The following is a 284,735-nucleotide window of genomic DNA, read 5'->3' as shown; positions in this document are numbered from 1 at the left end:
AATCCGACAAGAACATAGCTTTGACACACCCACCAACAGAGCAGCTTGTCTTTGGGTTTCGCTGAAGTAGTTCCACATACCTTGGGCTGTTTTCCTTCTTAGGACAACAGTTCCTAATGCTAATAGCTTCTTGCTAAAGTCTTGGAATCCCAATCTCACAGTGACAGCATAAGTCTAAAAGTTTAGGGGGGCTGGGGCACCTGGGTGGCTCAGTCGGTTAAGCATCAGCCTTCGGCCTGGGTCATGATCTCAGGGTCCTGGAATCGAGCCCGGCATCTGGCTCTCCATTCAGCAGGGAATCTGCTTCTCCCTCTGCCTCTGTGATTCCTCTCCCTCTGGGATTGCTTTCGCTGTCTCTAAAATAAATAAAATCCAAAAGGTTGGGGGCTTTAGTCTTGGGGGGGGGTCCACGTTTTTGGAGCTGATGAAACCCATAGCCTCTCTTCCTAGAACAAGATGTGCAAGCATACAAGTAAGGAGTGCCCACACGCACGCATCCACTCATACAGAATTTTGCACACTATCATGAAGCCTCCTAAAGCCCATCCATGGGTCATGGATTGGGAACCCAGCCCTGGATTACCTGGAACCTGATGTAAAAGCAATTCTGGTAACCCCTCAAGCTATGACTTTGTTCTAGCCAGGAAGGGGACCAAGCGTCCAGCAGCTCTTCCTGAAATGAGCCAAGAGCCTTGGAAAGACAACGGCCACCATATCGAGCCCCCGCAGCTGGCAGATACAGCTAGACATAATGAGAGAAAACTCCCGGAGCCCACTGTCACTCATGAACACACCAAATTTATGCGGACAGCTCAAGAGAGAGGACATAAAACAAAATGACCTTGAAAAACTCAAAATGCATCACCCCAAATAACAGTTTGTGCTGACAGCCGCTCCTAAGGCTGAGATCCCAGCGTGCCTTTCCCTCGCACACGGCGGGGCGCAGCTCCTGCTGCTTTTGCAGGCTTTGCTCATCGGCCTTGCCAACACTCTGTGAGGAAGGCAGGGCCAGCATGATGGCCATCTAGGATCAGGGACACTTGGGTGGCTTAGTCGGCGAAGCGTCTGCCTTCAGCTCAGGTCATGATCCTGGGGTCCTGGGATCAAGTCCCAGAGCCCCGCGTTGGGCTTCCTGCTCAGCAGGAAGTCTGCACTCTCCCACTCCCCCTGCTTGTGTTCCCTCTCTCGCTGTATTTCTCTCTGTCACATAAATAAATAAAATCTTTTTTTTTTTAATGGAAGGTTTGCAGAGCTGAAGTGGTATCTGAAAGGACAAGTCGGTTGCCGGCGGTAGAGCTAAAAGGAGAACTTGGGGGTCAGCCGATCCCCAAGTCCAACATTTATGGGAATCTGAGGGGGGCTTTGCACCATGATGGGGTAATCAACTAGCAAGAAGTGTAATCACCACAATCTGATTTGGTAACCAGATCCCTGAAGTTCTGTCTCCAGTGCTCCTGGCGGCCCAGTTGAGTCATGAAAGGAATTTGTTCTAAAGGCTCTTTTCTGGAACTGGGATTTAAACTTGGTCCTGTGCCTCCAAATATTTCCCTGTCTCTTCTCTCTTTCGAACGGGAGATACAGGGTGTTGGAGTAAGGGTGGCCGGAAGAAAGAGGAGAGAAAGGAAAAGAAGACAAACACAAACTGTAGAAGGGAGCCTCTTACTGATGCTGGTAAGAAAGTGATGGCATGGGGGCGCCCGTGTGGCTCAGTCAGTGAAGCATCTGCCTTTGGCTCAGGTCATGATCCTGGGGTCCTGGGATCGAGGCCCCCGTTGGGTTCCCTCCTTAGCAGGGAGTCGGCTTCTCCCTCTTCCCCTCCCTCTGCTCGTGCTCTCTCCCTCTCTCTCAAATAAACAAATAAAATCTTGAAAAGAAAAGAAAGAAAGAAAGAAAAAAAGAAAGAAAGAAATGGAATCTGTGAACAGAAGACGGAGTGGAGCAAGCACTGACAACAGCATGACTTGGTCCAGGTTTTATCAAGTGTTTAGCCACTACCTAATGTGAGTCACTCACTGTCTTTCCATCTTCCCTGCACCTGCCACCCATCCCTAAGTGACGACTGTGTATTTTGGGGTTTTTGTTATCGCTAAACCTCCCTCCTGGTACCAATTTCTTTATAGGCTAGGTTATCCTAGCAATCCCCAAAAATCTCACCGCCCAGTCCCCCAAATCTAGATCATTCTCTCCATGCAGTCTTTTTGTCTCGATGCCTAAGCAATTAGCACATTGTGCTTGCATCGTGCTTGCCGATGTCCTATTGGCCAAAACAAGTCACATGGCTAAACCCAAAGTCAATGCGGCTAAACATAACAGTCCCAAGGAGGGGACTACAGATCGATGTGGATAATGCAAGGTACGGTCCGCCAGGGGCCACATCTGTAATACTCCACCACGCACATGAGCAAAATCTCTTCCCACCCACAGAATGCCTGAAAGGCCATCATTTATTTTCCTTTGAGGTCTTCGGCCTAAGTCTTGCCCTCCCTCGGCTTACTCTTTTTTAAAAACCAGGCATGATATTATTATATATCCTGTAATACAGCGATTTTATTTCTTGGTAATAGACAACCAGGAGAAACAAGAGCTTACGTTCAGCAATGGCCATGCACACCAAGGCACACAGTCATCTTCTTCGTAAGAGCCCCACACTGGAAACAGGCGAGATGCCCACCAGGAGAAGAAGAGACCACTGACCATGATGCGTTCATACAGAGAGCCGCTCTGGAGCTTTGGTGAAGGAGCAAAATGATGACTCTCCCCAGCTGCACGGACGGCTAGCAAACATCATTTGCAGTGATGAGTGAAAGGATGCTGGCCATGGCCTTGATCTTGATCCAGGTGATCATGGATCTCTACTTATGTAAAAAGTCAGTGACCTATACCCTTCAGATTGGTGGACTTTCCCGCGTGTGTGTCGAAATCTTCATAGTTTCCCCGGTACAATATTAGAAGTAAGAATGGGTTTCCCAGTGCGGCTGCTGGGGACGTGGCGGCAGGCACTGGAGGGGCCTGGTGAGGGGACGGGGCTGGGAACTCCATCTCTGAAGCCAGCAGGGAGGAGCACTTGCTGATCGCTGAGGGGGGTCCCGTGGGGGTCCTGGAAGGGTCCCGTGGGGCAGCGCCCGGTCGTGGTGGCAGTGGTGGTCTTGTGGGCTCCTCCATGGGGAGGGAGTGCTTTGGCAAGCCTTTGTTCCGGGAGCTGACCAAGGAAACGAGCTGGTAATGAACAGCAGAAATAACAATAATTAATAATGGGCAGAATAAAAATGGATTTTAAATCCTGCAGCTAATTTGCCAGGAGACTTATTTCTGCGGCTGGCAGCCGCTCTCCCGCGTTCCCCTCCTCAGGCAGCTAAGGAAACCAAGAAGTGGCAGGGCCCAGCGAGGCATCTAGCGGTGGTGAGGAGGGGGGGTGGGGGAGAAGGGTAGTGAGGTACAATAACCCAGGGAGTGGGAGTGGACACGGATTTGGTTACTGGGCTCAGTCAGAGCTCCTGCACCCCACCAGGAAGGGTAGGAGACCCCAAACTTCAAGGATGCCTCTCAGAGGCTGTGCAAACTCCACCGTCCCCAACAAGGCTGCCAAGCCCAGGGAGCCACCCCCAGGGTGGCCCCTTGAACCCTTAGACCCCTGTGCCCTTGGCACATATCCCCCCGCACCAATTCCGTCCCCTTCCCAGAAGCCCAGGTTGCGTGGGGGAGAGTACCAAAACCACACAATGGAAGGAAAAGCCTTGTCAGAGGAGGAAGATTCTAACTGGAGGCCTAAATGCTCCAGAAAGATGATCTTTCCGGTTCTGCTTGCACAGAAAACAACTAACAATAGGTTCCCCCTCTAAACCCTCACCTCCTTTTTCCTCCCCCACCTCCCCACCCTGTCCCAGGCAGGCCAACCTGTATAGCTTTTGTCGCTCCATTAAACAATGAGTGCTCAAAGATCCTTCGAGCTTCCTCCAGGAGTGGGGCAAAAGACAGCATGGGCCTCCTCCACTGGCTCTCAGTGCAAGATCTCTGGGGGGCGGGGATCAGGGCTTATATGTGAAGATCAAGTGTATTAAGACCTGCTCACAAAAAAATTTTTAAAATTTTAAAAATTAAAAATTTTTAAAAACCCGCTCACACCAATGCCTTTCAGTGACCTCGGACATGACCAGTGGGAATAACAACCCCTTTCCTATTAAACCCCTCCCTGTGCGCTCCAGTTCCCCTCCAGCTATCCTGGGCTTCTCAAGAGCCCCGGGCTTGCCAATACCGCCAACCCTCGCCAACCCTGTACCCTACTTTTTTCCTCGACGTACTCATCAGGTGTGCGGGCAAAGCCAAAACTTCCGGGTACGTCTCTGTCTTCCACCCTGAGTCTGTTGGAGGCACAAGGCCTTGACCCCGGGGCTGGTGAGCAAGCACTGGGGGAGCTCCTGAGTTCCCCCAACGCGACTTGAGTGGCTGCCTGCATCGACAAATGGGTTTCTCTACCTTTTCAACTTCCACAGTGGATTCTTCTTGCTAAAGGCTGAGTTGCAAGTTTTAGAAAATGAGGCCATTGTGGGGCTATTTCGGAGGCAACGAAAGGCTGCCGGTGCCTGCGCCAGCCCCGTCCACCTCCCACAAGGACTGGGCACCATTCTTTCCACTTTGGGGAAAATTCCATCTCCTATTTCAAAAACAGCTGAATCTGGCTTCATCTTCAGCCCAAGGATAGCCGTGGGGAGAGGCTGAGGGTTTCTTTCTAGAAGACAGTGCAGAACAAGCGACCAGAAGGCAGGTAAGGACGAAGAGGGCTCAGCAGCATCTTGGAGGGCATTCTGGCGAAGCCCCAGCTCTTAGGGAATCAGCTATGGGATGGAGGGGGGTAGGGGAGAGCTCCCGGGATGGCATCACAGCTGGGAGCACAGCCAGGCTCCAAGAGTGGGGGCCGGCACACCCCCCACCCCACCAGAATGGGGAGAGGAGAGCTGGGGGTCCTGCTAGTTTGGAGACCAGTTGTCTCAGCTTGCTGGGGCCGGCCGGAACAAAGAACCACACACCCAGGGGCTTGAACAACAAGAGCTTTATGGCCGCACACTTCTGGAGGTTGGAAGTCTCCAGGCTTGGCTTCTCCTGAGGCCTCGCCGTGTGGCTTGCAGCTGGCTGCCTACCCACGGTGGTCCCGCGTGGTCTTCCATCTGGGTGGGTCCGTGTCCTCGCCTCCCCTCCTAGAGGGACGCCCTTTGGCTTGGATAAGGACCCACTGTGTGACCTCATTTTAACTTCATTACCTATTTAAAGACCCTGCTTACAATCCAGTCACATTCTGAGGTCCTGGAGGTGTCGGGGCTTCAACATAGGAATTTGGGGGAAGACAAAACGCACCCACAGCCCCAGCACGGGGCCTCTCTTTCACCTCTGCAAAATCATGACCGGTTCAAATGCCAGGGAACGTAGTTCCCAGACTACGAGAAGGTGCCAGGCTGCGGACCATTTGTAAGAGGGTCCTTGTCAGCCCTTTCTTCCAGGCTCCTTCCAGGGCAAATTCTCCTCAGTTTCCCAGTCCTGCCTCTTCCAAGAAGCCCTTCCTGACGACTGAGCTCACATGACAACTTTCTATTGCTGAACTCTGCTGCACTATAGGAACAATTGCTGGGTCCAGCTATCTGTACCATGAGCATAAATCCGACTTCTGAGGTCTTTGAGGATAGGCAACACACACACACACACACACACACACACACACACACACACAGCCAGTATCCATTTCCTTCTTTTCCCAGCCATGTGACCATGTGACTTGGGGATTTGGGGTTGGGTGCCCCCCTCCCCCAGCTCCAGGTATCAGCCCGATTGGCTTAATCAGACAACACACCAGTGTTGTCAAAACAAACATCAGGACTTTTGCCGGGATGGCTGGGACAGTCTTTCTTCTGGGCTGGGTTTGGTGGGGGGAGAATGGAAGATTTAGAGTATAACACTTGCAACTAAGGCAGGGTGGGTGGACAGGGCACTGGAATTCCCAGAGATGGGGTGTGAGGGCAGGGAAAAACTGCTTCGTGCAGCCACTAAAGCCCATTCAGAGCAAATAACTGGTGCTGGTGTGATTTTTAGGTCCTAGATCAAGCTCTACCTGAAGTAGGTTCTCCCTGGACCATTCAGTAACATAAACCAACAGATTCCTCCTTTTGCTAACACCGATTTGGGTTGGTTTACAATGGAAAGATCACTAACTCATACAATTTCCTTGAGATCCTCCAAATAGCCTAGTCCCAGGAAAAAAGGACACTCAGTAAATACTACAGAAAGTCACAATCTGTGATAGCTTGCTTTGTAGATGAGGAAACTAGGACCAGGGGTAAAGGGACTTGCCAAGTCTCGTGGCCAATTAGTAGCAGAGCCTGGATGAAAGCCCAGGTCTGCTGTCTAGTGCCGTCCCCACTGCACCAGAAGGACCATTGTTCTTCCCTCCCTGCCCCCCAAACTTGTCCTTGGGGGAAGAGGGGGCAGCGAAAGCCAGTGAGAAGCCACAGAGCCCTCAGCCCCCTAAACAGGAAGACTCGGTTGCAAGCCAGGAGGCCAGAGGGGTGGTAAGGCAGGAAATCGAGCGGCTCTGTGTCAACCACAGGCACCAAGTTACTTGGGGATTGTGAGCAAGAAGCTAGTGCAGAGATGGGGAGCAACTGTCAACCCAGGCCGTAGGCATGTCATTGTCCCCGGGATCTCAGAGGGCCCTAGCACATGTTCCCAAGAGCCCTCTGCCCTCGGGAAGGCTGTCCCTAGGTTGAATGGGGGGCAGAAATGTGTAATCCATGGAACAGATGAGTCAGGTGTTGGTCATAGACGAACGCTGACGGCCACCTGCATAGCAGTCAGATGCCTCGCATTTTCCAGACCAGTTGGCATTTCAGTCCTCTACGCTACTGTCCCCAGAAGGGGCAAATGAACTTTAAGCTCCAGAAGTCATCGTGGGCCATCAAGTGACTTTGGGAACAGTTGCTGAATCAGTAATCCACTGCTGTGGAACAAATCACCCCGAAATGTAGTGGCTAAAAGCAATGGCATTTGAAGATTTGTTTTCCTGTGGTCCTTCGGGTTTGCCTGGGCTCAGCTCAGCGGTTCTTGTTCCTTTGTGCACTGTCGGACAGTCGCTGGGGCTGGAATCATCTGAAGGCTTCCTTACTTGCAGGTCTGGTGCCCGGGCTGGGAAGACTCTAGCATCTGAGGGGGATGGGGGTACGGAACACCGGGGATACCCCCCGAGTATCACTTTCCAATATAGCAGCTTCGGGGCAGCCAACCTTCTTCCACGGCAGCTCAAAGCTCCCAACACCTGTGGAGAGCAAGAGAGAGAGAAAGAACCAGACAGAAGCCATGTGGAACCGAGACTCAGAAGTCACAGTCACCTCTGCCTCATTCAATTCGCTGGAAGAGTCTGGCCCATGTTCAAGGAGAGGGGATTTGAGACTCCACCTGGTTGGAAGAGCCATCGAAGAATGTTCGAATGTGATTTTAAACCACCACAGCAGTCGTATTTGGCAGACCATCAAAGTCAAGGAGCCCAGATCTCCGACCCTGAGCAAGGCCAGAGCAGCCCAGGACCACCCAGATCTGGATTTTCTAAACATGAGAGAGAAATCGGATTCTATTATGGACATGCCGCTGTCATTCAGGGTTTTATCATTACCCTCAGCCCAACTTAATCCTAATTGACATGGAGACCTGGAACTGCCATGTCCTGTTCCTGGCACAGAGCAAGTTCTCAAACCAAGACTGGCTAAGTAAGAGTGACTGGGCTGAGCTGGGGACGGGTGGGGGGGGGAGGTAAGGGGGTGTGAGTTAGGGATAACTGGACTTCAGATCTTGAATGTTCTACTCCATTGTCCCATAAGTTCATGTATAGTGTGTTAGGCTGCATCCCAATGTTTATTTGTTAAAATGAGGAAACATGCAAAGGCAACAAGGAAATACCTCTCAGACGTGGTGAAGGTGCCCAGCGTGGCTCTAAGCCACATCCTGAAAAAGTCTTTTATCTTAGGATCCTTCTCTTTTCCTCTCCTCATCCTCCTTCACCCCCCTTACCACTTCTCTCTCCTTCCACAACCATCTAGCACATATTCTTAGCAACCCCTAAGGAAACCAGGAATTTTCTGATACCCTGGACAGAGTAAAGTGAAAATCAATCCATCCCTACTCCTTGACAGGCCTGGCAGATATGGCGCCTGTGGTCCATCCACCCTTCTTCCCCCTTCCCGCTTCAACCCCTGCTCCTGTCACCTCACCGCATTCTTGTTCCCTCCCTGACTTCGCATATGCTGTTCCTTCTGCAGGGATACCCATCTCCCCTTCCTGTTCTGGTCAACTCCTACTGGTCACTCACCACCCAATTCAGATGCCACTTCCTCTAGGAAATGCCCCGATCCAAGCCTATACAGCAAACCCAGTGGGGAAGGTGCCTTTCCCATGTGCTTCCGGAAACGCAAACCTGCCTGGGTTGAAACACTCATCGCACTGAACTAAAACAGTCTGCCTTGGTCTCTCCTGAGAGATGCAGAGTTGCAGGAATGGCATGCTATCAATCATTGCCAAACCACTGAGAGCAGGCCTTCCAGAACACCTGTGACAGTGGCTCCAATGGCTTAGTCCCCCCTGGATTACAGCAAAGACTAAACCAGAAGAGAGTGTCTCCTGTATTGCAATACCTGGGGTGAGTCTCCTCCTAGCATCTCTCGGATCAAGACAGGTGGGCAGTCCCTATATTGTGTTGTTCCTTGGGCTGGCTCCCTGGATTTTGTGTTTTTGACATATTTGACAAGGGCCTTTGCCACTCTTTCCCCGCACACTCTTGTTATGATAGACTATAGTTTTCAAATACAGTCACAGCAATATTAGCAGTCCCATAGGCTCTTCCAGAATCTTGCCACTCCCATCAAGAAGTGGTGTCTTTTTCCTCTGCCCTTGAACCTGGCTGGGTTAGTCACTGTTCTGACCAACAGAATATGGTGGAAGGGACGTGAGGCTCTCGCACGAGTTGTGTAGACGCTCTCTGCAAACTGCCGCAGCCACGGCTGGAAGTGGGGACGGGGGCGGGGGGGTGAGGGGGTGCCACACAGGTGACGGAGCCAGGACGCAAGAGGCAGCAAATTTTCCAGTGAGTTCTTTGACTCATCTGTCTCTGTCTCCTCGCATGCACAACAGAGATCATAATGGGCAGTCGTGAGGGATTCATGCAATAACACAAGCAAAGCTCAGGCCACGTTAGAAGTGCGCAGCGAATGCTGGTCTACTAGGAGTGAAAACCTTGCCAAAGTCCCAAGGAGATGCTCATGGATCTAGAGAGCCATGATGTCCAAATGCAAGTACCAGGTGCTGGAAGAACAGCACGGCGTTCTGGAATTCTGAAAACTTGGCTTTTTTAGATGTCTGCGACTTGCAACGTTGATTCTGTGTCACCAAGATGTAGAATGGAGAAGAATGAGGGTCGTTTTCCTGCCACGTGGAAAGGGAATAAAGGTTCCCCCAGTTTGAGAGGTTGACTGACCAGGAGAAAGGTATTCATGCCAACTGAAACCCCTGTTCAGGCCAGAGGCTCTTATGGTACAAGGAAGGCAGAGGCACAAAACTGTAGAGAGGTTTACAGGATGGAGAAGAGGGGGCCCAGGGGGCCTTGCTCTGTAGCAGGGGACATTGGCATGCCCTAGAAGGACACCTGCATTTAGCATGGAGCTGCAGAAGTAAAGTGGGCGTGGTTAAGTAAGGGGCCTTGGCCGCAGTCCCAAGAGCAACCGAGATCCTGCACAACCCAGCACAACGGAGAGAGCGGCCAGGAGCACCCAAGCCTCCATGACATCCAGAAGCACTGACAGAAGAGCCCTACCAGGGGCATGCACAGCCTCCAGGACCAAGGTCATGGCCATCTGGAACATCGGGATTAATGTTCTAGCCCAGAAGCGACAAGCACAATTCATCCAAGGCCAGCAAGCCCCGTGGGTGGGGCCAGGACACAGGGCAAGATGCAGAACCGTGTCCCTTGCTCACTGCCACAACAGCATAGGGCTCCGTCTTGCCCACCTCTGCAACCCAGGGCCTCAGCTCACACCGGGGCAGAAGGGGGTAGAGAAAATTCTGGAGAGATGGTATCGGCTTCCAAGTGACCATGATTTCAGCATGCAGTGACTGTTACCTTGACATGGCAAGTTCAAGTTGTCTACCATCAGCACAAACAGGGGCTCCAGAGCCCAGTTAAGACTCCAGTCCGGGAGAAATAAAGAAAAGCTACATCTTAGCACACCTGAGTGTCAGGAGTTTAGGACTTCAAGCTGCTTCGCAAGACTTTACTCCAGCCTTGGGAATAACAAGAGGGCGCAAAGCCGGAGAACAGCGTACACATAAATGCTCCCACTAACAAGCTAGACGTTCTCACCAGGGTCCGTGTCCCCACGGGAGGCAGCAGCCAAAGAGGAGGGGCTGGATGTCAGGAGGGTGTCCAAAAGAAGACAAGACGTGTGAGTCTCCTTTTTGGATCCTGCTGCCTCTCGCAGCAACTCTTAATTACCAGCAATCAGCTCTTAATTACCTACAACAAGAGAGACGAGGGAAAACACAGATAAATGAAATCCATAGATAATCCCCAAACCCCAATTTGGTCGATAACATCATCCAGCTTCCCCAAGTACCTCTTGCCAGGACTCCTGACCATCCGTGTTGCTGAATACAAAGATTCCCGATTCCCAGTCTTTTCATTGTCTCTGCCCTTGCCACCCCCGTTGACGCAGGCGGAGACACCAGTGGGCCCCAAATAATGCCCAATGGGATACTCTTTTCTCATCCCTGGGAGATGGCTGCCAGGCTCTAAACCTCCTGGCACTGGACCATTCACTATTTGTCCAACAAACAGGAGCATTGGCTGCTAATTCAAGCCACCCTGGAGGACGGAAAGAGAGGACAAGAGTTTCCAAGGGTGAAGGCCCACAGGACCACCATGTGTCTGCAAATCCAAGGGCCTCTCTGTCCACACCTGAGGCAGGATGGACACCCAGCATGGGGAACTTCTAGAAGGAAGACAGTTTAGATCCTGCAGAGCCAGCAGAAATGGAGGAAAAATGAAGCATTAACGCGGGTGGCGGTGGGCTGGAGGGGGGTTCCCCGGCTTCCTGACTTTTTCACAATCAAGGATTCTCTTTTGTTTCTTAAGATTTCTTTATTTATTTGAGAGAGAGAGAGAGAGCACACACAAGCAGGAGGGGCAGAGGGAGAAAGAATTCCAAGCAGATTCCGCATTGAGCATGGAGCCCAACATAGGGTTCAATCCCACAACCCTGAGATCATGACCTGAGCCAAAACTAAGAGTCGGGTGCCTAATCGACTGAGCCACCCAGGTGCCCCCACAATCAAGGATTCTTAAGTGTTCTTTCATCTTGAATAGGTAGGTAGGACGTACACCTCAGGTCCTAGGCCTGGGCAGTAGAGCCTGGGAAAGCTGCCTGTTCTGCTACAAAAGAATGTCTTGCAGTCATTGTTTTGGGGAAACCATCCAATTGTGACCCAGGGGCCCAAAAATGTTGCCCAGTATTCATTAAAAAAGAAAAAGGGTAGAGCACGGGGAGACGCAGAGAATTAACAACCATCCCCTCTCCTCTCCTGTCTCTCTCCCTGCTCCCCAAGGTCAAGGCAGCTGTACTTTGTGGGGGTGGGGGGCGGTCCTTTCTAGTCCTGAGGAGTGGTGAAAGTTGAACCCAAACCTGAACATGGCTCTCTCCTTTCTGACTTGTCTTTTTTCCTCCAGTCCAGTTAGCACGGTGGACAAGCCAATCCTCATTCCCGCAGGCCTCGTTAATGAACCTGCAGTAGCAATGTGCCTTGTTATTGCTGGAAACCTGGAAGCAGCACGCTCCCCACCAACATATGGATACCACACATAAAGGTCCCTCTCCCCTCCCCTCTCCCTCCCCTCTCCCCTCTCCCTCCCCTCTCCCCTCTCCCTCCCCTCTCCGCCTCTCCCAGGGCTGTCTGCACTGCTAGTGCCTGCAGTGATGCCCAGCCCGGATGTCCTGCTGGGTGGACTGTCCAGAACTCACCACGTCCCCCTCCATCTCCCGCCCAGCCAGGCTTTCTTCACAGCCTACTCACCCCCCAAGGGGATGGCACACGGAGTCCCAGGGTGGAGGCTGCTAAGGATGAAATGTTAGCACCCACCTGGCCCACACACCTGTTCCCATGCCTGCAATTGGTGCCTCAAAGGGGGACCACCAGGGGTGGGGTGTAGTTTGAAGAAGACATTAAGGAACCTGAGAGTTGTTCAGGTCACCGTGTGGGGGGCGGGGGGCTGCCTTGGCCTCAGCCCCCACCCCCACCTCTGCCCTGACCAGTGTTGGCCCCTTGGGCACTGTCATTGAACACTAATGTGACCAACACTAACTCAATTCCGTCACAGGGAGACAGGAATGATCTTTCTCGGGTCCTCTGCTTCTGCTGCGTCTGTCTGCTCTGATGGGGACGGTTGGTTCTGCCTCATGAGGTCAGATTTTCAGGCTTTTGGACCTTTTCTTACTCGCTTGATGACAACTTGAGTAAGGGAGAGGCCAGGAGAGCGAGTTGGAGGAAAACATGGGCTCCAGTACAAAGCAGTTTCCTACAGTCTGGAGGCAACACGTTTCCAGGGATGTCCTGACGCATCTCTCCTGCCACCTGGTCACCTAGCATGCCCGAAGGCCACAGAGCCCATCAGGGAGTGATGCCCGTGGCCCTCCTGGTCCAGCTGATGGGAAAAATCAAATGATGCAGGGAAGTTTTTAGAAGGGAAAAGAAGAAAGAGAGCAAGAAAGACAGCGTTCGATTTCACCCCGCTGTGGCGGCTGACATCACTGTCTGCCAAGCAGAAATTGCCTGCCTTTCTCCAAGCCAGCATTCTGGAGCTGTTTTCTGATTATTTCAATCAGCCTAATAACGTGTATGTTTGAGACAGCTGCCTTGGCGGTGTGGAGCCTTTGGGCTTTCTGCTGGCCCCTGCAGAAACATAACTGGTGCTCCCCAAAGTTCACACGTACCAGGGAAAAGGGGTTTGCATGGATTTCCCGACCCCAAAATATAACCACCCCAGAATCTGGTTCTATGTCCAGCTGTAATTTCAGAGCGACGGGTTAGAGCAGAGGCACCACAGCTGGGTCTAGCTAGGGCACCAGGATCCACGGCCAGGGTCCTTGTTGACAATAGCAACTGGCTTTCCTGGGTTCTGGTCATTCCTGTCGGTGGTCCACAGGCCTCAGGAACCCCACGGGGGTGAGCCAGGTATGGGGCATCCCCTCGCAGCTTGTTCCTTCCTGCCAGGCCCATGCAGAGGGGTTGATCGTGAGGCCGTGAACGTCTGCAAGAACAGAGAGGGGACAGAGTTCGTTCAACACTATCCATCGTGTGCAACGGAACCCAGGGAAATGGGCACAATTCACTGGGCCATGTTTAACTCAAGGCAGGTCTAGAGGTATCCGAGGTTACAATAAAGCTCCTATCGGGCTAGGAAAAACATTCCAAATGGCATCGGAGAAAGTTAACCAATGTATTGTATAGAACTATATTTATTAGAATAATAACTCTCAAATACTGAGCGCCTGCTAGGACCGGGAGCCCTGCCAGGTGCTTTTGCATACATTACCTCGGCTAATCCTCACAACAAGTAATGCACACATTACAATCACCAGTTTCATTTCAGAGAACTGGAAAACCCTTCGGTGAGTTGAATTTTTTTCTGCAAATTGCAAAAGCTCCGCTTTCTGGGCATGTGTGTTTCTAAAACACATCTCACATGGATGAGATGGAAGGCTGCCTTCTGGCTGCAGGTGCACGTGAGCTGGGGCAAAGAGCTGTCCCCCAGGACACTGTCTTTTTTTCAGTTTTTTTGTTTTTGTTTTTTGTTTTTTGTTTGTTTTTTGTTTTTTGTTTTGTTTTGGTTTGGGTTTTTTTTTTTTTTTTTTTTTTTTTGGCTATTCTGTCCCCAGTTGAAAGTTTCTTCCTAACACGAATGCACACACACACAAGTTGGTTCCTCTCTTTCTTCTTGGTTGCAAAATATTATCAACAGCCACACTGTACTGAGTATTTCCTAGTGCCCATCATCCTGCAGGTTTTCAGAAAAATGGGGAGGAGGTTGTCGGGGAGCCTGCAGAAGCTGATGTCCACTGCCCACCGCAGGGGGCAGAATGGCAATCAAGCAAGGCATTCATTGAACATCTCTGCGCCAGACTCCATAGAACTCACAAAACCTACCACCCCAGCAGGCAACAGTGTGTGCACCTCGCTGAGCAGAACAGAGCCTTTTTTTCTTTGCCAGGGAACGGGCAGAGGGAGACAGAATTCCCAGCAGATTCCTCCGCACTGCACATGGAGCCTGATGCGGGGGCAAGATCCCACGAGCCAAGCTGAAACCAAGAGTGAAGTACCTAAGGGACTGCTCCACCCAGGGGCCCCAGAGCAGAGCTTTTCTAGGCAAAGTCACTAAAAGAGAAGGTTTATAGACCTAGAAGACTTATCAGTTCCCCTAACCGATACCCAGAAGTGTCTTATCTCCCTCACTGTCGATATCTTATGTGGCCCAAACTTACTTCGATGATGCAGTCATCACTCAAAACCCAAGAAATTCCATTTTTAAAACCACTGCCAGAGGTAATTGACAGACCCCTGAAGAACTCCGTTTCGTTGCCTTAAACTTAGTCTCACGTTTGCCCCTCCCTTAAAGTATTAGTCCCAGAAGACAGGCAATGTGTCTGGGAGTTGATCCCAGGAAATGCAGTGGAGAGAGTGGAGAAATTGAGAGAAGAGGGGAAGGCAGGGAGCGGGGGTTGCTGTTCCTGGATGGCTCAGTTTTTCAAGTGTCCGACTCTCAGTTTCAGCTCAGGTCGTGATCTCAGGGTCAAGCCTCACATCAGGCTCCACGCTCAGCACAGAGTCTGTTTGTCCCTCCTCCCTCTTGCCCTCCCCTGCTCACACTCTAAATAAATAAATGAGAACTTAAAAGAAGAGGAAGAGGGAAAGATGAAAAGAATGCATTAACAATTAATTAATTAATTAATCCACTGCGGGCAACTGACCCATTGGGGACCCTCCCAGTGACTGCGCAGAATGTGTCTCCAAATTGCCCCACCGAGTCGCAACGAAACAGAGACATGGATCCACTGCCTCCCCTGCCTAGGAGGGTGTTCATTCCCCAGCACTTGTACTGTTGTTATTCCACCTGCAAGCCACATGGAAGGGCCTCCATCCCTTCCAAGGCCGACAGCCCCTTCTGGCAGAGACATGCAGGAAGCCATCTGCAGGTACAAGAACTGTCAGCAGGGGCCTCTGGGGTGGGCACCTGCCACGGATCGGAATGACTTTTGAACTGTCAGTAAGAGATCCAATCCACTCTCAGAAGGTAAAGATGGCTATCAGCAGAGATCTTTAGGGCAGTAATAATAAAGACAAAAGTTTACTCAGTGCCCATCGCGTGCCAGCTGCTGTTCTAAGCACTTTCCATGCACCGACCCTTGTCTTTCTCACACATCTGTATAAAATAGGCACCATTATTATCTTGCTTGACGGATAAGGAAATGGACTGCCATAAACTTCAAGGCAATCCCACAGACATCTTGGAGCAGTGAGCCCATCATCGGAATAAACAGGTGATAGTCCGAAGGAGATAAGGTACATTAATATATATATGTATAAATAGATATATATACAAATGCATTTGGGTGTGTGCGTTCACAGCAAAAATAGTCTCATCATGTCTACATGAATCGGTGCATATCCAGCTGAATTTTGACACCCCACCCCTTCCAAAGGCCCTAGGATTTTAGAAGCAGAAGCATGTACCGGAAATACAGAGGAAGGCTTTTCAGGAAAGATTGACCCAGAGCTGCAGTTAAAAGGTGAGAGGGCAGCACGAGTTAAGTCCTAGGACAGGATGGAGTAGGGCACGGAGGGGCCAGTTTATCTGGCATGTCAGTTACGATGTCCATAGTACTGTTTCCCCAAGTATTTCCACCTCTCTGTTATCCTGACCTGTAGAGGACTTACATCGTCTTGCCCTCATTTGAAGTTCGTTATGTGTGGCTATTTGACTTGATTTCACCAACGAGACATTAGCAGAAGTTACTTACGTCCCTTCTAAGTGGTGGTGATCACAGAGCACACATTAAGATGGACCCTGCATTCCCTTGGGTATCAGAATCCCTGTGATAAGAAGAGCCCATCTCCCTGCCGACCTACAGAAAACATGTAGTGTGACCCAGAAACAAACCTGTGCCATTGTATTGTGCATCACTGAGACTTTAGAACTATTACTAGAACATACCCAGCCTCTCCTGATCAGCATGCTAGGTTATGTTGCCATAACAAACAACCTTCAGATCTCAGGGGCTCAACAAATAAATTTCACATCCTTGCAAGTTTCACTACAAGGCAATGGATGGAGGAGGAAATGTGATCCACTCCATAGAGTCACTCAGGGACTCAGGCTGATGGAAGCTCCACCGTCTGGATGGAACGTTGTCGTTGCTTATGGAGCGAGGATGGAGAGAAGCCAGCAGGTCCTACCTGGCCTTCCTGTTGCCTCAATGTGAAAGTATCACACACCACTCCCATATATATTTTACTCACCAGTGCTGCTGGCCAGATCTGCCTAAGTGCAAAGAGACTGGGAAGTGTGATCAACCTGCCCACCCCCCACCCAGGAAGAAGAAAAGAATTGGCCATTGACAAACACTAATAATATCCTCCACACCTGGCTCCAGAATACTGACAAGCAGTAGGCAGCTGGAGGTATGGGGGGGTGCACAGGTGAGAAAGGCTTTGAGGAGCCAGAACATGACCATGAATTATCAGGGAGCCAGTGTAAGCATATGAGCACAGCAAGATGTGAAGAAGGTTGACTTAAGTATCATTAGACCAGTGGTCTAATGCCAGACATGGGTATGCCTATATTCAATGAGGTGTACTGGGAGATTGTTGCATTAATTGAGGCTTGTGGTGGTAAGGGTTTGGCACCCGCTGTTGTCAGAGGAAGAGAGATGAGGAGCCAATCCTGTGATATCTTAAGGAAGAGGAAGTATAGTACATTGGGAGCCCGTGCTTTGATATCAGACAGACCAGGATTCAAATCCCACCTCTGACACCTACTAGCTTTTTGAACTTGGGCAAAATGCATAACTTCTTAGAGCCTCAGTGTTCTTATCTACAAAATGGGCTTTATAACATCGCTTACTTTATATAGCTATTGTAAAGAGTGGAAGACTAATGATTACGTTTGTAGTTGACATGGGTGGAAGGTAGTAGTGCTGGTGAACCATAGAGAGACTGAGATGAGAACTTTGGGGAATAAAATATCTAGAATTAGGGGGCAAGAGACAGAAAAGTCTCCCACCATGTATATGGTAGAAGTCATACTCAGAAGACAGAAAATGAACTAGGAAATACAGGATCCTAGAAACCAAAGGGAAAAAGAGTTTCAATAAGAAGCCTTAAGCTCAAAGAGGACACAGGAGATATGAACAGCCATTAGATTTCTACAAGAATAAAATAACTATGACCTGGTCATAGGAGGAACAGTTAGTGGCAAGTGATTAAGAGGGACAAGGCATCTGAGAGGTGGGGCCCAGCAAGTGTAGACCTTCATAAACAGTTTGGCCACAGAAGGGCTCCTGGCTGGCTGTCAGTAGAACATGTGACACTTAATCTCAGGGTCATGAGTTTGAGCCGCACAGTGGGCACAGAGTTTACTTTAAAAAAAAAAAAAAAAAAGAGAGAGAAAAAGAATTTGGCCAGGGAAAGAAGGAAGGAAGAAAAAAGGACCTGTATGGGTCAGAAATGTTTTTGGCTGCAAGTAACAAGATTTTTTTTTTAATCGAAGATGTGAGAAGAAGAAGTCCATAGAGAGAAAGAGAGGAGAAACATTTGTAAAACTGCTTTGCATTCAAGAGTTGAAAGGATTAGCCATAGAAAGGGCCAAAACACTCAGTAGCTAAAATTAAAAATAAGTCTCTATTTAATTTAGGTTCCTTTCTTTTCTTAACAGATCTTTACAGCGTGTTTTTGTTGAAGCACCCCAATATTTGGATGAGGTTGAGCCATTTTTCACAGAGTCTGTACAAGCTAACCCCAATATCTCCTGTCTCCTGGCCACCTGGAAGAAAGACTCCATTTCTCAGTGAAATGGTCATGTGACTAAGTTCTGGCCAGTGGGACATAAATGGAAGCGTGACATGTCAGCTTCCAGGAATTTTCCTTAAAAGATAGCTGGTCTGTGCCTTTTCATTCCTTTCTCTTTAGTCACTTCCTCTATCCTATCCTTAAACATGGGCATCACGCCTGCCATCTTGGACCATGGGGCTAAAGACCTCTTTCTTCAAAGGGCAAAGCACAGAGCTTGAAGGATCCCAGGTCCCCAAGGATTTCATGGAACACAGCAATCATTCCAGCTCTGGACTAAGGCTAAAGCACCTCTTCCCAGATGCAATCCCCGGAGAGGAGATGACTGGCCTGGATACCTCCTAGGGCATGCTCTGAGATCTATGTTGAGAGACCAGCCTTCTCTCGGTGGGTAGAGGTCTCACAGAGGGCCACCCCCAGTCCTCCGAGGCACCACGTTATAGAAGGGGGAACAGGAGGTCCACACGGCCCTCCGTCTCATCCTCAGGCTGTAGAAACCTTAGAAGGAAGGTGCCCGAGCAGCCCTTCCAAGCAGCTTGTGAGACACTTGGCCTCTGTACTGGCTGGCTGGCAGGAAGACAGATTCTGATCTCAGTTGTGCATCGCTAACAAGTGGTGACTTCACACTGGCGCGGCGAGCTGATTTGAGTGCTTTCAAGGACAAAAGGTGTCCTACTATCTAGAGGTGAAGATCAGAACCAAGTAGTACCACCTCACCATTTCTAGAGGTGAAGGAAAATCTTTTAGAGGCTGATTCCATCCCTGCTCTGAACTGAAGGTCTCTCCTCAGCCACACCAGCCTTGAACACCCTACAAGCTTATACATCATTTCCCCTCATGATTCACCCAGCCCATCACACCTCCTGCCTGCTTCTGTGGTCATCTTTTGGGGAGGTGTCCCATATCCCCCAGGCTCCCCCATGACCCCGTGATGAACCCCAGAAGAGGGGGAACCCTGACTTACTCACCTTTTTGTAAGCTCATGACATAGTTCCATGCCCAGCATACAGCGCATGCTCAAAAAAGGTTTCTGACGAATCGTGACTGCATGTAATTTGGGGATCTTGGCTCGCAGATGAGAGGAAGGCAGGCCAAAGAAATCGTGTGTGCCAATCCCCCTAATGCCAGGCAGCCTTAAAAAAAAAAAAAAAAAACCTCCTCTAGTCCATTTCAGAGACCCAGCTCTTGTCGTCCCCCAAAGTTTCAGAGATTTCCGCCCCACTCTCCTTAGTAAAAAGCAGTGATATTGATTTTTCAGTGACTAGCCTAAATTTCTCCTGTCGCACTTCAGAAGCACTCCATCTGCTCTTACCGTCAGTGTGACGGCCCAGCTGCTCACTGCCACCTACAACCCAGGCCGTCCTTCAGCTGAAACGCAAGGCTACGACAGCTGTAGCGCATGTTAAAATATTGACACGCTTCTGTACCGTAGAGTAAATAGCCACTGCTCCATGCCCTACCACATGTCCCCGCCTGCCACCCTGGTACTCCCAGAGCACTCCCAGGGAGCCTCCAGAAGCCTGGATCTCAGAGACAGCTCTGAATGATGGGTCATGAAACCCCCACCCTTCTCTTCCCTGAGCTGCAGAACAGTGACGCCAGCAGCCTATCCCTCCCCTTGGACTTCGATGCGAGTCCAGCAGCAGTGGCCCTTAGCAGGTATGTAGGTCCTGTGCCCACCACAGCTTGGGGATGTGTGCTATGCACTGTCCACAATGAGAGGAGAGGTGAAGTCACTCACCGGGGACGGCTGGGGACCAGATGCCCAGAGAGGGAACATGAGACCAAAGCCTGGTGTGTGCAGCCACCAAAAGCCAGGATGGGGCTGGACAGGCTTCAGCTGGAGCCAGACCTCAGCAGGATGCCCAGGAGAGACCAGGTCCCAAGCTAAGTGTGAGGCTGAGGCCAGCCAGGCAAGGGGCAGGTTTGTCTAGGCCACTGGCTCCCTCTCCCAAGCCTGGAAATGCCCAAGAAATGAGAGGGCAACAAAAAGCCATGAGAAACCCCAGAGGAAACCGAAGGCACCCTCGAATTGTCTTTCAGGATGGTGGGGGGCCAGAAGCAGAAATGAAAGAAAAAGGAAGAGAGAAGCTTTCCAAATGTAGCTCTTGCACCCCCCCATCTGCCCCCAGGCCCTGAGGTTATCATGTCTTGGCCCACCAATGCTGAAATCAGAGGCACTAGCCTGCGTTCCTGGGGTGTGGGGTACAGTCGGGCAACCAGACCATGAAGCAGACATCGGAACCAGCTGCAGCAGGAGCAGAAGGTACGAGCGCTCAGACTAAGCACGAGGAATATGCTGAAGTAGAGAATGAACGACGGGAGTGACCTTGAACCAGAGCACAGGATCATAGAATCAAATACCAAGTAGAAATTCAAGGGGGGGGGGAGGGAGAGGAGAAAGAAGGAGCCCACTGGTTGACATAAATGTTAGGACACAGGCAGAATTACAGATGCAATGGATGTGCCTGTTCCAATGCCAGCCCTGGGCTCCCCGTGTGGTTCCAAGCCCTTTATCATGTTTGCGCGTCATGGGGTCCCGTGCCTGGGGGACTGTCCTCAGGCTGCCAGGCTCAACTTTGCCCGTGCACACAGTTAAAAGTGCCTGGCAATTTGAATTGAGTCCTTAACCCACAATTGGAGCTCTGGGGAGGTAATAAATATTGTGGCCCCCCTGTCCCAGACAAGGGTCAACTTAGAGAGGTGACCTGCCCTGTCTCCCAGAAGCCCCTGCAGGATCAAGCTCAAATACCCTCCTTGGGACTTGGTGTGGTAACACATCCTGGCTCGGGCCCCCCCCTCCCCATCCCAGTTCCCCACACTCCTGTTTGGTTTCCCTGATAGCAGGTCCTAACAAATCACTTTCAAATACATCCCGGACCCAGGGTCTTGCTGGGGGGTATCCAACCTAAGACCCAGGGCAACCCTTCACAGTGAACGACTCCGCCATCTCTCCCACTGCCCAAGCGGGAAACTTTAGAAGCCACCTAGACCTGGACCCCATTCTCTCTCTCACGCCCACATCCAATCCACCAAATTCCCTTCTCTCTAGCCCCTCATATCTCTAGAATCTTCTCTCTCACAGGCATGTCCTGCATGGACTGCTGAAACAGCTCCTCCCAAGGCTCATCCTTTCCTCTCTTGGCCCTTCCAATCCTTTTAATCCTTTCTCTAGGAAAGCCTGAGGGTCCCACTCCAGTGGGCAGGGGGGACCCTCCCTGCTGCCTTAGGCTGAAATCTAGTCTTACCCTTGCTCCTGCCTGACCACCCCGCCCCCACCCCGCACCCTTCCAGAGCTGAACACCCTACCGAGTAGAGACAGTGAGACCCTTCTCCAGAATCTTTGGACCTGGAATAGAGAAATGTGAGTGAATCTCTGACCAGGTGGCCAAAGCTGTGATATATAGTGTCCCAAAGTATCAAGCATTATATTCTATGTCGCCCGAAGAAGCTAGTCTGCGTGAAAGAGGAGAACGCTACTAACGAGGAGAAAGGAGATGGAGAGAAGAGGTTCCCAAGTTCCTAGTGTCCAGAACCCAGACACATCACTGCCTTGAGTTCTAGGAGACATCCATTTCTGCATATATAATGGCAAAACGTTCATTCCATTTTCCTTGAAGCTAGCTGGAATTGGGTTTTGTCCCTTGCACAAAAGACACTTACTTAACTATTAAGCGAACACCAGAGCTTACTGTAGGCACCTGTTTGGTTGGTCCCACTCAGGTCGACGAGCTCCTGCTCCTATCTTCTCTCCCACGGAATCAGGGCATCGGGCGCGGTGCCTGGCACCTGGAGGTGCTCTGCGTGTGTGGGGACAGTGGTGGCGGTGCTGGCGCAAGGGGCCGCACAGGCGCAGACCGGTCATTTCCTCTCTCCAGGGGCTGCCCAATCACATAGCTTTTCATCATTTCTTGAGCCCTACAGGCAGGCAGAAGGGGATGATGGGGCGCGGGCACTGTAACTCAGCCCAGGCTGGTGCTTTAGGAGTCCAAAGGGGGCACCTGACAGCTTGAGCAACATTCCTTGGCAGTTTTGGTGCAGGGACAGGTTGAGATGTACCCAGGCTGCGGTCTGGCTGACCCTCACCAGAGGCTCAGGAGTCGGTCTGCTGCTCATTTCCAGAGCCTGACCATAAGGACACACCACAAGGGAAATACGGGACTGCGTGGCTCTGGGCGCTTACGGAGAAAAGGAGCTCCTAGTCCTGCTGACTGACATTTGAAGAGCCACGGAATACATCTCCACTCAAATCAACCCACCAACATGTCTGGAAAAACGCACACGGCGTCTCTTAGAAATGTCAGCTCCTGGTCATAAGCAAGGGTGGGGAATGTCGCTCCTCGGGGACAGCACCGCCCAGGAGTAGAAACACCAACCTTCCGACTGCAGGTGTTTCCCAAAAGGGATCCGCAAAGGGCAAAGCAGGTTAGCTGCCAAGGTCTAATTTAGATCCCACAAAGCCTTCTGTCTCGACTTCTAGAGGCCAAGCAGACCTGTGACTTTTTCTTTCTTTGTCTATTTTCCTCTCATTTTTTTTATATTACTATTACACATGGACGGATATTTTATATTAATTTTTTAAATCTATATTATCATGTCAGCATGAGACTTATTTTTTATTTATACAGCGCAACATCTCCCCCCTCCCGCCCCTGCCCCCACTCCCCTGTCTACCTAGCACTCCCCCACCCCCACACTATTCATTTCTTGTTTCTCTTTCAGGAGTTAATGTATGCAAATACAAGCCAATACAAATACATACATTCTTATTTCTCTCCCCTTTTTACAGAAACGCCCGAGCCACGCTGTCCTGCACCTGGCTCTTCTCCCTTAATCTACCTTCAGGATTTTTTCCAGCCTACACAGGGGGATTCTTCCTCCTTTGTTCAGCTGCAGATTTCTCCAGCACGTGGATGCCATAGTTTATTTAGCCGGGCCCCTACTGATGGCTGTTTTGGTCGTCTCTAGCACAAGCGTTGCTGCAGCAAGCAACCAGGCACAAATGTCATCGCACACGCGTGGAAGACTGATTGCATTGGTAGCGCTAGCGCCAAGCCTTTACCTCTTCTCATATCCCTGCCCTTCGACCCTTGACTTTGCTGCTTCTCTCGCTCAAGAGGCAAAATGCGCTTCCTTGGTCCTTAAATCTGAACTTCACCACCTAACTTGCTTAGGAGACTTGATGCAAACAGAAACTTTAAAAATGCGCTCGAGATTTCCACTTCCCCTTTTGTTTCTCCGCAGTTGTCATGAAACATGCCCGAGTCAGCCTGAGCACGAGCTCGGGCTAATCCGCTGCGGGATGGCAGCCTGCACAGAGCAGGGTCAAGGGGCCCAGCCGACATTGTCATGAACAAGCCAGCCCCCGGCCAGCTCTCCAGCTGACCACAGATACTTGAGTGAACGAAGTAGTGAGAAATAACAATAAGCTGTGGTTAAAAAAAAAAAAAAGCTGTGGTTTTAAGGCCCAAAATTTGAGATAGTTTGTTATGCAGTGCTAGCTAGCTGATACAATTCTGCTGCATAAATGTTGGACTAACTTACCCTCCCACAAGCAATGTAGGAGAACACATGTTTGTACATAACTTTGCCACCAGAGTATGTTATCACTTTTTTGGATTTTTATCCATCCACTAGGTGAAAAAGAATATCTCAGTGTAGTTTTCTTTGTGTTCTATTACGAGTGACAGTGAGCCACACGTCATATGTTTAAAAGCCACTTGTACCTCCTTTTCAGTAACCCCTGAGTTGATATCTTATGCATGTACTTCCTATTGGACCACTGATATTTTTCTGATTGACTTCTAGGAAATTTTTATACATTGGTGAGATTAACTTTCTACCTGTGATCACCCTTCCTTGAAACCACATACTCCAGATGAGAGGCCTAACAACAGGGAAAGGAGGGAAACACAGCTAGCAGATCCTGAGAAGACAATTTTCCCTCAAACAATCAGCAGCTATGTCATGAGAACTTTCTTGGTTCAGGGCTCTGGGTTAAGCATCCCATCATATTCAGAAAAGAAAGATGACACTGTATTCAAGGAATGTTCTGGAAATGACTATGGTTAAATCCCCACATTTTTCTACCCATTGTCTCTGCCTAAAGGGTGGATTAGAGACCAGATATATTCCTCATGGTCACTGCTGATTGGACAAGGCATTCTGCCTGATCTAGGGTTGACCCAGGTCATAACACGGACTGAATCGGTTAGGTTCTCTTTTGAGACCTTGAACTTGGAGACATAAAATCGGTCAGAGAATGGAGGATCCTGGAGCTGTCAGACCACTTTGCAGAGCTGGTGCTGCCATTTTGGGCCACCACATGGAACCATGTATAATCAGACAAATCAACCAAGGAAGAACCAGGGTACAGAGACAGAACAGGCAGAGACCGACAGGAAGGAGCAGCCATGGACCCCATCTGAGGGAGAGACAAACCACAGCCCCGTTTCCAGAGCTCCACTCCAGTCCCCGCGGCCCCCAGCGGTTTTTCCAGACTTGGGTTCTGTAGGAGACCTTTGTATCCTGTTACTAAACCTCCTGTTTCCTGGAACGAAGTTAAGCAGTGTTTTTATTTTTGGTATTACAAGTGTCCTAAGACAAGGAACTTTCCCATCAGCTGAAAAAAAAGAAGAAAGCAGTTTCATCTCACGTGGCGTATTTCTGCTTTCAAGCGTTTTCGTGATGACCGACGCTTCTCATTTTGTAGCTAGAGAAAGTCGAACTGGACAACCCGGGGGCTTGACCAATTCACCCTGATCACGAAGGACAGAGGCCAGCCATGAGCAAGAGGCATCAACTTCCAAATGGGCTCCCCCGTGCCATCCCTGCCATCGGGCTGTAGCATTCTGTAAACACATGCTCAGCCATGGGGTTAGGGCTCTAAGTGCAGCATAGTTCCTGGGAGAGGGTGATCCAAACAGGCTAGCATAGCCAGGGATTCTTGACAGGCCCCAAACGACCTCTTCGGCTCCCTCCCCACTCCCCCTGCCCAATATTTGGGGATACTTCCCACAGTCACCCATGCTTACTTATGTATCTCGGTGCCCTTCCTGGGAGGAGAGAGGGCTCACTAAAGGCAAATCAGAGGAGTACTGGTTCCCTAAAGACATATGCTTGGCCTGCAGGACTTCTCACCTGGCCCCTGGAGTTCAGGGCACCTCTGCAAGGACACATGTGGCCACGCTTTGCATGCAGGAACCCTCTACCCACCTACCTGTCATCTCTGACAATAGTTTACATTAGCAGTGGGGAAAGTGGGACCCTGAGCCATGCGGCAGACCACTGCCCTCTCCCATCTGTACCTTCTTTTTCCCAGGGATCAGCAGAGGGGCCCAGAGTTCTGAAAAAGTTTCCTTCCCACATAGGACCCTGACATTGGGGTGGGAGGTTGACTAGGCTGGGGGGTTGGGTAGAGGCCACAGGGAGTCTGGAAAACAGCCTGCTGCAAGTAGGATTCCCCACCCCCACCCCACCCTACCTTCAAGAACTTGCAGATCTCCCCTGTGGGGACAAATGGGCACTCTGAAAGGAATCCACTGTGTCCCTCTGCTCACAGCCGCATAGAGGAAAAGAACGAGCTCGCCTAATCTCTCCTAAGCGCCCACCATGCACGAGTCACCCCACAGGCGCGGGCACCAGTTCTAGAGGCTTCTGGGTGCATTCTCCAAGGGAGGGAGGGGACAGGGCTGGGGCCCAGGGGAGAGGGAGCAGGAAATTACCCTCCAGCCAAGTAGGACGGAAATTCAATTTCTTCCCCTCCCCCCTTCTTCTGCCTCCTGCACCGCCCCTCCCAGAGGGCTCACTTGTTCTCCCTCTCCAATTACAGTTTTAAACATTTAGGGTGTTGCTGTTTTAGTTTTAAAATTTGTTAGGCTCAATTTATGCCACTTAGTAAAACCTCTTTTCCAAATGAAGCCAAATTAGAACTAAAACACTGCGAGCAATAAAATGTGGGCATTTCATTTGGGTTGGGTTGGCTTTTTGGATCCTTCATGGAAATGGAGCCAGGAGGAGGACGCTGGAGCCTGGGTCAGGCCCTGGTGAGGGGAGTGAGTCCCTTGGGTCCCCACAGGGGTGTGCAGCTGGCTCAGCCATGCCTGCCCCCTCGCCCCCAAGTTTGCCAAAGAAGGTTCTCCCGCAGCTGGGGAAGGGCGAGCCTCAAAATGGGTGGCTCTCTCCCTTGGCAATGCCCTCCCCTCCCCGACTCCTGGGGGGGTGGAGTGGGGGTGAGGAGGAGCCACTTCCTGCTCGACCACACCCTGGCAGGCCCTGCGCCAGCCAGCTCCAGCGACCCGCTGCCACCACGCTGTGTGCAGTAAATGGATGGCGAATTGAGCTGAAATGGCTAGAACCAAGAGCACAGTCTGGAAACACCGCCTCCCACCCCTGGGGCCATGCTATGCCTGAAAACACACCCCTAATTTCAATGACCATCCCATGGGGGGGGGCGGTTGGTGAAAAGAGAAGTTGGAGGAGGAGAAGGAGGAGATCCTGAGCTACTAATTAGGCATCTGGTATTAGGGGAGGTGGCTGCCAAGCGGGTCAGAGAAGTTCCTGGCTCATGAGCCAAGGATCTGAGCTGCAAGCTGGGCCTCCCTGGGGCCCTTGGGAGGTAACATCCGGGGGTTCCCAGGCTGGGCCCCTTTATGCCAGCAGGAGAAGGCAGCAAATACCATGGGGACTGAGAGCCCGAGAGGGGACACTAAGGCAGGAACGATGGCCACAATGATGAGACAGTGACTAAGAGCCTGCGTGTGGCCTGCCAAGCAATTTGGCTTGTCCCCACGCCAACAATAAAGGCCCGGTGGCTGGCAGGAGATGAGGTTTTTGCGAGCAGAGGGACACCTTCCGAATGACCCTGGCAGAGAGCCACCATCATCAGGAATGAGCTCGGGAGGAGAGCAGGCCTGAGGGGGCACAGGAGTCCTTTCCAGGAACAGGGGCTGGAGTTGGGATTGGGGGTGTCTGGGGAAGGAGGGCAGAGGGCCCCATGAAATGCAGTAGAATAAAATTCACACTGAGTGGAGGGGGTGGGTCGCCCCCAGTAAAGAAGTCTATTACATTTGGGATAATCTCTCCACACAAGTGGAAATAAGTACAATCAGTGGAGGAAACTTCTGGAACACTTTAGAGGAAACTGGACAAAACCCCCGGAGACGATAATAAAATAGCATCTGGAGTCCTGCCGGTCCCTGGGATGGAATCCATGACCCGAAGGTATGGGTTACCCTCTGGGGCAGGGACAGTTCCTTGGAAACGCTCTGAGATGGAGTTTAGGGGCAGAATGTTTGGGAGAGATCTATCCCTCAGGGGAAGGAGGGGAAAGCAGGACCCGGCAGAGCAGAGCGGCAGAGCAGGGAGGCTAGTTGAAATGCAGGCCTGGCAGGGTTTCAACTAACCTGTCAGACAGAGCTCTGGAGGGGGATGGGGGGGTGGGGGGATGGGAGGTGGGGGGGGGTGGGAGGTGGGGGGGGTACCCAGCACAGGGTACTGCCAGGAGCCAAAGTAGCCAGGCCTTTATAAGGACCAGTCCCCAAAAGATATGGGCTGCCCAGGAAAGCATGGTGGTTTTGATCAGCTCACTTCTCCCAGGCCTGTGGATGAGAATTCTGGACCTATTCATTCACCATGATCTCTTGCTACGTTCCAGCCCTGCCTCCTGGTACCCCGCACCCCAGGGCTGGCCCACCGCAGAGAGACCCTAAGGCCAAGGCTTACTTGTGGACTTGAGCATGGGTTCTCCAGGGCGGGTTCTTTTAGACTCTGCTGTGCCACCCACTGGGGCACGGGGCAGCCCAGGACAAGCCTCAGATTAAGTCAACCTCAGTTACAGAGGACAAAACCAATCAGGCCCGCAAGACTTCCACGGCTTGGCCCATCAGCTCTGTCCCCTTCCTTCTCCTGCTCTCCAGTAACCGGTTGTCACTCCCACTTCGCCTCCCAAGAATCCGGAGCCCCAGCTTCATGTTTGAGCCTTGTTACTGGAGCGACTTACACATTCTCCAGATACCTGCCGCCTTCCTGACCGGTCTAGTCTGTTCCAAAGCACCATTTCTCTCTCTGGATGATCCAGAAGAGGAACAGAAGAGATCTGGGGACACATTGGGATAGTGTTAACCCTTCTGGGCAAACTCCAGCCCCGATTTCCCTTCCTGATCTCTGTCCTCACCTCCCTGTTTCGAAGGTCTGGGGCCTGGCCAGGGTGACACAAATGATGGCAGAGGAGGACAGCTGGGGGTGGACGAGAGAAGCCAGGGGGTTGGGCTTGGTTGGAGGTCCCCAGCGTCCTCCTGCCTATAACTTAGGTCAGCAAGAAGAAGGGGGCTGGAACCCTGGAGGAGGCCTTCTACAGACCCTCTTAACCCCCATTACATTCATTCCCTAATATACTTTTCACCTTCAGCAAATAGTGCAAATTTGAATTTTTACTCACTGATCAAATATTTACCCTGTGAGCTGCCAGTGTGCTAAGCTTGACTTCTACAATTCTCCACAATTTTTTTAAATTCTCCACGTTTGTATTAGATGAATTAGCATTTTATGGCTGGGCTACTGGTTTAGGACTCAAAGGTGAGAGTAGGAAGACCAGAGGCAGCATCCCAAAAGATTCTCCACAAAGAATGGGTTCAGCTCTGTCTGTGTGTTTGTGTAAATGACAGATCTCCCAAACAACTCATCCGATAGTTTAAAAAAAAAAAAAAAAAACCTCGTTTTGGAAGATACATTACTTCTCAAGTAATTACTTGATACTAATTACTTCTCAAGAACAACTTTCTGTACTTTTCCTCTGTATGACATACATCTTCCAAATCTGTTACATGGGAAGGGTAGATTCAAGGTTCATCTCTTTTGTTTGTTTTTAATTTCCTTTTTATTTTTTTAAAGTAATCTCAACATCCAACGTGGGGCTCGAACTCATGACCCTGAGATCAAGAGTCACAGGCTCCACCCACTAAGGCAGCCAGGCGCTCCTCATTTCATTGTTCATTTATCATACAAACTTGGGCAGATGGGGTCACCCCTCCAAGCCTTAGCTTCCTTATCAACATAATGGGTACAATAACACCACCCCCAATGGAAGGTTTTTGCAGAAGTCAAAGAAATGTCAGAGGTGACCACACTATAAAACACAAATGGGGAGCTGTGTGAGAGCAGAAACTGACTCTGTTGTCAAGTGTGACCCCCAAATCCTATGATACGCTGCCTGTCAAGAATCGGGGTCTAAAAAAAAAAAGGATTGGGGTCTACGTCCCTTCCTGTTGAATCCGAGTGGGCTTATGACTGCTTTGATTGATCACAAGTGACACTGTGTGACCATCAAGCCTGGGTCAAAAAAAGCCATGTACCTCCCACCTGGCTATCTCGAGACACTCATCACAGCAGAAGCCAGTCACCACATAGGAAGTCCAATCACCTGAGACCGTTCTGCTGGGGGTTCCATGCAGAAGCTCTGGGCCACAGCTCATGCCCTCCAAGGCGCCCAGCACTTGAGAGAAGCATCTACACCCAGCCCACCCATCACTGGATGCCATGAGGAATAAAAGAATCGCCCAGCTGAGCCCAGCCTAAATTCTGAGCCACAGATCTGCGAACATAATGAAATGGTTTGTCTTTTACGACACTAAGTTTGGGATCCTGTATTACCCAGCAGTAGTAACTGGAACAAAAAACAGCATTTATTAAGTTCTCCCAAGAACCCCCATCTTCCCCATCTCTTCTTTTGTTTCCTTATCCCCATTTGACTTAAAGAGACAAGGGAGGTGGGACCCACCTTTGTGGGTATGGAACAATGAAAGACTCGAACCCAGAATCCTCCCACAGGATTGAGCTGCCAGGACCTCAAAGGGAAAGGCTGTCCTCCTGTGTTCTGACCTCACGTAAAAGAATTACTAGAAAACTCCAAATTACCAAACAATAAAGTAAATGGGAGTCTCAGAAAACCCCAAAGAGCCCATCATCTGCACTTAATTTTTTTTCTTGATTTGGGAATGCTGGGGGTTTTGTCCTTCCCACTTGAAGTGTGGGCTTCTCCTACCATCCAAAAAAAAGCTAGCAAGAGGAAGGGGGAGGCAGAGGAGGAGGTGGGGGAAGGAGAAGAAAAACAGGCTGGCCTTCCCAGAACCTACACTGCCTTGAAGGAGCTTGGTGTGGCCCAGAAGGGCGTGATAAGCGAGCCGGCAGTGGCCTGCCAGGGAATCTTAAAAATATCCGGCTTCAGAGGATCCGGAAAGTGAGCAACCCGCACCTGGAAAACAGGTTGCTGGCTACGCAGAGGCTTCCAAGTCTGGATCCCGTTTACACTTGCCGAAGCGCAGGCTTCTAATTCCAGCCGCTCATGAAAAGGCACGTAGGTCCTCCGTGACGTCAAATGGCTCTTTCAACTGAGCATAATTTCTTTCAATGATGGGCTTGGAGGGGTTTCAGCGACGGTGGGGTTTTTTTTTTTTTTTTTTATATAATGAATCATAAACATGCAGATCAGATTTAGTGTTATGACTGCGGTGCGCGGAGCGTCACTGTTAATTCTTGCTAAGCGCTGACAGCAGGATCAACCCCCAAACAGCACAGGCAAATACACCACCCCAGCCCCGGGGGCTTAGAGAGTGCATAATTACAGACGACGCACGGTAGTCATTATCATCACCGGAACATTTCAGCCCAGGCACAGCACCCCCACCCCCGATTTAGAGCTCCCCCCCCACCCCGTGCGCCTGCCAGCTTGGGTTCCAGCAGGGGGGGCCTCACTCCCCCATCGCCAGACCAGAGCACGGTAGAGGTCTCCCAAAGCTGGGCCGGGGCTGCCAGAGCCCCGGGTACCCACTCCCGTAGCCCTGCAGGCTTGCTGTCCGTGGCAGTGGAAGCTTGCTTGGGCAGTTCTGCTCAGTCTGAGCTGGGAGGGAAGGGGTGCAGCGCTGTGCAGAATGCATGCCAGATTCTGCTAAATGCCGAACAGCTGAACAAGTCCCCAGGGCTGAGGAAAGAGCGTTCTCCTTCCCTGCGAGCCACTCACTCGCTCCGTGTCGCTCATCAAAGGCTGGGGGGGGGGGGGTGGTGGGCAGGCGGTCGGGGTGGCTGGAAGTCCAGAGCGCTCGGCTGGGGTGCCCTGTCGCTGTGCATGCCCCGGGATGGCCCAGGGCGGGCAGCGGGAGTCACCAGCGCTTGGCTGTTTTCACAGCCCCTCAGTAAGGGCATGATTTTCTTCTCCATCTTTCCTCCAAAAGGTTTAAAGGGAAAACCCAACTCCTGGGGTCTGCCGAACTCTGCCAGGCTCTCCCTGCAGGTTCTATGCCAACCTGCCCATATTTTGTGAACCTCACCCCCACGCAAGCAAGCGACGGAGTTGGAGCTAAGGAGGAGAAGAGACAGCCCGCCTCAAGACCCGGAGGACGGGAAGGTGGATTTAGATCTTTCCGTGGGCTGTTTTCTAGTACAGAAATGCCAGGAATCGCCTGTTGTTACCCACCGTTCCAGCGCCTTCTCTGTGCCCTCCGCCCACTTGGTAGATATGGAAACTGAGACCCTGGCCATTCGCTCAAAGGCACACAGCTCAAGAGCCTCCAGGAGGGAATGGAGTCCTGTTCTTTCCAACGCTGAATCCGGACCCTTTAGATCGGTGGTCCTTACTGTGGGCTGCTCCCCCAGAATCCCCGGAGAGCTTCCAGAAACCCTCATGCCCATGCCACACTCTGGCCCAGACGAGTCTGAATTTCTGGGGCTGAGATGGAGGCCTCAGTACTCTTTAAAGCCCCCAGGGTGATTCCAATGTGTGGTCCGTGGGGGTTGAGAGCCAAGGCTTTGGGCCGTTACAGTAACATTTCTTTCTCTCACTTCCCTTCCTTCCAACCAATACACATGGAGTGCCCATGAAATGCAGGGCAGAGCACTAAATGTTCAATAAATGAGCTTCCTTCCCTCTAAAGCAGTGGTTCTCAAGTGTGTGTGTGCATGTGTGTCCTACAGATAATCACCCAGAGAAGAAAGATGCCTAGCAATGAAACCTAACCAAGCCCCAAGCCTAACCAAGCCCCAAGCCTAACCAAGGAGGGAACTCTTGGGCTAGTCCCGCCACACCCATGGAGCCCTGTTGTGGGCTCTGCCAGCCCAAGGGTCCCCTTTCCCTTTGTCAGGAACAGAGAGAGTGGGAGCACTCTGCTTCCTATTGTTCAATCCTCCCTCCCGGAAGCCAGGCAACAGGGCTACAAATCAATTGTTTTCAAATGAAAGGATGCTCTGATGGGCATGCTTCCTGCATTTTGCATTCAAAGGAATGCCAAGCTTCCTATGGCAAGTGAGATACACTGAAATTTCTCGGGGAAGCCAACAGAAATTTTTCTTTCTCTTTTTTTGTCTTTTAAAAAGACTTACCTTTAACATGTAGGGAAAACACGAACCCCACCCTCGATGAGCGATGAGCGGGGAAGGGAAGAATGGGTTGTTTTAAAGACAGGAACGTGAGGCTAAGCTCACCCCCTGGAAACTCGAAGATTTAAAAGCAAATGCGCACCTGTTTTTAAGTAAACCATGTCTAAACTGCATTACACATTTCCCTGTCTCCTTTGTGGGCACTGACACAGTTGAAGTTGTCTTGGTGGCCCACTCACTCAGGACACGGACAACTGTGTCATGCTGAAAGACAAGGCAGCGTTCTGTGCCAATGTGCCCCTTCCCTAGGTGGCCTTACCCTGCTGTCCCCCTGGAGCTCTTGTTTCTGGTTTGTTCCTGTCTCCTCTTTTGCTCAGATGTGGACAGTAACCCCTCCCCGCTGCTTGCCATGGCCCAGAGGGGTCTCAGTGTCCCCACAGAAACACTGCTCTTCCCTCCAGCTCGCTCCTTCTCCTCTTGTATTTCTGACCCCGATGAAGTGCCCCTGTGCCCACCCAGCCATGGAAGTCGAAACAAACACAAAAACAAAAGCAGGTGTTGGAAGGCATTCCTGAGTTTTCCAGTTTGTTAAAATAGTTTATGAAATAAGAGTAAACAGGCTCCCGTGGAAAAGGATTCTCATTCTTCCCCGGTGCACCATCAGTGGACTTTCGAGCAGGGAATTTCTCACATATTTTGAGTCTTGGAGATTGTTCCAGACACTTGACGTTGCTAAGCCAAGAAACTTCCGATAAGCAAGGTGTCGCCGTTTCTAGTTTTTGTTTGTTTGTTTGTTTGTTTGTTTCTTCTTGGGCAAAGCATCGATTTTGTATCATTCCAGAAACGGGCTATGGTTCAGAGGCTTGATGGGAGCCCTTGACTTCTCTCCTCTTCTCCATTCCCCTATCACACAACCCCCAAAAGGCCAAAATTCCAAGTGGGAAAGGGCAGCTGCTGGGCCAGGAGTGATGTGAAATGAGGAGCAGGCCTCCTCTTGTCCCCTTCTCCTTTTCTTTTCCTTCCCTCTCTCTCTCTCACTCTCTAAATCACATAAATAAACCTTTAAAGAAAAAAAAAAAAAAAAGACAGGGGTAGTGCTGCCCTGAAATAAGAGATTGGCCTCGCAAATAAGGCTTGGTACAGTTCCAGAGGGGAATGAAAGTCTCAGACACGGGGCGGAGGGGGGCACCCTGCAGACCACATGTATGGACTGACTCAGAAATAGAATCTGGTCCATGTACCTGGAGCAGACCAGGGACAGCCAAACCCAACTCAGAAAAATCAATGCGTAAGTCAGATGCCAACGCAGCCATTGGCAAAGGGGGTATGACTTTCCCCAGGGGCAGGAAAGCCCATGTTCACCTCTGAACGATCCTCTTTGAGGTTCCTGGGAATTCGAGTGAGGTTGCTGTTGGTGTATCGTGGAAAGGAGAACCAGAGATCATGGTCAGTATCTCCGCCTGGGCAGCAACGGAGAATTCCCACTGACAATCGTGTTAGACCTCTGGACCCGATGCTAACCACTCCCTGCCTTTAACATAATCTATGAGACTAGTCACAGTATGACAGCTAGGCAAGACCTTCCCTTGAGTCCCGAAGACAATAGCCGGACGTCATGGGGAGAAGAGGAGGCGGGTTGTCCCAGCTGTCTCTGGGGCCCTCTCCTCAGTGAGTATGAAGGGAAGGGGCTTGGGACAATGAGGAGGGGGACCCCAGCCTGCAAACGGGGGTTCTCATTTGCCCAAGCTTCGTGGTTCTGCAATTCTGCCCCCAAAGCTCCTACAAACTGACTCCAAGTGCCGCTTGTAAATGAGTCCCTCCGGCCTTCCCCAGCAGCTTCCGGGAGCCCGGTGGCTCATTGTCAGGTTGATTTGAGATTCTGGATTCTTGAAGCAAGCCTGGAAGGAGATGGGAGCAGAGATGGCGCAGTGTTCTCCACAGGACATGGGCCCCTGCTTCCCCAGAGCGCAGGCTCTGCCACCGCGGCTCACGGCTGTCCTGCCCCATCCCCAGCCGGGGGCGCCCTCCTTGACCTTGTGGGAGTCCCCCAGGGGCCCTCCCAGGCAGAAAGTCTCCCCAACAGCATCCTCACCAACCTCCAGGGCTGTTTTGCCTAGCTGTCTCTTTGGCTAATGTAGAAGCTTTGGAATGAGACAGGGAGAGAAAGGCATGAGCGGTGGGGGTGGGGACCTTTCTCAGAGCTTATTAAAAAATCTTTTGTGTGCCACAGAATGAGTCCAGTCTTGTCGGCCCTGCTCCCCCCAGCGCTTAACTTTTTCAGGCCTGATGAGCACAAACGCTTCAGTTAGTCCGTGAAACCAAAGACCCTCCTTGGCCTTCCACTGTGTCTGCCTTTCCTTTATGCGGCCATCATAATTAGGCAGTGGCCTGACTCCGTGGCCCGAGGTGCCTGCTCCGGCTCTCCACAGCCCTGTCGTGTCTCAGGGGACCCACACGCCGTGCCAGCCTGGAAGGACAGTCTGGAAGGAAAGCCCGTTGTCAAACAAATCATCCTTCTGGGAGCACAAAGCCGCGGGGACCCTGGGGGTGCTGCTGACACTCGGGCCAGCGGCATTAGAGAGTGGCTTTCCTGTGCGGCGCTGAAGCCCCAAGTTCGGAGACAGAAAGCTGGCGGGCAGCCAGCGGCGGCGGGCACCTTATCTAAATAAAGGGAGAGGACGCGCAGCGCAATGTTATCACGAGCGCACAACAGGCTCGGCCATGGGAAGGGCTGCGTGGGTGGTTCCGGGTGGCGATTGCGAGGTTGTTGGGTTGTCGTTGTTGTTGTTGTTTCCCCCCCTTCGGTAGCTGCTGGTTTTGTTTTTCATCTATTCAGTTTTGTAGTATCCAAAGCCGGGAGCTTGGCACAGCCTGGAGGCAATACCCAGCCGGCCCTTGGCACAGCACGCAGCCCCCGTCCACTCCTACCACCCCGCGCCGAAACGCCCGGCTGGTCTTGGAGGGCCGGCCCCAGGGGGGTTATTTGCCCTGCCTGTCTGGCCTCCTCCCATCCCTCCTGTGCATGTCCCCAATGCTCCCCTTCGCCATGTCCAGGTGCTTCGACTTCCCTCCCACCTTTAAAATGCCCCCCCCCCTCCACCGCCAGATTCAGGGCAGGGAGGAGCTGGAGATTGCATGTTTCCAGGATCCTGCAGCCGGGAAATGTCCTTTTCCTTCCCCGTTCAGCTTTTGACCCGAAGGAAGAGGAAGACTTCTCCATTGTGAGCATTGCTTTTTCACTGGAAGCCGTGGTTTCTAAAAGCAGCCTCACCGGGCGCACCGGATCGACTGTATACAACCCCCACCCCACGGCCCTGGCCGCAGGGCTCAGGCACACACAACTCAGGGGACACAGCTGGCCCAGGTCAGCGGGTGGAGGCCACTGACTGGGCCACTGCCGCAGGCCCATCCGTGTCCCAGAACCCTGCTCGTGTTCTGGAACCGGGCCTTTCATTCTCTCTTAATCCTTTAGGCAAACACTGTGTGTCTGCGTGTATATACGTGTGTGTGCTTGTGTGTGTGCGTCTCTTTGAAATCATCCAAAAAATAAAAAAATAAAATAAAAAGGGCTTTCATGGTTGGAGCCTGACCCAGTGCAACGCCGAATACATTATTGCTTTCAGAGCGTGGATAGCAGATCTACACGTGAAACACAGATCAAACACGGCCCACAGAAACAATGGGAGGAAGCATAACCAGAGTGAATTGATTCCTTGATCCTGCTGTACCAAAAAATTAAAGAGGAGCACTCCTGGGGTTTTTAACCCAGATACGACTTCAGCCACAAGCCGTCTTTCCCCTGTTCTGGGATCTCTCGTGCTGGCTCTTTTTCTGGGTCTGAAACAGGGAACAGAGCAGGCAGTGTTGAGTTCTGTGGGCCCAGCTGGCTTAAAAAAAAAATTTAAATAGCTCCATCCCTTCGCCCCTCAGCACACGCACAGGTCTGCGTGTACACGCACACGGGTTCATTTTCTCGCTTCCCCAGAACTCAATAAGAAACAGGACAGACTCTGCCATTCCCCCAACAGGACAAGAGAAGGAGAAGGCAGAAGAGGCCCTGACAGGCATCAGGAAAAATTCTTAAAGCAAAAAAAGGGGCGCCTGGGTGGTTCAGTCGTTAAGCGTCTGCCTTTGGCTCAGGTCATGATCGCAGGGTCCTGGGATCAAGCCCCACATCGGGCTCCTTGCTCAGCAGGAAGCCTGCTTCTCCCTCTCCCGCTCCTCCTGCTTGTGTTCCCTCTCTCGCTATCACTCTATCTGTCCAATAAATAAATAAAATCTTAAAAAAGAAAGAAAGAAAGAAAGAAAAAGGTCCTAATCCCTAGCCTGGGGCCCATCTTGTCTCTCCATGCCCAAGAGAGGACATGGCCCCTTGGCTCTCAAAGATCTTTTAAATACGTAGGTGGTCTTGCTCCAGTCGGCTAGTTTTCATGTCGGCACTGACCCTGGGCTGACCCCAGCCCCGAAGATCCGGATTGCCCTGCCTGACGGCTAAGGACTGCCCACACCAGCCTTCTGACGACGGAACACCAAGGCCACCCTGTCAGGCTGGTCAGATGCAGCCAGCATCCTCCCCCCTTCTGCTCTAATCCTGAGGCTGTCCTTTATTTAGACGCCGTAGTCCAGCCTACTCTCCAAGTCCCAGATCCACTGGCTGGAGACAAGCCGGGGATGGCCACAGGCCAGCTCCAGATGGCTCCCCTGAAGAGGCCTCAGGAGGACAGCCCCAGCTCGGGCGGCTTGTAGCTGAGATGGAGCAGAGATCGCGGGCTTGAGTCTCCACGGCCTGAGTTCAAATTCTGGCTCTCTCACTGGCTGTGACCTTGGGCTGCCATGTGACTTCCCTGATCCCAGTCTACACATCAGTCAGATGAAAGAGGAGAAGGCCCTGTGAGGGCAAAGCAGAGGGAGATTTGAAGCTGCTGTCCTTCAAGTTTGGAACAATGTGGCCTCAAGCCAAGGAAGACTGGTCCGGCCACCGCAAGCTGGAAGAGGCCAGGAACCGATTCTCCCCTCAATTCTCCAGAGGGAACGTGAACCCTGCTGACACAGCCCATTTGGCCTGCTAAGACCAGACCAGCATGCTTCCGGCTTCCAGAATGGCAAGAGAACAAGCGTCTGTTGTTCCAAGTCATGGAGTCTGTGATCATTTGTTACAGCAGCAGAACTAGTCTACTACGGGCTTTACCTAGGGCCCTCCAGAGGCTTCTGAGAAGTTGTCTTCCCTGGACAGGCCCTCACAACCAGCTTGTACAATGTGGGGAGACAAATGCTATCCCTGTTACCAACGAGGAATTGGAAGGTCCCAGAAACTCAAGGTCCGAGGTTGTCTGGTGGCAGAGCTGAGACTAGAACCCAGGTCCTCCAGCGTCCAGCGCTGCTCCCTCTCCACCAGCCATCAGGCCCTGTGCCCACCCTCTCTCCTCTGACCAATTCTGAGCAGGTAGAAAGAAGGACTCAGTCCCCAGCCAGAGCTGGGCAAGTCCCTGAGGGCTGGAGGCCAGGAGGACCACTCTCCCACCCCCATCCTGGCCCTGGCGTTCTTGCCTCTGGGTGAAAGGTGAGGAGGAGGCCAGAGGAGAGGGAATCCGGGGATGAGAATTCTCCCTCAGGGACTCACCTGGGAGCCCTGTCAAGTCTCCCTGGGCCTCAGATTCCCCTGCGGTGACAGGGAGACGCTAAGGAGGCCGTCCCCCTCCTCCAGGAGCTGTATGAGTTCAGAATGCACACCTGTCCAGAAATGCAGAGAGGTAGTTACCGGGCCCCATGCTCCCTCTTGGGGCTCCTCAAGAAGCTTGCCGGGGGCACGGCACATGGAGCCAGCCCGGGAGGCCCTGCTCTGTCCATTACCCGTGTGGGCCGGGGCCGTGACTCCTGGCTCTGCCCGGAGAGCCTGGGACAGCCAGAGACCCCGGGACCTTGAGGCTTGGGATATGCTAGCTAGCACGAGCTGTGCTGCTCTCCAGAGAGCCCTCACTCTCACTCGCTCGCTCTCTCCTTCTCTCTCCCCGTCTCCCCCTACTTTGCTCTTTCCCACCCTCTTCCGCCTATCCTCCCTCTGTCCTCGCCCTACTCTCTCTCTGGCTCATTCATCTTGCTCCTCTTTTTCTTTCTAGATCTCACTTTCTGACTCTCTTGCACTCTCTGCCGCAACTGACACTGGGAGCTCCCTTTCCGGACAAGGCCAGGGCCAGACTCCCCCTGAATCCACATCCTTGCCTACCCCCTCCTCTGCTGCCCTGCTTCCTCACACCCTCACTGGTCTCTCCTGAGAGCACCCTCACCACTAATCACAGGCACGTGATTCCCCGTGCTTCTAGAGAATTCTTATTTAAGATACCAAGTTAGGTTCTAGGGAAGTGAAATCAACAAACACAGGGCCCCCTGCCCTCCAGGAGCTTCTGTCCTGGTAGGAGAAGCAGTGCCATGGAGAATCCAGAGCAATCCCCGTTGTTCTAGATGCCACAATGGAGGGCCACTCAGCCCATCACAGAGCACAACAAAGTGGGTGATCTGTTGAGTATGTGGGTTAATCAGGGAAGGCTTCACAGAGGAGGAGGTCCAGGTGAATGAGGATGCAGGGGAGAGAAGGGAGATGAAAAGGCAGCCAGAGGGAGAAGATAGGGCCACAGTTTGGCCCACCAGGGGGCTGGCAGCTGCTGCAGGTGGCTGGAACGTGAGGAGACAGGGGAGGTGCAGGTGTGCTGTGTGGCACAGTTTGAGGCTGGAGAAGTTGTAGGGCCTCGTCACAGCAAGCTTCTGGGAGCTCAGCTAAGGAGCTCAAACCTTGTCCCGAGGGCAGTATGGAGCCACTGACAATTTTAGAGAGATCCAGGTTTGGCTTTGAGAGCTTAACCTGGGCTGCAGAGGGCAAAGCGAGATTAGAGCAAGGAAGCTGGAGGCAGGGGTTTAGACAGCATGATCTCTCAGGTTCCTTTCAGTCTGGAAGTTCTGGAAGTCTCCAGGGAAGACAGGGAGAGCTGTGGGACATGGGGAGGAAAGTAGGGCAGGAGTTGGCCTGTCAGCAGGCCTTGACGGAACTGTCAGAAGAGCCAGCAAACAGTAAGCGCACAGGGCCTGTCTGTGTGCCGGGCTCGGCCACACCTTGCCAACCCCGAACCAGAGCCATTCCCACTTGGGCCCATCCCACTGCCAGGCCCTGAGATGCCTGGGGCTGGCACACAGGGCAGAGGACAAAGCAAGATAGCAAAGACAGCAGGGCAATGAGTGATTGGGGAGATGCCACTGAGGCCCTGGAAGAGAGCTAGGTGGGCACAGAACCCCTGTTGCTTAGGCTCTCCCCTACCCCGGCTCATGGCTCAGCCCAGCTTGCCTCTCTTGTCTCCGGCAGGAGGGGAGTACCCCGAGAGGCCCTGGCAGGGCTCAGACCACCCCTCAGAGAGAGGCCCAGTTTCTGCCAATCTGGGGAGGAGCAGAGCCCAAGAGCAGACAGCAAATGGCCAGTGGTGGGGAGGGGGCGCCGCCAAGGGATGCCGGCTCGTTACAATGCGGCACACTGCGGCCAGCCTCCGCCCGGTGCCCCGGCCGCTCTTGCCAAGAGCCATGTGCAGAGCTGCGGGGAACAGGGCAGGACAAGGAGCCCAGAACCAGGAGTCCCAGGAAGACAAGGAGACACTTGTCGGGCTTCTGGGAACCGGTGGAGGCCGCAGGGCCCGGGGCAGCCCCAGGCTGCCTGTAGCGGCGAGGCAGGGAACACTGGCTCTCAGGGACTGGCACTGTGCCCCCTCCCACCCCACCCACTGTCCTCTCTGCCTGACTCCTTCTTGCCTGGCTTTCTTCGACCCCGTGGCCGAAGGACCCAGCTTGATTCCCTTCTGTGTTGTTTTGCCCGCAGACTCCTCCCCAAGGTGGTGGCCTAGAGGGCGTGGGTCCCCACCTGCTCCTATAAGTGACTTGTGCCTGCCCCTCCAAGAGCTCCCAGTGTAAGGGGCAGACAAGACCAAGCCCAGCACGACCGCCCACAGTGCCATCAGCTGTGACAGATAAATGGCAGCCACACTCAGGCGCTCCGTAGAGGCTCCAGGAGGGTGACTGCAGCCGGCGCTCAGCACGCCCCAGGCACGCTCCTGCGGTAGCTTGTGCCCTCCCTGCCTCAGCTGCGGGGCAGGTGCCACTGCTCACTTCCATCCTACAGGTGAAGTAGCCGAGGCCCAGAGCCACTGAGCAACTTGCCCGAGGTCACACGGGTAAGAGTGGGATTTGTCCCTAGTTGCCTGGCCTCGGTGTCTGCCCTGGAACGCGAGGCCAGACGAAGGAAATAGGGCACCTCTCTGGTCTTGGCAGCAACATTGGTGCCGGGTGGAGTGCACGAAGCCTGGAGTCGGGTAGACCTGTGACACTCTAAGCGGTCTTGGGCTCCCTAAGCCAGTTTCCTCACCACTAAACTGGGGACAGAGCAGTGGGTCCCTTCCCAAGGAAAGTGAAGGAGCAGTTGGGTGTGGGGCCCTGAGAGCTGCAGGCACCAGCAGACCCCTGGATTTGCATGGACCTTTAAGGATCTCAAGGCCCTTTCATGTTAATTCATTCAACTTGACCTTGACTGACAGAAGCCAGGTGAGAGCTCTGGAGGCCTAGGCACCAGGAATGACTTATGCTCACCTCTGCCCGGGAGAACAGCCAGGTCCCCAGAGTGGTTCCCCCAAACCCAGCTCCCCTGGCTCTATCTTCCCCTCAGGGACTCCCAAGCCATTGCACAAAGGCAGGGATCATCCCCCTACGTGAGCGGGGGGCGGGGGGGCGGCCAGTATCGGCAGCCTCCAGCATTCAAGGACTAGGGGCCCCAAGTCAGCCGCCATCCAGATGACAGACCCAAATCTGAGACAGGCTGGTGGAGGAGGGGAAGGAGGCGCTCCCCCCCCCACCCACCCCCTCCCCACCAGGAGCTACAGAGCCTGCCTGGGCTGAGCTCCCCTCAGGAAAGCTGCCCTCAGGCCACCACCCCCTGCATGGGGATTTGCAGATGGCTCCCTGATGTGATCTAAGGCCCTCCCTGGCTGGCATCCACCAGCCTCAGATGCAATTAGGGGAAAATAATGCATAAACCAGAGCTGGAACCGGGACTGCAGGGGCTGGGTGCAAGCATGCCCTCCTGGGCTTCAGCCCTGGGCTGCCACCTTCCTTTGTGACCGGGGGACTATGACCTGACTGCTCAGTGACCTGGATCCTCTGTGATCTCACAGCTCTGTGACCTGGCGGCCCCGGGACCCGGTAGCACCGTGACCTTGCTCCTCTGTGATCTCGCAGCTCTGTGACCTGGCAGCCCTGTGACCTGATAGTGCCATGACCTTGCTCCTCTGTGATCTCAGCTCTATGACCTGGCAGCTCTGTGACCCAGCAGCTCTGTGACCTTGTTCCTCTGTGATCTCACAACTCTGTGACCTGGCAGCTCTGTGACCCAGCGGCTCTGTGACCTAGAGGTACCATGACCTTGCTCCTCTGTGATCTCGCAGCTCTGTGACCTGGAGGCACTCTGACCTTGAGTTGGCTCTTCCTTTGCCCAGCATGGTCTCCCCCACCACCATTTTGTTTGCTTGGAAATATCCGTTTCCATCCCCATCTCCGCCATGGCAGGTGCAACCTCCGCCTCACACACAAACACACACACGGACACACATGGGTTAAACTTTATCTTTCCTCCCTCACGACCAGGTGGTAACATGTGTACACCTTTGTTGAAAAGAGTACCACCCAGTGTTACATTTTTTCTCCCACCTGTCTTCTCTCCGTTACAGTTATCTATTGCTTCATAACAAATTACCCACAATGTAATGGTTTAAAACAGCAACATTTATTTTGCTCATCAATCCGTGATTTCAGCAGGTGTGGTGAAGACAGCTCATCTCTGCTCCGACCCACGGAAGGCTGGGGCAGCTGGAAGGCCCCTCTCGTGTCTGGGGGTTCACACTGGCCCTCACCTGGGGCTGGGGTCGTAACCCCTCCCTCTGGCTTCTACATGTGGCTAAGGAGGTCCTTCCCAGCACGGCAGCAGCTTCTGGGAGCAAGCACCCCAAGGTCGGGCTGGGGCCCTAGTGCATTTTATGGCTTCACCTCGAAGGCCACGCGGCATCACTTCTACCATAATCACAGGCCCTCCGATGCGCCAGAAGGGAACATTGACACTTCAGTAGAGAAGTTGTCAGTGGCGAACTGGGATACCCGCATGTCCCACAGCCTGTATGTCCTGTATGTCCACACAGCCGTCTTTGGAAAGTACGGTCTTCCACATTCTGCTGCTAGACTGTAGGATCCATGAGGACAGGCAGCATTGGGTCATGCAAAAAAAACAAAAATCAAAGGCTTACAGAGGAAGGAAAGGTGGGAGGGATGGAGGGAGGGAGGGATTTTATAACAAAAGTGGAGACTCTTTACAGCTGGAAGTTACTGGGGGAGTCACTAGTCTAAGCCGTCCATTTTACAGATAAGATAACTGAGGTTTAGAGGTGTACACACCTGCCCAAGTGCACAGAGCCAGTTCAGTAAGATCTGGTCTCTGAGTCCCTCTCCTCCCCAAGGTGGGCGGGGTTCCCCTAAGGCCTGAGGCCTCCCCCAACCCCCGACCCAGTGCCCTCATAGTACTGGGGGCACATCAGCCCCTCCTTGCACTCAGTCTCCCCAGACTCTGTTTCTCAGGCCTGGTCCTCACTATGTCTGTGCCGCAGTCCCTCCCTGCCTCCCCACATGTGGGCCAGGCTGGGGCCAGTGGCAGGGCCTGGAGCCGGAGCCTGCCTGGGTCTGGGCCTGTACTCAGCCTTCCCAGACCGCTCCGGAGTCAGCCCATCCTGAGCTGCGAGTGTCAGACTCCTCCCTCCACCCTCCTCCCAGCCCGCCCCAGACAGTCCGGGGTCAGGGAGAGAACCCTGGCTGGGGAGCCTGACTGGTGTCAGTCCAAACAGGCTCAGGTTGGTGTGACCCAGGAACCGAGGCCTCCTGGCCGACAAACAGGGTGGATTGAATGGAATCTCCAGCCCTGGAGGAATCCAGTGGCTCACTGGAGGTGTTCAAAAATAGCAGTTCCTCGGGGCGCCTGGGCGGCTCTGTCCGCTGAGCGTCTGACTCTTGGTTTCAGCTCAGGTCATGCTCTCAGGGTCGGGAATCAGACCGAGCACTGGGGGCTCTGTGCTTGGTGGGGAGTCTGCCTGAAGATTTTCTCTCTGTCTCTCCACCCCCCTCCGTCTGCCCACAAAGAAAGAAATAAATCTTAAAAAAAAAAAAAAAAAAAAAAAAGATAGCAATTCCTTTTCTCTGCCTTTCCCTGATCCTCTCTGGCCGCAGGCATGGCAGCTGCCCCCAGCCGGGGGCTTTCCTGGATTCCAGAACATGCGCCTTGGGAGGGAAGAGGATGTCTGTCCTCTCAGCCCTGGCCAGTCAGGGAAGGTGGCAGAACCCACCCTGCTCAGTCTATGGAGGGGACAATGAAGGCACTCGCCCCCCCACCCCAGTCAGGCAAGAACATCCCTCAGCATCACGGAATCCCCTTCCCACCTCAACAGTCACCAGACAGTCCACTATCTCTCGCGGCATAACTAATGACCCCAAAACTTAGTGACATAAAACAACCATTTTATCATCTCTCGTGATGTGGGGGGTGAGGAATGCAGGCAGGGCTCAGCTGGACAATTCTTCAGCAGGACCTGACCCTGACCAGGGTCACTTGGTGGCATTTGTATGGTGCCTTTGCTGTCTGGGCGATCCAAGATGGCCGCGTTCCTGTGCCTGGTGCCTTGACAGAGGACAGTGGGAGGCTGGCTCGGCGGGGCCGGCCCCCTGGCCATGGGACATCATGACCTCTCCACAGGGTCTCTCCAGCAGCGTGGTCCCACTCTGACACGGTGGCTCAGGGCCACAAGAGACCCAGGCTTCGTTGGCATCACTGCCATCCTTCGGAGCCATCCTTCCAGCCCAGACTCGGAAGGGGCGACAGACTCGGCCTCTCAGCAGGAAAAGGGTCAAAGCATTCAGGAGTCAAGTGACCTTCAGACCCAAGACCCAGGGCTCCTGGGTAGGTCTGTCTGCCCTCCAGGCAGCTCTGTGGGCAGGGTCAGTCCCATGACTCACACCAGACTGAACTGGTTAAGAGCTGAATTGTGTCCCCCACCCCCAAATTCATATGCTGAAATCCTAATGCACAGGACCTCAGAAGGTGACTGCCTTTGGAGACACAATCTTTAATGAGGTGATTAAGCTAAAATGGGCCCTTAGAGTGGGCTTAATCCAATCTGACCTTCGTCCTTCTTTTTTTATTTTTTAAGATTTTATTTATTTATTGGACAGAGAAAGACACAGCGAGAGAGGGAACACAAGCAGGGGCAGAGGGAGAGGGAGTAGCAGGCTCCCCACTGAGCCTGGAGCCGGAAGCAAGGCTCGAGCCAAGGCCCCCGGGATCATGACCTGAGCCGAAGGCAGACGCTTAACCAACTGAGCCACCCAGGTGCTCCTAACAGGTGTCCTTCTAAGAAGAGAAAACGTGGACACACAAAGAGACCCCAAGAGTGTGTGGACACCCAAACGGAAGACCACGCAGGGAGAGAGTGAGAGGGTGGCTATCTGCAAACCAAGGAGAGAGGTCTCAGGGGAAACCAGCCCCGATGACCCCTTGATCTTGGACTTCTAGCCTCCAGCACTGTTGGAAAATAAACGCCTGCTGTTTAAGCCCCTTGGGGGTGGCCTTCTGTTCCAGCCAGGATACAAACCCCCTCCAGGTCAGTAAGGACCGGCATGTGGCAGCCATCACTCCCCAGGGCATTTGGTGAAAAGTCTGTTACTCTGGGGCTTTGAGACGTTGACTGATGTGACGAAAGTTCACAGAATGGGTAGAGGAACCGAAAGTCCAGTGGGGATCCTACAAAGGTGATGCTTGGGAGCCCCGCCAGAAGCAGCCCAGGGGAGAGGCCGCCTAGAGCAGGCAGCCGGTCAGCGCCCACCCGGGCCCACTGTGCCCCCCATGCCAGGATCCAGTGAGGAACAATGGGCTTCGGCCGGGCCTCGGCCGAGCTCACGCTAGCCTGTCAGAGAGACCCTGAAAGGACAGATTAAGGGCAGGTCTGAGACTCGGCATTCAGTGTCCCTGCACAGGCAGGGGTGACCCATGTCTGTCACCAGGACCAGAGAGGGCTCCCCCATGGATCCCCTTCCTTCAGCCCCTCCCACGGCCCTCTCCACAGCTCTGTACCACAATTGGTCCCCTCTCCACGTGGACTGGTAATGTCCAGCCCCAAGGGAAGGCCTCCCAGGTGCAGTGTCCACAGAGACTTTGACTTCTAGGGAGCAGGAGGTGAGCACCTGGGTGGTGACGATCGCTACTGCTGTCATTTCCAGCAGGAGCACCTCCGTGAGGCAGCCATGCCCCAGGCCAACTTCCAGTCAGCTTGCCCCACTGGCCTCCTCTGGGGCTGGGTCCCTTGGTGAAGGTTCTCTGTACCCAGAGATACAAACAGGGCACCAAGAAGAAGGTCACAGCCTTGCTCGGAGTCCTGCCTCTCAGAGAGCAGGACTCCAGCCCCTGGGCCACCAACCTGGACCTTATGCTTCCACCAGAAGCGACCCACACACCCACCCAAGGTGGCCTGGCCTCCCAGGCTAGGGGAAGAGGGGCACTCGGATGGTGTCCCACAGAGCAATCTCTTCCAGTAGCTGGGGGGGATGGGGGATGGGGGGCACGGAGGAGGGAGTTGGGCAGGTGGACACCCCATGGAAGAAGAGGTTTTAGCTCCCCCTCTCCAAAAGTATGACTGGCCTATGGCGGGTAGAAGCCGAGGAAAGACAACCACGAGAGCTCACAGCAGAGACCCGTGGTTCCTAGCTCTGCCTGAGAGCTCAGCCCTTGGCTAAGGGCCTGGAGGGCCAGGTGCAATCCCCCCACCCCGCCCCTGCCCCCGCGCCCCCAGCAACTTCCACAAAACATGCCTTAATTTAACTTCATCGTATAAGGTCAAACTGAGGCTCGGAGAGGGGAGGCGATAGCTTTACAGTCACACAGCTGGTAAGAAACAGAGCCCAGGTTCAAAGCCAGGCCTATCTGATGCTGTTTCCGGGCCCTTAATTTCTGCCCGGGGCTTGGAGACCAGAGTAAGAAGGCCCAGGAGGTGTGTGTGCGTGTGCGTGTGCGTGTGCGTGTGCGTGTGCGTGTGTGTGTGTGTGAAAGAGAGAGAGAGAGAGAGTTTGGAGTCTTGGAAATAGATTTCAGCACAATACAAGGAACAAATGACACTTGCACTATTTTTAAAAATTCATCAGTACTTCCTGCGCTTAGGGAATTTCTCTCTGGCCCCGATCCACGGCCATGTTCGCAGGCTTCTCTCCTTTAGTCCCTCTTGTCCCCCTGCCCCTTTCCTCCCCCACTGGCAGACTGCCCCCTGGACGGTTTTTCCTGACTTTTTAGGCAGAGCAATTCTGTCCTCCCTCTGCCTCACCCACCCACGCCCAGACTGGGGAAATGCCCAAGAAGCCTCACCAAAGTGTTGCGTTGATTTTATGCTGGTCCGAGAGAATCCTCTGGCCTCTGCCCATCGCAAACCTCGGCTGCCTTCCTTACTCTCTGCAATTTGAAACCCTTCAGCTGGAGAAAGGCCAGCATCAGCTAGAGCAACGGTCTCACTTTCCATATGAGGAGACACCGAGGCCCAGATTGGCGACATGGTTTGCCTGATGCCAAGGAGGATATTTCTGGAAATTCGGGGCCAGAACCCAGGGACGGAGATGCTTAGGTGTTACCATCTAATTCTTAATATCCTATGGGTCGTATCTGCAGGATTGTTTTTGTTTGCTCCAGCGACAGGAAGCCTGTATTCATTACCTATTGCTTGGTAACAAATTGCTCCAAACGTAGAGGCTTAGAACAGCAGCCATTTATTATCTCACACGGCTTCTGGGGGTCAGGAATCCAGGAGCAGCCTGTCTGGGGGTTCTGCCTCAAGCTTCCATCAAGCTGGTGTCTGCAGCAGCCGTCTCTCAGGTCTTCTCTGGGATAGGACGATCCGCAGCCAAGCACACTCATGTGGCTGTTGGCAGAGGCCTCTGTTTCTTGCTACATGGGTCTCTTCATGGGGGTGTCAGAGCCAGTGACCCATGAGAGAGAGAGAGACAACCCAAGTCAGAAGCAGCAGTCTTTTTATAACCAAATCTCAGAAGGGACATGCCATCACTTCTGCCATATGCTATTGGTCATAGAAGCCAACCGAATTTAAAGAGTCGATCCCAAACCATAAGATACCTAGGAATAAACCTAACTAAAGAGATAAAGGATCTGTACTCTAAAAACTATAAAACACTTATGAAAGAAATTGAGGAAGACACTAAGAAATGGAAAAGCATTCCATGTTCATGGATTGGAAAAATGAATATTGTTAAAATGTCTATGCTACCTAGAGCATCTACACATTCAGTGTGATCCCTATCAGAATTTTTTCACAGAGCTGGAACAAATAACCCTAAAATTTGTATGGAACCAGGAAAGACCCTGAATAGCCAGAGAAATGTTGAAAAAGAAAACCAAAACTGGGGGCATCACAACGCCAGACTTCAAGCTCTATTACAAAGCTGTGATCATGAATACAGTATGGTACTGGCACAAAAACCGATGCATAGATCAGTGGAACAGAATAGAGAGCTCAGAAATGGACCCTCAACCCAAAGGTCAACTAATCTTCGACAAAGCAGAAAAGAATGTCCAATGGAAAAAAGACAGTCTCTTCAACAAATGGTGCCTGGAAAATTGGACAGCCACATGCAGAAGAATGAAACTGGACCATTTCCTTACACCACAAACCAAAATAAACTCAAAACGGGTGAAAGACCTCAATGTGAGAAAAGAATCTATCCAAATCCTTGAGGAGAACACAGGCAGCAACCTCTTCGACCTCAGCTGCAGCAACTTTTTTCAAGACACGTCTCCGAAGGCAAAGGAAACAAAAGTGAAAATGAACTGTTGGGACTTCATCAAGATAAAAAGTTTCTACACAGCAAAAACTAAAATGCAATCTATGGAATAGGAGAAGATATTTGCAAATAACATATCAGATAAAGCGCTAGTATCCAAGATCTATAAGGAACTTCTCAAACCCAATACCCAAAGACAAAGAATCCAGTCAAGAAATGGGCAGAGGACATGAACAGGCATTTCTGCAAAGAAGACATCCAGATGGCCAATAGAGGGGGTAGAGCTCAGGAGTAGAGCATTTGACTGCAGATGGCCAATAGACACAGGAAAAAAAATGCTCAACATCACTCAGTATCAGGGAAATACAGATCAAAACCACAGTGAGATACCACCTCACACCTGTGAGAATGGCTAAAATGAACAAGTCAGGAAACAACAGGTATTGGCGAGGATGCAGAGAAAGGGGAACCCTCCTACACTGTTGGTGGAAATGCAAGCTGGTGCAGTCACTCTGGAAAACAGCAGGGAGGTTCCTCAAGAAGTTGAAAATAGAGCTACCCTACGACCCAGCAATTGCACTACTGGGTATTTACCCCAAAGGTAAAATGTAGTGATCCAAAGGGCACCTGCACCCCAAAGTTTATAGCAGCAATGTCCACAATAGCCAAACTATGGAAAAAGCCCAGATGTCCACTGACCAATGAATGGATAAAGAAAGCATACACACACACACACACACACACACACACACACTAGAATTTTATTCAGCCATCAGAAAGGATAAAATCTTACCATTTACATCAATGTGGATGGAATTGGAGGGTATTATGCTGAGCAAAATAAGTCAATCAGAGGAAGACAATTATCATGTGGTTTTACTCATATGCGGAATATAAGAAACAGCACAGAGGATCATAGGGAAAGGGAAAGAAAACTGAATGGGAAGTCCTCAGAGAGGGAGAAAAACCATGAGAGACTCTTAACTCTAGGAAACAAACTGAGGGTTGCTGGAGGGGAGTGGGGGTAGGGGGGTGGGGTAACTGGATGATGGGCGTGAAGGAGAGCATGTGATGTGATGAGCGCTGGATGCAAATGACAAATTATTAAACACTACATCGGAAACATAACAATGTACTATATGTTGCCTAATTCAATTTAAATAAATAATTTAAGAGGGGGGAAAAAGGCCCCTTTCCCTTTAGGAACACCACCTGCTAGAACTTACAAATGTCTACTTACATTCTCTTGGCCAGCAATCAGTCACAGGTCACCTCTAGCTTGCAAAGGAGTCTGGAAAATGTAGTCCAATGCCAAACATGGTTTATGTGCCCAGAAAGAATTCAGGGGCTCCATCACTTGAAGAAAAATAAATAAATAAATAAATGTTGGAGGTCAGCTAGCAATCTTTGTCTTTGATAACCCAGTGAAGGCTATGAACCCTTTCACAGATAAAAAAGAAATCATGTACACCCAAAATTGTGCATACAACGTCAGAGGGCTTGCAGACGCCCGTGACATCAGTTCATGGACGTCGTGTGCAAAACCTCTGCAGCTCTGGCCAGGACCTCCCCCTATTCCCGTGTGTGAACAGTATCGACTCAGTCTTTTTGGTCAGGATCCCCTAAGAGGGCAAGGAACACCCCAAGACAGTTCCAACACATTTCCTCAAAGGTGTGTGAGCAGCCCTATCCTCACCAGCAGGTGTTCGAGCCTGGGGGGTGGGGTCGTCAGTGGGGGTGCTGTGCCAGCTTCTGGCAGAGTGCAGACCTCACTCTCCCTCAGTGCAAAACAAGTGTGATAGGAGGGGACGGAAACGGATTGGTGTCATGTATTACATCGAGAGACACCCTATTGGTGTTTACAGAGATCAGCAAATAGTGTTCGTTGGAATTCCGACTCGGCTTTTCTCTGTTGATATTTCAAATAACAATCACACAGGCATGGAGCCATTCTCAACATGGCTCGAATTAATCATTCTCTTCCTGGAACTGAAAAACGGTCCAAGGTTAAAACCACAATGCGAAAAGGCTTCACATCTGCTGGGATGGCTAAACTAAACACGATTGACAACACCAAGTGCTGGCGGGGCGAGAAGCAGCTAGAGCTGTCAGACACCGCAGACGGGTGTGTAAAATGGTCAGGCCGCTTTGGAAAGCAGTTTGGCAATTTCCTCTAAAATGGTGCACGCAGTTGCCGTAAGACCCAGCTTTCTCGCTCCTGAGCACCCAGGCGAGAGAGATGAGGGCATTGGTCCACAAAAAGACTTAAGTGTGAGGCTTCATAGTGACATCACTCATCACAGTGCAGACTGGAAACGACCCTAAAGTTCAACCAACAGGTTAGTCAATACACCAACTACGGTACATCTGTACAGAGGAAAGTACTCAGCCATCAAAAGGAGCAAAGTCTTGCTAAATACAACTTGGGTGATCTCAAATGCATTCTGCTCCCTGAAAAGAGCCAAGCGTGAAAACGGAGACACTGTATCATCCCGCTTCTGTGAAATTCAAGAACAAGCAAAATTAAACTATGGTAATGAAAGTCGGAAAAAGGAAGGAGAGGGAGAGACTGCGCTGGGGATGATGGAAATGAGCTATGTCTTGATAGGATCCGTTACGCCAGAGTAGACTTTTGCCAAAACTCCTCGAACCCTAGCACTGAAGGTGGATGCGTTTCCCTATATGTTAGTTACACCTGAACTTAAACAAGGGGAAAAAATGATGGGCTGAAACTGCAGGAGGTGGCACCCCACGGACCAAACTGTAGAAAGCTGCCTGCCCTCTGTGCAGCACCAGGCTCGGCGCTGGGTCAGCCGTGGCAGTGCACACTGGAAGCTATCGAGGTCCACCAGGGAAGACGGTTACACCCTGGCCCTCCCCGAGACAGCCCCAGCCTGTCCACACGTGAGTAGTAATGATAGTAACAGAGCAGCCTGAGATCCCACCTGTCCGACTTCTGCTGCCTGTGGTCCCTCTTCCCGGAGCAAGTGGCTCCCCAAAATGCTTGAGGGGCTCAAGCTGGGACCACTGCCTTAGTGTGTCCTTTTCATCCCCTTCAGCCTCAAAAAGACCACCAGCACGACCAGGATGGAGCCAGTGTGGACTCTGCCAATGTTAGCTCCCCGAGGACCTCCCTGTCAGCTGCCTCCTTACAGAGGAGGGAAACTAGACCTGAAGGGGCAGGGCCTTGCCAACCTGGTGTCCCAGGAGCCTCAGAATCCCTCTTGCCTGCCTGAAAGGCACCTATCTTACTCCAGGGGACTTACTACAAGGTTCTAAAATGCTGCATGAAAGGAACCTTTTCCCCAGACGTGAGTGACAAAATAACATTTGTGTGTCCGAGCCTTGGAACCTTCCCCTCCCTTTTCTTCCCTTTTTGTAGCTGTACCCGCTCCCTCCTACACACACGCAATCTAGAAGCCTCGCCCTGTTCCCTCTCCCTCTCTCTACGACTCTCTGGATTTAGTATGACCAATACCAGAGCAGCTGCTGTTCGTTGAGCGCCTACTGTGTTCAAGGCCCTGCATCTGTTAGCTAGAGCTTCTCCAAACAACAGAACAGAGTCTGGCTAACTTGGGCAAAAGGGAATCTACGGGGGATGCCTGGGTGTCTCAGTCAGTTAAGCATCTGCCTTTGGCTGAGGTCATGATCTCAGGGTCCTAGGATTGAGCCCCGCATAGAGGTCCCGGCTCAGCGGTGAGTCTGCTTCTCCCTCTGCCCTTCACCCCTGCTCGTACACTCTCGCGTGCTCTCTCTTTCTCTCTCTCAAATACATAAATAAAATCTTTTTTTAAAAAAAAAAGGAATTTACTGGAAGATGATCGGAAATTGGCATTATAGATTGGAAGTCTGGATAAGAACGTTTGGCACTGGCGGGGACCAAGGCAGACCCGGAGACAGACAACCTCTTTACCCTTCTACTCGAAGATTCAAACGGCAGCCAGGAGTATACAACGGCAGGGCCCTCCACACAATTGCCTGGCATCTTCTCACAAGGTTAAACCTACAACCGCCCTAGAATTCAGCCATTCCACTCTGAGGTATTTACCCAAGAGAAATAAGAGCGTATGTTCAGGGGAAAAAAAAAAAAAAAGTTGCACGAGAATGCTCGTAGACACGTTATTCGTAATAGCTCCAAATTGGGGTCGACTCCAATATCCATAACTGGTGAATGGATGAACGAGCTGTGGTGTAACTGGGTCACGGAATAGTACTCGCGATATAAGGGGATGTGCTCGTGGGGCTCCCAACAATGTGAATGAGTCTCGCAGATGTTATGCTGAGCAAAAGAAGCCAAACACAAGAGAACACATGCTGGATGATCCATTTATATCAAAACCAAGAAGAGACAAAAACGAACCCAGGGTGACAGAAATCAGAACGGGCGCTGCCTCCAGTGACCGACACGATTGCCTGGGAAGGGGACGGGGAACTTTGGAGGCTGGTCAAATGTTCTGTGTCTGGTGCTGGTAGTTCCACAGATGCATATATTCGCCCGAATGCATCACGGTGTACACCTCTTGTGCATTTCAATGCATGCAAATGAGGCTTTAATTAAAAAATTAAATTAAAAGGAAGCCCAAACAGGACTTGTGCCAGGAGCAGGAGATATGATAGTGAACAGGGCAGACAGAGTCCTGTCCAGAGGGAGCTTCTGTCTGGCCCCAGAGCTAATAAGTGACAGAGCTAGAGGCGACCTGACATCCTCCTGGCCCCCAAGTCACTAGCAGCCTTCCTTGGCGTTGCCTGGGACAGCACGCCCCAGAGCATGATGGGAGCTCCCAGGAGGTGGCGGGCGGCTGCCCCAGAGGCCAGAGGCTGCTCCCGCAAAGGGTGCCAGGCTGCCCAGTGCCCTCCAGCCCGCAGGCTCAGAGCCCATTCCTACCCCGCATGGGGTTACCAGGCCCCTCTCTCTGTCTCTCTCTCTCTCTTTCCTCTCCTCTCCTGAAGAATTCCTTCCCCCAGGACCTCTCTCTCTTTCCTCTCCTCTCCTGAAGAATTCCTTCCCCCAGACCTCCCCCAAATTGAAGGGAAACTTCAATTTTTTTTTGAAGATTTTATTTGTTTATTTGAGAAAGAAGGTGAGTGAGAGAGAGAGAGCACAAGAGCAGGGGCAGAGGGAGATGGAGCCGCAAACTCCCCTGCTGAGCAGAGAGCCCGATGCTGGGCTCAATCCCAGGACCTGGAGATCATGACCGGAGCCAAAGGCAGGCGCTTAACCAACTGAGCCACCCAGGCATCCCGGGAGAACTTCAATCTTTTATTTTTGACCGGAGGAAACATAAAACCCTCAGGACCAGAAACAAGAATGTCACTTGGAAAGTACCAGACCGTTAAAGGACTTTTCTCATCCATTCTGGCCAGTCAAGAGGTGGGCGGAGAAAGGTCTAAATCAGAGATGGGGAGAGCCAAGGACACTAGGAAGAATGGAAAGGACCAGGCATTGGCTCCAGGGGGTGCGGCCTGCCGGTCATTACCTGCCATCTCCTGGACTGAGATCCTCACAGTAGCACCTGGCAGTAGTCTCTGATTTAATGACCATTCAGGCTTTTGTCACTCTGGCTATTGAGCCTTGAGAGGCCGGAGTGGCCAGGATAGCCTGCCACAGTAGAAACGCTCACCCACATAAGCCCCAGCCCCCCAATCCTGGCTGGGTAGCAGCACACCAGGGAATGTTCTCAAGACCGCCACCGTAATTCCTTCCATCTTAGAGCAACTTACAGCTCATGTCACCCCACTAGCCCCACTTTACTTAGCTCGGCCTTGCTGTTCCCTATAAGACAGATGCAGAAAGCAACTCTGAGAGACTTTTTTCTTTTCTCTGACAGACAAAAACGAGAAAGACAGGGCAAGTACTAAGCTCTTGCAAGTCTCAGGTTTGAAACTCTTCTCTCCAACACTTGTTTGTAATGACGGCAACTTTCTCAGCCCCAAGAACCTTCTAGAATGCTGGGGGTGATGGAGGGCCTGACCGCAGTGGCAGGCGGCCTCTAAGATGGCCTCCAGTGATTCCCACCTCCTGGTACTCACACCCCGTTGTGGCTGGGCTGGTCTGAGGGACAGAAGTAAGAGGCTGTCACTTGGGAGATTAGGTTGCAAAAAGATGATGACTTCAGTCTCGGGCTCTCTCCAGCACACTCACTCTCTGTCCCTCAGGTCGCCAGCTGACATGTCATGAGGACACTCTGGCAGCCTCTAGAAGACCCACATGGGGAGGAACAAAGGCCTGACAGCAACCACATGAGTGAGCTTGGAAATGGACCTTCTGATGCGTCCTGTCAACGGCCACATGTCTGAGCTGTTTTGGGAAGTGGGTCCTCCAAGCCGGGTCAAGCCTGGAGCTCACTGCAGCCCCATGGCAAACCCTGAGCCCGAACCACCCCACTAAGCCACTCTGGTGTCCAGACCTGAAGAAACTGTGTCTTGTTTGTAAGCTGTTCAGTTGGGGGGTAATGAGTTTTTCAGCAACCGATAAAAAACTCAGCTCTAACGAAAAGCCTCATACTACGTGCTAATAACTAATTCTCCCTCTGCCCCAAGACTGATGGGGCCAGAGCACATGGCTCTGACTTCCCTGGCCTGCTAAACAAACACACACACACACACACACACACCCCTCCTTGGACACCTTTGCATTACTTGACTTGGTTTCCTTTTCCCGTTCTTCCCTCTTCCCTCTTCCCTGAAAAGCACATCAAAGCTGGTCCTCCATAGAGAACGTCTGAACTTGCAGGTGTGTCATCCCAGGGGTCTTAAGGTACCACACTCCATCCCCATTACCCTGGCTGCCTGTGCTCGGTCCCCGGAGCCTTTTGCGTGACTGCCTTTGTTTCCAGCACACCCTAAATTGCCACTGTGCCAAACGCTGAATGTGACCAGAAATGACACGGGATGAATAACGTGGCATATAATTATCACCACATTTCAGATGAGGGCAATATGCATTTTTCTCGGAGCCGAAGGGATGCAATTTTATTTTGTAACACAAAACGCTCCATTTGGCGGTCAGTTTTCAAGCAGCCCTTCATTCTGAAGCAATTTCACGTGAATAAAAGCATTTGTATTCATGCACTGCGTCAGGACCATTATCCCGGGCCCGACTGCCAGCGTAGACTTCTCCGCATGACTCCGGCTCTTTGCCGTGAACCAGCCCCGAACCTGAATAGGAGAAGGTGTCTAGGAAGATGTTTTTTACTTTTCCCAGGTCTCTAGATCTTTGTCTCCATCTCTGCCCAGGAGCAGAAAAGCCGCATTATTACAAACTGCTCTCAGACCCTTCCCCACCCCCACACCCCCGCAGAGACCAGGTCTGTAACAGCCAAAATAAGACCCTGGCAGCTTGAATGTGGCACTGACCTTCTGTTCCCCGGATAACGATGGCCTAAACCTCCCCCGCCTCCAAAAAAGCAGGTGTACTTTGTACTTAGTACTTTGTCTGCTGGGGCCGCCGTAACAATAGCCCAGAAGTGAGGGAACTTCCAGAATGGAGATTTATCTCTCGGTTGGTCACGGAGGCTGGAAGTTCAAGATCAAGGTGCCAGCAGGGTGGGATTCCTCTGAGGCTTCTCTCCTGAGCTTGCAGAACTCTTGCCTCCACTTCACAGGGTCCTTGAGAGAATGTGTAGAGCATCACAGAATTGTCCCACCAAAGCATGAGGGAGCCGGGCCACCTGAGGGACCCATGGATTCCCAATGGTGTCAGTTAGGAGTTCACTCCTGGAGGCGTTTCCTCCCAGGCATCCCCCCAGGCTGCTCACTCCCCCTCGAGTGCAGACTCCCCTCAGGGAGAGCCACCATACCCAGAGTGGTCTGCAGAGGAGATGGCAGAAATTCAGAACGGGAGGCCAGCCGGAAGAGAAGAGAGACCAACCACGAGATTTTATTCCCAGGTTTGAAGTGCTTGTCATCAAAAAGTCACAAGAATAAAATGACCCCAGCTCAGAACCGGACCTGTCTACTTTAAGCCCCTTGGGATACAGACAGGCAGCTGACGGGCCCAAAGTTGACCAACAAGAACAAAATGAGGAAGAGACCGTAATCCCCAGACTCCCCGGGCCGGCGCCACCCACCCCACACCAAGCCAACAGGCTGCTTCCTTGTGTTAATTTCTTGCACGCTAAGAGCACACCCAGAGCTAAGAGTCCCTTTGCTAGCTAATAAACTCTCAGCTCACTGGAAAATACAAATGCGCCACACAGGACATAGAGGAAAGGTCAGCGGTCATTCCCTTCCCGACTCAAACCGTTTCCGTGCAGCCAGCAGACTGGGAGGCATGCAGAGAAGCCAGCCTACCCTCCCATCACAGAAAACTGCACACAGAGTCATATCCAAGCCCCATCTGTGAGCAGCAGAGGCTTTGAGAGCTACAGGACCTTGCCCAAAGGCACCAGATTCTTCTAGGGCTCCGCAAAGGTCCCCCATCCTGCAGAGCAGCAGGCTTGCCCCAGGGAGTCTGCTCCATCAGTGACAGCAAAACCAGACACTTTTCTAGGTTTCCTAATTTATGTCACCCATTTACCCCTCATACAACAACTGGGCCAGGTCAGTATCGCTGGCTCCAGTTTATGGATGCACGAACTGAACACCCTGTCCCAGTGAACGTCATCCAAGACCATGCCTTCAGGTGAATTAAGCCCTTCACATTGAAACTGGAAGGCTCCCGTTGTGAGGCAAGTTTCTTCCTCTAAGGCAGCTGGCAAGAGTTGATGGGAAAGTGAGGCTCTCTCATTTCCATCTGTAAGGTGCACCCAGGGCTGCTGGCACCAGCAGTGAAGTTAAAACTCATGCATCTCTTGCTGGGGCCCAGGCAGTTTCTCAAATGCTCCAAGAGCAACAGCCCAGCAGGAAGTCATGCAGAACCGCTGCCCGTGACCAGCCACAGCAGAGCAAGCTGAAAGCCATGAATACTCACTTGCATCTCAAGAGAAGGAAAATGGTCGGTGATCACTGTACTGTCCACATCAGGAAAATCTAAAGTCAGCTGAGGAGGAAGAAGTTGAATTCCAGGACTGATGACCATGGAGTTTTTGGAGTCTCTACTCCCAGACCTAATGGTCACTCCATCTGTCCGTTCCTCCATTCTTCTTTCATCCAACAGATATTTGATCGGTGCCAACTTGGTGCCTGGCATAGCTCTAGGATACCAAACAAACTTTCTGCTCTCACAGAGGCTTACATTCCCATGGGGATGGATAGGCAATAATCAAGAAAGATGTGGGGTACCTGGGTGGCTCAGTTGATTAGGTGTCTGCCTTCAGCTCAGGTCATGATCTCGGGGTTCTGGGATCGAGCCCCATGTCGGGTTCCCTGCTCCATGGGAAGTCTGCCTCTCCCTCTCCTTCTGCTCCTTCCCTCTGCTCAGACTCGCTGGCTCTGTCTCGCTCTCTCTCTCAAATAAATAAATAAATAAAATCTTTAAAAAAAAAAAAAAGATGCATAATCCCTTAAGTGATAAGTGCTAGGGAGGAAGAAAAGCGGGGAGAGGGGTAGGGAGTGCTGGGGAGAGGAATTCAGTTCTCCAAAGGGCTGTGGGAGAAGTGTCACTGATCAGGAAATGGGAAGGAAAGGAGAGGACTCAGGGAGGAGCATTTGCAAGTGCAAAGGGCCTGGGGCCAGATGTTCCAGGGAGCGGGAGGGATAGCAAGGAGGTTGCTTAACAGGAGTGGAGTAAATGAGGGGGGATTGAGAGGTGATGAGGTCAGAGAGGTAACAGAGACCATTCTGTAGATGGTCACAGGCCATGGGGAGGTCTTGAGGCCCCCTGGAGCATAATGCAAAGCCACCAGAGGGTTCTGAGCAAGGATTGCCATGATCTGACTTCTGTTTAACAAGATGGCCTGGCTGTTGTGTGGAGAGAAGGATCAAGAGGCACCAAAAGGAGAAGCAGGGAGACCAGTGGGGTGGGGGTGCTGCCGTCATCCAGGTGAGGGAGATTAGAGGTTGTACGGGGAGGGGAGGACCCTGAGAGAGGCCCACTGTGGGCTGCACTGTAGCCGGTGACCGCAGGCTTTGAGAAAGTGGCAGTCTGAGACCTCTCGGCCTCACTCAAGGAGCCACGGGCCCCAGAAGTGGATGGACCTAAAAGTCTAGGAGACCGGGCCCGAAGGAAGAGACAGCAGGTCAGAGAACAGCCTCTGGGAGTTTCCTCCATCAGCACTTTGGGGTAACAAGGCAAACGGGACACCTCAGACCTAAGGGGCAGAGGGGTGAGGAATCCATCGGTGTGCACACAGCAGGGGGTGAGGGAAGAGGGGATGGGGTGGAGAGCTGGCAGGAAGGACCCCTTTCTGGTTTCATGACTTGTCAGCTTCGGGCAAGGCACGAGCTCTAGGACAGGCTGTTTGAGGCCGACCCAGGATGGTAATGGCCGGTTACATATGTCTCGATCGACTGGAAAGCAATAAAATGAATGAATTCCTGGCTTAACGATTTACAGACAGACTCGGAAGGCAACATCCAAGCTGCCTCCTGACAATAGAATAGGGGTGATCCAGAAGGGGCTGGAAAGAATTCTTCTAGAAAGAGGGAGAGCGAAGTCCTGTGGGCAGCACTCACAGAGCAGGCCTGGCGGACTGTAGCTTGGGGCCACTCGGAGCTGCGGATTTAGCCGTGCAGGCTGAGGACGGGGAGGCTTGAAGCTGGAGAGGTAGAGCCGAAGAGGGGCGATAACCCACCGAAAGGAACTTGGCCTCCGTCTCCAGGCACTGGAAATCGCACAAAGGGTTTTCAGGAGGGAATAACAGAGTCCAATGTGCATTTTAAAGAGATCATTCAGGCAGTTCTGCAGAGAACAGATTTGAAAAGCCTGGGCCAGGCAGCCCAGAAGCCTGCGGGAGGGGGTGGGATGGAGGTGGGTTCCTCTGACCCAATCAGGGGCTTCTCCCCGCCCCTCCCTGCGGAATCCAATGGGTCAGGAATCTCTCGCCTTCCCCACAGAGCCACTGTCAACCTGGGAGCCCGGGAGAGATATCATAAAAAGAGCTCTGGGGGGAGAAGGGGCGGGAACCTTCTGTGGGGTCGCCCTCATCCATCAGCCCTCCCAGCAGCTGCTGACAGCAGGCCCCTTGGGAACGCTAGTGACAAGGGGTCCCCAGGCTGAGCAGGAGGCTGAAAGGCGAGGCGGGAAGGTGCCCTGCTTCTCAAGTCGGCCTCTGGGCAGCACAGGAAACATTCATGGCTGTTGTGGGCAAGGGTGGTTAGTGAGCCGCTGGAGAGCACCCCCAGGAGAGAGCGCACCTTGATTCCGCAGACTCCTTGGTCTCCCGAGGGGGAGAAAGGGGGTCCAGAGCAGCCCCCAGGAAAGCACCCCCTCACCCCACTTAGCATCCCCCCCTGCGTGCTTTGAAGGTGGGTACTACATTCCCAAATCAACACATTCCCAAATTGCCTACTGGGTAAGAGAAGGCAAACCAGGTCATCAGAGGAGGACTAGCCACCCCAACTAAAGTCAATGCTGAGAATTTCCATCTAGACCCTGTCCCCCCCAACCACCCCCTCCTACCAGGCACACCCCCTCCTCAGGGCGCCGCCACCCCCCCCCCCCCCCGCCCCTCAGTCCTTTCTCACAATTACTCTTTGTTCCCCACCAGGATCCCTCATCCTGGTTTAGGGAGGGAAGGCTGTAGTGCTTGCCCGGTGTTAGCTCTGGTCTACACTGCAGGCTTGGGAGATTAAAGACCTTTCCCCAAATCCCCCAGCAAATCAGAGCAGTGCTAGGGTAGCCACGACTCCCAGGCAGGGAGCACAGAGCAAATCCCATCCGGGCACCAGGGAACCCTCTCTCAGGCCTCGAAAGGCCTCGGAAAGCCACGGGCCGGCCAGCCCGAGACTTCATTAAAACCGCTCGGTGGCCTGGGTTTGCTGCAAACCCATTAAACAGCCAACCTAATCCATTCATACATAAAAATAAGGGAAAGGGAAGGAGCGCAGTCCCACAGGATGTGTGTCTGGGAGAAACAGTTTCCATAAAAATCCCAAACAGAAACGAAGTTCACGGGGAGGTTTTGGCTGCAGTTGCTTTTTGGCTTCTGGAAATTCTAGCCAGGGAAAGATTCCCTTGGTGGCCCATTTGGAAGGGCTCTGACTCAGATTCGCAGAAACAACAGAGGGGAGAGGGGCTCCCTGTGTCTTTGCTGACCACCCTGCAGCTGAGGAATTGTTCTAGACACCTGGGGTACTTGTTCAAGGCGGCCAGCTGGGGTTCTGGTGGCAGTTCTGGGGGCTGGGTGAATGACGGTGCCACCACAGGTTTACCACGGACTGACCTCGGCCACCCCCAAGCCAGGCCACTGGGCTGAGTGTCCACAACAGCTGGGGCCGTGGAGACACTCCCAGAGCTTTGGAAAGAGGGAGGAAGACGGCAAGATTTAAATAACTCAGGCAGCAGAATCCCTGTTCCTTCCCATGGGAAACTAGCGCATAGGCCAAGAAACCCCACCAACAGGACCCCTCTCTAAGGGACTTCGCCAAGGCCAGCAGCCCTGCCATGTGTACGCGTGCACAAAGACACGTCGTCTTGCAGAGGAAGAGGTTAGGAGTCATCGGATTATTTTTTTTTTAATAAGCTGGTAAGCCACTATTTTTATTCTCTGTCATCTTTAAGAGAAAAAAAAAAAACCAGAAGAATGCAGCTAGTTTCTTAAATTAGAGATCTGTTGTGTAATTAGCCCATTTTATCTTCTGCGAGTTGTTGCTGTTTTCTCTCCGTGGTTTCCAGAAATGTCATTGGCTAGGCTTAAAAGTAGGGTTGTTTTTTTTTTTTTTTTTTTTTACTTCCAGAGAAAAATTCTATAAATATTTTCTCCCTTTTAGCATGTTTTAAATTTGAACGACATATTGTAAAGATAGCAAGAGTTAGGAAAGTCTCTCTTGGCCGCCAATGAAATGCAGTGGGAAAACTGATTAGAGAGGGAACTTCTGTCCACGGAGAACACCACCGGGCCACTACCCATCCCCCCACCAAGGGTTCAAGAGCCAGTGTACCCCAGCCATCTCTGCTCAGCTGGTACTCAGGCTTGAGAGCTGGAGAGAGGGGAGGGCCATTCCCAGGGTGAGCAGGCAGCCTCTACTGAGGCAAATGGTGTCACTTGTTGATGGTCACAATTCCACGCTTAGTGATTCATTTCTTTGGATATGATTTTTAGGCATGGATCTTCCATAGTTAGGTATGCGTAATGGTTTTTCATTTTAAACTGCACACCTTTTTATCCAGCAAAAGTATACAGGTATACCACATGTGAGTAAAAGCCTATGTAAAGGAATATTCATAGCCGGGTTACTTGGAGCCCTAAAGGACGAGAAACAACCTGAATGAATATCCATTAATAGGAGACTGGTTAAATAAAGCCTGCACAGCCTCATAATAGAATGTTATGCTGCCATTAAAAAGAAGGGCAATAGAGCTCTAGGTATTGCTGTAGAACATTCTGTGAGACGAGTGATAAGTGGAAAAACAGGATGTATAGAACTTTATCATATGTTTATAGTATCCCATCATTTGTCTTTTTTAAAAGGATATATATGGGGACGCCTGGGTGGCTCAGTTGGTTGGACGACTGCCTTCAGCTCAGGTCATGATCCCGGAGTCCTGGGATCGAGTCCCGCATCGGGCTCCCAGCTCCATGGGGAGTCTGCTTCTCCCTCTGACCTTCTCCTAGCTCACGCTCTCTCTCACTGTCTCTCTCTCAAATAAATAAATAAAATCTTTAAAAAATAAAAAATAAATAAAAGGATATATATGTATCCCCTTGTATTAGATGTTGGCAGTAGGGGTGGCCTTCAGAAGGGGAAGAGAGTTAGAGGCTGACTTACTTTTGTATATAAATATACATGATATAGATGTGTCCTATTGTGCTGCTGGCTTAAAGTGTGCTTTCCTTTGCGGTTTTTGCAAAGGCTACATTTATATACAATCACATACGCATATCCTCCTATACCCCTGGAAGTATCCAGAACTTGGGGTGAAGGCGGCACAGGGGAACATCTCTTGATTCCAAAGAACGACCTTGAAGTCATTTCACATTGTAAAGAGGCTAGTCTCCCAGGCTGGGGAGGGCGGGGGGCTGTGGTAGGGCTGGTTCCGATCCCAGGCAGGTACACCGTGGCCTCAGAAGGTGGGAGAATGCACTTCATGCCGCTCCGTGTGGCTTCGGTTCCACACAGGGAAGCATTCACAGGAGGTTATGCTCCCAAATGTCCCACGTGCCCCTACTCTGGGCCCACCATACCCTGTGCCTTCTGCCACTCCTAAATGCTGGTGACCGGCCTATTTGCCTGTCCCCACCACAGGAAAGAGTGCTTCTTGCAGCTGAGGACAAAATGCATTCCTCTCTGCGGCCCCAGGGCCTAGCACGGGGCCTGGCACCTTCAAGGTAGGTGTTAGAGCCAGTCAAGCCGGGGGCCCACCTATGGGACCTTGGGCAGGTGATTCAACCCCTCGGAAGCACTTTCCTCATCTGTGAAATAGGAAGGATGCTAACAGCTTCTTCGCAATGCCGTTGCGAAGTTAGATCACTGTGCCTGGAACCTGGCGGGGACGCACACTGATAACTTCTTACCAATTGAGACCCCTTCGGCTTCCTGAGAACACCAAGTACCCAAAGACTGAGGGCGGGTGTGCGAGGACAGGGTATGCTGGCCACCGAGGACAGAAGAGAAAACACACCAATGAATGAGAGCGGCTACGGCGCCGAGCACCTGCTGTGTGGCGGGCATGGTGTGCCATGCTCACATCGGAAGGACTCTGTTATTGGCCCTGGTTTACACACCAGGAAGCTAGGGATCGGGGAAGGAAAAGAACTCACTTGAATTGCCATCCCGGAGCCGGGATTTGAACCCATCTGATTCCCAGACGCATCACCTGTCTGCCTGCCTGTCGCACCCCAGAGCACCGGTCCACCAAACACCAGGGCCATCTTCAGGCCAAAACAATTTTCTGTTCTGGGCCCATGCGGTTGGCGGCGGCCAGACCCTGGGGAGCGCGCCTCCTCGGAGCCGTCACCTGGAAGGCCAGCAGCCTTTTTGGCATCTCCGCTCTCCCTCTCCCCCTTGGCTACTGGGAGGCTGCTGACCATTTAGAAATCACTGAGCTCTGATCGGAAATCAATGCTGGAGCATGAGGACTGTGGGGGGGGGGGCGGGGAGGAAGAGAATCCAGGCTGTGTTTCCTTTCTCCCTCTAGCCTGGCTTGAGAATATTCCAGAAGTCCTGGAAGAAAACTCCTAACTCCCCGAGGTTGGATGAACTAAACTGCCGGGTGTTTGGCAACTTGTCCTCAGCCAGGCCCTCCCAAAAAGGACCCATAGCCAGGCAACCCTCTGTCCCCCACTCCTGTATCACCTTGCCTCGGTTTCCCTTCATGTAGACTTGGGGTGCAGAGAGCAGCAGGATGAGGGGGAAGGAGATGCCCGGTCAGCATACACCCCTCCACACACACACACACACACGCACGCACGCACATGCACACACACGCGCGCGCTCACAGTGGACCTCGTTGGGCCCACAGGAATTTTCAGGTGCTCTATTGAGGGGCCCACGCAGCCAGGAGCCGGTGACCCAGCACCGGTCGGATACTCCTCCCCATGGGAGAAGGCTCAGGCTGCTAATATGACACCAGCAGAAGGAAAGTAAAGGGCATCAGAATTTTAGACAATATCTTGAATTGGGCTGGTTTTGTGCTTCCCTCAAACTCAAAATGTGCAGTTTCTGATACCTGAACTCCTACAGGAAAGAGAGATGTCTCTGCTCGGTGCCTGCCTTTGGAGGGAGAGATGGGACACACAGGAGTCAAGTGGTAGGGACAGGGGCGGGACAGCCATCCATAAGCAGAAGAACCATCTGCCTGTTCACTCAGCCCAACAAATGGCCAAACAAAGATGAGCTTCTGAGTGACCCCAACAGCTGAGAGCAGCCAAGGCCAAAGTCCATGGTGGGAAGACAAAACTCAGACACCCAGTAGCTTACAGGTCAACATTATGCTCTCTCTCTCTCTGTCTCTGCAGTCAGCAAGAGCACTGGAAGCCAACAAGCCAGATGGAGCCAGTCTGGAAGTCAAACTTACAGAAAGAAAAACTCAGTCCTCAAGGTACACATGCAGAGTGCTTAACAGCAAAAGATCCAGAGGCCATAGTGGACCCCTGACTTCACAGATTTTAGAAGCACTCTGCTGTTGGACAGTTGTCTAGGTTCATTCTGGAGGGCTTTTCCGGGCCTGGTTGTCCTGTCCTACATGGGGTACCATTGGGCCTGCCCCTCAGCAAACTCAACCCTTAAGCACTGAAGTATGCTAGGGTTCCTTGGTTCCGAAGATAGATCTGAACCCCAGCTCTTCCACCTACTAGCTGCGGTCTTTTGGTAAGTTATTCAAGCTCTCCGAGCATGCCTTTCCTCTTCTGGAAAATGAAGCTAATAACTATACCGACATCAACGTGGCATCATGAAGTTTAAAGAGCATTAAGAAAATATTCAGAATTTAGCCCAGTGCCTGGCACAGACTAGGCCCTCAAGAAACAGTACCTCCAGCACCCCAGAATCCTAGCCAGGGATAGCTCGGGGGCCTGCTTGCTAAAGCTCAAAGCAGGGACACAGCTGCCAAGGTGAATGTTACTCACCGGCTGATTTTTCCAGAAGGCTCTCTGAATCTATGCATCCTACACTCTGTCCTGAAGAGGAAACCAGACCCCCCACCCTCCCCGATCAGCACTTCATCACCCTGCACCTTCCTCAATATCAGAGCACATTTTAGGTCTTGCTGACACATCTGCCCAGTGCCTTTCAGTTTGGGGAGGGAGGGCTCTCCCTGGGCCTCCAGCAGAGGGGGCACCCATCAGCAGGTCTCAGAGGAGCTGGGCTTCTGTGCCCAGAAGAACTGTGGCCGCGGCCACAACCCACACAGGTGATGTTCCAAAGGGGCTGCATTCCGACATATCCGGAGGGAAAACTGCGAGACAAGCGTTGCGCTTATTGGTGCCATAAATCACCAGCCATTCAAGTTCCGCTGCACCTCCGTGCCCCCGCTCCCTTCCAGCCAAACCGTCCCCAGGGCCCCCCTGCCACCACCCGCCCTACGTGACTTCCCGCACAGGGGCCAGAGCCAACTGCTCACTTGCAAGCAAGATGAGTTCGGCTAAGTTTATTTTTTCTCCTTCTTTTTCACAGATCTCAACAGCCCTTCTTCCTGGACGATGAGCAGCGTGCAGCTGTAGAAGGGGGAAGGGACCAAGGGTGGGGGGGACGCAGAGGGAGGGTAGGGGGGAGCGGTAGGGGAGGGCAAGGGTGTGTGCTAAGGACCAGCGCTCAGCTGAAGGCTGACTCCCAACCAGACGCCCTCAAAGCTGCTTTCCTTAGCAAGTACATTGTCTCCTACACTGTCCACCGCCCTTTTAAAAAACTGGTTACGGAGTTCGACTCCTAACCTGATACAGGCTCCATTCCTTCCTTTGGGAAGCCAGGGTGGGGTCTTTGGCCGCATCACCCTCTGAATCCCAAAGCCTGCCGACCTGCCTGCTGGCCATGTGCAGAGCAAGTGACACCTCTGAGGGTCCCTTCCTTCCAAGGGCACTGCCACCAGGTGGTCTTCCCGATTTCCTCTGCTTCCGCAGGAAAGACCAGGCACCAAGAGACCTCTTTTGCTCAAGAGTCTTTTTGTGACCTGGGCAGCGGAGACTGGTTGTGTCCTGGAAGGAAACCCTCCAAAAGCAGAGAAAAAGCCCCAAATCAGAGCCAAAGCAAGGAAGAGGGAAAGGATGAATGAGGAGATTGTCAGGGCACAAGGTTCATCACAGACCTGCCGTCGAAGGCCATCCAGCGTGATGCGTGCGCACACGTTACTCAGTTAAGGAGTTCTCCAAAACCTCAACAGTGGTCATCTCCAGGTGGAAGAAGGCTCTGGGTGACTTTGGTTTGCCTCTATATCTCAGCTCCCCGTGGCTAGCTCTTTATGATTTAGGGGAAGTTATCTATTCTCTCCATGTTTGGTTGCCTCGTCTGTAAAATGCGGGCATAACAATACGTGTCACAGCATGTTGCAAAGACTCAATGAGTTTATATATATCAACATCTTGGAGAGGTGTCAGGCATATGTGGTCACAGAATCAATAAATACAACAATCATAGGGGCGCCCAGGTAGCGCAGTCAGTGAAGCATTCGACTCTTGATTTCAGTTCAGGTCATGACCTCAGGGTTGTGGGTTTGAGTCTCAAGTCAGGCTCTGTGCTCGGTGGGGAGTCTGCTGGAGATTCTCTCTCTATCTGCCCCTCTGCCCATTCTCTCTCTAAAATAAATAAATCTTCAAAATATATATATAACCATTGTAATTTTTTTCTCGATTTCCTTAGCCTTTTACAAAGTATATGCATTGCTTTTGAGATTTGAAAAAAAAAAAAAGTTTTATTCCAATCCATGAAAGTAATACGCAATTTTTAAAACTTCATACAATTCCCGGGGAAAAGGTGAAACTCTCCTCTTAGCATCCTTCGTGACATGGCCCAGCTCTGTAGGACCCTTCCACAAAGGTCAGCCCGGCCATACAGCTCTAAGCTGTTCTCTCTGCATTTATACAGAAACACACAGATTGTTGGATATAAGGGAACTTGGGCTAGGCGCACGGATTTGCGGTTTCCTTTACTTGCTTCATGTTTCTTGAAGAACATTCCATGTTGGGACTTGTTACTCTTTCAAACTGATGTGTAGTATTTGCTGGCACCGATGCTCCTCATTTACTTACCCGTCCCCTTCTGCTGGGCATTTAGCTTGTTCTCTAGTTTGTGCCCCAAAACAATGATGCCGTGAACATCCCTGGATATGTGTCCTACCGCTGGGGTAGGCTTGAATGAATGCGCATAGATAAAAGCCAAACTGTTCTCCAAAAAAGGCTATCCCGGTTTAAACCCCACCAACAGCATAGGACAGCTCCTGTTCCTTTCCACCTTCTCTACTTTCCTTCTCCATCAGACCGCATGTAAGTGTCTTCGCCTATGTTGTGGGTCATTTGTGCAGTGAACCCTCCCTACCCCGCAATCATTAAGTAGCCCACCGTGAGATTTCATCCCGAGTTTTGATGCTTTTGGGAATGTTGGGATTTTTAATCTCCCTGGTATTTATCTTTGTGGAAGGGTCCTACCTTTAGGCTAGAGTTGCTTACAAATACTTTTTTAAAGAAGGAGCCATTTGAGAAGAAACGCTCTGGGGCACCTGAGTGGCTGTCGCTTGAATGCCCGACTCTTGATTTTGGCTCAGGTTGTGATCTCAGGGTCATGAGATCGAGCCCCCAGTTGGGGATTCTGCTCTCAGCAGGGAGCCTGCTGAAGATTCTCTCTTCCTCTGCCTCTGCCCCTCTGCCTGCTGGGGCTTTCTCTTTCATTCTAAATAAACAAATAAATAAATAAATCTTTAAAAAGAAAAAAGGAGGAAGAAGAGGAAAGTCCCTGCGCACGGACACCCACGCACGCACACACACACCTGCTACTATGCGAGAAGGAGAAACCCACAAGACCCCCTGAAGCCCCGGCAATCAGGCATCAGCTAGAAAAGAGGGCTCTGACCATCCTTCCAGCCTAGACTCCCTCCTGCTGCCCTGCTGGGCCAGCCCCGTTTTCTGACCTGCAGGATTTGGGAAATCGAGGACACGGTTCTGACTCTTCGCCCTGCCCCCAGCACACTGACCGCGGACCCCACAACTAGACCCAGGCTTGGCAGGAGGACCTGTCCACAGAGCAGCATTCCAGAGCACAGACTGAGAAGGAAGGTAAACCCAGACACCAGGAATGCAGTCGGCCCCTGCAAAATAACACTGCTGGCCGCCCAGATCCCCATCATAAAAGTTTAATGTAATTACGCAGGAATGAGGAACTTCCGGTCAGAGGCAGGCTGAAGAAGGCGTTCTGAGAAGGCTGGGCCCACGGAGGCAGGGGAGGCAGCGTTTTTGTGGAGGAACAACTTGCCTTCCGTCCCCACCAAGCCCACCCAGAGCCTGGCTCGGGGCCAATTTCCAAAACAAAGGTCCCGCCCAGCCCAAAGAGAAAGGCTTGGGACAGCCTAAATGCCAGCAAGCAGTGTGGCCCCCACAGGCCCAGAAGCCCTCAGGCTCCCTGGGGCAGAGGGGGAGGAGAGGGGTGTTGTGACTAGGACTCCGATGGTAAGAGGGGCGTATGCTCTGTGATAAGGGTGTGCAGGAAGGGTTAGGGAAGGAAGGAGCAGGGCAGCCTCACGCAGCCTCAGAGGTCAAGGAAAGTTCTGGAGGAGGTAGTGTGGAGTTTGCTATTCGGGGGAGTGAGGAGGGTGTGCCTAGCAGGAGATCTGATAAATGCCAAGTCTGAGTCTGAGAGAGGGTACAGTGAGGCTGGGATGAGGAGTGGGGGGCAAGGCAGGCAACTGGTGTTGGCATGCCCACCCCTAAGAGAGGGGCCAGAAGCAGCACAGAAACTGCCTCTTTCATAGCCATCCCCTTCTCGGTCCACCTTGCCCACCAATGCCTCTCAAAAACCCTCCCCCACCACTGAGATAGACCACTATTGACCCATCCTCATAGCCGTTGCTAGCCTGGAGACAGCTCTTCTCTGAAACTGGCATGAGAAGTCTAAAACTCCTTGGTGGGCCTCATCCCAGATCCTCTCTGGAGAGACAACCACAAGCCAAGTGGTCTCCTTGGTGCCCCCCCCCACCCTCCGTGGAGCTTCGCTTCCAGTGGCAGAGACACAAACTAAACATCTCGACAAACCGAAGTGCCTATAATTAAAAGCTGCAGGAAGGATGATGCAGGCCCAGCAGCGGAAACCAGGAAAAAATATAATAGGGACCTGTTTCAAATTGGGGGCGGCAGTGACACATAAGTAAGCCTCGAGCTGGAGTGAGCCAGAGGAAGCAAAGAGAGAGCAGCGTGTGCAAGGGAGCTGAGGAGGGAAAGAGTTTGGAGCTTTTAAGGAACTTAAAAAAACAAAAAAAAAAAACAAAAAAACCCCACACACACACACACAGCGTGCCAGAGGCCCAGGGAACGAAGGGAGGGCCACGCAGCAGAGAGCATTTTCCGAAGCATGGAGAGATGGGGGTCTATGTCCCTTTGCCTTGGATCTGGATGGACTTCTGTCGGGTCCGCAACCAAGGGAATATGGCAGAAGTGACAGCACGTGACTTTGGAGGCTGGGTCAGAGAAGGGGAATCAGCTAGCACCTTGGGGACTGGACCAGTGGATCCCTGGGCGGCCATGTGGGAGATGGGACCACCCTGAAGTCGCCATGCTGTGACAAAGCCTGAGCCACAGGGAGGGGCCGGGGCAGGTGCCCCATCAGCCATCACATCCCGCCACGGGGTAGGATGACGACAGGTGCGAGCATGAACCTGCAGCCAGTCCCACCCGGCAGCCCTTCAGGCCTCCTGCTGAGTCCCCAGACACCGTGGAGCAGCGGTAAAACCTCCCTACTGTGTCTTCTTCAAATTCCTAACCCGTAGACTCTGTGAGCATAATAAATGGTGGTTGTTTCATGCCTCTGAGTGTGGGATGGTTGGCTATGCAGTGATAGTAAGTGCAACAAGGCTGGAGAGGAGGTTGAAGAGGCAGAAAGAACCAGAGCGGCTGGGTTATGGGCCAGATCAAGGCTTGGGAGCTGTGCACATGCACTCGGGAGCCATTAAAGCGCCATGGGCAGGAGAATGGATGATCAAGTTTCTCGGTTTGCGGTGTAGAGAAGGGTCTGGAAGGACGGATGTGGCAGAGCAGGTAGAAGGCGTCTCAGTGGTCCAGGAGAGGAGGGGGGGCTAGATGAAGGGGCCGTGGCCATGGGTACAAATGGATGGACTCGGGGCTCATGTTGGAGGAAGATGGTCAGGGCCAGGAGCCAAGTTGGAGTCGAGGCATGAAGTACCAAGGATGGCTCCCGGGTTTCTGGAAGGAGCCCCTGGAGGGCTGGAGGGGCCGTTGACTAAGGTGGGAAATCCTGAAGGAGCAGCGGGTTTGAGCCGGGGCTGGTGGGGAAAGGAATCAGGTGTTCTGCTTTGGACACATTAGGTTCAAGATACCAGTGACCCTGACAAAAGGGATGCCAGTGGGCAGGGGGGCTGTGGACATCTGGACCTCTGAGAAGAGATCTTGTCTCAAGTGACCAGCACACGATGGCATTTACAAAGCCATGGGAGAAAACGAGATCTTCCAGGGAGAGAGGCCAAGGGAAAAGCAGAGGGCCAGAGACAGCCAGCACTTAGAGGGCAGGCCGAGGAGGAGGCCCCAGAAAAGAGACTGAGAGGGAGACCTGGAAATTCCAGACGCTGTGATGTCCTGGAAGCCAAACCAAAGCACAATTTCAAAATGGTGAGGATGGTCAACTAGGCCACGCGCATCTTCCTGACATCTGTACCCAGGACCTTTCCCTCCAAATGCACAGTATGAGTTGACTTATTAGGGACTACTCTTTGCAAAGGGCTCTTCTGGGTCCTAAATGGAGCTGCTCTAGATTTAAAGTCAACAGCAACACAAAGAATGCCGTTTTATATCAGGGTCCCAGCGGCAAGAGCCTTTCTTGGAAACCGAATGCCCACCTTCTAGAAGCTTGTGGGGTACATGAAAGAACAAGTCACATAATAGAGCCATACAGTTAAAATGGCAATTACCACCTCGAGCAGGGACTTCTTGCCACCCTCCTAGATCTGTCTTCCCCTCTTCCCCAGCAATCAAACTCAGATTTTTCCTACACACGACCACCTAGAACAAAGACTACATTTTCTAGCCTCCCTTGCAGGTAGGTATGGCCATGTGCCTAAGTTCTGGCCAATGGGTTGTAAGAGCAGGGAGGGCCTACAAGGACCTGGGAAAGGAAAGCACAAAAACAGAGGGCTTATGAGCCCAGATTCTGAAATGAGACTGAGTTCAAATTTTGATTCAGTCACTTCTTAGCTGTGTGACCTTGTGCAAGTTACTTAACCTCTCTGTGTCTCCATGTCCTTATTTGTAAAATGAGGCAAATAACAACACTTACTTCATAGGGTGATATGGTACCTGGAACAGGGGTTACCACATGGAAAATGATGTGTAAGTGTCCACTATGATTATTATTGTTACAAACCTTAAAAGAAGATGGCATGCCCTTTTCCTTGCCTTTCCTCCTTCTTACTGGCTGGAATGCAGTCATGATGGCTGGAGCTGAAGCAGGGATTGTGGTCCATGAAGTGACCTGGGAACCAAGGCCCTCCCTCGTGGACTGGGCTAGCTGGAAACCTCCTTGGGGAGACGGAAGAGAAAAGAGTGTCTCCTAAGATCCATAGGCCAGGAGGAACAGAGAAGTAGGCCACATCAGCTAGCAGGACCCCAGCTGCTCAAAAAAGGAGGCAGTGTCTGCCTAAGAAGAATACTGACTTCAGCAGGCAGTGGGGAGCCACGGAAGGCTTGGTGAACAGAGGAGCAGCAAGATAAGCACAGGCCCTGGGAGCCTGGCCACGTTCAGCGAGCTGGTGAATCAGAGGAGGGAAGACCATGCACGGGGCTGCTGATCAGGGCCACCAAAGGAATCCAGAAAGGAGAGGGGAGGGCTGTGCTGGACTGAAAGTCACCAGATCTAAGTGACGCTGCTGTCTGCATGTGTGCAAATCACAACTTACTATTTCTCTTCTTTTCTTTTCTTTTTTTCTTTTTTTTTTTTTTTTGCAACTTAGTATTTCTGAGCCCCACCCCATACCTAGGACTGCTCCAGTTTCCTCCAGTATCCCAAAGAGCCAGTGAGGTTTCCATTCTGAGGTTACTGGCCCAGGGGCCTGAAATCACCAGGGAACCTGATGCCCGAGGCTGCTTTGGCCTCTCAAGCAGAGTTCTGGCAGAATCCACACATTAGCCTCCCACAGTTGGGAGAGAAGATGTACCCCCAGAAATGCCACCACCGGGACTGTGGACAGGGCCGAAACTATCTGGAGCTCCTGGCTTTACAAACCGCCACCCCCCCAGCCCCCCGCCCTGGGCCTGAACGTTCAGTACGCTCCATGGTGAGGAATCGAATAAAACAAACCAACAACAAAAAGAGGAGGGGACCATTCCCACGCCAGCTCACAGACATAATGTGGGTCAAAAGAAGCCAGACACAGAAGGGGGCACAATGCTTGCGTGTGACCGGCTCTGTCGGTGGAGCGTGCGACTGTTGATCTTGGGGTTGCAAGTTCAAGTAAAATAAAATCCTTTAAAATTAAAAAAAAGAAGAAGAAGAAGAAAAAGGGGACAACGCTGGATGATTCCATCTTGCGGTTAAAAAGCAGGCAATCCATCTCCGGTGAGAGAGGTCAGGCTAGTGGTCGTCTCTGGAGGAGCTGGGGGGTGGGGATGGGGAGGTTCTAACTGGGAGGGGCATTACAGGACCTTCTGGAGCGATGGGGAAGTTCTGTATCTTGACCTGGAATGATAGAGGCATGTGGATATAACGTAAAACTCCATCAAGGTGCCGGCTTATCTGGTTGGATGCTCTTCCTTCTATCCATCGCATACTTCAAGGAAAAAGACAAAATACGAAAAGGCAAGGGACACCCCTGCGGGGAAGGGCCAGTCGGTAGCCCAAGTGATCCAAGCCCCATGCAGAAGCTGCAGCCACCCAGCCGAGCTCTGCCAGGCCCCTCCGTCTATTAGCGTGGCTCTCCTCGGCTGCAATGTAATTAGGGGAAAACAATGTCTGCGGCCCAGATGCCACTGCGGAAGTGACCAGGAGGAAGAGCGGGGGAGGGGGCCGGCCCGCGGGAGCAGCAACAGCAGACGCCAGGCAGAGCCCGAGGAGCCTCGCCAGCCAAACCTCCCCAGGCCAGGCCAGCAGCTCAGGGAAACTCTGTCCCCGAAAGCAGAGGAGCCCCAGCCTTGCAGGGGAGGGCGAGCTGGGAACCCTGCTGTCGTCCGCTCTCCTGCCACTCCGCTGAGGCAGCGACACAGGACAAGACGTGTTTAAACATAAATAAACGGGAGCAGCAAAAGGAAAGAGAGAGAACAAAGGCGAGGGAGGTGGGGGAGGAAGGCAAACAAGACCAACGGCTGGAAAGCAAGCCAGTCTCTCGCTGTCATCTGGAGGGCTCCAGGACTGTCTGTCCAGACACACCTCCAGGCTGTGGATGCAGGGGAGAAGGCGGGCACCCCACAAAGTGCCAGACTGAGGCAACCCCCAGTTGCCCAAATGCTCCAACCCCCATCTGTCCCCTCAACTGTTATTTCAAGACGGCTCCTGCCAGTCACAGGGGTCCCGGACGCCAGCCATTTCCGCCCTGCTGTCCTGCCCCCCCCACCCCCCCCCCCCCCCCGTGGAGCCTTGGGGCAGTCCTCACGTGTCCGATATAGGGACTATTTCACCCACAAAACTGCTAAGCCTGGGAACTTTGTGGTTTTGGGCTTGCCAATGATGAGAAGTATCTCCAGATCTGGCAGCTCCAGAAAAAATCAAAATTTCATATATCGATGGGCTAGTTTTAGATTTTCCCCCCAGAGCAGACCCAGAGACAGGGGTTTGGGTCACAGGTAGTTTATCTGGGGGGTGATCCCAGGAATCACCTGGGAGGGGAGGAGCCGGTGAATTGTGCTTTGTTTTATTGAGTGGGTTCCCGATGCAGGCTACTGGGGAGTGATCCTGCTGGGGACCCTCTCAGGGAGACTGTATAGAAGGAGCCTCCAGATTTTCTTCTCAAGGGGCAAGGGAGCCAGGAATATATACCCATCCACCTCCATCCCTCATTGGAAGAGGGTCACCCCTGAGTTATTAATTCCCACCCTTTTAGAACAACCTCCCCTCCCTCCCACCACCCACTCATGCACACGTGTGCACACACAAGCACACACACACACATGCACACACACAGTCCATGCATGGCCCTAAAGCCAGAGAAGACCTCAAGCAGAAAGATACAGGAAGCCACTGGCCTGTAAGGAAACAGTCTGTCATGACCTCCAGCATGGGCCAGCAGGTCATCATCAGCACCTGCTACATTTGGTCACCATATAGAGGAGCTATGCTCTCCCGCTCTGAGATGCCAAAAGCAACCCCCAAGTCTGCCCACTGCACTGCAAACAACACAAACCCACGTCAAAGTAGATGAAACAAACAAACAATTGGGAATTTACTGACATAACGGGTGAGTCCAGAGAGAGGGGTGGCTTCAGGCATAGCTGGATCCAGGGGATCAAGGGACTCCACAGCTCTGCCTCCCTTCATGGTTTGCCTTGACCTGACTCCGCAGACAGGCAGGCCCACTAATCCCATAGAACGAGATCCACGGCCTCCTGGCTTAACAAGCCTGACAGAAAGAAAGAGTGGCCCTCCCCAGTGGCTCTGGCAGAGATGCCCTGGGGGAGATTTTGATTGGCCTGGCTCGAATCACATGCACATTTCTTACCAAATCACCACAGTCAGGGGAATAAGCCGTTCTGATAGGCCAGGCCAGGGACCCATGTTCCATGCCTACCGCCACAAGAGAGTGGGCCACTATGATTGACAGCCCCTTGTGCTACAAGGAATGGGACATGGGCCATTTCACAAGAAAAAAGGCCCCCACAGAAGAGTGACTTGCCAAAGGCTATGCAATTCATCAGATGCAAGGCCAGGACCTTGACCTAGTTGCTTTCTTCCCAAGCAAAGGCAGCCTGTTATCAATGAAGGGACATGGAGTGAATGTCCCAACAAACAAGCTTCTTGTGTCATCTTGACCAAAGGTCTTAGCCTCTCTGAGCCTCGGTGTTCTCACCTATAAGATGGGACAAATAATCCTTGCCCGCAGGATGGTCAAGATGACCTGACGGCATCTGGAAAATACTCAGCATGGATGCCCGCTGTATTACTTGTCCTATTCCAAAGCCACATGTCTTTGTTTTCCAGCTTCTGACATTCTTAAAAGCCAGGAGGAAAAAAGAAAGGCACCAATGAAGTCTTGGCAGCTTTCAAAAGACATTCTGAAGGACAAGGAGTGGTGTCTGTACTTACTGCTACGTAAAAAACGACCTCGAAACGCAGTGGCTGAAAACCACACACATCTATTATCTCAGAGTTTCTGTGCACAGGAGGCTTCGGTCCTCACCACGTGGCAGCTGGCCTCCCCCTCGAGGGGAAGGGTGTCAAAGAACGTGTGGACTTCGCTTTCAAAGCACCACAGCGTCCAATCCAGGGTGGAGTTTCCACCAGCTGTTTCCTCTCCTTCCCTAAGGCCTGTCCGGCTGGGATCCTGACCCCACCCCCCAACCCCCGCATGGGTCCCGTTCTCCATGAAAGCAAGTTGCAGAAGCAGACGTGGCTTGTTTCAGAAATGACCACATAGGTCATGCAAAAGAATAAAGAGACAGGCGCTGCATAGTGTTTGCACTGCTGCCCTTGGGTGTCTAATGAGCGAGGGCCTGTTGGGACTGCATTTTGCACCAAAAGTCAGGAGTTCCTCTCAGCTTTCAGTGCCCACTGTTGTGCTCTCACAGGACAAAGGCCACTGCACTGCCTGGTGGCTACAGTGGCCCCTGCCAGCGGCTGGGCTCAGAGGGAGAAGCAGACTCTCCGCTGAGCAGGGAGCCTGACACGGAGCTTGGGACTCGATCTCAGGACCCTGAGATCATGACGTGAGCAGAAAAGGCAGGTGCTTCACCCACTGAGCCACCATGCGCTTGTTTTCATATAAATGCAACATTAACTGCGACTTCAAATCAAATACAATTGATCCTCCAGGAAGCCGGGCCACCCTGACCCCTCTTGTCCCAAGTGTCCTGTCCCCCCTGCAGAGATGGCAGCATGCACGGACCCCCAAATGAAATCACAGATGAAAGCCCCCAACCAGTAGCTGCTCCCCCTGCTCCCACGACCTGAGCCCCACCCAATCCCTGGGGGGGAGGTACCCCCCCAACTCTGCTCTACACTGAGGCAGGAAGAGGTAGAAAAGGGTGCGGATGGGGACTTCTCCCACCTACTGCGGCACTCACATTCCCCTCCCTCTGCTCCCTCCCCGCCACCCCTGCCCCACATCAGCCCAGAACAGAACTCTGTACATTCTGGAAACGATCGCAGCCAGCTGCCACCGACGCCTGAGAGGAAGGGGTTAAAAACATCTTTCATCTCTCAGCAGCGCCTTTATATAGCCTACGTGTGACTCTGAATGGTTATGGCTTTATATAGAGCGCGCTCTGTGCGGAGGGAGAAACCGCCATAGTTAAGGGAACAAAGGCGGTTCTAGTCTAACGACCTGCTTTTATTTGTAGGGACCGCATCTCCAAGGGCGGCCTTCAGGTGACATCTGCCACAACGAGTGGGCGGCTGGAGAATTACACCAATAAACACCGGAGATGCAAATGTAAGAGGGATAAGAACGGACGCAAATAAACCCAAGCCACTCCTGTTTATTGTTTCTGGGAGGAAAAAAAAAGAGAGAGAGAGAAGAAATCACACGTTTCCTTTTGGATGTTTTCACACATAGCCGAACCTTCAAATGTCAACTTTTGCAGAGTGTTTGACCTAAAAATAGTATAATTTCTGTGTCATTTGAAAAGCTGTTTAAAATGACAGACTTGAGCCTGATTTTTCAAACATACGTCTTGGAGGAGAAACTGAAGTTGCATGATTTAGGGCACCATCTCTGTGAGAAGCCGCTAGGCCTTCATTTTGCTAAAATGTACCTGTTCCTGTGGTTTCTCATTGGTAAAATTCTGCTTGGGGGTGAGTGGCACAGGGTTTCCTCTTTGTGCCTTGGTGATTAAGAGAAAGGTGGGGTGGGGGAGGCATGGCAGCTTAGGAGAGGCAGAGGGAGTAGCAGTCATGTCCTGGAGGGTTCCCCACACTTTCGCCTGGTAGATTAGCGCCAGCGCCAGCTTCCTCCACTCGCTCTGGGGAATGGAAGGCCACAGACCTGCCTTTATACTGGCGAGTTCTCCAAATGAGCAAAGCCAGGAGTTCCAACCCAACCCACCTTGCCGGGCCAGAGGATGTCACAAGCACCCTGGCAGGCAGGCTGCCAGAAGCTCGTGGTTTGTTTAGACAGCGCAGGTCATTCCTGTCCACACCCCAAGCTGACGCAGCTTTATAAACACAGAGCACAGAATGCAGTCTGTAAAGTAACCCGGGTCAGAGATACACACTGCCGATGGGGCAGGGCACAGCGCCGTGGACAGGTTCTGGAGTGAGGGGTCCAACCGGTTCTGCTCAGAGATAGGCACACTTCGCCACCGCTGGAAGGACCCCCAGCTTGACGCAAAATATGCCAAGCACCGGTGTCCCTCCCCAGGACCGCGGTAAGCCAGGAGAGACAGTCACCGTACTTGAAAACCACTCCAAATGTGATCCTTAATCCCAATGTATCAAGGCAGGGGCAGGCTGGACTCCTGTTGGCAGCCCCACAATCCTTGGGATCCCCAAACAGGGAGGCAGGAGCCCCAGGTTAAAACCTTACACTGCTGGTAACTGGCTGTGTGACTTCGAGCAAGTCACTTAACCTTTCTGGACCTCCAACATCTCAATACGAGAATTAGGCTGGCTTCCAAAAGTCTGATCGTTCTGCTGGCTCCTCGATTCACATTCATGAAATGTATGAATGAACAACAGAATTCGTGTATAACTGGCCCACAACGGGGACCCCAAACCTGAGCCACCTCTGCCCTGGGTTCAGCCTCACATCCGCATCCCTTCCCACCGTCTACAACTTCCTGAGAGCCTCTCATTGTGGAAAAGGTAAGCACTTGAAAAAAAACGCTTCCTACGAATGTGAATTCACAGACACATTTTCAACGCAACAGCGCCCAAGCCTCCCCCCTCCCCCCACAATCCCTCCCCACCCCCCCAACCTGGAGCATTTACCCAAGGCCATGCTCTCTGGGGCTTCTCCAGCCCACTTGGGCAATCCAGCCTCTGCTTCCCGCGCTAGAGCCCCAGGGAGCCGCAGGGAGCCCCAGGGAGCCCCAGCCCACGAGCTGCTCCACCAACCACGCTAGAGAAACAAACCTGCCGCCCTCTCCTTGCGCTTCACCAGTGGGTTCGTTTCAAAGCCTGTGGGTGGATTTCAATGAGAACAACATGAAAACATGGGCGGATTCTTTTCTCTCTAAAAGAAAAAACCTGGAACAATAAGCTGAAGTAATAACAAGGCAGAATGTGGACATCTGCTCCCCGCCCTGCACAACTCCCCAGCTCACTCCTCCCCAGCCTTGTCACCCCACCCCCCCACCAGGCACAGATTGCCAAAAAGTCCAAATTAATTCACCTGTGTTGACTAGGCATCACTACCTGCTGATGTGTGGCTTGCTACTTGTTCATTTATTAAACTAGAATGTGGTACGCCCTCCCTAGGTGCAAGGTGCTGCATGTTGGGGGGCTGTGTGAGGCTTCATTTTGAACATGGCTTTAAGGAAGACTGCAGTCTAATGGAGGCGCTTAGACAAGGCCATTAATAACTATGATACAGGGAGAAACGAGGCAAGGCATAAGTGTTTGAAGTGCTGGAGAAGCAAAAAAGAACATTGGTTTGTGGGGGGAGGCTGGAAGTGATGGGCAGGAAGGCTCCATGGAGGAGGTGGCACCTCACCTGGGCATTAAAGTCTGGGTGAGATTGCACAAGCATGGCTGGAAGGGCAAGTCTCTGGACAGAGTGAGGAAGGGGACAGAGGTGGCAGATGCTAGTGACAGGGGTCCCCTTATCATACACATTCAGTATGAGCCTGTGGGGGCCACAGCAGAAAAGGCCAGAAAAGTGGACAGCAGAGGACCCAAAGCATGTAGAAAGACTCTGGAGTTTGGAGTCTATTTAGTAGGGAGAGGGAACTACAGAAGGCTTCTTTGCCAGGGAGTGTAGATAGTCACTTGTCTCTCTTCCTCTCAGATCCATTCCCTGCCCTTCTCCTGTTCTGCTTGGCATGGCAGGGAACTACATTTCCCGGGCTGCCTTGCACCTGTCCTCTAGCTCCTTTCAGCCAATGAGAGAGATCGGGGGGGGGCAGGAAGAGGGAGAAGCCAGGGTATTTCTCCCCACTCTATGCCAGCATCAGTTGCTTCTCCAGTATGTTCTCTGTGGTTCCAGCTCCTATTAGCTTCTAGGTTCCTGCCACACTCCCTCTCCTGTTGTCCCTCCAGCCCTGGGGAGGCCAGCAGCTACCTGATGTTACTAATCTCTGGGTTGCTAATCTCTGTGCTACCTCACTATACCCTGTTCAGCTTTCCAGCTCCTCCACTTGTCTGTGAAGCCAGTTACCTGGATTAAATTCCTATGTTTAAATACCTAGAGTGGATCTGTTTTATTGGTTAGACCCTCACTAATACTGGGTAATTGGAACTGATTTGGCTTCGGAAGACACGTTGGCTGCAGAGGACCCCATTCAACAGGTTTTCCGATCATCTCCCAGGAGAAGGATGAGGAAGGCCTGAAGAAGAGTGGTGGTAGGAGAACAGACAAGGGAAAAGATGTTCAGAGAACCCCAGAAGAGGTGCCACAGCTGGACCTCCCAGAGGAATGTGGTGGGGGGGGTCCGAAGATGACGCTGATTCTCTGCTTGGGCACCCGGGGAAATGGCCAGGGGACCCACAGAGATGGGAGGGTCGGGGGAGAAGCTGATCTAGAGAGGAGCTGATGAGCTGGACTTTCCTTTATTCTTTTTCTCCTTTTTTATTGCTTTTTTTCTTTAATCCATGCACTTGGCTGTTGGGCTTTTCCTCATTGATTTTGGATTGAGGAGATTGATGGAGTAGACCTCTAAGGGAGAGAGCCCCCGGAGACAGAAGCAGGAGGCAGAGCACACCTTGGGACCAGGAGAAGGGCTGAGCCTGAGTTGGGGGCACACAGGGAAGCAGGGAGGGGACACTCAGGAGCATGGAGAGGCCCACGGAAAGTGGAGGGCCTGAGTGCTGAGCAGGGGCCAGAGGGTTGGGGTGGGGAGAGCAGCAGGACGGGGCACACAGGCCAATGGGGCCTGCAGGAAGCAGGGTCAGAAGCACACTGTAGGTCACGACGTGGGGGCAGTGAGCACAGAAGGGTGGGTGACAGCAATCCAGCAGAGAGAGGAGAGGGAAGGCTGGGGAAGGCTTGCTGGTGGCTGAGGCACATTTGAGCCTGTGGGAAAGGACCCAAAGGGGCCAGAGTGAGAGCATCCATTCATTCCCTGAACAACTTTTGCCCACGTGGCTGACCATGCTGAGCACTGTGTTGAGCTCTGGGGACAGAGCAGTGAATGACAGCAGTGAAAAGTCCCAGCTGGCTCAGAGCTTCCATGTGAATGAGGGGAAATAGACAATACACAAAACACTTCAGATATGATGCCCTGCAGATGACGGTAGAAGCTACAGAGCAGGGCGGGAGTGGGGAGGTAAGTGCAGGAAACAGGACAGAAGGACAGGCTGTTGTCATTTCAACAGCATGTTAGGGAAGGGATCGCTGGGAAGGAGAAGAAAGGAGGTAAGGAAACAAGCCAGGAAGATAGCTGGAGGAAGAACATGCCAGGCAGGAGAAACAGTCAGTGCAAAGGTCCTGAGGTCAGAGTGTGCCTGGTGTGTTCCAGGAAGGATGAGGAGGCTAAGGTGGCTGCAGTAGGAGGAGGAGGGGCGGGGTGTGGTAACAGGATATGAGGTGAGGGAGGTAGGAAGAGGGGCCAACAAGGGAGACCTGGTCAATCAGAACAAGAACTGGAACTTTTATCTGAGCAAAATGGGGAGCCACAGAAGAGCGCTGAGCTGGAATGTGATGTGGTCAGGCTGAGAGTATAGACTGAGGAAGGGAGGTAAGCGATCTGAAGACTGGGAGACTATAGTGGCAAACTGCCTTCCTGTGGGAACCACCGCCCCTGAGGGCAAGCCAGGGCATGCGTCCTGGGAGACAGATGGCTTCCCTGGGGGCAGGTAGGAAGGGGCTGGAGCCCAGGAGTATCTTAAACCTTTGCCATGGTATGCCAGTGTGCTGGGATTTGACGGCACACAACAGGTGCTTCCCACCCCACAAACGGCCCTCAAGTGCCATGCTCACGGTTCCACAGTACAAAGTATTAACGAACCTCCTGGGACCTCTCCCTTTCCCAGAGGCCTTAAGCGGGGGTCTTTACTGTTCATCCTCAGTGTCCACTTGACAGGTTGGGAACCATGAGCATCCAGCCCTCCAGACCCTTCTGCTCCCAGAACTCCCTGCGCTGAGGTGACGCCTGCCTTCACACCCTCCCCTAGGTCTCCAGGCTCTTTACTGACCTGTCAGAGAGGCTACCCACAGACCAGGACATCCTGATGCACTACCCACAGGTTGGCCCAGCCCCAGGCACCATCCTCTTTCCCTGTATACCATCCACCAGTGCTTGTGGTGGGCCTCACTGGAAAAAGCTCTCACCCCCCACTCCTAACATGGCCTGCCTCTGGGAAGGCCCTGACTTCTACAAACCTCTGGCCAGCAATGGAACCCACAGAGCCAGGGATGTCAACCTTATGTCCTTGGCTGGCTGTGTTTCACTCTAGAGCTTCAGCCTAACCTCTTCTCCCAGTCTCTTTGGGCATCCACAAGAGTGTATATGTCTGTGTCCATGTACACAGACCTACTAGACACCTCCTTTAGTAGAGTGGCTCTTGGGGCACCTGGGTGGCTCGGTGGGTTGAAGCCTCTGCCTTTGGCTCAGGTCATGATCCCAGGGTCCTGGGATCGAGCCCTACATCGGGCTCTCTGCTCAGCAAGAAGCCTGCTTCCCCCTCTCTCTCTGCCTGCCTCTCTGTCTACTTGTGATCTCTCTCTCTGCCAAATAAATAAATAAAATCTTAAAAAAAAAAAAAAGAGGAAGAGTGGCTCTTCACAGCCTGGGACAGCAGTTTCCCCTCAAAATTCTGAGAAGAACAACAGTCCCTGGCAGGTACTCAACAGCACTAATCGGGGGCCATGTTGGAACAGGCAGCCATGTTGGAACTGGTGGCCCTATTGGAAAGGGTACGTCTGAAAACAGACACTGAGATCTCCACTGTGGACCCAAGGTCTTTGTAGAAATGGGGCTGCTGCTCTCCATCCTCACAACCCCAAACTCTCAGGCTTGGGGAGCCCAGATATATTTGGCTGGGTATGGAAGTCACCACTGTTGGCTTTAGAATCTGTTGCTAAATCCTCCAAAATAATAAAGTTTAGTCTCCCTGCTCGCCTTATGAAAGTTGACACTTTTTGTACTCTACGTAAAGTTGAGCATTAAAAATAATAGCTTTTGTGTTGGAGTACACACTTTCAGTATGCATTTTCCACGCTTCAGGATAAAATATATGACCATTAAGTCACTATAATAAGTTGAAAAACACAATTACTGCTTTCACATCCTGTGTGGGTTGCTAATCATCTTGCTATTATCCTGACATTATGGTCAAAAGCTATCGCTTTTAAAGTTATTGGGACAGAATGTGCCCAACATCATGGTTTTCTGAAAGGGGAGACTATGATTTTATTGGGGTGTCTTTTCAACCTTATTATGGAGAATTCCAGACATAGGCAAAAATCGAGAGAATCCAATAAGGAACTGTCGAGAAACAGCAGCAACCTCACCAGCCTGCAAACCCAGGCCCGTCCCATCCCACTCTCTGTTGTCTCAGGCCCCGGACACCACAGACTTCACCCGCCTGGTCCTGGGTTTTGTTAATAGCGTAGCTGCAGATTATTGTCAAGCGGTGAAACCTCTGTCCGTAGCCGTCCCTCTCTACTGCAGCGAAACCAAGAGATGAACTTCAGCCCATCCAATCCCCAGGAGGCTTCAGTTTCCAGACCCGGGCCACCTGGACCTTACAGCAGCCTGGACAGAAGGTGTGTCTGCGGCATAATGAGGGCCAGAGAGGGAAACAGGGATGGAGGGCTGCATGCAAGGCCTCGCTCAAGTGCCCGCCCAGATCCCGGCTGCCCGTGGGAAAAACACTCCATCTGTAAGACATGACCTTTGGAAAAGAGCTCATCTGATCCCATCATTTAATATCAGCTTAAAATTATTCATGGGGCTTTCTTCAGCCCTCAGGAGTGAGGCCAGACCGTCTTGCAAGCTCCAGCTCCGAGGGTCTACACCCCCCCCACGACACCCCCCCCAGCCCTCATCACACTCACGCGCTGAAGGGGAGAGGCCCCGGCTGGGGCCCGCACTCCAGGTCCCTAGTGATCTCTTGGTCTGGAATACACAAATCCCTTCCTACCAGCTATACAACCCCTGATCCGTGAAAAGTCAGCTTGTGGGGGCACCTGGGTGGCCCAGTCTTTAAGCGTCTGCCTTTGGCTTGGGTCATGATCCCAGGGTCCTAGGGCCCTGCTCTGTGGGAAGCCTGCTTCTTCCACTCCCCCTGCTTGTGTTCCCTCTCTCACTGTGTCTCTCTCTGTCAAATAAACAAAATCTTAAAAAAAAGTAAAGTCAGCTTTTGTCACCTCCTCCTGGCAGGCTTTAATGGAATCCCCAACAAAAGCCAGCCTCTGTGCTCCTAGAGCATGCTATCTTGCTTATCACGGAATCATTTCCTCTCAACAAATATGCACAGGTCTTCTACTGTGTTTTAGGTATGGTGCTAGCCACTAGTGATATGAAAGTGGAAGGAAAAAATATCAATAGGCACGTCCCCTCCCTGGCATCCAGGCAGGTTTGCAACTGCTTCAACCAATAAAATTCCAAAGTAGGCAAGAGAAGGCCACAGAGTTTCTGCTTGGTTCCCACAAATGCTCATGCTGGAGCCCTGAACAGCCATGTGAGGAGTCTAACTAGCCCGAGGCCACCATGCTGTGAGAAAGCCCAAACAGCGAGAGAAGCCCCATATATGTGCTCTGGCCAGCTGTCCCAGATGAACCAAGGCTTTGAGTCACCCCAGCACAGGTGCCAAAATCCTCCAGAAAAGTCCAGGGCCAAGTGGCCGGTCACCACCAGGCTTTATGTCTTCTCAGTGGAGACTGCAGTCACAGTGGAACAGAAGCAAGCTTTTTGTGCCCTGTACTCCTAACTTCTAGAGCCCGTGAGTGTAATAAAGTCCTCATTTCAGGCCCCTAACTTTTGCAGTGGTTCGTTATGCAGTAGGAGTAGCAGAAACACACTGAGTTGTGAACAATGAGAAATGACAGACAGGCAAAGAGCTGGGCGTGAAGAACCCAGCACATGCAAATGTCCTGAGGCGAGACCAGGCTTGGCCTCTTGAGAAATAAGAAGCCCCTTATCACAGGCTGTGTAGAAGAGTCAGCATTTTATTCTAAGTGTTACAGGAAGTCATTTGGGGGGTTTGAGCAGGTCAGAAACAAGCTGATGTATGCTTTAAAAAGATTCTGCAAACATGCCAAGTGTTGCTAACATATGGAGCAACTGGAACTCTCGTCCACTGCTGATGGGAGCCTACATCTTCTAAGAAAGAAATGCCATTTTGGGGGTCAGGCAAATGGTCCAGTGTTGCTTCTCTCACGTGGTCCCCAGAAGACCCTGGCTGTGAGGGACAGGCTACCATCCCTGGCTACTCCCTCAGCTCTGTCCCAGTGATCATGGTGCTTCTCCCACTTCCCTCAGAACCTCCAAACTCCCCCACCAGGCCATCAGTGGGGCCAAGTGGTCTGCCTTTCCCTCACCTTCCCGCCTTCCCCCAGACCTTCTCCCTCACCAGTAGCCCAGGTGAGTAGCTTCGACCTTCACCTCTCGGGCTTTGGTTGCTCACCTGGACTATGGCAATAGTCTCCTCCTGAGTCTGCCTGCTTCTACCCTTACCCATTCTCCTGGTCTCCGTACAGCAGCCTGGGGGAGTTCTGTAAATAACCTTGTATTTGAAGCAAAATGTTCACAAAGAACATTACCCATGTCATAAGAGTATGCCTTGGCAGCATCTCACAAAACGAACTTATACTCGTGTTGTCAGAGTCCCAATCAAGAAGCCAAGGAACATGACTGGCAGTCCAAAAGCCACCTGTGGCCTCTTCCAGTGACTACCCTGCATCCCCAAGGGTAACCATTGTCCTAGCTTCCAACAGCCTAAATTAGTTCAGCCTGTCAATTTATTGACCCATTCTACTGCTAATAGGCACTTGTGTAGTTTTTGAGTTATTTTGTTTATTTGTTTGTTTGTCTGTTTTATAGGTAGGGCTGTAATCATATATCGACCCTGAGGGAAACTTTCTTGAGGCATAAGGTGACACATGGCAGAAAAGAGCCAAGAGACTGGCAGATAAATGGAGTTGGAGCCCTGATCACATCACACCTGAAGCCCATCCTACTGTCACATTAGTCAGTTACTGAAATCATTATATCCCTTTAATGTTGAAGCCAGATTGAACTGGACTTTCCATCATGTGCAGTGGAAATCATTCTAACTGCTTCATTAGGCTAAGAAGGAAATGGCCTTGAGGAGGTGGAAGGAATGCCACAAAAGCATATATAGGATTGGAAGATGTGAGGAGCCGTCGATCAAGGCAAACAGGAAAAAGGGTATGTGGGTTCATTCTAAGACCAGAGCACCACTAGGAAGGGTGAAAATTTGAATTATAGTTTAGTAAATATTCATCCCCATCCCTCTCCCTCTGTGGTTTAGAGTATACTACTGCCTCTCCCCAGTTGATGGTGTGCTGGACCACGTGATTTTGTTTGGCCAATGAGATGTTGGCAAATTCTGTGAGAAAGGACTTAAAATGTGCTGGGGTGGCCAAGTTTGGCCTCTTACGCTTCTGCCGTCACCATGAGAAAAAGGTGCTCCAGGTAGCCCAACGATCCGACGAGGATACACACGGTGCAGATCTGAATCCAACCTGAATGCTGTAGATCTGGGGAGTGGTTTGTTACACAGCAGGATTACAATAGCTGACTGATACATAAGGCAAGAGGAAGGAACTAGAAGAACAGGAGAAATTCACCTAGGAGGGTAGATTTTGTTTGCTAGGGCTGCTGGAACAAAGTTACCACATGCTGTGTGGCTTAAATAACAGAAATGTATTATTTCACAGTTCTGGAAGCTAGAAGTTTGGTCACAGAGTCAGCAGGGTTGGTTCCTTCTGAGAGCTGTGAGGGAATGTGTTCCAGGCCTCTTGGCTTGTAGAGGCCATCTTCTCCCTATGTGTTCACATCCTCTTCACCCTGTGTGTGTCTGTCTCTACCCAAATTTCCTCTCTCTATGAGAACACCAGGCATATTGGATTGGGGACCCATCCTAATAACCTCACTTTAACCTGATGACCTATATAAAAACCCATTTCCAGGGGCGGTGGGGTGGCTTAGTTGTTAAGCGTCTGCCTTCGGCTCGGGTCATGATCCCATGGTCCTAGGATCAAGCCCTGCATTGGGCTCCCTGCTCAGCGGGAAGCCTGCTTCTCCCTCTCCTGCTTCCCCTGCTTGTGTTCCCTCTCTCACTGTCTCTCTCTCTGTCAAATAAATAAATAAAATCTTCAAAAAAAAAATAGAAAATATAAAAACAAATAAAGAAAATTAAATCAACCATATGTCCAGACATAAGCACTGGTAACAATTTTATGTCTTTTCTATCCACCTTTTATACCTTTTTTTTTTTTTTACTGAGATTCTATTGAATATACAGTACAAAGCATTATAGAACAATCAGTTCTCCAAAGACGTGATGTTACCATTCTATTTTGTTTCCCTCACTTTTTTTTTTCTAATTTAACAATACCATGTAACCTCTGTGGTAAATTTGGAAACTACCAGAAAAGCACAGAAAAAGAAATATAAATGACCTCTAATTGCAAGCCGAGGATTTGCCACGGGTAGCAAAGCCCCGTGTTCCTTTTCAGAATTGTTTTTCCGCACACATTGCGCAGCAATGGTTTCTGATAAGATCACCCCACCACATTCGCAGGTACTCTCTACCCAGAAGGGGGAAAGGTATTTCTGGTGGGACCTCTCCCCCCACCCCCTACCCTCTAAGCTGCTGAACGCAGGAAGGGCAGCCTCTGGGGTGGGAAGGCTCTGTAAGGGTCTGGCTAGAGGCGGTTGGCTGGCGGAGGGGGGGGTGGCATTGGGGGGGCCACCCCCACCCGCACCCCCACCTACCCCAGGCCCCAGGGCCTTTTGTGTGCCCCAGGCCTCCCGCGAAGCCGCAGAGGCCTGGTGTACTTTTGTAACCTGATCACCTTCATCCCTGCGTCCCTGCAGGTTTCCTTAACAAGGCCAAATTTATGTCTTCCAAAGGGAACCCAAGCTGTGGAGCTGTCCTCTTCCCCTGCCCGGAGCCCACCCACCACCGCCGCCGCCACCACCCGCCCCTTGCCAAAGCCACAGGGCATTCAGGGGGTCGGGTGGGCTTTGATAAAACTGATCAAAGATCAAACCGAAGCTGTCCCTGGTGTCTGGTCGGAAACTCCACCTCTCTGAGTTCTGGGGACACAAGACAGGGAATCATAAACAGGAAGCATTGCCACTGCGCCTAGTGGAAGGCAAGTGGGGCTGCTGGATGAATTCAAGTTTGCAAAATCCAGAGCCACTGGGTGAATATTTGGGGCCACCTTGGTGGGTGGGTCGTCGTGTTGTCAGGGGGTTTCCAGTTGTCATTTCTACCTGGATGGCGTGAGGTCAGGGTGAAGGCGGGGGGTTGTGATGCTCGGCTCTGCCCCCCAACCAGGGGAGGTAGATGGGCAGTGCCAACATCCAAACATGTCCGAAACGGGGGTAACCCCACCCCGAAAGCCCAGGATGAATCTTTGGTGGCAGGAAGCTGGCCCCCAGCCCAGAGCCACGGGAAGAGCTAGCTGAAGCCACCACAGCTGTGACGAGGAAGGCCGTCCCGAACTCAAGCCTCCAGGAAATGCCTTCCTGGAGTCGCAGAACACAGGAAAAATCAGTTTCCCGGCCTGCCATACGGTTCCTAGAACTCCGCCTCTCAGGAAGTGATACTTCCAGGAGCATTCCGCTCACTCCCCAACAGTGGGTGGGCAAAAAGTCTGGTGGTGACCGGAGGTGAAGAAGAGGGACATCATGGGAACAGCCCATGTTTCACGGGGAAACTTCCCGAAGGAGACATCTCTGATGGAGTGGGATGCGTTCAGACACCCACCTCCAGCCACGCCTCTAGCCAAATCCCGCCCGACCAGCATGATCCAGATTTGTCACCAGCTCCCTCCTGAAGCCACTCAGAGCATAGAATCCAGGTATCAGAACCGCGAAAGATTTCAAGCATTGCCAGTCAAGGGTTTCTCAAAGTGTATGTTGGGAGAGCCAGTCAGATGTACAGAGGAGTTCCTCGGTCAGGTGACTCTGGGAAACACAGTGCAGTAGGGTACCATGGTGATCCCATTTCTTTGGCCCTCCGGGAATCCATGCCCTTTGCCAAGAAGCTCTGAAGTGTCCTCCCACTGCAGGCGGGGACACCTGTCCAGCCCTGGGCCTGTTGGCCAGTATCATGCTAGCAGGCCTGAGGGAAGGAGGCTTACAGTGAGCTGCCATGTTGAGGCTAGTTCTCTTCAGCCATCACGAGAACGTGTTCAGGTAGCACGCGGGAGGAGGAGATACAGGCGGGACAGAGCAGACCGGCCGGGGCCATCCCACACAGGACCAGCTTAGGTGGCCCTCCAGCCAGCCACCCCCAGACACGGGAGCGTGCCCAGCCAATCCCCAGCTGATTCTAGACCCGTGAGCCATAAATATGGAATGTGGTAGGGCGTTGAGGTTTCGTAGTGTTGTCGAAGCAAAAGACAACTGATACAACATTGCATACTAGAACTCTCCAGAGACAAGTCACAAAGCACTTTAGTTACAGTAAAGGCCCTGGGATGTTCTATATAGTGGAGAAACCTGTTGAATTTTGCTGAATCCAACACTCCCAAACTCATTTGCTCATGGAACACTTTGTCCAAAGAAACACCTTAAGGAAGCAATGTTCTGAGAGATATACAGCAGGAAACACAAATGAAGGCATGCCCCTCATTTTATACATGAGAGAACCAGACCCAGAAAGGGGGCTGTCCTGGATTCTGGTCACAATTTCTTCTCTCGGGGAAGATGCCACTTGCTTTAGGCAACAGTGGCCTCTCCCTCTACTGAACTGAGGTCTGAACCACACATGTGAGTATTTGATGTATGTTGTTTTCTGATTCAATGAAGTTTTATTGAGGACCTACTATGTGCAAACAACATAGGACTGTGTTTTCTTGGTGAAAGCCAAGCCTAGCACCAGGATCACCAAGAAAAGACACAGTCCTTATCTTTAAGCAGTTCTTGGTCAAGTGGAGGTGGAAGGCTCAGAAAGAGATGCTGATGACCCGATGGGAGAAGAGCCATGAAGGGAAGTGTTGGGTGGTATTGGGTATGAGGGATAGGGAGGTGACATGCATATCAGGGAAATCTTCCTGGAGGAGGTGACATGTGAACAGAGTCTTGAGGAATGAGTAGGAGTTACCTACATAAGGAAGATGACCTCAAGGGGACAGGGTGGGATAAAGGCGTGGGCAAGAGCCTAGAGGCAGCAGGAGTGCAAGCGTGACTGAGCGGAGCTGTGCTGGTCAGGGGTCAGTGCCAAGACTAAAAGCCACTCCAGGTAGTTTAAACAGAAAGGGATTCCTGGGGTGCCTGGGTGGCTCAGTGGGTTAAAGCCTCTGCCTTCAGCTCGGGTCATGATCCCAGGGTCCTGGGATTGAGCCCTGCATTGGGCTCTCTGCTCAGCAGGGAGCCTGCTTCCTCCTCTCTCTGCCTGCCTGTCTACGTGTAATCTCTGTTTGTCAAATAAATAAATAAAATCTTTTAAAAAAATAAAATATATATATATATAAACAGAAAGGATTCCTCATAGGGTGTTAAGAGGCTTACAGGGTTATTTGGAGGCCTGAAGAGACCCACACAATGCCGAGCTTCCAGAAGAGTCCCAGAAAGCCACCAGGACCAGCTTGAGAACCATGTGGCCTCAGCCACAATCCACATAAGCAAAAGGCATGCTTCTCTCCCTCTTTAACTGAGATCCGAAGTCAAATTTTACACAAGAGCATCCAATCGGCTAACCCTCATCGCAAGGAAGTCTGCGCGATGTACCGTGTCGCTGTCTAACGCAGGGCGAAGTAGATGCCCAAAGTCAATCCAGCGTGTCTTTCCCAAAATGCACTTAAGGAAAACAAATTCAGCACATAGTTAGGACTGATATTCCCAGAAATATTCTTAGCTCTTATGGCTTCTTTTTTTCTGTCTCCCTCATGGCCCCTCGCCCCACTACAGAGCACGCCATAGGCGCTCATTAAAGACCTCCAAAAAGCCAGCCTCCTCACTGCTTGATCTCTGGGGAGGGCAGGTCTCAAGATGGATAAACGCAACCTTTTTTTTTTTTTTTTTTTAGTCTTGCCTGGAATAAATTGCTACTTTCTTGAACACACAGAAGGATGTATTATTATGAAGGTGTTCTGTATTATTACCAAGAACAATTATTCAGAAGCCAGAAGCCTAGAGCTGACGAGGTTATATTCTCTGAGGAGAAATTCCAGAAACCATTACTCATTAACTTTTTTGCCCGTGAAAATAACCTTTTCCTTTCCCTGCGTGGCTTTCTACCCAAGGAAGGACTCAGCCCTCCATGTTGGCACCACACTGGTGAGTCAATGACCGGGAAGGCGGTGGTCTCCACTCTGACGCCAAAGCCAGCAGGCGGTCACCGGATGGAGCCTCGCTGTGGTGCTCCACGGAGGAGAACTCACAAAATGGCACGTGGGCTTGGGAACACCTCGGCCGTGTGTTTCCAGCGAACTCCCACGATCACCCCTAGGAGTGAATCCCCCATCTGCCCAGGCTTTTCTGGCGGCCACGGGTCAGGTGGCATGGTGCTCTCCTCACTGTCCAACCAAACCCCTCGCGCTCTGCCCTGATACCGGGAAGACGGGGCCTCTGGAATCAGACATCTGTCCAAACCCCACAGGAAGCGCGGCGGGCCTAATTAATTAATGTCTGTGGAACACCTGTACAGCCTCAAATGAGAGGTGCGAGGCGACCACAAGCCCAATTAATTAGCACCATTGATGGAGGCTTCCGGCCCCCCTCCTCTTCCATTCCAGCCGCCTTGCCCTGTCTCAGGGCAAAGTCAGGCCGGTGGTGGTGACGGGGCCACTGAGAGGCCAGAAGAGGATCCCACACCACAGGGCCACCAGCCCTTGGCATTCCCTGGACATCTTATGGACACGACCTCTTTCCTCAGAGACAATGGCTGTCTTCCTCAGAGCCTCTGAGCTTCTTCCTCAGATTAAATTCCTTTTCCCTCAGACGGGAGTACGAGAGCCAAGCCAGGCCACTGACCTCAAACTCCCGCCCCTGCTCGAAGGGGCCTGGGTCTCCTGAAAACGTCCGCAGAGGCCGAGCCCTCCAAGATAAACGCCAAGTTCTGACACCTACTGAGTTCTCTGCTTCCGACCTTCTCTTTTTCTCCTCCACTCTCCACTGTCACGGCTCAAGGGGAGGGCAGGAAGGGAAAGGAGAAAATGGACATGGGGTTGGGGGAAGGAATGTTTTATTAAAGCAAAGCACGTATGCAATCATCCATCAATGGAGCGTGGGAAATCAAACGGGGGCCTATTTCACATCGGATTCCTTGTACCTTTTATTACGTAAAAGATCGCTGCGTGTCTAATTGTCCAGCACAGACTTCAGCCGGTCCAGCTCCCTGCGCGTAAGTTCAAGGCTGCCGTGATGTTCCTTGGCTCACGGGCCATCAGAGTTCAGCAGGCCTGACGGCTAGCACAGCTGGGACCTGGGGCATCAGGGAAGCTGGAGGGGGTCACGCAAGGCGAGAGCGGCAAGGTCAGGGTCTGTGCCGCCCGGGTGTGCATGGCACTGACGTCGCCACCCCTCCCCAAAACCAGTCTGAGGCCTCCTTGCCCGGAAGAGGGGGGTACCATTCAGCTCATAAGAAAGCTATAAGGCTCAGGGAGCGGGGGCCGAGCTGAGGAGGTGTTGGGCTGTACGTGAGCTCTCCTCAGGGCGACACATCCATGCACAGGGACCCCTAGTCCCCCTTCTCTTTTGGCCACAAGCCTCTCTCCTCCTCAGGTTCCCCACCCCCAGCCCCGCATCCACCTCCTGTTTTTCCCTCCGCCACCAGCTGTTTTCCTGTCACCGGGGAGGATGAGGACAAGCCTGGAGCCGCGCACAGTGGCCCAGGCAGGCACTCCTGCCCCTCTGGGTGACAAGAGGGTTGTTTTCCTTACCTCTCCTGACCTCAGAGAGCAGGGGCCTCCGGCCACATGGCTCGGGCAGGGCAAGGGCCTGGGCCTGCTGGCCTGGCAGGCTGGGGAGAGACACGCTCAGAAATACCGAGAAAGGAACTGTCAGCCTTCATTATTAATCCCCAGTGTTAATATTTAATGTCAGAAAACTGCAACTCCCTTCTCCGCACGGGTCAGGCCAGCCAGAACTCTTCCGTCTCCGTCCCTCACAGCCGCACGCCAAGACGAGCAGAGCAGTCCAGGTTGAGTTCAAACGCGAGGTGCGAAGTGAATTCTAAAAAAACAAAAGTAAAACGAAATAAGACTAAGAAACTATTTCACGGCTCTTGAAATCAACCTTGCTCTTTAAACGTCTCTAGAACTACGCGTTGGAGCGCCAGAAAGTTTCGAAACGGGGCCAAGCTTACGTGTAACCTTTAAGCTAGAGAAGGGTTTTGATCTGCGCAGGGTTTTCATGCTGTTGACGTCGCAGACGGATTTCTTAATGGACATCCCGAGATGAATTCAGGGATGGAGCGCTGGGCTGGCTCCGCTCAGCAGAACATGAGACTCTTGATCTCAGGGTCGTGAGTTCAAGCCCTACATTGAGCACAGAGTTTACTTTAAAAGAAACTACCCCCCCCTCCCAAAAAAATGATGAATTCAAGGAATTGAAAAAACAGGAATATCTGCCACCGAGGCAACCGATTAACTCTTACCAACCAAAACCAGCTTGTTTCTGGGGTGCCTGGCCGGCTCCATGGGTTAAGCGGCTGACTCTTCATCTCAGCTCAGGCTTCAGTCTCAGGGTTGTGAGTTCAAGCCCCACGTTGGGCTCCATGCTGGGCATGGTGCCTACTTTAAAAAAGAAAAAAAAAAAAGGTTGTTTCTCAACCCGGGGCACACTGTCGGTATCTGGGGAAGGACAGTCCTTTATTGCACAGGGCTGTCCCACACGATATCCCTGCCCATTCACCCCGTATGGGCCCCTGATGTCGTGATCCTCAAAAACACCATTTCCAAACCCCGCTAGGTGGTAGGCAGTGCAGCTCTGGGTTGGGAGCCCCTGATCCAGGTGCACGGGGCTATCAACGTGGAATTTTCAGTGGGCAATGAAGGCAACAGGGTCTGGGTCTTGCCTCTACAAGGTGAGCTGCAGGGTATCTTGCTCTGGTGCCCACCCCACTGAGACACCAAGCCCACCAGCCCGACCCCAGGGCAGTGGCCTCTGCCCTTCTTGGCCCAGAGTGGGCTGCCACTTCCATCAGCGGTTGGGGAGTGGCTGCGGATTGCAAAGCTTTCATCTCTAGAACTTCAAAGAACAGCCTCGGAAAAAAAAGCCCAGGGCACAATTTTCCAGGATCCAGGAAACCAGATGAGTCACCTGTACCTTCCTCAGCTGGAACCACATCTACCAGGCCCACACCTCACCTTGCCACCAACAACTAGCAGGCTTTCTTAAAGGTCCTATTACCAGAGCCAGGTTCCTGACTTGGTCAGGAAAGTCATTTTGAAGGATAGAAAGAGAAGATGAGGGGCGCCTGGATGGCTCAGTGGGTTAAGCCTCTGCCTACGGCCCAGGTCACAATCCCAGGGTCCTGGGATGGAGCCCCGCATTGGGCCTGCTTCCCCCCTCTCTCTCTGCCTGCCTCTCTGCCTACTTGTGATCTCTGTCTGTCAAATAAATAAATAAAATCTTTAAAAAAAAAAAGAAAGAAAGAGAAGATGACTGAATTTCAAAGGACTTTTCTCCCTACTTTGTTGTCTATAAGATTTTATAGAGAAATGATTTATATCCAGTAAAATGCAGACATCTCAAGTGTGCAGCTTGAGAAATTTTTGCAAATGTACACACTCAGGACACCTAGGTGGCTCAGTCGGTTAAGTGTCTGCCTTCAGCTGAGGTCATGATCCCAGAGTCCTGGGATGGAGCCCAGAGTTGCGCTCCCTGCTCAATGAGAAGTCTGCTTCTCCCTCTGCCTTTCCCCACTTATGCTCTCTTGCTCTCCCTCTCTCTCAAATAAATAAATAAAATATTTTTTAAAATGTACACAGCCACATTCCTTATGGAGTCTTAAGGTACATAAAAATGAAATTTTAAAAAAGATTTTATTTATTTATTTATCACAAGTAGGCAGAGAGGCAGGCAGGTGGGGGGGGAGCAGGCTCCCCCGTGAGCAGAGAGCCCAATACAGGGCTCGATCCCAGGACCCTGAGATCATGACCTGAGCAGAAAGCAGAGGCTTTAACCCACTGAGCCACTCAGGTGCCCCATAAAAATGAAATTTTAATTAGAACACACACACACACACACACACACATACAAGCTGGGATAGATGACACCAGATGTCGGCAAGGAGGTAGAGCTGTGTCTGATCGGAGTGGAAACTGGTACAACCACTTTGGAAAATGTTTTTTTAACAAAGTTGAACAGAAACCTACCAGATGACCTAAGCATTCCTCTCCCGGATGCCTCCCTGGGAAAGATGGAAATACAAGCACACAAACGTTCGTGGCAGATTCATCCGTAAGAACCAAAAACTGGAAACAACCCAAATATCCACAAATGGATGAGTGGTTAAACAAATTGTGGTATATCCGCACAGTGGGGTACAACTCATCAGTAAAGGGAACAAATACGCAAGACGAATAAATCTGAAAATAATCACGCCGAGTAAAAGAAGCCAGAGAGTGCATACTGCATGTTTCCATTTATATTAAATTCTAGAAAATGCAAGCTAGTCTACAGTGACAGGAAGCAGATCAGCTGTTGCCTGGGGATGGGGAACAGGGAGAGGCAGGCAGGAGGGATCACAGGGGGGCACGGGGCAGTGGATATATTCATGATCTTGATTACAGTGATGGTTTCATGGGTGGACGCATATGTCAAAACCGATCAGATTGTATCATTTAAACACATGCAATTTATCGGATGTCAATTAGACCTCAAAAAAGCTGTGTTTTTTTTAAATGTGTGTTTCACTGTACGAAAATTATACTTCCTTATTTTAACGCTGGAATCCTCTACCACTCTCCCCTCAGAACACAATCACATACAAGTAGAGGCCATGAGGTTCCACATATCCTCTCGTCTTTGGGATTGGGCAGGAGAAATCCTACTTCAGGCTCAAGGCTGTATGGCTTAAGCGTGGCTCTTCCTTGTACCTGGGGCTGAAGGGCACGTCATAACCACACGATCCTTCCTGGGGTTAGCCAAGTACAAGGCACGCGTTTCTACCTTTTCCTCTCTCTGATGCTTCTGGTCCTCCTCCTTCTCGGGTGACTATTCATGGCTGGGGCACGGCAGGAACTCTACACCAGCAACCAAAATACTACACCGTGACAACTTCATCTCTTAATTACAGTAAACATTTACATAATGCGCGGGCCCAGCCAGTGCAGAAAGATTCGTTAATGCAGAAACATGCCCTTTAACCATCCCGTTTTATTACACAAACCCCCCAGGGACCTGAGCAGCCCACGATTTGCAAAAGATGATGCAGAAATTGGCTGAGATATTAAGCCCCTTTCCAGGTGCAATTAAAAGTGAGACAGAGAACCGCCTGCTCGCCCAGATAGATATTTTCTTCCTTCTGAATTCACACTGTAAGGATTCCGGGGACCTAGCTGCTGTCGGAATGCTAGCATTTGCCGGAGCCGGGGCTTTGCTTTTATTCTCTTCTTCCCCTTCGCCATTTCTGAATTGACAACCCGGCAGGTGTTGCTGGGAGGTCTAATATTTCCGCAGCCAAGTCCAAGCACAGGGGTTTATTCCAACATTATGAACATTCTGCTTGCTTCGAGCCTTTGATTCTTTCAAACAGACCCTCTCTGGAGAGACCAACTTTAATCACATTTCCTAGAGCCAAACCCAGCTGGCCTGGGGAGGGACAGCCCAGGCCAGGCTGAGAGCCGGTGAGGATGCACGGGGTAGCAGGGCTGGCTCCCTGCTAGCAAGAGGATTTAGGCCAGTGCACAAGGAGGGGGGGCAGATTTGGGGAAAAGTCAAACTTGAGCTTCCTCCCAGCTCCCCCCACCTCCTCTCCATCCCCAGCCTCTTCCTGGTTGTGTGAACTTGGGAAAGTGACTCTGGCTCTCTCTGTAAAGCAAGGACAATGGTCCCTCCTTTGCCAGGATGTGGCAGGCTTCAGGGAGGGAACTCTGTACAGAGTCTCCAGCAAGGTCAGGGCCACACATGCCAGGCTTGGTGGCAGCTCAGAGGTCCCGTTATTATTTTCCTACCACCGGTAGTATGATCGCCACACTTCTCAAACTTTAGGCAGCCGGAGGGATCCCTCGTGCCCCGTCTAGCGATGAAATGATACTCGAGTGCTCTTAAGCCGTTTCTCCCTTAGTGACTGAAAAGAGGAGTTGTGCATCAAATCAATCCACTAAAGCCACCTCCAGGGTTCCCACCCAGACTGGCAAGAAAGCACCTGGGCTGAGGCTGAGATTGGAAAGGGCAGCTCTGAGCAGTGTGCCATCCAGGGATGTACACAGCTACTGGGCGTGAGAGCAGCCAGCTGGGAGAGCATGGGGTAGACAGGCTGAGAACCGGGCTAGCCAGGAACTTAGAAGGAAGTTCAGAGTCCAGAAGAGTGGGACCCAAGGTCATCAAATTCATGTTGAATTTATTCATTTAGTCATCATTACCACTCTACAAGACTAATAGTATAAGGATCCCCATTTCACAGATGACTCAGCCGAGGCTCAGATAGGCTCATTAACTCACCCAAGTTCACAACGTCAATAGCCAGCAGAATTGGAATTCAAATCCAGAGAGTGGGGCTGCATGGCCCGTACGTCCCCGAGCAGGTAATACCCGGGGTGGGGCATTGCAGGAGGCAGAGACTCGGTGGGGCTCGGGCCAGGACTTGAAGGATCAGATCAGACAGGGCAGGTAGGGAGAGAGGGGAGAGAGGCCAAAAGGCTTTGCAGGTGGAGGGCAAGAACTCGAACCAAGACTTAAGGCAGAAATGAAGGCCACATGGCTGGCTGGGAAGGATGGGAAGAAAAGAGTTCTTGTCATTCAGTGGGGGATGGAAAAATAGGGTGTCGGGGGATAATTCTGACTACAAATTATGGAAAACACCTCCACTCAACCTGGCTTTGGTCCTTGGCTTTAAAACTCTTTGACCACAGCCCACAGTGAGAAATACCCTTTCCATTCTGGCTCTGTGCACGCTCAGCCGTACCACCAGACAAAAGTTTCACAAAGCACTAGGGGTCGTGATGTGCCTTGATATCTTCGATTCTCCTCTTCCTTCATCTAACTCATTGTTTTGTTTTGTTTCTATTATTGGTCGTGACGCACCCAGTTGATTTCATGGCTCTCTGATCGGTTCAGATCTACAGCTGGGAAAATGCTGGCTTGAACACCAAGAGAACTGATGATACCACGTGAGGGACACTCATCACCTCAGCAACATCCACAAGGACCTGAGTGCTCCCATCTGCCCACTCAGCTGGCCTCATGTCAGCCTCACACTCAGGCCGGTTTCTCTGGAGGTCATAAGGTGCTTCTGGCCATCCTAGAAAATACATTGTGGCAGACACAAGTCCAGAGGCAAAAACAGGCAGGCAAGGGGCACGCGGGTGGCTTGTGGGTTAAGCAACTGACTCATGATTTCAGCTGGGGTCATGATCTCAGGGTCCTGGGATCGAGTTCCGAGTTAGACTCCACACTCAGCAGGGAGTCTGCTTGTCTCCCTCACCCTCTGCCCCTCCTAATGCTCTCTCGTGCTCTCTTTCTCTAAAATAAGTAAATAAATCTTTAAAAAGGAAAAAAAAAAACACACAGGCAAGACTCTGAGCATCTTCCTTAGGAATAAGTCAATATCAAGTCAGTATTTTTCAGAAGCCCCTAGGTCCCGCCCCCATCATGTCTCGTTGGTTAGGACCAAGCCACAGGTCCGTTCCTGACCCAATCCCTAGCCAGATAAATAGATGGGCCACCCAGCAGGGTGAAGGCATCAGAGAGTGAGCCACCATGCCTTCCACATGCCCACAAGAGCAGGCCGTCATTAATGGATGCCAGCCAAGAACCACCAAATGGATCTCATGGGGTTTGCAGCAGAGGTGACGGGGTTCCATGTGGCCAAAGGACTGGGACCCAGAATGGCCACCCAGTGAGAATGCTGGGCTGTGAGAGTGGGGCACATGCTGTGAAGGACTGCAAAGCAGGAGTTGGCAGTGACTCACTTCCCCCAGGGGCACTCCTACCAGTCCGAGGAGGCTGCCTGGAGGGCTAAGGACAGTACATGTGTTGAAGGGAGCACCGGGGCACCCATCCCAGCCCTGCCTCTGGGGAAGATGTGCGGGGGATACCTGCTTGAGTGTGGGTCTGGGGGCGTCTGAAGGGAGAAAGCCCCTGGGCCAGGCCTGGAAAAGGGGCGGCAAGAAGCAAATTGAGTGTGAAGTGCAGCCAATCGGCAAGAAGGAACGTGGAAGATGTAGGACTCTAAAAGGAGGATCCCAGGGCCAGAAGTTCATGTGTGTTTCAGTTGTCTATTGCCAAGCAACCAACCACCCCCACACTTGGCGGCTTAAAATAAATAACAATCACTTTACTTGCTCACAATTTTACAATTTGAGCATCAGCTGAGCTGGAAGGCCCATTTCCTAAAGAGCCAGCAAGTCGACGCAGGCTGCCGTCTGCCAGCTCGGAAATTCATTCTCCCAGGTCTGGAGGCCACGAGCCCCAAATCCAGGTGTTGGCAGGGTTGGTTCCTTCTGGAAGCCCCAGAGGGAGAGTCTGTTCCAGGCCTCTCTCCTGGCTTCTGGGGCTTCGTGTTCCCCATCTTCTACTCTGCCACCCTGATCTCTGCCTCTGCTGTGACAAGCCATAGCGGTGTGCCTGTCTCCGTGTTGTTCCTCCTTGAAAGGACACCTGCCATTGGATTGAAGAGCCACCGACTCCGGACCTCACCTTAACTTGATGACATTAGCCACCAGCCTGGCTCCAACAAGGTCCCGTCTGCCCGTTGGCAGTGGGGGCTGGTACTCCAATGTGTCTTTGTAGAGGTTGGGGGGTAGGGACGGCCCCGCCTCCCTGCCCCCCCCCCCCCCCCCCGCGAGGGGAATGACAAGGAAGCTGCAGCTATTTTGAACCCACCACGATCTGCAAGATGCTAACAGGAAGGGAAATGAGGGCAGAGGAGGGAAAGGCGGTTGTTCCTGCAGGCCACTGGGTGGGACAGAGTCCCCCAGGGGACCTCCAGCAGACAGTGTAGAACACGCCCCAGAACTTGCCCCCAGCCAGCAATAAGGCGGCTGTGCTATTTGTCCCCTGATTCCCTCCTTCCCTGCTTTGTCGTGCTCTACGCTGCCCCGGGCAACCCCCACCCGCCCCACCCCAACCCCCACCCCTGGCAGGCAGGAAGAGTGTGCTGCCAGAAAAATCTCGGGCAGAGAGTCATAGGTGTTTGCAGGGAGCAGCCTCCCAGAGCACGGACGCCGAGGCTACTGGCAGGTGGGTGGGACCGCGAAAGAGTCTGCTGCCAAGGGCAGGTCAAGGCAAGCCAGCAGAAGGAGCAGAGCCGCCCTGCCTGCGCAACCGCAACCTGATGGGTTAAGCCGCTGGGAAAAGGCCGAGGGGCACAGGGGTCGACATCCCTGAACCCCAGGGGCTGCTCCTGACGATTTGAATCAGACCAAGAGGAGCCAGTGAGGGAATATTATGGACTCCTCTTGGGTGAGCCGCTAGAGGCCAGGCTGAGGACAAATCTGCCACCAGGCCAAAGAGGGGCCTGGACTGTGTGGCCTCAACCAGATCAGGGGCAAGCTCCAGGATGAGCCATGGGGGAGCAGCTTATGGGCCCGGGACGCGGGAGGGTGGCGGGGGGGGCGACAAGTGGGGAGAGGACCCTACCATTGCCATGCTTCATTCGGCTTTTCCCAGCCGAAACAGCAGCTCTGCTGACCCAGGCCTGGCAGGGGAGGCACGGGGGCGCCCACTGGGAGGGTAGAGGGGATGGGAAAGCAGGCCGAGTGGTTTCCCTCTCTGCTTTTCACCTTCCCTACCAGGCGCTCGTGGCCTGCGAAGCCGCCTGCAGAAAGCACAGCTATGAGTTTCTCATGAATGATTTTAAATGATTCTTGTTCTGTCCGTGGGGGGAAATCACATATTGGAAATCCAGCAAAAGCGAAGCCAACTGAGGACTGCTCCGGAGGGCTGCTGAAGAGCAGACAGCGTGGCCACTGGCGATCAAACAGCAAGGGGTCCTGGGAGAGAAACAGGTTCCCAGGGCCAAGGCCTGCACGAGCCCGAGGCAGTACCCTGAGAAAATCAGGCCACTGTGTGCCCGCTCCGCCCATCGCTCGTTCGGTTTGTTCGTTATGCAACGAATAATCACTAAGCCCTTGCAATATGTCACTTGCTGTTCTAAGGCCCTGGAAAACTGTTGTGAACAAAACATATTTTTTTAAAAATCCCTGTAGCCATGGAGCTTACATTCTTGCAGGGGAGAAAGGTAGAAAACAAATAAATAAGAAAAATATGCAGTGTGTTTTATGGTAGGAAGTGGGAAGGAGAAAAACAGGAAGGAAAGGTAATAGAGAACATTGATATGGGGTCGGGGATGCTGGGGGCGGGGAGTTGACAATTCAGCAAAGGCCTCCAGGAGGTGTGAGAGCGAGGTGGATGATGGAGAAAGAGCAGGCCAGGGGACAGCCAGTGCAAAGGTCCTGAGGTGGAAGTGGTCCAGTGTATTCCAGGAACTGCAAAAAGGCTAGTGTGGTTGAAGTGGAGGAGAGCGGCGGGTAAGAGGCCATGAGCTCAGAGAAGTCAGGGCAGGGAAGGCACCAGATCAGACAGGGCCTTCCTGCCACCCTCAGCTTTCACTCAGGTGACATAGGAAGGCTCTGGAGGATTCTAAGCCAAAAGGGCCAGAAGCTGACTTGGTTTTTAGGGGACTCCTCTGGCTACTATTTTCAGAGCAAATGGTGGAGGGGTGAGGGTAGAAGGAGGGGTACACGGTGAAGACCAGTGGTCCTCCATATCCAGATACTGAGAACCACAAACGTACCAGTAAATATTTTAGTAGGAAGTATTTTCACCTTCAGCAGCAGCAGCATTTGGCAAAACCCCCCTTTTACGTTATAGCCACTTCAAAGATGAAGAAACAGAGAAGTTAAGTAACTTATTCAAATTGCCTAGGCAGTAAGCTCTTTGACCAGGAAAATTTCTGGCATAGGTTTCCCCATGAGCCCTAGCCATATTAAAACCAAATTTATTGGGATGCCTGAGTGGCTCAGTTGGTAAAACATCTGCCTTCGGCTCAGGTCATGATCCCGGGGTGCCGGGATTGAGCCCTGCATTGGGCTCCCTCCTCAGCAGGGAGTCTGCTTCTCCCTCTCCTTCTGCCTCTCCCCCTGCTTGTGCTCTTTCTCTCTTGCACAGCGCACACACGCTCTCTCTCAAATAAATAAAATCTCAAAAAAAATTATCTAACACTCTATCTCCTGCTCCCTCCTTCCTCCGAGTAAAACCAAAAAAGCAGACAAAAAGCCCTGTTGTGTCTGCTAGTGTTTGGTTGATGCTTGATTCCCTCTGGGACTTCTTATGCTTCTGGTCTTTTCCTTGGAAGGAAAAGTGGCCTGAGTCCGGACTTGAGGAGTCAGATGGCCTGGCTCAGCCAAATCCAGGGCTCTGACACCCAGCCATGGGCAGGGTGGTTTCCAGAAGCACAAATCTGGGTTTACCTCCTCCTGCCGTAAGTTCTTTTTCCCTCCATGACCCAGAGTGGCCAGACCTTGGCGTCTCCAGCCTTTGGGCTTTGGTGGGCAGGGTCACGGCTGAAGTTGCTGGGCACCCAGGAGCCAACCCCTCCCAGGCTTTTGTTTTCACCAGCAGCCAAAGCTGCAAAAGGATTATATGGGATCAGCCATTCCCAGAGCCTGTTTTGTATACCACTGGAGGTACACAGACCCGTATTTTTTAATAATTATGGTTATGTATTTTGATGTGCTGGGAAAAAAAGAAATGGCACAATCAACCCATGACTTCATGAATATTATTGCTCAGGAGGAGGCTAAAGTATTTTGGCTGGTTGTTGTTTTTTTTTTAAGATGATTTAAATTAAAAATGTGATGTTACTAATAAGAAGTACAGAATGCAGCCAACTTTTGTGGAAGGGCTACAGAATAAGGCTGCGGTAGGTTGTCTTGGGTGGGGGAGGAGAATAAAGGGACGGGCTTCCCCTCCCTGCTCCAGCAATCCAAAAGGGTTTTAAAAATATATATCCTTTTAATATAATGGAAGAACAGGCACACAGCAGAACGTTACAACATACAGACCATCAGAGAGGTTAAAATAAAAACCTCACACTCTCACCTCCCTGATATCACCGCCATTAACACCTAAGTGCACATCCGTCTTGGCTGCCTACAGCTGGGTAGCAAATGACCGAAACTTTGGCAGCTTAAAATCCCATCCATTTACTACCTGTCACCTCTGCAGGTCAGAAGTCCGGATGGACTTGGTTCTCTGCTCTGAGCCTCAAAAGACCAAAGTCAAGGTGTCAGCCAGGCTAGGTTTTTACTTGTAGGGTCTGGGGAAGAATCCACTCTCAAACCCGTCTGGGTTATTTCCAGAAGTCAGGTCCTTGTGGCTGCAGGACTGAGGTCTTCCCAAGTTCCTTTCCGGCTGTCCTCTGGTTCTTGCACGTCTTCAAGCCAGAAACAGCCCATCTAAACCCTTCTCCTGGGGCACCTGGGTTGCTCAGTGGATTAAGGCCTCTGCCTTCAGCTCAGGTCATGATTCCAGGGTCCTGGGATCGAGCCCCACATCGGGCTCTCTGCTCAGCAGAGAAGGGGAAACCTGCTCCCCCCCCCCTACTTGTGATCTCTCTCTGTCAAATAAATAAATTAAATTAAAAAAAAAATAAACCCTTCACCTGCTTCGGATCTCTCTGACTTCTCCTTCTGCCTGCCTCTTTTGCTACCAGGCAGAGAAAACGCTCCACTTTTAAAGGGCTCTTGTGATCAGGTGAGGGATAATTTCTCAACTTTAAGGCCAACAACTGTACCTTATCACAGGACATAATCACAGGAGTGAAATCTCCCTGGCACAGGAGCTGAGATCAGGGTGTGGATACCACTTACCACACTATCTTTCTACATTTCTCTCTGCACACATATATTTTTAAAGACATATTTGTAAGGCACCTGGGTGGCTCAGTGGGTTAAGCACTCAGCTCTTGATTTCGTTGGCTCAGGTCATGATCTCAAGGTCCTGGGATAGAGCCCCTCTTTGGGCTCCCCGCTCACTGGGAGTCTGCTGGAGGTTCTCTCCCTCTTGCTCTCTCTCACTCTCCCTCTGCCCCTTTCCCTGCTCTCTTGCTTTATTTCAAATAAATACATAAATCTTAAAAAATAAAAAGAGAAAAAAAAACAAGGCATACTTGTATTCTAGATACAATAAGCAACTGCTTTTTCCAGTCAAGGATCTCTACCTTTCCATTTCAGGAAAACTTCATCTCAACTAATACCCAGAACATACCTATAGCTCCTCAGCTCTGTGCATCAGTGTACCCACAAACGTTTTTGCAAACCAGTATCCAGTCGAGACCAGACTTCATCTGGTGATGTCACTTCAGTCTGCTTCTGTCTGGCCAGGTCCTTTTTTGAATGAACCTAACATATTGAAGGGCATAGGAGAGTCGTTCTGCATCATGTCCCACCTTCTAGAGCTATCCGGTGGCTTCCTTGTGACACCATTTAGCTCGTTTTCCTATCCCCTGTAACTGCTCTCAGTTGGAGGTCAGACACTGGTGTGGCGGCAAATGTTTAACACCTGGGGCGTTGGCCCATTTCCATGGTGTAAATGCTTCCCCCGTGGCTGCTTTCAAGCTACCAACGTGACACCCCAAATTTTGAGTTAGAAAGAGATGCATACCATCTGCCAGCTCAAACCAGTTCCGGCAGCCACTGCTTGAGGGATGGGCTAAGGTTTGGGGAGGGGAAGGGGGGCAGTGGAAGGCTGTCTAGAGAAAGACTCGAAGAGCTTTCCCACCCCTATCCCCCAAGACTGTGGAGGAGACAGGACGATGTGCTCCGGGGCCCCTCTTACCTCTAAGGGGAATGTCAGGGGTGGGGTGGGGGCGCCAGGAGAGGGTTTTGGTGAAGTGGATCTCGCAAGCTGTGGAGCGTGGCCAAGAAGCAAGCATGGCAGCTAACAGCCCCCCCCCATCACCCTGGCTCCTTGGGTGAGCTGCTCTCCCCGATGGCTGCAGACTCCCTGCAGGACTGAGCCCCAGCTGCCCACAGCGCTGAGTTCCCCGATAACCATGGCTTTATTGGTTTTCTTTCCTCCCCTTCCCGGGCTCATCTCTGCACCCCTCTCCTGGGACTTCCTGAGACCACCTCTTCCATAAAGGCCTGGCCCTCCAAGCCGCGTGTCGGGGGCCTGCTTCCCAGACCCGAGCCGAGACCAGAGGCGGCAGGGAAACGGAATTGGCAGAAGGCTATTTCGAGGCTTTACGTTTTTTACAAAGGCACGTACTCATTTATTATTAATGCAATTAAAAATCAATTTTAAATAATAAATTTTTAAGAGGAAAAACTATAGCTAGAAGCCACGGAAGATTCTCGGAGAGAGGCCACAGCCTCACTCCCTATCCGCTCGCCCTGACAGAGAACGCCACTGTCCCCCTGACCCTCATACCTCTCCCCACACACCCCAGGATATGACCACAGCAGGTGATCATTTTCAGAGGAGCTAACATTTGTCGAGCAGCTACTCTACAGAGCGCTTTGCCCAGATGATCTGTTTTACATACTAAGAGCACATGTATTTTTCTCCCCCCCCCCCGCAAACTCCCTTTACTATAATCATGAAGGAACAAAAAAGGTATAAACCCACAATAAGGAAGGGGGGCGGGCAGGGTGTCGCCAGATGAGGGATTTCAACACCCTTCTGGGAGACAGAGAGCAGAAGGAAGGGTGGTGACAGGTGACACAGAGCAGAAAGAACCGCGGCTGGAATCCTCCCAGGCGGAGAAGCACAAAGAAGAGTCTCCGGGCTGAGACTGCGCACCCCCTGCCCCCACCCAGGGCAGGAATGGGAACTGGGGCTGGAAACAAGATTGACTGAGGGTCTGCAAGCAGACCGGCTGCCCACCTCACCCCTCCCCCGCCCCGGCACCAACACCACCATCCCCACCTCGGGGAGTAAGAGAGCCGTGAGCCATGAGTATTGGTTTCTTCGAGTTGACACTGGAGTTCATGCCAAAGCGGGAGAGACCCTCTTCTGAAGAAATGGAACATGCTGTCTGAGGAGAACTGGAGTGGCTTGTGGGCACATAACTGGGCTTGGGAGAAAGCCCCCCACGACCCATCATCTGGGAGACCTCAGTGCCCCCACAGGCTCACCTAAATGGAGTCCACCAACCACCAATCCCCACCCATGCAAGGCAACGCTTCTGGTCCATGTTCTTCCTGCTGCCCAGGAAGAGACACCGTCCCCAGCTGTTCATCTAAAGAAAGCCTTAACATCGAAGAGAAAGAAAAGAACAACAGGAAGATTGATCCTGGTGGAAACCGATGATTTGGTAAACGGGAGAATTTACGGAAGGATGAGCAAGGCAGGGGAAGGCAGGGGGCGGGGAGGAGGAGGAAAAGGGAAATCTTTACACTCAGATGTTAGAAGCCATGGCATCCACAAAACAAGACAGAGCCACTAACCATGAGAGAAAATAAGGACCCGTAGAAATTTAAAATATGGGGACAGAGTGAAAAAAACCGATTGACAGCCTGAAAGAAAAAAAAAAAAATCAAGAAATTCTTCCAGATCCCAGAGCACAATGAAAGAGACAGAAACCGTGAAAGAGAAGATAAGAGACGTACAGAATCATCCGAGAGGTGCCACATGTCAGGTCTAGCAGGATCTTCAGAGAGAAAGACCAGCGAAGACGAAGGGAGAGAGCCTACGGACTATCCCAAGCAACCTTGTGGCTTAGGACAGTGCGGGAAGGGGCAGCCTCTGCGAGGATGGGTGTGACCGTGTACTTCTGCACTTAGTAAACTGGACTGTTTTTATGTTTCGTGTATTCTGTGTCAATGTCCCTTTGGATCCCCCCCTCCCTTAGTGCTTAGAGGTCTCAAGAGATGCCAAGCTTGGGACCCAAGGGGGAGCCCAAGATCAGAGCTGTTCACTCCTTATCCCGCTAAGAGACTGTCTTTCCAGAACTAGACCCTAGAAGCCCTCAGTTTTGTTTGGAAAAGGGGGGAGTTTTCCCTTACAGCTTCTCTTGGGGGGGGGTTCAGCTTGTCTGACATGTCTTATATATCCAGAGGCAGCAGTTATAAAAGACTTCCCAGCAGATGTTTCTAATACCAAATAGGCTGCCTGGCGAAGGAGTGAGCCCTCTGTCACTGGGGTATTCAAGCAGAATCCAGACAAACATCTGTTGGGAAAACTAGAAAAGCAATTGGAACCCTAGAACAGGTAAATTCATAGAGATATAAAGTAAAATAAAAGTTACGGCCAAGAGGTGCACCTAGGTGGCTCCGTTGGTTGAGCATCTGCCTTCAGCTCAGATTGTGATCTCAGGGTCCTAGGATTGAGCCCCACATCCCTCTCTCTCTCTCTGCCTGCCTCTCTGCCTACTTGTGATCACTGTCTCTCTGTCAAATAAATAAATAAAATCTTTTTTAAAAAATAGTTAAAATGGCACATGTTATGTTATATGTGCTTCACCACAATTTATAAAATTTTAAAAAGGGCATTGGAACCCACATACACTGCTGGTGGGGATATAGATGGTGCAACCACTGTGGAAAAGAGTCTAGCAGTTTCTCACTAAAGTTCAACATACAGTTACCATATGACCCAACAATCCTGCTCCTAGGTATACACCCAACAGAAATGAAAACACACGCTAGGTATATGCCCGAGAGAAATGAAAACTTACGTCCACAAATGTTCGGAGCAGCACTCTTCGCCACAGTCAAAAGGTGGAAACAACCCAAAGGTCCACCAAAAGTTGAGCGGAGAAACCAAACGTGGTGAATCCACAAAGTGGAGTGTTATGCGGACACAGGGATAGACCCTGGAAACATTGTGCTGAGTGAAGGGAGCCAGTCACAAAAGACATACGCTGCCGGCTTTCGTGTCTACGAAATCTCCAGAACAGGCAAACCTTTAGCAACAGAAAGTAGATGAGTGGTTACCTGGGACCGGAGAGTGGTTGGAGGGAGATGGGGAGCGACTGCTAATGGATATGAGGTTTCTTTCAGGCATGATAAAAAGTGATGATGGTCGCACTCCTGTGCGAATGTACTAAAAATCACTGAATTGTACAGTTTAAATGGGGGAATTGTATGGTATGTGAATTATATCTCAATAAAGCTGTTGTTTCGTTACTTTTTTTTTTTTCTTTTTTTGAAGAGGATTAGAGGCAGGGCGTCTGGGTGGCTCAGTGGGTTAAGCGCTCAACTCTTGGTTTCAGCTCAGATCATGATCTCAGTGTCACGGGATCGAGCCCTGTGTCGGGCTCCAGGCTCTATGTGAATCCTGCTTGAGAGTCTCTCCCTCTCCCTTTCCCTCGATCCCTCCTTTTCTCAAATAAATAAATAAATAAATCTTAAAAAAAAAAAAAAAAAAGAGGACTATAGGCTTCCCACCAAGATGGGAACTGGGGTTGGATGACCTCTTTCCGTCCCAAGGCTAGGTGATTTCTATTCCAAGGATGGATGCCCCTCAAGGTTCGGCCCCAGGAGAGCTTTCTCTCATCCCGGTGCCTGCTAGTGGCTGAGTCAGAAGCTTCGAGCAGCCCCGAGCTGGGACCCCCAGCATCACACTGTCATTCTGGCCCCCTGGGCTGGTTTGTTTTTCCAGGGCATAAACGTATTTTATGGAGAAATAAAATGCACAATAATAAAAAGGGGGAGGGGAGTGTTTCCACAGGCTCACATTTTATCCAAAGGGGCCGTGATTTGGCATCCTTGGCTCGAATATGAAATTATTACCCAGGAATTGACTCTCGGTGTCTCCGATGCTCCCTGGGATGATTGCTTCTATAACTTATGGAGACAGCTGAGCGTTTGTATTCAAGTGATCACATAAATTAATATCCATATGTGGAAATGCTGGGCTGGGAGCACACCCGGTTTAAGAATGCTTGCCTTGTAATGATCCTTGCACCTGAAGGAAAAGGCCCATCCCGGGCTCCCAGGGAAGGTCTGGTTCAGAAGGGTTTGACGTGAGAGACGGCATGCAAAATATTTCCCCTTCAAAGCGGTGCAGAACTGTGTGCTGTGTTCAGCCGTGATGTCATCCGAGGGAATGAAGGGAACAGCTTTTTTGGAAGAAAAAAAAAAGTAAAAATAAATAAATCCAAAAGCATGTGCCTTAAAATGTAATGTTTTGCTCTTCGGGGATAGGTTTAGCCCAAAGTTCTAATTATACGTGTGGCAGTAAAGGCCTCCCAGGCTTCGTGCTTGCCAAACGCTTTGATTTTGCTACGTGACAGGAGACAAAATTATTCCTTCCTCCGTAAGAGATTGCCAACATCATGCCAGTGGAGAGACGGGGGTGGCGGCGGCAGCTCCCGCTGGAATTAACGATGGGCTTCGCGAGGGCAGAGCAGGGGATCGGGGAGTTGAGGACCCAGACCCTGCCCTCGGACCATGGACCACGGACCACGTAGGTGAGGCCACAAGCCATAACCTGGGCAAGGCTGCCCCCGCGGGGGGACCTACAGAGTCATGGGGGCGCAGTCCGCCCGCACAGCTTGGGGGACCCAGAAAGCTTCGCTGAGTGAAAATACAGGAGAACAGAGGCATGCAAGACTATTTCCACCTCCAGCCCCTCACTCCTTCATTCAGTGAGTTCCTTGAGCTCTCGTCGTGTTGGCAAAGCCCCAAACCTGAGGTGAAGGGGGGTCAGCCCACAGAGCCCTCTCACGTGGTACACCTCTAATTCCATTTCATTCATTCTGGAGCTTTTCAACACTGTGTAGATTTATAACCTTTTCAGGAGGTGAATGACAATCGTGCACTCCATGGGAAAGGATAGATAGGGACAGCCCCCTGCAGATCCAGTCACTCCCGCCATCCCCAGCCTTCTACTTGTCCCTTGTCCAGGGAGCGGCCCCCAGCCTCACTCAGGGCATGCTGAATTTAAAAATGAAGTGTTTGAAGGCTTCTTTTCTGTATCAAGAGGTGGGGGCACCTGGGGGGCTCAGTTGGTTAAGCGTCTGATTTCTGCTTGGGTCATGGTTTCAGGGTCCTGGGATCGAGTCCCGATGCGGGCTCCCTGCTCTCTGTCTCTTTCTCAAATAAAGAAATACTTTAAAAAAAAAAAAAAAAAAAAAAGATCTGAACAGGGGCACCTGGGTGCGTCAGTGGTTAAGCATCTGCCTTGGGCTCAGATCATATTCCTGGGGTCCTGGGATCCAACTCTGCACTGGGCTCCCTGCTCCGCAAGGAACCTACTTCTCCCTCTCCTTCTGCCCCTCCCCCTGCTTGTGCTCTCTCTCATGCATGCTCTCTCTCTCTCTCACTCTCTCTCAAGTAAATAAAATATTTTTAAAAGGGGGGGGGCTGAACAAACATGGGATAGTATAACACCTTCATTCCTACACACATACACACACACACACACACACACACACACCTTGGTTCTCCCATATCCACCCCACTCTGCTCACAAAGTCTCATTCTGCCTTTACAAGCAGAACAGTAGACTTGCAAGAAACTCCAAGAAAGATGCTTCTAAGGACCTGACGGCACGCACGGACGCATCCCTCAGCAGCAGCAATGTTCTGATAAACATTTAACAATGGGCTCCGGGGGAGGTGAAAGCCTGTCGGTAGTGTTTGCCCATTTCTGTGGTGTAAATACTCCCACCGGGGCCCGATTTCAAGCTCTCGACTTGACATCGCCGACTGCAGAGTTGAGAGATGTGTATAATTGGTTCTCCTCCGCTGGTGAGTCCTGACTCCTTCATCGACCTTCGGGAGCAAGCCTGGAATGAGTTGACTGGGAAAGCAAAGGAGGGTGTGGGGGTGTCGTCATCAGCTGTTAGAGGGCCAAGTCTCTCCCTTGCACCGCACGGACTCTGAGATGCGGGAACACATTGGCTCCCCTCCAGACTCTGTTCCCAAGAGAAGCAGTAAGAAGAATCTAGAAACATTCCAGGAAAACCTCAGCCGTTCCCCCCCTCATGCCGAGAAGATCCCTGGCTTTTCTCTCTCTCTCTTCTGGCTTTTGAAGGACTCAAAACACCAGACACCTGCGAGAAAACTCTCCCCACTCCAGAAGCTTCACTGTCATTTCTTTCCAAAGGTTCTGACTTCCCCCAGTCTAGTATTTCATACTAAGGAAACGGCAATCAAGATTATTCCCCACTAAAATGAACAGCGGAATGACCGAGAAATCACGGAGTGGGGCAACTGACTGGCCATGTCTGCCACAGATTGCACGTCCTCACCTGGACCTGCCTGAGCCCCGCTTCCACCCGAGACTGGATTTACTTCAGAGCCATGTGCTGTGTTACTAGGAGCACAGCGCACACAAACCATGAATGAGGCATGGCGGGTTCTGATCCCAGCTCCCAGCTCCTCCCGACTAAGGGGCCCATGTGAGCTCTGACCGAGTTTGGCTTCCTCCCAGATCTGCTCGGACCGTCCCACACAGGCCAGTCCTGCCCCTCTGACTCCAGAGCCTTTGGAGCCAGACCCACCCCAGTCTCTGCATCTGTGCCGTGTCATTGCTCAGCAAATGCTCCCTCCTCCCTCCTCCACTCCAGCCCCCACCCCCCACTCCGGCCCCCACCCCCTCCGCTGGGGCAGAGTAGACTCCCCAGCCTTGCTAATGCTGGCTTTGGCCAAGCGACTCACTTCAGTCAATGGAATAGAAGTCAACAGGCTACAGAGAGAGGTCTTAAATGCGCTTCCTTGTTCTGGCCTGGACTCCCGACCCCCAGCCGCGGCCATGAGGACAAGCCTCCGGCTCGCAGTTGGTGCTTCAACAGGGGACTCTGGGATGAGAGATGGGGCGTTGGTGATGCAGCTGGGGGTGGCAACAGTTATTACGTCCGTTCCAGGCTATGTCTACATGTAGAGCCTCGATCAACTTGTAAATACAGAACACGTGGCTTTGCACCACCACGGTGGTGGAGACGTCCTTGCAAACCAGCTTGCAAGCACCAGCAGGTAAAGAGTTACGGAGGACACCTCTGTCCACCTATGATCACACACACACACACACACCTTCCTGAAGTAGCAGTGGCGTCTGGTTTGTTCTTTTGGTCTGGCGAGTCATTTGCTAAGCGCCTGCTGTATACCACATACTGGATGGCAGGTACCTGAAAGCCATCTTCGAAAAGGCAACAGAGACACTTGGGAAGGCAGGTACATAAAAGGCATAACATGCGAAAGTCTAAGTGAATGACGCAGAGCCAGAGGGCAGGGAAGTCAAGAGAGAAGACACCCTCACTTTTAAGATTCCAGGGAGAAGCAGTGGGAATGCGGGAAGGTCTCCCAGAAAAGGAAGAAACAGAGATTAATCTGAAAGGAAGACCTGGTCTCTGATGCCAGCTGCAGCCTGTCATTCCAGGCAGGCGACAATGAGTTCAAGTGTGCCCGTGGAGGGTGTGAGGGACACTGCACAGATCAGACCAGCCGGGGGTTGGGGTGGGGGCGGGGGTGTAAACTGAGTCAGCTCACGGTCAAAAAACTCAGTATTCTCACTCCATCTGATAAGAAAGATCACTCAGAGCTACAATAATCAAGACAGTGTCATACTGAAGGAGGGGCCGGAGGACGGATCCACAGGGGTGAATGCAGAACCCCTAAAATAAACCCACACTTTTACCGTGTGATACTCTTCCTTATTCTTTTTTTCTTAAAGATTTTATTTATTTATCTGAGAGAGAAAGCACGAGAGGGGAGAAGGTCAGAGGGAGAAGCAGACTCCCCATGGAGCTGGGAACCCGATGTGGGACTCGATCCTGGAACTCCAGGATCATGACCTGAGCTGAAGGTAGTTGCTTAACCAGCTGAGCCACCCAGGCTCCCACTCTTCCTTATTCTTATGTCAATGTCCTTGTCATTTCCTACAAAGTCCACTGGACCCTCTTATAGATATACAGGAGAAATATATACCTATTTTCTTCCAGTTCTGTGCTTGCTGTTGTTGATGTATTTCTGCTTTGGGTTTTTTTGTTTGTTTTTTGTTTGTTGTTGGTTGTTTGTTTTTTTTTAAGATTTTGCTTGTTTATTTATTTATGTAGAGAAAACATGAGTGTGAGCCTGAGACCATGAGTGTGAGTGGGGGGAGGGGCAGAGGGAGAGGGAAAGAGAACCTCAACCAGACTCCCCACAGAGCACAGAGTCGGATGCGGAGCTCAGTCTCATAAATCCAAGATCATGACCTTAGCTGAAATCAAGAGTCGGACCCTTAGCCGACTGAGACATCGAGGTGCCCCCTCTGCATGTTTGTATAGTTAAGTCTAACTCACCCAGAATTGGGGGGGCAGGGGAGGATAGGGTCTGAAATACAAATCCAAGTTAGTCCTCTATACCAATAAGTTGTACTCTCATGGCATTTGTTAAAGAATTAGACCTTTCTGTGCTACTTGGTGATTTGGGTTTGTCAGGGATTTGGTTATCACAGCATTTTATATCTCTTCTAGAATCATTCTTATTCAGTGGATCAGTGCTCTGTTTTAGGCCAATGACATCAGATCTTAGTTATCACAAAACATATCCACCCCTTGATATCTGTAGGGAATAAAGAAAAAGGGACACAGGGCTCTATTTTGTGGGTAAGAAGAACCATCAGCAATTTTCAAGCGTAACAAGGCAGACGTCCTAGATTTGAGGTTAATCAGAGGGTGGTGTGTGAAATGTAGAAGGAGAGGTCCTTTGGGAAGTCAGGAGACTGGGTGGCAAGTGTTGGATGATAAGGCCTCAACACAGGAAGAGACAAGGGGGAAAGACAAAATCTACTAAAGCATGCGTATTCACAAATATTCATGCTACACGTGAGGAAAGCAAGGCCCAGAGAGGTGAAGTCGTTCATGCAGGACCACACTGTGAGTCAGAGCAGAGCTGGAACAGAGCCCAGGCGTATCAAGTTAAGAATGCTACAAGCAACAGAAATCCTGGGGTGCCTGGATGACTCAGTCCCTACAGCGTGCAACTCTTGATCTCAGGGTTGTGAGTTCAAGTTCTACATTGGGTGTGGAGCCTACGTTAAAAAAAGAAAGAAAGAAAGAAAGAAAGAAAGAAAGAAAGAAAGAAATCCCACGAACAGTGGCTTAAGGGGTTGATTTTTCTCCTCTATGAGAAGTCCAGAGAAACACACAGACCAGGGCTAGGTCATCTACTTCAGTTAACACAGACCTCTATTTTCCTGCACTGCTGTCCACTGTTTGTGGGGTTCATCCTCATGATCCCAGGATGGCTGCTGCACCTCCAGGCACAGCCTCTGTATTCCAGCAGGGAAACAAACAAACAAACAAACAAAGACAAGGAATAAAGGTCTTCTCAGTTCCAGGTTTTACCTATTTGGGAAGAGTAACCCTTCCCAGAGACTGTTGCTTAACTCTCATTGGTCAGAACTGAATCACATGGCCACCAAGGGAGCCTAGCAATTTGAGAATTTCACTATCTAGCCTCCATGGTAGAGAATGAGAAAGCAGAAGGGAGTTGGAATGGGTGTGAGTGAGACTAGCTAGGGTATTTGCCTGATACCAAGTCTCTTATCTCCTGTTCCAGGCCTCTTGGTATTTTACACTGAAGACTAGGCTGGCCGTGCTGCGGGGGAGGGGGGGGTTAGGGATGGTGGGTAAGGGGGCTACAGTAGTTTATCTAGGCCAGAGCCAGGGAAGATGGCCACCCCTTTCTCAGATATTGATAAGGTTTCAAGAAAGACTTGAGGCCCTAGAAGCTGCTCAAAAGAAGGGAGACAAAGTATCGATGTCTGGTGGACAAGGCAAAGAAGGGATATAATTCACACAACAAACTAACAATTACCAGGCACTTACAACTATGTGCTAGGCACTGTCTCCAGACCCCCGCCTGGGAAGTGTCTTTAAAGCAGAATATAGAAGATCAGATTAAAGGAATGGATGGGAGTCAAGAAAATGTCCTTGGAATGAGGGCAAGAAAACAAAACAGAAAACCAAACGAAAGGAAGTTAATCTTGGGAGGACAGCTTAGGAGGGGTTTGAGAGTAAAGCATGAAATCCTAAACAGTCCCGGCCAGAAAGAAAAGCAAACATTCTCCCCCCACACCAACCATGATGAAGATGCCCCAGCATACTAAGTTTACTTCTGGATCGGTCCTTGGAAACATCTAGAGGCCAGAGAAAGAAAACTCAAATGATAACAAAGCTCATTGGGCCAAGCACGGTGGAAGGAGTGATCTGGGTTCCCATCCTGGCTCTCTACCACCTGGATTTAACTTCTGGGAACCTGTCTGGGGGTAGCGACCTCTAGGTTTCCCCCACGGTGGCAGGTAAATCAAGTGACAGAAAACCCAGGTCAAAGTGATCTCAGGAAAAAAAAAAAAAAAAAGGGAATTTATTGTCACGTAAAACTGAAATTTCCGAGGGCAGGGCCACTTCAGGTTCAGTGGGATCCAGGGGCTCAAACAATGCTGTGTCTGTCACCTGGCTCTTCTTTGCCTTGACTGGTTCCATTTTCAGGCAGCCAGCCAGCCCAGGCTTACAGCCTATCTTTTCAGTAACCCCAGTAGAAAGTGTGATTCTCTTTTCCACTAGAAACAGCAAGTTCTGAAACGGTCTCTCTGGGACACACTCAGGTCACCTACCAACCTCTGAACTGATCAGTGTGGCCAGAGTCGGGTGAGGGGACAGGTTCAAATGCCCCATTCATCCCACTTCTGCAGCCAGGAGAGGATGTCAGACCTGGAAGCTAAAATCAGAAAGGAATGGTTTCCCCAAACACAGTGTGGGTTCTGGATCTAGAAGGGGAACCAAATGTTGCACAGGCAAAGCTAAAACTGTCTACCACAGTGGTTCTGGGGAGCTGCCAAAGAACCCATAAACACCAAAACCTCCCAATCAACCAAAAACTGCCTTCTTATATCCAGTCTTGAGGGTTAGAATCCCAGTTCACTTTCAACCTTGTCAAACAAATTGTCAGAAAGTCTGAGCTGAAGAGGACCTTTGAAATCATCTCTCCCCACACCAGGGCACAGAGAGGGGAAAAGGCCTGCCTAAGCCTATAGGGCTAGATCAGCCCCAGAACAGACTAGAAAGACCTACAAAAATTCAGCCAAGCATTCTTTCACTTCCGCCCGCAGCTGCTCTGGGAACGGCGCATAAACGACTAAGCAAAAGCCTGGAGAATGTCACCAGAAATGGGAACAGGTCTGGCCAGCCTACTGTGATAGCTCAGTGAGGAATTTCTTTAGGAGAAAAACAAATCCTCTTAGGAGTGAAGGAGGCTAGGCTGCAGAAAGAGCCGGGATGTCTGAGGCCCTCAGGCCCAGATCACACGTGGAGGGTGTGGCCAAAGTGGGGGGAGGTGGTGGCGTGGCACTTTTCCAAGACAGGCTGATTGGAGCCGTGGAGGCCAGGTCCAGAGCCGAGGGACCCCTTTGGGACATCACATTACAGACTGCAATGGCAAAAAGTTGGCCGAAGGAACTACAAGAAAGCACACACCTTTCTTTTTGGTTTTAGGTAAGCTCTCGGCCCAAGATGGGGCTCAAACCCATGACCTTGAGATCGAGAGTCCCATGCTCTACCAGGCGCCCCAACACACCTTCTTTCTGATACCAACAGCCAGGTGTCTCAACAGCATTGCCTCCAAAGGCCTACCACTCTATCCGGTTCCCCACAATGTGATCCATTTCCCCCGGTTCCCCAAGAAGGTCAGGCATTCTCTTCACGTTTTCACCCAAAGGAAAAATCTGGGCCCCCAACCTGGCTTCCCTTTGATCTTTCCCTTCCCTGCCAATGTCCAGGCCTGGCAGTACCATTGTTCAGAAACTGGGGGACACACTTGGTAAGTTTACCCTGATAACACAGCCGTGTGAGGAAGGAAAGTTTTCCAAGGGATCTGTCTTAATGCCCTTTATCATGGGCTGCCTTTTTCTCTCCTTGTCTTTTCTTTTAGGGAGAAGGACTCAAGTGGGAACACCAAATGGCTTCAGACCCTAAGGACTCTGAAAGGATTATCATGATTACTTAAGCAAGGCTTTTCTGGAACTCCCAGCCAAGTAGGAGACAGAAGGCAACTTCTAAAGTTCTATACCCTTTCAGCCTTTGGTTAGATAAGTATGGGGCCTGAGCAAACAGACAAACTGTGAACATTTCTTCCATTAACTCTTTCAAGGTCAAGAAAACACACGCTGGAGGCCTTTCTATATCTCATGGGGCCCTGGTACTCCAGAATTTACCAAGACGAGCCTTCATTCCTTAAATAAAAGTTCATGAACCAACCCTTTTTCCACCTGCTTCGACTCCTCCCAGGTCCCCCCAAATAGTCAGGGATCTCTTATTTCCAGGTAAAAAGCACCCCAACTTCTTTGTGGGGTGAGGGATGATTTAGCAGGGAGTTCTGTGTTCGGTCACAGGAGCACCCCACTTCACCTTGCCCCCTTCTTGGCTGCTGCAGGGCTAGGCAGAGGCTAGCCGCCCCAGAGGCCTCACATGGGGTGCTGGGGAGAGACATCCCACCTGCTGGTCACCCTGGCAGGAGACCCGCATAGAAAGCTTGGCCTGGGGTGCGACTGTGCACAGTCTCCCACCACTCCTCACCTGAGTCTGAGGAACACTTGAGAGGTGGCTTCAAGCCACACAGCTCATCAGGAGCTTTTGCTAGAAAAAAAAGAAAAATGCGGGAGACAAACGTCCCAGTAAAGGTGGTGGCTGACCTTTGCCCAGGCAATGATGTCACAGAGCGAGGCGCCCCAATGTCAGAGCATAAAAGGAGGGATTCTCTGCTTTCAATTTCCCCTCGAATTTGCAGAAAAGAAAAAGAAAACCAGAAAATCAAGAGGGAGCCCTAGCTGTGTAAACCTGAGGGTTCAGAGTCCTGAGTCCAGGCCTGCCCGTGGCTGGGGGGAACCCTGGCTGCTTCGCGGGATGGAGTTTATGCAACGCATAGGAAGAGAAATTGATTTTAAAAAAATATATATATATATAGAGAGAGAGAGAGAGAGGTGTTTTTCAGTTCTGGTAACCCCCATGCTGCAGGAGTGCACCAGGACAGGAAGGAGCTGTAAGTGGCCCAGAAACTGGCAATCCCTGTGGGCTTGCCAGTTCCCCACCTGGGAAAGGGGGGGCCACAGAAGGGGGCAAGTGGGGGTCCCACGGGGTGTGGATAGAGTTTGATGAACCCCTGTTTAGGCTTCCTGGAAATGAGCCCATCCAAAGCCAGCCCAAGGCGGGGGCCTCCCCAGACCACGATGCACTGAGGCCTCCTTTCTCCCCTGCCAGAGCCACAAGGGGCCTTGAGTTCCACCGCCCAGGGAGGGGCCCCCAGAACCCTCCCCACCCCCGCGCCATCTCCAGGCCTGTGGGCGAGGGGGGGTCAATGTCGTTCAAGTAATTTCTCTGCGAACACAAGATGGCAGCCTTAAATAAATGCAACCCTGCGCAGCTTTTAATCTTACACATCATTAAATTCCTAATTTACACATTATGTTTTCGTGGGCCAACCCATAACTCATTAGTGTTGAACTCACGAGGTATAAAGACCAACGCACGACGGGCGCCGGGGCGCCGTCACCTGCCTGGGTTAACAGTTCCTGCCGCGGGGGCAGGGAGGAAGGCGCTAGAGGGCCGCCAGGGCGCCCACGGGGCCGAAGCTGGGGCGCGGGCGATCCCTGGGTGCCAGGCCCCGCGCTGCAGGCCGCCGAGGCGGCACCGGGGCCGGCTCCCTCCCTCCTCTCCTGAGTCTCTTGAGCGCGCGCGCGCGCACACACACACACACACACACGCTTACACTCGCACTCGCATACTCGCACACCCGGGTGGCCGCGCGGGTCTCCAAGCGGCGCAGGCCTCCTTGGCAGACATCTTCCTGTGGGAGGATTTCAAACGAGCCGTGAAAGCCAGAAACTACACGGGTTACAAACTCCGGAATCCCTGGCCGGCCCGGGCCCCCTTCCCACCTCCGACGCTGCCCCTCGCCTTGGCACGGGGCCAGGAAGCCGCCAAAGGGCAAAGCGCGCCCGCCGACGGCGCGGGGAGATCCGGGAGTGGGAGGGGTGCAGGGGGCTGCCCGATGTCCGATGTCCCTCCCGACCCGGGGACGGACGGCCCAGTGCCGCGCAGCCAGCTTGGCCTCGCCCCGCTGGGGTGGCCCAGGAGGACCCGAAGCCTGGGATGGGTGGAGGGCCGGCCGCCGCTCTCCAGGGAAAGACGTCACCGGGGCGCCGCTGACCGCCCCAGGCCCCGGCCCAGGCGCTCCACGAGGCGGAGGGAGGCTGGGGCCTGGAAGGGCCTGTGGGCCAAGGGAAGCGGCCTTCGCGCTCGGGCCAGGCCCCAGGCCGCAGTGCAGAAGCCGGCTGTTCCGGCGGCGAGGGCTGGGAGCCGCCTCGCCCCGCGCGGAGTCGGCCAGGCCCTCGAGGTGCTCCGCGCCCTCCCAGCCGAGAGCCAGCTCCGTGCGGTGGCGGAGTGGGAGGGAGGAGGCCGGGCGCGCGCCCCGCCCTCGCCGCCCGCGGTCACAGGGGCAATTACACTCCTCGCTGCAGACGGTTACCAGCTCGCCCGCGCATCTCTCTCCCCCGCTCCTCTCCCCTCTCCTCCCCTCCCCTTCTCCGCGGAACTGCTGGCTCCATCTTAGGCCGCGCGCCCGGGAAGCCCGGCCGTGGCCAGCTGCTTCTGGGGACCTCCCGAGGCTTCTCCCGCGCCACGCGCCCCCCCGGGGGGCCCGGGCAAGCCCTCCACACCCCGCAACGCGTCCCACGAGCGCCGCAGTCCCGGAAGCGGCTGTTGCGGTCCCGAAAGGGCGACAGGAGCCTTCTCCACGCGCTGCAAGACCCCCGCACTCCCGCTTTGCCCCGCAATTCTGCCCCGGGCCAGTGCAGCCACCCTAACGCCCCAAATCCCAAGCTCGCCTTCGTTTTCCAGGCCTCTCCCGGGTCCAGCCGGTCTTCTTTCCAACTGCCAAGTGGACGCCTAGACCACTTGCCTGAAACGTCCGAGGCCTTTGCGTTACCAGGCGTCCTCTGCTGCACGGAAACCGCGCCGCCCCCCGCCCCTTTCCCGCTGTGGTTTTATACCATTCCGGAAGGTGTCTTTGAGGCTGTGAATGAAAACTCAGGTTTGGGATTAAGGGCTTCATTTCCAAGCCACTGCGTGATTTGAGGCAAATTTCTTAACCTCAGTTTCCTTATCTGCAAAATGGGAGAAATGGTGCCCATATTAATGCGTGGCTCTGAGGTTTAAAGAAGCTAGACGTCTAGAGAAACTACCTGGCACAAAATCCTGGTGGTTAGCATTATTATTACCATCTGGCCACAAAGTGCGGCGGCACTGAAAGAGGGATGGCCTCCTTCCGACCAGGAGCTAACCCATACGGAGTCCAAGACCACAGCTCCCAAATCGGGCTGAGCGCAGGCCACCAGTTAGGCCTGAAGGCAGGACAGAAGAGATGAGGGGCAGCCGAGGAAGCGAATCACTCAGCCTTCCGCCTTTGCAAATGAATAGGGCTCTGTCTGCGGCTTCCGCCATTCCTGGGCCAGGTCTGCGACGCCTAAGGCTTCAACCTGGCACGGCGGTAAATTTCGCCTGAAGGCAGCGCCTCCTAAGGGGCGGGGACGTCTCCTCTGAGGAAAGAAAGCAAACTGGGTAAGAAAATGGAGTTGCCTCTAGGAAGAGGAATCGGGGAGAGAAAACATTCAGGCCTCTGGCAGTCCACTAGCAGAAAGAAATCGGACGCAAGGCGGGGGGGAAGGCTCCCCAGAAATTGGGCCACCGTGGGAGCCGCGAGACAGACTTCCCATCTGGGAAGGGCTGCCTACGGGTAATTGGGTTTGCTCGAGTTGCCTCTATAATTAATAAGTGATTTGACTTGGAGATTGGAAATAGTCGTTGAAAGGAAGCCGCGGGCGTAGGGGTGCGAGGCCCGCAAGCCTCCCTCCGAAATCCAATGACCGCGGAGGAGGACGGTTTAAGGAACACGAGGAATGTGATAATATTGGCATCTAACCTTCTAGTGTTTGAGTAATTCGTTGCTTAGCTACTTTGGATAGGCCATTATTTTGCAAACTGGAAACATTTGCAAGTGGTGATATTTTGCTCCTGCCTGACGCAGGGGCTGCAAACCTACCCCGGCTCTGCTGAACTCTTCGAAATATATATGCATAAATTGTTCCTAATGAGACCATCTGTTTTTTATGGCCCCTCTGGAAGCAGGAGGAACCCGAAGACTGCTCTGTCTTGCAGAAATCTGTGGCCAGGCAGGCCCGGCAAATAAATAGGGAAGATTAGAAGGGTATACATGATTTAACAATATGCAGAAAGGGGGTTCGGTGGTCGAAATGTATACTCGGGTTCCCAGGGGTGCGGAGCACATAGGGTGACTCCGAGCTGACTGGAGCCTGCGGCTTCCAGCCAGCAGATCTCCTAGAAGGCCCAGGAACTGTGCGGGTTTTCAGTGCACGCACGGACCTCGTTTGTGCCTGCTTGGAACGTCACCAGAGCCACCACGGGAAACCGCGAAACAGCGGCCCGCTCGCGGAGACCCAGGATACTTACCTGGAGGGAGGTAACCCTCCCCCCCCGGCCCCGCCCTGCGGGCGTCGCCCACTGGCCTGGGCCTTCCCCTCCTCCCCTGCGGAGGTGAAAGGAGCCGAGCCTGGGGCTCCCAACCGGAGAACGCGCCTCTCCACCCTACCCCGGGGCCAAGGCCAGGCGCTCACCCTCGGCCTATCCGAGAGGCTGAGCTTTCTGCCCGACGCGCGTCTGGCAGGCCCAGCGGCGCGACCGGAGCCTGCACCAAGGGTGGCAGGGCAAACACTTTTCACATTACCCGGTGGCTGTTAATTGGGCAGTGCAAAAGACGCCGAGCCTACCCCTTTGTGGCGGGGGGGAGGGGGGTCAAGAGTGGGCAGTGGGGGCTGCTTAATAATAGAGGGGCTGCCCTGGGGAGCCTCAGATATCGGTAACCCCCATGATTAATTCATAACTCTCCACTGCGCCTGGCACCGTCTCGGGTCTTTAATCGGTTCTGAATGTCAGCGAGGCTTCCCCGACAGGCTGAGCGCAGCCTTTTGAATGTGTTGAAAGTCGCTGCGCGCACACCAGGAGACAAAGTTGCCATCTGCTCCGGGGACCACGGCAACTGGGCGCTGGGAGGGGCCTTCCCGCGGCTCCGGCTGCCCGGGGCGGCCTCCTCCTCCCGGCTGGCCCCAATCCTGCCCCGGAGCCAACACTGGCTCCGCGCAACATGCCCCCGCCCCCCCCCGCCGCCTCCCAGGGCGCGCGTCCGGTGGAAACCCCGGCTTGCGGCGAAGTAGAGCGCAGGGCGGAGACGCGCTGGGAACCTCGCCATCACCCAGACCCAGGCCTATACTAATGAGATTATGAACCGGGGTTGTCTGTGTGCGCGGACCTGGTGGGGACGGGGGGTGCAGATAAAGTGTGGAGACAAGAATGAGTTAGGGGAGACGGGGAAGCCCTTGGAGAACAAAGCTCCGGACCGTCGGCCTCTAAAGAGTCGCCGAAGTGACCTGCACAGGCTCGTGCGCAGGCGGAAGTGGGGGGGGGCTCGGGGGTTCGGGAGAGAGGCTGGGCCTAAAGCGCCCTCGCGGGTTTGGAGAACGCGGAGAGAGCACGGGGGGGCAAGGGTGGGGGTCGGAACCCGCAGCTCAGTGTTTAGCCCTTGGGCTAGTTTTTAAGGAAATGGATCTCAGGAAGGGGAGGAGGCACACCGCGCCGCGGAGAGGTAGGCGGGAGAACCCCTGGCCCCCTCACCCCCCACCCCAATCCCCAGCCAGCAGAGGGTGTGCAGTGACCCACCTCCCCGATCGGGACCAGAAGTGGGGACGGTGCCGTCTGGCCGCCGAGGGCCTGTGGCCTGTGTTTCCGCACTCCCCAGCTCTGCGCGTCGCCTGTCCCCGAGCGCCTCACCTCCCAACTGTAATTCCACACTCCCGCGAGCGCTGGGGCTGCGGAATCGTTTGAGAGAGTTGGAACTGCTTCAGATGAGCACGCCGGGAGGTGAGACCGGGTAGGAAATAGTTGAAACTTTGAGTTGTGAGCCGTTGCCTCTAACCAGCCACTCAACACACACATAATTTCCCCCTCCCCCTTTCCAGCCTCCACCTCCCCCACCCTGTCGATTCTTCAAGGTTTGCAGCCCAGTCCTGTCATATGGTTTTGTTTCTGTGCTGCTGCTTTTTTTCAGACGCGAAAATTGGACACGTGGAGAATTAGCCCGGCTGGAGAAGCGCTGGGTGCAGACTCAAACAATGGTTTCCAGCAGCGAAGCTAAAGGCAGCACCTTCCCACTTCACCCCCAGTGGCAGCAGCCTCCGCGGGCGGTGGGAATACCCCATGATTGCCCACTCCTCCCTCAGAGCCTAAGAAAGGTCCAGCGTGGCTTGCCCCCTTCAGGAGACACACAACCCTAGGCGCCCTTTGGACCAGCATGCTGGCTCAGAGCATTGTCCTTAGGGTCTTTGGGGACTTGTAAATAGCCTATTTTCCCCTGGGAAGGTGTGGTAGGAAAGACGCCACCTCAAATATTCATGTGTAAGGACCCAACCAGGCTCCACGCTATGGTTTGGCAATTCTGCCCTTCCTAGGCTGCTTGGAGCACCACCCCCCACCTACCCCCACCACCACCACCCACCCCGGGCAAGCGCCATAGAATGAGCCAGTCTCCAGGTCGCTGGGCCTCAAGAGCAGCTTCCTTTGGCCATTGTCTTCTCCAGAGGCCCCATCCTCCACTGCATTCCCAACCTTGCCCCCACCTTCTGTGAGCCACCACCCTCCCTCCGCTCGACTGGCAGCAGCCACAGCTATGTATGCCCCTCGCCAGGGCACACACACCCTACACAGAAGCTCTCTGCCTCCCAGAGCTGGTTTCCTCTTACAGGCTCCTGTCAGAGTCGCTGGGGCTATGGCAAGCCTGCTGGTGGCTCCCCGTACAACCTGGGGTCTCCCCGCAGCCCAGGCGGCAAGCTGTGAATCTGCCTTCTCTTCCCTTCCTGCAAAGGTCAAGCCATCTCCTCTCACCTGGCCACACTTCCCTTATGGCCTGCCCAGCGGACACACTGAAACTTGGTTGTGGGGATGGGGTGGGTGCCGTGCATGGGAGAGGTCACCCCCCCCAAGCCAGAGGGCAGGGACCAGGGGATGTGAGATTTAGAAGGGGGAACACTGCAGCAACCCCCCAGGAAGCCTTATTCAGGAATTGCAGCAGGAGCCTGAAGAAAGGGAGAGAAACCCAGGCCCAGGCTGTTGGGCCTTGGCTCCTGAAGAGTAGGCCTTTCTCCCCCAGGGGCTGCCCTAGGGACCCCCGTGTGTGCACTGTGTCCTGTTCAGAGGGCCAGAGCACCTCCTTGGGTCAGGTTGCGTGCAGGAGTCCAAAGCTAACAAACACTATAGGACTTAAAATTCAGAGGCGGGCTGCGCCCCACATACAGAAGAGAGACCCCAGAGAGGCCTTTCCTCCAGGCCAGCTCCAGAGAGGCTCCTGAGTTCTGTAAGGAGCTCAAAGACTACATCTCGATATGGAGAAAAATGAGAGGAAACGCCATTAAATTTGCTTCATCCAAAAAGCACTACCCCCAGTTTTCTCTGAACTGTACCTAAGAAGTCAGGAGAGAGAACTCGTTAACTTTTGTTTGGTTTAACATTGCCAGCTTCAAGTCAACCGTGGGCCCCCCGAAGGTTTTGTAAAATATTTAATCTAGCTCAGACAATTTCCTGCAGTCCCTAACCGGACCACCCCATTTACTGAAAAGCTGCCAGAATGCAGGCTTGACTGCAGGCGGGCGACCACAGGCCTTTCAGCGGCCTGGCCCGCAGGGTACCCTGCCCTCAGGAGCCTGGACGAGGCCCGACCAGAATCCGGAGAGACCTGGATCCGGGTCATCCGGGAGGTCCAACGTGGTAAGGAAGCAGCCCAGGAAATGAAGTTAAAGACGCTTGCTTGCTGTGTGACCTGCGGGCCCCTTGCCCTCCCTGAAGTCTGTGCAATGGGTCTGCAGATGTCTCCCCTTTGCTGGGGTGCTGTGTATTTGGATGAGCAGCACTACAGGACGCGGGTGGGTGGCCCAAAGTATGCGCCCCAGCGCCCTCTACTCCCAGCCGTTCCCGTTTTCCTCCAAAGCATCTCACTAGGGAACCTAGCCAGCGGGAGAGGGATGCTTCGACTGCGCTGAGCCTCAGCCCCTTCCAAACGTGAGGCTCACGGGGAGAACTCCTGCTCTGCCCAGTTTCCATTCCCGCTTCCAGAATAACGAGCCGAAAACATGTGTACTGTAAATAAGCCTGTCTAAATAAAGCACTCGGGTAAAGGCTGCCGAGAAAACACTCGGCATCGCTCTGTGCTCAGAGCGTGAGTCAGCTTCCCAGCTCCCGGGGAACAATGGGGACCTTGCCAAGGGTCCCCTTCTGTCAATCCCCGAAGGCCCCCAGGCCCGTGTAGGTGGCAGAGACGCCGGCCCGTGGGGACCTGGGGCCTGGAGATTCGGGAGGGGGAAGGGGAGCTCCCGACGGCGCGAGGTTGGGGTCCAGCGTCAGCGCCGCCAGGAATCCGTCTACCCGCGGCTGCCGCGGAAGGGTCGAGAGTTAAGCAAACACGCGGCAGAAGAGCCAGTCTGGGGTGCAGTGGGGCTGCGGCCCTCGCGCAGCAGACATCAGGGAGAAGGCGACGCTGGGGGCGCTCGCTACGGAGTCTCCCGGAGGGAAGGCGCCCCCTCCTCGTTCCCGAGCCAGGCGTTCGCCCGCTTGGCTGGCCGCCTCTCTTCCTCCGCAGCCTCCCCAGCCTCGGCGGAAACGAACGCAGCCGCCGCCGGGGTCACCTCACTCCTTCTGCAGTCCCCATAGGCCCCTACGCGTACGCCAGCCGCCCCACACACGTGTGCTGGACACTGAAGGAGGCCCGGCTCGCGGTGCGCGCCAAGGCCGAGAGAAACGGCGTCCCTTTGAGGGAGGGCCGTGGTGGGACTCGTGGCGGCCTCCGCGCTCTGTCCTCTGTCCTCCGGGCTTCCGCACGGAGTTGCGCACTCCCCCCCACACCAGAAGGGTTCCGACTGGGGCGGTGGCCTCTGCTCCGGCGTGGGCCGGTGGTTTCCCCAGGCCCGGTGACCTTGAGGGTCAGCGATCCACCCCGCAGGCCCGCGGTTTCCGGAGTCGCGCGGCCAGCCCTTCCTCCCAGCCTCTCCGGCCAAGGCCGCTCAGCCTAGTCGCGCTCAGCCGGCCGGCTCCCGACCCGGGGCGGGGGCGCGGGGGTGAAAGCACTGAGGGCCTCACCCACGTCCTGCGGACACGCGCCCCGCGGGGGCCGCCGTGGGCGCTCCAGCAGTCTGAAATTGCCAAATCGTCCCTGGGCAATGTTGGAGGCGAGGCTTGGGAAGAGGGCGAAGAAAACAAGTGAAACGGGAGGGGCGGGGTGGGGTGACGGCTCATAAATCACCCAGCCCCACCCTCGGGCCTCACCGCAGAGGCGCCCCAGCCCCGCGGGAGATGGAGGGTCACTGGGCCACTCCTGGCGGACCTCTGAGCTCTCCCAGAGCCAGTGCCCCACCCTGAGCTCAGGCCGCGCTAGGACCAGCTCCCGGCTGGGATCGTAAACCATCCGCCCGATTCGGCGGGAAGCCGCCCTTGGACGCAGCGCGCATCCGCCCAAGGGGAAGTTTATTTATAGCTTGTAAACGTAAAGGAAACCAGACCGCGCTGGCTTGCCGCGCTCCGGCTCCTACGCTCCCCACCTGCCCACCAGGGAGGGCGCGGCGGGAGGCGGAGGGGGTGCCTCACATCTCTCCCAGCCTCCCAGCCCTGATCCGCTCCCGGGGGAGAACAGGGCAGGATCCTAAGAGGCTGGCAAGCCTTAAATTTCTCTCGGAGTGCCTATCAATGCCGTGAAAGCCAGAGAGGGAGGAGGAGAGGGTCCAGGCACCAGCGTGCTGAGGGTAGGGACGTCCGAGCTGTCCCAGTTGGCGAGCTCCAGCCGGCAGACCCGGCAGTGCGGCGCGGGATTCCGCAGCTCCCGCTCCGGGCCAGGGGAAGTCCTGGAGAGCCCGGGATGGGGGCCCTCCGGGAGCCTCTCCCAGGAAGGCGGGATGCATCCCCTGTTCCTCCCGAGCACATGTCCTCAGCAGAGAGGGCAAGCGCTGCGCGCCTGGGGCTTCGATCCGCGGGGGACAGCGGCTGAGAGCGCCCCTCCCCACTCCCACCGTCGCCGCTTCTTCTGGGGAGCTCGAGGCCCTGGGGTGCGCTCGGGGCAGGCCCGGGAAGACGGAGAAAAGGAAAAGTGCCGGGGAGAAGACTAGGGAGAGAAAACATTAAAAAGCCCAGCCCTAAATAGACGAGCAGCACCCCCCCGCCCTCGGCCGCAGCGGCCTCTCCCAGTCCCCGCGGAGCGCACCCACCCCCGGCCTCTGCCGGGGAGGCGGGGGTGGGTGGGGGGAAGAATTCGTGTGTCTGTGTGTGCGTGCGCGCGCGCGCGCGCGCCGGGCGGGCAGTTGCGAAACGGGCTCTTGGCTGCAGCGCGGCATAATGGAGGTGGCTGGAACAATGCGCGCTTTGTGCGCGCGGGGAGTTGTTTTCCACCCGCCTCGCCCCCCTCGCTCGGGCCGTATGGCACTTTAATCCCCGCCACGGCTCGGCACAAATGCACTTGTGTCCTGTGGGTCACCGGGGGCCGTGCGGCTGGAACCGACCCCCTCCATCCGCGGACCCCACCGCCGGCTGCCCCATCTCCCTTCCTGAGGAGGGAAGGGAGATGGGGCACCTCCACCTCCACAATTCCCGGCGTAGCCGGGTCAGCCGGCTTGGAAGCTTCCGGGCCCGCGGGCCACTTTTCTTTTCCGTGGAGACGGCGCGCTCCACCCCCACCCCCTTCCTTCGCGAGCTCACACAAACACACACTCGGGCCGACTGCAGGCCCCACACCCGCCGCCCTCCCTCTCCTCGCCTCCATCCCGCCCCCGCCCCGTGCTCCGGACTCCTGCGAACAATAGTAAATGTCAACAGATTCCGCGCGGCGAGTGTCTGACTCGGCCGAGATAAGGGTGCGCGGTTGGCCCCGCGCTCCGCGCCGCCGCGGGGGGAGCCCGCCCTGACCCCGGCAGGAAAAGAGCCGGCTGTGACGAAAGCCATGCCCGGGTTGGGGGCGGATAGGAGGGGAGGCCACCAGTCCCAGCCGGGTGGGGGAGTGTCGCCGGGAGACCAGGCCCTGCCCCGCCCCCACCCCGCTGAACCGGGTGCTAATCGGGGGTCGACGGGCACTGGGAAAGCGGCCGGGTGGACGAGGCACTCGGGCCTGCTTTCAGCTCACAATTCCAGAACCCCGCGGACGCCCGAAAAACGCCGATCCCGGTCCGGACACAGGCAGTTTTGGCCCTACTGGGAGCCCACACCCGAAAGACGCGAAAGATTCGACCGCCTGTCTCCGGAAACTAATTAAAATACATTTTTTAAGCGCGCACGCACTTTCGCAGGTCGTCCTCGGTCGTCCGCAGCCCACCACCCAACCGAGTTAAAATTCGCAAATTGATTCTCACGCGTTGGTATTAATGGGTTGTTCCTCTTAAATTGTTGCCAACTTTGTTAATGGATTATTATTTAAATGATTTCTTTTTTATAAAGTACGTGTTGTTTTATAGATGCGTATTTACTTAAAGAAATCAACTGCATCTATTAACATATTAAAGAGAGAATAAAGCATCGGGGCCGGTGTAATGTACTGTTCAGCCTTACTTTGGGTGCTCGCGAAGATAGGAAAATCTTATTTGTTTAATAATAAGTCACTCATGAATATGCAAATGACACCGGTGCAGTACCTCACTTCTGTCACTATTAATGAGTTGCAAATTAATGTGACAACAAAAGGAAAATCTATTTAGTGGAGGAACTCGGGTTCCTACCTGGGGAGATCACAAGCCGGCCTGGAACCTGGGTCTCCGGGAAAGACTGGAGGGGGCATGGACGCTTCCCCACCCAGTCTCTTCCTGGAGTCTCCACTATTGTCTGGTCTCAGGGACGTGCTTTGTCAGGAGCCCCTTAAAATTCCTGCCCCAGGCCCGAGGACGAAAGGCTGCTCCAGGGTAATTAAGGCCAAGTGTGATTAATGGAAATCAGCCCACAGTTTGAAGTAAACCAGTTGGTGGAGCAGATTTTGGAGGGGGAGCCCCCCCCACACTGCCACCCCTTACCCCCAGGCTTCAAGATTCCCCAAAGCCCTTTTGGCCTCTGTTGCTTTGGGCAGTTAGGACTGTAAGTACCGAATCAGGCGTCGCAGGCCTGACCACAGGTCTTAAGACAGCACCCCCTGTGCTTGCATTTTACGAGGTGACTCTGCTGATGGGGAGTTTAAGAGCAGATCAGCTCATTTTCCTGCCGACCTCCTTCCAAGAGGTTACAGACTGCAATCTGGTTGCGTTCCATTTGAGCTTCGGCTTCTTCCTGGCCCGCACATCAGAGCCTGTTTTTATTTCATCGACGGATGCTGGAGAGAATGCTTCTAATCCAGTTAAGTTTGGAAACGTCTCTGAGTGAAAATAAGCACGGAGCTGCCCAGAGCTGTAGGCGACTAGTTCAGGTGCCTGGGTAGTATTTCAAGAAGACTTTTGACTAAGGGAACCTTCTAGGGAGATGCAAATATCCTGTATCTCTCCTGATGGATGGCTACACGGTTATATACAAATGTAAAAATTCATCAGGCTGTACACTCGGGATTTGTGCCCTTTACTGTGTGGAAGTTATATCTTGTTTTGGTTATCTATTACCGTGTAAAGCCACCTCCAAGCTTAGTGGTGTAAACAATAATCATCATTTATTTTGCCCAAGAATCTGCGATCTGGGCAGGGCTCGGCAGAGACAGCTCACCTCCAAACCATGCTGTGTCAGCCCCGGCGGCTCGAATGGAACTCGAGGATCCATTTTCAAGATGGCTCACACACATACTTTTGGCAAGTCGGTGCTGGCTTTGCCTCTTCTCCAAGTGGGCCTCTCCAAAGATCACTTGGGCCTCCTCGCAGCATGGTGGCTGGTGGCCAAGAGCGAGCACCCAAGAGAGGGGGGATGTGGAAGTTGCCAGTTGCTTAAGACCGGAGCCTGGAAGCTAGTAGTGTTCATTCTGCCATATTCTATTGGTCCAGCAACCGCAGAGCCCAGATTCCCGGTGGGGGGTGAGGGTGAGGGGTAGGGGGTGGGCGGTGGGCCCTCCCTCCTAGCTTTCCATGGGGAGGTGAGTCAAAGAATCTTGGAGCTCTCTTTTAAAAGTGACAGAGGGGGCTCAGTGGGTTAAGCCTCTGCCTTCAGCTCAGGTCATGATCTCAGGGTCCTGGGATCGAGTCCCACATTGGGCTCTCTGCTCAGCGGGGAGCCTGATTCCCCTCTCTCTGCCTGTCTCTCTGCCTACTTGTGATCTCTCTCTCTCTCTGTCAAATAAATAAATAAAATATTTCTTTAAAAAAGATGACACAGACTCGTTTTAAATGAAAATGGAACATGTGCCTTCCTATCTGGCTTCGTGGCTCACTCCACCTGTCCCTTCTTCAGCCTCTCCTCCCACCTCCCACCCGTCAACAGGAATTCCTTGACATCCCAGTAAGCTTGTGTGCATGAGTACGGAAAAGACCACTTACACTGAGATTTTTAGTTGCTATTAATCCGTGAGCGTTCCAGACTTTAAAATCTAGACCGTCACAAGTCTCTAACTTCCACTTATTAACCTTGTTTTTATTTATTTATTTTTTTAAAAAGATTTTGTTTATTTGACAGAGATCACAAGTAGACAGAGAGGCAGGCAGAGAGAGAGAGAGAGAGAGAGAGAGAAGCAGGCTCCCTGCTGAGCAGAGAGCCTGATGCGGGACTCGATCCCAGGACCCTGAGATCACGACCCGAGCCGAAGGCAGCGGCTTAACCCACTGAGCCACCCAGGCGCCCCGTTTTTATTTTTTAAAAAATGAAAGCAATCATTTTCAGAGCGGTCTTGATCAGACATGTTGACTAAACCAGATGAAATAGTCTATTTTCAGACTACATGTTCTTAAACTGGTCCATTCATATAGCTTTAGCTGATTTTTCCTAATTATTTTATTTTATTTTATTTTATATTTTTAAAGTAATCTCTAGGGGCGCCTGGGTGGCTCAGTGGGTTAAGCCTCTGCCTTGGGCTCAGGTCGTGATCTCAGGGTCCTGGGATGGAGCCCCGCATCGGGCTTTCTGCTCAGCAGGGAGCCTGCTTCCCCCTCTCTCTCTGCCTGCCTCTCTGCCTCCTTGTGATCTCTGTCTGTCAAATAAATAAATAAAATCTTTTTAAAAAAATAAAAATTAAAAAAATAAAGTAATCTCTACACCCGACATGGGGTTCGAACTGACGACCATGAAATCAAGGGTCACACGTTCCACCGACTGAGCCGGCCAGGTGCCGCTGGTGAATATTTTAGATTGCAACATACATATATACACGTATATATATACATATGTTTATTTCGTTTTTTAATCTTCTTTTCAAGCATTCAAGGGAACGCTTGAATGGACAAACTTATGACCCTAATAAGCAAAACTTCCCCAAGGACTCAAACATTTGTAAATCAAATCAATTAAATTTGTAAATATAGTGAAGCTTCAGTTGTCTTAGACAATTGCCACTCTGCTTTCCAAGTCAAATCTTAATTCCTTTTACCGGAAACCTGCAAGCTTAAAGTCTGTTCTACAATTTCAAGTCGGAATCCTCAGGCTCGGCTGTGAGATTCTTTACTAACCCCTAAGTTTTCACAAACATTCCACATTAAATGGTATACGCAGATTGTTCTGGAACATACCAACCACCTATCACTGAAGTATGTTTGATTGATTTCATCTTCTCCCTTTTTGAGTCTAAACCTTCCGGAGATTAAGAGGACCCCCCCCCCCCCGCCTTGAGGAACGTGTTTGGCCATCTCCAGGGAGTTGAGGTTACTCGAAGTCAGGGACAAATTTAAGGGTTTGGAATAATCAGGAGATTACTGGCTATTCTTTGATTGGAATGTTGGAGACTGAGGGGGGTGAGTGGGGTTGTCCCAACCTACTGGGACGTGACCCTTTGTCTTTCACTCTGCTATTTTACAACTCTAGAAGTCACAGATACCTAATAGCTCTGTGAATACTTCTGGCCTACAAACTAGCAAATAAACTTTTATCTGGGAGAGGGACAACCCCCAACCCCAATCCCAAAAGGCAGTTTTGCATTCACTTGCAAATTTATTTCAATATTCCCTACTATAAGTGTTTCTATTCCTGGAATTCTCCTCTGAATGGGTTGGAGCAGCTCACCCATTCCTTCATTTAATTAATGGGTTAAATAAAATCTTTAATACATATTCATTTTACGTGTTATGAGAGTCGTGCTTCGGCCTTCTTTTGAGAATCTCCCTTTGACGTCAGTCAACAGTTCCTCACACTGTAAGGATGCTATTTGTTGCCAGCTAGAAACTGGAGGCCACAGGACACAGGATATGGGCCCTACAGATCTCCTGGGAGAATTTGCTTATACCCCAGACAGACCCCAACAGAGCCCTTTTTAATCCTGTTTATAGTTGCTATGACAACTGAAGCTCCAGGACCATACCCTTCAGGTGGAATTATTTTCTTAACCTCGGGTTCCAAGTTCAAGGCAAATGCCAGGCTGCTTCTTTTCTAACCGCCGAGCTCTCTGCACTCTGTCATCTGATTGGAGGAGAGGGAAATGTGTGGTCACCACGTTGCCTCACCACTTGATTGGATCCAATTAACTTACTTACCATCTGTGCTGGTTTTTTAAATATGTCCACAAATTCTTTGCTTCTCCTCCCTTCAAAAGGTGGAACCTGATTTTTCCCTTCCCGTAGTTGTAGGCGGTACTCAGTGACTCACTTCTAATGGATAGAATGTGACTGTAGGTGACATCCATGAGTAGAATGCACAAGGCGTTGTGTCTTCTTCCTTGCTCCCTGGGGGAAGCCAGCTGCCCTGTCCTGCACACATTCAAGCATCCCAGTGGGACGAGCCAAGGGACAATGAACTGAAACTCCTGCCAACAGCCTTGGGAATGAGCCATCTCAGAAGAAGGTCTCGGGCCCCAGCAGAGCGCTCAGACGAGGGCAGCCCCAACCAACATCTTTTTCTTTAAGATTTATTTATTTATTTATTTGAGAGAGGGAGGGATACAGAGAGTGCATGTGTGCACCCCCAAGCAGGGGGGAGGGACAGAAGCAGAGAGATGGAGAGAGAGATTCTCCAGTGGACTCCCCTGCTGAGCATGGGGCTCCATCCCAGAACCCTGAGGTCACTACCTGAGCCAAAATCAAGAGTCGGACATTTAACCAACTGAGCCACCCAGGCGTCCTCCCCACTCCCTCAACCAACATCTTGACCCCAACCTCATGAGAGTTCCTGTGCTATAACCATTCAGCTAAGTGGCTCCAGAATTCCTGACCCACGGAAACGCTGGGATAATAAATGTTTGTTATTTTAAGCCACCAAATTGCAGGGCGGCTTGTTAGGCAGCAGTAGATAACTAATACATGAGTCAGTCTTGCATTCCGATGTAGCTCTAAACCATTCTAATGACATGAAAGCATTTCTCTTTTGCCTAGATTGGGTGAATGTGCCTCTTATTAACCTCAGAGGAAAACACCCGCCCCTTGCTCTCAACCTTGAGAACCATTACCTAAATGTGGTGAGGAACGCAACTGCATCACATTGCGGGGGGTCAGAGCGAAGGGTAAACTAAATATATAACAAAATAATGTTTCCGGCAAGAATAGGGGATGATAAACTAGCAGAAGAAATAAAACAGTATTAAAGAGTTCTTTGATCGCTTTGCAGTTGAAAGTCAGATCTTTGTAAGAATTCATTACCATTTCGACTTACTGAGAGGAGCCGTGCTTGGAGACAGTCAGAATGAAACAAAACACACGTTCACAGCCTACTGGAAGCCACCAGAAGCGAGAAGAGCAAAACCTAAGTTCTAGAGGAGCGAATCTCCTGTAGGTATGCCCCAAAGTGGGACTTAAAGATTCAAGAACATTTCTACGTGCATGGTATTTTTCAACGACCAAAATGATAAAACATTTGAAGGGTGACCTAAATGACTCAGGTTGCTTCCTGTCACAGGGACAGGGACTTGGTAGTGTCACCAAGACTCTCCTTCTCAAAAAGAGTGGGTAAACCTTCACATATTCAAATTACTTTTTTTACATTTTTTTTTCCTAAAGACTTTATTTATTCATTTGAGAGAGTGAGCGAGGGAGTGAGAGAGCATGAGCAGGGGACAGGGGCAGAGGGAGAGAGAGAAACACACTCCCGGCAAGCAGGGGGCCCAAACCCGGGACTCCGGGACCATGACCTGAGCCAAAGGCAGACGCTTAACTGACCGAGCCCACCCAGGAGCCCGTCAGATTGCTTTGTTCCACTCCTTTCTGTGAGCTTACATGGGAAGAGGGATGCCGTGTGTGTGTGTGTGTGTGTGTGTGTGTGTGTGTGTATTTCATACTTCCACAAAGGATTTGAGTAAATTTGTAAAACAAAAACACAAACAAAAAACAAAAAAAGTAATACACCAATACAAAAGTATAAATAGTCAAGAACAGAATCTGGGAGAATCGAAGAATAGAAGGATGAGACAATATAATGACACAGAATGGGGCACCTGGGTGGCTCAGTGGGTTAAAGCCACTGCCTTCGGCTCAGGTCACGATCTCAGGGTCCTGGGATCGAGTCCTGCATTGGGCTCTCTGCTCAGTGGGGAGCCTGCTTCCCCCTCTCTCTGCCTCTCTGCCTACATGTGATCTCTGTCTGTCAAATACATAAATAAAATAAAATCTTAAAAAAAAAAAATAGACCACAGGAGGAGTAACTTCTTGTAGCAATTTATCAGCCTTCGGTATCCATTCATTTGAACAATATGTATCTCACAGCTACTATAAGCTAGACGGCAAGGACACAAAAAAAAATGTAAGACGGGGCCCATGGGTAGAGACACTCTCAATCTGGAAGAGGGAAGCAGAGACACAAAATATAGTGATGTGCAATAAAGATTTGCAGACATTGCAACAAGTCTGTAGGTTAACTCACAAGTTTGTAGGTCACGGGGTATAAACGCAACCGGAATTGTATACCCATGTTCATGAAAAGTTGGGGTTCTCTGCAGTGCTATTGGTAATGGCTTAAACTGGAAACAAACCAAATGCCCATCAACAGCAGAATAGAGAAAGAAACTGGTGTCTTCCCACCATGGAATACCATACAGCGGAGAAGATAAGCAATCCAAAATCACACAAAGCAGTAGGAAGGATATCATCACCATGACACTGAGTGGGAGAAGCCAGGCATGGAGAGGCACACACTGTAGGATTTGGCATGTGTGAAGTTTAAAACTCGCCTTGGCAGTTAGAGGTCAGGATAATAGTTACCCTCTGGGAGGAGGGCATAGTAACCAGGAGGAGACATAAGGGGCGCCTCTGAAAGATCAGGAAGGTTCTGTCCCTTGTCACCCGCACACCAGTGTGACAAGTCTTTTTGGCTTATGACAATCCGTTGAGTGATACACTTAGGGTACGTGCGCTTTTCTGTGTGTGGGCTATCTTTCAATAAAATGTGCAAGGAAAAAATCCACCCTTCCCTAGAGTGGGTGGGTGGATGAGGCAGAGAAGCAGTTCATTCATCTCAGGGTAGGGAGCTTAAGAAAAGCTTCCTGGAGGAGGTGATGCCAGCCTTGCTGGTCTTCACAAAGATGTCCGGGTTAGCCTTGGGGATGAATACGGGAAGGTGTTCCCAGAGGCTGGATGTGGAAAAGCAAACCCAGAGAGGCTGGAACCAGCCTGAGCACTGGGGAGCTATCGGGGAAGGGTTGCGAGAAGAGAGGACATGACCAAAAACTGGAAGAACCTTCTCTGTGGTCCAGGTCGGGGGAGGGGTGGCGACAGGGACCTGGCCCCCTGGGTTCTGGGCACGGAGAGGAGGAGAAAGCACTAAGGGAGAGCAAGAGCTGCCGTAGAAGAAAAATGAGAAAGAACATCAGAAAGTGAGAAGAATGAAAAACGGGTATTTTTAAAGCTTCCGGTAAAACACATTTAAAAATACAGTCTGTTCAGCTGTCTATAAAAGCAACTTCACTGAATTCTTAAGAAGGACAGAATCCGTCATCAAAGGGATGCCCCGATTTCGCTCTGAAATAGGGCTTCTTAACTTGGGATCTGCAGCTAGAATTCGGTGGACTTGTGAACTTGGATGGGAAATCTTTTTATTGTTCTTTTTATTCCTCTGTAAATGAAAGTTAGCACTTCCTTTGGCCGTGCCTGTGGGTAACGATTATAACTATATTAGTAGTATCTATGACTCGGTCACCAATCAAAATCAGAGACACTTTCATATCACATTATAGCTGACGCCAATATCTCAATATATTGATTACACTCATCGCTAATTTGAAATTATGGTATTTGTTAGGCCCGCTGCTAGATCTCGTTATTTAATTCCTAATTAAAGAGGCACATCAATTAGTGTTCTGGTTATCTTTGCTATGTAACAAATTGCCTCCAAATTTAGTGGCTGAAAACAGCAACAATCATTTCTTTTGCTCTTGAACCAGCCATGTGGGCAGGGCTCGGCGGACAGTCTTGTCTCTCCATTCCAGGCAATGTCAGGGGCCTCAGATGGAATGATCCAGATGACTGGGACTCCTTGGGCATTTGTCTGTGCCTCTAAGCAGTATCCCAGCATCTCCACGTGCTCTGTCCAAGTGAGCTCTCTCTCTATCACAGCAGCCTCTGGGACGGGGGCTTCATACATGGTGGCTCACAGCTCCAAAAAGAGTGCTCTAGGGGTGCCTGGGGGGCTCAGTGGGTTAAGTGTCTGACTTCAGCTCATGATCTCAGGGTCCTGGGATCAAGTCCCTTGTCAGCTCTCTGGGGGGAGTCTGCTTCTCCCTCTGCCCCCACCCCCCCAAAAAAAAAAAGTAAGGAAGAAGCTTCCAGGCTTTTTCTGACCCAACCCTAGAATTTCCAGAATGTTGAGTGAGCAAAATGGGCAAAAGGGGTCACAAGATACACACTTCCAGTTATAAAATAAGTAAGTCAGGAAGATATAATCTATAGCATGGCAATAGTAATTAATAATACCAATACAGTATTACGTATTTGGAAGTTACTAGGAAAGTAAATCTTAAAAGTTCTCATCACAAGAAAAAAAAATTTTTAAGAGATTTTATTTATTTATTTGACAGACAAAGACATAGTGAGAGAGGGAACACAAGCAGGGGGAGTGCGAGAGGGAGAAGCAGGCTTCCCGCTGAGCAAAGAAAGAGCCAGATGCAGGGCTCAAACCCAGGACACCAGGATCATGACCTGAGCTAAAGGCAGATGCTTAAAGACTGAGCCACCCAGGTGCCCCCAACAAAAAACAATTTTGTAACTATACAAAATGTCACAAGATGTTATGTAGACTTACAGCAGTTTCACAATACATACAAGTATGACAGCTTTGTGTTGTACATCTGAAATGAGTACAATGTTATTGTCAATTGCACTTCAATTAAAAAAATTTTTTTCCAAAAAGTCCCTTGTTCCATGTTCTAGTGCTCGGGCAAATCTCTTTCCGGTCAGCCCAGTTACAGGCTCTCAGTGAGGGACACATCAAAGACTCTGTACAGGGTTGCAATGACTCTATCACAGATTTGTGGGGTTTCGGTGTTCTTTGTTTTTTGTTTTTTTTAAGATTTATGTATTCATTTGGCAGAAAGATAATGCAAGTGGGGGAAGGGGCAGAGGGGGAGGATATCCAAGCAGACTTGTACAGAGCACAGAGCGTGACACGGGGCTCCATCTTACGAGCCATGAGATCAGGACTGGAGCCAAAACCAAGAACTGGATGCTTCACCAGCTGAGCCAGCCAGCGGCTCTATGTTCCCCTTTATTGTACTCACTAGAAGCCAGCTACCAAGTCTAGCCCACAGACAAGGAAAAAAGAATTTGGCTCTACTTCTTTTTTTTTTCTTTAAAGATTTTCTTTATCTGAAAGAGAGAGAATGAGTGAGAGAGAGAGCATGAGTATGGGGAGGGGGAGAAGCAGGCTCCCTACTGAGCCAGAAACCCAATGCGGGACTCGATCCCAGGACCCTGGGATCATGACCTGAGCCGAAGGCAGACACTTAACTGACTGAGCCACCCAGGCGCCCCTTGGCTCTACCTCTTGAAGGGGGAGATGTTAAAGAATAATTTGTAGACGTATTTTATAAGCCATCACAATTATCTACCTGGACAGAAAAGCCTGTAGTATTAATATAATGGATGAGTTGAGACCATTTTGCCTCTTCAACCATCACATCCCAAAGCTCTCTTATTCAAACTCCCCACAAATCTTTGACATTGGTGATTTCACCTGCGCTGTACTGCACCCAACCCCCAATGCAGCTTTCCTTACCCACTGAGTACTTGGAGACCCTACACCTTCTGTGTGGAAATTTTATCCAAAGTTACAAGTACTTATTGTCCAACCATTAGGCTCTTTTTTTCGATGTGCATTTGTGGTCCCTACAATTGACCCACGGACTGTTGCTTTTTTTTTTTTTTTTTTAAAGAGTATTTATTTATTTATTTATTTGACATAGAGATCACACGCAGACAGAGGCAGGCAGGGAGAGGGGGAAGCAGGCTCCCTGCTGAACAGAGGGCCCGATGCGGGACTTGATCCCAGGACCCTGAGATCATGACCTGAGCTGAAGGCAGAGACTTAACCCACTGAGCCACCCAGGCGCCCTGCCCCAACTGATGCTTTTGAAAGCAAGCTTTAGTGGCCTTATTCAGGGACACCTGGGTGGCTCAGTCTGTAGGGCATGCGACTCTTGATCTCAGGGTCATGAGTTCAAGTCCCATGTTGAGTGTAGAGCCTACTCAAAAAAAAAAAGTATAGAGACCACAGTTTGGACACTAGGATTTCTAAAGGGGCACAGAATGCCCAGAGTCAAGGCTGTGTAAGACTAAGTTCTCATCCATGGCACATAAATGGAGACGTTGGAGATGACTTCTGGGAGATAGATATCTTACAGGAGGCAGGTGTTACTCGTGTCTTTCTTTCCCCTGCTGTCTGGACTGTGAATATGATGATGATGGCCAGCACTCTGGCAGCTTCAAGGAACCATGAGGTAAAACCGATGTGTGGAGAGAGAGCCAAAAGTTGGTATGGCAATACAGCACTGCTTACCTCTATACGTCCTTGATGTTGAAAGAGATTTAAACTTCTATCTTGTTAAAAAAAAAAACAACAAAAAACAAAAAAACAAAAAACCTTCTATCTTATTTAAGCCACTCTTATTTTATTCACGTGTTGTTCACGCTTTTGGTTTGCGCCCTCAAACCCAAAGCTAGTCTTACTGTTAAAGCGTTGATTAAACACATCCTTGAACAATGAGATACCATGTCAACCATCAAAAATATTGAGAAAGAGGTATATTCATTCATCATTCATACTGGAATGTGTTTGCCACATATTGTTTTAAAAGCTGCTTATAAAGCACATTAAAAAAATTTAAAAAAAAAAAACAGATGCTCAGAAAAAGAAAGTTGAAAGCATGATCACGCAAACCTTGCCTTCCCCCCCTCTCATGGGCCTATAGTTCATCTGTATAATAAAAAATTTAAAATTTTTAAATTAAAAGAATTTTTTAAACTCCCGCTGTACACTGGATTCACTTATTTATTTATCAGGAAATTAACCAAGACCCCAGGCTCACGGGCCTCACTGCACTGTTTCTCTGGGGAACATTCGAGGCAGAGGCCCTTGAAGTGATCTCCTTGCCCCTACACAGAGGGCGAATCATCCAGACCCAGCACGAATCTGGAAATTTTTATGCCGTATTTTTGAGTGAGTGAAAAAAGCCTGCAGGCCATACCCCGGAGTTCGCAAACTGGGGAGCTCGGGGCCAAACCAGGATGTTTTTATTTGGGTTACACAGCGTTCTCGTCAATGTCATGAACGACTGTGAGAGCCCACACAAAAACCCGGATCACTGACTTCTCTTCTGAGAAGTCCGAAGACATAGCAACGGTCAGTGGCACCGGCTCCTTTCCTCGGGGTCCTGCTCAGCCCACGGGTCATCCAGGACAGGCCTGCACAAGCAACCGGGCCCTCGTGCAGGTTGCTTTGTGAGACATTACAGCCCTCCACAGGCATTTCCGTGAGGTTCCTTGCTTTCCATGCATTCAGGGATTTCCCACCTGCAAAGATTTGGCTTTAAAACATGCCTCCAAATTCTTTGACACTCTTCCCACAGAGGATGGACCCTAAGCCATCTCTTTCTTTCTTTTTTTTAAGATTTTATTTATTGGGGCGCCTGGGTGGCTCAGTGGGTTAAGCCTCTGCCTTCGGCTCAGGTCATGATCCCAGGGTCCTGGGATCAAGCCCCACGTCAGGCTCTCTGCTCAGCAGGGAGCCTGCTTCCTTCTCTCTCTCCACCTACCTCTCTGCCTACTTGTGATCTCACTCTCTGTGTCTAGTAAATAAATAAAATCTTAAAAAATATATATTTATTTATCTGTCAGAGGGAGAGCGCAAGCGAGTGGGAGCAGCAGGCAGAGGGACAAGCAGACTCCCTGCTGAGCAAGGAGCCCGATGTGGGACCCAATCCCAGGACCCTGTGATCACGACTTGAACAGAAGGCAGATGCTCAACCGACTGAGCCACCCAGACACCCCCTCTATTTCACATTTGGAAGCACTACCAAACTGTTTTCCGAAATGGCCACATCCTTTTATGTTCCCATCAGTGGCGCACAGGGTTCTAATTTCTCCATATCCTCATTAACACTTGTTACTTTTGATTACAGCCATACTAGTGGGGGCAAAGTGGTAGCTCACTGTGGTTTTGATTTGCATCTTCACGATGACTAATGAGGTTGAACATGTTTTCTTGTAGTTATTGGCCATTTACATATCTTCTTTGCAAAAATGTCTATTCAAATCCCTTGTTTTTTTTAAAAGGTTGGGTTTTTTAAAAAGAATTTATTTATTTATTTGACAGAGAGACACAGTAAGAGAGGGAACACAAACAGGGGGAGTGGGAGAGAGAGAAGCAGACTCCCCACTGAGCAGGGAGCCGGATACGGGGCTCAATCCCAGGACCCTGGGATTATGATCCGAGCCAAAGGCAGATGCTTAATGACTGAGCCACTCAGGTGCCCCAAAAGTTTTTATTTATTTAAGTAAGTTCTCTACCCAACATGAGACTTGAACTCACAACCCCAAGATCAAGAGTCACACACCCCTCCAACTGAGCAAGCCAGGTGCCCCACCTTTACCCATTTTTCAATTGGGTAATTTAATTTGTCTTTTTATTACTGAGTGGTAAGAGTTCTTTATATATTCTGGATAGAAGTCCCTTATCAGATGTATGATTTGTGAATATTTTCTTGCAGCATACGGATTGTCTTTTCACTTCTTGATGGTATCATTTGCAGCACCAAAGTTTTTCATTTTGAAAAAGCTCAATTTATTTTTTCATTGTTTGCTCATGCTTTTGATGTCACATCTGAAAAATCATTGCCTAACCAAGATTGGCTCCTGATTTTTTCTTGAAGTTTTAGAGTTTTGGTTCTCACATTAGGTCATTGCTCCATTTTGAGTTAATTTTGAGGTACGGTGTGAGGTAGGGGTCCAGCTTCATCCTTTGCACATTGATTCAGTTTTCCCAGCATCGTTTGTTAAAAAGAATATCCTCTCCCCCACTGAATATTCCCGGCACCCTTGCCAAAAGTCGGCTAACTATCTATGTGAGGGTTGATTTCTGGGGCTTTCTATTCTATACTATTTCATTGTTCCATGTGTTCTTATGCCAGTATAAGCCATAACATTTGGGGGTGACTGTCGTTTTATTCAACTAGTTCTTGATTAACAGTATGTGGGCTGCTTCCAATCTTTTGCATTTACAAAAACTGCTACAGGGGCACCAGGCATCCCAAAATCTTGAAAAAACAAAACAAAACAAAACAAAAAAAACTGCTTCAAAGTATAGCTTTCTGCATATATCTTCTCATATATTTTCCAGTAATATCTTTGGGATGAGTTCCTAGAAGTGTGATTGCCGGACCAAAGGGTAAAAGCATGTATAAATTCACTTGCTGTTGACAAATTTCCCCGTAAAATGGCTGGACCATTTTGTATTCCATCCATCTACGTACGAAAAGTCCTATTTCCACACCACCTCACCCACAAAGAGCACTGTCAAGCTTTTGGGCTCATGTCCATGTTGACAGGTAAGAAGGGGCAACGTAGTAATTCACATTCTTCTTATTATTAGCAAGACTGAACATCTTTTCGTATGTTTAAAGGCCATCTGCATTAATTTCTATGACCCTTCTGGTTACATCGTGTGCATTTTTCTATCACGCTGTTGACCTTTTTCTATACTACTTCCAAAAGAAGGAGCTACCGTGCTAAAGAAGGACAACAGGCACATCCACAGAGAATTACAATAAAATGTAATAAGATGGGGTGACTTTTATGCATCTGTCACAAGTGGAACAGGGGCCAGCAGGGAGGGAGAATGGGTAGAAGGAACAGAATGAGGGGCGCCTGGCTGGCCCAGTCAGTAGGGCATGAGACTTTTGAACTTGGGATCAGGAGTTTGAGCCCCATGTTGGGTGTGGAGCCCACTTATGAAAAAACTTTAAGGGGTGCCTGGGTGGCTCAGTGGGTTAAGTCTCTGCCTTCAGCTCAGGTCCTGATCTCAGTGTCCTGGGATCGAGCCCCGCATCAGGCTCTCTACTCAGCGGGGAGCCTACTTCCCTCTCTCTCTGCCTGCCTCTGTCTACTTGTGATCTCTGTCTCTGTCAAATAAATAAATAAAATCTTAAAAAAATACAATATTAGAAGAAATCAAGTGGAAGACGGGGAAAGAGAAAGGCAACGAAAGGAAGGAGTGACAGGAACCTTCCTTGCTTCTTTCATTGGAGAACTGAAATCCAGGGGTGTAATCCAGCCACCAGGCCAGCTTAGAAAGTTCTCATCCTTTTACCCTGAAGCCTTTGGGTGGGAGCATTAGTAGCACTTGGACAGACCTTGCAAATCCAGCGGAGTTGGGGGGTGGGCAGAGGCAGAGGCAAAAGTTAAGCTTTGGGACAATTCCCTAGCCTCACGGTTGCCTCCAAAATGTGTTCGGGTTGTGCTCCTGCCTGCCAGCAAGATTAATCTGCAGAGAAAAGCCATGCAGATAAGAGATCATGGCAAACTCTTAGGATTTTCCTTCTGGGACTGTAGACGAAGGATATGCCCAAAGACCAGAAACGGTTTACTTCTGTTATTTTAAGCACCACACAGGTTTTAGTCAAAAGAAACTTCTGCTTCCGAAGTTCATATCCTGACCATGCTTGCTTGCTAGCTTTCTCCTTTCCTTCCTTCCTTCCTTCCTTCCTTCCTTCCTTCCTCCTTCCTTTTTCTTTTGTTTTTCTTTTCTCTCCCTCCCTCCCCCTTTCCCTCTTTCTTTCCTTTATCTTTCTTTCCTTCCTTCCTTCCTTTCCTTTCCCTTTCTTCCTCCCTCTTTCTTTCGTTTCTCCCTCCCTTCTCCCTCCCTCTCTTTTTTTTTTCTTCTCCCTTTCCTTCCCCTCCTTACCCCTCCTCCCCCATCTGGTAACCAATTCCCTCCCTCTACTGCCCCCCTAGGTGACAACTATCCCGAATTAGGTATGTATCACTCCTCTTCTTGTTTTTATATCTTTACTAACTAGTCAGAAGCCCATTAAGACTATAACGGGATTGTGCCTGTCTGCAATGTTACATAAATGTGTCATGCCATGCGCATTCTTCTGTAAATTACCTTCTATTTTGATCAGTTACGTCTGTGACATGCATCTGTGTTGGTTGCCGTAGCCGGCGTCTACTATCTAGCTGGCTGACTGTAAGCCAATTTATTTATCCACTCGTCTGCTCAAACACCCCGTCCCCGGAGAGGCCTTCCCTGGCCTGCCCATGCATCTCGAGCCTGCCTTTTTATTCTTTTTCCTTTTCTTCCTCTAATATAAGCCTGCGGAGAAAAAACACCAGCCTCCGGAAGCAGATCTGGGCCCTGCTAACCCTGGCCCCAGTCCTTTCTCATAGCATGTGGGACAGAGGGAAAGTGTGTTCCTTTAGGTCAGCCAAGAAGCACATGCAAGGTGGAACAGGACAGGAAAGCGCGTCTTCGGGGATAAAGCAGGAAAATGTGAGGGGAGGACAGGTGGGACACTTGCAGAGGCGGGGGCGGGGGTGGGGGGTGACTATGGATGGGGTGCGGTTCCAGTTCAGCCAGAACTTGGGTCGTAAGAGCAGGTGCCCATTGGAGGGGCCCCACGTCTTGCCAGAATGAGTCTGCCACAGCACAGCTGCTGTGCTCAGTCCCTGGATGGGAAGAGCCCACAGGAAGTGTGGCCTTGGCCTGAACGTGGGGCGGGATCCGGGAGAGCGGGCAGCTTGGGGCAGTTGGGGACTGTGCCCCCAGAGGCAGGTGTGAGCAGAGCCGTTTCGTGGAGGGCCTGCAGCCCTGACCCGGGGATCGATTCTGGAGGCCTGGGTGGAGCCCTGGAAGCCCAATCTATCCTCAGAAATCTGTTTGTGCAAACCAGGGGGCCCTGGGCAGGAGGGCGTTAGGAACAGAATATGCATGTCCCCTGATCCCTGCCCAAATTCACCTGTTGAAACCCTACCCCTGATGTGAAGGTCCTAGGTGGTAGAACAGGTCCTAGGTGGAGGCCACAGGACTGGAGGACTACTTTTCCACCATGCGAGGACATGGTAGGAAAACAGCTATCGGGGGTGCCTGGGTGACTCAGTCAGTGAAGCCTCTGCCTTTGGCTCCAGTCATGACCCCCCAGGGTCCTGGGATGGAGTCCAATGTTGGAGGTGGCTCCCTGCTGAGGGGGGGGGTCCGCTTCTCCCTCTCCTTCTGCCCCTCCCCCTGCTCATGCTCACTCTCTCTCTCACTCAAAAAAATAAAATATTAAAAAAAAGAAATCTCCGTTGGTGAGGAGCTACCACTCTAGTGTCCTGTGTTATTACAGCAGCCTGAATGAATTAAGATGGGGGGGGGGTGACTTCACCATGAGAAGGAGAGACATCCCCCTCCGCCAAATCCAGACCCACATCCAACCCCCCAAACTCTGAACCTGGGCTTCAGGAGGGGCCTTGATGGAGAGGAGCATGAAACCTCTTGGGCCTTCTGGTTTTGGCAGTATCCTAATACCTTCTAGAAAAAAGAAGAAGAGTGACAAGGTAATAAATGTTTTAACCTGCCTTTCTCTCATCTTTCCCTCAGGAAGCCACTTTGAGAGGCGTTGAAAAAAGGCTGAGATGAAAATTACAATTTTTTTCCTTTTTTCCCTTCAACTTACTATTTTGAAAAATTTCAAATCCATAGAAAAGTTGAAAGAACAGCTTAATATACCCTTTACCTCGATTCTCAATTAGTAATATTTTGCCATGCTTTTGTTATCTGTGTGTGTGTGTACTCTTTGCTGAACCATTTGCAAGTAAATTCCGGATGTCATGAAAATTCACCTCTAAACACCCTAGCGTACGTCGCCCCAGAAGAACATTGTCTTACATAACCGCAATGCCGTCATCACTAAGAAAATTTATGTTTACTCAATAATACCCTCTAATTTATAGCCTTTCTTTCAATTTCCCATTTAACTCTATAGTGAGAAAAATCACATTGGGGGTTGCCTGGGGTGAGGGGATCATTGAAAGCAAAGGGGCACCAGGAAACTTTATGTAAATTATACCTCATTAAGATTGATTTTTTAAAATTTCTCCAGTAGTCCCCAAAGTGTTTTATTTATACTTTTTAAAGATTTTATTTATTTTTAGAAAGAGAGCAAGAGAGGGAGAGTGCAAGGGGCAGAGGGAGAGAGGATTCTAAGCAGACTCTGCCAAGTCTTCTCTCCCTGAACTCATGACCCCAAGGTCATGACCTGAGCTGAAACTAAGAGTAAGACTTTAACTGAATGAGCCACTCAAGTGCCCCCTCAAAGAATTTTATAGCGACTTTTTTCTCTGTCCTAGAATTCTAGCAAATTTCATGTGCTGCATTTGATTGCCTTGTCTCTTCATCTTCTCTAATCCAGAACATTCCCTTCTGCGTTTGTTTTGCATGACATGGATTAAAAAATAAAAATAAAGGAAGGCGGGCGCCTGGGTGGCTCAGTGGGTTAAAGCCTCTGCCTTCGGCTCAGGTCATGATCCCAGCGTCCTGGGATGGAGCCCCGCATCGGACTCTCTGCTCAGCAGGGAGCCTGCTTCCCCTTCTCTCTCTCTGCCTGCCTCTCTGCCTGCTTGTGATCTCTGTCCATCAAATAAATAAAATCTTTAAAAATAATTTAAAAAAATAAAGGAAGGCTAGGCTAGTTGTCTTGCAGAATGTCCCACATTCTGGATTTATCCGTCTCCTCATAATAGGATTCAGGTTACACGTTGTTGACAAGAACACTATGGAGATGATGCCATGTCTGGACTCAACACACATGTCAGTGTCCCCCTCCACAGGCAAGGCTCACTTTGTAAGCTCCTTGCTACAGGCTCGGGGGCAGCCATTTCTTCAAGCAGTTCCTGGTTCTTGATGGAGAATGGTATTTAGAAACCAAGAACTTGCTACTAGATGTGCTCATTGTTACTGGAGCGTCAATGTTTTTTCGGACTTTTTAGTAGACAGAACTTAAAAATCCACATCATATTTGTTTTATTTAAATCTTGAGTTGACAATTCAAATCCAACATCACAAGGTACTTTCTCTTTCCTCCATTCTATGTTCGTAATTCTCTTCTCACACAATGGTTTCCAACATCACCGATGTCTTTGCTTTGTCCTACAATGCACACAAAATACATTCAGAATGACAATACAAATATCACTACAGAAAACCTGCTAAGTAGAGTTCAAGGTAACTTTGCAGTAATTTTCTTTTAAAGATTTTATTTATTTGACAGAGATCACAAGTAGGCAGAGAGGCAGGCAGAGAGAGAGAGGGGTAAGCAGGCTCCCTGCTTAGCAGAGAGCCTGATTCAGGGCTCAATCCCAGGACCCTGAGACCATGACTTGAGCTGAAGGCAGAGGCTTAACCCACTGAGCCACTCAGATGCCCCAGTTTTAAGACTTCCTAAAAATTTATTTATTTATTTATTTGAGAGAGAGAGAGAAGACAACCTGAGCAGGCAGAGGCAAAGGGAGAAGCAGACTCCCTGCTGAGCAGGGAGCCCGAAGCAGGGCTCAATCCTGGGACTCCTGGGATCATGACCCTGAACCGAAAGCAAACGCTTAACCAACTGAGCTATCCAGGAGCCCCAAGATTTTTTTATTTTTAAGTAATCTCCACACCCAACGTGGGGCTCAAGTTTACAATCCCAAGTCACATGCTCCAGTGGCTGAGACAACCAGGCACCCCAAGTGTCCAGCTTTTTTAAAAGGAAGAAACTAAGGGCGTCTGGGTGGCTCAGTGGGTTAAGCCTCTGCCTTTGCCTCAGGTCATGATCTCAGGGTCCTGGGATTGAGCCCTGTGTCGGGCTCTCTGCTCAGCAGGGAGCCTGCCTACCCCCCTTCTCTCTGTCTGCCTCTCTGCGTACTTGTGATCTCTGTCTGTCAAATAAATAAAATCTTTTTTAAAAATTAAATAAAACAAAAGGAGGAACCTAAACATTTATCCAGTGCCTACTATCTATTGGGCATTGTGCTTGGTGCTCTACATATATTATCTCATTTAATCCTGACAACTCTGAAAGATAGGTACTGATATTCATTTAAAACATTTTTTTAGGGGCGCCTGGGTGGCTCAGTGGGTTAAGCCGCTGCCTTCGGCTCAGGTCATGATCTCAGGGTCCTGGGATCGAGTCCCGCATCGGGCTCTCTGCTCGGCAGGGAGCCTGCTTCCTCCTCTCTCTCTCTGCCTGCCTCTCTGCCTACTTGTGGTCTCTCTCTGTCAAATAAATAAATAAAATCTTTAAAAAAAAAACAACAACAACATTTTTTTAAACTTTTTTTTTAAAGGTTCCACGTCAAGAGTTGCATGCTCTACCAATGGAACCAGCGAGGTGCCCCATAAAAAAATTTTTTTATTGTAGAAAATTTCAAATATAACTAAAATGAGAAAAAGTATAATGGAAATAACCCCCCATGTACCCATCACCAGCTTCAACAATTACCAACTGATGATCAGGCTTGTTTCATCTATACCTCTTCCTTACCCCTCCTCCTGGATGATTTTGATGCAAATCCCAGATATCTTATTTCACTCATAAATATTTTAACATCTATTACTAAAAGATAAGGACTCCACCAAAAATGTTCAGTGTTTCTATTTCCCTGGTTTTCACAAATGTATCTTTTTAAAATTCTATTTAATTTTAACGATTTTATTTGAGAGAGAGGAGGAGAGCAAGAGAGAGAGCACAAGAGTTGGGTGAGGGACAGAGGGAGAAGCGGACTCCCTGCTAAGTAGCGGGCCTGATGTGGGGCTATGACCTGAGCCGAAGGCAGATGCTTCATCGATTGAGCCACCCAGGCACTCCAATTTATTTTTAAGCTAACTCAATGCCCATCGTGGGGCTTGAACTCAGGACCCCCTGAGATGAGAGTTGTGTGCTCTATCAACTGAGCCAATCATGTACCCCTGGTTTTCACAAATATTTTGTTTTTTAGTTTGTCTGTTCAAATAAGACTCTGAGATCCATATTCTACAACTCTTAGTGTTTCTCTTAAGTCTATTAGTCCGCAGGTTCCCCTCCATGTTTCCTCTTTACACTTTGAGGAAACAGAATCCTGAATCTTGTAGAGCCTCAGTCTGACTTGTGCTGTATTCATGCCCATAGCATCCTACCATGTTCTTCTGCCCCTGTATTTCCTGTAAATTGTGATTTGATCTAGAGTCGCATTGTCCAATATGGTAGCCACTAGCCAAATGGGCTATCGAACACTTGAAATGTGGCCAGTCGAAATTGGAAAGTGGTGTGTGTGTGTGCACAAAATATACGTTGAGGTTTTTTTTTAATGGTTTATTATTTTTAAAGATTTTATTTGAGAGAGAAAGAAAGCACAAGCTGGGGGAGCTGCAGGCAGAAGGAGAGGGAGAAGCAGGCTCCCCGCTGAGCAGAAAGCCCCCACATGGAGCTTGATCCCAGGACCCTGGGATCATGACCTGAGCCTAAGACAAACACACCCAACTGACTGAGCCACCCAGGCCCCCCTCACATTATATTTCTATTGGGGACCACTGCTCTAGAGCCTTGATCAGTCTTCAGGTTCAAATTTTTGGCAAGACAACTTCAGATGAGGTGAAATGTTTTCCCTTGGGGAGGCTCACAATGACTGGTTGTTCCTTTTTGTATTTTCCTTTCTTTTTGGTAATTTTGGCATTCATAAACAATCACTGCCGAGATCCACTGTTTCATGAAGGGTCATAAACTGGTAACGTTCTGTAATTTCTTCAGATCCTGGCTGGGACACTGTTATAGAACAAAATATTTCCTTTCGTTTAGGAAAGGCAGGGAAAATGCTCAGTTCTTTCCCTTTGTTTGCCAGTTTTCAACTGATGAGGTTTTCCCCAACAGGGTTTGCGGTGGGGTGTCAAGGAGTTTGGTTTTGCCTACCTTTATGAACTCAAAATGGAAACATATTCATGCTTATTTATATTCATTGCAGCTATCCCCACTGATGCTCAAAGCAGCCCATATTTATCCTATTGGGGGCTTCTCCAAGTTGGCTGCTGTCTTCCTGATAAAGCCCCACTAGCATATTGTGCACACCCATACTCCCCTCCAACTGTCTCCCTCCTCAAACTGCAGTCAACCATTGCTCGAAGGGAGCTCAATTCTTTGTAGTGGGATAAGGTATTTAGAAACCACAGTCTGGGACATAGTGGTGCCCATTTCTAAAAGTCATTGTTTCTGGGCCTTTTCAGTAGACAGAGCTACAATATATATTTTTGGTACGAAATGTATTTCTTAAAGATTTTATTTTTAAGTAACCCCCGCACCCAATGCGGGGCTCGAACTTGCGACCCTGAGATTGAGAGGCACATGCTCTGCCAACTAAGCCAGCTGGGTGCCCCAATATATATTTTTAAGATAAAATTCATCACGACTTCATAGTGATACTACTTCTAATTCAGCTTCAGGACTGTGTAATTTGTATTCAACCTCACCAATCGTACATTTGCATCTCCTTTCTCCCTTGCTGAAAATCTCAGCTCCCAACAACAACAGATACTTTTCCGCTTTATCTCACAACACAAACAGGACCAGCTCAGAATAACAATGCGGATGCCACCACCAAGGATAGGATTACTGAAAACAAATTTGAAATTTTTTTTTGCCCTTTTCTGTCCTCAAGGTAAATCCACAAAGGATTATATAATCAATTGATTGTGTTCTAACGTCACTTGAAATCATTCTTTCCCTGTGTGGTTGTGCTATCAACTGGGGTCCAAGTTAGGTTTGCTTCCTTTTGCTTTTTGATTTGCAGGCATTGCTTACAGTTGAAAACTACAGAAACTCTAAAGTCAATCTATACGATAAGGAAATTCAGAGATGCTTAGCTTCCATCCTCTTTCACTTGTGGCCAGCTCTATTTTCCCCAGACGTAAGCATTTCTTCAAAGGTGTTTCATTTTTAAAACAAAACAGATAGGTGTCTAGGGTTAACTCCCCATTCCCAACTTGAACAGCAGGAAACCACGCATACTTTTCTTCACCTTGTCTTTTCATTGAACAATCTCCCCAGAAAACCCCGCTGATGGAGACTTGGATGTCTTTGGTCCCCTACTATAACAACTATTAAGACAATTTGCCAACAGAGAACAAACTCAAAGTTCACACAGGTGGGAATTATATGAAGGTGAGGTTTGGGTGGAGTAGAAGAACAATTCAAAATTAACAGTGGCCTGGCTCGACATCACTTCCTTGTCTCCCACCTAAAAGCCAGGCAGGGGAGGGCAGGGCTGGGGTGGTGGCTCTGTCACTCTAGGGCCTTGGAGACCTGACACATGGACAATGACTCCCACATTTCTTGGTCGAGGGAGGCTGCTCAGGTAGCGGTCACAGCCAGTCTACCTGGGAGAGGGAGGACAGGACACCTTCAGAAGCAGAAGGAACCATACTGCTGCCCTCTGTCTGGGGTGAGCAGTGAATGACTCGCTCTCCCTGTGGTCTCACCGCAGCCACGGGGGTCTACATGTCTTACCCTGCATCTTCACTGTCTACACCGGTGTCCCCTCGATTCCCACAGGGGAGCTTCTAGACTATGCTATCTCCTCTGTACCCACGGTCAACACTTTGGCCCTCCTTCATCCATGTTTCCACACACGCTGGCGGTTCAATCCACGTTCTTTAGGCTAACGTTCCTCCAGCCACGGGAACCACCGCCTCCGCTGTTTCCTGAACCAAGTGCATTACTACCCCCCATCCATCCCTTAAACCTGGGGCTCCCACCTGTTTTCTTGGCCGATTACTAAAAATGCCCCTCATCTGGGATGGAACCTCAGCTGGCCTTGAGCCCTCCTTTGCCTCCAGCCCAAATATAAAACTACCTTTGTAGTTAGTTTAACCCAAACTATTATAGAGCTGAATGCCTTGGCGTTTTTCTTTCCTTTTGTTTGGGTTCACCGGTCCTCTTGTGCTTAAAATTATTTCCAAGGGCCTGGGTGACGGGTGTTGTTATTTGTTTTTACTTTTTTTTTTTTTTAAGATTTTATTTATTTATTTGACAGAGAGAAATCACAAGTAGACAGAGAGGCAGGCAGAGAGAGAGAGGGAAGCAGGCTCCCTGCTGAGCAGAGAGCCTGATGCGGGACTCGATCCCAGGACCCTGAGATCATGACCTGAGCCGAAGGCAGCAGCTTAACCCACTGAGCCACCCAGGCGCCCTTGTTTTTACCTTTTTGCCACTCTCACCTGCTGTTGGAAGTGACTTCCTAAAACACAGTAACTCGGCAAATGATTATCGGGTTGTTTGTGGTAACTGAGTGGGAGATGGGCAGAAAAGGTGGCAGGGAGGGAGGACAGGAGCCTGTATTTTTGAAATGTGTGGTTTCCTCCTTTCCTTCTTCCCTCCCTCTGTTTCTTTCTTTCTTTCTTTTTTTTTTAAAGATTTTATTTATTTATTTCAGAGATCACAAGTAGGCAGAGAGGCAGAGAGAGACGGAGAAGCAGGCTCCCCGCTGAGCAGAGAGCCCGATCCTGAGATCCTGGGATCCTGACCTGAGCCGAAGGCAGAGGCTTGAACCCACTGAGCCACCAAGGTGCCCCACCTCCCTCCGTTTTTTACTGCTCAAAGAACTTTATTTTGGTGGTGGTGGGGGGGTGGCGACTTTAAAAAAAAAATTCAGTTAGTCAAAGGCATGGATTGTTTTCTTAATAATGAAAGTGGATTTCTTTTTAAATGGAAGCGTTAATGATTTATTTTATTTATTTGAGAGAGAGAGAACGCGCACGCGCAAGAGCAGGAGGAGAGGCAGAGAAAGAAGCAAGCTCCCTGCTGAGCGGAGAACAGATCTCAGGACCCCAGGATCAGCGTAAGCTGAAGGCAGACGCTTAACGGACCAAACCATCCAGGTGCTCCTGGAAGCATTAATAGATCAAAACCACTTGTTGGCTGCCTTTTGTCTTCAAGACCCATCCCAAATGTTATAGGTACTCCAAGCCTTCCCCAACAAGAGGCTCTCTCACTCCATATGCCAGTCTATCCGACGGTGCTAGATGTCCCCCTTCCCAGCTCTGCCTCGCTGTTCCCGCCTGCTGAGGCCTGCTGACGCCACCCTTTGTGCGCTTCGAGACCCCACTCCACCACATCATCCCTGCGGCCTCCTCCCAGACCCCAGCACCCCTGTCCCGTCTGCTCTACTTTCGCGTTCTCAGCGTTCCAGGTAGGCCCAGAAAGCACTCAGGGCATTCTGAGCACCAGTGGATTTGATACAAGGAAGCACATGCTTATAAAATCTTTGGGAGGGACCCCTGGGTTCCACTACAATCCACCAGGGTTGTCATCCGGGCACTGGCAAGTGGCCACCACGACCCCAACTGCTTTTGAAGACTCGATGCTGGAAGGCTGGTCTAGTCACGCCAGCCAGCCAGTGTGTCTCGATGAGCTCTCCAGGCTTGTCGGCAGCTACTAGAGCATGAGGATGCCTCTCCTTCCCTCTGCCTTCCAAACCAAACGGACGCTGAGATCCTAGCTGCAAGGGAGCCTAGCAGCTCTCAGATTTCCAGCCTCTGCAATGAAGGAAGGATGTAAAAGGGCATGGGACAGAAACTGAGCGCCAACCGAGAGAACCCAGCACGGATACTGCTGGAAAAGGAAGGGCGGCTGAGTGTCAGGGTGGTCAAAACTCTAGGTCTGGACTGCAAAAGGTAACAAAAAGACATGAGGTCTAGAGGGAGAAGGGACGCAACCCCCCGTTTCTGGAAGGATCGCTCCTTAAAGACGAAGGGTTGGCCATGATGGAATTACTATAGTTCACCGTCACGGCCAAAGACAATGTAAGGGAGTACCGGGGCATCAAGAGGAAAAGTTGGGAAGAGAAGGATCCGAGAGACATCCAGATGTATTTAGAACAGGCCTCAAAACTTTGTTCTGAGTAAACTCCCCTGAAATCTTCCATCTGCTTTGGTTTCTAGGCACTACAGAGTCCTCTGAAGTTCACTGTGGGGCCCTGACCATCATTGTTGCTTAAAAAGCATCTGTGACAACAGTAATGTTGCAGGGAAACATGGGACACGAGGTGCTTCCGTTTTCTCCTTTCCTCAACAGGTTTATTGCCTTTTAAGAAAATTTTTGTAAAATATAAATACAAAGGCAGAGAATTTACTTACAAAGTTAAAACACAGATTTCAAACATAAACACACAATTCAGAAAATTTTAGTTTTATGTACATTTTCAAGCAACCTCAACATATTATGTTAGTTCTCAATATTTTACAGGGTACAGAAAAAAATAGCTCAAAGTCTTCTTTAAATAAGAGCATAAAATGTTTAAACATATAAACAATCCGGTTTGATGCGTGAAAACTAATTTCACAGCTTTTAAATTAGGATATAAAAGTTTCATACAATTAGTTGTTGTGTGTGGCTATGGTCTGAATTTATATTACACGCTACTGGATTACATCCAATAGCATTTCCCTGGCCTGAGCAGGTACTCTGTAAACATAACATAAAAGTTACAACAATTGCCAAGTGCCTTCACCCAATTCACGCCCCCAAACCAACCACGGGGTTGTGGCCACACGTGAAACCATGGTGGTCGCGGTCACGGGAGCTTTGTGGGACACTGAGTCCAAGTGTGCAGCTCCTTTTCCTCATATTTTTGATTTCCTTAAAAAAGAAATGAAAAGAAAACTAATGTTCCAAGTAGAAATGAACATATCCCAGAAGCAGGTGTGCATTTGAAAAGTAAAGAGACATTGTAACAACTTCATACAAACCGATGGAGAGGTTTAAAAAGGAGAAAAAAACAAACAAACAAGAAAACAAGAGAAAACCAAAACAGAGACAGAAACAGAACATGTTGCTAAGTCCTTCTGACTGTGGAGTCGTTTCTCTTATATAAAGAAGAGATATTTTCCTATGTAATAGTGTCCTTTCTTTACAGAAATAGTCGTATTATGACACATATGCACAGAGATTAACACTATGACACACTGTACACGGCGGGCCCAGGCAGCTCACCAGTACTCATCTGACGCCCCATCGCTCGGGTGCAGCCACTCCATGGACGAGCCCAGCAGAGTCTGCAGCTCGCTGGTGAACTCCACCAGGTCTAAGAGCTCCTTGCTCTCGGGGTTAAAGGCCTCCAGGTCTTTGGAGCAGGAGAACAGGAGACTGGCCGACACCTGCCGGTAAAATTCGGCCTCAGCGATGGTGACAACTTCCACGTTGGGGAAATTGCAGCGGAAGATGCGGGAGGACATTTTCAGCTTCTTGAGCACGTCCGAGAGCAGCAGCCAGTTTCGAGGCCTGCAGATGAGACAGGAGAGTGGCTCGAGCTTCTGGGCCAAGCTGAAGGTGCCTGGAGCTAGCAACCCCCACGCGAATGGGCTGGCCGCTCCTGTGGGGACCCTGCCGGTACCCCGTCCCAGGGTCTCATCATCCCAGAAAAGCTGGTGAGGAGGTGGGATGTGTCTGGATTGTGAAGCGACCATTGAAAGAGGACCGGCTGGACTTAGACAGCAGCAGGGACAGCACCTTGAAAGGAGCCTCATCTCGGGGAGTCTTGGGGCGGCCAGAGGCTGACAGGCAAACACACCTGCTCACGCCAACTCCAGTCACCGTGGGAAGAAGCCTTCTGTATCCCAGCCCAAACGCCGCCCACAGAGACCCCTCAGGTCTCTCCTGTCCTCTGCTCTGACCCTCCCGAGGGGAAGCATTATCAACACAACACAGAAGGCTGGCCGGCTGGCCTTCCCTTCCCTGCGCCTCCACCCCCACCCCTCGGGACTCCTGGGAGTGTCTCTTCTGAGAAGGAAGGTGTGACATTCCTCCCAGCTACCCTGCCAGGCTTTAGGACTTCTATCACGAGTAACATATCACTGTAGCAGCATGCGTGTTTACGACTTTGGAATCTGAGGAGGAGGTTACTCATTAAGCACCTGTGTCAACACGCAGCCAAAGAGTCAGTCCCCTGTCGCGTACACACCCCCAAGGGACTGGTCATCTGCGGCCCCAGGGCCCAACCATCAGGGCAAGGCTGGGTCTAACCATGTCCAAGGACACTCAAGATCCCAGGTACCACAGAACGTTCTTTTCGATCTCACATGAGAGGAGGGTATATCAGCAGAGGCCAAGAGACCACAAGTGTCTTAGAAGGTCACAACAGTGGCATGTTATGGGGGGGCTCATGAAGAGGACCCCTTTCCAAGTTTAGTGACTTAAGGATCCGAGTTGCCCCAACTCTTCCATGAAATTCCAATCACTGAATTCAATGTCCTTGGGGGGGAGGTCCCCTGATAAGGGCAGTTAGACCATGCTATACTTCCCCCCCCCCACCGACCTTTTCTAGAAAGATCTACTCATTATGTGGGGTTCACGGCATTCATTCACCCACCCACCCTCACCTGCTGAAAGGGGTTTCTAACCCCTGCCCCTCCCCCGAGCAGCCGAGTTAGTTCTCAAGCACGTGACAGACAGCCATGCTCACCCCTGAGCGACGGACACTTGGATGTTGTAACACGGTAAGAGGGGGCTTTCCGAAAACTCAAATTCAAACACATCGCTGTAGGCCTCATCATCATCATCCTGGTCCTCTGGTCCTGGGGGGTTCGCTAAAACATCATAGCCACTCTCATCATCTGGTTCTAAGGGAGGGCAGACGAGACAGAAAGAGGTCAGCAAGCAGCCGCGAGAGGTCAACTGTTGTCAAAAGAGGACTCTGAAAAACTTGCCCAACTCAGTCCTGCTTACAGCACCCGCTGCCCGCCAGCCCTCACCCACACCAGAAAGTTCTGTAACTCATTCACTTGCCACTGAACGGAAAAGGACAACTGCTCACCACACACAGAGCTGCCATAGAATTCCCAAGAGCCATTGGAGTCTTCGTCACTGCGACCCTGTAGGTCATTTAAATAATCTGGAAGGAGAAAAACAAGATAAAACCCGCTGTAGGGGAATGAAACGCTGGCCAAGGTAGGGGGCATTTCCCTGTGAGAGCTGGCACGGCGCTTCCTGTCTACCCCACAGTGCTCCCTCTTGGGCAACGCTTCCAAATCCCTGTTCTCAGCTACGTGTGCCCAGACCTACGTACCCGTCCACCTGCTTTCCAGACAGACGGACCACCCTCCCTGCCCCTGGCCCACCAAAAAGGCTAGATGGGTAAGTGAAGAATTTTCTCAGCCTTCGTAGGCAAAGACTGTACGTATCTGTCCTCTGAATTACGTATCCGTTCTCGGACAGACTAACTTTCCCCAGCAAGTGTCCCTTGAAGTGAAGGAGAGTGGGCCCAGTGAGGAAGGGGCAGTCCCCAGAGAAGTGTGTGAAGAAACTGTAGAAAACAGCTGGACTACTAAGACCACCTCCTGAACTTTGTCGTACCTGTTAAAAACTTTTCCATAAGTTCGCTGTGGGTCATTTTCATGATGGTTCTACCTGAGTACGTAGCCAAAGTGGGGTCAGCACCATAGGAGAGGAGCAAACGGACAATTTCCAAGTGATCGTTCTCAACGGCATCATGGAGTGGTCTAGGAGAGACGCATAGTAGGATTAAATCTGTGTTCGCCACGGGACATGTGTGCGTCAAGCCTCCCAGGCACCCTCTTCACCAAGGAGCTGTACCGCTGCCACTCAGGACAGGGAAATGGAGGCTCTGGGAGTGGCCCAAGGTCAAGCAAGGACTTACTCTGCTGTTTCTACACATAACCCTTTCCAGGCAGGTGAAAGGGCCAATTTCAAACCTAATTCCCAAATGCAAATCTATTTTAATCCAGGGCCCAAGGGGGAACTCAAGCTAAAATGAAACTATTTTCAATGAACTTGAAGTAGTGACACAGACTGGGAAAAAAGAATTTAGGGCGGGGGCGGGGTGGGGTGAGACCATCATGGAAGCCAAAAGCCAAGCAACTTTTCTACCATAATAGTAATAATAATAATAATAATAGAAGTAATAAAGGGTAAATCCTACTCCTTTTTAAAAAAACGAAAACTAGGTACAAAGTGGGGCCTCTCCAGAAAGCAGCGTGCCAGCAGCTCAGAGATGAATGAGCCCGCCTCTGGCCCAGAAGCAGAGTCCCATGCAGGGCAGGGGCAGTGAGATCTCAGAGTCTTCTGGCCCCTGTCCACTGGGGTCAGAACGCTGCCCGCAGTCCCATCTTGGGGGGAAATCCTGTTTGGAAACCACGAGATACCAAATACCTTGCAGTTTTGCTAATTTTACCCCTGTCAGGAAAGCCCTAGGCCCTGTCTCCCAGCTGCATCCCACATGCAACTGGGAAAGACGCTAGGGCTGACTTCAACCTGGGCCTCTGACCTGAGGTAAAGGACAGGGTAGGGGACAGGCATGGGGATGCCAGTGGACATAGCAGGTCCTACGGAGCCAGTGGCCGCTGGCCCTCCATCTGTATGTGTTCCTGAGACTACCTATTCACACGTATTTCATACACTGTGATTTCACAGATGCTGACAAAGGGGGCAGGGGTTAAAAAAGTGACACCCTCAGTTATCACAAAAGCTCTGACATCTTTAGGACTTTCAGTCCAGGGCAGCCCTTAGTAATTTTTAGAGTTCCATCTACGTTTGCCACAAAGGTCTGCTTGACTCCGTTCTGGAAGACTCCAACATTGATGTGCTTAGGTTATCGCTCTCCACCTTCCCTTCTGGAGTTTACCCCATGCCCCAAGAAGCAATGCCACTCACCTGGTTCCATCCTGGGCACTGCAGTTGACGTCCGCGCCGTATTCCAGAAGGTGTCGGACGATGTTGAGCCATCCCCGTGCACAAGCCTCGTGCAGGGCACAGTAGCCCGCGTTGTCTCGATGGTTCACATCACAGATCTTGTTCTCCAGGCAGTACAAGACCACCTCCTGTGGTGAGGGGGAGGGAGAGGAGGAGACGGGGACGCTATCAGACCTCTGTGCCTATAAGGGCGACCTCTCCAGAGCCTGGCAGTGCCCACTCTCAGAGATGCACGCGCGTGTCCCTGGGTCCCTGAGCCTAAGAGCAATTCGGGCCGGCGGGGGCCCTGCTGGTGAAGGTGGCAAGAACACATGTGACAGAGTCCGTGGGTACATTCAGTAGGTGGTAGTGGAGAGAAAAAGGTAAAAAATATGGATGACCGACGCACAGAGATTAAATTAGCCAGAGAGCATTCCTTCACACTGAGAAGGAGGGGTGGTGGGTTAGGTTAGCCAAGTCCTCCCGTGCTCCTGCTTGCGTGGTAAGCAGGGTCCAAGAGTGAGGCTCTCTCTGTACCGCCGCTGAACATCGAGAAAGGACAGGACACCACTTCAGATAACCCCAATCTCTCCTTCACCTTGCGCCGCCCCACTGGGAGCAGAATCGATATGGGATATTTGCATAGCTACTAAAGTTAATAAAGACAGCGATCCGAAAAGTCGCAGGATGCAACCTACTCGTCTTGAGAACTAAACAAAACAAGTCCACCCCTCCCCCCGCCGTCTCAGAAGGTATTCTGTGTCAACGGGTTGCGTTAGAATCACTGTTATTAATCTGACTTCTTTGGTGTGTTAAAATATTAATACGAACAGCTCCTGGTAAGCAGAGCAGTAATTTATTCCATGTTTTATTACCTTGATTAAGAAAGTTTTCAAACACACAGAACAGCGTCTGCCACCAGAAAACACACGGCCCTGCTCTCCTACAAGTCATGCCCAGCAGAGAGCTGTCAGGCTCCCAGAGCTGGGGCTGCGCGAGGCTGGCCTACACACAGTCTACTTGCCAAGGGGGAGCTGGATGGGGCCCGAGCAGGCCTCCCTGTGACAACTTTGAAGTAACTCCTCTGTTAAACCCCAAACAGGGGTCATTCCAGCCACCCGCAGATGTTAAGCTGGGATCTACAAACCTTTCGGGGTCTTTCCAGGCCCCATCCAAAGCGACCACTTACTTGGGAGCTAACTAGAATGTTCCACATGCTCACCCCGTGAACCTCATGTGGCATGCTGGCAGAGCTGGCCATCAGTGTCCTGTGGCTTCAGGTCACACCACAGCAGCTCCCCTCCGAAACAGGAGGCGGAAGAAAGAAGGCATGCCCACAGATGCGTTTCTCCGTTCGGGAGCCCAACCTGCCGGAAAGCCCACAATCCTCCGGGCTCCCAGGCCACCTGCCCCAAGCCCTCGTATCCAGGATACCGCATGAAGCTGCTGCTCTTTTACCAGGCCCTCACTAGCCAGACTCGAGTGGACGGCTGCAAGCTAATGAGTTGTGGTGCCCCAGCCAGGGAGAGGCCTCGTCACGTGGCTCCGGGATCAGGTCCGAGCGCCACTGACTGCTGTGCGCAGATCAATTTACCCGGGTCCCGGCAGCCTGCCGGGTGTCCTATCAACCGGGGTTTATTTGCTCTGACAATTATGGCCTTCACCTGGAAACCGCCCCCATCGCTACCAGGCTGATTTCGAGGGTACCTCGAAATCAAAGGATGGCCAACCTGATGGGTAGGTTAAGTTGACTCTCCTCTCCCGGAGGGCAGCAGGAGAGGCAGCAGGCACGGGACGGCCACAGGGCTTTGCCCTCACTGTGCCGTGCTATTTACAGCATTGTCAGTTTCCCCAAATGAGGATGTCACCTGTTACCCCACAGTAACCTCTGCAACAGCCGGAAGGGAAGGTGGCACTGTTCTCCTTCCACGCTTGGGGAAACTGAGGTCTGGAGAGATTAAGAGCCCCAAGTTCAATGAACATCACATGCTAGACTTACAGCTCAAGTCTTCTGGTACCTGGTCAGTGGGGAGATTCAGAAGGCCCAAGAGGGCCCCTTGAGAGAGGGACGCAATCCAGCTGCTATAAGCAGCCTGCAAGCCCCAGTCTAGTTAGGGGGTCAAGCGGCCTAAAGAACTAGGGCTTCCTCGCTGGGAGGGCAGCGGCCTATCGCCTGTCCACTGCTGTCATCCACAGAGAGGACAGGCAAGGCTGTCCACCCAACAGTTCCTGGCTTACGTTCTGTACTAGAAATGGGAGTGTTTGAAGGGCAGCCCACCCATTTCCAAACAAAATTAAACTGTTTTCGTTGGACAATTCTCTGTTAAGCGGCTATAAGCTGAATGCCATTAACCGCAAAATGTAACCATAAAGGCCATAAACCCGACATTGTTAATTAATTAAATGCCTCATTAACTTTTTTAAAAACATGATTTATTCAATTCATAGAAAATTTAACCATCACCACTAAACGCACAAGCATGTGGTTGCACACGGGCATTTTAGCCTAAGAAACAGAAGCCTTTCTATCGGGAGGGAAAAGCTTCCAGTGTCTCCAGCCATGCAAGTGCTCTTTTTAACGTAGAGGGTGTTTCTGAACCTCAAGGAGCAGAGAAGCCCAACACAAAGCTCAGACACCCTTTTCAGGACACGCAGCATCCCTAGCTAAGCAAAAACACATGGTGGTATAAACGAACTTCGGTAAGACTCTTCCAAGTCAGTGCTTTCATGACACATGCCTTTCCGGCGTTAAACAAACGGTCCTTCAACTTTCAAAGATTTAGACTGCCAAATCTAAATGGCCATCCCCACGCGTTTTAAATTCTCCCCAACGAAATCCCAGAAAGTTGGGAGTTAAAAGTCACTACATACATGCTCAACGTCAAAACTGGTAATCTATGCAACTTACATGCTGAACTTGAGGCATGAAGGGAACTCCCCACCCACAGCTGTCAGGACATAAACATTTCCAACGGTTCAGGTGCCATCAGAGGCCTAGTACGTAGCTTAAAAATGCATGGACTGAGTAAATGCTCCTTGGTCCAGGCCTCAGACCCACTGGTTCCACAAGAAAACCAAAACGGAAACTTCCTTAGAGAACCAACAAGGGTCTCCCCCTAGGTATCTGGGCCCAAATGAAGACTGCTGGAAATGCCAAGATCAGAAGTGAAGCAGGGAGCCTTACCCTCCTGCTCTCACTCCTCTCATCCAGTGTTTGCCGGGAACACAGACCCCTTTTCTCAACCACGACCAGTCATGACCCAATGAGCTAATAATGCCGAGCACACGGGGTCTAACTAGCTCAGCGTCGGGTAGAGTATCTTTCGGTCATCCTAGGTGCTGCAGCTCTCAGCTCACGGGAAGCCAACCAGCTGCCACAGGGACTTCACCACCCCTAAGTAAAAATCATTCCAGAAGAGTTCTCTCCAGGCAATCCAGAGATCTCCAGAAGAGGAATACCACCAGAAAAGGCATCAACAGGGGCGCCTGGGTGGCTCAGTGGGTTAAGCCGCTGCCTTCAACTCAGGTCATGATCCCAGGGTCCTGGGATCGAGTCCCGCATCGGGCTCTCTGCTCAGCAGGGAGCCTGCTTCCCTCTCTCTCTCTCTCTGCCTACCTCTCTACTTGTAATCTCTGTCTGTTAAATAAACAAATAAAATCTTAAAAAAAAAGAAAAGAAAAGGCATCAACAATAGCACCTTTAACGGTCCACCAAAACTACCCCTCAAGCTATGAAATCATGGGTGCTCTGGACTTCCTACCAAGTTGTGCCCTGGGAGGGAAATGGGGGTGTGTGTCTGGCTTGGGGGTCAAGGCGGTCACACCAGGAAGGGCTCCCCCACACAGCAGACGGAGCCACAGAGCTGGCCAAGGTATAGGGGCTGGGACTCCGGGCCCATCCCGAGCATCCTCATCTCGCGGGCCCTCATCGCAGCCCTGGGCCACACCTCCACACTCAGCCTGCTGAGCCCTCTTTTTTCCACCATTCAACTCCCAGAGGGCTGATGCCAGCATAAAAAATGCCTTTGCCCTGTGGGCTCTTACATCACAATTTCATCTGACAAGCGTGGTGGGGGAGCAGCGCGGGGCAGAGGGGGTAATATATCTCTCAGAGGGCAAGTCCAGCAGCGTGAGGCGGTCTGGGAGAGGAGCAGGCTGGGGGAGGGGGCAGTGAGTCTTAGGCATTGACCGAGTCCCCCCCCATCCTCCCCCGCATGCCCTCTTGGAAAAAAAAAAGACTTCAGGTTGTCCTCCAACCCCAAGCCCTACCCAGACATCTCCTGCCCCCTCCCGACAGGGGCATCGCTTTGCCCGGAACAGCACAGGCAACCCAAAATAGAGCTAATAACTTCTCTCCCCCTTGCTAATCAGAATCTAAAAAGGGCTCATTAAAATTCCCCCAGTCGCCAAGCCCTGGGTTATGTCAGATTTTGTATCAGAGATAAGTGAGCGAGACTAGAGGGTGCCGAAGCAGCCTACCTGCCTGAACACGACGTGAACATCAGAGAGGCCTTTCTCTTCACGTGGCGACTGAACAAGCCGGCAAAGCGGCAGGAGCCGGGAGCGCGAGCGGGGAGAACGCAAGCACCCCGCTGGAATACCGGCCCAGTCCCGGGTGAGGAGGGGGCTGTGTCCAGACCCCGCCACTGCCCGCCCCCGGCCCCAGCCTCGAGGAGCCATGGCCAGGGCTCCTGGGATCCAGGCAACCCCCAACAAGGCCCCTCACCTCGTAGCCGAGCCTGGCGGCCCGCTGCAAGAGAGTCTCGCCCGCGTTCTTATTGACGATGAGTCTCCGAGCTTCTGGAGGCATCGGGCGCGACTGGGTGGTCTCTGGAGGGGAGCTGGAGCGCGGCAGCTGCGTGGACTGGGAAGCTGGCAGTAACTGTTGCAAACGGTCGAAGGGCTTCTGGTCCTGCTTGGCTGGTGACAGATCGTAGTCGGAACTGGGCTCAGGCCGCTTCCGGAACCTCCGGACGGTCACCTGTCACAAAACCGGGTGTGCACACAGTTAAGCCAGGCTTCACTGACCCGCCTTCCCAAGAGACAGACCCCAACGAGGGAGGAACTTGCCCCCTTGCTTTTGTTTTGGGAAGAAAAGAGGGTTGCACAGAGGAGCCCTGGGGGGTGGGGTGTGATATTTGGGGGAATATGGGGAACGTGGGGAAAGAGAACCTCTGTCCCCAGAAGCAGAGAGGCGGCAAGCAGGTGGGGTGTGCTGTCCCGGGCCCAAAGGGGAGTGGGGGTAGGGGGTAGGCAAGAGGTACCTTGCCGTCCGTGTTCTCCACATAGTAGTCTCCCGCTAGGGATAAGCCCTGCCTGGGCTCCTGCGGGATCAGATGCTTGGTTTTGCACAGTCTCTTCCCGGATGGTTTCTCGCTGTTGTCGGTGAATTTCTGCAGCAGGGAGGCAGCCTGGCAATCCTCTTCTTCGTCTGTGCACAGCACATCTGTCTTCTGGCTTTCTTTAATTTTCTGCTGTTTGGCAGGCGGCCTCGAGGCTGGCGTGCAGCTTGGCTGAGTCTGCTTTTTGCCGCTCGCATTGGTGGATGAAAGGCTCTTCATGGGCGGAGAGCCGGAGAACACAGGCAAGCCTAAATCCGGAGGGGGTGGCGGCGGGAAGGAGGGAGGGGGAGAAGAAGCGGGCGTTACACAGTTGTAGCCGGTGCGGAAAGAAAAGCCCATTGTTAGCACTGATCACTGGAGCGGCTTCAGTTTTTAAAGATATACCAATTATGTTCCCAAAGCATTAATATTTTAATTATCCCACATTCAAACAGCAAGTAGGTTAACCCACAAAACGCCAAGTGGCCCCAAGTTTCCTCAAAGGACCTGGACAGGAGGAGGGCAGGAGCCAGCTCTTCCAGATCTCCCACCCCCCAACCCACGGGGCCGGGGTGGGGGTGCGGTGGGGGGAGCTGGGTGCCCAGGACCTAAATAAGCAGACAGAGGCTGAGGCTGGACCGAGGGCACCGGCCAGCCCCCTGGGGTTGCCCAGACGATGAGCTCCCTCCTGAGCTCCCCTCACTATACACTCCCTCCCCAGGGCAGGACGGGAGGTTGGAAGGATCTGAAAGGAAAGCACTCCCTGCCCGCCACGACCTGGTCTGTCCATTTCTCTGGCACTCGGCTCCTCCTGGGGCCCTTGCCCACGGGAAGGCCGGTGACCCACCCTGCAGGAACGGGGCGGCCTCTGCGTACCTTGTTCATTGTCACTGGATTTGAGGGACTCCTCCGACCAGCTTCTGTTGCCTTTGGCCTCAGCCCTTTTCCTGCCGGGTTTCTCTTCGGGGCTGTTATTGCCCTGGACGGTGACCTCAGGCTGAACCGCCTGGGTCACTTCCTTCCTGCCCTGGCGGCCAGGTTTGCTCTCTGCTGCCGACACCTGCTGCTCCCAGCGCTCTCTAAGGTGCAGCAAGTGGCGTTGCTTTTTAGGATGGAGCCCTGTTAATTCAATGCACACCTTCAGGTTGGTCAGCTCACTATAATGTGGGTCTTCTAAGTGGTTAGAGGAACTGTTTGTCATTTCCCTCTCAGGCCAGTCATCTAATGGAGAAATAACTACAAATTAATCAAAAAGCCCCCTGGGGGGGGGAACAAATTGTCTTACGCATCGCTAATAGGGGTGGGGGTGGGAAGGGGAGTGAGCCGTCCCTGCCTCTGCCGGAGCCGGTCACCAAGTCTCTCGGAAGGGGACTTATTCGGTATCTTTGGCCATCTTTGGGCTCAAGCTCCTGCATCTGGCTTTGGGCACAGGGGAGGCATGAGTGGCTTCCCCAGGGCTCCAGGGCGGGAATGGGGGACCGCCACTGCTCCGCACGAGGGACTCCCCCTGGGCGCCCCGTGGCGAGGGCAGGCAGCACAGTTTGGGTCTGGCCGCCCCCCCACCCCCCGCATGCGCAGGCAGCTGAAGCCAACTAAGCTCACCTTTGGAGACCCGTCTCCGCTTGGCTTTTAGCAGAGGGTCCTCGGGCACCTCTTCCACAGCCGTCTCGGTGAGGCTGCTATCACCTGATACTTTGCGCTTTCTGTCTAGCCGGAGGGTGGGGCTGTGTGGCATGTCCACAGCCGCCTGGTCAGTGGGGGACTCGCTCACAGGCTGCCTGTCCACGAAATATTTCTCCACAGGAAGATCTTTGTCCTCTGGAGCTTCAAAGGGATCATGTTTGTTGCCAGCACTGTATTCGCCTGGGGAGGGGGGACAACGGTAGGACAAGGAATGAAGGCCCAAAGGTCACCGTGAGAACACATGACCTCCGTGCCCATCCATGGTAATCTGCCACACACAGACCCTTCTTCAGAACACCGGGGCCCTCACACGTTGGAAGCACAAAGGCCACCAAAACAGAAGGTCCCAGGGCTAGGACAGCTAAGCAGAAAGCGACTACGACGCTCAACTTTCTCCTTGCACCTTTTTTAAACTGGGGCACGAGGAGAATCGGAAGATGAGGCATCACAACTTCATGACGCTTAGGTCCCTTCCGGGTCCCTTCCTGCAGGCAGGCAGGTGACCCTGCAGCAAGAGCCAACCAAGCCAGGGCTGACCAAAGAAATCTCTCGGGCAACATTTGCTGAGGGCATTATTTTGAAATAAAAGGAAGGCTGTGTAATAAAGAGAACAAATAGCTCCTACATGTCATCTGCAGAAGGGACCGCATCTGTGTCCCCTTGGGTCAACTGGGAGATAGTGAAGGAGGGGGGCTGGGGCAGGGAGTGTTGGCAGGCAGAGAAGCTGGGGGACCAAGGGAGATGGGAAGAGGAGCCTGGGGAAGCCAAAGGAGAGGCTTCTTGGTGTGCACACGAGGGTCAAGGGCAATTTCGAAGAACTCAACCTTATCGCTACTCGTTCCCCGTCTTTCTCACATGGGAGGAAGGGAAAAAGTGGAAAGAGTGTATATTAGCCCCCCCCACACACACACACCTCAGTGACACCATGCACACCCATGGGACGTCAGTTACCCCACCTGGCACTCCCTTCATGCCTTCCTTCACACGCAAGCACCTGAGGACATTCCAAACACCAGGCTCCGCCCCCTTGGCCGACAGGTGTGTCTCCTGGCATTGCTCCCTCCAGCGCTCCCTGAGCCACGCGGGTGGGCTCCTCACCTCGGGACCTTTCCTTAAATCACCTCAGCTCAACATCACGCGCTGCTGTTTCTCTAGCCTAAGAAATGGCTCACCAACGGTTTGGGTCACCTTTCTTCTAATACACACTTAATTCCCTAAGCATCGCTGGGATTTTTTTTTTTTTTTTAAAGATTTTATTTATTTATTTGACAGAGAGAGATCACAAGTAGGCAGAGAGGCAGGCAGAGAGAGAGGGAAGAGGAAGCAGGCTCCCTGCTGAGCAGAGAGCCTGATGCGGGGCTCGATCCCAGGACCCTGAGATCATGACCTGAGCCGAAGGCAGCGGCTTAACCCACTGAGCCACCCAGGCGCCCCGCATCGCTGGGATGTTAAGGAGCGGGAGCTCGGTATTCTGCTAACACTGAGCAGAACTGTGCGAGTCCATCTCTCGATGAAGTCAGAAACACACTCTTCATATGCCAACCCCATTCCTCTTCCATTCCCCACCCCCACCCCCGGGGGCCACTTCAAATATCCCTCCCTGCTCCTGACCAGCCCACGTGGTTCCCCAATCGGCTTTTTCCTGGGGACATCACCACCATTTAGTGGTGGTTAGTTGCGTGTGTGTGTTGGGGGGTGGGATCGATCCCTGGCCCCGGCTAGGCTGTGCTCTCAATGGTGGAAGGACCCAACATGTGGGTCTGCTGTCATGGCTGCGGGAGGACACAAGGCTCAGTGGCAGCCGGGACGCGCGGCGGCCCACGGTGGGCCCGGGGGAAGCAGAGGGGTGGGCTGTGAGTGTCACACGCCCGCTGCTCTGTGACCCTCCTAACTGCTCTAGCAGTAACAGCTCTACTCTACAACTCAGCCCCCTTCACTTGTAAAGTGCGACTATTACCGCCAGCTGCCTCCCGGACTGGGCTTCATAAACACAGGCCAAGACCAGTGGGGAGAGAGGCTGGGGAAATCAGTGGAACGAACGGACGGGACGCCAAGACTGTCAGACAAGCTTTTATGTTAGCCCCACTGCATAAAATCTGGAGCCGTGAGCCCTCCCAGTTGACACCATTTGGCGTCTCTGGTCAGCCTTCACAGAGAGCCCCGTGGGAAGCGCTGGGGATCAGTGCACCAATATAGGAACCAGCTTATGCCATTTTAAAGTTAATTCAGTGTACGCGTCGTCCCCCGCCCCGAGGTAGGAAGGATGGATCAAAGCAGGTGATCTGAAAGCAGGGGTGACTGGGAGGTGATGGGACACCTTCTAGGGTCACAGTCAGGCAGCAGCTTAGCTGGTGTGGGGCCCTGGCCACCTTGGCACCCACACCTGAGACGCGCCCTGATCCGTTTACGCCTCTCTCCCTCCCAAGATGCCACTTCTGGATTTTACACTCTAACTGCAGGTGTCATAATCACCTGTACCTGTAACAGCCCCAAGTCCCCTAATGAGGCGCGCCTTGCTCCGGGAGAAGGCTTTCCATGCATCTTCACCTCAGCTGCAAACTTGCAAACCGCGCAGTTCACGTCCGACCTAGCCTGCCCAGCCATTCGCCGTGGTCAGCAAGCAGCCACCGACTGGACACCTCCGCTCCCTGTTGCTCACTGCACCACAGTGTCCCCTACAAGCAGACAAGAGCCCTTCCCCAGGTCTCCTCCAGGCTTCCCACCGAGAAGCTGCCGCCTGAGGGCAGAGGGCACCCCGTTACCCATGAGGAGAGGGAACAAAGTCGCACCCGTGCCCCCCCAGGAACCTTCCTGCCGCTATAGTCACAGGTTGACGAAATCACCTATTCACACTACATCACTGAGCTGCTATCTCCCCTGTTCCGCTAGAGGCTCTTTCCCCAGACTAGGGTCCCCCATCTTTTCCACAGCTCCCGAGCCTCTCGGGCCAAGATCCTAATTGGACTGAGCCAAGACCTGCCTCAGTAAGAACTCTGAAGAGCAGCCACCATGAGTAACCAGGAGACACACCGCCACCAGCTAAGGTTGGGGAGGGGGGAGACTCCACATCACAAACCCGACCCAGAGCTCGGAGATGAACCGTTCTGGCCAGAGCTCATGGGGTTACCCTTGAGAGTGAAGGAGACAGAAAGCTGGATACAGGGGACCTAACCACTGGGTCGGCCACCACCACTACTCTAAGCCCTTCTACAGGCGGGACGGCACGCGCTCTTGGTCACCTGATCGACGCAGACGTGAATGTGGCTGTGTGGTTCGTGGCTTAACACCTGCTCCCTGTGGCGCCAGTCCCGTGACTCAAGGGCCTCCCACAGTTTGTCCTGATTGTGTCATAGTGCCACCTCACAGAAAGCTCGCCATGGCAACATTTATGCCTCACTGGGGGGCAGCAAAGCACCCACCCCCGCTGTCAGGGGCCAGTCCCCCACCCCCCTCCCAGTGAGCCCTCAACAAGGCAGGAGGGTTCCCCATGATGGGAACTCCCTCCTCTGCATGTGACTGTAGCACCCCCGGTAAAGGCTAACCTTGTGGGGACTCAAGGCCTCTACAAAAGGGATACAGGGGGAACCTCTGATCCCAAACCCAATGTAGTTCACCAACACGCGGGTGCAAGGCCTGAGAAAAGCTTCGTGAAGTCCTCTGACCGAGGCTTCCTCCAGGTACTGCCCAGGCACCCAGACAGGGCAGATCCCGGGTCTGCTCCAGCCAAGTGGCTGCCGAGGGAGACCATCGCTCCTGGTTCATGGCGGAAGGGACTGTCCCTGTCCCTCCCCACCTTCAGAATGCCACTGATGTTTCCTCTACTGATAAACTTCCAAAGCAGCAAAGCCTCCTAAAGGCATCAGCTGGACTTTTAAAATAAAAACTGGCTCTGACCACGAAAAAAAGACATGAAAATCCCGACCATGGGGTTTCTGACTACATTCGCTCCTATCAGGCCAGCCCCTCCCAGAAGCACCCACCATCTTACAATCAGAAGCTCCTGGGGTCTGCGGGAGGGAAGGGAAGCCTGGGGAGAAGGAAGTCATCTGGAAGGCATCCCGTAACTTCCTCAGAGCTCCTGCCCACCCCCACCCCCACCCCAGCTCCCACGTGCTCACAGCTTGGCTCTCAGCCACATGGACCCCTGTGAGGAGAGAACCAACGTGGGGCAGGGCCTGAGCCCACGTGGGCTCAAGACACGAGGGCCAAAAGGACAAGACAACCCGTTAACTTGAAGCCAAATGGATCCAGCACCTACCATTCCCTAGTTGAGGAGGTGACAGCAAGGACAACGGTTCCTCTAGGTCACTCCTCCACAAACTGCCAAGTCCCCAGAAGACTGGGGATGGTGACCTACCCCCTTCTTTGCCCCCATCCTTGAAAGTGAGCCCCCACTCCCGCCTTCCCCAATCCTTCTCCGGCCCCTGGTGATGACCCAAGCCTTGCTGCGTGTCCTGGGTGCTCCAGGAAAAGAACCCAACGGACTGAGCCTGCAGGGACTCCGGGGAGGGGAGGAGGGAGGCCTTTCTGAGTTATCTGGGCTCTCCTTCTCCACTGACCAGACCGAGTACTCGACTCTAGGATCAGCAGGAAAGATGTGGAGGACACAAACTTCCCTGGGAAGGCAGCCAGGGTGAGTGAGATGGGAAGAACGGCAGCCATCCCGGGTCTGGCCAAGTTACTCGAAACCCAGACAAAGGGCAAGAAGACTCAAGGCTGCCTAACTTCCTGCTCCCTTCCTCCAGCCTACCTCACCCACTCCCTCTCCCCTCAGAGAGGCACCTACCTGTTAACTCAGCTTTGCTCACGTCTATCAGGTCTCCCTGAGAGGCTTCCCCAAGAGCTGGCATTATGGGCAAATCAGAAACAAAGGCTGTTCTCGTTTCTGCTTTACTGAACAGCAGCTCAGACCCTCCAAGCCTCCCTATCAATCCCCCTGAGGTGGAAGAGTAAAGAAATCTTTACTCCAGGCACATCAGAGTCCCCGCCACTGACTAGCAACAAAAACTCCCTTCTTCTGTGACTGAAGGAGAACAAATGGTCCTGGCGTGGCCTACCCAGAAACCTGGCCACAGGCCTTTGTCTGACCCCAAGGCTGACTGTGGGGGGCGGGGGTGGTCTGTGCCCACAGCAGTAAGCAGCACCCTCTCCGGGGCCACAAAGTATCCAAACTCCATCCAGAACCACAAATTCTCCCCCAAACACCATCAGGCACCAATGAACGCCAAACCCACGACGCCCAACAGCACGGAACCTGCACAAATGCATCTCCCATCCCTGCCTGCCCCGTGTCAGGAGGATTCTGCACCCCCTGTCACCCTGACACTCAGACAGACGCCCAAATTTACCCTCACCAGTGAGGCTTCCAAGGTCTGGAGCGCCCTTTGGGCCCCCACGCATGCACATTTAAGAGAGACGGAGAAAGACCTTCTCCACTTGCCACCCACACACCGTGGTGGCCAGGGACATCTCGTGAGCAATTCCCACGGCCCCAGAACACAGCGGGGAAACCACTGCTGGGCCCGAAGAGCGATTTGAGAAAAGCCCTCGTTTCCTCTCCGTTTTGGCCAACCCACCAGAATACCACCTCTGTCTGGTGGGAAGACCCCCACTTTATATTGGTTTATTCCACACCCCTGGATCATGCTGCCAACATCTAACCGTGGCCAACAAACATGCCACCGAAAACAATGATCTCCTCTCTCTGGTGCCCTCAGTAGACCCCGTCCCATTTTAACAAAGCCTTGATCTCTGGAGGGAGAACCCTCCGTTCGTTCCCTGGGAGGCTGTCGCTGTGGTGGGTGGGGAGGCACCTTTGGCTGGAAGTATCAGCCCACTGGTACCAAAAAGAAGGGCAGGGCAGCTTATCTGCACCCACTACAAAACAGGACACAACACACATGGCCACGCTTATGTCTCCCGTGGTGATTCTCCTGCTGGTATCATATCAGAACGTCACTAACTACAGGACCGGTATTTCCCTAGAAAAGGAGAAGCGTCCCAGGAAGTCGTCTTCCACGGGTGCCTCCGTCCCTGGACGCCACCTCGTTCAAACAGACGATCGGTCCTTCCCTCCTGGGCTGGTGACAGCGGCCTAGTTCTCTGAGCAGCCCATCAGCCACAGGGCCGCAGCAATGAACCACTTCCCCATCGCCTCCCTGAGCTCTGGGAGCAGTGCCCCCCACCCCACGCACCACGGGTAAGCTGTTGGGGGTTTACTTACATCTCTCATTGTCATTCTGGTCGGCAATGGCCTCTTCCAGGGCGACCGACTTTGGCTTTTTGTCCTGATTTCCTTTCAACCTGTCCCAGTCGGCAGGGCTGAATTTGCACACCTCAGAGTCTTTGGCTGTCGGGTGGCCACCTTCTCTCTCTTTCATCTCCAGCTCTGAGAAGCGCATCATTGCACGCTAGAAAGAGAACGGAGACGGGGAAGAAAAAAAAAAAAACACGACACCTTACCATAAAAGCTATTTCATTTGCCTTACCTTAAAGGAAAGTAGTTTCAAAGAAAAGTTTGCCCAAAACCAACCACAATTTATGATACAACTGAGATATTTTAAAACGTAATAGATAAAAACGTAAGAGTAGCTATACGTAAGCAATCACACAGTCTGTACTCGTGAAGCCATATGTAGAGAGAGAGAGAAACGCGCTGTGTATGTGTAGCCACGCATACACCATAGCACAGAGACATTCTCGTTTGGAGGTAAATAAAAACAAAACAGAAACACAACGCAAAGGAAAACAAAACAAAAACAACAGAAAAGAAAACAAAATGCACAATGAATAAAAGACGACCATGGCCCACAAACTTCCCTTTGTATATTTGGAAATGAAATTTAACTCAAAAGGTTTATGTAAGATTCTAGTAATAAAAATTTGAAGAACTGACCTCACAGTAAGCAGCGGGTAGACATAAAATACTGTCCTCTTGTAATCCTTCCATCTATGTAATTAAAATGGGCACTCAATGGATCATTTAGATAACTTCATCCATTTTTATAAGCATAAACCAATTTTTTTCTTCACATTGCAACACAATTTGGCTTTATTTATCTTTTAATTAAAAGTAAAATATCTTAAGGAAATTCCTATACAACATCTATCATTCACTAGCAAGTTAAACACATAACTCTATCCATTTAAGCGAGGGTTTTTTTTTGGGGGGGGTGGGAAAAAAAAATTGCCCAAATCCCACAGACACGCGGCTGCCACACATCTCCACCAAGTATCACGTAAGACATTTCTAAGCAGTATTGCTAGGCATTATTCGTTAACATACAGTAATGGCAGAGAAGTCAAAGCAACTGATCGGGGACGTCATGCAGTCTTTAGCTAACCTTCGCAATCATTAATACTTCTGTTAGCAGCGTCTGCGTGGAGCTCTCTTAGCATCTACAGGATAACGGCAAGTGTCTGGACACGTGAACCTCGTTAAGTGCTACCACTCACGTCCCCTTACTGGACACGTGTCATACATATATTTACGTGACCATAAGCTTTCATTAACCAAAATCTGCCCGGCGCCCTGCCCTACCATACTCCCCCAATCCTCTTTCCACATTAACAAAAACAGAACTGACAACTGGTAAAGTCACTGAAATTTGGGGGTGGGGGGACGGCTCACCTGCAAGGCGCGCTGCTCCCGGCTGAGCTGGCTGGAATCTGCATACAGTTCGGTAGTGACACACTTGAATCGGTCACCCACGTAACCAGCGGAATTTGCGATCCTCTTTGCCAGCTTCGATGGCTTGGGTTTGAGAACTTTGCCATCGGTGGATTCGGCATCGTCGGCTCCGTCTTTGGTATAGGTAGGGGTGACGTCCACACTCGGGGGGGCGCTGCCCACGCAAAACGGTTTGGGATCCTCTGGGGTTTTCCCAAAAGTCACGGGTGGGCCATCGTTCGCCAGAGTCGGCTCCAGGAAGGGAGTGGAGACGGGCAGCCCCAGGTTCTCCTTGGTGGTTCCTGCTGGAATGCTCTCCTTGCTTAAGCTGAAGACTGACTGGCCAGGGGCCTGCTTGAAAGCGTAAGCTTCGTGAAAATCACTGATGCGCCCCAACTCCTCCCTCAGGGCGACGAAATCGCGGTGTGGCTGCAGGGCCGGCTCGGCCGGGGGCTTACTGGGCTCGGTGCTCTGGCCCACGCTCTCGGCTGCAAAGCCCGGCTTGGCCGTGTTCACCTCTGTTTTAGCGTCCGCCTCCTCCCGGAGGAGGTCTACATAGACAAGTTTGTCGCTCTTGACTACTGTTTTCCCTTGGTTCCAGCTGGGGCTGGGCTTCAGGTTCTTGTCGGAAGGGACTTCTGGCTGGAGCTTGGTGCTGCTCGCCTCCAGCATCTCAGAAAACCGGCTCCGGAGGGCTGGGTCCTCGTAGCGCCTCTCGTGGGAGCGGGACCTCCTCTCTGGTTTCTCCTCCTTAGTGATCTCGATGGGCGTGTGAGGTATCAACATGGGGTGCACCATGCCCAACCCCAGTGCGTCCTGGTAGGTCACAAACTCCGGTCGGCCTGTGGGCAGCCCATAGGGAAGTCCGGGCTTCGGGGCAAGGTGTCCAGGGAATAGACTGCCGTTGGGCAGCAAGACTGGGTGAGGGTAGACAGGTCCCTTGCCGTGTAAGGAGAGGGGGCTTATAGCGATGCCCTCCGGCGCCGGGTAAGGGAGGTAACTCCTGGGGTAGGGAATCGGTGGGGACCTAAACGCCTCGTTTGGCGACAGAAAGATCGAGCTTGGCGGGAGGCCATTCTCGTTTGCTTTGAAGCTCGGCTCCGGGTTGCTGGCTTTGGCGCCCTTGCTGCTGGTGCTGCTGCTGTGCTTGGCAGGTGTGGTCGGGGGCTGGCCCACGTGCTGAATGACGGACGGCGTGGTATCCACGGAGCTCCTGCTGGTCTTGCAGCCATCTGCATTGGCATTGGGGGCCGGCGACGCAGAGGCTGGGCGGCCGGCACTCGAGACCGAGCCCGAGACATTGGTGACCACAGCGTCCGTGCCGCCCATGCGGGGACACGATGAGCTCCGCTGCTGTGGGATCGCCCAGTCCAAAGCCTTGTTTTTCAGCGGCAGGCCTTTGCCGTTGTTCTCTTCATTAGGGCTCGGCCCGGGCACCACCCAGGACGAGGGAGCCGTGCTGATGATTTCAGATCTATAGATAGCACAGCCGTTTCCGGGAGGAGATAGGGTTTCTTTCGGAATCTCACTGCCGGACAGCACTAAGCCGCTTCCAGCTCGGCTGTGCACAAGGACCGTGGGGGCCATCTTCTTCATGTGGTCGGCTTTGGAAGCATCCACGTCCACCACCTTTGAGGACAAGTCCAGTGGCTTATCGGTGACATCTTTGGTAACTGTCTGCTTCTCCAACAGAGGAGGGGAGCCACCATCTTTTCTGTCCTGGCCCGCTGCTTTCCGGGTGTGCCCGGGAACCGACTGGGCCCCTTCGACCCCTTCTGGGCCCTTCGGATACTTGCCGTTGGAGAGCCTGGCCGAGGGGAACTCGCTGCTGACTGTCATGTATGGCTTCGACAGGGTGACAGACGGCGAGGTGGAGATCCTGGCGTAGTGCTTATGAAATTCAGAGTAGGTGTCTGCAGTGGGTTGGGAGGGAAGGTGGACCCGGGGCGAAGGTCGAGGCGAAGGGGGCAGCAGGAGCGCTGTGTCCCCGGGCAGACCGCTGGTGACCCCCTTGGTGGAGGGCACCCTCGGCTGCTTACTGTTCTGGATGTGGGGATAGGCATGGGACTCGACGGGGTTCCCAGGACTGACGCCCATCTTCCAGGGCAGGCTTTTGTCTGCGCAGTGGACCAAAGGTGGGATGGCCGGGGAGGCAGAAGGCGTCGAGAGCCTCATGGGCGAAGCCAGGGACGACGGGATGTGGGGACTGACGTAGTGAGGCGGCGGCAGGTAGAGAAAGCGCTCCCCGTTGGTGCAGACCGGCGAATACAGCGGCTGGGCCAAGCTGTAGGACTGCTGAGGTAGCAAGGCCTTGTACATGTTCAGGGAATACTTATTTGGCGAGTCGAGGAAAGGGTAGATGGCTGGCGTGGCCCCCTCCATGTAAGGGTTGACCCAGGGCAGCCGCAGGTAACTAGCACCATTGATGTTGAGAGGGCTCTGTTTGTCGCTGGCAGGCCTGTCCAAGCCCAGCGTTTCTGCTGTGGGCACAGCACTTTTTTGTATCCCAGGGGGTGTTTTGTAGATAGCACTGAAGCCATTGGGGGCCTTTCCGGAGACAGCGGAAGCCTCCACCGTCTCAGGGGTGTTCGGTTTGAACTGCATTTCCGGATTTCTCTCGGACGAGAACCCAAGACCACCCAGAGTGCTCGTGGCAGCCTCCCGACCTTTCTCTGAGCCCAGTCCGCACAAGCTAGAATAGACGATGTTGCCGGGGACACGCAGCCCTTCCCGGATCAGGCCGGTGCGGTCCATGCTGAGCGCGGCCAGGCCATCGATCCGATGGGCCGTAGTGGCCTCCACCTTAGTGGAAGAAGAACACAGGTGTTAACTCGTGACGCCCCCATCAAAGCTGCAGGGCCTGTCCCAAGGAGAAACCAACAGCTAGGCTCACAGGACATCAGCCTCCACATCTGAGCACAAAGGGTTAAAAAGAGAGGCTTCACGGGAGCCCACCATCCCTGGCCCACATATCCAAAAGCCTTTGATGCCTGCCTTCTCACCTTGGTTCAGCTAGTATCCTGAAAGCCTGTAAAAGGTTGATCCCTTTAGACTTGGGGTCTATACATTAAATTTAGTCATCTATTAACTCAGGAAAATTCACTTTCTCAGCAAAAATTCTCAGCTGCAACAGAGAGGACGCCAGCTCTGCTACTCTAGGCACCGCCCTCATAGGGTACGGACAGGGGGGTGGGTGGGTGGGGAGATGGGACCTGAACCTCCCAGGCCCTTATGCTGGGGGGCAGGGTGGTGCTCACTGGGGTCCCTCCCCACCCCCCCAGGTAGGGAAGCATGGTGATTATTTAACATAACATGCAAGAAACAATCTTTGGTGGGATGGCAGGGAAGGAGGACTTTAGCTGTCTCATTTCTAAATCAATAAAGAGGCCAGGGGTCAAACTGTGGTAGTGCCTTTTGACTTCCTCTCCTGCTGTCTGAAGACGGGTCTGTGTTTCGTATTTTACTGGAAAAGGAAACCCTAAGGGTCTACTTGGAGGCTGGAAATTTATCGAGCTTCAGAAAGCATAGAGGCAGCCCGTGGCTTAGCCAAGAAAAGGAGGCACATATGCCACCGGGTCACTATGGGACTGACTCGGACACTCCTGGGACAGGGCCAGCGTGTCACCGGGAATGCAAGAAGAGCTCCAGTGAGGGCCAGGTCCTGCAGAAGCAGCATTCTACTCAGACCCACCCGGCTCTGCCCCACCCCCAAAAGACCCCTTGGCAGCATGCAAATTAATGCACCAGGGATTACAGATCCATGGATATTCAGACTGAAGCCACGTCTCTTACCACGTTGTGGTTCAAGGGATTTTCTTCCCTCAGTTCCAGTCTGGCCTTTGAAGCGTCACCATCATTTACAGGAATTTTCCTACGTGAAAAGGACATACGAAACTTCATGAAAGCATTCCCCCACTTAATCCATCTTTCACAGATCGCCCCCGAACGGACCCGTTTCTAATAATTCCGTTCCTCAAACCGCCCTCACCGAACAATTCCTCCCCAGCGCCCCTATTGAAAGCTGGCCCCAAATGGTGCTTCAGCTGGGCGGGGAGAAAACAAAGGCAAGGCAGGGCACAACGGGGCCAGGGAATCCCAGACAGGGCCCCAGGCCGGCCGCCGAGGGAAACGAAGATTCTGTGCTGTTCTTTTCTCTAGAGAAGAGGCCACGGAGGCCAATACGTAGCTCCGCGGTCCTAGCAGGGACCTCTGAAGCTCTACCTGAGGTCAGACATCAGGGAGGACCAATGGCCAAAGGCCAAAGTGGAGACACAAGGCTGCAGTCACAGGACCTGCCACACCAGGCACTTCTGTGCTCCTCACCAGGGTGGGCTTTCTAAACTTTTCCCCAAAGCCAGGTACCGTGGTCTAAAAAACTGGCTTCCCTGGTGATAATGAAGCCGTATGTGACTGCCCGTCTCACAGCGACGGGGGATACACACGAAGAGCCTACAAATGTCATGTCAGCCGCTCCGGGCTCCGGAGCAAAGCCGCCCATCTGTGCCAGGCTGCCGCGGCCGTCCTGGGACTTGTTATCAGACAGCATCGATATAGCAAGCGTACGGTGCCAACTTCCAAATCCCCAGGATAAAATCGCTGACAGGCAGCAGCGGATACCCCAAGAGCAGCTTCAGGCCCCCGCTGCTTAGCTGCTGCTACCCCACACTCCAAAATCACTGATTAGGAAGCCCAGCGGAGCTGTCGGGTGACTGAAACCAGGAGCCGATGGCCTTGCCGAGGAGGCGGTAGAGGACACCGAGAAACCTGGGTCTTGAATGGAGTAAGGGGCGGCCATCTCCCCATTTATTACTGAGCAAACTATTTGTTTTAAAAGCACATCGAATGCCGATCCACCTGGGCCCACACTCCTGACATTTAGAGTTAAAGCAGCATATAGACTGGGATTAATTCTCCTTCATAAATATGAAATAATAAATTAAGGACGAAAGTGCACTGAAAGGCCGCTTTAGGGGCTAATCTTTTAAAGGGCGGCAATGCTTCGCTGAGCCGGGTTGCCTGTTAAAACTGTAAATCAAGGGCCGCCAGCTAGGCGGGAGATCGTTCTCCCCCACTCCTTTTGGGCCCACTCTGGCTCTGAGAAGGTAAGGGGGGCTTCAGCAGGGCTCTGGAGCACCGGGTGGGGGTGGGGCGGCACCCACCCTCTCTCCCCAGGCCTCATCCAGACAGGGAACATTCACCTGTCTTCGTTGATCCCACACATGCGGACCCTCTCGCTGTTCATCCAGCTGTGAACGTTCCCATACAGGGGGGTTGCTGAAAGCATGTCGTCTTCTTGGATGGCAGCTTTTCTTCAAGCGTCTAGTCTGTTTAAAAAAAAAAAAAAATCCCGGGAGGTTGAATAAAGAAGAGCTGAACAGGGAACCAGAGAGGCCCGCTTTCTAGGCAATTCATACAGAATGCAGAGTCGGGAAGGCAGGCTGCGCTCAATGTTCTACAGATGTCTGGGAGTCAGGGAACGCACCTGACCCAAAGGGTACAGGGGTAGCCCACGACTTTCCTGTGGGCGGGGAGGGGGTTAAAGGGCCACGCGCCACACCATCCGCGACAACTGCACACATCACCACCACCACCCCGGCCACTCCTGCCTTGTCCTTCCCTAGCCTTTGGGGAACACGCTTGGCAGCTTGCTGGGCAGCGATCTTGGGGGGCCACACGCTGAATCTTCCGCTGGGGTGCGGGGGGGAACGGACGTGGACTAAGAGGATCAGGGCTGGGGGAAGGCACAAGAGTTAGGTGTAGTAACCCAAACTACCCTGTGTCTCCGGGGCAGTGGTATGGACCGACTTAACAGATTGAGGGTTACACTGGGTCAGTGGGCCAGCGAAACACCCCACCCAGCCTTCGATCAGATGAAGCACCAACCCCGGGTGGTTTGGCCTGGGAGCTACAGAGGGAGGCGGCTGAGTAATTCCATGATGCCTGCTCGCTGGGGACAAGAAATCATCAGCGAGCGCAGAAGTCTTAGCAGCCCAGGCTGCTGGGCTGCGAGCCACTGGCAAGCTGGGAGCAGGCAAACGCCACCGATTTTCCACCTACAGGGAGGGGGAGGCGGCCCGGGCAGAGGAGGGGAGAGCACCTCTCCCCGCCCTTCCTTACCTTCTCTGCCCACCACCCCCACCCACATCACATTCTAGTTTGCTGCATGAGTGAAGGGTCAGGACAAGCTGCATTTTATTAACAGGATTATCACGGCGCGTGATTTATCCTCGTGCAGGATTTTAATTGCTCTTTGGAGGTTGAGCCGTTTCTTTTGACTGCGCTTCAGCCCATATCCTGCTGTTAAATGCTGGGTTAATAAGTAGGGAGCCTTTAATGCCTGGGACCGATGGCCCTGGGCAATTCCCCAGTGCACAAACACATCGTCATCTCCCTTGTCCAGGCCGGGCCCGCAGGCCAGGCCATCTTTCCCCGGGCCCCAAAGCAGACTCTGAAATCAGCGGTGTGTGCTGATCGTCGGGGGAACTTTTCTTTCTCCTCCCGCACACACCCACCCACACAGTTTCCGAAAGCCCAAATGTTCCCGAAGTCGACACATTTCCTTTGTTAGCAGGGAAAAATATGCAAATGCTTGCTTTTACACTTGAGCACAAGGAGCAGACTGCCAGGTCCGCCCGGTTGGAGGCTCCGGGGTCCGGGGACTCTTTCTGGGAGTAACTAAGGCTGGGAGTGGGGGAGCACCTGGGAGACCTGAATCCAAAAGCCAGGCTGGTCTGTCCTTCAGCAGTTCTTTGTCCTAACTAGGCCTTTTGTCCACCAGTATCCCCGTCGGCCCCTCTATACACAGAACACCGTCTGTTAATCAAGAGGCACACACACAGACACGCGGCACGGAGTTGGAGCCCAACAATGACGCGCTGGAAGAGGAGGAGGAGGAGGAGGAGGAAGAGGAGGAGGAGGAGGAGGAGGAGGAAGAGGAGGAGGAGGAAGAGGCCTAACTAGGCAGTTGCAGCAGGCCTGGTGGGATTCAGAGAAAGCGCCTTCTCCTTCCAAGGAGCTAGACACGGTACCCTGAAAAGACCAGTTGGGGTCCTGAAGAAGGTTCCATGGGGGCTCATGAGCTGCTCTTCCTTCTTCCAAACCTACAGATCAAGCGGGGGGGAGGGGGGCACCACTTAGTCCAGGGATGACCACAAGGCACATCCAAGGGAGACTGTCCCCTCCCTAACCCCTGCCGCCCCTTCTAACAAAAGGAGGACATTCTGGGTGGCCTGATTGGGAAGGTAGAGCAACATTCCTTGGTTCACAGGAGGCAGGAGGTAGGCATCCTGGTCACCAGCTGCAACAGGGGAACGGGAAGTGGGAAATGACCCCTCGGAACCAGCCTCTCCCGCCATGCGCCCGTAGGAAAAGCAGAAATTACACCAGGAGCAAAAAGCATCACTAGATCAAGTCCTTAAGAAAATGATGAGGAAAGGAAAAACCGGTGTGTGTGTGTGTGTGTGTGTGTGTACGTGCGCGCGCGCGCCTGCGAGAGAAAAAGAGAGAGAGAGAGAGAGCGCCCCCCTCCAAGACCTCAAACTTCTGCAGTCCCCAAAGTGGCCTCCCCTTAAACAAGCCATAACCTTCCCACCTCCTTTAGCCAACACCTTGTGACAAGGACCTCTGAGCACCTGAGTGAGGAAAACAGGAAGGGTGCTGCCTTCATGCCCCCACCTGGAAAAAAGGGGCTTTTCCTGAGAAGGGGCAGCCTGGACTTGACGGAAGGGTGAAGGTGATGTAGGGACACCTGGGAGCACTGGGTGCTTTCAAAGCCCTCCTGACCTCCACCCCCACCCCTCTGGGGCCCTTCCTGTGGACTTTTCCAACATTAACGCCACACCTTAGGTGACCTAATGAAGTGGCTTCAAGCGTGTGTGCACAGGGTCAGATGGAGTGGTGGGGAGGGGGCAGAGGGAGGAGGCTGAACATGAAGAAACAAGGGAGGGGGAGGTCCACTGCTGGATCCTGCTGACTACACACACACACACACACACACACACACACACACACACACAATCTTGAGCTGCCCCATGAACTTTTTGTGAACTGTTTAAAAGTGGAGGTCTGTTGAACAAACAGCGGCGCCACTGCCAGCCATAATTTCATTGCAACAAGCTAAAGACTTTTAACTCTTCAGGTTCCTGGCCAAAGATGGAGCCGAGCAAAAAGGGCCAGTGAGCCAGGGCCTGGGCTGGCCAGGAGGCCCTTCTCTGGGGTGAGAGCCTGCTCTGGGAGAGGGGAGCCCCGAGGATCCTGGCAGGAATCCCCAGCAGGAACATCCTGGGCAGGCGTCCTGCTGGGCGGCAGAGGCCACACAGAGTCCAACTCCGCCAGGGTCGGGTCGAGGCCCTAGGGACCTCCCCCTCCAACCTCTCTGGGATGTGGAGCTGAGGGGACGCCAGGGTGAGAAACAACAAAGAGACTGAGAGGCGGAGATACAGCGATGCTCATCCCACTCCACTTCTAGAAGGAGCTGTTGAAATAGTTGGGGTCTTTTTTTTTTTTTTTTTTTTTTAACTCTAAGAGAAAGTGCTTCAAAACTGACTTCACTGACCCTTGGGCCGCGGTGGAGAGGACAAATAATGTGATTTAGATGACAAACAGAGCAGACACTATGCCACTATGAGAGGCTTGTTTGCCCTTTTTTCTCTCCGAGTGCACCAACCCCCGCCCCCCACCGCCCCACTCGTCCACGTGCAGACTAGAAGTGCCAAGATGTGTGAAGTCACTCAAGAAAAGCACTTTACAAGCACCAACCTGTTTCCATGTTAGCTGCTAAAGCTACACCCTGGCTATGAGGTTTTAACCCTTTTTCCAGTAGTGGAGAGACGGGGGCCAAGGATGAGGGATAGGGATGGGGAAGGTGGCTGAGAGAGAAGAGGTCGGACAGGGAAACTGAGGGCGTCTGGTGGGTTCTGAAGAACAGTAGGAATTGTAGTGGTTGCCCACTGGAACACCCAGTTCCGGGGAGAGACCAGGCTTTGCAAAAGCCCCATTGCCCCTGAGCATGGACTCCAGCTCTCTGAATGGCAGTTAACTGAAAGCACCAGTAATGAAAGCAGGAGGGGCCTGGGTCTCCCGCAATAGACGTGGGCAGTCACCTGCTCTGGAAGCCAAGGGTTATGCTTCGAGTACTCGGCGTGGCGTGGACACCCGTGAAAGGACATGACTGGCAGAAAGAGGTCAGAGGGACCAAAATTAGGAGCTGTCATCCCTGAGAAGAGACACTGCCAAGCTTGTGACAGGAGAGGCCCACGGAGCAGGACCAGTCACCACCATCCCACCCATTCCGGCCATAAGGACACCATTATGCCCTGACAAGACAGAGAGAACTGTTTTTTTCTTTAAAGGCGATCTACCCAGATAGACAACAGCAGCAGGTTGAAAAGGGAAGCGGCAATGACCGTGCGTGGCTGGGATGCGCCAGGGGAGGGGGAGGCAGCATCAGACTAAGTTTGGCATCCTTCCTGTCTCTCCACTGGGCTCCTCCTGGCACCAGGCCACTTTTACTGCCTCCACCCTTGAGGCAGTGCTCAGTTCGAGTCTGCACATCACAGGTGTCAAGTCACCAACTCCTTCGCAAGCGGTAATGGTGCCCCTTCAAGGGTCTCTCTCACCTGGCACCCCTTGCACCCATCAGGTGGTTATCCAGTCAGGGGCCAAGAAGGCCTGGGCTGGTGGAGGGGGGTGGGGGGGGTTGCTCCTGGCTCAGAAGGTCTAGCTGACATCAGAGAGCCCAGACAGTTTGCGTGCAGGGTGTGCTGGGAAAGGGGACTCCCTCACGTTAGAGCTGGCTCTCTGTGGAGATCATGCAAGAACACGGTCATCACCACCAGTCTCCCAGCTCCCACCCTCATCCACAGTGTGTCCCTGGGCAGGTGGCCGAACCTCTTCAACCTTGGTCCCCTCATCTGTAAATATTTGGCACCGTGTTTTCCAGAGGTAAACCGCACTGGTGATGAGTTTCGCCTGGCAAGAGCTACTGCCCGCCACGTCGAACCCCCTCAAGTAGCATCTGAGTCCACCAGGCATGCTGTGTGCCATCCCCAGATCCCCGCACAGTTTTTGCGTGGGAAGGCTGAGGCAGGGACACAAAGGGGCCCAGGCCAGGGAGGGGTGACCTTCAGGAGACTTGTGTGGATTTCATCAAAGCCCAAAGCGAACCCTGCGGGAGCCCTTCCTGGGGCTGCTCCAAGAGCAGACTGAGTCACGCACAGCAGCACTTCTCTCCTGGTGTCAAGGAAGGGAGGGGTGAAGAAGTTCCTATTTTAGGATGGGGGGAGGGGGAGTGTGTGGGGGTAGATGATGAGAGGAAAACGCTCTCCCGGATGTGCACGGTTGGGGGCGGGTCCTCCTGGGCTGCTTTCCGCCCCCCTCCCAGACATGTAGCTGCCCGGTGAGGGGGACCCCAAGACTGCCCCCCCTTCTGGACAGGGCTACAGGCTTCCGGGGGGTGTGGCTGATGTTGGTGGCTGGCTTAGTCCACCAGCCCTCCAAGGGTGTCAGAGGGGGTGGGGGTTTGGGAGGAGACATCCAGCCGGCCGAGGCGCTGTCTCTTTGCACACTCCAAGCCAGGGCATTGCCTCTGGGGGCGTCCCCACCCACGCCCCAAGTTTTGCATTAGTAACAGACTGAGCTGAGGAGCAGGAGGGGAGAGGGAGCGAGGAGGATGAGAAACTCGCGCAGCCCTGACCTTTCGAGCAAACCAGAGCCTTCCCTGCCTCCTCCTAGGGCGCCTGGGTCGGAGGAGAGAGCCACTGGGGTCGGTCGGGGGGTGAACTTGGCCCTCGGCGGCGGCGGCGGCTGCCAGGGCGAGCGGGGGAAGGGCGCCCCCTCCCCCCCGCCTCAGCCCCGAGAGCGATCGGTCGGCAACAAAGGGATTTTCTCTCCCACCACACACACCCATGCTGCTCCGGGCTCGCCCGCCCCTCCTTACGGCTCCTCCGCCGAGGTCCCCTCGCGGGGGCCGCGCCACGGCAGACGCCCACACCCTCGCGACGCTCCCCGCCCCGCCTTCCAGGAACTCCGGCTCTCTCCGGGAGGCGGCCTGACCTCCGCAATCCCCAGTGTCCGCCCCCCCCCCCCAGTTAACCCCTGGGGCCCTGCGGCCGGCGCGCTCCTCTAGGCTTCCCCTTTCCCGAGCCCCCGCCGAGCCCCCGCCGCTGAATATCTGACAAAAAGGAACTTTGGGTGGGCACACGCAGACCCTGCTGGCCATGATCCTGGGATCCTTCTGAGCAGACCGGAGTGTTAGTCTCCGCAGACGTGCCCCGCCCCCCGCCCGCGCCTCGGGCTAACCAAGTGTAGCCAACTGTAAAGTGGGAAGGGGTTCCAGGAGGGGAGGCCCCTGCAAGGACCCACGGGAAGAATGGCTGCCAAACCGGTGGTGGGTTCCTGCCATGTACCACCCCCCCCACCCAGGGTGGGCTACTGGACCAACACGGGACACTTCCCCTTCTCCCCTGACACCGAAGCAAGCCACCGCCTTGGGTTTTTGTTCCTTTCACTTTCTTTCAGGGTTGTGCCCCACACCACCACGTGGGCAAGAGAGGGCCCATCTGGAAGCTGGTGTTCCTCAACAGGAGGCAGCCCAGAACAGGAAAACCTGGGCGGAATGCGATTAATCACTCTCACCCCCCCCCCAAAAAACCCACACACCTCCTCTGGGCTAATCCCACCAGAGGAGAGTCAGGTTGCCACTTGGGAGTGTGCACAACCTGGGGGAAATGCAGAATAAACCATCCATATTCCAACTCCAGAAGGGGTGTCCATGCACTGCCATCTCCACCAGGGTCTTGCAGGAATACAACATACTCCATGCCCCCCCTCCTCCACCAAAGGGACAAGCTATAGTGTGAAGATATTAACAACAGCTATCAGGAGTACCCAGGAGGCACAAAGAACTTTTTACGCTAAAAAGATGCCTCACACACGGCCCCGTGATCCGCACTCTGGGTTCCCTGGCTGACTGTGCGCTGCCTGTGAGTTCTGGGAGGGCTGGGGATGAGGGTTAGAGGACAAGAGGGGGCTCCCACTTTCTTGACAAGGAACAAAAGAAACCCCATGTCTGCTACTCAGTCTTGGGATTCGGAACACCCCCCCCCAAACAAAGCTGTGGAACCACGATGGCAGAGATGGGGGCCCGTGAATTTCTGTAGCTGTTCAGACCTTAATTACTCCTCCTTGATCCGTGGGACTAGACACGACACCGCCAAGGTTAAAATGCCCCGAACAGCGCCGAGCAGATGTGAGCGAGCTGGCAGACGCGCAAATGAGGCCTGCCTCGGAGCACGATAACAAGTGACTAATACATTGCATATCGTTGAAAGAAAATTATTTTTCTCTAATTTGCATTTGCTTGGGGAAAAAAAAAAAAAAGCCAACCAGAGTCCCTCTTCACAAGCACGAGTCTAATCCTGGAAATACAGCCCGGCTGCTTTAAGAGAGCTGGAAGGAGGGAAAGACTGCCAGTGTTTTGGCGTTACAGGCTTGTTTATCTTTCCGCCTTTCCTCCAAGGCGAAACTCGTTTTGCAAGCAACATTCCTACAGAAAATGGCACACGTCATAAAAAGAGACCAATTTATAGAACTGGCACCGAAGTTCATGTATCACTCCAGAAGCATCTCCCAGCTCCCCACTGGGGAACCCAACCGGATGCAGAAGTCCACGTTAGGATTCAGAGAGGGGAGACCTGGGGGGCTGGGGGCAACAAACTCCATTTGCAGCTGTCCTTGGAGGCTGTACACCCGGGGAACAGTCACAGAGAAAGGCCATGCTACAGAATTCGATCAGCTCTAAATGATCCTCCAAAGCCCGGGGGTGGGCAGGGCTGTGCGGTCTCCCACCTTGGGGGGGGGCAACTCTGACACCCCTTTGGCCCCAGGACTCCTCAGAGGCAGGCCCAACAGGGTCTCTGTCCATCCTGAACCCCCCTGCCTGGGCCAGCTCTGCATCTCCAGAACTGGCACAGACAAGGGGTGACTGCCACCACCAACTGCTCTCCCTCCCACCCTGGAGCCTCCTCCCAGCGCCTAGCGGGCCACCGGGAGCTCAGAGGAAGCCTGTGGCTGTGGGCATCTAAATGATCAAGTCAGAGTGGGAGGCGCCGTGGGCACACCTCAGGGCCACACCTTTGTGTCCTGAAGCCGAAGGCCAATGTGCTCTTGGAAGCGGGAGGGCTTGCGAGGGAAGGTTAAGGGGTGTGGGTAATCAGAAGCCAAAATGCACCCCTTTCTCCACCCCCACACCCCCAAAACACCCCCTTCTGGGTCCTGAACCTATGCACAGTGTTTCCAGCCCGGAGGAAAAGAGTGGTGAGTGCACAGAACGTGGCGCCCACCTGTCTCTCTAACTTGTCTCAGTTAGCAGGGCCATTTCCAAGGGGGAAAAGAGGGCCACCAAAGAGTCTCTGCAACTTCCAGAAAGCCTTCAGTTAATAACACATTGTTTCCAACAAACTTCCTTAGGGCTGCAAGTTATGCTCCCCAGTCTTAAAAATCGGGCCTCCGGGCACCTGAGGACCAAGGTCCAGCGATCCTGGCCACACCCCTCTGGAGGGACACTCGGGACCCTGTGGGCCCTCTCTCCCACCACCCCGCAGGTCAATCCCCCTAAAGCACGACACACCACACACCGACCTGAACCTCCACACTGATTCTGGGAGCCATCAAGGTGTGTGCTGGGGCGCATGGTGGTGGTGGGGGGAGTGTTGCGTGGGGCGGTGAGCCGCGTGGTTGACTTTTTCCCTCATCAGAGGATGAGGATACCGTGGCCAGAAAGCAGCGGCCACCTCTGCAGCCGTCCGCACGCTGCTCGCTGCTCGTGCACCAACAGCTGTCACATTATTTGCACTCGCTGTAAACAGCCTTCACATTCCCCCCTTACCGCATAGTTAAAGCCAGACTAACAATCCACAGTTCGAGATCAAACCAACAACAGCAGCATTGTGTCTGCCTCCACTGCCTTCGCACCAAGCCCAGCAGCTGGCAGGTTTCTCCGGAACAAGGGGACCCCCCCTCCCCCCCCTCCAGCTCCAGCCGAGGCTAGCCAAGGCAGCATGCAGTTTGTCGCCCCTGATTGTAAAAGCGAAAGAGCACAGCCATGTCGCCAGGATTTCGTTGTGGTTTATCAGCCCTCTCCCAGAGTTTGCCCCTCTTGGTGGCTGGGGGGGAAGCACCCCTCCCCCACACCCTCGGCTGGAAGGGAGGTGGTTCAGACTCCCAGGGTTGCTTTCTTGCTCAGAAAGCGTAGGTTGCCCCGGGAGGTGGGGAGGTGGGGGGGCGCGGCCGGGCTCTGGGTCGGGGCAGGGAGGCCAGGTGGCTCTGCGCTTTCTGTGGCCCGCAGCCCCAGGCCTTCGGACACCTCGAAAAAATGGTCCAACTCTGTGCGTACTTACTGGCCGCCCCACTGATCAAAATGTCTCCTTTATGATTTTTGGTTAAGTCGAACATTTCCATAATCGTCATTATTAGCGCAAATTACACGCCTAATCGGTCCTTAAATAGATTTTAATTAAATAATCATACAAGGCTCATTTTATGACTTAAGAAAGGCATTACTTTTCGTTATAAACTTTCCACCAGGATATAGACTCACGATAGCAGACAAACACTTACTCTTTGAAAATCTCCAGTAACTGATGGGCAGAGAGAATCCTGAAAAGATACTGTTTCACCTTCTGGAATCCCGGCAGAGACCAGACATAACCACATCTGTGCAACTTCCCTCTCGGGAAGGGATAGAGGATCTCTTCCTCCAAAGGCTCACTTGAGCTGTCCTCTCCTTCGGGCCAGCAGAAAGCCCCAAACGCTATACTTTTCCCTTACCCAAATGCAAACTCCTCCAGCTAGCTGGCTCCTTTAGGGACCACCCCTCCCCACCACCCTCCACCCAGCACCCCCCCCCAGTCTGCCGAGAGCGAGCTGGGGCGCAAAGCGGGCACGGCTGTGCTTGTTAACTGCTGTGTAAAATGCTGTTAATAAAATAATAAATACAAAGGACGGAGGCTGCTGGTTCCACGGCTGTTTTGACTGGAAATGCCTTGGCACTTGTCATGTGTTTATGGGAGGGCAGACAACTCCAAGATTTGCATAGTTTGGACATTTCTGTACTTCATTTATTCTGTCCTAAATGACGTAGGCCTAGAGCTATTTCAAGTTTGCATTTGTACAGAACTGTTGAGTGCCCAAGAGCTGCTCCAGTGAGACCAAGTTTTAAATCAGACCCAAGGCCGGACCCGTCCCTCCTCTGACCAGACCCCTCTCCACCCTCTGCCTCCGTTGGCCGAGAAAAACAAACAGACCCTCAATGATGACCCCAGGGGGTCCTGGCTCTCCCCACCTTCACCCCCTCTGGGGGCACCTAGGGTAAAGGTTAAGGTGTCTTCAGATTACAGGTAAGGCCTCCGGCTCTACGGTGTGGAAATCAGCACAGTTAGGCGCACCGTGGCCATACTCTTACCTCTAAAATAGTGAGCTAAGATGCGGGGGGGAAAAACTGCTGGCCTGGTAAAACCCACTGTTCACAAAACAATGTCAGCAAAGGCTGGAAGGCATTCTTTAGAGAGGGACCAGGGATTCGTGCCTACTGAAGCTCTTTCAGCACAAAGGCTTTTAGGGGAAGAAGGGAAAAAGAGGGAGGAGGGGGGGGGAGAGGAGAAGAGAGAGGGAGGGCTCCTGTTTCAGAGCAGGCATCCCCTGAGAGTCAAGAACCAAGTGTAGCTTCAATCAAACGCTGACTTCCCCTCTGGGAGTCAAGGAGGAAACCTGATCACAGTAGCTTACTACCGGCCTGGATCCATACAGGTCTGGTTTTCTTCTCATGCTGGTAATTTTTAAAAATACATATCGATATATATATATATATATATATATATATATATATGGCAGGAATCCCTGGCAGACTTTATTGAAAACCACACTGAGACCTCGTAACATCCGGGCTTAATCCCTATCAAACAAACCACAGCACCTCTGGCCTCCGCAGCAGGCCACCCCCCTCACCTCCTCCAACCATGTCTCTCCCCTCTGGCCACTGGCTCCCCTTTGCCCTGCAAGAAGAAAAGGGAGGCTGGCCAGAGAGCACCTAGATAGGTGCCCGGTTCTGGAACCAATTCCTAACCATATAATGACCCCACTTAGGGGAGGGGGGAAAAAAAAACTCCAAGCCCTTTCATATGGAACCCTTTAGAGCGCAGAACGCAAAGAACTACAAAACAAAGAGCAGCCCAAGAAGGCAGACCTGAGGAGAAGCCTCCCAGGCGAATTTAACCTGCGTCTTGCGTCCCCCCCCTCCCCCGCCTAGGCTGGTCTCAGGGGCTGTCCGAGGCAGCGGGGAATGCAGGCACATCCTCCAGGAACACCACCAGTCATTCAAAGCACTCCCTAAATCCTCAGGGCCTACTATGTGCCAAGTAGTCTTCTTTGATCCTAAAGGTGGATAATTATTCCCAGTCTTACAAATGAAGAAACTTACTGAGGCTCAGAGGCCATAAATAACTTGCCCCCAAGGTCACACAGCTAGTAAAAATGGGCCACGGTCAAACTCAGTCCTGGAGTTGCGGAGAGGAGCCAATTATGGGTCTAACTGTGCCATCTGAGATCCCCACGAATTTCGGAAAGCTTCCTGAGCCCTTGTATTCGAGGGCAGGGCAAGAGGGAAGTGCTGAACACCTATGTAACTTAGTCCACAAGGAGACCAGAATCCAGTTTCCCCTACAGCCAGTCAGCTCTTAGTCCCCTTGCAGTCTTTTCCCCATTTCCGACACTTCCTACCCATCTCCCTACCCAAAAATACCCTGGTGTGAGGTGAGGTCAGGGCTTCCAACAAAGCTCCACTTCCAGGACGCCAGGACAGGCAAGGGTAGGTGGGTGGCTCCTCTCAGGGTTCTGTAAAAAGTGCTGACTCCTGGTACTAGGGCTGGGCCTGCCACCCTAGTTTTGCCACATAAGGCAATAAATCAAATTATCTGGAGAGAGCAAAAGCCCTTTGGAAAGAGTGCCTACACCTACTTTCCCCAGGGTTTTAGGAAAAACCCCAGGGACCAAAGTGTGGTGGGAGGAGGAAATTAAGAGGGAAGTGGGTCCTAAGATACGAGGCCCTACTGGACCCCACGAAAGGCCAAGCCCTGAGCCAAGCGAGGAACTGGGGTTATCTTTCATTTCTCCAACTTATTGCAGAAGCGGGGGTCTGGGCCTAACGTCGCCACCCGGCCCCATCCCCAACTTCCAGATCTGCCCCAGGCTTTCAGATGCTCCGGGAACTCTCCACACCCGACGACCCAAGCTTCACAGGCCATCTCCCGCTCGGCTCGATGGCGACCGGGAAGGGCAGGGGCACCGGAGAGTTGGCTGCCCCTGCGGGCTTCCCGGGTTCGACCCCGTGGCTCCTCCAAGAGGCCAAGGCTCCGGATGTGCGAAATGGCTCCCAGAGCGACTAGGCGGACAAGGGCCTCGGTAGCTGGAGGGATCGAGGCGATGGCGGCGCCGGGTCCTCACCCCACTAGCCAGCCAAACACGCCCCCGACCGCCCGGCTGCCCCTGGCTCCCCGCCAGTGGCTCTGTCTCTCGCTCACTAGCTCGCTTTCTTAAACTTTCTGGCGTGGGCGATGGGGGCAGGGTTTCCAGCCTCCGCCCCCCTCCCCGCCCCCAGCTCGAAGCAGGCCCTTCCAAACCTCCAGGGAGGCGACCCCCGCCACGGCTCCGCGACACAGCGGCCCCGGAAGACCCCCGACACACACACCTTGAGCTACCTGGAGTCACCTGGAGCGGGCGGCTTCCCAAAACGATCGGCGTCCGGCCGAGCGTGGGGCTGCCGCGACCGGGGAGGAACTCCCGAAGCCGCCAACCGTCCCGGCCTGGCCGCGGCGCGCGTGCAGTGCGCCCCACACTCGCGCGCTCTCCTACAGAACTTACGCAGGGGGGAGGGGAGGGAGTGGGGCGGGAAGGGCCGTGGGCTGCTGCTGCTGCTTCTCTTAAAACAAAAAACAAAAAACAAAAAAAACCTCTTTAGTTGCAAGAGTTTCGGGTGTCCCTGGCACGATTGCGAGCGCTGGGACAGAACAATAGAAATAGGGGCTTGCCGGAAATGGTGCAGGAAGACCCCTATAACCCTATAAACCTCTCCTCCCCTCGCCAGTTACTATTAGCATTAAAAGACCCCAGTGCCTTCAATGCGACGGTGCCTGTTTATAACTTTTCCCTGCTGGGTCCCCCTACCCTAAACAAGTCCCCCTCCTCACATTATGAAATCACAAGGGCAAAGATCGCTCCCCAATCCGTGACCTCTGGAAGCTCTCTGGGACTTTCACCTGCTCTGCCCCTGGCACCCCGACCTGACTCACCCCCTCCCCCAGTAGTTTCTCTGGTTTGCACCTAGACAATAAATTTAGTTTAATTTAGCTTCCGGTCTTTAATTTTAGCAGGTCTCCTTTTTGCATGCAAATCAATATGGCAATTACCATCTAAAAGCTCGCCCAGCCCCGGGTCAATGTAAATTGATCATTGTCCGCCTTCCACAAAATAACACCGGGAGTCTGTGGTGCATAATGAGATTATACTGGAAACTGTCTTTTAGATCACAAATTATATTTTATGCTGTCAGGATCTTCCAGCGGACTTCCCCGCTAGTCTAATCAAGGGGAGCTGAGCCCGTGGGTGCTGGGGGTGGGACGGGGAGGGGATGGTTGGCTCTGGGAGACATGGCTCAAAAAAATAACAAAGTGAAGGACCCCCGTTTCGGAGACCTCCTCGACTGGGGACAGGCACAGATGAGCTTGGATGGGAAAGGGGGGGCCTTCTACAGAAATATCGCGGAAAAGCATCGCTCATTAATTCCCATCCAGCACAAAGTCAGATATTCCTTCTAGAGGAAACACATTGGGACAATCAGCAAAAAGCCGTCGGGCCGTGCCGGTGGCCGCGGTAAGTCTCCGGCCAAGTACTCGCGCCGAAGACGGCTGGGCTACCAGCGGGGGCAGCCTGAGAAGGCCGTCCACTCCTGCCCCAGCAGCTTCTCAACCCCGCCGCCGCCGCCACCTAGGCCCCAGCAGCACAGCCTGCTCTGTAAACAGACGGAATCCTGAGGGCCATACACACCCGCAAAGCAGCTGGGGCGGGCCTCGGCCTCCCCTACCCGAACCCCGTGAGCGGGCGGCCGAGGCCTTGGAGCAAGGATAAGGTCCTTTCTGGCCGAGAGCACCGCTCTCCCGCCCCTCCACCCCTCCCCGGCCCCCAGGGCACGGGTGTGACCCTGGGGCCTAACAAAGGGCCTTCTGAGCTCCTTTCGGCCTCGGGCTGGCGGGGGGGAGGGGTGGGGCCCACGGGAGGGAGGGGTGGGGCTCGGCGGCCGTAGTGGACCTTCGAGTTTCCCACCCCACTCCGCCCCCACCGCGCCTGGCTAGCTCGGCCCGGCCAGGCGCCCTCGAGGAAATCACCGAGGTGGCATTGTCAGGGCTGCCTCGCGCTCCTGAGGACGGTCCCGGAGTTGGGGCGGTACAGCGGCCTGCGAGCCTCCCGCCCAGCCCAGCCCTGCCCCGCCCGACCCGGCGCGGGCTCCACCCGAGTGCGGTCTTCCCAATAAAAGCTGGAATTCCCGGCTGGGCTCAGACAAAGAGGGACCGCGGCAAGTCGACGCCGCGGGCAAACCCAACCCTAGCATGGTTTACGTGAGCGTCTGGGGGTCACACAGGCGCCTGCTAATCCACCCTACCCCGCAAGGTCTCCTCCAGAAAAGGAAAAAAAAAAAAAATTAAAGCATACCAAAATGAAAGCATACCTCCTCTTTATTCCTCCCGGAGGCCGAACTTCGCACTTCTTTCGGTTCTATCTTTATCAATCCACCAGGCTGACAGCCACATTAGCAAACAGGACTTCAGAGCAGGGCCCCCATCTATCTATTCCTCCCGACCTACTCCTCTTTTTTCCTCCACCATCCATCCACTCAAGGTCAAGAACTCAAAATCTCTCAGAGATCCTCCTATCTGCTCCACACATGCCCTGTTCCCTACCCGGAAAGGGAAGAAACTATAACCAGAAGTCCTGTTAGTGAGCAAGGGCCATTCACCCTTAGCTAGGCCGCTTTGCCCTCAGTTTCCCTCCAGCCTACCACACAGTTTTTTCCCTGCGAGGGAGTGCACGAAGGTGGTTGGGCAGCCCACACTTCCTCACCCAGGCTGTTCTCCCCGGCCGGAAAGTCTTCCTCGGCCAAGGAGGAGTTTTTGTCATTCAGCCTGTGTATCTAAGCATGGATGTATGCATATGAATGCTTTTTGTGTTTCCAAGTGACCCTCTTCACACCTTTAAATGGGCTTTTGTCTCTGGAACGCACTTACAGAATTCTGCCCCAGTTTCTAGCTCAACAAAGTCTGGGATTTTCTCTTAGAATATCACTATAGATCCCCATATTTGCATACCCGTGTTTACATTCTTTTTGGCCAGTTCTTTATCTCTTCTGTATCTCTTGTTCCATGTGGGCATCGGAGCCCGAGTGTCTTGATTTGTCTCAGCACATGTCATCTGGGCCCACATCTTAATCTGAACATTCCTGTCTAGCGCCTACACCTCCCCACTACTTACATTCTTGCCTTGCCAGTACTGTGTGGCCCGTTCCCAGGCTAGACCAACATGGGTTTGCAGTTTAAATATAACTAGAGGATCCCCTGGACCACAAACCCTGAAAGAGGATGAGGAAGGAGGCAGAGGTGTGTTAACTATTTATTTATTTATTTATTTATTTATATATAGGGTAACCCCCACCAATTTCGACCTCTAGAAAGAACTAGATCACTGTCTGTAAAGTTGAGTTTAAATTTCTAGACCTGTCCAAGGCTGACTCCATGACTGTGCATACACATCCCAACCCAACTCCTGTTTAGAGGTCGTCTCCTTGCACATATCTGATTCGAACTCCCCACAAGTTCACGGTTAAAAGTGCATCTATTTATGCCGACAACTCAAGGACCTCTTGGCTGTCTCCAACGCACACCTGGACCCATTGGCCTGGCATTTCAGCCTCAACTCTTCCATTTGCAGCAGTCTTGGTCAGAAGCCCCACCCCACTACGGTTCTGAGCCGACCTTCCCATTACTAGATCATCTGCACTAATTCTCTCTGGGAGGTCTAGCTCTACATCTCCCAAACTCAGTTCCTTAAGTGAGGGGTGCCCATTCTGTGTGTTCACACCTCTCCCGTTGAGAAGTCCTGGGTCAAACTAGATCATCTAGCAGCTGCGTTTGGTTTGTCGAAGAATCGAGTCCAATGCACCAGGATGTGAGCGTGCAAGCACAGAAGAGAAAGGAAAACCCTAGGCCCAGACTACCGCCCCGCCCCCTGGGGGGGGGGTACTCTGCCTCCAGGAATTTCTACCACGAACTTTGCCCCCCCACCCCCCATCACACTCCCCCACTGCCTTTAAAGGGTTAAGAGAAATCCTCACAGCCTTCCCTCCACCCTGCTCGCTGGGCCCGCAGGCTTGCTCGCTCACTCGCTGCTCACGGGAGTCTGCCGCCGCCTCCGCGGCCCGCCCCCCCCTCCCGTCCTTCAGCCGGGAGGGAGCCTGCATGCCTGTCTAGACCGATCTATCACAGGCACACCAACAACACCCGCGAGAGCGCGGAGACCCTGCCCAGGTCCCCCTGCTCGCACGGTACCCGGCGGACAGAGACCGGGGAGCGTGACCGCGCCTGCGGGGTCGGGGGTGGGAGCCTCCGGGCCCGGGCCGCCCCGAGCGCACCGCGGGTTCCTGCCGGCCCTGGCCCCGGCCCCCGGCGCTCCCGCCAGCCCGGCTGCTGGGGCAGTCACAGCTCTGCGCGCTGGGCAGTCCTATTTTTATCTTGTCTAATCCCAAACTGGGCGGGGAGCACAGGCGTCGTGCTTAGAGAACAAGAGATAGGCGAGGGAGGCGGGGAGGAGCAGCCAGGCTGCGACGCGAGCAGGAGCGAGTTAAAGACACACTGGAGGCGACCAAGAGCAGGAAGAAAGAGCGGGCTGAGCGGGCTGAGCGGGCTGCGCGGGCCTCGCGGCGCCGCACGCAACGCGCAGCCGGGAGAAGTTACACTAGCCTCTCCGCCGCCCCTCGCTGCTGGTCCCTCCCCACTTCCCAGCCGCGCTCTCCGAAGCCCGGGCCGCGGGGCCCCGGCCTGTGTGGGAGGCAGAGGCCCGACCGGCCCTGCAAAGGGCTGGGGAGAATCGCTAATGAGCTGTGCGGCCCATTGATCCGGAGAACACTTCCTAATTAACTCTCAGTCACCTACTGGTGACAGCGCCTCAAAGGACAGCGCAGGGGCCGTGCGAGCCCCAGCCCCGACTTGCCTGCCGAGCGCCTGGCGCCCGAACCCCGCGCGCTCCCCTCACTACCCCAGGCAATCCCGGCGAGGGGCGGCGGATACCCGCACACTTAAGGCCAGCTTCACGTTAAAGCTGGACGGCACATTAATCACCGCCAATCTCCTCCACCGCCCCCCCCCAGCCCCCGGTCCCTCCACGCGGTGAAATCGTGCCCAAAATAAACACGAAAACCGACACTGCGAAGCCCAGACCAGATAACAGGTCGGGATAGGAGTGGGAAGGGTCGAGAAACAAACGTATTCTCCAAGTGCCCACGTACAGAAGTCTCCGAGGCCGACAATTAAAATGCCTTCCACACAAGCAATTCCGCTGGCAAAACCGAATCCAGCACCTCGTAAGGATTGATTTCGGCCCGCGGTGTCCGTTTCCAGTGCCACAGGAAGTGTCAGATGGCTAGAAATACCCAACTCTGTCTGCGTTCGCCACCCACTACCTTCTGGGGTGGGCCATTTCCTCCCTGTTTTCACTTCTAGGCCATTTTTCAGGATTTTTCGACAAGAGGCTACCCCTAGCACCGAATACCACTACCCCTCCTCTCGCCTTCTCTTAAAAAAAAATAAAAGAAAGAAAGAAAGAAAAAGAAAAAAGAAAGAAAAAGAAAAGAAAAGAAAAAAACAGCTAAAACCCTGAGCTGTCTGGTCTAAACACAGAGAGACTGTGAGAATACCTATTTGAAGCGCGCTGGTTTCTTTTTAAGGTTTGTTTTTAAATACACATAACCCTCCCCCTTCCTTCGCTCTTCAATTCCCCCAACCCCCACCCTTCAGACGCCGGCGGCGCGCGCCCTCGCGCACAGGCACTCACAGCCTCTAGCTGGAGATCGCGGACTTCTGGAAAAGATTCATTAACAGCAAATTAAGCCTCGCCCGGCCTCGGCCTACACGCGGCCAGACTGCGCCGTCTCGGGGACCCGGGGAAGTGCCCACTCGAAAGTGCGAACGGCGGGAAGCCCGCCGGGACCACGCGTGCCTCGAGCCGCCCTACTCCGCACACAGCGCCCCAGGGCTTGCTTGGTAAACAGCAGGCGTACGTCGCCGCCGCCCTGAGCCCCCGAGTTGGCGGAGGCTCTGCGGCGCGGCGGCCAGCCTGCTCCGAGCGCGGGCCCCGCGGCGCGGCGGCGCCTCGCCCTCCCCGCCTCGGCCGAGGATCGCGCCCGGGTGCGCAAGTTCCTCTTCGCCTTCAGCCTCTGCGCCGCACGCCCTCCGAGTGGGACCAACTTCCTCCGGCCGCAGACACGCACACGCCCAAACAGCTTCCCCACCAGACTCCCCGCTGCCCAGTGGAGGGCCCCGGTCTCTCGCGCCCCCCCAGCCGTCCGCGCCCTCCCTTCCCGCCGCCGCCCCCGCACATTCTATCCCCAACCTCTCCGGCCCCCCCGCCCCGGGCTCCCAACTTAAAACCTACCCGCAACGTCGGGGAGGGCGTGGGAGTGGGAGGGAGTCGCGGATTGTAATTTCACAAGAACATTTAAAAAACAAAGCGTCTGACCTGGCGGGCGGGCGGGACGAGTCGGAACCCCTCGCTCGGCTCGATTTCCTAGTAGTTTCTACCCCCCCTTTTTTTTAATCCACGTGATTCGAGCTTTGGGGCAAGCCAAGAAAAAACCTGGGACTCCCCTCCTGAGCTGCGCAGCGGCGGCGGCGGCAGCAGGTCGAGCTCGGCTCGGCCCGGGGCGCCCGCCACACACCCTCGCGCACGCACACGCCGTCGTTCCACTAGGAGGAACGACCGGCCCCTGGAGAGGCGAGACCAGGCGGCGGCGGCGGCTGGGGGTTTTTACAGTTCTTTCCCGAGTCGAAAAAGAAAGCAGACGGGAACCCGCCGCCCTCCCCTTCCTGCTCGCGAGCTAACGCCGAACCGAGCTTCCCAGCTTCCAACCCAGCACCCCCCCTCCCTGCGCCCGACTCGCGGCGCTCAGCGGCGACCGCGCTCCCGCGCACAGACACACACGGGCTGCAAACTTCCACTCCGCGAACTCCCTGCTCTCCTCCCGGCCCCCGGGGAGGCGGCAGGCCCCCTCGCCGCGCCCCTCCCTCCCTGGGGCCCACGCGGGGCCGCTTAGGGTGGCTGCATTTTTAATAACTTACATTTAGGAGATAAAACGAAAGCGAGCCAAGCAGCCGAAGGGAAGCGCGAAGCGAAAGCTTCGAGCTCCACGGGGTACGCGAGAGAATCGGAGGAGCGACCCGCTGCGGGCGGGGGCCCCAAGGGAGGGGACCGACTGCAGCTCGCGGCGCGCCCGCCCGCCACCCGCGCTGCCTGCCTCCCCGGGGAAAGGTGTTCCGAGCACTGACCTGAAATCCCCGGCCGGGGAGTAGGCAGGGAGCCTGCGATCTGGCGCTTTGAAGTTTTCCTCTCCCCCCCCCACCTCCTCCGCGAGCAGAGTCGAGGCGGCGAGGAGCGAGGGGCGGATGGCTGGGTGGGGAGAGGTGTGCGGGGCTGAAGGAAAGTGGGGTGGCGACGTTAGCTAGCGGAGAAGGAGCCGGGCCGGGGAAGCGCGGCGAGCAGCAAAGTTTGCCGTCCCCGGCTGCCCGCAGCCCGCTCGCGGCGCCGCGCTCGCTCGTCTCCTTCGCCGTCTGCTGCCAGCCGGCTGCCCTCGGGGTCGGCCCCGCCGAGGGGTGGGCTCTGGGCCGGGTGGGGGCGGGGCGGGGCGGGGCGGGCTCAAAGCCTCCGGGCAGGTGGCGACGGCCCCGCGCGATCCTCCGGGCTCCCGGGGCTGGGCCGGGCTCGGCCGGGCTCAGCAGCTCCCGCGCCGCCGCTGCTGCCGCCCGCGCTCGGGCAGGAGCCCCAGCGCCATGTTGACGGATCGCCGCGAGCGCCCGCTCGGGCTGGGTGTATGTGAGTGTGCGAGTGCGAGTGCGTGTGCGTGTGTGTGTGAGTGTGTTGGCCAAGTCGTCCCTGCGCGGCGACAGCGCGGCTTGGGCTCCCCGCCCGGCGGCTCGCGGGCTCCCCCTCCGCCGCCGCCGCCGCCCGCCTCGCTCCCGCTCTCGGTCGCGGTCTGGGCTCCGGCGCGTCTCCCCCGCAGCCGCCGAGCTCGGCCCGCGTTCAGCGAGGAGCGTAGCTCTACCTCACCTTGCCGCTGGGAGCCCGGGCTCCGTCTGCCGCCGCACGCCGCGATCCCAACGCGTCCCCCTCCTCCGTTCCCTCCTCTTCCTCCTCCCCCTCCCTCCGCCCGCCCTCCCTCCCTCCCTCCCTCCCAGCAGCCGCCTCCCCTCCCCCCGCAGGCGCTGCGCTCGGGCGACAGCCGCCCGCCCGCCGCCGCCGCCTCCAGCTCTCGCAAGTTTGAGCTCCCCCAGCCTCCGCTCACCCTCCGTTGCGGCGCCTCGGCGGTGGGGTTGCGGAGGGGTGATTCCCTAGGAAAGGTTTGCCCGAGTTTCCCCAGCCGTCATCGACTCCCGGCCGGGCGCGTTTCGCCTTTCTGGGTCCGGAGCCCGGACCACTTGGGTGGCTCCCCACCTCGCCCCTTGCCCTCCCCTCCCCCGCTCGGACCGAGTTGGCTGCGCACACCCGGCCCGGGCGCGCGTCCTGGGCGAGCCGGAGACCGGCTCGGGCGGCGGTGGCGAGGACGGCCCGCTGATCCGGAGCCGAGGGGATGGGGGGCGGCGGGGGCGGCTCTCCCCGCCGCGCGCCGAGACTCCCCTCGCTACCCAGAAGGCCAGTGGAGGACCGCAATTACCATAAAGCGCCTCGCACTCCGCGCAGCCAAAGCTGTCAAACCCCAGCGGCAGCCACCGCTGCCTCCTCTCGCCACCAGCACTGCGCTCTCCCGCTCGCGCGTCCCCTCCGAGACCCGGCAGAGCCCGGCGAGTGCGCGTCGGCGACCACCCTCGCCCTGGGTCGCCCCTTCCTGCGGGAGGAGCCCTGGCCCATTCTGGTGTCCAGAGCTACCTGGAAACACCGCGCCGGGCCCCGGTGGCCGTTTCGCCCGAACTCCGCACTCGAGTTCCCCGGACGTTTCAATTGTGTGGGAATTGTTTGGAGAGGCGGGGGTGGGGGCGTGAGGTGGGGAAGGCAGTCCGTGGGGCACAAGGAAGCGAGGGTGGGGGCGGCAGGGGAGCGGAGATCCGCCAGAATTTCTCCCCCGTTCACGGATATTTTCGTAGTCTGCACCTCTGATGGTTGGAGGCTCCGTCCCGGCCCCTCACCCCGGCCTCGGGAGATTATCTCCCGCGTTTTATTTTCCTTGGCAGGGAGCAACTTTTGGCTTACACCGTTCGCCCCATAAATTTCCACTCGGTAACGTCGTGCTGATCGGTGCTCGGCGGCGGCGTACAGCCTGCGCCCGCAGCAGTTCAATTCAATTGACACGTATTGAGCTTCTCCAGCGCACCCCGCGCGGCGCTGGCCGCGGGGGGAGGGCGGGGGCCGGCGGACGGGAGGGGGAGGCGGAGAGGCGAGGTTCCGGCCTCCCCGGAGCGCAGAGCCTCTAGCGCGAGCCGTGAAGCCCCAGTTCGTGAAGCTGGCGGGAAGGGGTGGGAGTGGGGGAGGGGTGTTCCGGCCTAGCCGCACCCAGACCGGGGGCCTGGACCTCACGGCAAAAGGTGATCCTACTGGGGCTCTTCGCTAGAGTCTTTTTATGCTGAGGGTGGGGGAAGTCTCTTTCTGCCTAAGGACAAGATGGTGCAGGCTCGATGAGAACATCAATCCGAAATGGAGGTAGCTTGTAAATCCACACGGAAAGTTTTAAAATATCCTGGAGTGTCTCCATGCCAAAAATAATCAAAAGCATCTCAAGTTGATTACGAAGTCAAGGTCAAGGCCAAAATCAGCTCTAGCTAGCAGAGCCCTTTCAAAAATTAGACTTAATACTGACTGCAGGACTGGTGTTAGGTGCGATGTTATTTATTCTGTTTTAGTTCTCAGTACATAGTTATAAAAAGAGCCCCTTTCAAAGCAGAAGTGAAACATCTCTACCGTTTGAAACCCGAAACTTCGGGCCGAATTAAATCTTCATGCTCCAGAGCGGCTTATAACAACTGATGTAAAAGACAGGCGGGCAAGTGCCCCCTGAGAACAGTGCCCAGCCCTGCTGGGCCGCCACCACTTCCAGGACCCGCGCCTGCATAATGGCATGCACGCCTTTTTCTTCCCGGTCTTTCTGGAGGTGGATGTCTCTGAAAGCTAACCCACACATTTTTTTAATCTCCGGTAACAAGCAGAAAGACACCTGGACTATTATGCTGTAAAGCTATTTTTTATAAAGACATTTTAGGGCCAGACATTAAAAGTTATTAGACTGAACGCATGCGAGTTACAGACACAGCTGGAGAAAAGGCCTCTGGTTGTGTGTTGTAGCAACATTTCTTTTTGAAGCGACTCCTTTTATTCAAAACAAGTCTAAAATAACTGGGAAGGCTGAAGTTGGGTATTTGTGGGGAAAGTCTCTGAACGTGGTTCCAGGCAAGGAGGCCGCCGTGCCACTGTGGGCCACGCAGGAGAGCAGAGCTGGCCTGGGTGAGTGTGGAACCGTGCCAGGCTCTTCCGGCTCGGTTAGGCCGCCGCAGAGACCCTGGCACCATGCCCGGCCACCTTCTCTCCCCTTCCCATGCCTCCCCAACTCTCCCCCCAGGCACAGGCTTTTCCCGGAGTTGCATGTAACCATCCAGAACTTTTGGAAAATCCAGGAACTAAGCGAGACGCGGAGCCTGCAGCCTCTCAGAACCCTGTGGCCTCCTGGGGCTGCTGACAAAGGGGCCTGTTTGTCTAACTTTAAAAGTCCTAGAGTTAAAATGAATTGGGGGGGGGGGTTGTGGTGCTGTAAATTCGAGGGGGCCGCGAGGAGGGCTGACTGTGGGAGAAATTTGATGCTGGAGACAAACAGGCCAGTAAATTCGCCTTTGACGTAATTTGCAGCGTTCACCACCCGCAACCCCCCTCCCCGACTTTTTTTAAGGAGCCGAGCCTCCCTGGTATCCCCGTGCGGGCTGGTGGGATTAAAGGGTTTTGCTTCCATCTCTGAGGGATACATTTTCCAACTCTGTGGGATTTTAAAAATATCTTATTAAGGGAGTCCTAAGAGGCACGAGTGTGTATGTGGGGAAGGTGGTTCGTGACTCACTGGGAATTAAAATGTGAGATTTTCCGGAGGTGCTCTAAGGCAGGGAAGGGTTGGGAGTTTACACCTATTGGCCTGGGTAGTTGGAATTGTTCCAGGGTGGAGGAGGAGAAAGCTCACACAGGGCAGTCCCATCCTGCGTCCCCCATTCAGGAAGGGACTCCAGGTGCTGGGGACACCTTGGAGCCAGCAGAGTGTAATGCAGCCGTGGCCTTCCAGGGCTCCCTCCTCCCCTGCCCTCCTACGAGTCCCCTGGGAGCTGACCTGGAGGTCAGGCCGCTATACCCAGCGCTCAGCAACGGGAGGATTTCAATGAAAGCAGAGGAGGAGGCGGAGAGAGGCCGTGAGTGATCGCAAGGGAGGGGAGGCAGCATGGGCAGTGAAGAAAGAAACGGGATCCGAAAGGAGAGGCGCGGGGCTAACCCTCTCCTACCTGCCTCTTAACCCCTTGGAAAGTCTGTCCTGGTTAGAACATATGGTTCGACCTCGGGCTCTCAGGCACTCTTCTGGTGCAGATTCTACCCCACCTCCGCAACTAGGCAAGCAGGTTGGTGCCTCAGGGAGCAGGCCTGGAGCCTGGCCAGACTTTTTGACCCAGGCTGATTGTGCAAGACCTGCCAGGACCCCTTCAACACCATCAACCACCGCCCAAGTCTGGGGGAAAAACCACACATCCCATGATGAGGTCCTTACCTGATATTTGGGGGACCCTGGGGTTCCAGCATTGTGGGCACAGTTCATTTGTAACCTATGCATAGGATCTAAAGCACAAGGCTCTGTAGGCCCCCGGTTATGCTCTTCAGAGACTGTTCTCACATTTATGCCGCTGATTATTGATAGGTGGGATCTGGGTGATCACAGATAATGTATTTTCACTTCATATGGTATGAGGCAGCCTCTTAACAGTAACTATTTTCAACAACACATACTAACAGTCTTCACTGATTCTTTGTGAAAGAACTCTGTGCTTACCTAGCAGCCCCGGAAGATTCACTAGCACACCCACTCCAAGCACAGGGCATCCTTGTTCCGGGGAGTTCAGTCATCTGGAAACATCTAAAGGTAGCTGCTTTCCGTGCAGAAGTCTCCTAGACTTAGGGGTCCCCAGGTTGAAGATGGCTGTTCTTTCTGCCTAGCCTTTGAGGGGTCATTGGGCATTTCAGGGAGGAGGGTCCAAGAGGTAGGCCCAGCATGATAGCACCAACTAAATGCCTCTTGCAATTTCTGGTCTGGGCTCTATTAGTGGCAGGCTCTGGGGTCCTCTAACCCAGGCACCCCTGAGTGAGCTGCCCTTTGGTTTACACTGAGGGGTTCGCTGAGTCGATAGGTGTCAGCCTAATGAGCATAAATACCGGGAGGCTTCAAGGAGACCTTGTCTTGAGCTCCACCTGGCCCTGGCTTAAGAGCCCTCAAAGCTGCGGCGCGGGGTGGATGCTCCCGCAGATAAACCCGGACGCCTAGACCCACCCAGCTGCTTACTTAGCAAGTGGGCCTCCCGCTCCTATTTGACCCGGCCGGGGTCAGTGGGGTTGGGGGCAGTGAGTGGGAACAGCGAGGTAAGGGGGCGGAGTACCGTCAACTCCTTGGTTGAGGACCCAGCAGGCTGGCTTTCCTCCCCTTCCATTTTGTATCCAGCTTCCCTCCTCTACTCCCAGGGGAGCCCTGCGGAAATGCATCCCCCAGAGCCCCAGCCCCTTCGCGGGCATCACCTGGGGAGTGGAGGTATCTGGAAGGCTCCACCAGCCTCTCCCTCAGGGCCGAAAGGGAATAGGGCCCCGCTTAGGGAAGTGCGGCGCTGATTTGTCTCTAGAAACCTGTAAGGCCCCCGCAAAGTCGGGTGCGGAGGTGAGTGGCCCCGGGTGGTGGCTTCGGGGAAGGTCAGGCGGAGCAAAGCTCAGGGCCAGCGCCAGGAGGGGATTCCACGCGGCCTGATCCACGGCACTTTTTACCTGCTCCCATTCCCCCTCCGCCCACTCTGCTCTGCCTTCGCCCCTAGGGGCCCCCTCCCCATCCCCTGAGCCCAGTGCGTTAGCAGCCGCGCAGCCCCTGGCCGTCAGTGCGGGGGAAGGGGGGCGCAGGGTGGTTTGTGTTGCGAGGCCTGACAGAACCTTCTGTGTGCGGCGGAGGGAGGAGGCTAATGCATAATGCACAGCGCCTGGAAGCCCGGCCATTAGCGGCCTGTCGGTGACACAGACAAACGACTGAGAGAGAGGGAGGGGATCCAGCTCGCTCTGGAGTTTAAATATACCAGCGTGGAGGGGAAACGCCATGATTTAAAAGTGTGTGTTTGCAGACACTCGCATATATTTTAATGATTTCCAGCAGGCCATGCGTCCCAGTCTTGCATCCCCCTCCCCAAAAGGGGGATGTGTATGGGGAGGAGGAATGAAGGCAGAGTGAGAGGCCTCAACCCGAGACCCACCGCCAGCTTTTGAGACAAGGGGAGGAAAGGCTGGTAAACGTAGCACCGAGAAAGCAGGGCCTAGGGAAAGCCACACCACCCAAGGCCATCCCCAGAATTTTTTTTTTTTTTTTTAATCTGGCTATCGAAGGCTTCCATTCTGGACTGGACCCTCTAGTTGTACTAGAAAGGCCTGGAAGAAAGAATAAAAATCCTGCCACCCTTGTTCTCCCCCATCCCCCGCCCCAGGCGCCCACAATTTGAATCTTGCTTTTCCACTGACAATCCGGAGACCTCCTTCCTCCCCATTTAACACACCAGTGTTTTTTAGCAATTAAGGCGAGAAGGGGGTGGGGATAAAGATAAGCCAATTTTTTTTCCGCCATGCAAGTGTGAAAGATAAGATAACGCTAAGCTGGGGCAAAGCGGCTGCTTACAACCTCCCCTCAGCGATTTTGATCGGTCACTTCTTATCTCGAAAAAATGCTTTCGAAAACTGCATCAAAAAAAAAAAGGAAAGAAAGAAAGAAAGAGGCCGAAGGAAATCATTTTCATTTGGAAGTGACATTTAAAACCCACCTCCTCTACACCAGCAAACCCTTCCCCGACCGCGGGGCTCCTCAGGAAAAGTCGCACCTCCACTGCAGGGTTTCAGGCTTTCTCGTGGAGGGGTAGGCAGGATTACTAGTGTAATTAGGCTGAATAAAACCAGGGATACGTGATGAGGGTTTATCCTGCGTCCGACCTCAAGCTCGCAGCCCGGCTTTTTGCTCTTAGTTACTGACCAGCGTTGTGTTTCTCCATCGCGCTCGCGTGTTGAAGCTAAACAGGTAGTTCGTATATTTGGGAGGCCCATAGACCTATGTCGACACGAAGTGGTTGTTAATGCGAAATGATAAGACACTCTGCTGGGTTTTGCAGTCCCCCATCAAGGAAGGAAAAGGTTATCATATCATGCACACCAGAACCCGAGAACTCTCAGACGAACCGGACTCTCGGGGAGTTTCGTAAAATCCTCCCCACCCCCCACCCCCGCACAAATATTTCACGAAGGGGTTTCCGGAAGACTTTGTATTTGTTTAGGGAGGTTTCGGTATTGAACTCCAGGCTCTCAGGGCAGCCTGTAAACTCCCCCCAGCCCAGGAGCAGGCTCCAGATCGCAAACATTAAGGCGGGCGCCCCCGGCCGAGTGGCTGAGCCACAGTGCTCATCTCGGGCTCAGAGCTCCTAGGCTCCCACCACCTCGCCCTCCATCCCGGGCTCGCACACCGAGTCTGCCCCCTCCGGGCCAGGCTGTGCGACCCACAGCCCGGGGCCAGCCGCGGCCGGATTGTCCCCCGGGGAGCCGAAACCGCCGAGTGGGGAAACCCCTCCTCTCGCCCTTCCCCGAAAATCCTGGCCGCGGCGTAGGCGCCGAGCGAGCGGGCATCCGCTGACAGCCGGGCCTCACGTAAGGCCTACACGCGTCCCATTAGTCAGCCTGAGTTCCCCTCGGGCGAGCCGTCTGGCGCGGCCCCAAGGCCGGGCGCGGGCGGGGAGGGGTGCGGGGCCGCAGCGAGCGGGGAGCGGGGCGGGGGCGCGGGCTCTGCGGGACCCGGCCGGGCTCGGTTCCGCGTTCCTGGGCCGGCGGGTAAGCTGAGCCGCCGGGGCAGGCCGCTCCCTGGCTGACGCCGAGGCGCCGAGCTGCGCTTCACGTGCCCGCCATATCAGCGGCCGCCGCGGCGGCGAGGAGAGGGGGCAGGGAGGCGCGCCGCAGCTCCCGCCGGGTCTCCGGCCCCCGCCTCCTCCTCCGCGCTGGGGGGCTGGGCCGGGACCACCCCGCAGCCCCCGTCCCCGCTCCAGCCGAGAGCGGCGCTGCCGGACGCCGAGAAGCTCCTAGGGCGCTGCTCCGAAAGCTGCGCGGAGGCAGCAGCCAGGGGAGGGTGCTCCTCGCGGCCGCCCCGGGAACTTCCCAGCCGCCCCGCCGCCGCCGCCGCCGCCGCCGCCGCAGTCACCGGGACCGGAAGCCCTCGCGCCGCCCGGAGCGGCCTCTGCTGGCCCCCAGGGTTGTTCCAGACGAGGGATGGCCGCGCGTCACCCTCCATCCCTCCTGCCCCGGGCGGCCGCTCTTGCCCCGGGGCGTCCCCAATTAAGCCCGGAGGACCCTTTTCGCGGTCCGGGGAGACCTCCTTCGGTGACCGCCATAAGACCCCCCCCACACCCCGCCCCCAATCCCAGCCCCGCAGCTGGGACGGGAGGGGCTCGGAGCCGCCACTCTGACCCGGCAGGAACACCTGCTCCCGGGGCCCTGCAGCTGGGCGCGTGGTGCCGAGAGAGGCTGCCTACTGTTGTGTGCAGAGATCGCGGAGGAGAGAGCACGGGGCTCCGAAGCTCTGGGCCAGGCGCAGCCGCGTCTCGGCCGCCCCCATCTCCCATCCCTTCTATGCGATCACGCTCGAAGCCTGGGGGTTCGGGTCTCCGGGGGATCGAAGGGCCACCACCCCTGGGATCCGACTTCTGTCCTTAAGAGGTCGTTCGCAAGGCAGATGGGGCAAAACCTGTTTTGGGAGCCTTCCCAGTGTCCGCCCCCGCTCTCCAAACCAGACACACTCATCTCCCCTCGGCCCCGACTCTAGCCTCCGGCGAGGGACGAGAGTAGGTCATGGCGGCACCCGCACCTCCTCCCCCTCCCCCGAAGGGGCTCGTATGGGGTTCGGACTTTGCCACTCAGCGTGGGGAGGGCGGATAGACCCTCTGCATCTTCTCCGTGCCCGGAGAAGATCGGGCAGCCGAGATGACCTGCGCTGCTTGCCCTGCCTCACCGCCCCCCCTCCCCCGTTCCGCCCTCCCTGGCGCTCCTGGCCCACGGCCCGGCCGGGGAAGGCGTTGTTTTGCCAGCGGGGGCCGAGCGAGTGCGCAGAGAAAAGCCTCCTTGCTCTAATGAGAGTGCACACAGCGCTGCAGCGAGGAGGATGATTACCCGGCGGGCGGGGGGGCGCAGGCCCGGGCCGCGGGCGGCGTGTGCGGCGGCCCCGCGGGCCCGGAGTCCCCGCCTGTCTGGCTGCTAATCGCACGCTTTCTGCTGTTACGGAGGCAGGCGGGAGCCGGCGGCCGAGTCCAGCGCCGGCGACTCGGCGGGTGACACGGAAACATGGCGCAGCGCCCCTCCCCCGCCCGCCCTCCCCGCGCTCCCGCCTCCCGCCTCGCACTTCCTCCCGCCCGCGCGGCTTTTGCAGTTCTAATGCTCTGCTGTCGGCCCGACACCATTACGCTAGCAGCCGCTTCTCGGCGGCCCCGCGCGTCTCTTTCCCCTTTGTTTTCCGGGTCTATAGAAAACGTTTGCTTTTGTCCCGAGCTCTCGTTAAACCAAACTTGTGGTGGCAACGGAAGGCGGTGCGGGCGGGGAGGGGCCCGGGGATTTTGGCAGAAGCCGACCAGAGCGTGGTGGAAACTTCTCTCGCTGGGTTCCCCGCCACCCCGCCTTTCCCTCCCTCCCCCCTCCCCTCACAGACACAGGCCAGCCGGTCTGCCGACGCTTCCCCCTTCTCCCCTGAGAGGCCTCAGCGCTCCAGGAAGGAGGTCTGGGCTAGAGGCACGGTGACCAGGGGTGAAGAGCCTAGGGTGCGTGTCTGCGAGCCCCGAGTTTTGGGGCACTCGGTAACCTCGATCCTTGCAGCCCTGATGGGCCTCTCCCTCCCTTTGGTCATTCGAGGCTTTGTATCAGTCGGCGGAGAGGAAGGGGAGGGAAGAGAAGAAAGTGGTTTGTGTGTGTGGCTTTTCTATTAAGGGTTTGTTGGAATCTCTCACTCCCAACCGTACAGCCTCCTTTATAGGATCTAGGGCGAGAAGGAGGGGGAACGGGGGCTCCACGGGGCAAAGGGTCAAAAACCTAGGCCTGGGAGCTGGAACGTACTCTACTGGCCAACTCAGCTACACAGCCCGCACGAAGGGTGGGACGACCCTGCAGAGTGGTGGACGGGAGGGCCAGATCCCTGGATCCAGGAAATGCCAGACCTCCCTCCCCTGGGCAGGAGAGCAGGTCCCGTCCCCGCCCCGTCCCACCCCTCCCCCCCGGCGCGCTCCCCAGCCCAGCGCGCACGCCTTGGCTCTCCGCACCGGATCTGCTCAGGCGGCAGTTTTTTAAGCCTGCAATTAAGCGAGGCGTCGCCGTGTCCTCTGCTAGTGTCGATCCTGTCAGTCGCACATGGCCTTGGTGCTCCGGTCCGAGGCCCCGCGATTAGTCACAGGCTCGCTTCGCTCCTTCCCTAATCCGCCTCTGCAGGCAGCCTGGGGACGCGGCCGACTTGGCGGCGCTGGCAGGGAGCCACCGCGCGGGGCGGGCCGCCTGGCCAGTACCAGCCCCCTGCGCCCGAGCCGGCGCGGGCCCCAGGGTGCGGGCTTGGGACTCCCTCCCCCTTCACAGTCCCCAGGCTGGGGCGGTGGCGCCCCTCCTCCTCTCGCCCCACTCCCGGGCCTGCGAGATCTATTTGTGTGGTGTCATTTGCATAAAAATAGGACAAGTGTTTCAGTGCGTTCGAACGCGGGAGGCGAAATCCTTATTGATGTGTCTGTGTGGAGCCCTCGGTTGTCGGAGCGGTTTGATTTAGGGTGTTTGTGTTGCTTTCTGCGAGAAATGAGAGGAAATCCTGCGCAACGCCTTCCGCGGCCGAGGACCCCCAGAGCATCATCTCCCCAATGCGCGGCCCAGAAAGGTCCACCGCCTGGACCCCAGCGCGCCGAGTCCACAGCGAGCAGGTTGAGGGCCAGGCGGGCGGCCCATTATGACTCATAAAACCGGGCGGCCTAATCACCAGCTGCCAACCCGTTTACGTGTGGCGCTTCCCAATGCTCCCTTCGCCTGGCCCGGGCCTCCAGCGGGCTCGCCCGGGACACGGGGAGAGCCGCTCAGTAGAGGCTAATCAAGTGGCCGCTCTTCCCGTCGGCAACGCGGCTTCCCATCCCCGGCGACCCCCGCTCTCCCGGCCTCTGCGCTGCTCGCCAGCAACTCCTCAGCTAGGACAAATAGCTGGGAGGGCGCCGGCCGCGCGGAGCCAGTAAATCAATCATTAACTCCCGGGCCAGGCCTGGCCAGCGGAGGGAGGGAGCAGCGGCCAGAGCCGAGGGCGCCGGGCGAGCGCAAGGTCCCCCGCCCCGGGTTGGGAGCCGTCCACGCGCCAGCGGCCAGGGTGCGTGGAGGCGGGTCCCCTCCCCCCCCCCCGGGGCGTCTTGATTCCCTCCAGAAGCCTCCGCCTGCCGGGACTCTCACGCCCGCACCTTGCCTCGCCGGGCAGGTCGGGTTACTGTGCGGCCCCGGGGCGGGCTTGAACATTAACGAGGCGCCCGGGGCCTCGCGGCCTGCTCTCCCCAGGAGAGCCTGCCCGCGCTTGGGCAAGCTCCTCAGCTTCTGTTGGGCTCCTCCATACTCGCGCTTGCCAAACCAAACTGATCGCCCCCGTGCCGACCAGCCTCCCCGCGGCGCCCTCCCCACGGAGCCCACCGTGGGGCGGCGCGCAGGGGGTTAAAAGCTCGGATTCGCCCTGGCTCCTCCGCGGCGCTGAGGAAACGCTGATCAAAGTGCTTACGGGGAAGGAAACACACGCACACTCGGGCTTGGGTCGAAAAAGGCCGACTGGAGAGACGGCTGGGAGCCGCCTGCCTCGACCCGCTTCCCACACTCTCGGGAACGCAGTGGCGGCGGCGGAGGCGGTGGCGGCGGCGGCGCTGGCCCGCGCGATCCTCCTGGAGGAGCTCGGCGCGGCGGGGCCGCGAGGACGGCGGCGGGGGGGGGGGGGTGGGGCGGGACGAGGGGGCGGGAGGCGAGCCCGGGCTGCGCGCCAAGAGGCCCGGAGCCGCAGATTAGTCACCGCTCGGCTAGGCACTCACGGGTGCGCCCGGGAACCGGGAGGGCAGGCGGCGGCCCCGCTCTGCCGGGCTCCCGGGGTCTCGGCGCCGCAGCGAAGGTGCCCCCGCCCCCACCCCCCGCGCGCGCTCGGCGCAGCTGGACGGGCTCGGGGGCCAACGCTGCCGAGATCCACTTGTCAGTTCAAGGGCAGGACTGAAACTCTGCAAGCGGAGTCTTGCGAACAGGAAATTTCTCATTGACAAGGTGCTGCCCCTCCCCCACGCCCGGCTTCAAAACAAAACAAAAACCCGGCGCGAGCGGTCGACTAGGCCTGCACCCCTTTGCCGCCTCGGCGACCCCCTCTTCTCGGCCCCGGCCGGGAAAGCGGAGAGCTCGCCGAGCCCCGGGCCGCGAGCACAGGCGGCGGCCAACGAACAGGCCCAGCGGGCGGCTTCGGCTCGGGCCCCGCCGAGGGCACCCAGCTGCCACTCTCCGGGGCCCGCGCAGGGTGGGGCGGGGGCGCTGAGCCCGGAAGGCTCCGCACCTTCTCAGGTTCTGAACCCAGCCGAGTGTTTCCGCGGGGCTGGAGACCGCGGGGGCAGCGGCTCCCCGAGGGCGTGGGGGGCGGGGAGGCGGCGCCGCCGACAGAGCGAATCCCGCGCGGCTGGGACCCGGGAGGGCCGCGAGCTCGGCCTGGCAAAGTTCCTGCTCAAACTCCATGTTTAGAAACTCCAGCGGCTTTGCGGGAGGAGGGGGAGAGCCAGAATGCTCGGAGCGTGCGGGGGCGGCCGGAACCCGCCTTTCACTCCCCCGGAGGTGGGGGGAAATCCGCGCTCCACCGCCTCCCACCCCCCGCCGGCCCAATGGGAAGTCTGCCTGGAGCGCGAGGACCGCCGGGTCCCCGGGCTCATTCTTTTGTGTATGCCCCTCTTCTTCCTACACACGCTAAAGGAAATTTCTAAACCTTTGTCATTTATTGAATTCAGCCAGGAGAGGAAGCCCTTTTTAGGGACCCTGATATTCAGGGTAATTTCGTATTTGACACATGTAAATACTTAGTACTCTCAGGTAAGGTCAAATTATTTATCATCTTAATTTATATTTCAATAGGCCTACAATTTGGAGGCGCGAAATGCCTCCTTATGAATCATTATGGTCTATTAGGGGAAGTAATGTATAAACAGCACTATTTGGGAGGGAATCACTTATGTTGACATTTAAATGGCTCTTCAATAGTTAAAAAAAAAGACATTTGAGTGCCTTTGATTAAATATACAATTTACAAGACCATCAGCAAAGCCATCAGGAATATAAATTCTTCTTGGGATTTTTATTTATTTATTTCTGAATTTTTTTTTTTTTAAGCCTTTCAGGGCACACATGTCATTTAATCCCTATGGGAAAATGTACAAATTTCAGGCAAAGTATCATTCTCCTCTCCCCAGCTAATGTTTTTTCGGGAACCCAGGGAACCATTGGAAATGTGAGAAAACTCCACCAGCAGGCACCCCAGTGGGAAGTTTGTAGATCTTTGTACCTCGGAAACAGAATCAACTGCTTTCTAGCAATATTGCAACTGATTTGTGAAACACAGTAGCTTTCCTGCTGGAGTGGAACCTTCCTTATGGCCTGTGTCCATCTATCCATCCACCCATCCTGGTGCTTCCACAGCACCCAGGACAGAGACTCATACCATTTTAAGTCATCCTTCTACACCTGCTAAAATATCACAGCAGAGCCTCTTCCTGGCCGCCCCCTCCCCCAACCCTATGCACTCTTTATTGAATTACTCTGTTGTATTTGTTTTCCCTTGAAGCATCTCCCATCTTCCAAATGCCCTTCCTGAACCCCACATCTCCTTCCCCAGCTCTGTTCCCATGTACAGCTGTACTTCTTTAAAGAGGTGTCTACAGAAATGTGGAATTTCTATTTACCTTACCTCGGGTGCACTCAAGATCTCCTAGTTTTGAAGACAGTCTATGATTTGGGGGAAATTGTAGCTTTGTTTGTAACAGCATTAGATTAGACACAACCTAAGTGTTCAGTGATGACACTGATGGTACCTGCATAGGACAAAATATTCTGTGGCTATTTTAAAAATTAAGCTCCCCTCCGAGGACTAATACAGAATGACCCAGAAGGACTATTGTTAAGAGGAAAACATAAGGTGCAGAAAGAAGCAATGTGCATAGTATGTTACCATGTGGGTATGTTACAGTTTGTATAGAAGCAAATTAGGGGGGAATATAGACACATATCTGTACCTGCAGGAAACATCTTCGAGCTGCTGGGAGCACTGCCCCACCACCCCTTTCTTTGTAATATGCTTGTCCTCCTCCGTTTTATTTTTAGAAATGGGTGTACATCGGCCAAACTATTTTGTATCTTACCTATGAGATTTATCACTACATCTTACAGATCATTTTCTACCAGCACAGGAAGATGGGTCTTGTCTGTGCCAAGGTTCATGGAGTTTCACTGCCTCTAGGTACATCATATAGCAAATTTGTCAACCTACACCTCAACCTACACCAGCCTTCCCGGCCATTCTGCAGACAGCACTCAAGATCACTGCTGCCAGTGATCACTTCCCTGTTGCCGGGAATGGGGGGGGGCATTTTCCCATTCCTTCCTTTGGCCTTAGAAGCACTAAGCACCCCTCACTACTCCCAGTCGAACTGCTCTTAGCTTCCCAGATGCCATACACACACGGTTGTCATCCTCCTTCAGTCTCTTTCTAGGTTCCTCTCTGCTTTACTAGTCACTTTGGGCCAGGAGCCTCCCACCTCTCCCTCCCCCAATCTCATCCAGGCCCCTGGCTTTAAACCTCACCTATTTGCTGGTAATTCTTACACCCCCCAACCCCCCACCCATTCCACACCGTCATATAGAGCTGCAGATCTGACTTCTCCACTTGGCAATCTCTGTCCAGTTTAAGAATGACAATAGCTAACATTTGCATAGTGCAGGCTCCTGTGAGCACTTTATGTAAATTGACTATTATTAATCCTTATCCACATTTTGCAGATGAGGAAACTGAGAGGGGCTATAGAACATTCCCAAGGTCACTCAGAAAATGTTGGAGATAGGATTCAGTTCTATCTCCAGAGCTCATGTTGGCAGCCATTCTGCGTCACTGACTCCTCGCATCCTAGAACTGAATTCTTAAAATCACGAATTAATCTACAAATATGGGGGGGGCAATTTACTAAATTCCAGGCCTTGGGACAGGTGCTGCGAAAGAGCAGTAAGCTGGACAAACTATCCCTTAAAGAGAATGTGCTCTTTGCTTGAAAACTGCCTTTTGTCCCAATCCCCCCCCCTGCCCCCCGCCAGTTGCAGAAAATGTTTCAGCCACCCAAGTACTTAAAGCAGAATCCTGGGGTGGGGGGGGCGGGGGTGGTCACTCTTGACCTATCTCCCACTTCACCTTCCAGTGGCAGAGCTCTTCCTACTTCCCGATGTCCTGTCCAGTAAGCCTGTTTCCCATTCTCCCACATCCACCTAAGGCCAGGCCACCATCTTCACTTGCCCGGATGATAACCAAGGATTAGGGGACACCTGGCTGGCTCAGTCAGTAGAGCTTGGACTCTTGATGTCAGGGTTGTGAGTTCAAGCCCCGCGTTGGGTATAGAGATGACTTACAAATAACATTTAAAAAAAAAAATAACCAAAGATTATTATTCCAGCCCATCTCTTTGCTGCCACTCTCAGCCCGGCTCTGACCCAGCAAGATAGTATTAAGTCAATATTCTGTATCACAAGAGAAGAAACCAAGTTTAAGAGAGCAAGACAACTGTGGGTGTGTGATAAAAGAAAAGGAGGGTGCCTGGGCTTGCAGGGAGGGGCTCTGTAGTTCTGGTGAGGATTGAGGCAGAATTTGAGAAAGGGCAGGATGAAGCCAGAGGAGCCATTAATGTCTGGGAAGGTCCAAGGGAGGCCCAAGGGAGCATGGGATGCAGGGATGCATGTACACAGGTCTTTGTCAGAGAAGCCAAGGTTCCTGGGTGTGCCCATTGGGGGGAAGGCCTTGGACATCCTTTTTCTTTTCTTTTCTTTTCTTTTGAAGATTTTATTTATTTATTTGACAGAGACAGCGAGAGAGGGAACACAAGCAGGGGGAACTGGAGAGGGAGAAGCAGGCTTCCCGCCGAGCAGGGAGCTTGATGCGGGGCTTGATCCCAGGACCCTGGGATAATGACCTAAGCCGAAGACAGATGAATGACAACTGAGCCACTCAGGCTCCCCAGTCTTGGACATCCTTTGTATCCTTGCTAAGTGCCACAGAATATCAACCTCAGGAGATAAATGAGGGGCAGCCAAAAGTAAGCCAGAAACCCAGAGTCAAAACCAGAATCTCTTTAGAGTACCTTGCCTATTGCCAGTCATTTGGTCCTTACTTGGTGGCAAAAGATGGAGACTGTCTTCCTATCTCGAAATCCTCAAAAACTTTAAGAGTGGGTTCTGGCCACCCTTGACCTTAGACAACTGGAATTCTCAATTCCATGCCATTTGACTTCTAACAGTAACTGCACCACGACAATGCATTTGGTAGCAAAGCAAGTCTTTTTTAACGATGAATTAATTCCTACGGGATAAAAATAGCTCCTGTTTACCGAGGGCCTCCGCTCCTTGCAGTTACTTTATTAAGTGCATTTCCAATATGTTTGTTTATGTTCCTCCCATGAGCCCCCAAAATAACCCAATGGGTAAGGTATTATGATTCCCATTTTATAGCTGGGGAAACAGAAGCTCTTACAATTGCCCTCTAAAAATACATAGCTAATCTAGCCAAGCTTGGCTACAGGGATTCTACCTGCCTCCAAATCTGGGCTCTTTCCAGCAAAGTATACTGCTCGCCTCCCCCACATAGGCACTATTCCCCCAAACCTTAAATTATTTCTGGGATCGGATCCTATATAGCTTCTCTAATGGTGTTCTTCTGGGGTCATCCTGGCAACTGGCCAACTGCAGTAACTATCACAAAAGGAGTTTGTTTCTTTCTGGGATCGGCAAGTCTCAGTTGATCTGTTGTGTTCACCATGGGAACCTAAAAGTTTATCATCTGAATGAAGAGTTGCCTTCTTCCCGGCTAAGCTTTGAAAAAAGTGTGGGACCAAGTTCAAGGGAAGGTCTTCCTCCCCAGAACAAGCAGATTCTCTAGCTCTGTTTGGAAATCTTCTGCACTCCATAATACTAAATAATGGTTTGTCAAGATCATTAACCAGCTGCCCTTTCATACTTCCAGGCAACATTTTTTGAGGGGGGGGGTGGTTATTTGTTTGTTTGTTTCTCTCCTGCTTGGAGCTTTGATAAACAATACTCTGCTCTTAGCATGGGGAGAACTAGAGCAGGGGAAAAGTTGATCCAGAAAGAACCCACCACACAGCCCTTCTGAAGCTGGACAGCTCTTAAGATTTGGGGAGAAGAAGGTCACTAGCTTTCTCCAGCTCCTAAAAAAACAATAGCTAGGACTTATTAAGAGCTTAGTGTCCGCCAGGCACACAGTTCTAAACATTTTATACGCATTAGTAATCTCATTTCATATTGAAAACCACCCTATAATAAAGGTGCTATTATTATCCCCATTTCACAGATGAAGAAACCGAGACTTGAGAGGATAATTAGCTAGCCTGCTTGCCTGGACACTCATCGCCTGATTCCTAGAGCCCAAACCTTTCCCCACGCAGTCTTTCAGACTTTCCAGGCCCCTGTGGTCAGCTTCGTTACTCTGCCAATCGCACAGGCCCGTCCTAATTGGGTGCTTTACGCAGATCTGCAAGGAAATGGCCTTCACTGCATCCTGGCATGCCAGCGATGTCCCCTGAGGACATGACGGCAGTGAATCTGTCCCGTAGGTCCCTCTGAGGTAGGTGCTTCTTCTCTTCCCTAGCTTTCCAAGACGAGGCCCCATTCTGGGTGAACGGAAGCTCTGGTAGGATCCCCACGACAGAGCGTGGTAATCCCCCACCTGCTCTTTGACAAAGCACGCTGGTCAGTCCGCGGGTGCCCTCTCCGCTTCAGTGCCAGTGGCTGCGCGGGGACCTTTCTGACCTGCTTGCTGGCACAGGGAGCGCAGAGAAGGGAAGATCAATCACCAAGATAATTTAGGTTCTGTCTTTGCTCGATCCAGCCTCTGTCCTCTGCTCTTGGGCTGACGACTATGATTAATGCGCCACCAAGTACTTCCTCTCTTCGGCTTCTTCCCTGCTTTGGGGTTTATTTTACAGCCGTTGCCAAAGTTTCTCCTCTGAAGAGAGTAAATACTCAGAGACTGGAGCACAGCCCTTGGTGTTACTCAGAGAGCGTCGCCGGAGGCAGGTGGCACAGGGCCATTTCTGGAGCAGGTGATGTTGTGTTTGGGGTTCAGTGCTCACCCACTACTTCCACTGACGTTAGCCTAATCTTTTAATTATTCTGAAAATACCAAGAATAAGGATTGCTGGGAAGGCAATTAATAGGATCACACAGCCTATGCCTCATTTGTAATTATATATTATTATTTTTCGCCCTACTTTGTTCCAATAATGATTTAAGGCTGCTTCCAAAGATACACAAAACCCAGCAAAGATAAATACAAGAAGTGGGACATGAATTATAATGTCACTCCTGCTCACAGCATCTTTGCCCCGGTCTGCAAAATAGAACCGAATTCATAACGCCTTTCAAAAATGAGGTAATTCAGCTCTTTTGGTGGCAACACAGGGCTCTTTGTAAAGGGAGGGGGGTGGTATGCAGGAGTAGAAAGAAGCATGGAAGGGACAAGAGATCTGGTTTCTAGAGCCAGTGCCCTCGGTGTTGTGACCTTGGTGGAGTCACTGGCCCTCTCTGGATTTTGGATTCCGGACTTCTCAAATGTTTCTGCCAATCTCAATCTCTGGGGCGCCTTCCTCCCTCTGTCTTACTTCTTACCCCTGCCATCATCATGCAGGAGGAAGCCAGCACTGCCCAGCTGGCAGGAGGCCCCCTAGGAATGAAGCATGCTTTCTCTCTCCCTCTCTCACACACACATACACAAAATGAAAAATGTTCGCAGACACTGCAGCAATGAAACTTCAATTGTCTCTTCCCTCAAGGCAAGGACCCCACCTCCTTCTAATCTTCAGCTGAAAGAGAGACTCCCAGGAGAGCCCCAGGAGCCTGGAGGACATCCTTTAGGGAGGCAGGAGTCACGCCCCTGGCCCAGACCTTCTGTCTCCCTCCTTCCTGGCAGGCGTGAGCTACTTTCTTTTCTCCTCTTGCCCTTGAAGACCCTCTTACATATATAACCTGGCCCAGCTCTCTGGATCCAGTCCCATCTTCCGTTCATTCCCTCCTGACCCTGTCTTCCCCTTGCAGCACCTAACCCAATGTTTAGCCTATCGTTTGGGCCAAACAGCCATGCAGTCCCCCCCCCCCCCCCCCCCCACCCCCACCCCCAGTCTCCGTGGGGCCTCTACTGCCTCTGCTAGGGATTCTCCAAGATTTCCTCAAAGGATTCCATAGGCCAGAGGAATCTCCGGAAGCTCAGCCTTCATTACCCATCTAAAGTGGGAGGCTGCTCGAGAAGATTCTTTTTACAAAGCAAGTGCAGGCAACGTCGAGGCACCCCGTGAAAGAACACGCATGGGAGGATTCCGTGATCATCAAATTTGCAAGTGGGCCAAGCCGATCGAACAGTGGAAGCCAGTCTAAGGTGTCAGAAGTCAGCGTAGGGGCTACTGGGGAGAGGACGAGCACAAGGCGGACTTTGGGGGAGGCCCCCCGACCCTGCAGGGAATATTCTGCATCTCGATCTGGAGACTGGCCACTTGGGTGTGTTGGGCTTGTAGAAATTCATCAAGCTGTACGCTTAGGAAGTATATACGCTTTTCTCTTGGTGCGCTGCCCTTCAATAAAATGTTCACAAAATTAAAAAAAAAATACAATAAAGCCAAACGTACAGAAACAAAGTGGGAAAGAGTAAGGCTCATCATCATATGAGAGCTCTGGGTGGGAAACCCTGTGGCAGGAGGGTGGGGGCAGCAGGGGCGCTCTGGCTTGTGGGGGGGGGGTGAACAGCGGAGTGGCTCCCAAGACAGCCCCGAGGCGTGGAGTGAAATCAAAATCACGTGACCAGAAGCCAACTTGCTGGCGTAAAGCAGGCGCAGCTGGCCGTGGGCCAGGCCTCCACCCTGGCTTTCCTCTTATCTTCCTCTCCTCTACAGGAACTTCCTTCCACTCCAGCCAAGTTGGACTTGTCACTCCCCACCCCCCATACAGGCACAGCCGCTCTCCACTGTTGCATACAGGCATCCTGCTCTGGGAGCCCTCTTTCTCCCACCCTCCCTCTCTCCCTGCTTCCTTTCGGCCTGGCCACTGACCACCTGCTCATAATATGTCCTTCAGGCATGAACTCCAGGCATCTGGGAGTCCCCTTTGCCCATGAAACATTTCTGGACCTGGGCCCAACCCCTGGCTTTGCAGACGCAGAGACAGACGCCGGTTAGGAGGAAGGCCCGTGTATCCTGGGCTCCCGGGAAGGCCACCAGCTGCCAGGCCACAGATCCACCCATCTGGTTGCAGGAAGCCAGGGTGGGCTCTCTCCTTTGCACTGGGAACCTCCTGTCCCCTCTGTATGGCTGTCCTTGCTTTTATCTGTAACCTCCAGTGGGTCCCTGTGGTAGGTCAGTGTCGTCCCTCCTCAGAGGATATATCCCTTGAAGGCAGGGTGGGCTTATTGGTGAGGGATTTTTTTGTGTGTGTTTTTCTTTTACTTTATTCTTTACTTCCATGCCTGCACACTCCCAGTTGAGGGCTTCCAGGGGTACCAGCCACCCCATAAGCTTCTACCCCCCATGGCTGGAGGGCCATGGAAGTCAGGGGACATTAACTGGCCTGTGGTCAGATCTGTGGCTGGATATTCTTAGCAGCCTTTGGCCGCTGATGGCAAAAATGTCAACCTCCCCGTCACCAGGGCATAGATCCCTCACCACCCGAGCAGAGATGTTTTCTAAGCAGGCAACTCTGAGCGCAGAGCGAAGCAGAGCGTGCTGTTTAAAAAGGCCCAGAGTCTGGGGCCAAGCCCAGCATCACACTTAGCCTGTTGCTACCCACGGCTGCCCCAAGGCTGACCGACCAGCCAGACGGTTTGGAAAACACATTCTGCCTTAGCAGAACTGCTCCACGGCGGGAGCTCTAGGCCACAGCATGGTAGTTTCCACGTCTGACCTCGTTCCCGGGCCCTGGGGCAACTCTGAGGCCTGGGAGTCTCAGACACTTGCTGACCTTCCTTTTAGAGGTTTCAAGACATCCACTGTGGGTCAAACAGCAACTTTTACAAAATGGGTCATGGGGACCAGAAATCCCCATTCTGTTCCTTTCCTGAAATCCCTGCAGGAATTCCTCTTCCGGATACACGTGCTTCTCCCATTCGGAAGGGGGTGTCACCGAGCTGTGTGCAGCACTGAGGTGGGGAAGAGGTTGCTAAAGGGTCTCAAGGACCCTCAACCAGAGCATGGTGGCCTGGGGAGGGCTGTGTAGGCTCAGTAGGGATGCTGTGGTCACTTCTGCATGTTTTATGGGGAAGCCTTCTGCAAATTCACCATCAGCTCATGACAGCGTTCACGGACAGAACTGAAATCCTCTGCCCTACTGAACTGCAGCTCTGGCAACCCAGGGGGGCTCTGTGGGCCTTCTCTTTTGGGTGCCCCCATCGCTGTGTCTCTGAGCTGCACTGGGCACCCATCAGGGATGCAAGTAATTTGGCATTTGACCTCCCCCAACTGCATGCCATTTCTCCTCGTCTTCTTCCCCGTGTTCTCATGTCTCTCGGCATGGCTGCACCTGCCGCTGTCTTACTTTCCTTCATTGATCTTGCTCTGGAAGTTCAGGGGCTCAGCCTGGGAGGAGATATTACCTGGGGCGCAGGATGGCTTCCCGGGATGTGTCTGTGTGTGTGCGTGTGTGTACATGCATGCATGTGTGTGTGAGGAGATTCAGGGGGAGCAGAAATGCTTCCTCTCTCCCAGCACCACTGTCCCATCAGGGTCCTGAGATCGAGCCCCACATCAGGCTCCCTGCTCCGTGGAGAGACTGCTCCCTCTGCTTCTGCCTGTCTCTCTGTCTACTTGTGCTCTCTATCTCTCTGTCAAATAAATAAAAATAAAAAAATAAACACCCCCTATGTGTAAGTCAGGCGTTATGGGAATGAGTCTCCATGTTTTCAAGAGCGAATGCCCTGGTAAAGACACTCCAGGAGCCCTGGGGGAGGCAACCAGTCAGGCATAGGGTGGAGGGGTATGCTGGGCAGGGGGGGGCAGGGGTTGATAAAGGCTGTTGGGGCCAATTTGGCTTGTCTGGTTCTGGGAGGCCGCCCACATAGTCCACTCAACGCCAGCTGAGCGAGTGGGAAGGTGGGTAGCCAAGACGGCTGAGGTCCCTACAGCCTGCTCTCAGCTGTTGGGGCAGCCACCCTGGGGAAGGCGCGTGATTGCAGGAGAGGGTGAGTCCGGGGGTTTAGGACCTCTGGTGGAAGTGTTTCCTCTAACCTCACAATGCGAAGGTAAATAAAATAGTAATATTAGCAGCTGGTGTGCGGGAACGTTTGCTATGGTTGGGTACTCCATAATCCTAGATTATTCTCTGGCGCTTCTTCCACCAAGGGGTTGCGTCATGGGCTGAGTTGTGTCCCCCAGAATCCACATGCCGAAGTCCTAACCCCTAGTACCTCAGAACATGAGTGTGTTTGGAGTTAGGGTCTTTAAAGAGAAAATAAAATTAAAATGTGGGCATGAGTGTGAGCCTGAATCCAGTCCGACTGGTGTCCTTATAAAAAGAAGAAATATGGACACAGACCCAGCCAGACGGAAGACCATGTGAGGATACAGTGAGAAGGTAGCCATCTACAAGGCCAGGAGAGAGGCCTCAGAAGCGAACGCTACCAATACCTCAATCTTGGACGTCTAGCTTCCAGAACCGAACCATGAGGCTGCACATTTCTGTCCTTTCAGCAACCCCCTCCCCTGGGTGTGTGTGGCACTTGGTTACAGCAGCCCAGGCAAACTAAGGCAGGGTGGAATCTAGAATCTACGTCCCCTCCCCTAGAATCTGGGCTGACCTGAAGACGTGCTCTGGCCAAACAGGACACAGCAGAAGGGATGCTGTCCGACTTCGGAAGCACAATCTTGAGAGACCCTTGTGGCCATCTGCTTCATTCTCTCAGGCAGTTCTGAACCACCACCACCACCACCACCCCCGGAAAGAAGGGAGTCTCAGGTACCAAAGGATGTTAGGTGACAGGGAGGAGAGCCACTTTTCACCCCAAGCAGGAGTCAGCCACAATCAGACTGGGCAGGGGGCCGCAGTGTGCCTCCCCATCAATGTCATCCGGCAGACTGGCGTCCCGCCCCCAACCCCTGCACCTGTTCCAACTAGCTATGAGCAGGAACCACCCACAAGTTAGAATACATTGTGGTTTTCAGCCACTCCCTAGCAGGCTCCTCTGTTACAAAGCAGCAACCCACTGATACATTGCATTGAAACAGTAGAAAGGTTTCAGTCCAAAAGTTTTGGAAGAAGGTATGTTTCCTGTATACTGTGCAAAGCCCTCAAGGAAATGAGAAAATCCTTTATCCAGAACTGTTTCTTCCCTCAGGGGTTCCCAGCTCCCTCTGGGTTGCCCCCCCACCACACACACACTGCATCTGTACCTGCTGTTCCCAATCCTGGGGCATAGCAAGGGGTACCCCACAAGCAGGTAAAGGGGTGCTCTCTCTGAGTCATCAAGGGAGGATGACCTCCGTTTCTGTAACCAGCCTCTAGCAGTAAGTGGCCCCCTATGCCAGTCAAATCCCTGAATGTGGATGAATCAGACACCTTCTGGATACACAGCCGTAGCACCATTATGAAAAGAGCCCCCATTTATTAAGCACCTACTAAGTACCGGCTGCATATTGACTGCACTCCCCTGTTTAAACCTCACGGGAGTACAGTCAAAACAAGTCGGTAGTCACAATTATTATCCTTCTTCGTAGATGAGGAAACTGACTCAAAGAGGTTAAGTAGTTCTCCTGAGGTCACAAAGCTGCTGGACCGGCACTCCCAAATGGATGGTCTTTCCTCTCCCCCAAGGTCTGAGGCTTAAGGAGAATGGGGATTTGGGCCCAGGGAGGAGAGCTAGGAGGAGCTGGGTGGCCACTGGGGTGAGGGAGCGGCAGGCCTCTGTGGGGGGGGCCCAGGCCAGGCCAGGTATGGCAGGAGACACACCAGGTCTCTGCTCAGTACTGAACCCACCCCAGGAGCTGACTACCCCTCCTGTGCCCTCTGGCCTCCTGGGAGCTTCTCCTTCTCAGTGACCACACCGTCCCTTGCTACCCCTCCCTTCCTCCCCAGCTCCTGAGGAGGCAAATCCCTACTTGAAGCCCCACCAGATTAAGGGCTCAGTGTGCCTAGCTTGTGCTTATCTGCACCCCCACATTTCATCCTCATGACTCCCATTTTACAGATGGGGAAGCTGAGGCACGAAGCCCCGAGCGGACGGCAAACCTGCAGTCTGGACTAGTGGTGACTGTGAGGGAGTCCTCTCCAGGCCGCCCCAGTCCTCCAAGCCCTTCTGCACTCACCATGGTTTCCTGAGGCACTTACGTGTGTGTATCACTCACTCGGCCAAGTGGTGTGTACTCATAGACCCGTGCTCCCCGGCCAGCATCATGGAGGCCTGGAGACCCTCTGTCACCCTCAGCTTGGTGTCCGTGTGTAGAAGGACCCCAGTAATGTGAGCTCTGGTGGTTAACCTGTTGGGTCCCTGTGTCGCTCTGCGCCTCTCACACCCCCTGCGCTGAACGACAGTTGACAGTTGGCCAACATGAGGCTAGTGGTGATGATGGGGGAGGGGAAGGAGCCCCAGAAAGAGAAGCAGGAGGACCAGACAGAGCAGCTTCCTCACACTGCCAAACACAGGCTCCATTGCCTTTTTCTAGAATAAGAGTGTGAGCCAGAGGGGCAAATGGGACCCTTCCTTAGCGAAGGCTCTCAACCACCCTGTTCCCAAATGACAGCAGATTGTAGCACACACATAATGCTCTCCATCCTCTGTCCTGTCTTCCCAATCTCCCCCTTTAAAAAAAAGAAAAAGATTTTATTTATTTATTTGACACAGAGAGAGAGAGATCACAAGGAGTCAGGGAAGCAGGCAGGGAGCGAGGGGGAAGCAGGCTCGCAGACAGCCTGCCACGGGGGGCTCAATCCCAGGACCCTGAGATCATGACCTGAGCTGAAGGCAGAGGCTTAACCCACTGAGTCACCCAGGCGCCCCTCCCAATCTCCCTTTTAACGCTGCCTCATCCAGAGTCCCCCTGGAAGGCAGCTCCGGAGGCAGTCCATCCCTCACTTCCCTCTGGGAGCCTGCGAGCTGGCCCAAATTGTTTCGCATTGACTTCCTCAGCCCCCTGGCTCTCTCCAGACCTGGGGTGAAGAAAGCAAAGCCAGAGAGGGACCTGTTCTTTAACATGAGGTATAGGAACTGTTCCCACAAAAGCTACTCTCCAGTTGCCACCCAGTTCACCATCCCAACACAGCTGGGTCTCCCGAGGGCCCCACGCCACTGTGTCTGTCCCAAAGACACGGTGTCCTCAGTCCAAGAAGCTTCCAGTTGAGATCAGGTACTTGCTCAGGGTTGATATGGGGTCACAGGGAACTGCGGGACACCTCGTGCGGCCAGTAACCCCCATCAGGGAATCCGAAGGCACTGATGCTTTGTACAAACTATCCAAAAGGACTGGAAATAACTAGAAATCAAGACTGTCCCTTCACCAGGTCCCGACAGCCTGGTAGATACAGATAATGGCAACTGTGAACACTGCCCCCGGGCACCGACACTGACCTGTGAGCTCTGGGCCTTAGACTAGAAGGGGAATCCACACTGGCCAGCACTTCCATGAGATCAGCTTATTCCATCTTGAAAACAATGCCATGAGATACACAGCTGCAAGTTACTGACACTCTTCCCACCGGGAGTCAATGTCCCCACTCCCAGAAATCTGTGTGGGCTCAATGACTGCTTTGAACACAACAGAAGCGATGCCATGAGAATTCCAAGGCTAGGTCAGAAAAAAAGCTATACAGCTTCCTCCTGGCTCTTTAGGGGTGCTCATTCCAGGAAAAGTCAGAAGGAAGTCAACCACCATCGACAGCCCCACTGAACTTCCAGAAAATGGGCCACATCAGCTAGTTGCCGTGTGAGTGGACAATCTTGCACGAGATACCCCAAGTGGGAGCCACCCCGGAGGAGCACTTCCTGGAATTCCTCTTGGCAAATTACCAACCAATCCCAGGTAACTTACTGCAGTGGAACAGCTAGCCCCATGGTGTTTGTTCCCACTGCCCAGAAGAGAAAACTGAGGCTTGGAGGGGTCGAGGAACTCGCCCATGGTCACACCCGTGGTAAGCGAAAGAGCTGAGACTCCCACACCGTCTCTCTGAGCCCAAAACCTTCCATCACCGTCCCTTCTCCCCACACCCTCTGACATTTCCTCATTTTCTAGAAGAGAACATCCTTTTCAGACTCAGTCAGTTTCCCAACCGGGCTGTGGTCAGCCACGGCGAGTGTTAAAAGGTAGAGAATGCCAGGGGCGCCTGGGTGGCTCAGTCGGTTAAGCATCTCACTCTTGGTTCTGGCTTAGGTCATGATCTCAGGGTCACGGAATAGAGTCCCATGTTGGGCTCCTTGCTCCGCAGGGAGTCTGCTTGGTATTCTTTTCCTTCCTCTCCCTCTGCCCCACCCCATTCTCTCTCTGGGTCTCAAATAAGAATAAATAAATATTTAAAAAAAAAAAAAGGCGCCTGGGTGGCTGAGTGGATTAAGCCTCTACCTTCACCTCAGCTCATGGTCTCAGAGTCCTGGGATTGAGAGGCCCGCATCAGGCTCTCTGCTCAGCGGGGAGCCTACTTCCTCCCACCTCCCCCGCCCCCCCCCCCCCGCCTGCCTCTCTGCCTACTTAGGATCTCTCTCTCTCTCTCTCTCTCTCTCTCTGTCAAATAAATAAATAAATTAAATCTTTAAAAAAAAAAAAAAGTGTAGAGAATGCTAGGCCCTACCCCAGGCCTACTCAGTCTAACTTTGCGGAAGCAGCCAGAGTGTGAACCAGCCCCATGAGCTCTGAGGCTCAGCCAGGCTGTCCTAGACAGAGGAGACCATAAGCTTTTCCGCAAAATACACCCAGTGTTCCGCAAATTTCATTCATGATATGTGCTCATCTGATTATATTCAGACCTTCTGGACCCTAGGGTCGCAGACAGCTCGTGTGTTTTGGCCCCTTCCTAGGCTCTGTGGTCCCTTACAAATGAATCAAGGAGCTAAAGATACTCCGGAGAGGCCAGAGGACACGTTTTGTGGCTGTGACCATGAGCACAAGGACATCCTGGATGATCAAACCTAAACCAGTAGGGGCTCTGCGGAGGAGATGTGGCTTGAGCCAGGCATCAGGGAGAGGGGGGGGATTGCTCCGGCCCCGGGCCCAGGGGCTGAGGCTCCCTTGAAGGGCAGAGCAGGTGGAAGGGCGTGGGTGGGCATCTGGAAGCCTCCGGCCGCCTGGTGAGTAGGCTCCTGGCTTGGGGCAACCAGTGCAGAGGGAGACCAGACTGGGGGAAGGGGAGCAGGAGCTTGAAATTTGATCCAGATTTTTTTTTAATTTTTTTTTTTAAGATTTTATTTATTTATCAGAGAGAGGGGGAGAGAGCGAGCACAGGCAGACAGAATGGCAGGCAGAGGCAGAGGGAGAAGCAGGCTCCCCGCTGAGCAAGGACCCCGATGTGGGACTCGACCCCAGGACGCTGGGATCATGACCCGAGCTGAAGGCAGCTGCTCAACCAACTGAGCCACCCAGGTGTCCCTGATCCAGATTTTTTATTTTCTGTTTCCAAAAGCTACCATCTTTTTAAAAGATGAAGGACCACATTGCAGATTTTCTGAGGACAGGAAAACCATAGATGTGCTTATGTCCCAGGGCGTCAGCTAATGTTTTCCCCACCTTGGTTTTATGGGAGACACTTGGGAGAATTTTCAAGGAAGGAAATGACTTTGAAATCTAGGGGCGCCTGGGTGGCTCAGTGGGTTAAGCCGCTGCCTTCGGCTCAGGTCATGATCTCAGGGTCCTGGGATCGAGTCCCGCATCGGGCTCTCTGCTCAGCAGGGAGCCTGCTTCCCTCTCTCTCTCTGCCTGCCTCTCTGTCTACTTGTGATTTCTGTCAAAATGAATAAATAAAATCTTAAAAAAAAAAAAAAAAGAAATCTAATCAGGTCCACTGGACTGCCTAAAAGGAAAAAGAAAATCCCAAGTGCTGACAAGGGGAGCTCTCCTACTCAGTTGTAGGAGTACGAATCGGCCTGACTGCCTTGGAAAACTCTGGCAACTTGGAGTCTGGAAAATTCTAGTTAAAGCTGAACAGAGGCTTATAGGCTCCAGGTTATAGCCCAGAAATACAACCTGTGGGCAAACAGCCCACACTACCATGTCCATCTCTTTACTGGAAGGCAGGTGCACAAGTGTTCATAGTGGCACATTTAGCACAACACCAGAGCAAAGCTGCCCAGGTGCCCCTCAACAATAGGACAGTAGACGAATAAATAAAATGTGGTGTCTTCACACTTTGGGATATCACACAGCATAGAGAATGAGCACACCACACTAGACACACTGTGAGTAGAATTCATAAGCGTCACGTGGAACAAAAGAGGCTGGACACAAAAAGTTCACCTCATCGATTCCGTTTCTGTCCAGCAACAAGTCAGACAATGCTCATCAATGCTACTAGAAGTCAGGACAACAGGGGCACCTAGCTAGCGCAGTCGGAGGAGTGTGTGACTCTTGATCTTGGGGTTGTGAGTTTGAGCCCCATGTTGGGGATAGAGATTACTTTTTTAGAAAATAACAAAATTATAAAAAAAAAAAGAAGTTAGGATAGCAGTTATTTTGGGGGCTGTAGTACCTGGAAAGGGAGCACTAACTGATTTCTGATTTCTGGGTGCTCGTTAACTGGGTGCGGTCATCAAGCTGTACACGAATGGCATGTGGGCTTTTCCGTGTAGCTAGTTTGCCTCAACAAAAAGTGAATCATCACCATCATCCTTACCATCATCCAATGGGGAGCGAAGGTTGAAAGCACAGAAGGGCTTCTGGGATAGAGTTGTGAAGAGATTAACGCTTCGAGTGACAAAGAAACAAAGCCCAGCGAGGTTCAGACACGGACAAGTTCCAGAGAGACCCAGTTAAATCGAGCGACCTTGCCAGTGGAATCGGAGACCCAGCTGTAGGGTCAGGAATGGCCCCCCGCGCTCCACAATGGCGGCGGTTCTGAGAGGTGATTACATCCAGCTGGTCTCCCTCCCAGTCCCAGGCTAGGATTAGTTACAGAAGATGGATCACCTCACACACCTTCGGAGACAGGAGCCAGAATTCTCCCAAGTAAGAGATGGTCGGAATCCCTATGGGGTCCTACCATTAAACACCTGCCCCTGGGCTCCATTATCTTTGCTTACAAGATGTAAATCTTGATGGTGCCACCCTGAATTTTTACACAGTGGATTCCTCTGATTGGAATCACTTTGGCCAAAGGCGATTAGATTCCATTAGCCATCGGAATCAATTGGATGGCAAGCTTTCCTTCCTAAAGGGAAGGGCTAGGTTCCAGTACTTGGCTGACTGCAGAGCCCTGGAGGAATTCACTGAAGAGAGGCCCGATTGTAAACATCATTGCTTTCTGAAGAGACCCTTAGGGATCCCTCTCACCTTATTCAAGGAGGGCATGAGAAAAGGGAAGACCAGCCTGGGGGGAAAGGAGGCGCAGGAAAATTCTGGGATCTTTGACCTATGCCCTTATACAACGAACACAAGAATATGTGTCCTAGACAGCCAATGAGACAAGCTAAACCTTTAGCTGTTAGTACAGTGAGGCCCCGTGTGACACACCTGAGGGCCATTCCAGATTTGCGTCACTCTAAGACACGCTTGGAGGCCAGCAAGGACACTTGCTGGATCTGCGTGTGTCCTCTGGTCTTTCCACCTGCACCAGCCCCACAAGGGAAGCCCAGGCAGGAAGAAAATTCTCTAGCATGGCTTTCTCTCTGAGCCCTGGGATGCTCTGTGGTCCATCTTCCCAGGTTTCCTGAGGTTTGTGGCCATGACCCAGAAGCCTCTGGTCCCATAATAAACCACCTCAGAGATGCTAATGTGTAATTATTGCATGGATTTATTTAAATTTAATCTAAAACAGAAGACTTCGGCAAAGGCAGTTATATGATTTGATATATGTATTTGTATATACAAATGCCATAGGTGGAGACACATAGTTTGGGTTTGAAACATCTGTTTCAGATTGCGTTACTGTTCCCAAGTCTTCACCCCGCCCTGTGTCCATGCCCTTTTGTCATGTGACTTTGCAATTCCTCCTGCTGGAGGTGGCTGCACCTCCCATCTATCCCATCAATGCCAGGCCAAAGACGGTCTTTTGGCCAATGGAAGGTAAGCAGAAGTAATAGAGTGTGAGTTCTGAGACCAGGACTCCGCAGGCACAGTCCGGATCATCCACTCGTCCATGGAGGATGAGAGGGACATGTAGGGGCCTGAACCCGACCCACACTTGGAGCCAAGCTCAATGGAACACAGTCTAGAAGAGCTAACCATAGGTGACTCACAGACACATACATGAGAAACAAATGCTTATGGTTGTATACTACCGAGTCCTAAGGTGGTTTGTTACACAGCATTACTATGGCAAGCACTGACCGATACACCCACCACCTAAGCACGTGATTTTGTCAACCCCAGACTCCTAATGCCCAGCGTGCCATCAAGAAAAACACCCCACCTCTCTCAAGCCCCTTACCCTTCTTAATTCTTTTTTTAAAATTATTTATTTATTTCTTACAGAGAGGGAGGGAGCAGGGGGAGTAACAGGGGAGGAGCAGAGGGAGAGGGACAAGCAGACTCCACACCGAACGCGGAGCCCAACTCAGGACTTGATCTCATGACACCGAGATCATGACCTGAGCAGAAATCAGGATTCAGATGCTTGCTTAGCCGATAGAGCCACCCAGACACCCCACCCTTAATTCTTCATAGCACTTATAGCAACCAAAAGTACTACATACGTGTTTGTCGTATTTATTCTCTCTCTCCAGTGAAATGAAGTTTTACGAATAGCCAAGACACTGTTTTGTTCCCTGCTATAAATGCCCAAAGACTTCAGTGGGCAGCGCGTCAATCTCATAAATACCCAAAGACTTGGTAGGTGCATAGTAAGTGTTAAATTCCATGCAGAATGGGGGTGCCTGGGTGGCTCAGTGGGTTAAGCCTCTGCCTTCGGCTCAGGTCATGATCTCATGGTCCTGGGATTGAGCCCCACATCGGGCTCTCTGCTCAACAGGGAGCCTGCTTACCCCTCTCTCTCTGCCTGCCTCTCTGCCTACCTGTGATCTTTCTCTCTCTCTCTCTCTCTCTCTCTGTGTCAAATAAATAAAATCTTTAAAAAAAATTCCATGCAGGGGCGCCTGGGTGGCTCAGTGGGTTAAGCTTCTGCCTTTAGCTCAGGTCATGATCTCCAGGTCTTGGGATCGAGCCCCATATCAGGCTCTCTGCTCAGCAAGGAGCCTGCTTCCCCCTCTCTCTCTGCCTGCATCTTTGCCTACTTGTGATCTCTGTCTGTCAAATAAATAAAATAAAATCTTTTAAAAAAAAAAATTCCCTCTCTCTCTGCCTGCATCTTTGCCTACTTGTGATCTCTGTCTGTCAAATAAATAAAATAAAATCTTTTAAAAAAAAAAATTCCAGGGCGCCTGGGTGGCTCAGTGGGTTAAGCCTCTGCCTTCGGCTCCGGTCATGATCTCAGGGTCCTGGGATCGAGCCCCACATCGGGCTCTCTGCTTGGCAGGGAGCGTGCTTCCCCTTCTCTCTCTACCTGCCTCTCTGCCTAGTTGTGATCTCTCTCTGTCAAATAAATAAATAAAATCTTTAAAAAAAAATTCTGTGCAGAATGAGTGAATATGGTCCTTTTTGTCCTTAGTTAATACGTCCCTTATCTAATTTATGTCCCCTATGAAGCTCAATGATTTGGTGATAGGTGAAGCGGAGGGAGAAGAAAACATCTTGAGGAGAAAAATCTGCAAACAGGAGACCTCCTCATGTTGTCCCTGATGCAGGATGAGTTATTCGTCCTCAAGGAGCCACTCACGGTGGTTGGGGCCCTCAGAAACCACAGCAGGCTTCTAGAACTGGGACAAGTTGGCCCATCGCTTGGCCAGTGCCATCCAGTATAACTGCAACACAGCTGCATATCTGTACCCTGGATCGGGGACTGTCCTCAACCTTAGGGGGTTTCTCCTTGTGCTGGTTCACTGTGGGGGGAACTTCAAAGGGACTTACGTGGCTTCCAAGAGCTGTCAGAACGCTTGACTCTCTGGCATCGTGCCAGCATCACACGTTAATTAAATTATATGGCAGAAACACTACAATGTCAAGGTCAGATATTACAACCGCCAAAGCCTAACATTAGGCACAGTATTTTATAGCACAGAGCAAAGTATACCTTTAAACAAATTTCTTTATCTTTCCCGCGTCCTCTCTTGCCTCTGGCTGTGAAGACATCCACCACTCAACCATTCCTAGGTGAAGAGCATCAGGGAGAACTTGTCTGGGGGTCCGTAAGACCCTCTTTGGCTTATCAGACAAGAGGACTCCTGGGATCGCACCCACTGGCCTGTCTGACCCTCACCTTGGGACGGAAGTGGGCCTTTTGTGAGCCTGAAACTCCCTGAGAGATAGAGCGAGAGCGAGAGCGAGAGAGAGAGGCATGCCCTTCCTGGCTTTGCCCCTAAAGTCAATGTTGGTTCTCCAAAGATGTTTCTATCAGCAGGGCAGTGGCTAGCTAAACCAGAAAATGGGGGGCAAGGGGGCTTTCCCTCCAAATGCCTTTTGAATAAGCAAGGCTAGACATTCTCCACCATTGTGGAAACTGTCCACAGAAAAGCACTTGGGCCTCATACACCGCTCTGCCTCGGCTCGGAGCACAGCTGAGCTGGGCGATGCTCTCAGGGGGATGATTATGCAGCCGCATTCCGGGTTTCCCTTGCCCTCGCCAATGAACTTGGGGCCAAATGACTCATGGGCAATCACCAAAGCAAAGTTGATACCAAATGCGCTTCAGCGTCCAGACTCCCCTGTCCTTTTGGGCACCTTCTGTACATGCCAGGCATTCTTTTTAGATTTTTCTGAAATCTGGCGTAGGACTACCCTCCATGTTAGAAGGGCAAAGGGAGGCCACAAGAGTGACTGCATAAAGCTACGCAGTAGTCAGGTGACAGAGCCCGCTTTCCAAGAGAGCAGTCTTGGTTCCACCCTGCCAACTACGGTGTGGTCTTTGCTGTTTGAACTCCACAAGATTTATTAAAGGCCCACCATGAACAAGGCACCCTGAGATGGTGCCAGGGGCTGGCAGGGCAGGGGGGTTGGCACAAGGAGAAAGGATGGACGAGCGACATATCTACGAGGGCAAAGTATTCCTAACTAACACTGGAAGATAAAGTTAAATTAATTCAGATCTTTGAAGGGGTTTTGAATTCTTTCCAAGGGTAGGCGTGTTGAATAAATATAGCGCTTTTGAAAATCTGCCTTCCTATATGGGTGTTCATTGTACTGTTCCTTCGATTTTTCTGTGGGTTTGGGGTTTTCAAAAATAAAATAAAATAATTTTTTTAAATCTTTTTTTTTTTTTAGAATTTATTTATTTATTTGACAGAGAGAGATCACAAGTAGGCAGAGAGGCAGGCAGAGAGAGAGAGAAGAGGAAGCAGGCTCCCTGCTGAGCAGAGATTCCCGATGCGGGACTCGATCCCAGGACCCTGGGATCATGACCTGAGCCGAAGGCAGTGGCTTAACCCACTGAGCCACCCAGGCGCCCTAAAATAATTTTTTTTTTTAAAGAATTAGCCTTCATAGATGATCTCAGGGAGGGTAAGCAAGAATTCAGGGAGCAGTGACCGCCCCCCCCAAGAGAGATAAACTGGAAAGGAGTAGGAGGGGCTTACTTTCCCTCGGCACACCCTTGATATCTACCCTTAGAATTTGGGGGCACACACAGGTGTTCCCCCTAACATCTGCCGCTAACGATGACCTTTTCTGGGTGGAACCCCAGGAAAGAGAACACAGAACTCCCCATGCCCCAGTCCCCGTCCAGCAGGTCGGCAGCTCAGAGTTGGGGGGAAATCTTTGGTTTTCCAGCTGTAGATGGAAAGTGGGCAGAAGTATGCCATCCGCCCTTCGGCTTGAACAATATATGCCTGAGGAGGAAAACCAAGGGCAGCTCTTTCCCCTGGTTTCAATTAGTGTGAGCACAGTGAGATTTTTGGCTAGGTGGGGCTTATCTCTCTTTGGGGGGATTGTAAGTTCTCTAAGGAGGGGCCCAAGGCCTGGGGTCTCCCCTAGCCTCCCCCAACGGCCACAGATGCAATGCCCGACCAAGAAGAGGGGCTAGGTGTTGAACAAATGCTCACCTCCCGGAAGGGCCACGGGCCTGGCGCTCTCCCCATTATATGTGCATGTGGGTACCTCTCAGAGCCTTGGGTGTCACACTTATCACAAGTTGGCACATCCAATGTGCTATTTTCATGGCACCCAGGGTCAACAGCGGCCAAGGGTCTGCAGCTGCCCAGGGTCCACAGCTGCCCAAGATGGCTGCTCAAAGCCAGAAGCTACCAGTCAGGGGCCCTGGGCCACCCCCAGATGCACTGGGCCACCCCAAGGGGCTGGCCACTGGCAACCCACTCCTTCTTGGGAAGTTCTGGGATAAGGGGCTGGGGGTACCGTGGACTGGCACTGGAACTAGCACCCTGAGTGGCTAGAGGGAGGGCTGAGAGGACCACCGGGGCTTGGGCTGGGTTCGAGGGTGTGCCCAGGTCTGGGGGCCAACGAAGGCCTGAGTGGTGGGCTGGAAAGGGCACGCTGCCAGCTCGGGCTGGCCCACAGCCAGGAAGTCTGACTGAACTTGGGCCAGCCCTGTTGGCCCACAGACTCTGTAAGCTGAACTGCTCCCCGGAGCTCCTTGGCCTCTTTGTTTTCCCTTCCCCGCAGATCTCCCTTAGTGTTTAGGAATGTGCTTTGAAGGTTCCAGCTTGTTTCGCCTCTGCTTAGGGAAACCAAGAGCGGAGGCTGGGCGGAGGCCAGATGGCTGCAGGGAGGGCACCTGTGATCACACTGCGAGAGCCCCAAGGGGCAGGTGGAATCCGGGGGGTACAGACTGGGGGGCACTTCTGCTGCCTCCCCTTCTCTGCTGGGAGATTCCGTTTCCAGTGTTAAACCTTGGAGAGTCTCGGGTTTGTTTTGTTGAGGGAGGCAGTATTCCCTTACTGGCTCCCCCAGAGAGCCTACATTTGTCCAGGAGCTTTTGGGGATAAGCTCCACTTTTCTATTTGTCCAGAGTAACAGAAAGAACTCTAAGGAGCGCTCCAGCGGGGAAAGTTGCCTCCCTGATTTGCATTAGACTCATGCTCTGGGCAGACCCTGCAAGGAAAGTGGAGCGAAGGGGCCTGATCCAGATCTCCTCTTTCGCACCTCCAGCCCTGGGAGGACAGTCTCACACCCAGGCCACCCCACTTGTAAACCTTGTTGTGGGCAGCGTATAAAAGCAGACCCCTGCGAGTGGCCAGCTTCTGTCTTCCCTTCTCCAGCCCCTTCGCTCCTTGTCCTTTAAGGCCTTTGTTACCAGGCACAGAAAAAGGACTGTGGCTTCCCTGTGTATTCCTTGGAGGGCTCACAGCACCGGGTCCTCCTATGCCCAGAGTAGGGCTTTGCACACAGCAAGTGCTTAATATATGCTAAATGACTAAAATCCTGGGCCTCTGCAGTGACCAAGAGCACCCTGGATCTTCCTCTAGCCACCAGTCACCCTCCTCCTCAGATTCCGTCTCCCAAACCAGGGAGCTCTGGGTTCCGGTCTTACTTTCACCAATAATGGGTTACTTCCAGCAAGCGTTCTGTTTTCTTTTTTTACCCTCTGAACTGATTTCTTCAGCTTCAGCAAAGTGGAAGGGGGGCTAATTAAAGCCCCCGAGCTTCCATATTCTAGGAGAATGTGCATCCCCTCCCCTTCACCAGCCAGGGTGGGGTGGGGTGGGAAATGACCATGACCCAGGTCGTGCCATTTTGATCCTGCCCAGGCTCAGGTCTTTCATGGGATCCCTGGCCTTCGGCTGAGGATTCTCCCCTGCTTTTCCACGGTCTGTTTAGCTTCACAACACACACCTGGTCCTTGGGCTCCGGACACATCCGTTCCTTTCTGTCCTCACAGCCATTTATAAATACAGCTGTAGCTCCCGCGTGCGACGGGGGCCAAGGCACATGAGCAATAACTCCAACGCCGCAAGGGCACCCGAGTCATTTTTCTGCAGCCAGCATTGTCCCTTTGGAGCTACGGTAGACCTCCCTCCTGCCTGGTGGTGACACAAGGCCCTGTGTCCTTATCCATAGGCTCCGGATTTGCTCTGTTTTCCCCTTCCTAATTTCCATTTCTCCTTGATTTCAGCAAGACGTTTAACGTACACTCAGATGCTCTGCGGAGGGTAAACAGAAAGCGTGTTCGATGGGATCCCTTCCTCCTGGCTCTCAGAAGATGCACTCTGTCTGCCCAGGTAATGACCCCCTTTTCCTCCCAGCTTCCTCTCAGCCTCCGTATATTTAGCTTACGTTGCCCTGGATAGAGTTTAATTAGGTACCAATGCACCCAGGGGCAAGAAGCGAGGACCCTTCTCCAGTTGAGCAAAGGGGGCCGGGCCCAGCACAGGAGCCTGCAGCCAGCACCCCCACTCCCAGGTAGAGGTTGTCCTTTCTCAGCTAATGATCGCCTTAGGCACCAAGTGATGGAAAATCCAGGCGGGCTGGTGAGCTGCAGGGCACAGCGAGGGACAGTTGTATGGACCAGTTTAACATGGCTGGGGGAGGGATGGCAGAAGGAATACTGTGTGTGTGCTTCCTGGTCTCTTTTCTCTCCCTTCCCTGCTGGCTTTCCTTCGTTCTTGCTCTCGATTTCAGTTTTCTGTTCTGTTTCTAGCCCACGCGAGTCGAAATTAGAAAGGTCTTTGCATTCATTTATTTGTTTTAATAAAGACAGCATTTTTAAGCGGCATATTTGCAGCAATTGAGTGTTAAACTAAACACCAAGCCGACTAAATGTGTTAGGGGGAAATGAAAAGTCGGTTTACAAGAAACATATAATTAACACGTTCTCTGACTTTCCCTAAGCCTTTGTCTGGCTGGGGACAAGGCAGAGGAACCATAATCAACTTTAATAAAATGAAAGATGGTATCGAGGCAAAAGGGGAACGAAAAAGTTTGGAGTGGGAAACAATTCTCAAGAGGGAATTCCTGAGTGATAATAAAATATGTTTAAAAAAATGAGTCTCCTGTTGCCTTGTTTTAGTCAACAGCCATTTCTCCTTACCACGACGAAGGCTCCAGAAGGCTCTAATTTGTACTGTACTTGTTAGCCACTGAAGCTGAGACCTGGGGCGGGGTGGGGGTGGGGAGATGGGGAGGGGGTATGGAAGAGGGAAGAGAGGTGGGAAGGGGAGGAGGGTATGAGGGGCAGGCAGGAGATGCAGGGGAGTTTCCGGAGGCTGATCTACCCAGGCTAATGGAAATTACTACTGCACAAACACCAGAGTCTTCACGTGGCCTGACTTCCAATAAACTGTTCCCCTCCTCACCCCTTGGAGAAAGTGAAATAAGACATTAGACTTTCAATAATCTCATATGGTGATGATCAATCAAAACCCAGAGGAGAAGGCCAATTTATAGAAATTGTATCTGCTTCACTGGGCGGCTGCAACCAGGGAACGGCAAAGAACGCCGTGCTTGCCTTTGATGTGTGAAGTTGCCTAAAAATGACAAATGCCAAAAAATATCGCCTGTTCACACGAGGGCTTTTCAAAAGGGAGAAGGTGCCCGGGCGAGGCTTGTTTGAGGCAGCTGGCGGCAGGGACCTGCCTGTTTAGGGCACATCCAACTATTTTTACTGTCTTTTGGCCATTTTCAGCTGGCAGCTCCATCTTTCTTGTTTGTTTTATCGCCAATAAAGTTTATTTACTGAATTAACTTTTAAATAGATCCTCTACTTTGTTCTTCAAAGTTGGCTTCTGGGACTTGAGCCTTTTCAGCTAGGACCTCTCCTGCCTTTGTGACCAGCTCTCACCAACCTCCCCTGCTCCCCCACCACACACACCCCATTCCCAATCCCGGAGGTGAAGGGCTCAGCTTGTTAACCCCTTGCCGGCCGGTGTCTTTTCTCTGTAGCTACTAATCACCTCCTTTTGATCACTGCCAAGTTCTCAGGTTGAAGGAAGGAGAAGACCTCTTGACCATTCTGGCTGCCTTTCCACATGAGCCTGAAAATGTCGACAAATTTGAAACATCTGCCTGGCTGCTTTGGTCTGATTGCTAAAATATGCCGACCTCAAGCCCCCTCCCCCCCCCGCCCCTTTTAATCTGTTTCATATTCACAAATTAAGCATTTAGTCTGGGTAATAAATCAGGGCGGTTTACGAGGCTCACACGAGACAAACAAGCGAGCAGGGCACAACAGGAGCCCCTGATAGCGGAGTGCGCGCGGAGCTGCCAGGAGTCGGGAGCTCCACGCGCTCGAACGCCAAGCAGCCCCGGCGCGCCCTGACACGCCGCCAGCACCCACACTCCGGCGGGTCCCCGAGCGGGCGGATCGGAGGAGTGGGGCTGGAGTGGGGCGGGAGCGGGGCAGGAGGAGGGCTGCTCCAGCCTGGGCGCACACCCCTCCAACCTTCCCGAGAACCCGCGGCGCCCGGTTCGCCCCAGCCCTGGGCAACTCGGCGCCCCCGCCCTGCCAGGGAGGGGCTGCTGGCAAAGGCGACAGCCTCACCCCGCACACACCCTGTGGTGGGCCCATTAAGCCTCTCCCAGCCGAGGAGACTGGATGCCCCCTCCCCCACCTCTCCCGTCCGCGGGGTTCGGCCTTAAAGCTCCCAGGCCCACTTTCGCCAGAGAAGCAAACGATCCCCCTCCACGTCCACGTGTGACCTCCACTAAGCCAGGGCGCTAGGCACCGCCCCCCACCCCATCTCTCCGCGTCGCCTCCCAGGTTTTCTGTCCCAGCAGCCACAAAGCTACTTTCAGATTCAGAAATGGGGTGGGGGTGGGGGTGGGGAAGGGCTCTCCTTTAGAGTGGATCGAGGCTTCAGAGAGGCAAGCGGAGGGGAGCAAAGGCACAAACAGGGCCCAGGCCCCCGCTACAGAAACCCTGGCCCAGGCTTTAGCGACCGCCCAAACTCAGGAGGGTTCGAATCTGCGCGTTTCCCGCCCTCCCCCGTGCACCAGCGAGAAGCGGACCTGGACGGGGGAATCTCTGGCCAGTTCCAGCCTAGGACCTTGGGAGACCCCGAAGGGGATAGTGGCTCCAGGTCACCTCTTCGGGGCCTGCGTCGCCCTTCCATGCTCAAGTTCCCTATCGACTGGCGTTCTCGACGCTACCGTGGGACGCGGCCGTGGAGAGGCGGAGGGCGGGAAATCGGGCAGCCGGAACCTGCAGCCCACCCCAGACCCGGTGGGGGAGGCAAAAGAACGATTCCCCCACCTCGCAACACTGTACACACATTGCCCTTCCTCTCTTCTCCTAGCACACATTCCGACTGCGAAAGCCATTACCGCCGGCGCGCGAGAGACTTTTTAAATATTTACAGCCCGCTCTCCGCACGGTAGCCTGATCCATCTTGTGGGCGCGGAGGCGGGGCGCGGGGCTCCGCTCCAGGGGAGGTGCGGACCCGGGGCTGGGGGCGCCAGCCGCCTCCCCCGCAGCCCCCGGGTTCTCCAGTAGCTCCCCACCTTGTCGCCCCCCCCAGATGGGGAGGGGGCCAGAGACGGCGCGCAGCGCGCCCCGGGCGCTGCCGGGGCCTGAGCAGGCGGGGGGCAGCGTCGGGGAGGAGGGAGGGCCGGGAGGCTGATTTAAAGGTTCTCACCGGGAAGCGAGCGAGGCACAGACCTGAGAGCCGCCGCGCGGTGAAATCCGAGGAGCTCTCTTGGCGAGGAGGGGCTGTCAGAGGCCATTTATCTCTCGCCAGAGTGGAGGCTCGGCTCCCACACCGCCCGCGAGTAACAATGGCAGCGATCAGCAGCTCTGCACGCGCTTCAGTGCATGAATGGATTGCGGAAGATGCCTGCGCTCCTCTCCGCTCAGGCGGCTCTCGGAGCGCCCCCTCCCCGCCCGCCGCCCCCGCCCCCCGGCCTTCTCCCGCCGGAGAGCAAGCGTTGCGCCTCGGGGTTCGCGGGTCCGGCCCCGCGGCGCGGTCACTCTCACCCCGACCCCGGCCGCCCTTCCCCCTGCCGCTCTTCCCCGGGACTTGGCACCTTGCCACCGAGTGTCATTAGGGGCTGAAACTTGACACAAGCCTTCCCGACGCAGACACCCCCGCCAGCCCCCTCCCTCCGTAGCTCCCCTCGCGGCAAGTTTACTTTCAAGGAGTTGGACGCAGTTTCCTCCTCCAAGGCCGACAGTGTGCTGGCCCACGGGGAGGGGGCGGGCTCGGAAGGGTGTCTTCACCTGTCCCGCGACCTAGGGTGTTCTCACGCCCCTGGCTGGCTCCCTAGCCCGAGCACCCGAGGCCAGTGACCCCTTCCCCTCTTTGTAGCGGCTAATCCACCGAAAGTCCCTGCGATTGGCACAGGCACATGCACTCAGGGCACCCCTACCCGGACCCACACGTCTGGCCAATTTTCAGGTCAAACACAGAACCCCGTAGTCAAATTCTCCGCCGCTCACAATCTCGAGAGTTTGGAGAAGGCCACAGAAGGCGCGAGGTCGGCCGCTGAAGAGTTCCCCCTTAACTCTGCAAAGTGGGTCTCATAAAAGCCCCCTTTCAGCTGCTGTCTAGGGCTGGGTGCATCAGGGAATGCAATGAGGGATACTCCGACCCTCTTCGGTTTACTTCGTCAGAGCTAAATCAGAACCTCGGGATGTTTCAGTCCCCGAGGTCGCTGAGACTGGGACACGTTGGCCTGGGCCAGGGGAGGGGGCATGAGGGGTGGACACTCGCAGCGATCCCAAGTCAGTGCCAACTAGCCAGCGGGAAGAGGCCAAGCTGAGCCCCGGGGTTGAGGGAAGGGGGCCACAGGCGCGCAAAGAGCTAGGCAGCATAAATGCCAAGATGCACTCAGCCAGGCAGAGCGCGACCAGCCGACCCAGGAGACTGGCGAGGGCAGGCGAAGAGCTGGCAGCGAGACAAAGCGGGAGGAGAAAGCTGGGGAGGCTCAGCCGCAGACCCGGAAACGCAGGCAGCAGCAGACGCCCGAGCCCCGACGCGGAGGCATGCGCAGCCAGGCCCAGCCTGGCATACCCCTGGTGGCGCGCCTGGGGGACAACGACGAGGACTCCCGGCGGGGCCTACTGCCAGAGCTGGTCTCTGTTCGGTCTGAGCGGGTTTGGCGAGTCAGTCTGGACCTTCCTCGGCCGCGGGGAGGTCTTAACTAACAGGGACCCCTCTGGTCTCCGCCCCTCCCTGAACCCCAGACAAAGGTCTGCGTTACAGAGTTTCAGCCCCTAATCAGGGCTCAGAGCACGGCCCTTGGAGAACTCGTGTCTCCGCCCTGCAGGCCTCGGACAACTATTTACCTGACTTGGAGGCAGCTGGAGGGCCGCCACTGTCCACCGAAGTAACATTTGGGCTTCCCGATCTTAAGACTTTTATGATCAAGCCCACGCCCTGACTTTCCAACCAGCGGGAATCCAAACTGGACTTCCTGCGACGGGGAACAGTGTAATGTGGCGAAGAGGACCCCAGCCTCAGGTTCTCGGCCACTCCCACTGCCGGTACAGTGAGCCCAGCAGCCCCTGCACTGGGCCAGCAGCGGCCCCAACTCATTGCTTCCCCCAACCCCGCCAACCTCGGCAGCCGCTGCAGAGCGCGACTGTCCTCCCTCAAACGGAAAAGAACGCTTTCCCGGGCTATTGGCCATATTGGCCATGAACACACTAGCTACACGCTCCCCCCCCCACACACACGGTTGCTCTGGCCCTTCCTATCTCCCGCTGGGCGGCCTCGAAACTTCACTGCCCAGTCTGAGTGCAGAGCAACGCTAAGCCAGGAGCCAAGGAGAGCAAGTGGATGGAGGTGGCCAAGGGAGAGGAGGCCAGCAGCCCGTAATGGAGGAGGGGGCTCCTGCCTGAGAGAAAGAAGCCAGCCGGGAGACACAGCCTGCAGGAGAGGGGGTGTATAAAGGGAAAGCCAACACTAATCCCTTAGCTGGCCTCCGGTGGGGCCTGACAGTCTACAAAAGCCTTTTCCCTGAATATTATATCATTTGCACCAGCCTCCCTACCGCGCTGTGAGGGAAGTCAGGCAGATACAGCATTACCCTCATTGGCAGAGGAGGAAAATGGGGCCCAGAAAGGTTAAGAGAGTCTGTACCAAGGTCATAGAGCCAAGGGTGGTGGACAAGGCCCAAGGCCTGAGTTTCCTGCCCCCAAGTTCACTTTCCTGTTCAACAGCTCTGTGTGTGTGTGTGTGTGTGTGTTTGGGTGAAGATCTGTGTGGAGGGGAAGGGGGATGGCTGGACAAGGAATGCACAGTCCAGTCAGGGAAGTCCAGGAAGGAAGGACACAGCCCCACACCTCTTCCTCTACCCAGGTCTCACGGAGCAGACCACTCTTTCTGTAGCAGCCTGAGAGCTGGCCCCCAGCCCACCTGCCAGGGGTGAGCTGCCAGTGCCTGGCCGTGCCTTCAGCATGGCTACTCCAGAGGTCTTGCAGCTTTGGGAGGCCTGGCTGTGCTTGTCTGCTCAGCTCTCCTCTCCGCCTGTCATCCCCGCCCCCAGCCTCGGCTGCAGGGCGCCTCGCGTCCAACTGTGGTTTCCGGGCAATAAAACAACTATTAAAGTCTCAGGCACGGCTGGTGATTTGCATCACATCCTCTCGTGCATGGATTCAATATTTAATACACAATATTGAATACGGATATTAAAAATCAATAGCTGAGGACCCCTGGGGAGGCGGCACAGTGCGATCCTGCTTCGGGAACACCACCAGCCCCTTTAAAAAGACAGGAACGGCAAGTTCAGCCAAGCCAAGCCCAGCGCCAGGGGAAGTGAGGACTAGGGGATGCCTCTCAGCTTCCTGGTATGCTTAACTGTACGGAACCGTAAGTCGAGCGAAAGGGAGGCCGAAGGGATTGTTTGTCCCCAGGCTTTCCTGGTTGTGGGGTGGGGGAGGGTAGGATTTGCTTCCGAACCAGCTACCTGGTGCTTGGTGCTGGTTTGGGGGGTTTGCTATTTGCATTTCGGTTTGGGTCAGGTCTGAGTCCTGCAGGCAAGCTCTCAACTCTTCCCACCTTGAGGGCTCCTTCTCCTGGCCCTCCTGACATCCATCACCATAGGCCCCATGGGGAGCTCTTGGCAAAAGCTTTCAGGGACCTGTAAAAGGAATTCCAATGTCTCAGAATATTCTTTGCACGGGAAGAGAAACATGAATGCCTGCTACCAGACTCAGAGTCGCAAGCCCTTCTGAGGCACCACCAGCCTTCAAGACAGAAACCCTCTAGCCCTGTGGCCCACTCAAAGACCTGGGGTGGTGACAGAGGGAAAGGGATGACAAGGAGGAGGCTGGGACACCGAAGCACTCCTGCTCCAGAACAAGAATCCAGATTGTTAAACAGCCAGGAGAAGAGCAAGCTCCCAGGACACATAATATCTTTTCAGGCCCGAAGAAGAACACAAATTACTCTCTTCTTTATCAAAACACAGGAATACACTTTACCCTGTACAGAAACAAGTTTCTGGCAGACTGATAGGATACGGGTGAAGGAGAAGAAACATCTTTGAGCAGATTCTTTTTTCCACTACAGAAAGAGAAGAGAAACTAACAGTGGGAAATACACTTCCATCATCTGATTGGAAGGGCTGGAGGCTCTTAGATGCCAAAGAAATAGGTGAACTTGACCTGCTGAAGTGCCATCCTGGATACCAAGTTATATTAATCTTATAGAGTCCTTTTTTTAAAAAAATCATAACTCAAATCAATATGGACGGAGTTGGAAATCTTGCTCTGGTTATAAATAGAGAGGACACCTCGGGGAAACCCCAAAGAGGGGATCTGGGTAAAAGTTAGAAGGGAAGGAAAGAGGTGTTAGAAAATGAGCGAGTGGCCTTGCCTCTTTGTTCCCTAACAGTTGCCAGAGAACCATCAAAGGGAGGGAAAGGGTGCCCTTCTCAGAACCATCACAGGGAAAGCTGCTGCTTTCTGGCTGCTACAGGTCTCCTGGGTGGTGGTTTGTAGACACCCCCCACCCCGGAGTTTGACTGTGTATTTAGGCGTTTCCGGGCTGGGGGTGCAGCCACTTTTACAACATTGGCCCTGGGCCTGTGAAACCCACCAGCAAAAAGTTCTACTCAGAAGACACGTCGTTTTAAGGCGGATGTTGGATATTGGTCAGTGCTCCCTCCAGCATCTCGAACAGCGTTTTCTTGAGTCCCTCAGTACTTACTACTGGACTGCCTCACTCCTTTCCCCTTTGGCCATTAGGCCAGGCTCTGGCTCCCCTATAGACCCATGCAGAACTGACAGTTTGCAGACCCCATAGTCCGCACCAAGCGGGGACATATGGCTAGGCCAGGGAGGGGGGCCAAGCAAGAAGGGAGGCTCAGCTGGGGGGACCAAAGGCTCAGGAGGGCCTGTTGGCACAAGCTTAGAGCTGACCCGCCTTGGGGGAGGTGCACCTCCAGAACCCACTGAGGCTGACAAAAGCCCCCTGGACCCACCAGGTACTTCAAATGGCCCTGTCCTGTTGGGGTAGGCTAGGCCTGGGTTTAGGAGAGCTCTGCTGTAGCAAGTCCCAAATGCTGAGGACTGGTTGGGGGGCAGGGCAGGGGGGTTGCGGATAGCTCGAGCCATCCCAACACCCCCACCCCTCGGTAAAGTCTTCCAGGAATGAACTGCAGTTTCTACTGGAATTGCTCCTGAAGCCCCTCGGGGACTTTCACTACTCCTGGGGCGAGGCAGCGAGGACGATGGCTTTCTGCCGAGAGGATCCCCTGGATAGTATTCGCGCTCACCAAAACGAACCTCAGATTTTGGCGCAAAGCCTCACTCATTGATAAGACTCTACCTCCCTTCCCACACCCTGCAGAAAAACACCCCCGAACTGCTAGGGTGAACGGAGTCTGAGGCCAGGGTCAGCGGAGGGGCGTCCCCACCACCAACAAGTTGCCGGCCGAGATAACAGCTGTGGGAGGGGGAGGGGAGCCGGAGGCAGCCACGACTGAACGGTTGCGATCTAGAAAATTCAACAAGAGGCTGCCGCGGTGGCGGCGGCGGCGGCGGTTCCAATTAGCTGAGCCAACTGGGAAGGCAGAGAGCGAGGCGGTGGCCCCGCCGATCGTGCCCGGGGCGAGCAGGCGGGCCAGGGCGCGGGGCCTCGGCGCTGCCCGGGCGGCCCTTGCCCTGCCCCTCCCGTGGGCTCTCGGAGCGCGCCTGGTGTTTACACACTGTCCTTCCGACACGGGATCAAGTTTCAGGACGTGCTGAAGGCGCCGGGGCCCGGCTACAGGCCCGGGAGAGGGGAAGAGCTGGAGCGGGATCTAAGGCAGCACTGCGCGGACAAGGCCCGGCTCGCGTGGGCACTGCTAGTGCCGCGGCGCCCCCGGGGGTGGGGTGAGGGGAAGTCCACCGGGTAGGGTGGGGCTACGGGGCGCTATCTGCAGCCAGAGGCAAATCCGAGTCGCGGGAGTGGAGTGCTTTGCTCACTCCAGCGAGAGCACTTACCCCAGGAGGGGAAGGGATGCGGAGAACCCAGGCGCAGGGACTGCTCGGGGCGCCCCAAGAGAGCTCTTCACCCCTCCCCCCCTCCTCCGTCCCTTTGATATGCTACCCGATTCAGGCCATTGTTGGGGAGAAGGGGACGGTTTGTGGGCCAGACGAGGCTAGCGCGATTGGAGACCTCGAGTTTACCAGCGCGCCCTGGCTCCAGGGCTGCGGAGGCCTCGGGCCGAGTGCCGGAGGGCTCGCGGCTCCGCGCCTCCTCTGAGCTGGCGGCGCGCGGGGGCCCCACGCTGTCAGGCGGCGGTGGGCGAGCTTCCCGCAGCACAGGCACACTGTAAACAGCTGCGTGCGCGCCCTCCCAGCCGGGGCTGGGGACCTCACCCAAACACCATGTCGCCTTCTCTCCGGCTCCCGGCGGTGGCTGGGGGAAGCTGGGGCGCGGCTTTTGTAGTCGAGCCTGAAGAAAGAGGGCCCCCACCCCATCCCCAGGCCGCCGGGGCCCGGGAGCGAGCGTTCTAAACCTGCAGGGGTGCGGGGTGCTGCGGGGAGGGGAAAGAGTCAGAGCCTGCCCCCTCCCCACTGAATGTCTGCTTTGTTCCGGAAAACAAGGGAAGCATTAGGCTGCTGCCCCCGGGGAAACACAAAACTTCTTTTTGAATCTCGGGAAGGGCGGTTGACTGCGCTACGGGGCTCCCGAGACAGACCGAGGAGGGGATAAGCTGAGAAGGCGGGCGGAGAAAGAGAGACTCCGGAGAGAGGACGACGGACAGAGCGGGGACTGGGGGAGCCGCTCAGGGTGACTGGGCGGGAGACCCGGGAACCCGACTCGGCGCGAAGGTGCCGCGCGAGTTCCAGCGACCAGCCGGCCCGGCCAAGTGGCGCCGGCCCAGCCGGCGGCCGTGCCAGCTTCCTGCCCTGCCCAGGACCGCGGAGCAGTTGGGGACGCCGCCGCAGGCTGGCCCGGAATCGCAGGAGGACAGCGGGGGTGGGGGTGGGGGCGCGAAGCCACAAGTAAACCCCGACTAGAACTTTCTGCACGCGCACACACACACACACACACACACCAGAGCTGGCCCGGACTCCGGCCGGGGAGGGGGGCGTCAGCTCCAGGCTTTACACCTTGGAGGAGGAAGGGGGCAAAGGCCCAGGGAACTCCCCCGCGGAGGGTGGGGGGGGGGCAGTCTGAGGTGTCTTTGGTCTCATTTGGTGACCGCTAATCCGATCGGCTCCCAGGCCCAATGTACCATTCCGAGGGGGCGGGTCAGTTCTGCCCTAGTCGGTAGGACCGGGCGGGGGAAGAGCCAAAGCAGATCTGGAGCTCACTCGCTCTCCAGCTCCCAGTCCTCCGGCCGCCACCCCTCACGGCATCTAAGGAAGGGGAGGGCACCCAGGCTCTGCCCCACCCCCCGCGGGGCGCTCCCCTCCGCCTGGGAAGCTCAGACCGAGAGCGAGGGTTTTCCCCCTTTCCCCTGGGCTCGCTGGGCTTCTAACTTCCTCTGAACCTCCCTCCTCGCTCCGAAAAGCCCTGAGGAGAGGAGCCGAGAGGAAGCACGCCGCGAGTGTGCGAAATGAAGACCATGTGTGGGGACGGCGGCATCAGAGTGCAGCCGCCGGGGGTGAGGGGTGGCGAAGGACCCCGCGCAGCCGGAGGCTCGGGGCAGCAGCAGCCAGCGCCTCTGCTCCGCGCTGGGGACGCGGAGCCGCAGCAAGCAGCAGCGAAGAGGCTGGGCTGGCCTCGTGGCGGGCGGCGGGGAGGGGGATGCGGGGGCTGCCGCGCCGTGGGGGGCGGGGGGGGGCGGGGATGCAGCCCCGGCTTCCTGGGCCGCAGCTGCGACCGAGGGCTCAAGAGCAGATCGTGCTCCGCGGCGGCGGCGGCGGCGGCGGCGGCAGCGGCGGCGACGGCGGCTCGGGCCCGCCGCGCTCGCAGCTGAGAATCAACAAAGGGAGGCGGCAGGCGAGCGGGGGAGGGGCGCCGCCGAGCGTTCGCTGGCTGCTGTGGAATAATAAAAAATAATTAATAATGATAATAAGAGAAAAATCCCCGGGCTTTCATGGCTCTAGGTTTCCGTGTGGCTGCAGCGGGAAGCGCGCTGTCCTTGAGGCGGCCTCTCGCGCCTGGTCTGCCCGCCCCTCCCCCTCCCTCGCCCCCTCCCCTCCCCGGGAACCGGGAAGAGAAAGGTCTGCAGCTGACAAATATTATCCATTCTCCCCATCGATCGCGGAGTGTACAGATGTGAGCGCTTGATGTGCCCGCGGAGCGGCGGATCCTCCCTGCTCGCTCGCTCTCGCCCAAGCTCCGCTCACCGCCCCCCTCCTCCCCCTTTGTTCTCCTCCCCTTTCCCTCTCTTTAAATAGATTTCAGGGCGCTGCCTGTTGGAGAGCAGCTGGCGATCTCTCCCGAGAGAGGGAGCGAGCGCAGCCCGAGGTGCCCTGTCACCAGCCTCCCCTCCCCCACCTCGCCTTCCCAGTGCGGGCCCACCCCCCCCAACCTTTCTCCAGTTTCCAAAACAGAAAACACGGGAACACCCACGTCCACTGCACCGCGAGTCTCTTGGAGCCTTTAGACCCCTCGCGCTGTCCCTGTACTGTTCCTGTGTCGGTGTCTTTCTGTGCGGGGAAGGGAGGGGGCGCAGGGAGGGGACCCGGGGACATGCCGGAAGAGCTGAGGGTCGGGATCTTTCTCCAGCAGCAGCGGGGACGCGGCCCCGGTCACGCTGAGTGGGGACAGTTTATCCATTAGGGAAAGTCGGCGGAGGCGGCCCTTTTATTCCTCTTTTGCAGATGGCAGATTAAGCCGACAGCGTCCGGCCTCAAAGGAGCCGGCCGCTCGGCGAAGGGTTAACCCGTCAACCGGTAATAGCGGGCGGGCGCGCGCGCGCACACACACACACACACACACACACACACTCACTCACACTCACACACATACACACGCGCACGCGGCGCGCCCTCCCCGCCCGCCCGGACGCCCGCCACAGCCCGCAGTGCGCCCAGGGCTGAGTGGGGGGGCACTCAAGGGGGGAGGGGAGGGGCGGGCTTAACCAGGCCGCTCGACTGAGCCGAGGCCACCTCGCCGTCTGTCACTTAAATGATTGTCCTCCGCTCTGCTCCGTGCGGTCAGTACGGGCTGTTAACAGGCAGTTGCAATCAGTTTCCGAAAGGTCAGCCAAGGTCCTCCGGCTCTCGCAGACGGAAGGCATTACGAAACCGCTTTTGTATCTGCAGGCACTTTAGAAAAAGAGGCGAGGAGGGGCACACCGCAGCGCCGCGGTGCTCCGAGCCCCTAGAGAGGGGCGGGGGCCGCAGGGCTTGGGGGGTATCTCGCCCGCCCACCCCGAGGCCTGCCCCCGCGGCGGGGAAACCACCCCGCGAGTGACCCAGGCCCTCCCGATTTCGATGGGGAAGCAGGAAAGATTGGGGGGGGTAGGCAGGCGGCGAGGGAAGGAGGAATGGTAGGAAGTGGGAGAGCCGTCCTGGCTCCCCTCCTCGCCCGGCCTGCGGCCCACACCAGGACCCCGACGAGGGCGGGCGGCTTTGGGTGCCGCAAGACCCCGCTTGGACTCTCAAGTCCTCCTTACACCGGCAAGTGTGCGAGAGGTGGCTGGGGGGCGGGGTAAGAGAGACCCTCGCAAAGCAAGCGAGTCCCCGCACGGTATCTGAAGACGCTGCTGCTGCCGCCGCTAGAAGTCGTCCATCAGCAACCAGTCCAACCTGCCAGTGATAATGTGCGATCAACACCAAATCACCCCCGCCAGGCGCGATCCATCATTGCTGCGCGCCGCAGGCCCGCAAGAGGCTGACTTGGGGCTGGGGGTGGGGGGGGGTCGTGCGGAGCAGGAAGCGGTCGCCCAGAGCACCGGGACTCCCGGCGCACCTACCTGCCCCTCTCGGAGGCCTGCATAACTCTCCAAGTTCCCCAGCCGCAAAGCGCAGACCGAGTTCCCGGCGCAGGTCACTTAGGAGCCCGCGCATCCCCCGCGCCCTACTACCCGGGTCACACCCAACAAAGCCATCCTTTCCTCGGAACTGCCCTGTCGGTCCCTTCCCCCTCCTCCGAGAAAGCCTGGCTGGCGGGAAATTAATATTTAATATCGTGAAATTGATTAAAGGGCTGGAAGCCGGCGATGGGGTGGGGGGAAGGGTAGGGGCGTAATTAAAGATATGAGAGTAGTGGCCATTCTTCGTCTTCTGCCCTAGCCGCACGCTGCCTTTGTGAGGCTGAGGCTAGGTCGTGTAGGGCCCAGTCTCGCGGTCCCGGGGCGGGGGCACAGGCAGCCCAGGTTCCCGCCGATGCCCGAAGGCAGAGGGCAGAGGGCAGGGGCGGCAGGGCTGGGTCTGACTGTCCCAGCGATGACGAGTAACCCTAGAGCCCCTGGAGGAGCTGCCCTGAGAACCGCGCCTCCTTTGCCTGCCCGCATCGGGGGCTCATCTCCGCCGCAGAAGCCTGAGGGTGGGGTACTGCAGCGCCTCGCTGCTGGTTCAGCGCAGAAGCGCCTTACATGCCCAGGCCGCGTCCCTCTCCCCTGCTCCGTGACTCCAAGGTCCCCAGCGCAGCCTCACACTAGGCCCGACTCCGAGGCCGCCTCCCCAACCCCCGACGGGGGTCTTTCGAGCCTCTCGCAGCCCTTGGAAAGACAGGTTCACCTAGTTATGTAACCGGGGGATCCTGAGACCGAGGCTGCCTGGAGTTGCCGCTGGTTCCTTCTCATCCGGGCCCCACCCCAGGCCGCTCACGCTGGGGGCAGCTTAACTCGTTCAGCTGCACTGCAGATGGGGCCTGCCGCTGGAGGCGGCCCTCTCCGGGAAGTCGTCACCAAACCTGCTCGGTGGGCCGCCTGTCGTGCCTCTTGTGGTTACTGCGCCTCCCGGAAGGAGCGTGGGGCTGGACAGGGCCGGAGGTGGGTGCGCCCAGGCCACTGAAGCTGGTGTTACTAGAGGAATTCCGTGGGCACATGGTCAGCGGTAAACCCGTTGGTGCTGGCTGTGGCTTAGAAAGCGGAGGATTGGCTCCCCCGCAGGATTGACCCCCAGCTCCTGGAGGCCTGGCTTCAATGGGCCGCTTTGAACTTTTTCTTGCATACGATTTATTTTTTGGTAAAGCATGGTATCTGAAAAGTACCAACAAGTGTGCAGAGAGGCGAAAACGCACATAAACACAACAAGCAGCGCCCTTGGCCCTCCTGAGTTGGGGAGGCTGGTCCCTCCAGGCCCCAGCCGCTACAGGGAAGGTCAGGACCAGGGAGGGTTAGGTCTAGTCTTGGGTTTACGGCTGTCTTTGAAAAAAGTGCAGGGAGCTGCCGAAACTGGGGCAAGAGAGAGGCAAGATTACCAGAGGGGCTGCAGAAGGAAGGAAAGGCTGGTGTGGCTGTTGCTTAGGTGGGTGGAGGAAGTGTTCTGCATACGAATAACAAGCCTGTGCAAACCTCATGCAGAAGGGGTTTATTTCACCAAAACAAAACAAAAGCAAAAAAAGTTCACATTCAGCCTTTCACACTGAACTGATAAGCCACCTGCAAACTTTGGATGGAACCTTGAACTGATGGGAGGTGCCAGCCTGAAGTTGACGGAGGACAATGGCCAGCTTTTCCAGGTACATCGCCGTTCCTACCATTGTGATTCTACCTGCATCAGCTGCTGGGGGGAGGGGGCGGGGCGGAGGGGGGAGGGGCCTTCTGACCTCCCAACCTGAGCCCGAGGCGATCACTCAGAATGCACCGCATTCATCAATGCCATTTCTGGTAAATTGGACCTCAGGTTTTGGAGTGTCCTAGGAGGAAGGCAGCCTACACGGCGCGCATACCGATGCCAGAGCTAATGTGACGAGCCGCACACGTTCTGTAGCCTTTACTAGATGATATTACGAATTTCACAACCGGATGTACCAGATTTTCCAAGAGAATTCTGATTTCAAGAGCTCTGGTCCCTGTGTCTTCATCGGGTCTGACCCCCCCCCCCCGCTCCCTGCGGGCACTGGCATTGCGTAACTGTGCACCGAAGGTGTTCCAAGCCGTACTGGTTGAGCCGCCAAGGCGGGAGGAAATGGCTTGGGGCGGGGGGGGGGGTGGTGAGGCCTGTACTCAGTGGTACCCGCTGGTCTTCCGTCCACCATGTCTACTCCGGCTGCCATCCTTACAGACCTTTCAGCCAGGGACTAGCCTCCCTCCTCGGAACCCGAGTCTGGGGGAGTTGGCTGATAAAATGTCCCTTTAGGGCCCGTCCAGGTAGAGCGCCTGGCAGGGTGCCTATCTGGGGAAGTCTCAGGAGGGAGTCCTCGGGGGTCCCTGCGGGCCAAGGAGGAGCGGTTCCCCCCCCACCCCCGGGGGGAGGATACACAGCTGCCTGTACCGGCTCCCGGGATTGGGGAGCGGCGCGCCGCCCGCCTCCCCCGCCACCCTGGGCGCCAACAGCCCGCGCGGCTGCTCGCTGGCCGCCATCTTAGCCCGGGCGGCGCGGGCGGCGCTGCCCCCGGCGGTGGGACTGCAGAGCCGCAGGCCGGGTCCCGGGCGGCGGCGCGGGCGTTCCCGGGCAGCAGGGGGGGTGGGGCGGGGCGCCGCGCCCTCTCCCTCCGGAGCACCCCCTCCGCGCCGCGGGGCACGGCTGACCCCCGCCTAGGGCCGACGCTCCTGCTTAGAGCGCGGTCTGGACTCGCCCCTCGCCGCACCGCCCGAGTGCATTTCAATCCCTAGAAACGACCTCTCGTTCCCGGAGTCCTGCAATGGTCAACACGTTGTCACCTCTCCCGCCGAACTTGGGCTGCTGTTTCCGACTGCAGCGTGCGGTGGCTGCTCCTGGGGCGGTCGAGGGCGGTGTATGGCTGGGGAGCGAGGCCTGCAGCGCAGTGCCCACCGTTCAAGAGATTTCGCAGTCTCTTTCGGGGCAAGAGAATATTAATATTGGAAAGTTACCTCCCTTTAAGGGATCTTGATTGGAGAAGACTGCCACTCTATCTGTCCACTTTTTTGACATGCGTTTATGGAAACCTTGGTAAGGGCAAGGCACTGTGTTAGGTCCTAGGGGAATCCAAAAGTACAAAAGTGAATTTTTTAAAAAGAGCATCCCTCGAGTGATTTACAGTCTAGGTGGGAAAGCAGACTTGTAAATGACTAACTAAACACAAATAAAAGGCAACGTGAAATGAATGTAAACAAAAGGCATGAATCCTGTAGTAAATGGCATGGGGAAGGGCCAATTAATTATTTTAAAAATAACCTTTACTTTCTAAAAATGTAGTATCCATTCCGGGAGGGGAGGAGAGGAAAGGATAAAAATTTACTAACACTGGCTCATTCCAGGGTTCCAGGGAATAACAGTCATCACTTCTGAAAGGCTGATGTTTAGGAAAAATGGTGAAAGTTTATTTAAACTAAGCAAAATACCAAGAATCAGAAACTTGGGATTCATTTCTTAGCTCCCGACATTAGCTGGATGGTAGAGTTGCAATTTTCTATCAAAACACAATACTCCCGTTTGAAATCGGTAAAACTCCCACCACACTTCATACAAAGAAAAGGGGTTTTTTTGTGTGTTTTTTTTTCAAAGAAAAGTTTTTAAAAATAAAATTAAAGGGAGGGTTAGAAACGTCTAGAAAGCTTTCAGACTTAAAGATAATAGGAATTAAAAGAAAACAAACACACAAAGCAAAATAGGTCAGCCTATTTATTTGCAGATGGTCTCCAGGATGTGAACGTGCAGAAAACTGTCCCAAGATGATTTGTACAGAGGTTGGGGAGTGTGGGAAAGTTAGTCATAGGTCAAACAAAATTAAGCAAATTAAAAACTGAGGCAATTATTAACCCCAGGGGGAAAAAAAATACAGGAAAGGGAATGCAATCACTGAAGCTCATTTGCCTCGGCAATAAGCAATATGTATGTGGTCGCAAAGGAAACACTGGATATGAATTTTTAAAAGATTTTCTTTATTTGATAGAGAGAGATCACAAGTGGACAGAGAGACAGGCAGAGAGAGAGGGGGAAGCAGGCTCCCAGCTGAGCAGAGAGCCCGATGTGGGGCTCGATCCCAGTACCCTGAGATCATGACCTGAGCCGAAGGCAGAGGCTTAACTCACTGAGCCATGCAGGCGCTCCTCTTTTTTTTTTAAATATTTTATTTATTTATTTGACAGAAAGAGACACAGGGAGAGAGGGAACAGAAGCAGGGGCTGTGGGAGAGGGAGAAGCAGGCTTCCCGCTGAGCAGGATCCCAAGACCCCAGGATCATGACCTGAGCTGAAGGCAGCTGCTTAAACACTGAGCCACCCTGGCACCCCTGGATATGAATTTCTTAAGAAATTATGATATAGCTCTATTGTAAGAGTAGGAGAGGGGAAGTATGATGCAGAAAACCAAAATCCTCCTCTCTTATACTAAGAGGTCAACAGATGATAGATAGTTACAGTGGATTATTTAAGAGAAGGCCACATCTACATATTACTTAGAAAAATTATGGTATCTACCAGAAGAAACAGGCAGGACAAGGGAGGGGTCTGCTTTTTTGTACCAAGACTTTACATACTATTCGGCTTTGTAAACTTTGGGCAAACAGTCCTTTGTGAAAAACTCCAGTTTTTAGGAAAACTAACACATTCTGGGGCACCTGGGTGGTGAAGTGGTTGGGTGACTGACTTGGTTTCAGCCGCATCATGATCTTTGGCCCAAGACTGAGCCCCTGGTTGGTCTCTGCACTCAGCAGGGAGTCTGCCCCAGATTTTCTCTCCTTCTCCCTCTGCCCCTCACCACCCCCAACCAATGTAGTCTCTTGCTCACTCTTCCTCACTCAAATAAATAAATCTTCAAAAATAAAATAAAATAAAAAACAGGAGCACCTGGGTGGCTCAGCCGGTCTGAGCGTCTGCCTTAGGCTCAGGTCACGATCCCAGAGTCTCGGGATGGAGACTGGCATGGGGCTGCTGCTCAGCAGGGTGTCTGCTTCTCCCTTTGCCTTGGCCCCTCTCCCCAGCTCCTGCTAGGGCTCTCTCTCTCTCTCTCTCTTGCTCTCTCTCATGTAAATAAATAAAATATTTGAAAAATTTTTTTAAGACACATGAGTTTTGGGGCGCCTGGGTGGCTCGGTTGTTAAGTGTCTGCCTTCAGCTCAGGTCATGATCCCAGGATTCCGGGATCAAGCCCCATATCAGGCTCCCTGCTCAGCAGGAAGACTGCTTCTCCCTCTCCCAGTCCCCCTTCTTCTGTTCCCTGTCTGGCTGTGTCTCTCTCTGCCAAATAAATAAATAAAGTCTTTTAAAAATATATACATGAAACGGGGCGCCTGGGTGGCTCAGTGGGTTAGGCCTCTGCCTTCGGCTCAGGTCATGATCCCGGGGTCCTGGGATCGAGCCCCGCATCGGGCTCTCTGCTCTGTGGGGAGCCTGCTTCCTCCTCTCTCTCTGCCTGTCTCTCTGCCTACTTGTGATCTCTGTCTGTCAAATAAATAAAATCTTTAAAAATATATATATATTATATATATATGAAATTTTTTTAAAGATGATTTTATTTAATTATTTATTTATTTATTGAGAGAGAGAGAGAGAGCGCGCGAGCAGGTGGGGGAGCAAAGAGAGAGGGAGAAAAAGAATCTCCAGCAGACTCCTTGGGGGGAGCCAGCCATCGCAGGCCTTGATCCCACGACCCTGAGATCATTATCTGAGCTGAATCAAGAGTCAGAGACTTAACCAACTGAGCCACCCAGACACCCCCCTCCTCCACATTTAGAAGAATAAACTTGAGAACTCTCAGTCAAGAGGATGTAACTAATGTCTTTCAAAACCGTCTTTCTTCAACATACCCAATTCAAATTACCAAAAGTGGGGGGAAAAACTGGGGAGGGAGATGAGTGGATTTGGGGCTCCCAGACTACACATTCCTGGTTAAAGGGGAAGAACAAGTTCTCTAAATTCGTCCTTCTCAAGAGAGACCCTGCTTGTGGCTTTATTGTGAAAATACCTTTCCAAGTATTCATGGAATTTGGAATACCAATACCATCCACTACAGAAATGAACAGGAGGAACAGGAGTAGGCTTTCCAGGCCTAATTTAGAAGGCTTCCGAAGGCTTTCGCTAGCAGCCTATTGCTAACACCAGAAAAGTCCCTCTTTGGAGTTAATTTTGATTAGGAATTGCTTTATCTGGAAGATATTACACTTTTTTTTTTTTTAAATAAAGTAGGCTCTGCACCCAACATGGGGCTTGAACTCATGACCCTGAGATCAAGAATTGCAGGCTCTACGGAATCAGTCAGGTGCTCTGAGCTTCCACTTTTATTTATTTTAGACATTTTTGTTTTTAACCTTTGTATTTTTTAAAGTAGTCTCTACATCCATTGTATGGCTTGAGCTTAGGACCCCACGATCTAGAGTTGTATGCTCTAGGACTGAGCCAGAGACTTTTAAATGTAAATTATCACCATCCTTTACACAGGAGTGTGAATTTTCTTTCACAGGTGACTTCTTAGGAAGTCAAACTCCATTGTATGGCTGTTTGGGTCTTACCCTCAAAGGCCTGAAGCTAACAACATCCCTTAAAGTATTCATATTCACAACCGAAGAAAACATGGCACACACACCCCCTTGCTAAACAAGACACATAGAGTGACACTGGTCTTTTTTTTTTTTTTTTTTTAAACTCCAAATAAAGCCTAGGAGGGACGCAGTAATTTAAGAACACTGGCCCCTGCAGATGACAGAGCAAAGAGTAAGTCAGTAAATGGGCCTACTATTCCAACCTGCTGGGTCAACACTGGCTTGGTCTGCAGCCTTAGGCGGGCCCACTCTGCTCCCAAGACGCACTTTTGACCCCTGTCCTGCCCTGTGTCACTGTTTCTCTTGTCTTCTTGATCAGAGAGAGAATCTGTTTCTCCTCCGCCCTGAGAAGAGAATGGCCACTAGCCTCCTGGGTGACTTTGTAAGGAGGGGGGAAAGGTGCCCTGGGCCTGAATTCCGGCCCTCGTTCCCTGTCTTGGCTGGGGACCTTCGTGAAAGGCACAGCCGGAAAAACCCCATGTATCGGACCCTGTAGCCTGAGAAGCCCGCTGACTTTAGGAGCCAAACTGAATGTTGCTTGGCTCTGACCTGCCAGGTTCCTGCTGAATCTGGGTTTCTTTGGCTTCCAGAAGCAAAGCAGCCAGCCCCACACAGACCAAGATCACCCAAAGGGAGGCCCCGAGGTCCACTAGGTACATCCTGGCAAGTCGGGGTGAGGTCAGGAAAGGGGCAGATGGGTCAGAGTTCACCCTGAAACTCTATGCTAACCCCGGGGGACTTAGTTTTCATGGAGATCTCAAACATGAGCATCCTGCCCCCAAAGTCTTTGCTGAAAATTAAATCTTTGTGAGCAAAAAGGAAAGCATGCCAGAGGGGGCACATGCCTTTTGGATTTTCAAAAACGGGGAAAACAATTCGATTTCAGGTTTAGGGAAGGTGTGTCACGTTAAGGGAGCCAGAGAAAAGAATCACTGTCAATTCCAAGGCAAAACAAAATCATGTTTTTCCACCCCGTTTCCATCTCTGTCTCCTAGTTGAGCCACAATGAAACAGCGGATCAAGGAGCAGATCAAAGGCAGAGGCAAATACAATTACGTTGCCTGTGAAACCCCTAGCATGAAATTAGAAGTCAAACTCTCCATTCAGGGGTTAGAGACAAAGATAATGAGAACCTGGGGCCCTAGAGATGTACGCAGCCCCAACACTCTTCGTGCTGGATATTTAAAACCACACCTGAGGGTAGGGGACAAACATTAAATATTAGGGTAATTTATTATTAGACTAATGTATTGTTTTTTCCACACTTACTTTCGGAAATGCATCGACTACATCTCCAGCTTTGTACCAACACAGAGATGCCCATATGCTGGCGGTGGGGGGAGGCGACTTGTAAGCAAATAGTACATAATCCTGTGTTGTCTGAAGCAATGAAGGGCTGCCACAGATCCCCCAAAAGCGGAGGGCGAAGGATGGGGGCAGCTACGTCCTGTGCCCTACCTGCTTTCCCTTTCAGTGCTGCAGGGCCTAGAACCCATCCGATCCTAGCACACAATTCTTCTCCATCCTTCCCAGGTTTCCCAAGCTCACAGACAGAGCTGTCCTCCGATATTGTCTATTTTTTCATAAAATCCATACTTGCTGTACAGACCCATTTCTTTTACCTTGACCTAATTTCAACCCTCTGCCTCCCCACCTCTTGTATAATATTTTTTAAAGGATTTACTTATTTATTTTGAGAAAGGAGGAGAGAGAGAGGGGGCAAGGGGTTTCAAGGGGCAGAGGTAGAGAAACTCAAGCCGAATGCACTGAGCATGGAGCCCGATGTGGGGCTCGATCTCAGGAGCCTGAGATCATCAGACCTGAGTGGGAATCAAGAGTCCTGATGCTTAAACAGCTGGGCCACCCAGGCGCCCCTACCCACCCCCTGTATAATTTATGTGGCCTCTTGAGAGTACCAGTTTCTATTACAATATAGACCATTCTGTTTAGAGCCACTGTTCATTAAGCTTAGCTCTCAAGAGTGCTGGGCATGCCCCCTGCCCTCACCATGGCCACAAGTTCTTTGCCACTCCTCCTGATGAGAGGTAGGGTCTAAGTCCTTTTCCCTTGACTCTGAATGGGCTTGAGACTCCTTGCAGCCAGTACAGTGGAGCTGAAATGACACCATGTGACTTCAGAGGCTGGGTCTGAAGACGCGATGCGGCTTTCTTCCCATTTGCCGGCAGGCTTGGTCTGGGAGCCTCAAGCAGCTGCTGTGTGACTTCAAGGCCTACCATTCCGAAGCCACCATACCATGTAGAAGCCTAGGCCACATGGGGAGCCCTGTGTCCGTGCGGCGGGACAGAGCTGAGGTCCCAGGCACCAGCCAGACATGTGGGTGAAGTCGTCCCCAGACGATTCTAGCTCCCAGCTGTTGAGACTTTCCACCAAATTTGTACCCACAGAACCCAGAAGCAGAAGTCAGTTGCTTTGGAGCGAGCACCCCTGCAGCGGACATGCGATGACCCTTGTTTTTGTGATAGTAAGTAGGGACAATCATTGTTAAATCCCTAGAAGAATGTGAGCGGGATAAAAAACAGAAGTGTTGACAGCAAGACATTTTTGATTGGGACTCAAATCCTCCACCTTCGCTGACACAACTAATCTCTTGTTCTTTATGGAATCCCTGTAGGACCATGAGCCGTCTTCTCAAATCTGATCTCACGCTTCCCTAAAGGACCTGGTTGAAGGAACTCTATATGTTGTCCCCTCCTGACCCACACTGGCTGCACGAGGGACCCAGTTCACTGGGCAGGAGACAGGGACCAGGCATCTCCACCCGGCTGGCTTTGCTCTCCCACCTGTTCTCTTCTCTCCCCACCTTCCTCTAGCCTCTTCTTGAAGGTTCTCCTATTGGGGATGGGGAAGGATGGAAATATGCAAGGAGTGTCAGCATCAGGTTCTTCCCCACAAACTCCACATCTCTCATTCCCTGTCTGCAACTACTCCACTCGTGTCATCCTTCAGACTCGTGTATTTTCATCCACGATACTCAGAGTCACAGTGGCTAGGCCATACACTTATGGAATCACCCAGCAGTGCCCTTTGGCCTGACCCTCCCTCTGCCCCCCCTTCACGGACTGAATTCATAGCCAGCCCTCCCTGGGGAAAGCGCTGAGCTCTGAGGATTAGCCCTGAGGAGGGGCTGCAAGAACCTAGCATGTGGAAGACTAAGGAGGGGGATGTAGGGACCCCTAGGGACACCCCCTCACGCCCCACAAGCAAGAAAGCCAGGGAGCAAAAGAAAAGAGACTGTGAAGTGAAATTGTCAAATTGTGCGTACAGTGGGGTGGGGCAGGCATGAGAGGTGGGGTGCTGAACAGGCCAGTAAAGACAAGCAGCAAAGAGAGGCAGGTAATGTTCCATCTCTGCCCAGCCAAAGGCTGAAGAATGAACTTGTTGAAGATAAAATACGGCCATGAAGCAGGAGCAGAGGTCAGGCAGAAGGGACAGTCCCGTCCCCCCCGGCCCGGGGACCAAGGAAAGCCAGCACCAACTGGAATCTGCCAGTCACTCAGACAGGAGGCCTGACCCTCAGAGCACAACCAGGGCTCAGTCCCAAGTCGGCCCTACGGAGGAGAGCCCAAGGGCCTGGGACCTAACCCCTTCCCCAGAGTGAGTCTGAAGGCTGGCATGGCTCCCAGAGCTCACGGCGAGGCTGCCTGCCTCCTCTGGACAGTGAGGTCCCACGGCTCCGATTCACAGTGCTACTGGAACTGGAATAATGAAAGATTTTATTTATTTGTTTGAGAGAGAAAGATAGAACAAAGCAAGGAGAAGAGCAGAGGGAGAGAGAAGCAGACTCCCTGCTGAGCAGGGAGCCCGACATGGGGCTAGATCTCAGGACCCTGGGATCATGACCTGAGATGAAGGCAGAGGCTTAACCTACTGAGCTACCCCAGGTGCGCCTGGAACACATATTTTAGAACCAACAGTCTCTTCTGACCCAAATCCCAGGCCAGTGAGACCTTTACCCAGCCAGGGCCTTGCAAGAAACTTCCTTCCTATACTCCAAATAACATCAGCCCAAACTCTCTCTCACTCTTTCCAGAACTAGGGCACATTTATTAAAATATTATTATCTTCCTGGTGTTTTAAGTGCAGTTATTTCACCTAATCTTGCCCCAATCTTGGGATGTAGGCATTCTCACACCCATTTCACAGATAAGGAAACTGAGTCTCAGGTTATACAACCATTGCAGGGGGGGGCAGAAGTTCCCTCCTTAAGCCCACATATGCCTTGTTCCAGAAGTGTCTACAATACCTGCGACGTCCCAAAACTTTAAAAAACGATTTTATTTATTTATTCGCCAGAGGGGGAGAGAGCAAGAGAGCAAGGGCAGGGGAAGAAGCAGGCTCCCCTCTAAGCAAGGAGCTGGACATGGGATTCCATCCCAGGACCCTGGGATCATGACCTGAGCCAAAGGCAGCCGTTTAACCAACTGAGTCACCTAGGCGTCCCCTAAACATTTTTTTTTTTTTAAGTAAATTTTACACCTAACAATGTGGGCTGGAACTCACTACACAGAGATCAAGAGTTACATGCTTTAGGAACTGAGCCAGACAGGCGCCCCAATCTCCCAAACATTTCGATCATGTATTTTGTGCCAGGCCCTGAGGTGGGCATGCAAAGATAAATAAGACCGCCTCTGCCCTTGGGGAGTCAAAACACCACAATACAGTGGCAGAGGGGGAGATGGTCCATGAACCCTGGAGCCCTTCTGGATATTCTGATCATCACTGCCTTTCCAGCCCACCTCTGTATCTTGGTTCCTTTGGTTCCTTCTCATAGGCCCCTCTTCTTGTCCTTCCTTAGGCATGAGCTGCTGACTTCCCTCCCACGTCTGTTTTCTCCTGTCCACAGGATCTGTCCCCGCACACCTGGCAGGGATGCTGGTATCCTACTTGCCTTGGAGGGGCCACAGCGGTTGAATAGTTGTCCTTGGCTTCTGGGGGATCCCAGAGAAGGAGCTAGCCCCGGCTGCAGCCCCAGGCTTCTGCAGCTGGGAAATGGGCACAGGGTCCCAGACACTGAGCAGGCTGGTAGGCCCTAGGAAGCCTTTTATTGAAGCCTGTTAAAGGGCTTTGGGCTTCCTCTGATGAAAGGCGCTTAAGTGCATCTGGTTTTGATTACAGGGGAGGAGAAAACCAGGCAATCTCTAGGGGTTGGACCAGTCATCTGGCTCTGCCTTCCTCTGGGCAGAGCTGGTTGCTGGTGAGGCCAGGAGGCCAGGTGTTGGGGGGGGGTGGCAGGCAGGAAGCAGAGCCAGGATAAGAGCCCCCAACTTCCTAAGGCTCCTGACCCCAGCCGCTGGCTGCACCAGCATGCAGCCTGGTGCAGCATGGTGGCTCAAAGGTGCCAGGATCCTTTGAGAAAGTCAAGTTCAGAATGGCTGCTGCCCACTCTGGACCATATAGCTCTTTACTGATCACGGACACCTCAACTTCAAAATCCCACCAACCCCCTGAAGGTCCAACAACCTTCCCAACTGCACTGCTCTCCCTCTGATGAAGTTAAAATAGACTTGTGCCTCAAGGGTTTGCCCAAGCGATGAAAACTAAGGAAATGAAGACTTTTTAAAAGTTAAAATCCCCTCAACATTTTCTTTCTCCTTTTTGGCTGGCCAGTTATCATTTCCTATCAAACAGACGTGGCTGAGGAGTCCACGTGCCTGTAACTGACAACATGCTGAATTAAAGGAAGAGATTAATATCGAAATAATGTGGCTGGCCCAGAACATCATCAGGCAGTCTCCAGCTGCTAAGTGACCAGCACCTGTCCCTGGGCCGGACTCCACACGGGTACAAAAAGCTCTTGGGGAATCGGATGGGTTAAAAGGAGCCCGCGGTTCTAGAAACGAAAATGCATTTTCTTATTCCCGCCCTGATTTAATCCTGCTGCGTGTTATTATTGTCAAATCTCTTCGCACCACCGTTTCTAAAAAGAAAACCCGTGGGTCTGCGCGGCCCTTCGCCGCCTGCTCGGCTTTTATTGTGCACGCAGCCCGGTCTGTCTGCGTGGATTCAGCACGTCGTGACCGCTTCGCAGGCGCGCACGGACACCCTCAGATTGGCATTTCGAGAAGAGCTGGGTGCATTGTCTCAGTGGCGAGACACACACACACACACACACACGCACACACACAAAGATAATAAAGGGCTACAGACCTCTGGCCAACCCTCCTCGAAACCCATAATTAGAGATGACCTTTGCGAAAGGCAATTAAAATATGGTAATGATCGATGCGTTCCCCCCTTTCCAAAAAGGGAAATACACAGGTGTGGGCTTCAGGAGGCTCCACCTGGCCCGGCCAGGAGGTCTCCGCCAGCTCATGAATGAACTCTTTCTCTGGGGAAGCTTCGATTCCCCGCTACCTCCGCGAGCGCTGGCTCCCCTCCTCCTTCTCCCCTCCCCCACCACTGCTCCGGCAGCCAGGAGCTGGCTGGCGGCGGCGGGGCTTTGTCATCGGAACGCACACACAGACACGCACACGCGCGCACCCGGCCACCACGGGACCGCGGCGGCCGCTGCGCTGTGTCCTTCCTCCCCGCTCTCGCCTCCCCGCCCCCCCCCTTTTTTAAGAGCTCCACCGAACCCTTTCTTCCGTCCTTTATGTATGCGGTCCTTTCAACCGAGGAGCTCGGGAAGCATTTTAGGGGGGCCTCCCGCGGGGAGCGGGACTGGACTCAGGACGCGCGCAGAGAGGACGCGTGGGCAGCCGGGCTTTGTTCTGTCCCTTGTCCGGGTCCCGAGGGCGGAAAAGTCTCCGCCGCGCTGGGGCCCACCGGCGAATTGGCAGCGCCTAACACCAGCAACCCCCCGCCGCCACCAAACTGCAACGTGAAATCCCCTCCGGAGTTCACTTCGGACTCGGGCCGGGTGGGGTGTATCGCCTCGGGGAGGGTCTCCGGGTCCACAAGTGGCTGTCCCTGTACAGGCAAATGTGCAGTGTCATTATGGTGGCTCCTGTTGCTCGGGCCCCGGGGTGCTCGGGCAGCGCGCGTACCCCATCCCTGCACAGCGTGGAAGGCGGGGGGGGGCCCTGGGGCGAGGGCTCCCCGGGGGGCTGCATGGAGGAGACGCCGCGTCGGGCGCTCCTGCACCTTCCGGCTGCCTTCTGAGACCGCGAGCACGGAGCCAGGGCGGCCTCTCGCCTTTCATTACCCGGCCTACGAAAGCAGCAGCCCAGGCAAATATGTAGCTATTAAAATTAATCGCCCTGCGTTGTCAGCTGAACATAATGCAAATTATTTATGGGCTGTCTGCGCAATATTTATCATCGTGCAGGCTCCAGGCGCTTCGTGCCTCCCGGCCTCCCCCGCCCGCCCGGCCCGCGCAGGGTGAAGGCGCGCACAGGCTGCGGCGACCTGGGGGCTCGGGGAACGGGAATGGGGTTCCGAAGGGGAGGCCGCGCGCCAGGCTGCCTTCCAGGCCTAGCGCCTCATTATAGCTTTTGACATTCATTCCACATGTGTTGGAGGCCTACTGCGTGCAGAATGGGAGGGCTGCGAAATTGGGGAAGGGGGTAAAGTACCAACGGGGAACAACCGTAACCAAATGCACAAGCTCAGGCCCGAGGGGAGATGCAGGCGGGCGGCTCCTCGGCTGCGGAAGTGAATTTTCTGTGGCTCAAGTCTGTCCTCCCACCCGCAAAACATGTTTGTGGGAGCCGGATTCCCAGTTAAGAGAAACCGAGAGCATCAGAGGTGCCCACCGGACGGGAGCGCGAACGACCCTGCCAACGGGAACAGGAATTCGGTGTCCTTCGAGCCTCAAAAAACTTGTTTGCAGATCGCAGATAACAGATTAACTGCTAATTGGCCGAATCGGCCAACCATTTAGTTTATCACTGCTGGGGGCCCGGTGGTATTCGCTGCACTTTTTATCTGTAAAAACAGCCCGGGTACCTCCTAAACGGCTTTTGTTTCTCTTTCAAATACGGTGTTTTTAAAAAACAGCAGCAACACGCCACCCCACCCCCCTCTCCAACCAAGCCTTCTCTTTAAGGGGGAAAAAAAACACAAAACACACCCAGGAGGAGAAATAATCTATAGGACAATCCCCCCCTACTGGTCGGCGCTGGCGTTGGGGCTTTTTAAGCAGATCAGTCGCCCTGGGCTGCGGAGGTAAACAGGCTTTCTGTACCGCCGCTAAATGAATCACGAGGCGGGAAGAACGGGGACGACGGGGCGGAGGAGGCCTCGGGATCCAGGCCCGGCGCCAGGGAGGGGAGGGCGCCCGGCGCACAAGGGGCAGTGGGGTGGAGGCCAGCTGACCCTGCCCGGAGGCCCCAGGGCAGGGGAGGGGAGAGGAAGGGCGGTGAGCGGTCCAGCCAGAGCCCCCCCCCCCCAGCAATCTGCTAGGCTGGGCGCAGGGCACAGCCTGGGCCTCTGTCCCCAGCGTGCCTGGGTGCCACTTGGGGCCGTTCTCGCTGAGTGAGTCCATCTGTGGGGAAGGAGTCCCCGGGGCGCCCCCTCCCACACACAGTTTTAGCAGCTCTGGGCCTTCAGGACCCTGAGGCAGGCCTCTGTCTGTCTTCTGATGTTCATTTTAAGCATATTACCCTTCGTCACTATCCCCACCCTGAACTCCAACGTCACCTCCACCTCGTACACACTTAGATGACCCGGCCAGAGTCATGGCCTACTTTTGGGGTCCTGAGGGATGGAGTGGCTGTCTCTGGCATCTGCTCTCCAGAAGAACTGAAGGAGCTAGAAAGCTACTTTGAATTTCGAGTCTTCATCCGGATTTCTCCTCCTCACAATGTGGCTGGATCCACTTCGAAGGTCCTTTCTCTTTCCGTTTAACCCTCCCAGTTGGGACAGAGCTTTCTCTTACAACAGTCCAAAGCTTCTCCCATCACTTCAGAAACTTAATTTGAAGTGATGTAAAAGAAAAAGAGGTTCAAAATATTAAGTTGCTTTTGGATTCACTTGACCTGGTACATCCCCACATGGATTTGAGGAACGGCTGCTTTTTGCTCTGTTTTGTGGTCTACTGACCAAGTCACTGTGTTTTCTAGGGTAAGAGAGGCTGCACATTGATCCCAGTGAAATGGAGGGCGCACTCCCCTTTAACAAAGCGCTTTGACACTTTGGGCCTCAGAATTCCACCTGAGGTGGGGGGGGGAGGTCACACTTCTTGTTCCCATCTGCCAGCAGGGGAGCCTGAGCCCCTCCTCCCCACCAAGTTTTAGGGATCCAGTCTGCCTCACAGAACTAGGGCCAGGATTCGGTTGACACAGGCCTCCTCCTGCCTGCACCCCCCCTTCTCCAAATCAGTGCCCTGTAGCAAATGCTGCATCCTTTTCTGAGCTCTGTCTGCTGGGTCCTGGGCCACCCTCCAGGCTGAGACTGCCCTCACCCCCTCCAACTGGGGCAGCTCCTCCCCAGCCTGCAACCCCCACCCCCCCTCGACACTTACAGCCTCCTGTTTACTCACTTGCCTCCCCCGAGTCAATTCTGATGGCAGACCCGGGAGGACAATTTTAAAGTGTTTCTACAGACAGACCCTCTGGCCGTGCCGGAAGTGTTTTATGGACCTGTGAGCCGAGTTAATCCCAGGAGGGGCGGCAGGATTAGTCCCTAGTGTGGGTGGGGGATTCCTGTTAAGGTTTAATCCCCACGGGAGGAGAACAGACGGGGAGGGGTGAAATCGGGTGGTTTTGGTAACGTGAGCCCCCTCCCCATTAGACTCTACGATCGGGGCGGGGGGCCCATGGAAACTGAGGCACGTGGCCCTGGACCTCGATCTTTGGCAAGGCGAGGTGGAAGGAGCCCGAGCGCGCCTCGTGCCGGCTCACCCAGGGAGGCCAGCAGGGACCTGGTGTGCGAGTGGAGCGCAGTTGTGTTTTTCTCCAGGTTTTATTCTCCCAGCCCTGTGGAAAGGAGGCGAGCCGCAACCCGGGGAGAGAGCCGGAAAGAAACACTTAATCACCGGCGTCTCGCTGCTCGTCACGCGAAGATGGCAGCGACTCCCCTGGGTTTCAAGGTTCCGGGAAAGGCGTGTGTTCTGCCTCGAGGCGCGCGGGCTGCGGCGCTCCCTCCCCTAGCTCGGCGGCCGGCCCGGGCTCTCGGAGCCGCGCTCATCGCGGGCGAGTGCGGCCAAGCCGGCTAGCCTGCCCTTCCGCAGACCCCGGTGGTGGGGAGGGCAGCGGGGCCACGAGTCCTCGCGCGCTGAAAGTAGAGGCTCGAGGGGGTGGGGAGCTGATCGCCCAGCGCCGGCTCTGACCACGAACCCCCACCCAACACACATACCCTCACTCTGGCCAGGCATGCAGGGGAGTCAGGCTGGTCCAATACAAGACGTGCCAGGTAGACCCCTTGGAGGGATGGCTGGAGGCCGACCAGCCTTCGCGGGAGAGAGGATTCATCGCCATCCCCATCCACGCGCTCACCCTACTGCCTGGCCCTCTCCTTTGGATTCCCCACCCTCCCCCAAAGAGCTATCAGGAAACACAGTGCACAGGTCCCCGCCAGCCACCGCCACTTGCCGGGAGGGGGTGGGTGGGCAGGAGGTCCACAGGCCTGGCTGCAGGCCCCAGGGGTGCAGCATGCGCACTGTCACTGGGGAAGAGGGCAGCTCGGCCCCTCCACCCTAACTCCCCCACAGCCGCCCTACCAGGAAGGAGGAAAGGAAGGCGGAGGCCTGGGTGGCCGGTTGTGTGCTTGGAACTCGGGCGCGCCGGCCTGTGTGTATGTGCTTGCGCGCGCACTCTCGCCCAGAAAGGGTGTCCCGTGTTTACAAGAGGCAGGGTGGGTAGGAGCAACCCAGAATCAGCCGTCCTCAGAGGGAATGACTGGCTGGCCTCTCCAGCTACCGCACGCCCGCCAACCCCCCTCCGCCCCATCCCTCTGCCCCCCCTCCCCCGCCACAGGGCTCCATGCCCAGGACTGGCCGTTCAAGAGGAGGGGAGCCAGGAGCTGCGGGCGGTGCTATGACATCGGTCCAGTTCTGCTGGAGGAGCCCAGGGATCCGTGTGGCCCAGCCGCCCCCACAAGAGTCTGTTTAGCTCCGCCTTCCAGGACCACTGACACTTAGTGATAAGGGGTTCCTCTATAATCGGCTGTCCCCAGCCCCCAGCCGCCTCCGCTGGTCATGACCACCGGATGCTCTGCGGCAAGGTGGGGCATGGGGCCTTTGCACTGCCTTCTCTGACCCCTTCTCCAGCAGCGGAGAGCCACAACAACGTGCTTCTGTATGAAGCCCGAAAACTTTCTTTTGGAAAACAAGGGCCAGATGTTGGGCCTTCTCGGATCTTCCCATAACTTCTTCCTTTGGAAGGTAGGGGTTCAGGCAGTCCCCCTTTAAACATCCCCCAAAAGGGCTTGCCTTCACTACACAACACTGGACAACAAGCAGCACAGCTCTGCCTCCCCAGCTCAGGACCCTTCCTGCCCTATCCTACGCTGTGTTGCTTTAGGCCAGTTGCTGAACAGTTCTGAGCTTCCATGATGAGACCTAATCTGTAAAAGGAGGCCAACAACAGTTTCTAATTCATAGGGTTGTCTTGAGGATAATAGAAGTTAATATGTAAAACACCTAGAGAGCTGCTACAATGTGTGTGTTGCTATGATTTGGTACTCTCCTACCTTTGGTTAGGGAGAGGGTAGAAAAAAAACAGCCAGGTTCAAGTTCCCAAAGGCCGTATGGAGGCAGGGGTTGGGGCAGGGAGGAAAAGAACACTAGTAGCCATCAAAAATGGCCAGAAGGCAAAATGGACTCCAGCTGTCTGAATTACACTTTGCCTTAAAGGCGTGTGTGTGGTAGAGATGTAGGGAGGAAGGCGTGCTTTAATGGTGCTCAGTTAGACTGGATTAATGGGAAGCTTCTGCCAGGGCTCAGGCACCATTACCCACCACCCTCTCCCTGAGGCCTTGGGTAAACAGCACTGGGGGAGAGAGGACCTCCAGTAGACTCTCCCAAGCCACCCTTTTTTGATGGCTCAAAGCCACCTCCTATAAATCAGCTCTTGGAGGTCCGCTCTCCGAAGCACTTTAGCCAGAGTTTAACGCTGCTCTAGGTCTGGAACGTGGCAGGCCTTGTTCCTGGGCCTGATTTTAGGGATACATAGGTGCACTACTCTATAGGTCGATAGAACTGGCCAGATTTCAAATTTCAAGAAGCTTCACATTCCCTTTGAAAAAGGGTCTCCTGTTGATGGGGAAGAGCTGGGGCAAAGAAAGGTCTGAGGAGGTCTTAGCCCCTCTCACTCCGGGGCTTAGCCTCTCCCGGGTCACCCATAATTCATTAGGTGGGACAGCCTTTTCCTTCTCAGAGACAACGCAAATGGCCTTTCCCTGACGCGGCTGCAGGCATTCGCCTCGACACTGAAATGTGCTGGCGGTGCGCTCCCGCTCTGGGTTGATCCTTATCGGAACTGTGCGTGCCAAGCTGCCAGGCCCGCGGAAGACAAAGACGCGGCTGCCTCCGGGTTTGCTCGCGAAGCCTCAGGGTCACCTACGGGGCTTCCCCTTTACAGCTTCCGGGCCCCCAAGCCGCCGCCCGGGACACCGCCGGAGCCCGAAGTCAGAATTCCAGTTCTCGAGCGCCACCCGGAGAGTTGACATTACCCCTCTTTCGAGGCCGCGTGGTGCGCAAGCCAGAGACTGAAGGTGGTGGCAGTACAGGGCTGGCTGCGGGGGTCGGCGGGGGGGTGCAGTTTCCCCACACCCTGCGGCACGTACGCAGGAAAAGAAAAAAGCCCGGGGGTGGGGTGGGGACGTGGGCTTTAAAAGCCAAAACCCAGGGCAATCTACTACTCGGTACAAACAATCCCAGACAGGAGTTTGCCAGGACTCAGCAGCCTCTAAATAGAAACTACAACTAAAATAAATCCCCTTTTAGAGTTATATTCAGAGTCCTCCAAGGTGGAATGCCAGGGAGACCGCGCCTTCTTAGGACACACACGGGTGGTGCCAAGAGACATCGTGGTCAGCCGAGCACCTTCTGCACACACGTTTAATACCAGGCAAAAAGTGAGGTTCTCATTCGCATCTGATTAACCAGTTCTCATAGTGCTTGTAACTGACTCAACGTGCACTCAATTTAAAAAAAAAAAATTCATCTTGCTTGAAAGATACGCGGACGACCTGTATTTAGATAGGCTAAGTTCCCGCAGCTGTCTGACCACATTTGTCTAGTCTCTCTAAGAATCCACGTTTTCTAGCCCGGGAAGGGGAAGGCGGCCCTCCTGGCTCCCCCTTCGGCTTTTTCCTGGTGAGGCGCCCATCCTCCCCAAGCACCGGGAACGGAGGCGGCCGCATTAATACTCGCGGGCAGCCTGCTCTGACCTATACTGTCATTTTTTCCATCGGTCAGAATCGGGCTTTGGGGAGGGGGGCGGTGGGTTCTCCTCCGAGGGACTCTGCACGGATGATTGGGTTTTCCCCGGCGAACTTAACACGGAGGCGAAAGGGGCAGATGGAAACCAGGCCTCCGCTGGCCCGGCGCGCGTAAGCGCCGCACTCTGCAGCTCGACGCAAAGCCAGGGCTGGATTTTCGAGGCCCGGGCCCGGCGGCCTCCCCGCGCCGGCGCGATCCTCTCTCCCTCGGGCTGAGCAAACGTGCTCGCCTAATTCCGCCCTGGAGACAGCAGCTGTGCGGCGAGAGCAGGGGAGGGCGGGGTGGGGGGGGCAGCAACTTTTCCAACAGAAAGTGTATGCGCGCAGAGGTGAAGGCCCACCCCGATTCTGTGCACGTACCGACACAGCATCTAATCAGTGTCACTGCCAGGAATACGCTTCCGCGGCGGGCGACACCCCCGCCCCCGCCAACCTGCAGGAGGGAGGGGGGAATGCAAATGGCGTCTCACGTCGTCCCAGACTCTGCACGGCTCCCGCTGCCCCGCGACCCAGAGCAGACGTCGCAGCGGGCCAAGCGCCGCCACTCTGGGGACGCGAACACACTGGCGGCCGGCGCCCCTCTCCTGTGTTCCGGTCTCGGGAAAAGGAACTAGCACTGCTCCCCGTTCCGAGGCCATTCCCCCTGCCCCCACGTCCGGAAAAGCCGCCCTTCCCCGACTGGGGGTAGGGTGGGTGAGGGGACGCGGGAAACTTTGCGAGACAATTGTTCCGCGCCTTCCTCGCGTGGCGCGGGAGAGGAACGTGGGTGGGTTTCCCGTCCGAGGCCTGCCCACACTCCCCCACTCTTCCAGGCCTCGGACCTGAACCTTGGGCTACGGCGGTGGTGGGAGAGGTACATTTCAGGCCACCGGGTGGGGGGAGGACACCAAAGTCAGGCGTCTTCACAGGGTCTGGCGGGCGGCCAAGTTTGTGTCCTTTCCCTCCCACGCTGGAGTAGCGCGCGCCGCTTTGGGAAAGCGTGAGACTCCTCACCCCTGGCCACGAGGCCACTCCAGTCTTCAAGGTGGGGCCGATGGTTTTTCTACAGCACCCTCTCCCGCTCTGCGGCCGCCGCAGGGCTCGCACGCCCCCGGGGAGTCCCCAAAGAGCCGCCAGAGACAGCCCGCGCCTTCGCTCGCCGGCTCTTCCGGGGGAGGGGGGAAGACGTGTGTGGCGTGTGCACCCCGGCCCCGGCTCACCACCCTCCGCGGAGCCACCTCGGCAGCCCTCCCGGGCCACGGCCTCAGCCGATCCCTGCCCGGAGTCGCCCAGCGGGATGCAGCCGCCTCCACGCGGAATGGGGCGCCCCTGGGACGCAGGCAGGGATGGCGGTTCCGGTCGTTCCGGGATTTGCGTGCAAGAAGAAAACAAGGCCGGCGACTACGAGAGTGGCGCCTCCATTCTCGGGGTTCAGACGCCCGCGCGCTCTCCGCGTCGGTCCGGTTATGGCCACTCCGGCCTCGGGGACCCGCTTCCGCACCCCCCCGCCCCTCCCCCTAGCAATTCCTCGTCCCGCCTGTGCCGCACCGCGCAGAGCTCCCAGCCAGCACCCCAGCTCCCACCCCAGCTCCCCCCCCCCACCTCCCCGTAACTCGCGCGCCTGCCTCGCCCCGGGCTCCGGGCGTCGCTCGCTCTCAGCGCCCGGAGCACGCCGGTTCTACCCTCGGCTGCGAAAACCGCCACCCCCGCCCGGCCGGGCCCTTGTCCCAGCCTGGCTCCCCCGCCAGCTGCGCCGCCACCGCCGCACGTGACCCGCCCCCGTCGCGGCTTCCGCTGAGCTGCCTGTTCCGGAGCACAAACAATTTCTGCTCTGACGCGGGGTCTCTCGGGCCCTGGCGTCCTCTCCTCCCTGCCCCCCCTTCCGGGTACGAGAACTCAAAACAACTCGCTGACCTTCGGGCCGACCAGCTCCGGCTTCCACCGACTCCGGCATTCCGTGCAAACCCAGCAGCGGCGGCTTCTAAGATTTCACTCCGCGCTGGGCTGGGGGGAGGGGGTGGTTTCTCCAGGAGGGGGTGTCTCAGATCGAAAGAGCCACTTTACGCTCCTTCCTCTCCTCCGAAGTGAGTTTTTAGACTATCCGGAGGCCCTGGGGAAACGCTTGCAACCGCGCGCTAAGAAGGCACCCCCTACCTCCCCGACCACGCATATGCCGCCTTGACTAGTGTCTGACCCGATTTCCAGGGTCACAGCCCGGCGGCAGAGGGCCTGGCCAGCCTCAGAAATACCACCCAGCGGTGGGCTGTGGCACCGAGCAGAGCTGGGGTGGCGTGGAGAGAGTGCGTTAAATAATTAATAGTAGCTCCCACTTCCGCTTTGCGCTATTTCTGAAGTCTTCCAACTTTACAGATCAAGAAATTGAGGCATGGGGCGCCCGGGTGGCTCGGTTGTTGGGCGTCTGCCTTTGGCTCAGGTTGTGATTCCAGGGTCCTGGGACGGAACTTCTCGTTGAGACCCACGTTTAGCCCTGATCCGGCTCCCTGCTGGGCTGGAGGCCTGCTTCTCCCTCTCCGACTCCTCCTGCTTCTGTTCCCTCTCTTGCTGTGTCTCTGTCAAATAAAGAAAGAAAAGAAACTGAGGCATAGAGAACACTCAGTTACATAACTAGCTCAGGGTCACCCAGTGTAGTTAAATGACTTAGTGAGAATTTGAACCCAGGACACTCCAGCCCAGGGTGGTTAAACATTCTGTTATGGTGCTCGGCTTGGAATCAAAAGTACAGACCCGTGTGTTTGTAGTGTTCTCTTGAGGGCTCTCTTTCTCTCACTAGGCACTGTGGTTGGCACACAGTAGGCATCAAATTCTGGTGGAATGAATGGGGGCCTGAACGAGTAACTGACAGAATCGGTGATGGCAAGTGATTTTGGAGAAAGCAGCCTCAATTCTTGATCCTTCTAAGATGATGGTCCTACCTCAATAAAACCTCTGTTTTTGGAGTGTTTGCAGGTAACAGGAAACTCTTATTCAAAAATATACTAACCTCCCTCCTCTCCTTCCCAGCCAATCAGCTTGGCAGCATTTGAACTTGCTGGGACACATACCCAAAGCGGCTTTTACTGGGTGTTAGCCCTTTCTTTCCCAACCCTGTTCTTTCTCTGAAGGCTTCTGCTTAGGGTCAGGGAGGCTGAAACTGAGTTTGAGATGATTCAAAACGTATAGCAAGAAGCAAGGAGTGTATGTCCCCCCAGACATGGCCCATTGGCTTCGCTTCCACAGGCGGCCGTGGGGAGGGGGTGGGGAAGCATGGTTTACAGCTCAGTGGTTCTTTTTTTAAATTCACGGACCACATCAGGACCACCACCATCCTGCAGCCAGCTTCTGTCACAGCCCTCACCAGCTGTGAGGCCACATCTGTCCAAATATGAGGCTGTCTACCTTAGCCAATAGCTCTGAGATGCTGATCAGTAGGACCATATCTGCCATTTGGAGAGCTGCCACTGACTCTCTGTGCTGTCCCCCTCCTTCCGGTGGCCCCTGAGAGAGGATGTGATTAAAAAAAAAATTCCTCTATTTAGAGAATCCGATAGAATGTACTTTTATACCATATTGTTAGTTTTCCCCTCCTCATTTTCTGAACCTACCCAGTTGTCCCTTCTGTGTCACTAATTGGGCAATCTGAAATGAGGACAAATTTCACTTCCGGTTACCTGAAAGCAAACTTTCTCCTTTCCAGTTTGATTCCTCCAACATCTGTTGCATATGCCTCTGTGGTGGAAGTCACTACATTAGGCAGAACATGGAGGAGGAAAACGCCTGGTCTCTGTTTCTGATTATTGATATAGTCTGTTCTCGCTCCCTCTCTCCCCCTGTCCTTTCCTCCCTCCCTCCCGCCCACCCTTTCTGACAGTTGTCTATTTTGGCTCACGTTCCTAAGATTATTAACCAAGAAATGAAAACGTTTATTTTCTCTCGAAGTAACAACCCCGTCTTAAGTGTAAGACTGGGGTTTCAGCGACCTCTTTCACAATCTGGTCTGGAATGACCAGCAGGACCCTGTGACCTCGGCGTGGCCAGCCCAGGTTGGAAGCATCAGATGATTTCCAAAGAGGCCACAGGCCTCCATCCCACGTGGCCCGATTGTAGCTGAGAACAGTCTTGCTGAAACTCACTTACCCCTTGTGCCGGGGGACGGGTGACAAGTGATGTTGAACGGGAGGTTCAGGATGCTAATTTGATTTATTATCTGTGTACAGCCTGGGGAGGAGAAAAGGCTCATAAAAGTGTTCTAGGCTGGTCATTCTGAATGTGAGCATTTATTTCTCTGCAAAGCTCCCGAATGTCCCTGCAGGAAGTCTCCGGCCCAGCAACCCGACTGCACAGACAAAAGTCTCCCCTTTACACAGGGCTGCCCTCATTGTTTCCAACAGCTTTGTGCTTTCCCTGGGGGAAGACGAGAGTCACAGAGCAAGTTTTCTTCCTCTTTTCTCACGCTGCAGAGGAAGTGATGTTGTGGAAACAGTCACTTCAGCTGGGTCTGCAAACCGCATCGTCGGAGTCGGCGTTGGGAATAACACAAAGCTGGGTGGCATTCCTAGGACTTGTCTCCCCCGGGGCTCCAGGCAACCTGACCTGGGTCTGAGCATGGGGATGGCGGGCAATCGCAGGTGGCAGGAAGCAAGAGAAGCAATGCTGGAGAATCATTTCTTCCCCGGGGCGCGGATGCTCCTGACTCCTTGAGCCTGCTTCCTCTGGGAGCGCTGTTCATTTACTCTCTCCGTTCATGTATTGGACCACATTTCGGGATCACCCACTCTGTGCCTGGCATCCTGCGAGGTCTGCGTATCCAAAGGTAAGCCCTGCTCTCGCAGAGCTTACATTCTACTTTGCTTGGCACACGAAAGGTGCAGGATATGGTCTCCACCATCAAATCGTGTGGGTCCTCCACCCATAACATCTATCCTGCGCTGACTCACCGGACTGGCTTCATTCAGATCCTCTAGGACTCTTTGCCAGGCAACTGAACGCACCCTCCCCCAAACTCCCCTGATCGTGAAACTCACGGCTTTAAAATCCTTCAAGCAGCAAGAAGGGGAGGGACAAGGGGCACAAGGGACGCCCCCTTCCATTTGAGTCAGCCTTCTTTATAAAAAGATTTCTCAGAAGTCTCACCCAGTGATTTCCACGTCTGTCTCATTGACCCCATCTTGCTGCAAGGGAGGCTGAGAAGTGTTACCTTCTAGCTTGGGTGCCTTGGCGCCTCCCATTACTAAAGGAGGAGGAGGGACAGCCCACTGGGGTGGGAACAGGCCTCCTCTGCTCATCTATGCATGGAGAGTGTGTGGCAGATAGTAGGAAAACACTTGGTAGGTGGTAGAAGAGGGTTTAGGAGGGACCATTGGGTCCCTGTTCTTGGCTCGCATCTCAGTTCTCTGGGAAGAGGCCCATCATCTCCTCCTTGCTGTGGGGTCACTGGCAGGCTCCTTGTTTGCTATAGCTCCAGGGGGAGCCTGACCCTGGCCGAGACCCTTCTGTTCTTTTCGCTGGGAAGGGCAGATCAGGAGAGAAAGCCGGGTCCAGCAGGTCAGGGCTGGCTCCAAGGTGTGTGACCACTGCAATCACGCCGCCCCCTGGTCAGAAGGGCCCCACGCTCAGGGTTCAATGTTCTGCGGTTGTTGACCTTGACCTTCTGAAGACTATGATCTCCAGTTCATGTTTGGTAGGTGAAGCCGAATGGGGCAGTGGAGCATGAACCAGGGGCATGGAGACTTGGGTCCTATAGGGTCTCACCTCCCGGTTTACCTCCTTGAGATGGGTTCTCAGATGCCTGCTCCCCAACACCCAGTGCCTCCAGCTCCCCCACCCCCCGGCCTTCCACCTTCTCTGCCCCTGGTAGGGACCTGGGTGCTAATGTGGGGGTGGGGCAAGGGGGCAGCCTTCCCTGCCTGGGCTGGGAGGGCCACAGCACGGTTGACTGGCAACTTGGCAGAGTCCTCCCACCCACCCACCGCGGATCCAGGCACAGAGTGTGTCCCAGTGTGGTGGCTGTGATCTCTTGGAAGCTACCACCTGCCATGGGTGGAGGTGGTAACCACGTGGGAAAAAGAGATTGACTACCCTGCCCATAAATGGGGCTCTGCATTTTAATTTTATTCTGGGCTTTGCAAATTCTGTGGTCAGCCCTGCCTGACTGTGGGCCATGGTGTTCCGGCCTGTGTATGCCAGGCCGGGGAAAGCCGGTCTGCAGAAAGACAGAGAATAATGAAGAAGTGCAGCAAGTAACAGAGCGCCTTCAGAAACATGGGGCCCCGGAGAGGGCTAAGATGGGTTCCTGGAGGGGATTCAGTGCCCAGGTCCTGCCCCCGGGGAGGCCTGGCTGGGCTTGCACTCCTCTGTCCTCCTTATCAATTCTCTTCTGTTCCTTGTGCTACTATGAATGGGTTTCCCTGAGTGCCAACTACAAGTTCCCCAAGCAAGATTAAAAAAAAAAAAAAAAAAAGGCTTGGTTTGTAGTTCATAGAACTGGGCTCCAGTCCCAAATTGGCCATTTAACTAACTGAGCGATACTGGACCAGTTAGTTATTCTCTTCATGCCTTCACTTTCTCAACCTTCAGAAACAGCTGGACACCATGGGACCAACATCGTAGGTTGCTATGAGGATTATCTGCGCCCATCCTTGTTAATAGAGGGACTTAAGGCACAAAGCCTGCAGGAAATTTAGAGTGAAATTACTTCCTTCTTTCACTGTTTTCTCAGTGCTTAAAAACTGCTTATTTGAATCTGGTTAACTCAAGTGGTTAGAATAGGGTCAACCAAGAGGGTTGTAAGAGGTTCGAGCACGAGACGGGTTTGCTTAGCACATATCCATGGCGGAAGACGGACCGTGTAAGGTAGGGATCCCAGTTATCTGTTGCTACACAGTGAACAGCCACCAGACTTGGTGTTTAAAATAGCAGCCACGTTACTGTATCTCACGATCTGGTGAGCGAGGAATTAGCGCAAGACTAGGAGGGGCACTGGAGTGCCTGGGTGTCTCAGTCAGTTGGGCATCTGCCTTCGGCTCAGGTCGTGATCCTGGGGTCCTGTGATCAAGCTCCGAGTCAGGATCTCTGCTCAGAGGGGAGTCTGCTTCTCCCTCTCCCTCTGTCTCTCAAATAAATAAATAAAATCTAAAAAAAAAAAAGAAAGAAAAGAAACCAAAGGCGAGGATGAGCAAGTCTTCTGCTGCATGTGGGATTGACTAAGGTCTCTAAGTGGTACCAGGTGGTAGATGAGCCGGTCTGGCAAACCCAAGTTGGCTTCACGTATATGAATGGCGCTTTGGTGGGGATGGCCGGAAGGCTGGACTTAGTTGGGACTGTAAAATGTGGCTCCCCTCTGTGGTGGTCTTAGGAGAGTAGTCCTTGTTATATGGTGCCCCAGGTCTTGCAGAGAGCATTACAAAAGAGTAAGGCAGAAACTAGAAAGCCTCTTCTGACTTAGCCTTGGACATGATGCAGTATCACTTCTGCCCATTCACTTAGTTACCAGAGAGTCACAAGTTCACCCAGATTCAAAAGCAGGGTGCGCAGAATGGCGTGAGTGAGTACCCAAACATGCATCATGGGGCCATCTTTGAAGACCGTCTATCACTGTGGACCAACCACTCATACACGTGCGTCCTCAGTCCTGAGAGGCAGAGTGTGAGTACTCAGATGGAAGAGCCCGGATCCATCCCCATTCATCAACAGAAGGGTTCTGGAAGATCCTGAGCGAGGAGCAGGAGATGGAAAGGCTCTTGGGAACATTAGACCTCACCGAGCATCTGAGAGCTGAGTCCCTGGGCTTTGGATATTAAACCCTAGTCCTGCTTCAGAACCAGCCTCTTGGGCTCTTAAGCTTATAAAAGAAAAAAAATCTCAGATTCGTATGAGAGAGTGACTATAATTATCTCCGTTTTCTCAATGAGGAAATGAATTAGATCACCTGGCATCCCAGCTAGAAAATGGTACACTCGAAATTTGAACTCAGACATATCTAAGGCCAAAGGCGGTTACTTTATAGCTTAAAGTAACTTTCCAGGGGTCAGCTAGAGAAACCAGAAATACAGCTTAATACTCATTTATGATATGAATGGTTAGTAGACTTAGAAGAGAATGGAAATTCCTTTATCTGGGGAAGAGTATATATGTGCAAAACTTACACCAAACATTATCCTTAATGGTGAAACATTGACGGACACCTGGGTGGCTCAGTTGTTTAAGCGACTTCTGTTAAGCGACTGCCTTCAGCTCAGGCCATGATCCCAGGGTCCTGGGACTGAGTCCCGCTTCAGGTTTCTTGCTTTTCAGGGAGTCTGCTTCTTCCTCTGCCTTCTGCTCCCCCTGCTTGTGCTGTCTCTCTCTCTGACAAATAAATAAATAAATTCTTTTTAAAAAATGGTAAAATATTGGAAGCTTTCCCTCCTGAGATCAGAAACGACAGAAGGACACCTGCTATCACTCCTCCTATTCATTATTATTCTGGAGGTCACAACCAGTGCAATAAAGCAAGAAAAAGAAATAAAAAGCATCAGAAGTGAAAGGAAGAGATGAAACCATCATTCACGGATGACATGACTTTGCACATACAAATCTGAAAAAAAATCCTACAACTATCAGACTTAATAAGGGTATTCAGCAAGGTCGCTGGATTTAATGTAGGGCTCTTGTGGGGCTTTTTTTTTTTTTTAGAGAGAGAGAGAGAGCGAGCAGAACAAGTGAGAGATAGCACGAGTGGAGGGAGCGGGGAGAGGGAGAGGGAGAAGCAGGCTCCCCGCTGAGCAGGGAGCCCAAAGTGGGGCTCCATCCCAGGGTCCCTGGATCATGACCTAAGTCAAAGGCAAATGCTTAACTGACTGAGCCACCCAGGCGTCCCTCCTGTGGGGCTTTAATGAGAAATTGATATCATATACTAAACCCCTACCTATTTATTTCTCACCACCACTCCTCTTTAGCCTGTGGCATTAGCTATGCTTCCTCTTTGACATTCCCTTTACTCCAGCTTCCTTGACACTACCCTCCTTTGTGTCCTGTCCTTTCCCTGCAGATCTCTCTCCCAACCTCCTCTTTCGGTATCTGCTCCAAAAATGGTGGCCTGGCTCAGAGTTCTGTCCACAAACAGTCCTGGCTGAGCTCAACTCCATCAGGGTCTACACGGACAGCACTTCCTGCGATTGTCTGACCCCCTTGTACCATTTCTTCCCTGGACTCTCTCACTGACCTAGTCCTTAACTCTCCCATCTAGAATCTTTTCTCCCCACCCCGCCCCTCATTTTTTTTTAATTGTGGTGAAATACTTATAATATCAAACTTACAATCTTAAAAGAAAAACTATCTTAACCATCGTCAGTGTACAATTTGGTGTTGTATTTTTAAAAGATTTTATCTATGTATTTGAGAGAGAGAGAGAGCGAAAGCACAAATAGGGTGAAGGGCTGAGGGAGAGGCTGACTCCCCACTGAGCCGGGAGCCCGATGTGGGGCTAGATCTCAAGACTCCGGGATCCTGACCTGAGCAGAAGGCGGACGCTCAACTGATATAACCATCCAGGTGCCCCAGTTCGGTGGTATTGAGTACATTTGTCTGTTTGTGCAACCCTCACCACTGTCCGCCTGCCTCTGCTCTTGTTGCTTTGGCATCTGTGTGTCACATGGCCCCCGGGGTTACCTTCCTAAAATGCGACCTTGATCCTTGCCGTTTTTCAAGATCTTGAGACACCTTGTTAGATCCGGTATTCACCAAATGGTGCGAAAGCCCTCCGTGATCTCTATCCATGCTCTCTTGCTTCCATTCCTGTCTTACTTTGGGTCCCTCCAAAAGCTGACCCCAAGCCAAGGATTTGGGGGCATAAAAGCTGTGATCTCAGGAAGCACAGCAGGAGAGCGGGAATAGAGACAGGCCAAAAAAGGGTGCCTTGGTTGAGTAGGTTACCAAGGTGGGCGGGGCGGGCTGTGGTGGTGGCTGGAGATCCTGCTGATGCCTCTCTGGGATCCCGTGTAGCACATGCCACGGAACTGCCCCAGAGAGGGGTGAAGAAGCTGGAGTATATCTATCCACCAACTCCCATCCAGGGGTGTGCTGGTAAACCAGCTTTCTGGGAGGACAAAGAAAGTCTCAATTTGCAGTGTTTGCCAATCGCCATGATATAAATATTCCCACTGTGGCTGATTCTAAGCTAGCGATGGTTTAACAATTGGCTTGTAAATTTTCTGAATATGTAACAATCGGGCTCTCCAGAGCTAGTAGCACAGCTCCAACACACCCCTACCCCCACTCCGCATTAGTTGAGGGTTATTTCTGGGAAGCCAAGCACTTAGTATCTGCCCATACATATGGTGGCCAGCTGAGCATGCTTCGGAGGCCAGAGAACGCTCTCCGATGGAGTTTTAGGAAGTCCTCATTGTATCTGGGAAGTCCTTTCAGGTGACTTCTGGGGAGGAGGAGGGACATGAGTGGGGCAGCAACAGAGCTGCTCAGAACGCATGCTCCCTTTCAGCCCACCCCTGAGCTTCTTCTACTCCTCCAGCCCTCAGCTATGGGGTCACCACCTCCGTGCAGCCCTCCCTGCATTCCCACAAACCGTCCTCGCTCTCATGACAGCCCCAGAGCATGCCCTTGGCTTCTTAACTGTCCCCTGCCTTTCTCGTCACTGAACTGCAAGGTGCTGCGGCCGGCGATGTTGTCTACCACTTTCTGTAACTGCCGTGGTAGCCCGGTGCCCAGCACAAGCTTAGCTACTTAATACCTAACTCAGCCCACCCCACCTGGCACCTAGTAATGGTTGAGTCAAATGAACACTCTCCCCCTCCCCTATGTATATATATCCACTGCTCAGTCAATCAATGGGTCTCTCTCTGGCTTTTATTGCTTATCCCCATCCGTTTCCAAAGAGGACTTTAGGCAGCAAGCAGGTGCTTCCTTTCCCGTGAAGGTGTGAGCGACCATATTTTCCGAAGCAATGATCAGGACACGTGATCTGACACATGTTCCAACACATGGTCTGACAATGGGACAGAATATTTTAAATCACCGCCGTCTCGGAAAATCCGGGCTGCGGGGCTCCGTGCAGAAAAGAGCCAGGAGCCACGGCCTCATAATGCATCCCCAGAACAGGCAGGAGTTCCGTTTTAAAGACCTCTGTGATTTTCAGAGCAGCATGTGAAGAGAGCTGAAGAGAGAAGTTGATTTCTGTGGCACTCTAGCTGGAGTGATTATAGGGAGCGGGGAAAAATTTGTGGCAGAAACAAGTTCTCATTAAGACCATATGCTGTATTTCTAATCGATGGCTCTTAGAAGTAATTCCCCGACATTTCATTCATTTTTACTGCCTCCCCTTCAGGGGCAGGAAGAACAGCGTTGTTAGCCTGCGTTTATAGATGAGGATATCTAGAAACAGAGAGGTGAAATGGCTCAGCCCCAGTCACGGAGTGAATCAGAGAGACACCGCCAGCCTTGGATTCAGAATTCCAACTTGAGCTTCTGTGCCAAGATCCCTTGGGGCACATTTCCTTCCTCATTTGCATAAATCATCAACATTTTTTTCCAAGCTTGTGCTGAGAAAGCCCCTTTTCAAACAGTGGAAACTCCCTTTGCCTTCTGTTGCCTTAGTTTTATTTTGTGAACCGAATTCTTTCACTTCAACACGTAGACTTGCTGTTTTTCTTCCGTCGAGCCCTTTTCAAGAGAGGTCGTGACCTTTGCTTAGAGAGGCAATGGAAACGGGAGAGCCCAAAAGATCGAAAACAGATGATCTGGAGACCATATAAAGTGTCATTCCAACTCGTGTTCACAATCCCATGCCGTTGATTGCAAATCTCGAATCATGGCAGGTTATCAGGAGTAGAAGAGGGGCTGATGGTGTTACCAGCGTTTGAACCCTGTCGGGGATAAGACATGCCTCCAGCTCGGGAAGCAGATTTCTAGGATCGGCAACTGAGGGGTGCACGCCGTTAAGCATTCGACTCTTGCTTTCAGCTCAGGTCATAATTTCATGGGTCCTGGGATCGAGTCTCGTGTGGGGTGGTGGGGGGGTGTCCATGCTCAGCGAGGAATCTGCTGGAGATTCTCCCTCTCCCTCTGCCCCTCCCCCACCCCATGTTTGCACACTCTCTCTACCCCCTTTCTTTCAAATAAATAGATACATCTTTTTAAAAATTTTTTAATTTTTATTTTTTAAAAATTTTATTTATTTATTTGACAGACAGAGATCACAAGTAGACAGAGAGGCAGGCAGAGAGAGAGAGAGAGAGAGGGAAGCAGGCTCCCTGCTGAGCAGAGAGCCCGATGCGGGACTCATTCCCAGGACCCCGAGATCATGACCTGAGCCGAAGGCAGCGGCTTAACCCACTGAGCCACCCAGGTGCCCCCCAATTTTTTTTATTTTTAAAGATGTCATTTATTTATCTGACAGAGAGGGACACAGTGAGAGAGGGAATACAGGCAGTGGGAGAGGGAGAGGGAGAAGGAGAGGGAGAAGCAGGCTTCCTGCCCAGCAAAGAGCCAGAGGCAGGGCTCTATCCCAGAACCCTGGGATCATGACATGAGCCCAAGGCAGATGCCTAACAACTAAGCCACCCAGGTGCCCCAATAAGTACATCTTTCTTTCTTTATTTTTAAAGATTTTATTTATTTATTTGATGGGCAGAGATCATAAGTAGGCAGAGAGGCAGGCAGAGAGAGAGGAAGGGAAGCAGGCTCCCTGCTCAGCAAAGAGCCTGATGCGGGGCTCAATCCCAGGACCCTGGGATCATGACCTGAGCTGAGGCAGCGGCTTTAACCCACTGAGCCACCCAGGTGCCCCCTCCCCCAGTAAATACATCTTTAAAAAGAAGGAAGAAACTGGACAAATCAGGGCCAATGCAAGTCTGAGAAATGTCAATCTGGAAACATGTAGGGAGTCATACCTGAGATTAATGCTATGTGAATTTAGGCTTCTAATCACCAGTGTAATTACATAATTACTCACAATCCTTTCACATATTTAAGGAATTCCTAGCTCATGACCTCATCTGTCTGATGGTCCTTAGGTGACTCCAGTATTGAGGTTTCTGGGCATGAACTGCGTTTCCTGGATTCCCAGGTCAGCACTTAGCGCGTTGCTGACACTCACAAAATAGTAATAATCTTCTTGAAAGTGGAAACATATGCAATGTGTTTGGGAAAAACTTCCCCTCTCTGTCAAATATGTTAGATAATCAAAATAATTTATGGCTCGTTGGTTTAACCATTAGACAGAAAGAAATTATGTCTATTCAGAATCTTCCGGAAAATAAAATTCAGCATAAAGAAAGAGCTTTCTGTCTACATGGTGTACTAATTTACTTTATTGCTTATCATACTGGTTAGCTACTGGTACAATAACGCTGTGTAACAAAAGTTTTAAACACACCACAACTCAGTGGCTTAAAACATGTATTTCCTGCAAATGGGTGGGTGACTCCTTCTGGTGATTTCAGCTGAGTTTAGCTGCATTCTGTAGGTTGGGTCCAGGCCTCCTCCCATGTCTCATTCTTCTTCAGCAACTTCCTGGGGGGCATTCTGGGCTTATGGTAAATGACCAGAGAGCAAAAGTCAGGCTGAATGGTGCAAGCAATTTAAAGCATTCGCTGGCATCGTATCTGCTCTCATGACATTGACTAAAGCAAGTCACAGGGTCAAGTCTGAAGTCAGTGGGGCAGGGGAACACAGCACCCCAAGAGGGAGAAGGAGGGGGAGGCAAGTGAATGTTTGCCGAACGACGGTCTTTCACGATTATCCTCCCTGAAAGGCTGCATCGTGTCCCCTCAAAATTCATACGTTGACCCTACAAACCCCAGAATATGATTACATTTGGAAATAGGGCCTTAAAAAGAGTGATTACGTTACCCCCCAATCTAATACTGCACTATATGTGAACGAATTTGTATTTGAATAAACTCTTGATGGGGCTTCTTGGTGGCTCAGTGGGTTGTGTCTGCCTTTGGCTCAGGTCATGATCTCAGGGTCCTGGGATCAAGGCCCACATCAGGCTCTCTGCTCAGTGGGAGCCGGCTTCTCCTTCTCCCTTCCACTCCTCCTGCTTGTACTCTCTCTCTGTCAAATAAATAAATAAAATCTTTTTAAAAAAGAAAATAATAAATAAACTCTAGAAGATGACAAAAAGCAATTAAGGTACAGTGAGGCCGGTGGGGTGGGCCCAAATCCAGTCTGACTGGTGTCCTTCCAAGAGGAGATTTGGGTGCACAGAGAGACCCCAGGATCGTGTGCACATAGAGGAAAGGCAGTGTGAGGACCCAGCAAGAAGGCGGCCAACTGTAAGCCAACCAGAGAGGCCTCAGAAGAAACCAGCCTCCAGAACGGTGAGAAGTAAATTTCTGTTGTTTCCACTCCCTCCAGTCTGGGGTACTCGGATGTGGCAGCAAACTAACACAGGCCTGTATGCCCCTTGTGGGTGACTCAGGGCTGTGTCGTACTCACCGTGCTGTCTGTCACCCGCAGCACTTAGCACATTTCCTTGGGTGCCTTGTTTAGGTATCTTTGGCGAATGAATGAAGTCTCTCCAGTTTCAAAATCAACAATTATTTATCTTATCAGCTAGGACTCATGGTTGCAAGTGATAGAAACCCACTTAAAGTTGTTTAAGCAAAACAGAAGTCTCGTGGGTCACATGACTGGGGAAGCTTCTAATATCTAAGAAGTGATTCTAGGAACCAGGGCCCTAGACCAGTAGGCCTAAGGGGATTGCACACTTGCTAGACCCTCTCTCCATATTCTCTCATATTTTTTTTCCCCAAATGACATGACTACCAAGAGATGGCAGATTCTATTTTCAAAAAAACGGCACCAAGACTATCTCCCATCCCAGATGTTCACCTTAAAATGTGACTTCGACACTCCTCCTGTTGAGACGTGGGGTCTATATTTCCCAGGTGTTTTGTTTTGTTTTGTTCTAGGGACAGAGAATGCACGTGAGTGGGGGCACAGAGGGGCAGAGGAAGACAGAGAACCTCGACCAGTTTCCATGCCCAGCACAGAGGTCAATGCAGGGCCCGGCCCCACAACCCTGAGATCATGACTTGAGTGGAAATTAAGCGTCATGTGCTCCACCGACCGAGTCACCCAGGTGCCCTTATATTTTCTGTTCTTTTTTTTTTTTAAAGATTTTGTTTATTTATTTGTAAGAGAGAGCGGACCGAGAGTGAGCACAGGCAGACAGAGTGACAGGCAGAGGCAGAGGGAGAAGCAGGCTCCCTGCCAAGCAAGGAGCCCGATGTGGGACTCTATCCCAGGATGCTGGGATCATGACCTGAGCTGAAGGCAGCTGCTTAACCAACTGAGCCACCCAGGCGACCCTTTATATTTTCTGTTCTTAATGGGGTTGTGATGACCGTGGAAGGGACCCTGTGGGTCTAAGGCTAGGTCGTAAAGGACAATATGGCTTCTGTATTAGTAACTGGGACATTGCCTTTGGAGTCCAGGAGCTGCCACGGCAGAAGTCTGAGGCTGCTGTGCTGTCAGGAAGCCCAAGCTACATGGAGAGGCCACATGAAAGTGTTGTGACAGAGAGCTCCAGCTGCAGTGCCACCTAAGAGCCAAGATCAAGCACATGTGATGTACATGCTCCTGGATGATTCCAGCACACCCCTCCCCCACCCCTCCAGTCATCCAGCCCTCCCTATTGAGGCTCCAGACACTGGAGAGCAGAGACAAGTCCTCCCCACTGTGCTATCAGAATTCCTGGCTCACAGAAGCTGGGAGCATGAGAAAATGCTTATTTTATGCTGTTGCATCTTGACATAATTTGTTATAGAGCAATAGTAAGGGGAGAAAAGAGTCCAGGATTACATTTTTTTTTAAAGATTTTATTTATTTATTTGACAGGCAGAGATCACAAGTAGGTAGAGAGGCAGGTAGAGAGAGAGAGGAGGAAGCAGGCTCCCTGCGGAGCAGAGTCCGATGTGGGGCTCAATCCCAGGACCCTGGGATCATGACCTGAGCCGAAGGCAGAGGCTTTATCCACTGAGCCACCCAGGTGCCCCAACATTTTTTTTTAAGATTTATTTATTTATTTGAGAGAGAGAGAGCGCTCCAGCACAAGCAGGCAGAACAGCAGACAGAGGGAGAGGGAGAAGCAGGCTCCCCACTGAGCAGGGAGACTGATGCTGGGCTCCATCTCAGGACCCCAGAATGACCTGAGTTAAAGGCAGAGGCTTAACTGACTGAACCACCCAGGCATCCCCCAACTTCCACTTCCTTTTTAAGAAAATTGTGGGAAAGGTCTCCAACAGGCCAGGCTTGGTTCACATGCCTACCCCTTGAGCCAAAGGCTCTGTCTGGGAGGAAGCAGACTAGAAACTAGATTTAGTTTCATTTCCATGTTAATTCCTAGGGGACAGGTAGGGATGTCATAACTTCGAGTCACACCAGAGGCCCACAGCTGAGCTCTTTATGAAAGGAGTGAGGGAGTATCAGAAGAAGGGCTGTGAGATTGTGTTCTGGGCAGACTAAACTAATAGCAATATTATAGCAGCCTTACTTTATTTGGTAACATTTTTTCTTTTGAGGTTTAAGATAGTTTAAAAAAAAAAAAGACGGGAGAACATATTGTATTAACTACAAGCTAGGTGACTTTGGGCCCGTTACCATTGCCATCCTTAGTCTAATAAGAGAATTTGCGGGGGCCCGTGGGTGGCACAGTTGGTTAAGCGTCTGCCTTCGGTTCAGGTCATGACCCCAGGGTCCTGGGATCGAGCCCCACATCTGGCTCCCTGCTCAGTGGAAAGTCTCCGTCTCCCCCTCCCTCTGCCAGCACCGCCCAACTCTTGTTCTCTCTCTCTCAAATAAATAACTAGAATCTTTAAAAAAACCACTTTTTGTAATACTTCTTTGGCAACTTGTCAAGGGCTTGCTAGAAACACTTTCCATTTTAGCCACAGTACACGTGCAGATAATCATTGCTTGGAAGCAGGGACTTCAACATCCTGGTCCAAGAGAGACACACATACATACCAGTCACATATGATTGTGTGTACACACATATTAAATTTGTATTTTCACATACTCCAAAAAATAAGCAAATTCTCTTCTCCACTGAAAGCCAGTAATATTTTCGCAGTGTAGAAATATTCCTAGGGCCAATATGCTCCATCAGAGATTGCTGCCTTTTTCTTATTTATTTATTTACTTACTTTTAATTAAAATATAATGTATTATGTGCCCCAGAGGTACAGGTCTGTGAATCATCAGTCTTACACAATTCACAGCACTCACCATAACACATACCCTCCCCAATGTCCATCACCCAGCCACCCTCTCCCTCCCCCGCTACTCCCCAGCAACTCTCAGTTTGTTTCATGAGATTGAGAGTCTCTTCTGGTTTGTCTCCCTCCCAATCCCATCTTGTTTCATTTTTGTCCCTCCCTGCACCCCCGGGACCCCCTGCTCTGCCTCTCAAATTCCTCATATCAGAGAGATCATATGATAATTGTCTTTCTCTGATTGACTTATTTCGCTCAGCATAATACCTTCTAGTTCCATCATGTCATTGCAAATGGCAAGATTTCTCTGATGGCTGCATAGTATTCCATTGTATGTATATACACCACGTCTTCTATATCCATTCATCTGTTGATGGACATCTAGGCTCTTTCCACAGTTTGGCTATTGTGGACGTTGCTGCTACAAACATTCGGGTGCACATGCCCCTTCGGATCACATTTGTATTTTTAGGTAAATACCCAGTAGTGCAATTGCTGGGTCGTAGGGTAGCTCTATTTTCAACTTTTTGAGGAAACTCCATGCTGTTTTCCAGAGTGACTGCACCAGCTTGCATTCCCACCAACAGTGTAGGAGGGTTCCCCTTTCTCTGCATCCTCACCAATACCTGTTGTTTTCTGACTTGTTAATTTTAGCCACTCTGATTGGCGTGAGGTGGTCTCTCACTGTGGTTTTAATTTGTATATCCCTG

General features: G+C 53.1%; 1 protein-coding gene and 1 long non-coding RNA gene across 11 annotated transcripts; both read right to left on the bottom strand.

Moving 5' to 3' along the window:
• Positions 1 to 91,713: 91,713 nt before the first annotated feature.
• On the bottom strand, positions 91,714 to 93,175 carry LOC122897017. The gene is made up of 4 exons (XR_006382455.1): positions 93,133 to 93,175; positions 92,842 to 93,013; positions 92,417 to 92,708; positions 91,714 to 91,976 (listed from the first exon to the last, which is right to left on the bottom strand). It is a non-coding gene; the product is annotated as an uncharacterized LOC122897017 (long non-coding RNA).
• Positions 93,176 to 153,277: 60,102 nt separating this feature from the next.
• BCOR (BCL6 corepressor) lies at positions 153,278 to 268,745 on the bottom strand. Of its 10 annotated transcripts, none has more exons than XM_044235892.1 (16): positions 268,727 to 268,745; positions 177,780 to 177,905; positions 176,374 to 176,452; positions 172,543 to 175,383; positions 171,808 to 171,861; positions 171,136 to 171,322; positions 164,832 to 165,092; positions 164,106 to 164,450; positions 163,173 to 163,498; positions 162,635 to 162,889; positions 157,891 to 158,057; positions 156,574 to 156,719; positions 156,035 to 156,112; positions 155,684 to 155,840; positions 154,216 to 154,503; positions 153,278 to 153,861 (listed from the first exon to the last, which is right to left on the bottom strand). In XM_044235892.1, exons 2-16 carry the CDS (start codon positions 177,863 to 177,865, stop codon positions 153,846 to 153,848), a joined length of 5,286 nt encoding a protein of 1,761 aa, XP_044091827.1. In that variant the 5' UTR covers positions 177,866 to 177,905; positions 268,727 to 268,745; the 3' UTR covers positions 153,278 to 153,845. The 10 variants fall into 10 exon arrangements, with proteins under 10 accessions (XP_044091827.1, XP_044091825.1, XP_044091824.1 ...); XM_044235890.1 differs by lacking the exon at positions 268,727 to 268,745 and adding an exon at positions 197,998 to 198,079; XM_044235889.1 differs by lacking the exon at positions 268,727 to 268,745 and adding an exon at positions 197,220 to 197,563.
• Between the last annotated feature and the right edge of the window lie 15,990 nt (positions 268,746 to 284,735).

The sequence above is a fragment of the Neovison vison genome, chromosome X, assembly GCF_020171115.1.
Source record: "Neovison vison isolate M4711 chromosome X, ASM_NN_V1, whole genome shotgun sequence".
Classification (NCBI taxonomy): domain Eukaryota; kingdom Metazoa; phylum Chordata; class Mammalia; order Carnivora; family Mustelidae; genus Neogale; species Neogale vison.
The sequence above is the reverse complement of the archived record's forward strand: the minus strand, read 5'-3'. Positions and strand labels throughout refer to the sequence as shown.

Excerpts from the sequence above, each read along its gene's own strand:
- BCOR (XM_044235892.1), bottom strand. The coding sequence starts at position 177,865 with ATGCTTTCAGCAACCCCCCTGTATGGGAACGTTCACAGCTGGATGAAC. Across the intron at positions 171,323-171,807 it reads TACCCGCTGCTTACTGTGAG|CGTGCAATGATGCGCTTCTC; the intron begins GTCAGTTCTTCA and ends TTCTCTTTCTAG. Across the intron at positions 163,499-164,105 it reads ATCCAGTGACAATGAACAAG|GCTTGCCTGTGTTCTCCGGC; the intron begins GTACGCAGAGGC and ends CTCCGGATTTAG.